This window comes from Lichenostomus cassidix, chromosome 2 (assembly GCF_008360975.1).
Source record: "Lichenostomus cassidix isolate B80296 chromosome 2, HeHo_3.0, whole genome shotgun sequence".
Taxonomy (NCBI): Eukaryota; Metazoa; Chordata; class Aves; order Passeriformes; family Meliphagidae; genus Lichenostomus; species Lichenostomus cassidix.
The window spans coordinates 133,672,669-133,961,026 of record NC_139482.1 but is presented as its reverse complement, the minus strand read 5'-3'; the positions used below and the strand labels follow the sequence as shown (position 1 = coordinate 133,961,026).

The 288,358-nt window shown below is 37.1% G+C and overlaps 1 protein-coding gene across 1 annotated transcript; it reads left to right on the top strand.

Annotated features, from left to right (window-relative positions):
• The first annotated feature begins 133,845 nt into the window (after positions 1-133,845).
• ANGPT1 (angiopoietin 1) lies at positions 133,846-288,149 on the top strand. The gene is made up of 9 exons (XM_085053408.1): positions 133,846-134,568; positions 203,859-204,014; positions 204,906-205,027; positions 213,392-213,624; positions 229,870-229,997; positions 235,985-236,086; positions 251,416-251,582; positions 276,741-276,871; positions 285,740-288,149. Exons 1-9 carry the CDS (start codon positions 134,272-134,274, stop codon positions 285,898-285,900), a joined length of 1,497 nt encoding a protein of 498 aa, XP_084909534.1. The 5' UTR covers positions 133,846-134,271; the 3' UTR covers positions 285,901-288,149.
• The last annotated feature ends 209 nt before the right edge of the window (positions 288,150-288,358 follow it).

Genomic DNA, 288,358 nt, shown 5'->3' with positions numbered 1-288,358 from the left:
GCTGACAAAAAATAGTGAAAAGAGAGGAATTTCTCTTCTTGATGTTAAGAAATAATACCACCACACATCTAGTGGTGCAGCCATTCTCCTGCTCTCTGCTAATTCTTTTGGGAAATCTCTGGGGATCCTGAGCCTTTGAGGGAGAGACACATGTTCAGCTCCAGCTGGAGAATTGCTAGAGAATGCCACATCTACATAACACTTTTGTGTCATGAACTTAAAAAGAGAGAGGCATTTGCTCCCAAGGCAAAAGGGTCAATGGCAGAAATACCTCAATGAGAAAAAGTCAAAACCTCTGGCTGTGCTGCTGTCTGCCCAGACAACAAACTAAATAAATGGAAGTGTATCCATCCATGTTGGTGAAGAGGACATAGATTTGGATTGGTCATTAAAATGTTGCAAACAGTACTTTTCATAACTGAATCTCTAACGCTCTCATCCAAGAGATCTGTAGATCTGGAAAGGTCGAGGCTTCCCAAAGCAACCAGGCCCATGGAAGAGACTGCAGTCTGGGCATTGGTGCACTCTGTGAAGGAGAAGTTCAGCCACCCTCAAAGTGCTCTGTTCACTTTTGCACATGGGACACAAAAATGTGCTCCTCTGGATATCAGCTGTCTGCCGCAATACTTAGTAAAGCTATGATCTTTCCTTGAGATTAATGCTACATGCTCAAGCAACTGTCAAATCTGAAGGATTTAACATTTCCAAAATCTTCCGTTTCTGCATGAAATCCTCAATCATGGCTCATGGTGTTTTTTCTCATGCCTTTTCCCTGACTTGCTATCTGCTCAGAAAACTCTCCTACCCCTGCTGTCCTTTAATTCAGGCTCTCTGCACAAAATAAGTGGAAATATTCAGACATTGCACAAAAAAAAAATTGTTTATAGTAGTGGAAGATACCAAGACTGTAACAAAAACAATAGGAAAGATGTATTAGCTCAAGGATGCATTAATAAATGTAATATTAAATAAAGCTGAACCTTCAAGAGGTAAATATTTAAATCAAGCTAGAGATGGCTCCAATTGTATAAAGTTTTGGGGAGGTATGGAGCTCTGTTGAACAGAATCCTCCAGTGTGAATGATAAAATTTGCATTAAACTTTATGCAGATTTCTCTGTATCATACAACTGAATAGAAATAAAAAAAAGATGTTTTGCTTTGTTATGTAAACTGGAAGCAAATGTAGCACTCAAAGGGCTTGACTGACTGTTGTTTGCCCTCCATGCCTGTAACAAATGTTGCCAAGAGAATAGCAGCACTTAATTTCTTTCTAGTCTGTCCAGACTCTTCTGGATAAGACACTTGTGAAAAAAAGCCACCCCAGAGGAAAAGGAGGGCAACAACATTCCAAAACTCTGAGCAGAAACGTTTTCATCATTGTTAACATGAGAACTAAGCCCAGCACGTTCTTCAGCTTACTATCATCATTTCCCTTAGAAACTGCAGAACTACAACCCATGTGAAGAAGAGAGCTCTTACCCAGAGAAGGCCTGGCAAAATCCTCAAAGAAGCCTGGAAACAGGCTTCCTCTGTATCCCTGCAGAAGGCCAAGGACAGTTTAAGGTTTTCATGCTGCTGCAGAGGGGCATGAAGCAGACAGAGCAGCAGCAAAGAGCTGTGCTGGAGCCCCTTCTGTTAAAAATGTCAAATATTGCCTTCAAGAAGTGTGGAAATGGCTCCTTTTTTATAACAGTCTTTTCCACACCATTCCCTCTAATTGCCTTCAGAGAGAAAGGGAAAGGAGCTGTTTCAAGAACATCACCTCCTAGGACTTCCTGAATACCCCTTTGTCTGACCGTGTCTCTGTTCTCCTGATTTTAATTTTTATCATTTGTTTAATTGCCACTCTTTTGTTTCAAGAGTAATATGCCATTTTTTTATTAATGCAGCAGAATTCTATTTCTGAAGGAGTTGAATGAAAAGATTTTACTACTATTTTTCAATTTGAGCAAGCAGATTCCTATACAGTATGTCCCTTACTCACAGCCATTTTTGCTCAGGTGGAAATAAAAATCGTCTCAGTTTTTGGTTGGTTTTTTTTTTTGATTGACTGGTATTTCTTCTTCCTTAGTCCCAAGTTTTACGAAAAACTACTGTTGAATTCATCTATCATAAAAGGCTTCTAATTAGAAATGTATTAAATTTTAATATTGTTATAATCTACACAATGATTAACTCTCTTCTGCGCACTGTGATTCTTGCACTTGTGGGTACTTGCTGAGGGACAAAGCTTACCAACTTTTCATATCCTGGAATATCATTAAAGTTGCCTAAAGCTTCTGGTCTGTGGTGTATGAAGACTTTGGGCTCTAACGCCAGCTCTGAGCTGCTCTTGAAATGCCCAACTATCAGATTTAGTCCTGTTCAGGTAATTTTCAGTTACCAGACCTGTTTTTCCAAATACATCATCATACACTTCTCTGGATCAGCTGCCCTCTAGCTCCACTACACTGATTTGCTGTTATTTTCCACAGGAGGACATCAGGACAGTCAGCATTCTGGAGGAAGATTACAGCTGGTCTTTCAGGCTTAGTCAAAAGGAGTCTTCATCTTCATCCCATCTGTTATCTCTAAACAGCCTGTCAGTATTCAGCAGGGTATAAGAGAACATTGCTATCTAACAGCTACTATATTCAGGTATGACTTCTTGCTAACAGCTTAAGAGTTTTGTGTTAGAAGTTTAACAGATTAATTTTCACATTTAACCACATCACACAAATCTTCAAAAGATCTTCTCAATGATTGAAAATAAACACTTTTTGAAAATAAGGCAGTTGATCAAAATTGACCACTGCTTCCTTTGAGAGTAATCAAATGAAAATTAGTGGGTAAAAGGCATCCTCTGGAGGCAGCAAGATTGTTTGATATTTTAATGGAAATCTATTTATTAATAAAGTACTTCATTCTGCCTAAATTTAGATCACAAAAAGCCCTTCACGTGCAAGTAATAATGATGAAAGAACACTTTTTTCCTTGTTCACCACAATATAAAAATATGGTAAAGACAGTAGTTACATATGCCAAAGGTGGTTTGGACTTCACAATTTTTGTGAACTCAGATTCAGTTTATGCACAAAATAGAGCACAATTTCTACTTACCTTATATTAAACATTACCTGGCAAATCAAATATAATTTGATTGAATAAAAATGGTCTGCAGCTTAAATAGACATGCGAGATTTTTGCGTCATATATTTTAGTAAAAAAAACCACCAGTGCTTAATTTCCAGAACCACTCTAATACAGAAGGAAGAGTCAGATCTGCAAAAATCAGAAAAATTCTCAGAGAAATCTTAAAAGATTTGGGGGTTTTGCGTGAATAGAATATATACATACATACAAACATACATACATGTACAAAAATAAAATGTAAATAAAAATCCAGGAAACCTTGTTTAAGGAATTTTTTCCAAGGAATTAAAATGCATAATAATGTGCTAATTTCCGCCCCACCCCCAATCCCCATGGATTAGAGTGAGAGCATTTTTAATAAAAAGAAGACTGACCCTTCAGGTTTATCTCTGAATAAGATCATAACAGTAATACGTGTGTGTGCATGTGTGTTTATTTTAATGTTCTTATGCAGAATTGGGAATTCTGAGTTACTATGGGAAGCCATTCTCTTGGCACTTCCATCTCAGCCTGAGCCAAGCATAAGAGTAATTGTACAGATATTGCGCAGCTCTTTTGTTTTCCTTTAGTTTTCCAGGGTACTTCTAAGAAGCACGCAGGTTGGAAAACAGGATTAGTTTCTGATGGGAAATGGTCCTGCAGGGTGGGAATAACCGAGACGCAAATCCCGGGAGCGCTCGGCGGCGGAGCGTGAGCGCCGCCCGGAGGCTGCGGAGAGCCCGGCGCCTGCTGCTGCTGCTCCTGCTGCTGCTCCTGTTCCTGCTGCCCCTGTCCCTGCTGCTGCTTCTGCTGCTGCCCCTGCTGCGTCTGCTGCTGCTCCTGGTGCCACTGCTCCTGGTGCTGCTCCTGCTCCTGGTGCTGCTGCTCCTACTGCTATTGCTCCTGCTGCTGCTGCTCCTGTTCCTTCTGCTGTTGCTGCTGCTCCTTGTGCTTCTGCTCCTGCTGCTCCTCCTGCTGCTGCTCCCTGTCCTACCACCCCACGACAGGAGCATTCCCGTTGTGTGCATCTCCCGAGAGTAGCACAGATTTATGGAGGGTCCTTTCCATCATTTAAGATCTTTGTGTTTGCTTCATGTGGGTGATGCAAGAAGGTTGCGGCTTTTAAACTTTGCACATCTGTCCATCTTAACAGGCACAGAAGAAAACAGTGCTGCAATGCTGTGCAGGGTGGGGAAAATGGGCCTTTACAGCAGTTTAAGGCAACATAGACAGGTACATAATTTTTTATGAAACGTGAAATACTTCACATCGGAAAAAAAAAAAATTTCTTCCAGAAACTCTGGCTCCCTGATTTCCAAACTCTTGCTTTCCAAACTTAGCAGCACAACAGAAACATCAAAGTGACAAAACATCTGCTGCAGGTTCCTCACAATCCACATTCACACATCTATCTCTGCACCTCACCTAAGTTAATAAAAACTTAATATGTTAGATGTTGAGCCTTGTTTCTAAATTACATTTCCTTTCTTAGCTGAATATTGCAAAAATGTGTGTGCAAATACTTCTACACATCTGATGGACTTCCATATGCCATTTGATTAAATGTTGTCTTACCCGATCCTCCTCCATGGTAAGTCTTCCTTGGTCCAGGCTTTCCCATATGCCTCAGACGCCTGGATTCCTGAAGGTTGGTCTTACCAGTGAAGTGCAAGGCAAATAAGGCATTAGGCACCTTGAATGTGACTCTCTTCACAGTTTTTAAGGCACCATGCCCTTTGTCACCAGGACCTCTATTCCATTCAGAAGTGGGTCTACACTTCTCCTAATCTTATCTTCATTTTTCTATTGATAAGAAGCCAATGTCCATGCTCTTTGCATAGCTTGCCAGATTTAACTCTAGAAGCGTTTGTCTTGCCCATCTTTGCATACTCAGGCTGTTTTTATATTCCTCCTGTTTCACCTGTTCTTGCTTCCACCTCTTCTATGATTTCCTCTTATGCTTGAGTTTTGTCAGGATGTTCTTGTTCATCCATGCAGGACTCCTCCAAACTGCCTTTGCTTGATTTTCTGCACATAGGGATGATCCATCCTTGAGCTTGGAGGAGGTGATCCTCAAAAATCAACCACTTCTCCTGGGCTGCTCTTCTCTCCAGGACAGTATCGCATGGTGTTGCAGTTTAGAGGATATTGCAGCAGACTTTACCCTAGAGCTTCTCTACCCAGCCTGGTTCAGCGCCTCAGTGCTCTAAACTCTCTGTCCCAGGGCTGGACACTGCGCTCTCACCGGCTGGGGAGCCATAAGGCTAGCTCTGGTTCGTCTGCTTCCACAACCGGCAGTGATAAAGGAGGCGAGGAGGGTCTATGCGTTGTGTCCATGGAAGATGTTTATTCGCATGGTGCAGCAGAGGCCAACGACCTCCCCGAGGCAGAGATGCCTCGAGGGCGAAGGCCTCACATGCACAGCCACATGTGGAGCATAAACACACGTGGAGCATAGACAGCAAGATGGCAGAGGGTCAGGGGTTTTATAGGGAAACAGAGAGGGGCAGGGACAGCACACAGGCCCAGTGACCTCTGGGTACAGGGGAGGTACAGGGGCGGAGTTAGGAGTACAGGAACCAATAGGGGAAACCCGAGGGAGTGGCCAGGGCCACGTGGGGTTAGGGTACAGGAACCAATAGGGAAAACTGGGGGCGTGGCTAGGACTATGTGGAGTAGGGAAGGCAGGACAATAGGTGACAAGTACAGTCGTTAAGAAAGGGGTGTGGGGAACTTGCAGCCATTATCACAATATTTCCCCATTTTTTACTAAATTAAAGAGAGAAAGGCTTTTCCTAAAAACTTTCATAGCAAATTTTTAAACAACAGGAAAATGGTAAAACAACATAATGTAAAGCAATGACAAAATTAGTTTTGCTGTGAGTATGGGGAAAACGATGATGCAGCTGGCTGATTTTGATGTTGGAATTCAGTACAGGCTGAATTTTCGGACTGTAGTCATGTTTGTAGTCTGTTTTTCTTTTGCTGGGGCTGCTAAGATGAAGGCAGGGTTTGCAGCAGCAACGGGGTTGTCACCGAAGTCTTTCTCAGCTTAGGAGAGGGAGAAAACTTTGGACGCAGCGCAGCTCCACTGGGTGACACACAGCTCTTCCCTGCTGTGGCTCTGCTGGGTCTGGAACAGTTCCACTAGGCCCCAGCACGGCCAGACGGCAGCACAGCTTCAGGGACTGCTCCGGCGCAGCTCCACCGGGCTCTGGGGGCAGTGTCTGCCGCACGGAGCTAGAGGTGCAGCCCCACCGGCTCCTCCGAGCCTGCTGCGGGCAACTGGAGGTGCGGCTCCACTCCCGGCCAGGCTATAGCTGCTTCTGGCTGAGAGGGAACACTTGAGAGGATGGGAGGAGGGGCCCGCACCGAAGAGAAACACTCAGATGGGGAAGGATCTGTAACCGAAGGGAGCACCCACCGACGCGGGGGGAGGGGCTACAACGGAACACGAGGGATGCAGGGGGTGGAGCTTCGGCAAGCCCGGGAAAATTTCAAGGGGAAGAAGACAACATGGCGTGCCTGACCATGCGGCCGGCGCCATATTGGAAAACACGTGGAGTCAGCTCAGCTGAGGTTTGGGGCACAGGAAAGGAGGTTAGCAGGGATCTCGAGTTGGAGTGATCAGTTCTAACCCGGGAAAGGGACGGGAGAGGCTGCAAAACGTATGATCAGCTGTCTCCTGAGGGACAGAGGGGGAGCACGAGCTGGTGGAGGAGGGGGTGCCACCAACACATGGCCGGCACCATGTTGGGGGATACATGCAGGGGAAGGTGCTTATTAGGGAGAGAACAAGGGTTTTTCACTGCCAGATAACTAAATAAAACAAAACACAGATTAGTTTACTTTATCTCTCGCGCGCAAAAACTTCCCACAGAACAGCTGATTCCCCATTCCTTATAAAATATGTCTAATTTTATAAGAAAAACTTCTCCCAAAATGGGGGCACAAAACTTAGGTCTCCCCTTGTTAGAAGTGGGTTTTTTCTTGTCGAGATTTCACATGGAGCGTGACTCCCTTCACCTCGACAAGACACCACCTCTAACCCTCCACCCACCCCGAGGCAAAAAGAACAAACTAAAAAGAAAAAAGGGACCCCCGTACCAAGCCGACCAGGCCTTCACCGGCTCCCCTCCCAAGGGGCTTTCCAGAGGGCTTACCAAGCACGGAGAATCAAAAAAAAAGCACTCGGGATGGTCCACCGCCGTTCGGCCAACCTCCTTGAAAAGCGCAACTTTTTTCCAGAGGCTACCAGCCGCCCCTTCAGTCTTCTCGCTGAATGCGAGCTTCTCATCAGGGAAATGGCTTCCCAAATGCGACTACTCCCCTGCCGCAGTTGCGGCTGCAGGGGGATGCTTTCCAGGGTGGCTTCTGCCGCACGTTTGGGCGCCATTTGTTGCGGTTTAGAGGATATTGCAGCAGACTTTACCCTAGAGCTTCTCTACCCAGCCCGGTTCAGCGCCTCAGTGCTCCAAACCCTCTGTCCCAGGGCTGGACACTGCGCTCTCACCGGCTGGGGAGCCATAAGGCTAGCTCTGGTTCGTCTGCTTCCACAACCGGCGGTGATAAAGGAGGCGAGGAGGGTCTATGCGTTGTGTCCATGGAAGATGTTTATTCGCATGGTGCAGCAGAGGCCAACGACCTCCCCGAGGCAGAGATGCCTCGAGGGCGAAGGCCTCACATGCACAGCCACATGTGGAGCATAAACACACGTGGAGCATAGACAGCAAGATGGCGGAGGGTAAGGGGTTTTATAGGGAAACAGAGAGGGGCAGGGACAGCACACAGGCCCAGTGACCTCTGGGTACAGGGGAGGTACAGGGGCGGAGTTAGGAGTACAGGAACCAATAGGGAAAACTGGGGGCGTGGCTAGGACTATGTGGAGTAGGGAAGGCAGGACAATAGGTGACAAGTACAGTCGTTAAGAAAGGGGTGTGGGGAACTTGCAGCCATTATCACAATAGCATGGTATTTCTCTAAGCAGATCCCTGAAGAGGCCAAAGTCTGCTCTCCTGAAGCTGAGGGTTGTGATCATACTGTATTATTATGTGCAATCCTGATCTCTGCCTCGATCTTTCTCCTATGGAAACAAAAATACTTGGAACAGAGGGTAGATGTATCTCATGATGTTTACTGCATACATATATGGTATCAATATAATAATATTGGTAATAATATTTCCTCTTTTCTTTTTGGTCAGATTTGTCTATTTTAAGACCTTTGCTTCACCTACAATCCAGCTACCTTAGTACTAGCTAATGAGACTTCCATACTTCTTTAATTAAGAAAAAAAATAGCATCCATGGTAAATGATGGATGAAGGAAAAGCCTTTTATATAATTTTACATCCCATTTACTTAAATCTCAATTCAATTTAACAAGTCAAAACCTAAACACAGATGTAAATCAAAAAAGATTGCCTTTCTCCCTAAAGTGCTGAGTATATTTTTGGCAGCCTGACGCTGAGACCTGTCTACAGAAAGCTGAAGCTGATGCTTTTTCCTCACTTTCTGCCCTCTTGACTTTTGCCACAACCTGACTTTTGTTCATGCTGGTAACACAGGGTGGGTGCAGAGGGCACACATATCATATATGTCAGAAAAACTTGTCTTCTGAGCTTAGACCAGAGCAGGGACATTGGCTGCTCTAAGTAGTTAACAATAATTATGCCTTAAGGATACACCAGTGGGTAACAGGAAATATGAAGTTTTATTTTACACTGATCCAGTTTGTTTCTTGCCTGCTTGGACAAGCACCTAATAATGTACTTGAGGAAACATGAAAGAGCCAGAGGAGAGTTTATAAAATCTCTGTCTTTGCTCTCTCTTTTTCAATGTCAAGAAGATATGAAAGTCAGTTGGGGGGGGAGTCTAGCTTCAGACAATGAAAAAAGCTTTGTTTAAGGATGCTTCTTTTATATTTTCTCATTTAAAAATGTTACGCAAAACTGAGGAGAGAACGTCATTCCTCCCATCCCATGCCAGAAGTAATCAAAAGCCAGAACCCAGGGAGATCAAGAGTCTCAGAGCAGCTGTCCAAGGAAATTGTTAAGAGAGTCACAGACAATCAAGAGGTTTTCCAGAGGTATAGAAATTTGTTACAGAGGTGTGAAAGAGCAAAAGAGATGGGAAGCAGGAGGCCAGAAGAAACAGAATACCTGGTTCTAAGCAAGAGAAAAGCCTTGGCAGGCATCAAGAGAAGAAGGACAAACTTCAATGTTATGACACAAGTCAGGATAAATCAAATATTCAAAAATGCCTACTTCAGAGACAAGTTTAAACACAACATAGTGAGAGGATACTGTTGAAATTTGGAAATCTTTACAGCTATAAAGTTCATGGATTGTAATGTTTCCACAGAGAAACAATTGGCTGATGGATAGCACCAAGATGTAAAATCAAAGGATGTTGGTTATCGATGTTGGTTATCCCTCTTTTCAGCACAAGAGGAAACGTTCTGAAAGATGGAAGGTCTGTTTCCTGCATATTTTGCTCCACATCTCATATCAAGCAAAAATCTGTGGATATACTGGCTAACATCATCTCAAGGAACTGGACTAAGTCAGAAAAGAGCCCTTAACTCATCTCCCCATTAGAAAGTACAGCTAGGACCATTTCTTCTGCCTTTTTATTTTTTCCTGTATATTGATAAGAGAAATGCTTCCTAGCTCAGCTGGAAGTGTGGCTGGACAGATGAGGGATAGGTTGGACTCTGAATTAATTGCTTTCCATTTGCTACTGACAGGTGAGAATCTCACTGAGCCTGCAGGAAGATGTGCATGGCAGAATTAGACAGGGTCTTTGCTCCTGTGACTCTGCTGGGAATACAGGGGACAAACTTCATGGGATAGCAGCGGGAAGTACTGTCTGACTGTAAATGGTGGAGATGGAGAGAAAGTAGGTGTCTTGCAGACTCTTTGTACTAAAGGCTACAATTTTGTCCCAGTTCATCAGAGAAAGGAAATGACAATCCAACGTTCCTGTTCCTCACCGGAATTATAATATGATCGCACAGTTTGGGAAGTGATCCAACTCTCTCTTGCAAACTGATCATAACTTCGTTGGCAGGTTTGTAGACCATTGGGGATTGTGTTTCACCCCGTCATGCACGTATGGTTCTCAAACTTCCAGAAAGCACCTCCAGGGAGCACTTCAGCCCAAGGTCTCAGAGGAGCCACTGCTCACTGCTCAGGTATCTGGGCAGGGAAGCCTTTCCCTGCTGCATTCCTGTGCCACAGCTCTCCCACAGCACTGCTGCTTGGACAAACACCTGCTAGGGACAAAAGAATACACTGCTGGAAGGCACCAGGAGAAAGACAAGTTGTGTGGTGAGAGTAGGATTATTTAAGGTCATCATGAGAGGAACATGGGAAAGCTATGGAGCACTTCACAAAGCCAGGGAAAGAAGGCACTGCTGCAGGCATGGCCTCATTGACAGCTTGAAGATAACTGCTTTGAAAAGATTACCTCATTGCTAGAATGCAGCCAGTGCTGGTGTGTGCTTTGCTACTATTACCAGATTTTACTGGCAAACATTTTCTCGATGAGGCAGCCACATGCAGAGGTGACAGCATCCCAGCTGAATCAATCTGCACTTGTTTTGTTTAGTTTTGTCATCATTGACTTCAATCAGCTTTGCATTCTGTTGTTTTCATGTTAAAAGTGCATCCAGTCTCACAAAACATTATCAAGCTGGGCTTTTCTTAGGAGAAAAATCAAGAAAGAAAATCTCAGAATAATTTGTAAGAATACTAGAACTGTATTTTAAACACAAGGTAAGGAAAACTGTGTAATGCCTCATAATAATAATGAAATATATTTACAATGTTTTAGTTTGAGTTTTATTACTGGCAATCATATCAGATTTAGAGACAAAGAGATAATTAAAGACATATGTAGTTTTGGGGTGGATAATTACCATCTGCCAGAATTAGCTGTGTGAGAAATGAAACAATATATACTGCATCTTAGCAGTGGTTGCATTAAATTATTTTGGTTTGTGCATTTGCAACAAATCTTCCTCAAACTGAAGGAATAACTTGCTGCTTCTTTATTTCTTTAAAAAATAATCTGGTTTCTTTTGTAACATAAAAGTGATATGTATCCTTTTAATTTAAACTAAATGGGCAGCTGACTCTAATTTTTGTGTTTATAGAAGAAAATGAACAGAATACAAAACATGTTCTTCAATAGTCCTACATGGTATTAAGTGCTACTCTACTTACATCATGGGATGAGCTCAGCTGTTTAGAGCATGGTGCTAATAACACCAAGGCTGTGGGTTTGTCCCTGCATGGGACATTTGCTTAATAGATGGATATGATGATCCTTGTGGGTCCCTTCCAGCTCAGAGTGTTCTGTGAATTTACATCAGAATACTTGTTAGAAAAACCATTTCTTACATAAACAGTATTGTACTTACAATATAACTGCAGAATTGGTGATGTTAGAGTGGACACCAAACGAACAAAAGCATAAAGTGACACTTCTAGTGTTCCAGCCTCAGTGCAAATGCTGTTGATTTAAGATGGCTCTTGCACAAGTGATTTCCAACAGTGTGCTCTCACTGCTCCGTGTAAAGATATTTGTGAGTCCTTGTTAGTGTGATGACTTTCAGAACTCAAATCTCTTGCTGATCTGCTGAGGTCTGGCTCCTTTGATTTGGGATTGTCTTCAGCTCTGGTATTTTGCTTATCCTTTTTAAAAAGATCTTTACTCATTTGTAAAAGCCAGCAGAACTTTTCAAGGACATCTCATTTTAATGAGATGTTACTCATAGGAAATCTTTTTTTCTTAGGTAATTTGTTTAACAGTGGAAAAAGCTGGAAATATCTCAAGTTAAATGAAAAGCATTTGACTTTCTGCACAGTGGTTAAAGGAACAGTTACACAATTTTTCCTCATATTTCTTCTTGTTAGTTTTAGGAGAAAATATAAAAATATGTTATTATTTTGCTACAAAGGGTTTTTCTGCTGAGTTCTGAGAATGACTTAATACCCAAATGGGAAAAGTCAAATGTTTCAAACTCTGCAAACATAGGCAGTTATAGCATTCAAAACATGAATATGATGTGGAAATGCAATGATCTTCTCCATTACATGAGTAAAAATTTATTTTTTGAAAGCAAAACCATTGCTCTTCTTGAGCTTAATATGGAACACTAGAAATGAGTCCATAGTTCCAAAACTTGTTATCCTGCAATTCAAAGTCATTGTCAGAATTTCAGACAAGAAAACAGAGGAAATTAAATAAAGTTATCACTTCTCATCTTGACTTGCCACAGAGATAGTTTAGCTATTTTTGATATTTCTATTTTTTCCATTTTTTCCAACAGAAAAAATATCTATCCATCCATCCATCCATCCATCCATCCATCCATCCATCCATTCAGCTATCCTTTCATACATCCCAAAATGAGATCTAACAATTTGGAGGAGGAAGTCTGCTGATGAAAGCTGGCTGAAATTTCTGTTATTTCCCTTTTGTCCTCAAAATGATACTGTGAGAAAAAATGCTGAAGTTTCTGTTATGCTCTTGTCTCTCCTTCCTGTGCAGGTCCCTCTATCTTCTCCTTTCCTGTTGGGTTTTTGGAAATACAGTGGTGATGCTGATGTTCAGGGTTGGGAAATAGAAAAATTCTTCCATACTGGGCCATATTTTGAAGCTACGGTTGTTGGAATTGTTTGGGCAATTTTCTTGCTCCCCAGGCAGCAGCTAATACTTGTTCTTCCAGACTCAGATTAACTATTGAAGTGGTCGGAAAATTTTAACGAGGAAATGAAACTTTCTCCTTTTCTTACATTACAGTTTTAAACTTCCTAGGGAAAATATGAAAACAAATTGTTATGTAAATGAAGAATTAAAGGGTTTAGAATATCCAGTACATTTTAAAACTTCTTTAATCATAGATTGTTGATTACCAGCTGTATGTCTTACAAAATTCTTTAACCAGTATTAATCTTACAAAAAGTACAAAGAGTTGGGAAACAATGGGGAATATAACACTTACATGCAACACTGACAGCTGTGAATAGCAAGAATTGTTAAATCTCAAGTAACCAGATCATTCACTCAACTCCAGCATCCCTGGGCTCTTTTAATTCCTTTCATGAAGCAAACATATGCATTCTTTTTAATGCAATGTTGTACAAACAAGACTATCATTTCTCCACATGGTCTCATAAAAAAATGACTGTTTAAAGAGATCCCAGATGTACAGAATAAACTGGAGCATGCAAATGTTCATTTAAAACACTTACAGAATTTTTAGAAATGTGTATTTTAGAAGGTAACTAGTCCCCAAAAGAAAAAGAATACAATCTACAATACATTTTACATAGACACAGGGGAAGATTTCTATTAGTGGTGCTTTTCACCCATGTATTTTCCTTAAATATCCTTTATGTAATAATAGTAAAAATAAGTGTAGAATTAAAGAAGCAAAACACAGCAACAGTTTTATGATTACTCATAAAAATCACTGAAACCATTTCATTGTTTCAGCATCTCAATTTCCAGGGTATAGGCTTTCAGCAGTTGGATTGGGATCCCCCAGTGTAGGTACTTTATAGTATGTACTTGAAAGAGTAAATTCAACCCTTTTTATGCCTGGATTGGTGCACCCTTAAAGCTGACTCTGCATACTGAACAATACAGCATCTAAACACATTCTGGGTCTTCCTATGTTCCTCTGGCAATGAACTTTCCCTGAGAGGCAGACACATGTGAGTGTAGCCACTCATTTGGGTTTTTAGACGTGTTTTCCAGATTAGTGTATTCTGAATTCATAACAGCGCATGAGTATGAAGTGCAGTTGGAGGCTTTTTCTCTCTCACAACTTTCCAACTCTTGAATAATTAACAGTTTTGTCGGTGTCTGCCTAAATAAATTAGGTTTTTACAGCTGTGTGAAGATTTCTACAAATACAGATTTTCAGGCTTTTCTGTGTTCCTTGTCATTGAATTAGCTACTCACTATAGGTGTTAACTATTTTTTTAACTAATATTGTGACCTCAACTGACTTTCCAGTAGGTTATTAAAAGCATTGTCTTCTTTCTTCTGTTTGCAGAACAGCAGACCAGAGTTTTGATATACTATCACTTTTCAGGACCCAGGACTTTTGCTGACAAAAAGAATGCAAATGCATAATACCCTGGCAATATTTCAGCCTAAATTGCTGCTCCACTCCTACAGGGACCTGTTCAGTAGAAGAGTCAATATGCTCCTCAGACACTTTAGGGAAAGTATTGTAAAGAGGACTCATAAAAGGATAAGAAAACTCTCAAATAATTCTGTCAAGACCTGGCTAAGCTCTGTTATGTTACTGATGAAAAGAAATATTTACTCTTTTACAAATTAAGGGAAATGGAAATGGAAAAGTCACTCAATTTGCCACAGATTTTATTAATATTGTTAATTAGTGTAATTGATATATATATATATATAATTCATTGCATCTGTACAACACAGACCTTGTTAGCTAGACCTCTGTGAATAAAAGTGTTTATGTCAGGTTTGGGGAAAATATATGACAATTTTGAGAAACACTCAGCACAACTGTAAATTGATATAAAAGTTTAATTTGAAGACAATATTTTGGAAAAAAAAATGAGGGTTTTCAACAGTTAAAGGCATTTTTGATTGCTAAAAAAAAAAAAAGAAAAAAGGGAAACCAAAGGGTTTATTTAAAAAATTAACAGTAAATGTCTTTTTTAAAGCACTTTCTCTTCAGTTCCTGTAAGAGACAAATAATTTTTCTTGTTGGCATCAGGAAATCTATGAAGCTAAAAACTCATCTAGTTCTAGTGCTAATGGCAATTCCATATTGATATTCACCAACACGGGAAATCATCAAGAGGAAGGAATTTGTTTCAAGAACTCTAAACACGTCCAGTGTGGATGGTGCAGCAAGATAGCAGTGGCTGGTTCATAAAACTTCTCCTACTGCTTCTGGACTCAGACATGTCAGGAGGACTGTCTCCCCACATTTAATAAACCACTGAAAAGTTGGTTAATTGTCCAGAAAATACCCCTGGCCAACACAGGACCAGGTGGTGATTAATACTTGATGTATTGTACACATATCACATCCAGTTAGATATGCCCAGCTTATTCACATTACAGTGTTTAATATCAGTTTTGTGTAAATTAATTGTAAGGTCCTTACTTCTAATGAACTAATATAATTCCAGTCATCAGACTTTGGAAAAGAAAGCAAGTGTGAAATTGCACACCGGTTTTGATTTTGGTTTTTTTTTTTCTGATCATGCCAACGTATTCTTTGTGATTTACAAGTCTAAAGAGAGTTTCCTTTGTTTATGGATTTTTTTTCAGTTTGTTCTGACATCAGAGAGGAGTTAAGCTGTCACATTACAAGAGCAGAAAAAAGCCCCACATGATTTACAAAACAATCCAAATAAAACAGTATGCCTATAAATCACAGCTCTTAAAAAATGTTATTCTGTACTTCAAAGACTGTTGAAAAAATAAATGAACTTTATAAAATATTTTAAATTTTTGTGACAAATTGTTGGGGAACATCTGTTTTAACATCTTCTAATAGTAATGCTTTGCATTTTTTCCAGTAGCTCCTCCAAAGATTTAAACATGCTTTGCAAGTAACTCTTAAGTAGTTAATGAGTGTATATTGCCTAGATTTTGTTTCTGTCTTGGTAATTTTTTAAAAATTCCATGATATTTTAAAAATTTTCAGCTTCCTTTTGCTTAGCATAGGGTGATTTCAGAGCCCCATCTATCATTTGTTAAAAAAAAGAGAAGGGTTGGAGCTTTTGTTTTTAAGATAGCTGGGCACATGAGATTTAAGTCCACAGTTTTTACTGATTTCATTATTTGTGTCTCAATACCTATGCACTTACTGAATGCTTTTGGGATGGAATTTTTCTAGGCCAATTTAACATGTATGTCTTTCTCTTAGTGTCAAAACTTGTTCCTGATCGGGAAACAAAACACTTCTGAAGCTTGTTTATCATGTATTTTTATTACAGTAATATAAAATTTCAAAATAACTTTACTATCTCTCAACCGAATGGGCAACTCTGTTCAGTAAGCAGCAAAGAGAGATTCCTTCCATGACTCTTTATCTTGCCAATTACCCTTAAGTACCAGATTTTCCTGCTACTAATTACAGGAGTACATGTCCCTGAAGTGGGATGCTGTTATGGCTCTTTCTACTAAATGGGCTTTATTTTATTCTGAAGGGAAAAAATAGAATAAAATTATAAATAAAACTCTAAACTTAGACTTGGATTTACATCTTATCTACAAAAGGCCTTTGATGTATAAGTTCCTGGTGCAGTGTTCAACATAGGCTGAGTTTGTGACTGTCCCTCTCTGGGTTTAAATTTAGTGGTTAGAGATGAAATCTAGACAAATTCTCAGATGGTTCATGAGATAGATAGATAGATTAGATAGATAGATGATAGATGATAGATAGATAGATAGATAGATAGATAGATGATAGACAAAGTGCATTGGAATGAGTAGTTCTGCAATATTGCCTTTTTTATTTTTTCTGTGTATTTATCTGAGGTCTTCTTTCTATTCCTCCACAGTATGTGAATGCAATGGAAAATATGAAATCAAAAGTAGCATTAAAGATCTGGAATTCGATAAGATTTCATAGAATTGGTGATCAGAATATTGGAAGTCTTTCACTGTAGATCCATCCCCAGTCTCATCAGTGAAGGACTAGAATATTCTTCAAGATGACAAGGTACCTTTTTTGGTAGTTCAGTATTCAAATACGCCAGAAGAAAGATACTTGTTAAATATTCCGTTTTAGATTGCTTTTTACCCTGTATATTTGTATCAGATATACAAATATATCAAAATATATATACAAATATATCAAAATCTTTAGTGAATATTTGTAAATAGATGTTTCTGGGAACTGAGTGGGAATCGTAAAAGAAGTCATGCTTTCTGAAAATATTGCATAAAAATAGAACTAGTGTAAATTTGGAAATTTCTTAAGAGTTTGTAGTACTAAAGCCTACTTCAATGAGAAATTAGTATAATTTAGAGTTTAAGAATAATCTGAACCTAAAGTAAAATGACTTATTCTTACAGTAAAAATTATGGCGCTCAAGTTGTCTTCTAACATCACATTTCAGTCCAGTGTAATTTGCCTGTGAGAACCAGGTCTTCATTAAGTCCATGTACTCCCTGGTAGTTTTAGTTTAGAGGGCTCTTTAATAATCATTATTCCTTATAACTTCTAAAGTACATTTAAATCCTAAGAGCATTTCCAGATACAGTTACATTCTTTTTTCTGCAAAATGAAACCAAACTTCTTGTTGACAAGTAGAACTCGTTCCTATTCCCATCAAAACATTATTTTTTCTAGTGTCTGTGTCCAAATGTCCCATAGCAGGCCCTAGTGTGGAGGGCCAGATGGAATGCTGAGGCCATCCAGCAGTTTATAAATGAACATTTAGTGTATAATAGCTTACTTTTATCTTGAATTCCTGGAATTTCCTATGCCTCCAAATCAAACACTTTAGTCCCCCCGTGAACTTAACCAATACAGTTTGTAAATACAGAAAGAATGTCACCATCTGTGTACAGTGAGGAAGATGATGTTGAGTGTTAAGTCATGTTGAAAATAAACTTGTGCAATGGGAACTTCTTGTATCTATTTGTAACATTCCCCTCTTTCAGAGGGAAGGAGCTGATAAAATACGCAGCAATAATGTGCTTGGGGATTCTCAGCTGTTTTTCAATATAGAAAACTTTATTATCAGCTCTGAAACAGAAAAGGCCTTTAATTATCCTCCTGAAAGAAACAGCTTTTGTATGCCTCTGGCCTGTTGTACATCATTTCATTACAGCAGTGATTGTTCTGTCTGTAACAACTTTGAATGATTCTCTCCTCCTGTAAGAACAGCATCCACACTCCTCAGATGAAATGCACAGTTCATCTTTCGGCACTCATCTTATTTTTGTGTAGATGCCTTGAACTTGTCATCATGAGTGAAATAAATACACATTCTTTGGCACTTAACTAAAGTTTTGTTGAGGAATTTCTACTCTTGTGCCTTTGACAACCTCCCTAGTTAGCTGCATGGTTTCAGTATTATCACTCTTTTCTGTATTTCTTAATTCTATTTCTTGGCTTCCATTTATATATTTAGTTAGTTTCTACCTTTCACTTTTTAAAAAATTAATTAAAAGTTTTTGGCAATGCCAGTATGAATCTTTCTGTTGTCTGCAGTGGGCAGACTGCATTGGGACCTTTCTAACATTCATTTGGTGTAACTAATCTGCCATGGCATTTTGCATTGGTGTAATATTCTCAGAGTGTTTGACTAGTTTCTAAGTCATGGATAAAATATACCTAGAGCTCAAAAGGCACTCAATCAGGTTTTCCTCCTTTTTTGTGGGTAAATAGTCCATATGACGACAAACTATACTCATGAAAACAACTAAGAGTCAATTCAAAGAGGACATTAGGGAATGTGTCATGGCACAATTTATATACAAATAGCTAAATATTCTTTTTCCTATACTCTATGCTGTTTTCAAACTGTTCTCAGATGTTGTCTGAGAGAGTGCTCTTTGGCATGAAAAAAACTGCCAGGGGCATTTCTAGTAAATAAATAATGTGAAGAGTTTTATGTTCTGTCTGTAATACCAGCTCTCAGAGAGAGAAGGTAAATTCTCTCATAGAATATCCTGAGTTGGAAGGAACACAAAAGTGTCATGGAGTCCAAATCCAGGCTCTGTGCAGGACAATCCCAACAATGGTAAATGCAATTTAGAACCAACCTACATCCTCATGTAAGGCACTAGAGAATTTAGAAGTTCTGAAGGATAGTCAACAAATCTCGAGTTTTGAGTAACCATTGATTTTTAGAACTTGCACAGACTTCTATAAGGAGTAGACAGGTGTTTTGCCCATTTAGTTACCATAAAGCAAAGGTGTCTCCTGAGACTGTACATCAGAACAAGCAAATCCTTTATTAATTGCAGAACAGTAGAGGTTGTATTTGCTGGCTTGCATTTAATATTAAAGCAGTTGGAGCTCTCTCTGGAATGTATCAATATACTTTTGCAATCTGGTAGGATTCAAATCTACAGAACTGTATTGGTTTGAAAACAAACCAGTGGGAGATCACAAGTCAAGATTGAAATTAAAAATAAGTGAAATAATACAAGGAAAAGCACTGACAAAGTCAGATACAACCTAACACCCTGTAAGGGTGGTAGTAGCAGTCCAACTGAAGTAGTCCAGTTGAAGCAGTGATCCTGTGAAGGTCTGGTCTCCAGCTGAAGATCCAGTGGTAGCTCTGGTCCTCTGGGAACCCAGTAGACAGGGCTAGCTCAGGCAGTTCCAAGGCCAGGTTATATCCAGGTGGGAACACCTGGCTCCTCCCTCCTGGGCAGAGCATCCCACAATGGGATAAGTCCATGAGTCACACAGTGGGTCCCTGATGGCCCATTGCCTGTCATCCAGGGTGGGTCATTAGCAGCTGATAACAGCTAATGGCCCACAGCTGGTGGTAATAGAATACTTAAATACATCTATATTGCAACCTAGGACAAGAACCTATGCCCAGGTTCTCAGACAATGACAACAACAGTGGATGAAGAACATCACTGACTGAATCGCACAATTTATGGTGTTAGGGACCTCTGGAAGTCACCCAGTCTGATCTCTTGCTAAAAGCAGTTCTACCTAGACCAGATTTCTGAGGGCTATATTCAGAACATCTCCAAGATGGAGATTCTGCAACCTCTCTGGATGACCTTTTCCAATATTTAATAGAAAAAAAAATCTAATATCTGAGCAGAACTTTCTATGCTCCTAACTTGCGTCTCTTGACTCACTTTCACTGTACATTTGCTAGAGTCTGTCTTCATACTGTTCCTATCCTCTACTCAGGAACTTGTAGACAGCAATAAGGTCTTCCCTTAATCTTCTTCAAAGGCTGAGCAAGTTCAATTTCTCAGCCTATGCTCATGGGCACTGTTCTCTGGCCTACTGGCTCAGTGCCCTTGCTGGACTTGTTCCTGAGTCTAAGGAACTGTTCTGAGGAGCTTCCCACCACACTTAATACTCCAGATGTGGTCTCACAACTCTTGGACAGTTGGTGAGGACGTGAACTTCAGAGTGTGTTTAGATGTGAAGGTGCCATTTCTGAAGTCCCAATATTTTGAAACTTCATAAATGAATGGATTTTGTCTCCCATGAAGAATAATTTTCCACAAACACATCTGAGAGCTACCATTATGATGATGTCTGTTTTATTTCCTGAGAGTCAGAAGAGTAACATTGTTAAATGGCTTTAATCTTATTTTAATCTGAATTTAATGTTTTTTAATATCTTTAAGGCACACTTAGAAGCTGGTTGCCTCTGTACTCAACTTGGAAGACAGAAAAGTGGCTGTCTTCTTATTTGTAAAATGACTGAAAATATAAAACATCTGTTGAAAAAATGACTAACACTTCAAGGATTCTGATGTGGCAGAAATAAATGCACTTTAAAGTATTCATGAGTCTCTGAACTGCTGTACAGTATAAGAACATGACCATATTCACTCTGAACTGTTATAAAGAAGTACATAGTGTGGTTGTGAAGGTCAAGCCCTACATAATATTTTAGTCTCACTACTCATTTCTACTCTGTTGCTTTTGGGGAAATTATCTAAAGTAATTGCTTTCTAATTTTTTTATAGACTTAAGGGGTATCTGCAATGTTGCTTGAGAGGTTTGAATCAGCAGTCTATGAATAATACTAAAAATGTCAATTGCTCACAATTTTTTCCTTCAGATTTTCAAATAGCCTGAAAAAATCCTGGAGATACTGCCACTTCCAATGAACAAGAACTTCTCTATATTCCCAGATATGTCTGTATTTCATGTTTTTGTAAGTGACATGGGCAATTCAGACAAAATTTAACCACTTTGGAATTTTATTGTGTTAGATTACTAGGGTGTAAATGAAAAAAAATCACTTTTGCACTGTGACTCACTTAAACAATTGTTGTGTATATCTATAGCTATTTACTCCTCTGAGTTTACCATTATACAGAACTGAGCTGTGTGTTGACAAGTCCTGGATCTCAGTGTTACATAGGTCAGACCATTTGCCTTTGCTTTTTAAATAAATCAAACAATAAAATAAGAAGGGCTTCCATGTGCCCTTCCTGTTCAGTCTGTCAACAAATAAGGATGGGTGAACTTCTCATTTCAGATAGGCAGCCCTTTGAAGATGTTTGGAAAAGAAATGGGGAGGCTAAGATCAAAGGACCCCAGAACCTGTTCTTGTAGAGTCAGTGAGTTTTGTTCTTGCACATCTGGGTCAGTTCAGAATGTTATTTTAGAGGCAAACTGCATACTATATTCTCTTGAATTTATGATGTGAATTCAGTGTTGTATCGAAGTTAATTGATAGTGACCTTAAACATACACAGCCTTAGACAAAAACTGTGCTAAGCTCAAGTTAAGGTCACAAGATGTAGCTATAATTTGAAGCAATAAAGATATCCAAAGGGCATACAGAACAAATAGAAGAAAAAAGCTGTGTAAGAAACTTAAATGAGTCTGGTGAAGAAAATGCACAAGAGAGATATTCAAACCTCCTCCTGCCCCCCTGTTTTTTGTTGTGATGCCATGTGGCAATAATTCGATTTTTTCATAGCCCAAATATAAATAAACTCTTCCAAAGAAACATGTTTCCTTTCGCTGTTTCATCCAACAGACCTGAATCACCCAAAACCATCCAAAGTTTTTTCCCACTAGTTCTCCATTGCCAATGCACACTAAACCTTCTCTTGTTACTTTCTCCTTAAATAAAAAACAAACTTTGACAGGTTTACATCTACACTGAGGTAAGAAACAAGCAATATAATCAGCAAATCAGCATGCCCAAATAAAGCACTTGAAAAAAACCAGCATTGCAGTCTCCTGGGAGTATTATTGAATACAAAACCTCCTTCATTTGAGACCTTCTTCTGTCCAGAAGGAAGACACTGTAGAATGTTCTGAATGCCAGCAGTCACTCTGCTGGGCCAGCAAGTGAGTTTATCCCACGTCTGACAGCTACTACCAACCAATGGACCTCCCTGCCCTTCTGTTCCATTAAATAGAACACATCCAGCCTCTCTTCTTCATTCTGGACCAAATGAATTTGATTTCCCCTTGGCTGCAATGTTAAAGGTCAGTTGATTCTTTAGGCAACTATAAAATCTCTGGATAAATCACTGAACTTTGCTGAGGCTCAAGAAGCACGTGGCTCAAGAAGTCAGTGTTTGTTGCCACATTCTCAGGTCAAATGCTTCAAGCCAGAAATTTCATCTGAGTGTTCAGACTTCTAAGAATTATATTTGTGGCATTGATTTTGATGAGAAATTGTGATACAACTGCAGGATTTGTTCCTACAGCTGATGGTTCTCCAGGAAAGTAAAAGTTTTGCAATCACAGAAAAAATATTAAATTTCTTAACTGTCTACACTTGCTCATTTGTGAACACTTCAGAGGGTGTCTACTCCTTTTAAAATGAATGGATTTTATATAAAGATACAAATCGTCTGTGCAAGTTTAATTTTTTCCATTCCAGTCCTAGATCTACCTCCCTCCACCAAACTCCTTTTTACAACTCTGTAAACATGCCTTGTCTTTTTAACCTCAAACAGCAGAGGGCAACCTGAGAATGACTATCCCAACTATTCCTACAGCTTGAGATACTGGAAATACAGTGTTTTAAAGGTTGCTACCAATTCATGGTATGTTAAATACATGTCAGATAACTACAGTATTCACTGTTGATTGTGAATGTGCCGAACTTATTCTACTTTTCAGAGCAAACTGAAATTTCATTCTACATCAACTAACTATGTGGTTTCAATAAAGAGATCATGACTATGCTCAGCACAGTCTGCCATTTGCAGAGTAAGTATTTCAAATAGGTGGAAGTGGTGTGTAAAAGGGATGAGGAAGTGTTGCCACGGAATGCACAAAACCTTACTGAAATATCCTAAAGTTAAAAAATAATAAACTAGTGTAATCTATAAAGCTTTTACAGCTTTTAGTAGACATTTACTGACCATGACTTTTAATACTCTGTTTACCTCTACAGACCGGAGTAAAAATTCTGTATTTCTTTCTATTGTAAAGTTCTTGAAACAACATACTCAGTTTAAGGAATTCATATAACTTTTGTCTAAACTAAATTGAAAGTGTTACTACGCTAGATTAAACTTAATGGAAGAGGTAAGAAATAATTTAGAGACAGTGAGACACCAGAAGACATGAAACAAGAGCCCAAAAGAAAAGAACCTCTATAATATCAAATATCATGAGTGCTTGACAGCCATGCTTGCGTTGTTGCTCATAGCCTGATCCAAATACTGCAGCAAATTTATTTAAAAGCCGTCCTTTTGATCTTGGAAATCATCTTCTTACCACTATATTATAGCTTATTTATAGTCAGCTGTGTTTCATTGTATTTCTGTAAGCAAAAGTTGGAATTTTCAAACATGTTACAACAATATGTGCAAAGAACATTTGCTGCTGTTGTTTTCCTTGGGACCCTGCATGCCTTCCTCCCAAGCCTCTCACAGGACTCATCCCTTAATCCTACTTCTGTTTTCCCCTCCTGTGGATCTTTGCAAACACTCCAGCTATGAGATGATGCCAATGAATCACAGGTTCAGTCCTCCACTCTAAGTTAAACTCAAATTCTTCTCCAGCATTTTCAGGGCTACTCAATACCGCAGCAAGTTCAGAATGTCCCAAACAATTCTTAACCATTCCCCTTCATTTTTCTTTGTTATATTTGCATGATATCATCCCTGTCCTTCCTGGCCTTGAAGACTGTAAGATGGGAACTGTGTTGAACTCAACCTTCTTTCTAGAGCCTCAGGTTCCATTTTTGTGAAGAATCTTTTATTTTCATCCATGTGAAAACAAATCTTGAGTTTTGACTCTCACAGACTTGAAACATTCATTCTATATCCATTTAAGATGGTGTTCATACACAGAACTTGTTCTTTAATATATTTCACACCTTCATATTGTAAAGCTTCCTTTTCTACAGGCAACAAAAGACAAACTGCCTGTATTCTTTTGCAGGGAAAATTTTGCAACCCTTACCATCTCTTCAGTAATGCTGAGCTTCTGATCTCATGTCTTTTCTGCCAGAGTCTCCCCTCATCAACTCATTGCTGCATTTTTTAAGCCAAGTATTTTTTTATGTCATTTGCTCTGAATATCAGAATCTAACTTTCCACTTAGAATCATTTGTGGTGTCTAATGCTCATAAAAGTCTCGGAGGAGGTATTAAACCTTAAACTTCACATTTTAACCTTGGTTTTTCCCACTTTTTTCAAAGCATGAAAAATTTGCATCAGAATTGGCTTCTTCATAAAAATCAAGCCATTATACCCAGGTACTCTGTTCTGAATAAGGAGTTGGTAGGACATGGGCAGGAGCTGGATGAAGCTCTTCCATTCCTTTGCCTTTCTTTAGAGGCTGAGCCTTTGCAGTTTTGAGGGATTTGTATCTCCAAAGCACTGGCATTCACCTTGGCTTACAGACCAAGCCTCTTTTATTCATGTAGAAATTGAAATTCTAGGATTCACTCTGCATTAGAATTGTCCTCCATTTCAGTTCTTTGCTGACTTGCATTGCCTCTTTGCTGAGATTTCTGAGAACATCACAACTGTTTATGTGTGACTGTCTCTGTTTCTCTGGAAAAACATTTAAGAACATACCAGTTCTAAATTAGCACACGGTCATGCAACAAAGAAGACAGTAAAGGGAAGGAAAAAGTGATGTACTCACTGGAGGGGTTTACTGACCTGGCTAGTCTCACAGAAATCAGTATGATCACCCTTATTTTTTCCTCCTTTTATCTATATTCATGTCTCTTTATTGCTGTCTTGTAGATTGCTAGGGCTTCATGATAGGGACATCATGAAGAGATTATGTGAGCACATTTGACTGACTGAAAGCAAATGATGATAATTTATATTCATTATTTCACAGGACAAAAAGTCAGTCTCTTTGTCATATGAAATCTGAATGTACTCCAGAGGTCTAGTTCTTGGTTTGTTTTCTTTTTTTATCCAGTGGTATGAGATACTGGACAGACATCACTTTTCATAAAAGTCTACTAAATGTTTGCATTTCTTAGATGTCCTTCTTAATATAATATTGGCAAAACCTATCAACATTTTATGAAAATATTGGCAAGGCTTCCATTGGCACAAGTGTTAAAACAATATTACTTAGAAAGAAAGCAAAACTTAGTGTGGGATTAACGTGATAGATTAAAATAACTTTTGCTTTCATTTGTTGAAGGTGCAGTCATTATGACCACCAAGAATTTTTCCACCCACTTTAAAACTGTATTTAAAATGAGCTATTCTAGAGCTTTTGGCATAGAGCTACAAAGCATCATGGATTTTGAATTGCAGTAAACTTGCAAAGCTGGTCAGACTACAACTAATCTATTGTTGTGCCACTTTGTTTATTTTAGCTGAGGCTCTGGCACTTTTGTCTATATTGTGTATTACTTGTCACCAATTTTCTGATGGGAAATTACTAACTGGTATGTTCAGCTGACTTTAGCACAACTTATTTAACTTCAGCCTGCCTTGCCTGTTGTCGACTGCAGATGTGGGTCTTGTTCCTACACAAGTAAACCCTTTTTGTGCTTAGATTCTGAGCCATATGTTTTAGTGTGACTGCCTTGATTTGCCATCCACTGTGATGTGAAAAGGCACCATGCTATGTAACAACTTTTTTGCATGATCAGTTTCTGCTCCATACTTCTAACCCAAATCCCAGTGTTAACTGGAATGTGACTGAAAGGGCTGTCCTTTTCCCTGGGAAACACAGTTTCTCCATGTATCTTGCCTTGAATGTCCATGAGGGCTGCTCTGGCTGTAGTCCTGAGAACCATGACTGACAGTGGCAGTGTTTATCTATTCTGCAACCCAAGCTGGAGCCTAGGGCTTCTCGAACTGCAGTTCTCCTTGCACTGAAGTTATGCCCCTTCCTGTAAAACTTCCATCTTCAGGCTTAGTATTTGTAACCCTGTGGTTATGAAAAATCTATTTTGGAATTAGGTCTCATTATTCTGTAAGATGTGTTTTGAAAGAAACAAAGTATTTTCAGTACCTTTTCAGTACAGGCATTTAAGAGTGGAAATTTGCAAAAAGCAATGACTGCAGCTTAATATCAGAGAGACAAAGGATACTGTTAGAGAGAGACTTAGATGATGAATTGTATTCTTATTCAGAATGGCCATATTTTGGCCAGTTGAATAAAAGTTTATTTATTTTTATAAGACAGGAAAAACACAAAAAATTTTAATGAAAATCTGTGTGTAGTCTTAATTCACTGGCACCTTATAAATATTGAGTTTTCTAGGAATATTGCAATATAAAAATTTAATAAAATACAATCATAGAAACAGACTAATGCCAAAAACAAGGGTTGAATAGCTTCTTTCTGAAATTCTAGTAGTTGAGGATAAATTAAAGATATTGTGTCCTTCTATATTCATACATTCATATACTAAAATGTTCAAATAGTTTTTTGTTAGTATTTAAATATGTTCAGGGCCCAGATGCAGTGAGGGTGGGCATAATGTGATCATAACTTATTGCTTGCTACTTGAAAATGCATGTTGCTCACAGTTTGGGAGGCTGGACTACTATGGACTCAATTCAGTTTTTGTGCTTTTTTATCGTATGTCTTTTATTAGCTACAGCTGTTTATCACAGTATATTGTGCATCCACTTGTTCAAAAAAAGCTGAGCTAACAGCATTGATTTATGGCCTTGGGTCAAACCTGGCTGCAGAGAGAAGGGTGAATGGTCAGTGTAGACAAATCCATACCAACCACTCAGATGATCACAAGGCAACAAGGTTGGAAGTGAACCATAAAGTAACCACTTGTACCATCAGCTTACAATGTCAAAAGTTGGCATGTGGTAGCACACACTATGGTGATCGAAAGGAAGTTTTTAAGTACATCTATTTGTGATTAATATGTCTTCTGTTTTGTAGCTTTTCCAGAGTTAAAGATTTCAGATGAGAGAGGCAATAATATATCACTGAATCTAAGCCTCAGGTACTGGAACAGTTTCTACCAAGCTTGTTGGACCCAGGTGTGTTCTGTGCACCTTGTCTGCCCCATACACTCTTGTTTCTGCAGTAAAAAACTCAGGTTGATTATTGATCAATCTGGACAGAGTAAGATGCAACTTACTCTGTCCAGATACTTAGTACAGGTGTTTAGGAAACCACAACACTTGTGTGCCAGTTATCTAGTCTAGATATACCTTTTATAACTTTAGTCACACCCCACATACAGATAACAGCCTACCTTTACTGCCTACTGGACATCAGTGGTGCTCACCTCACCACAGTATTCACCAAAAATTTCAGACAGTCTTTCACCAAGGATTCATATTCATGGTATAGGAATATAGCAGAAATTAGTCAAATGTGGCCTATCTATTCTGCATGCATGACTGACTGTTTATGATAACTCCTGGGTCTTTGGTTATATTTCATGGGGTGTGTTAGGAACTGAAAAATTTATTAGATCAGTGCATTGCTTAACTTTTTTTTTTCCCCAGGTCTTAGGGCTTATAGGGGCCTCATTACTTCAGAGGGGTTTGCTGTGAACAAATTCCCAGTAGGATAGTTCTCTAGTTAAGTCTACACATCTCTACTGAACATTTTTCACAAGGTGCTCCAAATAAAATGAAGAAAAGTCTTAATGCCTTTGGACTAGATAAGAATGTATGTTCTTCACTCTTCTTTTACTGCCTCATAACAAAGTAACAGCACATTGCTGTGTTTTGTCAAAATTATGCACAAAGTTGGGCAAGTGCGTGATTTGTACCTGTGCATCATCTGGCTCCATGTTTGTTGTAGTCATTCCTCCAACTTAAGAAACCAACCTATCAAAATCGTTTCTTCTCTGGAGAACAAAATACTGCAGGTCTAACTTGCTTTCCTTGGTGGCACTGGTGAAGTCTTCACATTGGCATCAATGCACCCACTTGCAGGAAAATGAGGATGTTGGATAAGAGAAAACATTAACTACATCAAGAGAAGGAATTGTTGCTTCCCCACTTGCCTGACACCTCATGATTTCAAAGGGTGTTGAAACAGAAGTGCAGTGGCTTATAATCCTCATTTTAGTAAAATAGGTTTAACTAGAAGTCAGCTCTGATAGGAAACTTGGTAAAACCAGGAGACAATTAAGTCAGAGTGTGATTAAATTCTATTAGAAAGACCATTATATTGATTTTACTGTCTGTGAATAAAGTCTTTCTATTCAATCATTTTCATAGTATATGTAACTTGAAATCTTGAAAGAAAAAAAGAAATTCTTTTAATTAGCAGTGCTCTTACTGGGTAAGTCCAGATGATGGTGATAATGATCACTGCTATTACCACTAGTAGTACTACTACTACTACTATTACTAGTTATTTTTAGCTAGCTGAATTTCTTGCATTGCACTTTGAGATAAAAGCTGTAAACTTCCCACTGTACACAATAAGGACATAATTTCAGGTCGAAGTGGCACAGTGGGCTCTGTGCTGGTCTTTGATGTCTGGAGAGTGGAACTCACATTCTGCCTTTGATCTCAAGTGAAAATAAGTTTGGTGAGTCTCATTTCAGCCTCTTCTCTACAGTGTAAGTGCTCCCACAGTTCAGTACAATTGGCATTCTCTGTGTAAGAGAGGCCCTGGGCATGGGGTGTTGTGGGGCCAGTGCTGACATTTGCTGGCAAATGAATGGGGTGCTTGCATAACAGCTTGTGTGATGCCTGGATTATATTTAGCACTGCAGTGCAAAATACATTTACGTTGTTAATATAAAATAATATAGTTCCAAAGCACCTTGCAGATAGACATCTTAGTTTATCCATATAAAATAGTTTATTATATTATCTTATTTAAAATACTTCTTTCTCTTCACTTGACATGCAGGTTTTTAAAATCTCTCCATCATATTCTCCATCTAACAGTTACACTTTGGTAAACCCCTCAAAGCTTGCCAAGACCACCCACACTCCATAGTTCTACCTAAAGACAAATACAGTGAAACATGATTATTTCTGAGTATTCAGTCATTATTTTAGCTTTGCTTTTACCTCATTTTTTTCAATCAATTCTTCAAAAGTCCTACTCAGTCACAGCCCAATCTCTGAACCTAGTTATTCTTCAGCAGGTCACTGAAGATCTGGTACATATCCAAGCTATATCACCCCAGATTAAGGAATGGAGAATCTTGTTTTATTGCACATCTGTATAAAAGCACCTGGTATAATTTGACCCTCTTTTTAGGAGCTATTGTTGTACATTAAAAAAAAAAACAAAACAAATTAAATGCATAGTGCAATATAACAGTTAAAATGTAGCAATGCCTTGAGCCTCTCATTGTAGAGCTTACTTGGCAAACTTAAATACAGGGAGGAGGTTTGTGTGTGCATATTTCACATTTCATTTTACTATTTATTGTGATTCACAAAAAATTTAAGAAAATGAAAGTAAAGAAGCAATGATGAAGACCTTAGTTATAGTTTAACAGGCCAAAATCCAACTTAACTCCAATTTGTATGACTTCCCTCTCATGAAATGAAGTCTATTGCGTTTGTAATCCTTTGTATTATTAAAAAAAAAAGTCAAGTACTTCATCATGTGATATGAAATTAAGTCATTAACCACAACTTCAAACTGTCTCCTCCAATACACTGCTGAGATTCCTGTGATGCTATTTTATCTATTTTAAATAAACTCAGAAAGTGGATAAAACTGAGGAACTTCCAGAAAAAACCCTTGAAGTTAATCTTCCCCATTTTCTTAGTTTTAATAATTGCCTATTAATAGATGCCTAAATGGATTAGGAATAGGGGGTAAAGGATAAGGTGAATATGTTCAGGCAACCAGTGGCTGGAGATTTCTTGAGCTAGAGGTCATGTTGGCTATGTTGGCCATGTTGGCCATGTTGATGGCTACTTAAAACCCTTCTTGAGCTCTGCCTGAATTCCTGGCTCACAGCATCATTCTGTTGACTCAGCCACTTTGGGGGAGAAAAAACTGAGTGCTTTTTATAACTTTGATTATAACTGTTTCTGTTATGGACACAGCAGGATCCCAAGAACAGGGAATCTGTTTTGCTAACCTGACAAGCTCAGGAAGGAGATCCCAGCAAGATTTCTCAGGACTGTTATATGATACCTCAGCGTCTGATACCTTTTTCTCCCACTCTTACTGGGGATTTCTTGCCTTACTTTTTTAGACATATAGATCTTCACAAAAGAACATCCAGTGATACTTCCAAACTCACTCATCCCTCATGTTGCTTGTGCTTCGTGCCATGAGGTTTTCTTCCAGTGGTGCACCTAATTTTTTCATCTCTCTGGTTTCAGGTGGTACCACAGCTGCTCTTACCATGGACAGATGAAATGTAAATGAAAGTAAAAAATTTTATTGATGATAATCATTTTTAACCCAAACCTGTAATGTTTGGAACAGTTTATTTGTCCCTTGTGGTTAAAAAATTATTTATTTTCATATAGGAAAGCAGCAACCTGCCAGAAGGCTGGAAAATAAACAGCCATGCTCAGTTCCTTAATCCTTAACACAGAAGCAAGAGGTCAAATGAAGATAAAAATGTCAGGGATTAACTCTGTCAATAACTGTTTCTGTAAAATTCTTTCCAGGCAGGAACTTTTCCATTCACTGTAAACATCTGCGGAGGAAACCACATTCATTTCCTAAGGAAAAAGGTGTGCAAGCATTAACCTTTTTACACTTACTAAAGTATACATAACTTTCAACCAAAAGGCTATCTACATTCATGAAAGGTTTTTTTAAAATTAATCATAAAACCTAGGATCATGCTAATTTCATAACGCATGTTTAGAGTAATGTAAATGTTTAAGTAATTTAATTGAATCTATTAAACCTTTCCAAATCATGTAGCTACCTATTAGAAGTTAATTATAAACTACTCCATACTTTTATAATGTCATTAAAACTAATTTCAAGGAGTTATTCTTGTAGAACAGGGAAGGTAACCATCCAGGTTTAAAGGTTAATCAGCTGTTTGGCATATTTTAGAAATATGGGCAATCTTTCTCTGAATATCTAGGACAGGAAATGTATCAACAAATACTCAACAAACAACACTTGGACTCCAAATGTTTCTGCTTCAAATGGCTTCAAACCTTTCTCACCATTTCTGTGTAGACATTCATGAAGTTTGTATGCACAGTGGTTGACATGGAGTCTCTGGATCTTGGTAATTATTTCTTCCTGGGGAACTAAAGCTACACTTATCCATGTAGAGGAGTGTGAGAAAGTTTAATAGATACTTTGACTCTCTCATGGGCTACTGGCTTCCTGAATCCCAGTGTGAGCACCAGGAAGAATGGCTGAGCCTTCTCTTCCCCTGAATGTTTGGGAAATGCAGCAGATCTGTTGGACCTGAACCCTCATATCACTTCAGTTCTGCAGGACATCAGGTGGTTGGACTGTCACAAAAGGATGACTAGCCCATGGAAAGATGTAAGGTTTTGCAGCAGTGCAGAATCCAAAGGCAGCCCTCCCCTGCTGCGGGAGGGAGGGCTGCCCCAGAACTAGAACATGCAAGATGGTCTCCCCTTGGCAGGGGAGGGATTAGGGGAAAGGACACACGTTACAACAAGGTGTTACTGGTGGGTATGGGTAAACGCAGGAAAGTTTTATTTGTTGTGCCAAATCATTCACAAACAGGCTGTTTCAGGACGCGTGAAGTTGTGCCACCATCACACCATTATCTTGGAGCTATCAAACTCCCATCAGGAGATGGACATATTTGTTTGTTGAGCTATCAGATCTATTCATCTTCTAAACCAGAGTTGTCTCATCTGATGGACCATTTGTATCAATCTTGGATCAGGGAGAGAGCTGGGGGCTATGGTTAGTCCTCAATTCCCTGCTGTTTCCTCAGAGCAGGTAGCAGGGTGACAAAGGGATATGTGTGTGAGGTTTGGGAAAAGTCAAAGCATTTATCAGTTGCATCTCTGTAAAGACTGAACAAGTTTGGCTTTGTGTTTTTTGGGTTTTTTTTTTTCCAATTTGTGAATTTTGCCCACTTTGAAATTTACCTGAATGGCTCTTCTCTCAAGGTTTTTAGCTGTGAAGTTGACATCCCATCATGCTGATAAGTGTTGATACTTACAGACTGTCTGAATTCAGCAAGGAGGATTATGGTGCCAGGGAAGAAAAGACTAGGAAACAAAGGAGAACCTGTCAGCCTGCTGGAAGGAGACTCTGCTAATCCTCTTTGGGAATATCCATGCTGCTTTTCAAATAACTTGTTCGTGGTAAGAGTGATTTTGTTAAAGATAATATATAAGGCATTTTCTCATAAGCAGTGGGTCCAGTGGGACATGGAGACATAGGAACTAGCCAAATAAACATTAAGGAAGGAGCACTAGCTAGACAAAGCTGAGAGATAATGTAGAGGACGGATGACCTGGTAGTTTTAATGTTGATACAAACTTGCAAAAGTCACTTCCCTGCTCTGTCAAAAATTTCCTGTGTGACCACATGCAAACTGCCGAAGCCAGGTATTACAAGGAGATTATGGTTTAAAGCTTAACCTTAGGCAAACACAGTCTGTCTGCAAATTTCACAAGAAATTAGGTACCTAATTAAGAGCAGTTGTCTAAATACCTTTGTGAATGTTGCCTCCAGCATATTTGTGCTCTACTGCTGAATGCACTTCTATTCTTGTCAGAGGCATTGGAGGAATGAAGACCTTAAAGAGTAGGTTGAGGGGAAACATGTTTTGGGCACACCTATCTCAAGATGAAATGATGTACTAGATGTGCTTATTTTTCTCTATGGTCTATAATGACAGGTTGTAGGTGTCCCACTACCATGTCTAATGAGCACATGCCAATGTTATAGCACATGAATCCTGCTTTTTGGGGTTAAAAAGCTCCTAGAGGTTAGTATTATGACTTTCAGAAAATGAGTACTGAATAAAACCTAGTGGTATATATCCTCTAAAATAATCTCTGTGGAGTCCAAAAACATAGCTCATGGATGTCACACAGAACCTTGTAGAACAGTATTTCAATCTCCCTTTTTTCTGCTTGAGCATTAACCCCAAGTGAATGTGATTCTTTAAGGAGAATCCTACCTGTCTTTTTCTGTCATCATAAATTGTATCTTTTTCATTGCCTGTCCTTGCAAGCAGTGGGTGGCAAAATGTGCAGGCTGCAGTTTAACCCAGGTGATGATGTGACTGAGCTAGTCCTTTGCTCCATTTTTTTGTTAGCTTCTTGTACGGAATTGGTCTTGTTTTCTATATGCTATACACTATCTGGACATAAAATGCACACAGTTCCCTTCATGATGAGCCTGACAAGTTAATTAAGATGGGAGTGTGTGTCTGTGCCAAGGCTGTTATTAGAACATTTGTGTTGCCAGAGTACAGTCTCATTCAAATTTAATACCCAGCAGACCTGTCTCTGACAGACCCAATTTTGCTGGTGTTTTAGATTGATTTGCACAATTGTACAAATAAGAACAGTTGTCCTTATCATCAAGCCAGGTCACAGTTCCTTGACACAAACATACATGAAGCTTTAAGAAAAAACCCACTCATTATCTATGAAAGGGATATGAAGAGCCAGATCAATGGAATAAGCATTCTTTAAAATATAAAATATTTTAAAATATTTATTCTAGGTTTACATGTTTTAAGTTGCCTAGTGGACATGCACTTGTCCATTAGCCATGGTTGGTTGCCCTCTGACAGGAGCATGTATAGGTTGTGTGTGTGCATCCATATGAAAGATGTAGATTAAATTTTCACACCCACTGTTTCCCACTTGAATGGCCACATCATACAACTTTCATAAGGTGTCTGTCCTAGGTTACAATATAGATGTATTCAGTATTCTATTATCACCAGCTGTGGGGCATTAGCTGTTATCTCCTGCTGTGACTCACCCCTGATAACAGACAATGGGCCATCAGGAAGCCACGGCATGACCCATGGACTTATCCTATTGTGAGATGCTCCGCCCAGCAGGGAGGAGCCAAGCATTCCCACCTGGATATAACCTGGCCTTGGAACTGCCCAAGAAGCTCTGTCTACTGAATTCCCAGAGGACAAGAGCTACCATTGGACCTTCAAGTGGAGACCAGACCTTCCACAGGATCACTGCCTCAACCTAATTGCTTCACTTGGACTGCTATCACTACCCTAACAGAGTGTCAGTCTGTATCTGACTCTATCAGTGTTTTTTCTTGTATTATTGCACTTATTTTTAATTTTCCTATTAAATTATAATCCTGACTTGTGATCTCCTGCTGGTTTGTTTTCAAACTAATACACAAAGGAACAGTGAACCCCTGCTTAGCTGACAGCCAGTCTGGTAAATTCACCCCTGGCTTTGGCAATGAAAGTAAGCTCTGCCTAGTCCACACTGTCAGGTTCTACATTTCAGGCTGTCAATACTTCCTTAGAGCTGCATCAAATTCAGAAGATCTGCTAACAGGTTTGGCGCTGTAATTACCTACGCCTCCAGGGTTTATAGACTTAATGTCTGCTAAAAATAAGCATATGGAAAGGCCTAACTCAGAAAGGAAAGAGATTTGATAAACAACTAGATGCTGATTAAGTCTAAGTCACAGTGGCACTTCTAAATGAACAGTTCATTCTGAAATTTGGACTCAAAATCCTAGAGCCTCAAGGTATTTTTACTAGCCCAAGAATGTTTTATCTTTCTATATTTTGTTCTAAACATTACAGTATAAAATATTTAGATTTGGAGACCAAAGCCATCACTGAGGTAAATTTGTGGTGACTGTTAGTGTATCAGGTTTGTCTCATTCATATAATTTAAAATGTGGTTTGGGACAGTCAGCTGACCATTCTCTGCATGTTCTAAGAAATGAGCAGATACCAAAATATCTTGAACTTTTTGCATTCTCACATGTAAAACTGAGCATAGAGTCAGTCACCTGCTGAAAGGTCTTGGAGTAGTAAAATTGAAGATGAAAAAGATATGGAAAGGCAAGGATAAAGACTGAAATAGCTTAAGTAAAAGGTACAAAGAAATGTATATCAGAAAAGCAATGTAAAAAACAAAGTTATCATCCAGGTTTTTCAACATTTTATAACTACAGTGTAGCATAAATTTCAGTTAACCATTAAGCAGCATTAAGGTACTCCACTAATGAACTTGGTCACTGCATCAGGGGGAAAGTAAAACACCTGAGTACTGAGGATTCCTACTGATTTTTAGCCAAGTTTCTGTTTTCTTTTTGTGAAGTCCTGCTGCTAGACACAAAAAGAAAGAAGTGTACCTTATACAAAGAATCCGGACATATTGACAAAAAAATCAGGTCTATGAGACATAAGCAGTTATGAGAGAATTCATTATACTTTCTTTTTCCATGTAAACCTTTGTGGTCAGAGAGGATCTTTGTAGAAACCAGAGGAATTTTACAAAAAACAGACACTTCTATTTCCCTGGTGTCCCACTCTTCAACATGCCAAGAGGTTTTAAAAACATGTATATATTCTTTGCTTAAAATAACACTGTTTATTTTACCCTGACAAAAATGTGCCAACTGTTTTATCTTCTAAAAAGGTTAGTGAAATCTTTAAGTTAGAATCAATAGAGATGTGTAGAAACTTGCTTGGATTAAATTCTGTGCAGTTTTCCTTTTCCTTTCTTATCCCCTCCTCACTTTCTCTCTCCTCCTCTTTCAGAAAGGAAGTTCTGCACATAAGCTTTACTAAGAAACAGCTCTATACGAGCAGAAGTGAGAGGCAGTTACTGTGATGTGTTCTTCTACTGATTGTGCTGGAGATATATTTTCTGTCAGTGTATTTTGGCTAATGATTGCCCATAGCTGGAAACATTCAGACCCTGAACATTTGACACGTTGCAGTAACATACTGTACATATATGTACAACATACATGCACACACACACTCACACATATGCATATACATAGGTATATTCTCATTTTTATGCCCATTGAAATGAGGACCAGGGCTCATAAATTCTCTAAGATCTTTGTGCAGATCATAAATCAACTTATTATGAGCTTTTCTGCTTCAGCGTTATGAAATGGAGCCAAAAGTTTTTAACATAATATGATGTGACTTAAGCCAAACATGAAAAAGCGTAAAAAGAATGTTCAGCTGGGAGAAAATTCATGAGGACCAAACAAGAAGTGCTTTCATAAATCTGCTTGCATGTGTTAGGATGAAGACAAAAAATTAAAAGTCTGTTCAAGTGCAAGAAGGCAATATTTTGCACATGTAAACATGGCATAGTTTCATGCTTAAATGATGATATTAAGTGGAAGAAGTAAACAGTACAAACAATAAACATATCCCAGAGATGGTGAATGCAATCACAGTGGGCTAGAAACACCCATGGAATAATGCATGGTCTGCTGGATTCTATCATGAAGTGTGCAGTGCTTGCTTCCATCAGCTGGAGGAAGCTGGAAAAGGAAGGATTCGTGAAGGCTCTGCAAGGAGCAGAGGGAGATGAAGAGCAGCAGCAGTGAGGTGCCAAATGTGAGCATAACAAGCCACCCTTTCCTGCATTACCAAAAGCATTTACCTCAAAGCAGGGACCATGATAGATAAGTACTTTAAACCTTCAATGGAAAAAAAGAAAAGGAAGTTTAAAGAACTGATTTCCTCAAGTCAGACAATAAATCAAGTGGAAGAATCTGGAGCTCCTTACTGCTCTACTTACATTTGCAATCCTCAAAGATAATACAGAAAACATCTGGATGCTTACATTCAAAGTGACTCCAAAACTCAGGTTATTCAATGTCAAATTACTTTCATACTGTGTCTGAATTTGGACATGCAAAGATAACTCACAGCTGAGCTCATAGATTATTCTTTCCTTCTTTGCATTTGTTCAACTTTAAACAGATAATATTTTCATCAACTTTCAGGGAAAAGGGTCTAATAATTGGAAATCAGATTAAAGTATATTTTCAGCAAAGCAGTTGATATAAAATAGAAAATACTGTGTGAAATGCAGAAAATTTCTTGACAAATAATCTGAGAAATGCAGGAGCAAATAGTTCCAGAACATTTTGAAGAAATGCTTTCTCATGTTGTGAAATGCAAAAAGTTGCTGAAATCTATTCATTAATACGTTTATTTTATTGAAGAGTTTATGACTTGGAGTAAAATGTTAACAGTAGTAAAATATAGCAAGTCTGTATATAAATCAGAGTGAGTGGAATATTATGGTACTTAAGGAGGCAAGGCTGTCTTTAGGTCAGTGCCTTCTCTCGCCTTTTGAATATCAAGATCTATTCTGAAACTCTCCATAAGGTGCAGAGGGATCTTTCTGCATCTTTTTTACATCTTGTAGTAAGTGCAGCCAACTCGTGTGCCTGCTGTCACAGCAGAGAGGAAAAAAGAAAAGTAGCAGGCATGGAGTTCATACCTGGGTGCTGAAATATGCTAGAGCTACAGCTGCGTCAGGCCATCCTGGCTACCAGGCTGCTACTTCAAGACATAATGGAAAATTTTGGAAAAGCTGATAGGGGAAGACATTTTACTGACAAAATAATGATAATGAAGAATAGTGATTGGACAAGGGGCACTGACTGTAAACTGAAAGGGTGTAGATTTAGTTTGGATTTTAGGAGAAATTCTTCACTGTGAGGGTGGTGAGGGATTGGCACAGGCAGCCCAGAGAAGCTGGGATGCCTCACCCCTGGAAGTGTTCAAGGACAGATTGGACAGAGCTTTGAGCAACCTGGTCTAGTGGAAGATGTTATTGCCCACGGCAAGGGATTTGGATTTAAATGATCTTTAAGGTCCCTTCCAGCCCAAACTACTCTATGATTCTTTAAGAACAGAGAAAGCACGATGAAAGCTTTTAAGAGTACATGAAAAGATCAGGTTAGGAAATAGGTTGTTATAACAATTAGAAGTTTGAGAATGTTTGACTGATTTGATTTGTGTAGATTATATTTTGTCTATTAGACTTTTAATGTTTACTTGAGGCTAAAAAACAGTTAAATGGAGTGTCATTGTTTAGTGATTGAGAGTCTACTGATTGCAATAAATTACACTCACTGGTTTTAGGATAAACATACATAACATGCCTCAATTAAGGGTAGAAGACTAAGACACAACATTCTAAAATGACTAAACTCACACTTAAGGAGTAGGCACAGAATTATTTCTAAAGATCTGGTTTACAAAGCAGAGAGTCTCTTTGTGTGTGGTTTATATCAAAGTCCTCCCAGCTTATTTTCTGAAGGTAGGTCTTCTGCAGAGAAAATGAAATGATTGTTCTGTAAAAAGACAAAAGATCATTCATGAGCTTTTATGTTCCAAAGTATCTGTAATGGATGCTGACAGCTCTTTTTGTGGTTCTGTGCAATAGGAACAGGATTCACTTTAAAAATAAGAAGACCTTGTGGTGGATTTGGTCAACATTTCTTCCTCTTCTGGTCTTTCCAGTGTTCTAGGTTTATTTGTGGTAACATAGATTCTTAAAAAATCATATTTGCCCCAGCAAGCTAGAGGAGAGTACAAATAACCTGCACAATGTCCTTCCTGGCTTTAGAACAGAATTTTTAGAAATGGGTAAAAATACACTCCCTGTCTCCTCTGCTTCCGTGTTCAACACTCCTATCTACATTCTCACACATGTTATCAATCACTCCACATCCATCTTAATAGAGTCAAACTTCACTCTCTTGCCTTTCAGCACCATGCATACTCTACATATTCCTGTAGGTCATCAACTTTCCCAACTATCTTGCGACTTAAAACTTCAGCTGAAATCCACTTAATTGAACAATGGCCCTAACAACCAAAACCAGCCACAATATGTTAATATGGTTCTCCTTTCAGTAGAAAACAATAAATGATGTCAGCATTGAATGTATTTTTTAAAATGACCAGCAGAGATGATACTTCCCCAGGTCCAGAGGAGATTTTTAACAGTAGTTTTCTTACCCACTTCTTCAACATGTCTGAACAGATGTAAATATAACATCGTGCCTGAAATATTTCAGAAACCTAAGGCCTCTTGTGTAAACTGCTATTCTTTTCATGTCACTGTTCACATCACATTACAAGCAACAGTGGTAGATGCCATGCTTGAAAGGAAAATCTTTTTAGAAAGAAATTTGAGAGAGATCAAACAATTGAAAATATCTTTTTTCTGTTTTGTTTGTTTTTAATTGTGAGTTACCATCAGAATATCCCCATGATTCTACAAATGCTCTGTCGTTTATGCTACAAAAGGAAGTGTGTCTTCTTGAGTATCCTTTTTGGTATTTTTCCTTGGATGAACTATTCCAGACAGACTTGGTTTTGGATGACTGAATCCCCCTTTAAACAAATAATATCAGATGTGTGATGTGCAGGCACCAGCTTGATCCCAAGATCTTACTTGCTGTAATCCCAAGATTCTACTTGCCTCAAAAATGAAAACCTAAGTTTCAGAACAAACTCTTTGCTTTATAAATGCAGCAGCTGTCTGTTCACACCTTCCATGGGGTGTTTGGGCCACCCAGATGAAACAGTCACAAATCAAAATGGAACTCCCATCATGCTGTTAAACACTCCCCAAAGATAAGGGCAACAGGCCTGTAACATCGATTATCTCACCCACAAGAGACAGCAATGGGGTTTCAGGGTATCTTGCTCTTCTGACAGTTTGTGTTAAAATAAAACAGATTGCTGGACAAAGAAGTTCAAATGTTAAAAAAAAAAAAATAGTCAAAACTGTGTGGCTGTGGTCCATAAAACCAGAGTTGTACATGTGACCGTAGCAAACTCAAACTGAACAGTTTCTATGAGTGGTTAATGACATGGCAAATGCATTTAGCTTTGGTGATGGGGTTCTGCTTCAATATGGGAAAACCAATGAATTGTTTTGGGGGAGATTTGGGCTACACACGAATTTGTTTTATGTTCCCATAAGTGGTTTTGGGAAAAGGAAAACACCTCTACTTTTTGCTGTGGGTTAGAAGTACCTATTCCAGTCCTTTTCTTTGAAATATTGTGAGTTAAATCAATCAATTTAACTTACTTAAGAGCCAAGCAGGAATGCTAAAAAAAAAAAAAAAGAGCTTAGATGAGTGGGTGAATGAGCACAACTTCCCATCCTTTCATTAGGTCAAGGATGTGATTCTACCTACTTGTCTTGCTATGCACCACAACCAGTATTCAGAACTCCATGTGAGTCTCAGCTGGGGATTTAAATTACAGTCATCTTGTGTTTCCCAGAGCAATAGGCTGGACAATGGCAAAGGTATCATAAGGCTGCTGTGAACAACATACACTATTCTTCACGCTTATTTAAAAATATTTCATGACAGAAAGTACACCTAAAGGAGGGAATACTCTATGAGTCTGCCTTTTCTGGCTTTTTCCATCACTTGTACTGCAATATCCACTTATGTGCTGAGAACTGATATATTCACTGTGTTGGTAGTAATAGACCACATTGGTATTGTAGGAAACAATGAGCAAATTTCAGATCATTTGGAATTAATATTCCTAAACTCACTGCTTTGTGTCTGCATTTATACACACAGTAGTGTCAATGACATATTTTTATTCCCTTTGCATATCACTACTTTTTTACTATGTTTTACAGCCTTAATTATGTTACAAACATAATATTCAGTAGTTATCCAGTAGTAACAGAAGTAACCAACAGTAATCTGTAGTGAAAATGAGTAATACACAGCTAATATTTGGTATGAGAAAAGTAATAAATTCACTAGTATTGCAAGAAAAATAATTAAGAGGGTAATTGCTTCCTTTCTGCTTTTTTCAGATGATCATAAACCCTGATGAAGAAAGGTTAGAAAATCAGTATTGCATGTTCTATTTAGCTTTTCTTTAACAAAGCCCAAAGTCCAAACAAAAAAGCAGAAGTAACTTCTAGCTTTTATCACTATTATTTCTGACATGCCTAAGGTTCAGAAAACAGAAAGAAAATAAAAAGGAACCAGATATTTTCATAAGAGGAAGGATTTCCAACTTGGAATTTTTTGAATTCTCAACATTTCCAGTGATTCTTGAAAATAGTAATTAACACCAAAACACTCCTTTTAACTGCAGTTTGAAGAATTTATTGTACATGACCTAATGCCTAAATTGCAAGGTTCTGTGATACCTGGAATAGTTTATTTTTTCTGTCTTCAGTTCATCAGGGTAAAAGATCTTTTGCATGATAATTTCTTATAATAAGTTAACTTAATCTATTAATAAAAGAATAACAATTATGTCAAAAGAAATCAGTCTGTTCTTACAAAAACTGATAATTCTTCTTGAAAGTTTTTAATTTCAAATTTTTAGTATCTGATTCTGAGTGTGGCTGTAAGTGACAACTTTGGCTGTTCTCTGCCTTCATTCAGTCTTTTCTAACTGGTGTGTTTTCTCTTCCTGCTCTTGTGCAGCAGTAGTAACATTTCTTTTAAAAGAACACAACTTGTCACTGCAGATCTGGCTCGAGGCCTGTTGCACAGACCCTCTCTGCATTTGTTCTCACTTGTCAGGGTGATTTTTACCATCCACATTCAAAGTCTCTGCAATCTACATGGGCTCCCATGTCACAGGTCTGTGTTCCCAGGAAAGGTTATAAGAATCATACATAAAGAACAAGCTTCCCTAGGTTTTATTAAATAATATGGTAGCAGCACAGTCCTGCTTCTTTTTTTTTCCCCTGGGGAGGATTTCATAAACTTCCTATCAGTGTTTCTAAGTCTGTATAACACTAGACAGCCGTGTGGCTCTCCACTTTCGATGTGATTTTGAAGGCAGGCTCTGGAAAGTTGATAACATGCTTCACGACCTTCGTGTCTGGAAGCAGTTTCCCTTGATTGAAGTCATATAAGTTCAGCTAAGCTGGAGTGTGTTGTAAATATTTATCTGGCAGTCTGACATATAAAGTTGTTCTGAAATTACAAAGTACATTCCTGTCTTTCATGTATTATTGCCACTTTTTTCAATACACTTGTGAGTGATATTATTTAGAGAACCTTCTATAAGTGACTTATCATTGCTTGTTAAAGTTCTCACACTCTGTTGTACAGTCATTTTTTAAGGATGGTAGCTCTTGAGTTGTATTACTTCCCTATCTTTTAAAACATAAATGTGTGATTATTCCAGAAGTGCAACAAGAATTTATGCTATGAGGTAAGCAGGGTTTGCACATTTAATTTTGAAATCTGGTTTTGTGGCACTTATTTCCATGTAGGGATACAGATGTTTCCTATCGCTGGCAAATGTATGGCGATGACAACTTTCTAATCATTAGGTCATTTGTCATTACCTATCAAATAATTATATGTAAAGTAGTGCTTCTGGGTAGAAATTCTTTCCCAGAAAAAGAATTAGTTCAGCTCCAATGACTTCTCTATTTTCTTGGGGTTTTTTACTTATGTTCTAAAATTAATTTTGTGCTCTACAAGGTGCTGTGTCTGAAAAGTACAATTTTTTCTTACAGAGATATAAGACAGGTTCAATAATGTTCAGATGAATAATAGGATGAACACTGCACTGCTGCTGAGCTCTCATTTGGAGCCCTTTCAACTCCAAACATAGTTTTGTTGCTAAGCATATTTTGCAATGTTTCTTAGTGGGTTTAAATCTGCGCTGTTTCTCTGAGTTTGCAAATAGCTTTTATGGAAAGGGGAAGGAAGGCAATGGAGGTGAAAAATCAGCTCATTTCAACAAACATTTCTAATTTGCACCTATTTCAGTTGAAACAAACAGTGACAGGTTGAAATAGTTGCAGAACAGCTTCCCTAACACCTTGTTTTCCCAGGCCAGAAGCCATTACAGTCCCTCAAATTCCTCATTCCCAAAGCCTTGGCACTGAGAGCTATCAGGGTGCAGTCACTGACTGTGATGTGCAGTTCCCCTGAGTGCTAGAATGTTAGATAGTTTACCTTTGTAGTAATTAATGTCAGGAGCAAACACTGAGCTTGCACATGTGAGAAAAGCTTTGGCTTATAATAGTGGGTTAAGGTTTGTTCTAGTTTTGGTGTTGTGCGTTATTCTTGATTTTTAAATTTTTTTAAAAAAATAATTAATTAAATAACAAAAAAGCAAGTAATTTTTCTTAGAAGCCTACCTCAGGCTGAATTAAAAACATTGCTTCTTCTTCAATCCTGAGTGGCAGCAAATTAAAAAATAATCTGGAAATATTAGGAGAGAGTATTAACAAGTAAATACCCCTCACTTCAAAGCATTAAATTTAGCCATTAAGGCTGATGCACACTCAAGAAATCTGATGCACAAGAAAAAGTTTTGTTATTAATTTGTAAGAAAGTCCCAACCCAACAATAATTCTGTGTAACTAGAGTGTAAATTCTCACATTATATGTCAAAAACTAGTTAAAATGTGGTCAAATAGACCTGAAAATTTAAGACCTATGTTCTTCATGAAAACCAACTACTTGTAGTATGGTAACTCTGTGTGCAGAAAAATGAAGACCTTCCTTTCGTCCTTTGGCTAAGAGAGAGCTGAATAGCTGCAGAAATAAACTAGTTTGATAATAATTATTTGGACCAGGCAAAAAAATATTTCTTTCTGCAGCTTGTGATAGCTGGCCAGATGGTGACTGATCCCAAAACCTAGAGAAATAATGAAAACAGTAGTGGAGGTAAAAAGAAGTTAAATTATTTTGTTGTTCTATTTAACAGCAAAATAGAGCACTTCTGAGATAGTATAATGGGATTTAATACTTGAGACTGATGTGTAATAGTATAATTCGATGTTTTACACTCTGTATCGCAGAGTGCTACTTTCTGTTTTTGTTACATTCAAAAATCCTTGTAGAAACCACCAGCTGATACATATATAAATAGATATATTTTGACCATTTACAAGAGATTGCTGTTGAGGGGATACAAAGTTCAATAAAGAATCTGCTGTCTCCCTGGCTGACTGCTGTCTTTGTAAATGTACCCAAAAAATCATGTTTTGAATAAAAAAATTTCTACAGTTAATTAAAAAGATCCTTAAATTAAAATTGCTGCTTTTTCAACATTTGCACCATTTTTTTTCCTTGCAATTTAGGTCTGAGTTCAGTAAAACACTTGAGTCATTATGGGAATATGACTTCAGGGATATCACTGGTAAAATCTTTAAACTCTTAAGCAAAAAACTGTATGTGGAATTATCTGCTGCTATGGCTTTATGAAAACTTGTCCGCTATCAGGCTGGTAACTTGTTGATGTGTGATTCTGCAAAGGGAATCCCTATTGTGACATGTTTCTTCATGCAGGGTTTTTTTTTTTTAATTTTGTGGAGCAAAGCATACTTGATAACTTATTTGCATTGGAAGAAACCATGTGTGTGTGTGTGTGTAACAGAGTGCTATTTGAGCCAAACCACCAGTATGACCCAGCTAAACATTTGGTCTCATATGAGTAAGAGTTGAAAATTTATCCTCCAACATATATCTTACAGGAATTCAACAAGATATTGATTCAGTATGTTATGGTAGTTTCACTTTCCATGAAGGTATCGCTCAATGACCTGAATATAATCGCATTAGCAAGACCACAAACTGCTTAAAGCAGAATGAATCATATTGACTTTATACCCAACAGAGTTGTGACACAGTTAAAGGTATGTGTAATGAAGACTTCTCAGGAAGTAGTTAAATGTTAAAATTGAAAATTTAAAACTAGGAGCTTGGTGTTCTGTTCTTGGCACTGTCAGAGTGTTGATATGGAGTGCTTGGCCAGATACTAAACCTCCCTATGTTTTTCCTGCACCTTTCATTAGTAAGTTAGATTCAGGTTGCATTTTTTCTCTTACTGTGTTTATGAAGTATTTTGCAACTCTTAAGAGGGAAAATGAGCTTTACAAGTGTAAAGTTAAAAGGTCGTTATTGTATTAAGTAGTTATACCAATTTAGTTCAATCAATAAAAGCCTTAGAGGGTAGCAATGTATTTGTTTTAGCTGAGCTAGTAGATACAGTGTGACAGGCAGAGCTTGCTTGTTACTCTAGTATATCTAGTTCACTGAAATGATCAGATCCTGCTTTTTGTCAAAAGAAGACTATGGAAAAGATAGAACTAGTTTAATCCAAATGGCTGATTTCTGTGTTCTAAAACCTAAACTTTTCACACAGTGGTGGCAAAGACTAATGGAATTGTTGGTTGTGTTGGTGTCTGTTTTGCCATACTACAGTATTTTGGCTTAAACATTTTGCAGAAGTGTAACACAGAAGGTACAGCTAATAAATCTACACTTTGTTTGCACCAGGATGTATTGACACTACTGTGAAATTATTTTACTTATTTCAAATAGTAATTGAAGTAAAAATATTTTTTTTAGGCAGAGTAAGGTTTGTGTATGGTTCATTACACGGTGAGTGTTTAACAGTAAAACATCTTTGTTTCTGTCACTCAGGTTTCTGCACTTTGTCTGGTGTTAAGATTTCAAGCCTTTGGGATTCTCTTTGATGTAAGTGCAATACTTCTTGAATTGTTCTCCTTCAAAAATCAGATAATTCACTGCTGTATTCAGGTATTCTACTGTTTAAAGGAAAATTTTATCATTTTTGTATTATCATTTTTGCTCCTGTTAATCTTTCAGTTGAATAATTACACTGCAAAAGCTGAGGTTATGGAAATCACTTAAAGGCATTGGGTTGAGTGCTGAAGAAAAAATAAAGCCAATGTTTTACCTACATTTTACATGTGATAAATACTTGAATACCTGTCTCTCTGTTCTAGGAGTTATTGCAATGTTACAGACATCTAGAAATACATATTTTGTTTTTGTGGGCTTCTCTTATTTTCCTGTTTTCCATTCCTGCTTCGACTTCTTTTGTTATTTCATTAGCATGCTGTGGTTTAACATTCTTGTCACATCAGGGATGGTGATGTACTCCATTCCTACTGCATGCAGCACAAAACTGACTTATTCCTAAAGGGGAAAAGAAGGAAAAAAGAAGGAAAGAGACTAATTTATTAATTTAAAATGTAAAAACATCTTTATATTAGTAACAGGAAAGGTCAAAACTTACCTCAGAGATTAGGTCTCTGTCTTTAAATGTGTGATCTCGTGATTCCTTATTGCAGTTGACTCTTGTCAACTACAGGCTCCACTGGCCCAGAGCAAACTTTTTTCATCTTGCACACAAATTTAGCAAGCAATATATTAAATAAATACAGCTATATGTTTATATTACTCAAATACAAACCTCTTGATATAAAATATCCTTCACAGAGATTTGTAAAACTAAATTTACACCTTCCAGATTTTATGTAAATTCTGTAATATCTTGTTTGTGTCTCTGGTCCTCAGCAGTAGAGAGGTACTAAGTCAAGAAGAGGGACTGTATGGTGCTCTTCAGTTCTCTTAAATCTTTCAAAACATATTCTACCTTAAAATCAAGTCTTGTAACAGTCTGAAATGTCAGAGATCTGAGATTTGTAGCAATGTAGGTGAGAGACTCAATTTATGTAGAAGAAAACATAATCTATCTTCTCTCTGTACTTTTGAGAACATGTCCCAGCTGGATCTTGGCAGCATTCAAGATATCCATCACTGCTAACTACGCTTGTCTGGAAGCAGCACACAGATCTGCCTGTTTTAGAAGCCCTGATTTAAACATTTCCAGCTCATCACCACACATGAGTCTCCATACATGCAGTCACACTTGTTCTCCCAAAGATGCACTTTGTAATCTCGTTAGTGCTGGAGATGATGGAGGGGGACATGGCTGTGTGCCTCTCTGAGAGCATCTCCGGAGGGCTGGCCTGAGCAGGTTTCGTCAGACACAAGGAATGTTGCTGTGAACTTCACAATTATTCATCCAAAAAATTACAGACTCTGTCTGTGACCTAAAATACAGCAATTTAGCTCTGATGACTAATGTTCTGGTAGCAAACTGCACATAATCTATCTTGATTTACTATGGTTATGGTATGTCCCCTCCAATGGCTTTTCCTCATTCTCAAGGAGTTTAGAGGTATGCTTTTCCCAAAACCCCAGAAGTGCAGCTATGAGCTGGAGAGACATATGCATATGATTAATCAGTGGATGATGGAAAAATCAGTACCCTGCATTCATTATTTTACGGTGCTTAAAATTTTCTAGTTATTAAAGATGCAAAGAATGCAAAGAACTCTTTGAGGTGTGTAGAAAATTCAACATCTGGATAGCAATGGGCATAGCTGAGTGAGGATGAGGTTTTCTAGGGGAAATTTTTGTTTAAGTCTTCCTTGCACAGAAAATGAAAGCTGGGGCTATCATTTACAACAAGAGAGGGTTGTGGGATCAGACTTGGTTACAATGGCTGGTTCTATTGGCTCCGCCAAAAATAACTCACAGGAATAAAAGAATTAAAATGTTAACTTACCCAGAGCAAGAAAAATAATCTGCTCTTTCTACAAACAGCCTTTCACTGTCTCTCTGCAGCTGCCTCAGCAGTACTCAGTAGGATAAGAAGTAAGTTTTAGTTGCTATTAAAGACCATACAAAAATACATGTGAATGTATCCTCTGAAATATGAGGCTGATTGATTTTATTTTGCTTTACAAACATGGATGGATTACACATTATTGCACAGCTTCTGAAGGATTCAATGATGCTTTTTACACATATTTAGAGTTATCTAAAGCACATGAGATTTATAAAGAATTTTTTCTTTTGAAATGTTTAAAGCTGGAGATGAAGATTTAAGTGCTAAATGTTGAGGTGCTTCTTATCTAATAAAAAGTAATGATCTATGTGTTTTAGTGTTACTGTGTTTGTGATATTCAAGCAAGAACAAAAATATGAGTTCCTTCTTTTCTGTGAGATGCATATTACTTATTGTTCAGCTTGTGTTTGTACATAGACACTTAGAGGTATAATGAATGGGACCTGGAGACTGAAATGAAGTGGGGAAGATATATAGCACAAGTTAAACCTGCAATTAGCATTGTTTATTTTTTCCATTCACTGCTTCTCACCTATGATAGAGATAGGTAATGGTTGGGTGAAATGTATGGACATGATTAACCTGTTTTCAGATACACAGCAATAAGAATACTGGAATTTAGCAAATGTTATTTCAAATGGTTGTTGCATTTTATTTCCTAAAGTTAACTGTCTTACTGAAATAAATATATGATAGACTGTGACACTCCATCTGTGAATCTGTCTGTATGTGGAGAGTTTCCCAGGACCTCCTTAAAAGAAGGGTTTTTTGTGTCAAGGGTTTCTTTCTCATTACATAGCTCTAAATGTTGGAAATATATTCACCAAATGGCTGTATGTCATGGCATCCCATCATTATTATCTAAGAGATGGTTTAGTGAAAATCTGGCTCATTTCTTTCCATCACATCAAGTTATAAGCAACAGCTAATGAAAATTAAGTCTTGAGAGGTCTCAGGAGTGTATGATTTTCTAATTAGATTGATGTTTAGATAAAATTAATACTGAGCTAGCCAAATATTTTGAGGGGGATGGGCAGGGGCTACATATCTCCTGCACCAAAGTTAGGAGCTTGCTTGTCTCTCTTGCTCTCTTACTGCAGCAGTGGAACCTCTTTAACCCACACTGGTGACAGAAAGCTTTGCATGACCATATTTTTGTGATTTAGAATGTAGGGCAGACTGAAAACCTTCCAAGAAGGCTGCTTTACAGGAGCAATGTTGAACTGAAATGGAGGGACAAGGCCTGCAGGGCAGAAGTGCAGGAGGAGAAAAGAGGAGCACTGACAGCAAGGGTCAACAACAAGTGATGCTCTTTACCTAGGAAGAAAAATAAGGTGCAGGCATAAAAGATGAGACAGTGCAGGATTGCCATCTCCACAGCCCAGTTCTGTCATGGCAGTGGACTCTCTGTGTTGCTGTAAATAATAACCTAAACCTGGCATGAAAAGGAGGCACAGGAACATTTTTCCACTGCTCTTAAAAACTATTTTTAGATATCTTTAGTGTTTTAAACGCTGCATTCGGACCCACATCATACCTGAGTTATTCCTGTTCTTTAAAAAATCCTGCAGACTGGATAATCTTGAAAGGTTTTAACCTGCTGGATGTGGCTGGCTTCCAGGAAATTATGGCAAGGCCTGCTTTAGAGCATGAAAAATATCTTCTGAGGAGGAAATAAATGCTTCAGGGGAAAGAAAATGTCACTAGCCTGTAAAGGAGTCATCATTCTTTCCCAGACTTTGTAAGGGACTCTGGAAAACAGCATATCTAGACTTGTGGACTCAGAGCTGGCAAATTTTGTGGCAGGGTTTATGGGACCAGAGAGGTGTGGAAGCTTCATTCAAACCAGGACACCAGATTTAAATGATTCTTCTCAGGACTTTGATGTGGTAAATAAATGACAAATGTGCATCTTTATGAGCACAAGAAAGAAAAGAGGAACTTAACAGCACCCCAAATTTATTGGCATAAAGGAAAAAAGGGTGTTGGGAGCTGGTGCAGCTCAACAGCCTCACTTTCAAAGCCCTGGTCATTAATTACTCTAGTGGCCACAGGCTTAAAACTAGCAGAGTTCAGTGTTTCTGCTACAGCCGAGCATGCAATCGTCTCTGAGAATATGTTTCTCAAAAATTCTCACACCCTAAGGTAAATTATGCATCTCAGCATTTCAGTTATAATTAAAAAAAAAAAAAAAAAAGAGCACGCTACTCAGAAGTTGTACTGTACTGTAAAGTTTTACTGTAAAGTTAAACTCAGAAGTTTAACTTATGAGGTCTGCAGGTGGAAAAGGTACACAGTATTTTTCCAAATATGTGTAAAAATCAAATCTTGGTTAAGAGCTTGAAATGCAAGAATACTTTAATTTTTTAAAAGTCACTTTCATAATTATTTCTGTTGAAGTTTTTCACACTACTATTATATATTATATAAAATATTGGAATAGTTATCTACATGTTAACAAACTTCAATTTCCCATAAATGTAATTTCACAATAATGCAAGGATTTTCTTTTAAAAATGTACAGTTTAAAATGAAATATATGTATTTCTTAATTCTTAAAATAAAACCAACACTCACTAATTGAAATTTTCTTGCTATTTCATTTCCATTTTTTAATAAGCAAGTTGAGTAACCCAAGAAATCAGTCTGATCATAAAATCATGGACCAAATCTCCCTTATGTACTTCAAACGCATAACTGCATCTCCAGCTATCTGGGTTTTAAAGAAACAAAATTAAATTTTTACATATGCTGAAGAATAGCACTTGTACTTTTCCAATCAGGGTAGGTAGGAAACATTTCTGAGGACAGATGGGATGTCAGACCTTTGCACTTTGCACTTTCTGGCTACAATTGTACCTGTGCATCTGTACAGAAAATTCATGACAGATGCTTTATGCTCATATGGAAAAAAAAATCTTCACAATTAAATACAGGAGAAGTTTTTAATTAACATGCATAATGCTCCTGCAAAGGCATCCTGCAAAGTTTATAAAATATTATTGCTATTTTACAATAAGGTTCTCGATGATTCTCTATTATATTCAGTGTTTCAGAGTGGGTTTATTGAACTCTTACTCAATCTGCTTCTTCTGTTCTTCTTTCTAAAGGTACTTTGCAAATAACAGTAAATCCCAAAGGAATGACACATATGGAACTGGCATCTTGGTAGCAGACATATGTTTGAAGTACACTGCAGACTGAAATAGAAGGCATCTTAATTGATATCTGCTAAGACCATCTCCTTGGTTATGAGACTGCCAAAGAAAATACATTTTCACAGTGCGGCTAAAAAAGCCTTTTGGTGCTTGCAAACAGAAATGTGCAGAGCCAGGAGAATCTATTGCTAGGGGGTTTGACATTTGCTTCTATTTGAATCTGAAAGGAAATCTAAAAATTAAAAAGGCCTGTGGCAAAAAGATTTGATTATGAATTACATTTCAGTCTAACTACAATATTTAGTTTAAAAAATGGGAAATTGTATTTGGAATCCCTGTAAAAATGCAATTTTTAAAAAAGTGGGTTTGTTCTTATTTTATTATTCTTATATACTGTTTTTTGGTTTACCCTAGGTTTTATTTTAAATTTATTTACTTAATTACACTAATTTTTCAACCTTTTTGAATCTTTTTGTAAGAGAAATTGCTTCTGACATAAAGCTTATTTTTCTCTTCAGAGTGCCTTTGTTTCAGAGGTTTCATAGCAAATTTTAAATCTTTGAACTAGAAAATTCAATGAGTCCTCATCACACTTTAGGTAGACATCTGTTTTTAATGTGGCAGCACGGTTGCATTTTGCTGCCGTAATAAAACAGTTGCTACTGTGGCTTGTAGTGAATGACCACCTTACTTTCTTGTTCCAAGTACTACTTCTCTTATTTGATGTTACAATGGACCAATTTTACAGATTCATTCAAGGTGTCAAAATTTATTACAATAGATTAGATGCTTCAAAATAGAAATTAAAATGGAGCATTTGAAGTGTTGTTCAGAGCTTTAATTTAGACTTTTCAATATATGTTTTAATATGTTTAAAAAAAAAATTATATATGAGGGCTGTGATTTAGAAACTATTGAAACCCAGAGGAACTCATTCCTGGAGAAGTGTGAAGTGTGTTAAGGGCTGTGAACTGTGAATGCCCAGCCGTGCTGGGGAGCTGGGATTTCTGTGGCACCCAGTTTCCACAGAGGTGGCTTATGATTCCTGGATGTCAGGCAGCCCAGCTGATTCAGGAGCTGAGGCAATTGCAGAGAGGTCTATAAGCTTTCACAAAACAGGATTTCTCTCCTTTCCAAGGGGAAGATAATGAAATGGATACATTCCTACAGCATATGTTATTCTTCTAACAATTCAGTATTTTTTTCATGGGAAAATGTTGTGTTCCTAACCAGCTCTCCTGGGGAGGTAGCTGTCTAATCTCTCTGTAGCACACAACAAACTTGTTTCTCTATTCACTGCAGTGTTTGGGTCACTGGTAACATCCATATGCTCATGCTATGATTTAATGTATCCCTCTGTTTACAGCTCATCACTGTGGACCATCACTAAGGCTGAAGTCCACACCACTGGCTATCCCACATCACACTAAGACTGATGCTAAAATTTTAAGAAAAAAGCATTCCTGTTTAAATCAAATTTCCAAATTATTTTCTCCAGAGTGAAGCCATGCTGTCATTCCTCTGTAGAAAATTAGAAGGCTTGCTCTGGGGTTTAATCTAAATTTTTGCCTTGCAGAAATCATAATAGCCCTGTGGTGCTCACTAAGAAAAGATTTCTGATATGCAATGTAGAATATCTACTTTTCAACTGAAATTTAATAACAAGCTTCCATACCTTGCTCTCAAAGTCTGGTGAGTTCAGCTGTTTCCTTCCAGATGCAGATCAATTAGTGCTCTGGCTTTCAGTGTTCAGTTCTTTAGGTCAGGAGTACACTATTATAAATCTGGAGATCACTTTCAGTTCTTGGTGTCACCTCACAAATCAATTGTCACATAAATATTAACAAAAACTTCATTTTTCAATTCCATTACTGTTAGGACTTACTATTTACCATTCCTAAATGTAGTTATTGTGGCTTCTAGCTCTTAGAAAAATTGGTACTTTATTAAAAGTGAGTATTAATATGGGGCCAAAAGGCTAATCTTGTGTATGCAAAAGGCACTGCTGGTTTTATCACTACATTTGCAAATAAAAAACTTCCAATTATCAGCATGGCAAACAAAATTAATAAATAAATTGACCAAAAGCCTCACATTGTTGATTTCTTGATACCACAATTCTTCAAAGCAAATAAGTTCTTTAAGATGTGATTAGGATTATAGTGCCCCAAAACATGACATTTTTAGGAGAAAATAAAAGGCAGCCTCTAAAAATCTGGAGGAGGAGGATAGAGTAATTTAATTGGAGAGAATGACTGCCTATAAAAAGAAGTTTTACTCCTAAATTACCTTTAATGAGAGGTTGAAAGAGCAACAAAATCACAAAAGAATATCTAGTCTTCACTGTTTTGACACTTCAGGGAAATGTATAACATATTTCTTCCCAGCAGTCAGGCAGTTCTCCAGGCAGTTGTACATTATGCAACAGAATCCAGATATGACAAGACGATAGCAATATAATTTCATTAAAAAATAGTGAATGAGTCAGGTTCGGTCCCTATAAATAAAGATGCTCTTTAAAATGTCCTACATACATGTAAGACTAGACAAAATCTCTGTACATATTATTTATAATGTGTTACACTAGTACTGTGAAGCTGACCTCAACTTGTCTGGGGACTACCTTGTACTGGGCAGTGGATCATAACATTGTGACATCCTAAATAGTGTTTTAAACCTTGTGTGTTTGAAGATGTGCCTCTTTTCTGTCAGAAAGAGCTAACAGGCACTGCTGGTTTATTTCAGATGCAAAACTTACTGCTATCATTGACAATTTTCATGCCGATGTTAAACTACTACCCTGTGCTCAACAGTGTGTTAAAAAAACCAAAGCAAACCTAAACTTATTGATGAAAGTTGAGGGTTTTTTTCCCTACGAATGAACTCAACAATTATTATGCAATCTTTTTTAATGTATCTTGTTTGCAAAGCTGACATTGAGGTACCTGTCTTGGACTACAAATGAGGGATCTGACCTAAAGTCAAAGACTCACAGAATGTTTGAGATTGAGGAAGGGAACTCTGGAGGTCATCTGGTCCAGCACACTTGCTCAGGAAGGGACATCTAGACACAGTTGCCCAGGATTAAACCCAGACAGCTTTTAAATATCCCCAAGGAAGGAGGCCCCTCAGGCCTCTGGGTGACCTGTGCCAGTGCTTAGTCACTGTCACAGTAAAAAAATTGTTTCCTATGTTCAGAAGGAACCTTTTGTGCTTCAGTTTGTGCCCATTGCCTCTGGTTCTGTCATGGGCACCAACAGAAAGACTCTAGCTCTATCCTCTGTGTCATCCCTTCAGACACATGGATCAGATTCCCCTTGAGTCTTCTCCAGGTTGAACAATCCTGGCTCTCTCAGTGTTTTCTCACTGAAGAGGTTTCTGTACCTTAATCACCTTTGGGGCCCTCTTTGAATTTCATGAGATTTGTGTCAGCCCATGTCTCCAGCCAGCTGAGGTCACTCTGGATGGCAGCAGGACCTTCTGGCATATCAGCCACTCTTCCTAGTTTTGTGTCATCAGCAAACTTGCTGAGGATACACTCTGCCCCAGAATGCTGATCACTAATGAAGGTGTTAAACAGGACTGGAACCAGTACTCACCCCTGGGGTACACCTATTACAAATATAAGCTAGACTTTGTGCCACTGATCATCATGTCTGAGCCTGGCTGGTTTTCAGTCCACCTCACTCTCTCCCAGTCCTGTCCATTCTTCTTTATTAGCCTGTAGCTCCTGGATCCTCCATCTTGCCCTTTTTGATGATATGAATGATGTTTGTTTTCTGCCAGTCCTCAGGAGCTTCTAATCATGATTGTTTGAAGATTATTGAGAGGGACCTTGCAATGACATATTCCAGGTCTGTCATTACTTGTGAGTATTCCATCAGAGTCCAGTTTGCTTCAGTATTCCCTGTCCTGATCCTCTGCTACCATGGGTACTCCTTCCTTACTCCAGGCTTTCCCCCATGTTGCCTGAACTTGGGATTCCTAAAGACTGGACTTACTAGTAAAGACTGAAGTGAAAAAAACATTCAGTACCTTGGCTTTTTCTTCAGCAATACCCACAATTTTTTCTAGTCTTCCTTTTGTCACCTACATACTTTTAGAAGCCCTTTTGGCTGCCTTTGACAATCCTTGCCAAATCCAATTCCATTTGGGCTTTGGCTCATCTCATTCCTGCGTGCCCAGACAGAGTGTCTGCATTCCTCCCAAGCCCTAAATTCCTCACAAAACCTATATTTATGTTGCTAAATAGAAAACAGTGAGACAGACAAATAAACTGTCAGCTATCTGTATTCCTTGTTGTCATGCTTCTACATACTGTCTAGTCACTAATGGTGAGTAATTTTCTCTGAGACATAGTCTTGGCATGGTTTGGTGGATAAAGAATGAGCCCAGGACCATCCCCCATTGGCAGCATTTTCAAGACTGCAGCAGGTATTGAACTTTTACCCGTATTTCCTTCTTTATTCCAAAAGCTCTTCCAACTCTAATGCACTCATATACCTTCCCAGCTTACCCCATGGCATGTAAATACACTTGCAATATTGTGCTATAAAAAACCCCCACTGTAGTAGGCTTCAACACTAAATTTTACATAAAAAACCCCCAACACATATAACATCATTTGCTACTCAGAAACAGCACAGGGTTAAGAGCAGACATAGGGCCAAGTGCTAGGAGATGTGAATGTGGGAGGTCTGTGCTACTTGGCCTCAAATCTGAAAAAAAAATCATAGACTGGAGGTATTTAACTATGTAAGTGTAGCCTAACAGATCTCAGGTCCCTTCATGACATATTTTGGTCAGTAGATGTGACTGAACTGAAATTCATTAGATAACAACACATAGATTGCCTGATAGATCCATTTGGTCTTCACACCTTCTTGCCTCAAGGGTCTGCACAATCCTATGCTTTTCTACTGTCAGAACATATTACAAGATTGTCTCCTGTATTTAGTTGATCAGAAAACAATTTTTGCTTATGTTGGGCAGTGTACAGTATTTCTCTGATGAAGACCATATGGAAAGGTAGGTTATTTTTCATTAAATTTACTCAGATGTAATCTGGAATTGAGGCAGATATATTTACTGTTTATGTTACATAAAAATATCTCTGTTCTGTTTTAACCAACCATTCAAGAGATGCCTAATGGAGTTGACATCTTCTAAAGACTGGAATGGAATTATTTTATAAATTTGGAGATATTTTGGCATATTTTCCCCAAAAAGAGAGGCTGCCAATCTGAGAGTTGTATCAGGTAGAGATTTCATTATATTGATTTGATTTGCTACAATGAATACCTTCTTTGAAGGTTGGAATTGTAAAAATATTGTTATGAATGTCTCTTTTCTTCTTTCTGTGTTTCATGTAAAAGATATTTCTTCTTCCCTAACCAAAAGGTCCCATCCTTGGGCTGACAGCACTAGATAAGAGAGTAGGTCTCAATTCTACCTATCTCATCCTCCTGTTTTAACAGTGAGTAGGTTCAAATCTCCATGTTCCACACTTGCAACATCTAAGCCATTTCTTCTGGTAAGGGCACGTGTCAAAAGCTCTTTGAAGAAGACTGAGCACCAGCTGGAAATTTATATTAATACACATAACTGAGAAGTGCCTTAGGACTGACATTGCTGACTGCCTGCACTAGCAAGCAATAGAGGGAAGGAAATTATGAAGTTATATCAGCTGATGGACTCTGCCTTCCTTGCTTTTGGACTGTCAGAATGCCAAACATAATTTCCCACTGGTTAGGCTGAATCCAGGAAGTAGTGAAATAATACTGACCAGAAAAGGGAAAATCTTTGAATATCTGGTCAAAAAAATTGCTTCAACCTTTTACCGAAGAATTACAGCTGCCATACAAAAGATGGTGCAAAGCCTCAGAGCTCTGATTGACTCCTCGCTGACACTGGATGAGCGAGCAGGTAACATTGGTTTCCAAAAATGTCTTTTTTCCTCTCCAGCTAGCTGGGAAAATTAATTCCCTTCTCTGTAATGAGAGTTTTGCTGCAGTAGTCTGCAGTTTTTTCAGATTCCCTTAAAGACTACTTTAACTGTGTGGTTAGAAACCCAATGTGACTGTCATAAGCAGGCTCCAGCTGACATGAAATTGCCTTTCTACCTTCCTTCTGCTTCTGGTCACTGAAGAAAAAAGAACTTTGTACAGAATTCCGTCATGGTAAGTGACTTCCTCTTTGAATTTAAGGTTGTCTTTCTGATCTTGAAAATCTTGAAGACAATTACCAAACAGAACAGGATTCAACTTGGAAAATTCTACCACCACTCAGAAAACAAGAAGTTAAAGCTGAGGACAAGAGTTATTTACCAAAGAAAATGCCAAAGTGAGGTTCTGAAGACTTGAAGTGGGTGTCAAGCCTGTCTGTTCTGCTTAACAGCTTTCCTTTTCTAGACACATTTTCTAATATTTGTAACCTCACAAAATCTGTTTCCAGGCTTTTTACCACGGCTTTCTCTTTTCTACTTATTCCCAAATCAAATCCTATTTCAAGAAGCTTTTTCTTTCTGAAGAAAGAAGTATTGAAGTCTTTTAGAAGTTCACTAATTTCTTCTTTACTGTCATTGGTTTTATGGGGAAGGTGGAGAGACACTGAGATGAATTAAAGCAGAAAATATTTGGCAAAAAGAAATATAACTGTAGATGAGAAAGATTTTGTATGTCAGGCATAGGACTGTAAAAAATTCAGAGATTGATATAGTAGTGGAGTAAATACAGTCAGAGCTATTGCAGTTGGAGTTCAATGCTGATAAATATATAACAATACTATAGGGAAAAACTGAAGTACTTTAGAAGAGTCTAAATGAACAGCACCAGGAATGTTTAAAGAATCTGATGTCACTGCAGATACATTAGTGAGGACCTTTGTTCAAGAGAGTTAGACAGGAATCAGACGAAGGATAACCTAAGTCTCTAGGGATTGTAAGAACTAGGAAATTTTATATGAAATGTTATTACCATTACACAATTCATTGCTCTGTTATTGACATTACATAATTAATTTATATGTTTGTCTGAGATACTTTATGTAAAATTGGCCACTCCATCTTAAAAACGAAAAAGAATAATGCAGAACTAAAAGAGAATCAGAATTGCATGATGAAATTATCAAACATACTGCTATAAAAGCTGTTTATATCAAGAGAAATTCAAAGATTATTTTGCTCATCATAGAAGACAGCCTGTTAAGGCATTAGAAAAAAGGATATAAAGAATGAAACAGAAGCTATGTGTTTACACCTTCAGTTCTCTTAGCTCTTACAAATGTGAAACATGTAAAGAAACCGAAGTCTAAGGAATCTAAAATTCATGAAAGGTAATACTTTTCTACATAGCACATTGCAAACGTTTTTTGACTTAGGATGCCCTTAGCATCCTCACGGAAAGGAAAGGAAAGGAAAGGAAAGGAAAGGAAAGGAAAGGAAAGGAAAGGAAAGGATGAGAAAAGAAAATAGGATATTTGAATTGGAAGGATTAATTGGATTTGAAGCAACAGCTTCAGAATAAGTAATAAACATTGCACCTCAGTGATTATGGTGATTTCTACTACAAGACTCACTTCTGTTTACTCATTAATGTGAAGTATCTGACATAGTCATTACTGGAAACATATCTGTTATAATTTTGAAATGTCTGTCCGGTATATCATTGATATCAGCAAATAATTATTGGTACAGATGGCAAAAATAAATTAGAACTTGTTTTGACACTCATGACGGATAAAATCTTCCTGAATACAAAATCCATCTGTTAGATGCATCTTAATTATTGGCATGCAATTGATAGCTAAAAGAAAGAGGAAAAAAATTGACACAATACTTTAATTTGATTACTTGGCACAATAGTCTGAATTTTACCACTTTTGTGTTTTACACATCAATTTTATCTTGCCCTAAATGAGATGGCAGATACAGTGTGATGACTTCATACAACACCTAGAACAGTAATTGGTCTTGATTGTCAAAATATAAACAAGCATAGTGAATTACTTTAGTTCTACTAGGAGAACTGAGCATGTCTGAACAACAATATTGACTTTGTCTCATGTTATTGCATGCTGAAAGCAAACCTGAACTTTGTCTATTACCAATACTATGATCAGATAAGGAATTTCCCCAGCTCCCTTAGCCGTATTTGCAGATCCCATTGAGACAGCAAGAAGAAAAATACCTCTAAACTATTTCTCACTGTTTAATAAAACTGTGATCCAAATCTCCTCGTGTAGGTTTCCAGGGGATACAAGGCTGCCAAATCTTTTTACTTAAGTAAATGATCTTGAAATGGCGGGTCTGTAAATAATCAAATAGAGACTATATTCTTGTCAGTCACTCAGTGAAACAAATGGGGCATTTTAATTACTTCACATAACATTTTTGTAACAGCAAATCCCCTCATCCCTGCCTACTTTGAGTTCTTTTCAGACCAGTTCAAATGAAAAATGAGATTTCCTACAGCACTTTATTTTAAAGAAAAAAGGGACTTCAATCCGATAAACCATTTATGCCTCATTCCAGATGTGTAGCATTTAAGGCAGAATGGGATTGTGTAATGCAATTAAGGGAATTTGATCAAGAGACAAGGCAAACAAAACATTCAGTGGTAATAACACGATAATGTCCTCCCTCCAAGCCCTGTGATATTTCTTTCCCTTAAAGAAGCCAGCTAAATAAGGTGGATATCCCAGTATAGCTATCCCAGGAATGCAGTGTTGAGAAGCTCCAAACCTTTCTTGGTCAAGAAAAGTAAAGCCTTCTAGAACTTTTTTGGTGTAGGGGGTGTTTGTTCCAGAATTAGAAAGAAAAGAAAGAAAACAGAAAAAAAGCCACCTATATGAAATATTATTTTGAAGAAACCTAAGAGGCATCACTTAGTGTTTACATGTAAGAAGTTGTTTCAATATTCATCCTGTTACCACAGGAAAGGAGCCTGTATCCTAGAATACACCAGATGATGGCAGCATATAGAACAGAGTTTCCTGAGATTCTGATATAATTGGGTTGTAAGTGAACTGACAAATAAAATTTAATATTCACACAAAACCATATTTCTACCTAATGTTTATAAAAATGACCAGTATGCCATCAGGGCCAAATTCCATTTGGATTGCTCAGGCCATTAACTTTTTTGAAGTCCCTTGAATTAACAGGGTAGGTAAGGTAGCTGGGATTTGTTGTCTTTATTACCTCAATGATGTTGTCAATTATTACTTTGAAGAAGAGAGAGAACATAGCTGTTTTAAACTCCCATGGGCAGAAATAAAAGGCATTATTTATCGTAGGAGACACTAATGGCTTTTCATGGGCCAATTAATCTTTTTTATGGAAGGATAACACTAAAGTCAAACTACTGACAAGACCTAAATAATGTAATTCCTGAAAGCCATTCAAAATAGTTCTTAAGAGTTGAAGAGACAGTCTGAAGTCAACAAAGTAAAATACAGAAAAACACGTGTTAAGGGTTTGTAAAGAAAAGCGCAATGCGTAACAAGTTATGTCATATGGCAGAAACTGGCCTACTGAAATGGATGACAAACTAAACAGAACATAAGTTTCGGGGGCTAAAGAGGACTGAATCAGTCCCATTCCAGGATGAAGGCTGTGTCTTTATCCAGGAAGTAACTAGCAACTTGCTTTTTTGCAGGAAATATAAGGGTTCATCTGGATGGCTGTGCCCAGCTGCTTGCCAAACTGCTGGGAAGGTATAGATCAACATGAAGGAATTGAGAGGAAAAAAACAAGCATGCAAAGAGGTTTTGAAACAATTAACTGATAGAAAATGTTGAAAGAGTTGAGTTTGTTTAATCCAGGAAACAAAACATTCAGTGAGGGGACATAAGCAACTTCCCATAGACAAAAGGTTGCAAAAAGAACAGTGATCAATATGTTCTCCTTGATCAAAAGAACTGGACAAATAGGAAGAGATATCTGAGTCTAATAAAGGAATTTTCAAATGAAATGCTGTGGAGTCTTTTATTGGATGTTTGCAAGGTGAGCTCATACAAATACCTACTGAGAATTCTATAGGTATTTGTGAGCTTTTCCAAGTAACAGGGTGAACAAATACTTCTTGATGTCTTCTCTTTTAATTTTATATTTTACAATGGAACTATGTAACAAAATGTCCTATTGATACCATGTCATATGCAAGAACATGTTAAAAAGCATGAAATTAAAATTTTAAAAGCTCAAGTGCCTGTACATTTCTGCAGATACCACTCTCTTAAATGCAGAAAAATGTCTGGGGTCTTGTTAATTTCTATATTATTTAAAAGTTCAAGTGGAAAAATTTAAAACTGTTTGCCTACTGATTTGTGTTACTTTAATGAAAATGAATTTTCCTTCAAATGGTATTTCAAATAGGTATGTGCTTTTTGAGTTAGTATTTTTCATCATTTCTTTAATTGTATTTTTGAATATTTGGTTTTCAAGTTTACTTAGAGGAATGATAATTATATTACATGATGAAGTTATCAAAGACTCTTTAAAAGCTTAATTCTCATAGCCCTATATTAAGGGCGAGCCTAAAACACTTTCAATTTTCTTGATAAATATGCAACTTTGTTTAACACAGAAGTCATTTAGAAGTTGTAAAAAAAGCTGTTTGAATGAGTGTATGGTCACAGAACTGTCTGGGTTAGAAGGGACCTAGAAAGATCATCTGGTGACCTTCTGACCTCATGTTTGTTGAATTCACTTACTGTGAATATTTTATAAATATTTTTCATCATCCATAATTTTTCTTATTAAAACATCCTAGTATTTAGTATGTCCAGTTGTGTGAAGCTGAAAACAAATTTTGGCCTTTTAGAATCTTCTCTGTGATGTATTGAATCCTTTTAGCGTTTATATTTCTGAATAGAAGCTTAAAGTAGATGTAATGTTCTGCTGAAAATGAGTGTTTACCACCTACGTAGGAAGTCTTGAAATACTGAGAACTGAAAGCTGGTCTGTTAGCTTTAGCAGAAAGCTCAGTCTTTTTATATAAAATTTCTTATATTAATATCAGTATTATCTCAGAAATATTTACAATATTGCATTTAAATTAATAATTTTAAAAAGAGATTTTTAATTTCATGGTGAAGAATTTTTTTTGACAGTTCTTTTTTCTTGTGAATGCATATTTGTTTAGTGGGAATAATTTTGATATATGATAAAATTCTGTACATTTAGGGATTTGTTCAGGTACTAATGAGAGATACTATGAAAGATAATTTTGATTTTGACCCACAGTTAAGTTTTCTATATTGTGATAAAACTGATTCTTCATACTTTGAAATAATCAGTCTGTTCGCTATTGTGTAGCTGATAGCTGACCTTAGTAAATTTTGCATTTGCTAAATGCTAATTCATCTCTGCTGTAGGAGAAATTAATTGCTGTCAGAGGAATAATACTACATTGTCAGAGGAATCTGAGCTTTTCAGCTGAAGGTTCCTCCTATGACTGAGGTGGGAATGTGGAGGAAAACAAGGTCTCATAAATCACTGCAGTCAGGTGGGGAGCATGGAAGAGTGCAGACATGAGTATGGAAAGGGTGGTGTCTCTTCACAGCAGAATCTCTCACTGACTCCACATCCAGCACTGCAATGAGTTTTTAGTGGCTTTAATTTTTCAGAACTAAGACCCTCTTTTAAACAGGGATTGAAAATTCACATGCAACTCAGGAAGATGTTTGCAGTCTTCTTGTATAATTCAACTGTTAAACGTGAGGGACTGTATGAAAGCTGCAGAATATTTGGGCAAGGGAGCAAGGCTGTGTAATGAGCTCCCAAAGGAAAACCCCACTCATTCAGGCAGCAAGGGCTCACTTAGAGAATATTTGCATTAGGAAAATGTTTTCATACCTATCAGTGTCCAGGAAGAGGGGGAAAATACTAAAAATATGAAGCTAAATCTCAGCTCCTAGAACTGATGCTGTTCCACCACATACAACATCACATTTAATATTAATGAAGTTCTGCCTCCATAGTATGAAAAATCTATCAGTTTCTACATTTCCCTGTAGTTCTGCACCATGGAAAGCAGAGTAACAATGAAGTTCTGTGTAAAGGACCAGAAAGAAGGATCTGTCTTCATTTGTGTCAACGACAATTAACATAGTTTTTATTGTTTTGTCTTTATTCATTAATTTATTTTTACTTTGTCTTCACCTAGTATTTTCAAGTTAACACAGCTTCTCTGAGTCAATTTCAGTATTAAAATCAAAGTTTTTACAGGGAAACTATCTGATAAACTATGTGCATTTTAGCCGAAATGGAACAGTATTCATGTCAGCACAGGCAACTTGTAATTAGCTATCAGTGATCCCTGGATATATCAACACTGGGAAAAGCAACAATATATTTTAAAGTTAATACTTCTGGTCCATTTCCAGTATGAATTTAAAATTACATCATAGATTTGAGATAGAGGGGATTTTAAATTGTTAGGGAAAATAATTTAGATAAAGTGCCAAATTTTTGCATGTTTGTTGGAAGCTTGTTTGGCTGCTTCATTTTGAGAAATCACAGTGGTGATCTTGCAACTGCAGGTATTCTCCTGGGACTCTTGATTAAAACAGTCTGTCTTTGTTTTCCTGGCTCTTCACCTTCTAATCCCAAATAGAAATGAAGGACGAGATAGATTGAAAAGCAACATAAGTCTTTTTCGCTTCAGCTGTGTGAGGACACTAGAGTCAGGTCTGTCCTTGCTTTGTCTTCAGTTGTCTGCGCATCTGTTTTGACCTCTCTGGGACAAAAAGGATTTCTTTTGTGGTAAGCTTATGGCCACTGAAGTGGGTAAAAGAAAACTCTTTAAAAGGCAATGGACTGTTGCTCTTTCAGACAGGTCCCAATCAGGATCCCTTTCTCTCTTCCTCTTGACAGTGCTTGCATTGTCTGTCATATCAATAAAGGCTGGCTGAATCCATCTGAGCTGTTGCCAAGGAAAGCTGTTGCAAAATAATGTGAAGTCTCCATGAGGACAAGGCTAAACAGGCTCCTTCCCAAAGTGGACTTAGCTGAACTGCACAAAGGAGCTCTTGTGAGGAACAAGGTTTTGCGTATTATTTAATGCCCAGCTATTTCCCTGCAGTGTGCCTGCATGGCTTGCCCTTGCTGCTTTTGCTACCGAAGGGCTGAATCCTCTCTGTCTATATCTGGCTGTCCCTCATAGCTGCCCTGCACAATCTTTGGGGATTTATGAAAAGATGTGTTTTGATTCCAGCCAAATACACAAATATTAATGACTTCTGCTCACCATTATTAAGTTGCCCTGGAAGTTTTAAGGTGGATTGCTAAAATAACTCCTTTAGATATCATTCAAATGTACTTGTACATTGAGCAATAGTTAATTAGGCATATTCTTCCAATGACTCTAATTTTTCCACTAGTTCCAAATTATGGTGTAAAGCTGGATTTTCATACACTTGTTCATTTTAGATTTTCTGAAAGGAAAGACTCTAATTTTTATGTGACAACTGACAAACGTTTTTGCATTTCTGGATTCTTCAAGTGGGAGAGCAAAATAATTTTTAGCAGCTATATCTCTGAGGGCCTGCTGGCTGTAGAGCACCTTGGAAGAAAGGGACCTGAGGGAGCTAGTGGAGAACAGATTGAACATTACAGGAAAGGTTACAGGTATCCTGAGCTGCATCAGGAGACATATTTCTAATAGGTTGAGGGAGGTGAACCTTTCCTTCAGCACTGCTGAGGCCACATCTGGAGTCTGGTGTCTAATTCTGCAATCCCCAGTCCAAGAGAGACATGGAGCCACTGGAGAGAGCCCAGTGAAATGCCTCAAAGATGATGAGGGCCTGGAACTTCTACGAAGAAAGGAGGAGAGAGCTGGGACTGTTATGTCGGGAGAAGTGAAAGTTCAGGGGAGATCCCATAAATGTGGCAAGCCTGAAGGGAGAGTGTAAAGAGGATGGAACCTTTTAGAGGTGGAGCCACTAAAAACTGGCTCTTTTCAGAAGTGCCAGTGACAGGACCAGAGGCATTGGGCACAAACTGAGGCACAGGAAGTTCAGTCTGAAAATCAGAAAATACTTTCCACTGTGAAGGTGACTGAGAACCGAAAAAGATTGTCCAGAGACCAGTGGGGGTTCTCCCTCCTTGGAAATATTCAAAAGCTGTCTGGATATGATCCCAGGCAACTCTATCTAGGTGTACAGGCTTTGCATCTAGGGGAGTTGGATTAGATGACCTCCAGAGTTTCCTTCCAACCCCAACCATTCTGTTAATCTTTTATACATCTTAGAGGGGTCACTTAGAATGGAGTTATGTAGGTTTACATCAGCCATGATGCAAAGCTTAAACTTCATTTAGAGAAGGAGAAATTATTGTTTTGAGTATCTTGACTATTGCCGGGGCAGTTTATATTGTCGGTGCAGTATATATATATATATATAAAACTAGATACCTTGTGAAATTTTATTTGAACCAATAATATATTAAGAACCTGAATAATAGATACCTGAAAAGAGAACAAAATGAAATTTATGGAAGTTTTAAGTCAGCTGCTTAACTTTTAATGATTGACATGATTTGGGCTCAGCTTAGATTTAGAAGGTTCAGTTTTACTCTGAAACTCACTCTGTGGCCTGCCCATGCTTCACAGCATATGAAAACAATAACTTACCATATGGTAGAACTTTATTTTATAACTATTGTTGACCTTTCTTTCAACTCCCAGTGTTTGCTGCAGGACAATCCCATCACTCTTCACCAAGAGAGCAAGTACTGCAAGTTGGACCTGCTTATTGCACCACGGATGTTTCACCTTAGTGTGTCTAAACTATTTACAGTGTGTTTATATGGAGATTATGGAAGCTCTGTGATACAGACCATTCACACATTATGAGCAGATTCCAATGCGTTTCAACTCCAGCAGTTCCTTGCTAGAAACACTCACTGAAATCAATGGGGTTCCTCTTGGTGTGATTAAGAATGACTTGACATGAGGAAAGGCATTTAGAGATGACCTTGTGTTTTTTACATTGGAGCTAATTATTATCTCTACAGAATCTTTTTTCTTTTTTTTTTTTTTTTTTGCTATTGATAAGGATCTCAGTACAACCACAACTGTAGTACACTGCACAAGTACTATAAGTACTACAAGTACAGCAAAAGTAATTTTCTTTCTGACACTGCCCTTCTACTATGGCCAGCACAGAGTGGCTTCTATTTATTTCAGTAGAAAATATTCCACCACTTTAACAGAAACAGAAAATACTTTGTGGGATCAAAATCTTGGCACATTCACAAACATATATTTTGTGCTTTGATGAAAGTTTTAACAATTAAAAAAATCAATCAATCAATCAATCATGTAACTTCAATTCCCCTCTAAATCAGGATCTTAGAAAATTGTTTTCCTTCCTTTTAAATTAAAATCTTAACAAAGCAGTTAACACTTTAACTAAATCAGAATTATTTAATGTTGTGTCTTTCCTTCTGAATATTTATTTCATGAATCTTTTTGCTGGAAAGGGATTAGTATTGGTACCTATCACTACAGAATGTCTATGATGTGCTCTCAGTCTTCAGGGGGATTTGAGGAGGCATATAACCTGGATGGCTTCCCATTTTAAAGCATGCTCATTTATCATTCTGCTGTCTAGCAGAGACAGAGATTTTGCACATTATCCAATTTAAACATCCATTTAGAAGCAATCTAATTTTTATTCCTTGCTAACGTCAGCACAGAGACTGAGATTAACTCCAGTAAAATGGCTGAAACTAAGAGGGGGTATTCAACAGGAGAGAGACAAAAATGTAACTAGATACCATTGCAGAAATGATTATAGCAAATTTTGAATAGAAATTTACTGCTTTTTGTTGCCATGACACAAAGGTTTATCGTAATGTGTTACGGATGTCAATACTGCCTTTTACTGAGGTTTTGGGAAGTAAAAAAATTGAAATGCTAGGCACTATTTTGTCATTTTAATTTGCCAATAGGTATAAAATTTTGGCAAACAAATGTACTATAAAGTGAAAACCAGTCATATTAAGACAAAATACCACATTACAATTCTGACCAATGGTGTTTTGCCAAAAAATTAGAAAAAGTTATGCCCTTCAATGTCAAACAAACATTTTGCCACTTGCTGTAACTAAATTTTGATGTCAAAGTAATATGTTGTTTGCATAGAGGAAAAGTGCTATATTGTCACAGTCATACTGAAATTACTGTAGGACAGGAGTTAGAATGAGTATTAATTATCTTGTGTCTTTTGAACATATAACACTCTCTTGAAAGGATGTATTTTATTTTGAAATAACTTTATGGTAACTACTCTAGAGACATTAAGTATAAAAGTGGCTTTTGTATCAGTTTAGGACTTCTTGTTTTTCTTAGATTTTTTTGGGGGAGTGGCGGGGTTTGGACTTTAGTGGTTAATTTCTTGCCATTTAACATGGTGAATAAATGATCAGGAAAGTCATTTGAAAAAAGACCAAAGACACTTTTAGGAGTCATTTAGGAATCTTGGTGTCCTGACCTTGACAGATCTAGACAACACAATTTTAAATTTATTTCAATGAGCTGAATTCTCCATGTAGCCAAAAGCCAGACTTCATAGAACTTCTTGTAATTATTCTTTTAATGCAAAGGTATTTTTAAGAGTTTTTTCCAACTAATCCTGTTTTTTATCAAATTTTACCTTTCAAAATGACACTCTCTCAATTCCTGGAATTACTGGAAAAGCACTTCAGACTTATTTTATTTCCTCAGTTTAGTTTGTCTTCACTTTCTGAAGTTCTCCCTAGAGAAACCTGAAACTTCCAGAAGGTTTCTGTTTCATTGAGACAAGCCTGCAATAACTTACATCTATGTTCAAACACACACACTGTGAGGCACTGCATTTATTAATCACATTGCTTTTGAAGGTATTAATCCTAACACACAAAGCTCAGAACAAGTGTAAGCCTCTGCAGGACTGTGGCCACAGTGATCTTCCTTAGGGATTTTCTATTCATCACAGGCCAGTATTTTCCTTTTGACAAGTACACCACTCTTGCTAACGCTGCTGCAGCTGAATAAATTGAGCCTGCTAAGAGACGTATCTGAAAGAAGCTTGTATTTGTTTATGAGAAATTTATAGTAGTGTTGATTACTGAGGAAATGTGAACTGTTATATGCTATCCCATCTTCCACAAGTATTTCTGGTTAAAGGTGAAGAAATAGAAGAGAGAAATAGACGTGTCTATTTATAGTGTGATAAATAGGAATTAAAAATATTCATGGAGGAGCTCTGAATTCCTCTTGCTTTTTTCTGAAATTCCCAAAAAATTTCAGAAGTGATCATCTCAGCTCTTGGTTTGAAAGATAGATATAATGTTTAAATATTAAAAAAAAAAGACTGTTGTGAAGGTCTGTTTTACTTGGTGATTAGTGTTGAGCAATTATAGAAATTTGGTACTGAAGACGAAGCAAGTTAGGCCCTTTATGAGTATTTATAGCCTTAATTTCAGGCAGTGAGATGCAAAAATATCTTAAATGAGTGCCTCATATACCTAGTCTGTACATGTATACACAGATGACTTTACATGAAAAGTGACCAAAAATTTGTTTCAAACATGAAAATTACTGCTAAGTATGACATAATTGGTAAATCCAGTTATTAGTCTCTAAGGCAGTCAAACAATAAAACACATAAAAATACATATAAGTATATACTGGTTTCGTGTTTTTTTTTTTTTTTTAATTTATGTTTTTAAATAACACATTATGTTAACAATAATAGAAGAACTTGGCAGATTTTGGTATTTTACAGAACCTGTACTTTATAATGCTCAGGAGCTCTAACACACTGAAAGTCTTCTGGGGATTTTTTTAGCGTTTTTTTGTTGGTTTTTTTTAATATGCAGTCATAAATGGGGGAAAAATTGATGCATACATATACAGAGCAAGACTAAGCACCTTCACCTTAAGGGGATACTAGAGTTTCCACAGTTGTATGAATTATATATGTTAATGACATTTTTTAGACAGGGTTATACATTAAGTAATAGTGAACTTTATCTTTTCAGAGTTAAGTGGAATTTAATCACACAACCTTTGGATTTTGGGGGAGTTGAACAATTAAATTCTATGAAGCTCTGAAAATTTAGGGTTAAAAGGGCCTGGCAAACATAAAAATAAGGAAATTCATAATGATAGGTGACCCCAAAAGGCTTGGAATTTGGGTAAGCCATGGACAAGTGTCTAAAAGTTCAGATGTTTATCTGATTCTCTGGAGTCTACGCAGTTGGGCTGCAAAGGCTTGCAGAAGGATGATTACTTTTAAGATTTCTAGCACTTCTGCTTCTGGCCATAGCTGAATATAAACCCTAAATAGGCTTTGTTTCTTGGTATATTCTTCTTTCTTGCTTCTGGAAAAGTGATTTTAAGGGAAAGTATTTCACAGTAGTAGTCATCTTTTCTGATTTAATCAGTCATTTCTCAGGTAAAGCTGCAGAAAATAGACTTTAAGATCTGAAGTCATTATTAAACCCAAGGAAAAGGAGAAACAGGATAATATTAATATGTTGTGCTGTGTCTTCCCAAAGAACAGACTTCAGGGTCTCATGCCGAACAGGGACTTTGGTTGAGTTCTTGAAGGACTAACTTGAGATTAATCTTATTAAATATTTCATTTATTGACCTAAACAGAATAGGTAGAAGTTTTGAAGTGAAAATTGCTCATGTCACATAACTGGCATTACTGGTATGATGATGAATGAAAGGAGAAAAATTCTCTGTGATATAAAATGGTAGATTGAGAGGGAAGATATATCCACAAATCTAATGTATTATTTTACTAAAGGGCAATGCTGGAACAAGTGAAAATTAGCATGTGGATAAATATAGGAAGGAAATGAGAAAAATGTTCTTAAGCATCAGAACAACAAGATTGTTTAACAACTTTTCTGCCGGAAGAGTGGAGGCAAGAAATACAACTGCTTTCAAGATGGAGCCAGACTAAATATTATAGGGAATTATCAACTGCGAGTGCTTGTGGTTGCAAATGGGAATCAATCACCCAGAAAAGGGAGTTTCTCTCAATTAAAAAAAAAAATCCCAGTGAATTAACATAACTTACACATATGTTTCAATATTTGAAATCTGTTGCTAGAGCTCAGATATAGTAGAACATTGAAAGAAGACAATTAGAGAAATAAACACACTGACTCCATCTCCCTGATGTTTGTCTTAACAAAGAAAGAAAATGTTACTGACATTAGCTGTTATATGTCACTGTACTGAAAATTCATTAATAATTAAATAATATAGAAATATAATCTGCCTCAGCATACATGTCCTCTGCTTTTCTCATTTGTCAACTACTAAAATTTGTCAGATGTCTTGTGAGACTTGATTTGCCTCCTCAGATCTCCAGCTGTAGGAAATGCAGAACACAACTGACATAATACAGGAGAGCATTTAAATTCAATTTTCAAAATATGAATTAATCCCAGAAATCACACTGAGTCTGGCACAAAACTTGTGCATTAGGCCTATATGTTAACTGGGCCTATACGTTTCTATGGTATAGGGAAATTCAGGTTATGATCTTTTTTTGCTTGATGACTTTTTTTCCAGATAGATTTGTTTTACAGCACTTATTTCCCAACATAGGGTCTGAGGACTGGCATGAGATCCAGTTCAAAGCATTGTCAAACAGTTTCAGTTTGGATAATCATCCAGGTGTGAATATTTGTGTCTGTTATTTGATGCTAAATTTTCCTTTGCTATCTGAATAAGCTGCACGTAAAGGCAAAATAATCAAACACGATGTTATTTATAGTATTGTTGTCTGCTTGAAGAAAAACATAAGGAGCCAACAGTTTCAAAAAGTACTCAAATTCTTCCTGTATTAAGTAGTATTGTCACTTAGAGAGAAGATACACTAGAGGAAACAGATTTAAAATTTTCAATTTTTAGTTCTTTGAATCAGCAATATCCACACAGAAAACCCTGATATGTGACAAAAGGTGGAAGATCCTCTTTTTTTCTGCATATCTCATTTTTCTTTTGGGATAAAAAATGCACTGTCAGCTTCACAACACTCTCTGAATTTTATATACTAGGGCTCTTTCAAAGGCAAAAATGATACATATTGTCTGTGAATGTTATAACTCTGTGATATCAAATATTGCTTTAATTCTTAAGGCAGATCCAGCTAATTATACCTATCTTTATTTGTTTATGCTGTACTTTTTACAAATCCATCACGCCTTGAGTTCCTAGATGGGAAGCAGAATGTCTTTCTGGCAGGAGTAAAACATACTCATATAGATGTTGAGTTCTTGAAAATAACACTTATTTGAAAGCCTAAGGTAAGAAAAATTATCTAGTAGAATATTGTTTATTTATGTTTGTCCTCTGGTGCTTCATGTGATTAACTTAAGTGAACCCGACTAGTAAGCAAAATGGAAAAAAAAGACGGAAAATGTGCTTTTGCCGTAGAAATTTTACATTAAAAAAGACAAATTGGAATATTTTCCAGACTATGTACAGAATATATTTTTTTTAACATAGTTCAAGCACCTTATCATTTCTGTTAAAGTATAAATGAGTATTATGTGACAGCTACATTGCTGACACACATAAAATTACTTAGATTTTGAATACACCCCTCCCCACAAGAAATGAATGTAGTCCAAGATGCATTTGAAATAATCAAAACTTTGAAAAGTTTTATTTTGATGAGAATTATAGGGTGATATTTATTTAACATTTTTAATTGATTCATAAACATAGTCATTCCTATACATATGAACACTGAAAACAGCAGTAACACTCCTTAGAGACAAAATAATACATAACTTCTAGTGCACAATTTTTGATAGAAAGCAAATGTTACTTTATCACAAAGGAATGATAAATATAAATTTTTAAAAAGTAATGCAACTTAATTTAGAATCACTAAGACCAAGAACTGGTCATCTTAACTAACAGTTATAGGCTAAATATCATGACAGATATTCTGTGTAGAGAAATATTTGGGTTTGATTATTTTTTAGATTATCACTTATTATTGTTGCTACTGTAAATGTTGTTAGTCTCTTTATCAGTTTTTAACTCCTAATGGAAGAAATACCATTATTTTACATCTGAGTTAGGAAGGGATGCATCACCTTGTAGATTCGCATATTTGCTTAAAATTAGAATTGTTTTTATTTTTCAGCAACAAATAGCACAACTTTTTAAAAATGCACAAGGGTCTCCTTTTACTCCTTTTCTCTCTGTATACAGCCTTATCTATATGACTTACAGTTGGTGGGAAGCTTGAATATTGTGAGGTCACCTGAAAAACCTAATACTTGCTAAGAAAACTCAAAAGAAAAATCATCTTGCTTTCATCAGAGTTTTAAGGGTCACCTTAAGGGTCAGATGAGCCTTACAAATATAAACTCTATACCTCTGGGACACCTTTTGCATTCCACTTGTGAATAACCTGCACCAGAGACTGTGGAATGTAGTCTTTGGTAGCTGACAGAACCCAAGTGAATAGAGTTCATTTTGGAGGCTGTCAGGAAAATGCTTTCTCCATATGGGCTTTACCTTCTGGAAGATGAGAACATAGAATCTCTTGGCAATCTTTGGTTGCATTAGTGCCAGACATAAAATAGTTACGTTAAGCTGATGTTTATATGTTTTTGTGCAGGAAGATTCCTTCTTTTGTATCACTCTCTCTCAGACAACAACCAGGAAAGGTTTAAACACATAATTAAATTCATGCATTTTTGGATACTCACAATGAATTAAATGCTTAGCTTGCTGGGTACCACATTGCATCTTAATCCGGAGTCTTTACCACTTTGTGGCCTTAAGTATTTTATACAGCTTTAGGAGTGGTATGAAAATATTTCAATTTTACAAGAAAAACAAGCAACAAACCCAAAACTGCACTTGGAAATACCATGGAAAGATTTTTTTCTTTTTTGTGCTAGTGATTATCTTATGTATCAGAAAGTTTTACAAAATTAATCTCAAGATGACAAAATATAATGTATTATTCTGGCTTTTCCCTTACATACTGAAGGAGAATGGTTTAAAGACAAGCATTTTCTGCCCCCACAGATGTTTATATTTTTAATTTTTTCTGCATTCAACACCTGAATTAAAACAAAATTCTTTCAATGGTTAGTAGAAATAGACAATTCTCAAGCTGCCAGCTTTATTTTGCAGGCCCAAGGGGGAATCTCATTGTTTAGATACGCCATTTAAGTTTTGTCCAAAGCCAGCCTTGGGTCACTTAAGAGTTCAGAAAAAAAAATCCTGTTACATGAGCAATTATTGCTGTACTCCTGCAATCTTATCTTCCTCATAGAGACTTAGCTAAAGAGCTCAAATATTTAGAATAAAAAATTCTAATGATAAAATTTTTACCATGGCTGTACAGTCTGTACCCTAGGGTTAAAATACCCATTTAAAAAACCCTGTGAGCCTACACTAGAAAAAGGGGCTAAAACTTGCTGCTATATGATAGATAAACAAAATCACTCATTACAAAAGCCTAGCTGTTAATTTGCTTTTAGAAGTATCTGTACAACGCCTGATATATCCTCTTATTTATGCAGATACTCCTTTTTTAATGTTGCATACCTTAGGACAATGTTGCTGACCCTTTAAGGCAGAAAATAGGCATCAGTGAAATATACTATCTTTTGGGAAAGAGGAGGGGTGATTAGGAAATACCTCTGGAATGGCTTGTATTTTGATCAGGTGCATTTGCAGACACATCTCTTATCCCTCCCCAAAATTACAGAAGGATTTACAAGTCTTACTGTGAAAGTGGTGTCAAAGACATCTCTGAGTCAAGAAAGACATTCTTCATAGCTTCAATCCATATGTTGAGAGCTTTCTTGGCAGGCAGCTCTCATCACAACAAGGTGTTCAAAGAGAGGGATTTGCTCTGAGCTGGCAAGTTGTAATGATGCTGCACAGGCATGGCATGAATTGTATTTAAGTGGCTTGGGATTTAAAGGAAACTGCATGGCCTTTCCACGTGACTGGCAAATTTAGGGAATTTGCTGCTGTTGAAATACAGCAATATAAATGTCCACAGAGGAGACTTTTGTGCCCTGCAGTGAATATAACAAGTTTTTGAATGAACTCAGCCTCACTAAAGAGTTTATTTTAACCTACCTGTTAGCTTTGTTTTTTTATCATTATGTCAAGGTATTTGTAGGTAGAAAATGTGTATAACACATTTTTTGCTGCTCTTACTGCTACTGGTATGTAAAGGAGAAGTGTGAGAACTAGAATTGGATTAGTCAGAGCACATCTTCAACTTTGTGCTCTCTTATGCTGTCGGGTATAGGAGGGGAAGTGTCTGTGAGATTTATAGTGGGAATTGTCCCAGTGATTCACATCATCATAGAATTATCCAAATGCAAGAACCCTGCTGTCATCTGATCCTGATGCTTTTAAGAAATGGAAAAAAACCCCAGTTTTATCTGGGTAAAACTTCCTCCTTGTAGCTTCAGCAGTAGAATTAAGCCTAAACCTTCACAGTCCTCCATTCTACAAGAACTATTGAGATGAAAAGGCAAAGGATAGTAAAAAATCATGCTAGGCAGGAGTCAGTATGAATAATGTATATCCTCAAGGAGTCATAATTATCCAGGTTTAATATTACCCTTGGGTTATTGCAGCCCAGGACAAAATGAAGAGCACATGGCACTGCCATTCCCAGCACAGTGGTTGAAGGTATTTGCACTGATGGCAAGGAAACAGGGTTGGCCTGCCAGCAGGAAACAGATCCAAATTTTGATGAGGGCTACAAAAAAAAGTGTCATTAATTGGAGGTGAACAGTGGTAACAGATGCCTTGAATTATTGCCACTACTCCCCAGACCTTTCAAGACATATTTGCATAATTCAGGACCACTTTATTTCACCACCCACAGCTACTGCATATGTTCAAAAGTTTTGGCTTAAGCTTTTTAAATTAGTCCCTGAGACATCAATTTTTTATGAACTGTATACATGGTGAATTTTACTGACATATTTCATCCCACTGAATTTGGGGCTGTTTTTCACTAGTCTAATATTTTGCAGGAATAATTTTGTCTTAATCTTGGTGATTTAGAGGTATGAGGAAATAAAAATGGAAATTTTTAGAGGGAGAGTGTCAGCTGGAAACAGTTTAATTTGCAGACCCACTTTGTCCCTTGATTTCTTAGGTTAGGCATATACACAGAAGTTCTGCAGAGATGGGGTAAGATTCATGGAAATTTTTTAAATCTGAAAGATTGTATCATTTGGAAGATTTTTAGAATTCTTCTGAATTCTGAGGGAATTATTTTCTGCTAGTTTTAGAAATTATTTTGATAATTTAACACCTAAATCTGTATAAAACAGCTTATTGATTAACTATAGATTATAGAAGTAGATTTTTGATAGAAATATTGAAAAGGTTTCATGTAAATATTTTTAATTATCAGTACACACCACTTTTTAATAGAGCTTCTCAGTTACATTTACATGTTACCATTGAATTTACTTAGGTTGTATTTAGACTAATATTTTATAAAGGGAACAGACCAGAATTTATTTGTTACAGATTAAAATCATGGAGGTAGTCCAATTATTCAAAGGTACATTTTCATATAATTTACATAGTAAGATTTCTTATCTTGGACCTTTCAAAACAGCCCTTTCCCTTCTTTTGGCATGTCATGACAAAGTGTTCATCAAAGCAAAAATGTTTTACAGTAAAATACCATGTCTGGTTCCAATGAGTTAAAAAACCAAACCTCTGTACAAAGGTGATGCTGTGTCTCTTTACTTTAGCTTAATTGTTGACAGAAAAGTCTTGGAAAGGATGAGTTTGTCAGAAAATATTTAGGAAAAGATTTTTTTCATTAAAAAAAGCTCAGCTATTGAATCCAAAACAGAGTGAATATTGTATCAGTTTAAAAGAGTTTCAACACAGGTAGATGTTTAAGTCCAACTTTTTTTCTGGAAAGATAAAAGTTTAAAAATGCTAATTTCTATACTAAGGCACTGTTTGCAAATGTGTTTGACAGGCTTTGTTTTCATACAAGTGCAAAGCAAAACCATATTTCACAGCCCTGAAGTTTATCATGAAAGTGTTAATATTTTGTCCCTTTGTGAAAGAAAATTTACTTTATGAGTATCTGCAAAGAGGATAGTCTCCAAATTATTTATCTATTTCTTGAAAATATTGGAATTCCTTACCTTTTTTGTAGATATTTTATTACCAATGTAGAAACAATTAAAGACTTGTATTCTCTCTGTGGAGAATAATTAATCAGATGGGTGAAAAGAGACATGAAGAGCAAGAGTGCTGTTCAGAACCCACAGCTGCTCTGTTGCTGAAGAGTACTGACACGTTTCTCTCTACTTTTCCCCTAAAAAGTGCACAGCCAATATATATACAGATATAGTTCTACAATACACACTGTAATTATAGGCTGTTAAGATACACACTGTAATTATAATGTTATGACAAATCTCTCTTTTGCATAACATGCAAGGAGGATTTTCTATAGCTTTTTGAATTTCTACTCTGATTAGCCAATTAGGATTAATTTTTTTCTTTTTAAACTGCAGCATATACATTTTTTTAAGACTACATGTATTGAGCACTGACAAGAACATTCCAGTTAACAGTTTTTCACATCCTTGAGAAAATCTTAAAACTTATGCTGCTTTGCTATTCTGTTACTTTTCCAGTAAAATTCCTTGATGTGTTCCATTGTAGGTCATTGCTCTTTTCCATAGCTCCCTGCCTTGATTCAGCATTCTTTTTAATAGTTTTAATCTTGGTTTAGGGATTTAACATTTATTTTCTTTCCTAGTAGTCTGTTTACTTAAGTAAGGGGAGAAGTAGAATCCTGTTTTCAGCTTTAAAAAGGAAAAGAAACCTACAGGTCCAGTGGAGGTCTAAAGTCACACAAATTAGGTTACAAAGAACTTTCCCCAGCTGGGTAATCTGTTTTCTGCATTCTTAGTTTTCACCACACCTGTAAGCTGGCTTTTTGGTACTACTACCAGATACAGTATCTGTCTATCAATCACTGTTTGCTTTTGTTAATTAAGAGCAGATGGCAAGTGCTTAAAGGAAAAAAAAAAAAAAAGAAAAAGGGAGTATGTGGCTGTTGATGAAGTGGAAAGAAAAAAATTCCATCTTGAACAAGTTACATCAAGTACACATGAATTTATGGACTAGAACTTTTTGGAAAAGGCTGTTTTATTTACTAAGAGTTAATGAAATTGCTGTGTCCACAGAACACTCAGCCTTGTACAAAAAAGGGAAAAAACAAATGTTACTTGTGGTTGAAAATAAAAAGACTTCATTAAGTCAACTGGAAAAAAATTTTGCTTTGGTTTAACCCTGAATTGTTCTCTGTAATGTGAATCAGTCCAGGTTAACACTTGACTGAGTCTACCTGTTCCAGGTCAGGCTCCCTGGTCAAATAAGACTTATCACATTCCCTGCATGCTCTGCTGACTGCAGAATGCAAATCTGGGAGTTGTGCTGCATTTGGCTGATAATGTCTGATCTTTCAGATATTAGGGAATTTTCTGCAACCATTTTCAGATGACCTTGGACACAATCAGTATAAAATACTCAGATTACAGTTTTCTTCACTGTTGTTTCAAACTCTGGATCAGAAGACACAATTCCCTTAACTGCAGTGGCATTGCTTCTACAAACAGGATTCAGGTTCCTGATTGCAGTGTGAAATGACATGTTTTATTTTCATATAGAAAGAATAGTCTTCCAGCAGCCAGACTAAAAGTTAAATTATAGTCATCCCTGCTCAAAGAAGGACTCTGCATTGACATCCAAAGCTATGCAAAGTGACTTTGCTCAAACTAGATTCTTAACCATGCAGATCAAACATTATCTCAACCTTCAGATCGCATTTGCCTCTTTTCTGCTTGGCTCTGAGCTTGAAATGCCTTTAGAAGCAACTGGAAATTCTGGTTTTCAGCTGCTATCAGAGTTAAGTCATTCATATTTTAAAACCATATTTAAAAAGTCTACTCCCAAGTTTCTTTGAGCTTTGAAATTAAAAGTATTTTGGGCTGTTTGTATGAAGGTTGATAATTACCTAAAACCTTTAGCTTCTCCTCTTACTTGAATGCAAGCTCTAACACATGGTAATTGCTATTATGCAAATTTAACTGCATGATCAGCTGATTTTTAAATTTTTTTTTTCTAGGGGGGATTTTCAGATTTTTTTTGTACTATATTCATTTGTTATCCTGGTTTAAAAATAAAAGTTTATAACAATAATCTATTCCACAGGAAGCCAGAAAACTTTTCTAGGAATGTCATTGTCATATTATACCTTTTTAAAGTGTAAGTATGTTAATATAAGCTGGAAAAGATTGTGAAGATTAAGTAACACAGGATAGAATTTCAGCAACGAGAGAGAAGGTAGGAAGAACAGTCTCTTTGCCTCATCTGATTTCATATTATTCCTGAGTGAAATTTGAAAATGTGCTGATAAAATTTGAATGGCCTTAAAGGGATGAGAAAATGTCTTAAATGAACATGTCATGCAGTAGATGAGCTTAACATTGGGGTCACACTTTACATATGACTGGTGAGCCTGGGATATTGTAACTTTTATCTTCTGCCTCACGCAGAAAATGTAAATGAAGATATACTGAAAAAAAATACAGAAAATGCTCTCCTTTGAGAGTAGTATCTCCTACTGGAAGCATCAGTCACCTAGAAAAGTTCAGGTATTTCATTTGTGTAAATTGATGTCCCTAAAGTAGTTCTTGCAAAGCAGAAAACAAAACAAGGGGAAAAAAAAAATCCATCAGTTTATCTTTCTCTAGGCAGTTACTTCGAGCACAGAGGAAATGCAAATGACCCTACCTGCTGCCTGACTTGCTAATTCGAATTCAGAAGAGCCAAATATCCATTTTGTTTCTCTTGTGCACATTCACACAGGCATAGCACAAATACACACACATGCACTGTATTTGTCTGTTGTACTTTTTAGTGAAATAAATCATCCAGATTGAAATTTTTCTCTTCTTCTCTCTGTGTGGGAAAACTGAAAAAACCCTTGCAAAATACTTTTGAAATGCTGGCAGCCGTGGATATAAGCCAGAATAGTCAGCTGGGCTTTATTTTTCATTGAAGGGCAAAAAAAATGTGTACAAACTTCTGCACTCCCTCTTCTTGTGCAGGCAATGAGTCCCACGGAGGGCTGGGCAGTATCTGAATTGTCTTGCTGACCCTTACCCTCAGTAATGCTGTGATTATAGCACTTGATATTGATTACTTTCCAAAGAAGGAGTGGGAGTACAGCTGGATTTTGGAGCCAACTCTTTTCCCTTCAAGGTCTTGATGTACAGATACCAGTGAATTTTCTGGGAAGAAACACATTGGCTCTGGCAGCAAGTGCTCAAGATGAGGTTGGATTTTTCCCCCGTGCAGTTTGGCCCTGCACCAAACGATCACAGTTCAGAGCCTGTGTCTGAAGCCACCACATATTCACAGGCAAATGACAAGAACACTGGGATCAGCAGCTTTTCGGCTTTCTCCCTGTTGTTATTGCAATTTTCTTGGGTTCTTCCCAATGGAAAGCAAAAAGCACTTCTGAAACTTCAGTGTTCTCTGTGACATGAAAAGTATTTCCTCCCTTACTGCAGGCTGAAGACCTTCACATTGCTTCCTAAAGCACACCTTAAGGAACTGCTTGCTTTGAGGCTTGGGTTTGAAGGCATGCATGTATTGCTGCAGGCAACTGGTGCCTCAGCTCCCTATTCAGTTAGTTGGTCATTGTGGAGTGCATGAAAATGTAACAAAATGTTAAACAGTAGTTTGAAAAACATTTAGGTTTAAACAATAAGTAGAAGGTACTTGAAGACAAACTTGTTTTATTTCCCATGTGATATATATTTCCTGTGTAAATTTATGATATAAGACCAATGCTCTGTCAGATGTGCAAAACTCAAAACATGTCTCTGAGTAAAAAGGGCTCTTTAAGCTGTCCTTCATCTACAAGGGGAAAAAACATCTTCTCTTCCAAGATGAATCTCATGCTCCAGTGCATGCCCTACAGGAATATATACTCAACATTTCATATCCAAGTCTTCCAAAACCACAACTGTGCAGGGATGAAAAAGCTATCTTAAAAAAACCCCTTATTGGGTTTTTGTTAATGTGAAAGGCAATTAATTAAAAAGCTACAGTTTCTCACAACCCGTGTGTTAAGGTGCTTGTGAATTACACTTTTCTCCTTGTAAAAATCCTGTAAACTTAAGTCTCTCAGGACCATCAGGGAACAAAAGTTTCTGCATATAATGTGATTTCACACACATTAATCCATCTACAAGATATTTTTTCTTAGGAATTGCTCTTCTGTGTATACTTGGTCACTTTCAAGAGATGGCAAGGAAGACTCCAATCTTCTATAGAGTTACAAAAGGTAAGGAATTGGTTTGTTGATCTTAGGCTGTCGTATGGCATCCTTTCAGGCCTACTGGAAATAAAATGTGATGTTTAAAAAAAATGGTATGGTCTCTAATCTTCAAAATAAAGGTCAAACACTTTAAGGCTGGGCTGTACAGACATGACCTGTGCTTGAAAACTCTGAGACTTATAAAGAAGAAGAGGAGAATATATTTTTACCACTTTTGTGGACACATGAAATAGTGTAGTTATGTGAAAGCCATGGACACTGGGAAAGAGTGCATGAAAATCTTATTATTATTATAGATTTATGTTAAACTGGGCCCTAATTCTATTATTTCATAGGTGACACTCAGTTGTTTTCTCTTCTACTTGCAGGAAAAATTGATGTTGTTTTTATTTCTGATTTATCTAGAATTTCACTGTTCAAATATATTGTTTTCAGCAAACCAAGCATATAAAAATGAGTATTTATTTCTGGAAGGTTAAGATGTTGTTTTCTACTTGATGTTCTTTTCACACTGTTAGATGATCACTTTTTTAGTCCTTTCATTACTATACTCAATCCAACCATCCTATTTTGAAGGAAAACTCTGTTTCTTCAGTCATTTGGTGAAAAGGTGTATCTGTGTAACTGCATCACTGAGGCCCATGACTCGAAGTAAAACATAGATCTGTAACATTGACTGGAGATGAACTAAGGTGCCAATTCCTAATTTCTGGCTAAGGTTGAAATTCATTTTTAGGAATGAACTGTTCACAACACAGTTGGAGAATAGTCAGACCCACTCTGGATTACTGAGAAGTGGCTCAGAGACCATGGATCTGTTGGACACTTTGGCTCTTGAATGGGGAAGTGAAGCCCTCAGCCTCCCAGGGTTCAGTGCTGGGTGGGCCTGACTCAAATCCTCTTCAGGATTTCACTGCTCAGTGGGAGCTGCTGTGGGAGGCAGTGGCTGTGATCCTTGTCAGCAGCACAGAGGTATCTGCCAAATTCGCAGCACTGTTCACTTCACAGGGCTGCAGGCAATCACAGGCTTTTTATCGGGCTAACACACACACCCTGCTGGTGGTGACACTTAATGTCTTCAGCACTTTAGAAGTTTTGTGTAGTTTGCAATGCACATGGCTTTTTATGAGAGGAGCTCTTTGATTATTTTCCATTGCCCATGAACTGAGGCATACCCACACTTCTGTTTATAGTGATGCCTCTAGTAAGAGCTGTTCACTCCCAGCATGATTTACCTACGCAGGAGTACATTTTGCTGACTGTAGGCTGTGCAGGATTTAATAGCAAAGGTGAGTCCACAATATTTCACGGCTCACATTATTTTAGCACTTGTCAAATACTTCCAGATTTACTCTGAAGTAAACAGTATTCGTGTTGTAAGGTATTTCACATACATACAGCATTTCAGAGTGATTTTTTCATACTGGGGAGAATGGGGGCTTGAAATTGGAGATTTCGATATGTAACATCTTTATTAGGATTAGGTATGAAAAGCCAGTTTCTGGCACTAGATGCACACATTTTATCAGAATATTGGGAAGCCATCCTCAAGGGGCTAATACTGTTGCTCAGGAGAATAGTGGTAAAATAATTACCCTTCATTTGATGTGGACTTCAAGTAGGAAATGAGATTTTGTTTCAGGAAAAGATAGTTGAAATAACAGGAGCCACTTGGAGGATGCAAACCATATTCAGGGTGGATTAAGGTGCCAGTGAGTGGTGAAAAGGACCTTCAGATGGTGCAACAGAAAAGCAGAGGATGCACATTTGGGACACAGAATTCCTTCAGAAGCCAGGCTGTGCCTCTTCAAGCACAGCAGGAATGACAATAAAATAAGCAGCAGATGAAGTGTGGCTGCAAGGTACTTATTTCCCTCCCTTCTTCACAAAATGTGGTCATTGACAAAAAAATCAAAGAATGCAACATTAGGCTTTTGTAGGAAAAAATACCTATTATTTTTTCCCTTTTATGTTCTTTGATGCATTTTCTTTGTCATTTGTGAGACAAACAAAGCTAAATCTGTTTAAATTCTTTCTCTCCTAATCCATCAGTCATATTAATTGCTTTTTGATCTCATCCTAATCCTGACTCTGGCTCCATTTCGTGTGTATGCATGTGCATGCTTGAGCACAGGTGGGAACCAAGAAAAACAGTTCTGACTTCCCCTTTACCTGGGGTTAGGACAAGGGCTGAGAGCATGAGCCTGAAGACAAGACTGCTCTAGCCCAGTGCAGGGTTTTGTAGACTTTACAAGACTTGTCTACAGAAGAAAAACCTGAAGCATCACATTACTGCAGCTCTCAGCACACAATTCCTCTGCATTATTTTCATTCATCTGGTCCAGACACCTTTGCCTGAAATTCAGCTCTTTCTACTATATATATGCCAGGCACTTTATTTCTAACACTTGAAATATATGTTGTTCAGGATATTAAAAATAAATATTATTTTAGAAATTGTAGAGATTTCCAATATCTCATTGCAAACCTCAGAAATTTTTGGCTCTGCATTGTGTGGATGATTGATTGTATTTGCCTACAATAAGTCAGAAATCAACAAATTTTAAGTAAGTAGTATCTGAAATGTATTTATTTAAAAATATAATTTTAATCCAAAAAAATAACTTAAATATTTTAAAAAATATTCAGTGATTTTATACAAGGTGCTGAAAACTCATCTTGGAAGTTTTTGTAAGCATGACCTTTTTATGAAAGGATAGTGGCTGATTATTTCTAAAGGCAAAAGTAATGTCACCAGTGATACTAACTGACATAAAATGATAAGGTCAGTGGGGTGCCAACATAACAATAACAGTATTTTCTGGTCTAGAATTACTGATGTCCTTTCCTTAAGGATAGAGATGCGGGGAGAATAGAGGGAAGAAACAGCTGTAGATGGGAGACCACAGTGAGGATTTTAGGGCTGGACTGAAGCCCAAGCAGCCTTTAACAGACACAAAAATGCATAAATGTGTTTTTTCAGCTAAATATGCATCTGGAGGCCTGACTTAAAGCATGAAGTCTTAGTTTTAGTGTTCTATCCACTCATGTTTTAAGCCTTCAATTTGGTCAAATGTCTTTGACTCCTTTGCAGAATAACATGCCTTCCTGTGAGGAGGCTTTGGGGTGCTCAACCTAAATCATCCATTCTTCGTCTCATCTTCTGACTCCCTAATCAGGTCCTTTTTTCACTGTCCACCTGTCAATTGTACATGGACTGTTGCTCAGCCTCATCCCTATTTGTTCCCTTTTCAAGATAAATACATTTAGATCTATTGTTTTAAATTACATGTCAGTCATGGTTTTTTTCTTCTCAGCAACTTTTAGTTGCCACAAAGTTCCAGATGATTTGCTGCATCCCAGCTGTCTACAGAAGGCCCAGCCCATCTTTAGTACCTCTTCACAGGTACCATACAAAAACTGTTTTTTCTTTTAGTCACACATTCATCTTCAAAGTCATTCATTCTGCAAAGTATTTTGTAGGACTGTGTCTTTGTTGCTTTCAAAACACTTATATGCTGCAATAATCTTCCCAGATTTCTTCTTCTATATAGCATGAAATTAATAATTTTCCCCTGGCATTTACAGTTCTTCAAGGAAAAAATTCCTACCCCTATTCCTTCACTTTCCAGCTAGTACTGTTGTCTTTTCCAATTCAGTGCCCTCTCAGAATTTCATCCATGCTCCCTATACTACAGTTTCCAGATGCAGACATCCCATGAGGCCAATTGCCAATCATCTTACTTGCTGTCTCTTCCAATGTGATATTACTTCTGTATTATAGTCCTTTATTTGCTCCTTTATCCAGTTCTAAGTCTACATTTATATCCTTAATAATTCATATTGGCTTGGATAAATACGTCAAGCTAGATTTTTTTGACATAAAATATCAAATGTTTTATTAAAATTTAATTCTAAACCACTACATTCATATAATTCTGTGCAGTTTTAATATCTGAAAATCAATTTATGGGGCAAAGAGTCCCTTTTCTTCATAGCTAATTATTTTTTATCCATTTTCCTTTATATTATTTTTAGTTTGAAACCATACATTATATTATTCCATTTAAATTTCCTAGTTGATAAGGACTGCTATTCTTTCCTGTTGTAAATCAGTACACTTACCTTTCTCAGTATTTTTGGAACCTTCTTAGTTTGCACTATCACTTGAAAATGGAGTTCATAGTTCACTTTGTTTGCCTTTTAAAATAACATAGAAAATAAATCAGCAATAAGTGCATGTTACAAAATTATATGACAGTTGTGCGTATATTCATACTCAGCAATACTTTACTAAAAGGGGATGCACTGCATATGTGAGGGAGAAGGGAAGGATATAGTGGCTATGCCTGGTGATGCAGTGGAGAGAAGATCCATGAGCTTGTAGTTATCCCATTTGCTCCATCCAGACCCTGCTGAGATGCACATTGTCTTCAGCACACTATAGCCGAAGTTAATGATATCTGAATTAAGGTCTAGTGACAGCTGAGGCATCTATATAACTTGTGTTCTTAGAACAGACTTTGGGGTCTGTGTTTCAGGGTCTTTGCAGCAGTACTGATTCACTGGTGTCAGCATGTCCAAAATATGCTGCTTTCATTACCGTTCTTTGCAAAGATTTATAAAGATTTAGAAAAGCCTGAAGACAAGAAAGTGAGGAAAGAGAAGAGCATGTGAGAAGTATAGTATTACTCAGGAGCGTATTTGTTCATTAAATTTAGTAGTAACTGAATCAATTTCTGGTTTCTGCTAGGAAAAAAACTTAAAATAGTTCTTTAAGCTTTTAACAGATTGAGAAGCACTTGGCAGAGCTGCGCATTTTGGAAACAAAAGACCTCATTACCTTCACTTGTGAAAGTGTTTAATACTTTAATACAAAAAAAAAAAAATAAAAGAAAAACAAAAACCCTGGAGAACAGGAAGAAAAGGAAAATGGAAAAGAGGAAAGGAAATGGAGAAGAAAAACTTCTCTAATTTTTTTTTTAATTAGGCCTGGGCTTGGAACTGGCTGTGCCAGACACCCAGTTGCTGCCACTTAGAGCTGCCACAGTAAAGTGTTTTACACTGACTTCAGGGACAATGAATGAACTTCCGAAACAAAACACTGCCAATGCAGCCATTTAAATTCAGTTCAGCATTTCAGAGACAGTCTGTGTGAAGAACACATGCTTTCATGAGAGAAGATAATGATGGGAAACCATTGCCATTTAAGGGCCTGCAACTCTCTGTGTACCTTTAAATACGTGGAGTCCTGCCTACCATATCTTTGTTGGAATTAGCTAAAAGTTGCAATGATGACTGTTTCACACCTTCAGTCTTCTTCAAAATTGGCTAATAAAATTAAAATAATGGAATTTTACACTGGATAAAGAAAGTGTGACAGGAATAACACCATAGTAATAAAAATAATAGATATATGCTGCGTGCAAATCTGTCTGGAGGGCAAACACAGTTTTTCATTAAATTTCAAGATTTGAAAGTTTGATTCTATTTTGGAAAAAAATCCCAAACCTTTGGAAAATTTTGCAAAATAAAATTATGGAGAAATATTAAGTTTTGAGTAAAAACCAGAAATGGTTTTGTATGAGAGAGCTCTTTTGCCTTTACTATGTATGCGTTTCTTTCTCTTGTGAGCTGGGATAGTTATTTTACTGTCTGAATTGGACTAAGAAATTGAAGCTCTTTCTTTGACATCCAAACATCTGAACTAATGCAATGTGAGGTTTAACCTTAGCATTTCTCATGTTTGCTGCCTGGAATAGTCAGAAAGCCTTGAATGTTCAAAAGTGTTGTTGAAACAGATATATTCCTGGTAGACATTCGCTTCAACAAAAATTTCACTTAAAAAAAATGTATTCAGCTTTAATCATTGTCTCTTTTTCCTCTTCTGTTACTATGGCTATCTGCCATTTTCTAGGAGATGTAAGGAATTATATGTTTAAATGTCATGGTGGGAGGTAATTATCTGACTCAGAGTTTGAAAATATCAGATGTTCTTTCTCTATCAATGAAGTTTTAAGAGTGGTCTCTGACTGACTGTTTCCTACAATTTGCCTACGTCTTAATCTTGTGTATATACATGCCATAATCATATTATTATTGAATTAATATGCACAAAAGAATAATTGATAGAGACTAATTTTGCAGGCAAAACTGTGCCCAGAGAAAGAAAGGGTTGATTTCAAGCTGTGCCAACTCCTGATGATTGCTGTTCTTTGTTCTTATGTATACTTATTGCTATAACTACTTATGTGCAAAAGATCAGAACAGAACTGAACAGAGAACAGAACAGCAGAGCACAAACTAGACTAGAACAGAGTAGAATAGTTCAGTTGTAAGGGAACTACAATAATAATGTAGTCCAACTGCCTGACTAATGCAGGGTTGACTAAAAGTTAAAGGATATTGGTAAGGATGCTGCTCAAATGTCTCTTAAGCACTGACAGGCTTGGGGCATTGACCACCTTTTTGAGAAGCCTGTTCTACTGTTTCACCACCCTCTTGATAAAGAAATGCTTCCTAATGTCCAGCCTGAACCTCCTCTGATGCAGTTTTGAACGATTCCCATGCATTCTATCACTGAATCCCAGGGAGAAGAGATCAGCACCTCTGTCTCCACCTCCCTAAGTGGGGTATGTTGCAAAGGAAGGTTATCTTTATCACAGATATTACAGAAAGCTGTATTTTCTGAAACAAGAGGGCTACTGACATCACACGAGGAAAAAAAGAGTAAATTATAAAAGATGAGCATGCTTCTCCCAAGAAAAATGCATATATTTGGTGCTTTTTACCTTGACCCAGGCACCTTCTGAATCAAGGAAAGTCATGAGGAAAAAAGGTCACTTCTGAGCTGTGGGAATGTGCTCAAAGTCTCTAAAAGGACTGGACTCTATTAGGACTGGCCAAGGAAGAGTAAAGAATAACATTTGAAAACCAGTGATAAAGACTTTAGTTTGGCCCATTAAGTAGGAGGAACACAGGATGATACTCTTATCCCAAGGGTGACAAGTCTAGACTGACTTTGGTGTTTGGTCTGTCTAGTGGCTTTCTTTAAAACAAGAAAGAGCTGTATTCACCACTTCTTTGCCAGAGAGAGGTTTATCTCAGTCCAGGAATTTCATGAAATGAAATTTGGAAGAAAACCTGTGTTTTGTGTGAGTTACTTGAAAACAAAAATGTCTTAGGTCTTTGTAAGGCTGCTTTATAGGGAGGTTCACATGGCTTTCCTTACGTACATTTAGAGTCACATAATATGGCATGACATAATCCTTCAAACTGTACCTGTGCTTCTGAAAGCTCCCCAATATGCTGTGCATGATGTACAGTGTGACCTCTGAAATCACAACTTTGCATAGAAATAGCTTAGAGAGAACTATGAGAAACATAATGAATCCTCATGTAAGAGAGGTTGTGACCAGTATTTTTTGAAGTACTAGTGGGAGTTATTTTTCAGATGGGAGTAGCTGTATGGGTTTGTCCCCACAGAGCGACAACAAAACCCTTCTCTTCCCTTTATTGATATTAGTGTTATCACAAGAGTTGTCAACATTAAGGTTGAAATTTTGTTTCCATTATAAATCTTGTTTGTAGAGGTTTTCACATCTGGCTTACTTCAAATTACATCAAGCTTCAAGAAATTTGGTGTCTAAACTGTCAGCATGAATATGATTTTTTTAAAAGCAAAAATGTTTAAATCCATTACAATATTAGAGCTATGGAGTGGGAAAGTATAGCATGTGTTCCCATGGGATCAATGAGAGTTTTGCCTTTGACTTCAATGGAAACAGGAAGTGGGCTATAATGCATAATCAGTCTCAGAATTCCCCAGCCCCATCCCATGCTCCAAACTTTAGCTAATGTTTAAAAGAGCATTCTGAGGTGTGTAGGTGATGTGTATTTTGTCTTTCCCAACCTTTTAATAAGATTTTTGTGGTGTTTTAACCTGAATTCACATCTGGTTACAGAGTCAGTACACCTCTACTGAAATAACACCTTATCATCAGAACAATGGCAAACAAGCCACTCAGAAATCTCCAGTGCCCTCAGTATGAGAGACTGGTATTTTGTTTCGAGTCCCCTGAAATGTGAAGTCACAGAGTGAGAGTAAATAGAGATGAAAAGTTGAGTATCAGGTTGCATGTTACTCTCCCCTGCCAATCTAAAATTTTTCCCTACAGTTTGCAATCTAGTTTTAAATGACCTGAGTATTAAGGGGCATCTCCATCTTTCCTCAGGAGTATTTACCAGTTTAACAGCCCTTGCTTTAGGAAACATATCCAGATAGCTACTAGATACTCCCTGAACTCAGTCTAAGGGTAACCTCTTTGACCACACAAAATAATCATGTCATCTTTGACTCCCCCTCTTTTAGTTCTTGCAGACAATGAGGTCTATTACTTCTACCTCCTTCTGTCATTATTTTACCTAACTATTCCCACAGAGATCTTTTCACATTGCCTCATACTATTGTCTTTGTTTAATTTTTAACATGGATGTATTTTATTTTCGGCAACCACATATAGTACAGGTATTTAAAAACATGTGTTGCAGATTGTGGTACAGCAGAAATAACCACAGCCTCTTTCTGAAATTGATAACAATTCATAGCCCACAAGAAGTTGCCTTCTGTTTTCTATTTGTTCTTGCACAAACACTGGCTGTAAAATTTACTATCCAAAAATATGCCTGGCAGCTGAAATAACATTCAGCTTTCCCCGTATTTGGGAGTGCTGTGTTATATCATTTCAGGCTACATCATGCAGCATCTGATACATGTTACCTGAAATGCAGCTCAAACAACACAAGAAATCAGGACTTTGTGCTGACTTTCATCATTAGTATAAGATAGCTCAACAGATAATAAGATAAAATAATTTACCAGAAACATGTGGCTTTGAGTAAGCTTGTTGTTCACAACAGCCTACTGTTGCTCTTAATAATAAATCATAAATCATGCCCCTGATGTATGTCCCAGCTCATCCACTACCAGACTGTGAAACATTCCACTGTTTCTGATAGTCAGTGAAGACTGGTAGCAAACATAATGAGGTAAAGTGAACAATCCAAACTGATGTAATGAAAGGGGAACTTGGATATTTCCTGTATTATAGAATAGACTATTTCACTTGGAAGTGACCTACAGGGATCATCTAGTCCAAGTCCCTGAACAATTCAGAGCTGACCAATGTCAAAGTAAGGGCATTGTCCAAATACTTCTTAAATAGTGAGAGGCTTGGGGCGCCAACCACCTCTCTGTGAAGACTGCTCCAGCGTTTGAGCACTCTCTTGGTAAAGAAATGCTTCCTAATGTCCAGTCTGAACTTTCCCTGGTGCAGTTCTGAACCATTTCCATGCTTCCTATCACAGGGTACGAGGGAGAAGAGATCAGCAAGAGATTAGAGTGAGCTGGGCAAAGCTATGGCCACACCGTGATCAATGAAAATTCTCCCTTTATGTCAATGAAATCAAGATTCCAATATTTCAGTACAAAATCTCTATTTAGCCATTACTGTGAAAGATAAAAATAGATCCAAAATGCCTAAGCTTATTTACACTAAAGAAATGGCAGAATAGAAACTGATTATAAAGCAGCAGTTCCCAACAATTCCCTCAAGAGCAGTACAGAAAACATACAATAATACAGATTTGTTTACAGTTATTCCCATTCCTATCGCACTGATTGGCAAGTCAGATATTACCCTGAAAACATCTTTATTTCCACAGCTCTGGTCCAAACTTGTTTGTTCTTCTAGCCCTCAGCATTCCAGGCCTGTCACCAGTAAAGAGAGTAAAGTAATATTAAATTAAAATGGGAACTATGCATTTATCAGCTTTGCTTCTGTCATGAAGAGGTTAGATCTGGCACCTCTAGAAGCCTCCTCTTTTTATGTTGTGGAAACTGAAGTGGCCCATATAACACACAGCCAAATTCTCAGTCTTTTAGTTACATTTAAACTAAGTTTTAACAGGACTGTCAAGCACCACATGCAGTACGTCAGTTAACACTGTGGAGTAAAATTGACAAAGTGCACTTTATGTACCTTCAGAGCCAGTATATCTTTACCAACACTTTTGAGCTATTTTGGGTTTGTAAGCTGCAAGTATCTCCTGCTCTCAGATTTGATAACGGTAGAACCAAGACTAGAGATGAGTAACACCTGGCAATTAATAATCTGGCTAGTCTACAGTCTTTAATAAGCAGAATGATAAAAGTTTAAATTGTCCTGCCTCTGGCAATCCCTTCTCCAAATACTAGGAAGTACTTGGTTCACAGTTGCAGGCGGGCTTGCCACTTTCCTCATTTCTATATAAAGATCTCTTAGAAACGTGAAAAATCAGAGAAGGGTTAATCCTAAGATAAAATACATAAAAGTAACAGAATTCTTTGTGTCAGTTGCCAAAAATGAAAATCCTTCCATAATTTTGTGGAAGTAAATGACTTTCAGAATGTTTTAATTATTCCTTTCAACATCACTTTCTTCTCATCATGCCCCAGAACAGCGAAGTCTCTGCACATGCTGTGGTTATTTTTTAAGAAGCAGTCACTGAAATGAATTGAAATGAGAAAAGGGGCATTCTAAGAATTTTCTAGCTTGTCTTGCAGTGTTTCCATTTAATAACATCTGCTACTCATGAAGGAAAGCCCTAACAGCCTGTAATACCAATACATGTTAGAAAGCAAGAGTCTTTCACCTCTTTCACCTTTCACCTCTTGCAGGTAGGCAAGTCCTCTCATCTTAAAGTAACAAAAGCAGAATATTAATCTCCCCCTGCCCATTTGGTAATGCAGTCTGCCCCGTGTTCCTGTCACCAGGGACTGTCAGGTGGCCCACCCTGACTGTGGTGACTCTGACCTGCAAGTCAGCACCATGACCACGCTCAGCCAAACCTAATCCGTGCTAGCCTGGCTCTGCTGGCAGCCTGCAGACAAGCAGCTGCTGCCAGGACTGGCCTTATTGCACTGGGGCTGGGCTGGGGCTTCTCAACTGCTTTCCACAGTACGTCCAAGAAATGTGCTCCTTTTTGACAGCAGAACATGGGAAAGTCCTGCCCATCACCTTTTGTCTGTGAGTGAGTGACTTGCCTGTGGCATGCAGAGATGTTATGCAGAAGATGATTTTGTTTCACTCACCAGTATAGTGATTCCAGCAGATCTTTATATAAGTAGATATAAATATATAAATATATATGTGTGTATGTATTGTATACATATCTACATATCTACATATCTACATATCTACATATCTACATATCTACATATATATATACATATATATATATATATATATATGAAGAAAATGAAAGCTGTGAATTTTTGAGCTTGTTATAACCTTACAGAGACCCTAATAATTTATTAAATAATAGATTCAGATGTAGACAGCCAAGACTCCGCATCACCTCAAAAACACTCTTAGACTTTGGGGCATCATCAGAAAAAAAGTGCATGAGAGGTTACAAAACACAACAAAGAGGTCCTGCGGCTTCATAACATGAAAATCAAGTTATGACAAAAAGGATTAATTAATACATATAAAGTAATAACAATGACTTGACTTTCCATAGTAGCATCTTGGAAAATTTTTCTGTATTTTTTTTAACAAACACATGAAGTTTCTCGTTCATTTCACTCAATTTTGATACATACATTCAGGAGGAGCATTATTAGTTTTGTGACAAACACGGGAGTACTAGAAAAACCAGTTCCAGTGTCATGTGTAGGCAGGTTACACAGCAGCAGCTCAGGGAGGGTTGGTTTCCAGCTGCCCCTCCATGAATTGCAGCCCTGAACTGTTGTGTGGGCTTACCCCACCTTGGGTGCACAACAGTCAGAGTGCAGCAAGAGGGTTGGAGACTGCAGGGGCAGAGTCTGGCAGGCTGGGACTGTCCCACCCCCAGGCAGGAGTAGGGTAGCCTGGTGACACAGGGACAGCCTCAGCCCTGGCAATCAGGCACCTCTCTGGGGAAAGGAGCAGGTAAAAGCTGGGACAGAATATCAGCCCATATTTACAGGTCAGTATGAAAACCTTGTATTTGCCTGTCTTGAATTTCATGTATTTTCTGTTGGCCTAGTCCCAAGATCTCAATACAGTCTGAATTGAAGCTATATCGAATAGCATATCATCTTGTCTTACACTGATGAGGGTGTAGTTTGACTCCTCATCCCAAAGATGAAGATACTGAACAACATCAGCACAGGCATCAGCTTCTGGGATACAGCATTCCTGACTAGACCCAATGAGAATGTCAGGATTGCTGTCTTCTGAGCCCAACAATTTCAGTCAGTTTTCAGCACCTCCAACAGTGCATCCAACCAGTCCTTAACTAGTCAACTTCCAGATGAGAATGCTATGGAAGATTGTGTCAAAAGCCATGTTGAATTTGTGATACATCCATGTGCATGCCATCAGTTGGTGCTTTCCACGTGTTTTCGTATGTGGTCACTTCATCATGTAAGGTCATCAAGCTTATCAAACGTGATTTATCCCTGATGGATTGACACTGACAGGTCCTAATCACTTTGTTGTCCATGTTGACACTGAATTACTAGGGGCTTGTTCTATATTCTCTCCAGGAACAGAGGCAAAGCTGACAGATACATTCATCCCAAATTCACTCTCTGGTCTATCTTGAGACAGAAGCAACTGTAGCCTTTTCCCAGTTATTAATATTTTTACCATGCATCATGAATTTAATCACAGACATTTAGTCTGTGATTCAGAACAGACTAAAAATCACATCAGCCAACTGATTCAGCATCTGGGTGAATCCTACTCATTTTGGGCTGACTGTATCCAAACCATATGACATTACTATTAAAACCTATGAGTCTCAGGGATTGGCATCAGGCAGGCTAGAGCACTGAAGGTTTTCATTTTGAATGGAGGTACCTGTCCTTATCATTTGGAGACACATTTAAGCTTCACCAAGTTTTATTTAATGGTCACTGAGGCCACCAGGCATTTTTTTAAATTTTGTACTAAAATTCCATTCTGACAGTAGTTTTGTTTCAGTATTTTCAATAAGAATTTCCTTGTTATTTACCATTTGTCTATATATTTTCCTTCCTCTGAAATTTCAGATGTTGAGGTAAAGAAGTCTCTAGAACTGTTGAGATTTTTTGTACTATAAGAGATGCCTTTCTTAAAACTCCAGTAGCCTTGGAAGTAACAAAAATCTACAAGATTGGTTTTCAGAAGGGCATGAACTTCCCAGTGCTAGGATCTACAAATAATTTATTCTAAGACATTAAAATTCCTAAGCATGATGATCAATTTCATTTTTTATTAGAAATCTGATTGGCCGAAGTCCATTCCAAAATCTGTGACTTCCCATTAGAAAAATACTTGTTTTATCAATTGCATACAAAGGGTTTAATTAAAAAAAAAGCTGGTTGATTTTATTGAAATTCTGGGTTTGGTAAATTTCTAATCTTTCAAAAGTGTTCTTGAATATTATTCTCCTGTTTTTTGTAAAGAGAGAACTGCAGCTTCTTTGTTTTAATAGTTACATGAGGCTCAAAAGAATGTTTAAAAAGAGTTTATTCAGCAAGAAAAATCAAAAGGATAAAAGGGTATTCTTGTTTCTCATGCTACAAATAAATTTAAATCAGCCCTTGCAGAACCTTTTAGTCAAATACTTGTGAAACGTCCTCTTGATAGAAAGAAAAGATTTTATATGTCTTATGCAACTTTTTTTCTTTGAGACTCTGAAATCCATGTCTACCTACATTCCTGTAACACAATTTTCCTAATTAACCAGCAACTGTAAGCAAATCATATGCTGAGGTTCTCAATTCTGCAGGAATCCATACAATATGGATTGTTGTGTGATGTGTGAATTGTTGCCAAGGAACACTGTAATACTGAAAAGATTGGATGCAGGGATGGGTCCTGCAGAGGTTTTGGATACACAGTGGATAGATTCAGTATCATTGGCCACAAGCTGCTGGGAGCTAATCAGTATGAGCTGTAAGCTTGGAACTTCCTATCCTAGCAGCCAAGACTATAACAAATAGAACTCTAAAAGTTTTAAAGTTCCTCTTCAAAGAGGTATTCTTTCTGTGTTAGCTGCATGAGAAACTTCTCCATTAGTAAAACAAAGGTGGTCAATGTCTGGACTCAAGCAGAGGTCTGGGGTTGCTTATGCAGTTTAGTTTTTGGCAATTAGCAGCTGCCTGGACTGGCCCCAGCCCTGGTAACACCCTCTCAAAAAAAACTTGACTTTCACCTCTAAGACTGGTCAGACACTCTTCTGGGGGAAATTTGGATGCTGTTGCAGGAGCTGGGCTCGGCCTTCAGCCCACTCGGCTCCGGCTCCGTCCCTCCAGACTAGCACCAGTCGGCCCCTGGGGCACCGCCTGATTCCCCGTATGGGGAGAGGAGGAGTAGGCCGCCCTGTGGCAGAGGGTCAGGCCCGGTGGCGGGGAGTCGAGTCAGCTTCCAGTCCCCGAGAGGCAGAGAACCACAGAGAGAGAGAGAGTTCCAAGGTGCTTTATTAACAGGAGAGCAGGGAAGAAGGCACCCTGGAGGCTCTCAGGCTGTCCGTGGACATGAGGTCTGGCTGTCAGAACACACGAGGCACGAACAGCCCAGAGCAACGGCAGTTGGGGGGTTTTACAGGGGGTGTACGGGGTTTCCAGGGGCAGGTCAGCAGGGGCGGAGCCAATCAGCTCGGGTACAGCCTTAACGGACAAGCAGGGTAGCAAATGATACAAAACCAGGGGAGGGATACAATCCAACCAATGAGGGAGCGAGGGAAACAGAACATTCTAGATAGGGGTGGCAGCTGGGGTGGTAACAGGGGCGGGGTAACTAAACTTCTAACCAATAAACAAAGAGGGAACTTTCAGGGGGTGGGGTGCGGGAGGTTACACTTTGTCCTCAGAGTCTTCAGACGAAGCTGCATCCCCTTTGGGGAGCTGCGCCACGTTGACAACTGGAGCCCTGGGCTCCAGGCCGGCCGGTTCAGACCGGTGAACCTCCACAGCATGCAACCACCCTGGGTTTAGGGGCAAAAGAGTTTTGGTGTAAGTACATAAACTGCCATGTTCAATGGTCTTGGAGTCTTAGCAGAGTCTCTTCACTAGCACATGATCTTTAATAAACATTTTATTCAAAGGAAGTTTATTGGAGAAATCTCCACCACAAAGATTTTCTTAGAGCTATCATTCATGTCCACATTGAAGGTCACTGGCACAATACTGCATCCTCATAACATGCCAGCCACTGACACCGAGACCACAGCTGGGCACTCCACTTTATCACAAACCAGAGAAATATGACCAGCAAGGTCTTTTTTGCATTCCTCCTAGAGGCAACTTGTCTGCAGCCCAACTTAACTAGCCATGCTCCTGTGTTGTGCAAACTGATAGAGCTCATCAATGACTAGCAAAAGTTTGGTATTTGTAATATTCAAGAACAACAGATTGTCTGAACTATTTTTAATTACTGCCAACTTGATGGAAGTCTGCAAATAGTCCAACATGTCTTATCACATCTCACAGCCATTGCAGGATCAAATTGCTGGCCATATGAGGGCAGTTAACTTCCAGATGTTAAAGGTACAACTCAAACTTTCAGGATTATATCTGGATTTTTTCCAAATTAAAAGTGACCTTTTTTTGAGTGTGCAGATGGGAGAAAATCATCAGTTGGAGTGAATGTGCAAAGCTGCCTTTGATTTGGTGAGCTTGTGCCAAATTACACTAGCAAAGATTATGGCTGCAGGAGAGACAGAAAAATTTCAAAGCAATCTCCACGCTTATAATTTGTTTGTTTTAAAAAGTAAAGCATTATTTCATATTTGGTAGGGATCATTTATAGTTTAGGACATTATTACATTTTAACAGTAATGTTTTTCACTGTGACAAGCAGAGATAATTAGAACTATCTTAAATACCCAACTTGACATGCCTTCTTGTTTTCCTTTTATGGGAAAAAGGAGCCTTTTAGAGGAGAAATAGATAAACAGCTCTACTTCTTTGTAGGGACATAGAATGAAATAACCCTGCAAGTAAACTAGTTAGATAATCTTTTACAGCTTAATGAGAATATGGAATCAAAATTATTCTTACAAGCCAAGTAATGTAAAACATATGACTTCTCTAATTAAAAACATAGAGCAATAGAGCTATGACTCAAAAAATTAAAGATGGAAAACTCAGTAAGGGTTTTTGTGAGACTTTAAATGAAAACACTGTTTTAACTCACATGAAAATAGTGCTATATATCCTAAAATGTAATATATAAGTAATGTTTTTGATTTATTATTGAAAAATACCATATTATAAAATATAAAAGTGTCATTTTTACTTGATTTTATAAATAGAGTTTGCAGTTTCTTAAGAACTACATTTTAATCCCATTTCCATCTTTATTTTTTTGTATGTCAAATTATATCTTGTGCTTTCAAAACCAAGCATGCCACCAGTGTGGTCTGTAAGCCTGTAGATAAAACTTTTTATTTGAAAAATAGCAGCAAAGATAATCTCTTATCTGCTGGTGGCAGAATTGCATTTTCACTTCACTAGACCTCAAAACTGCCTAAGAATCCAAGAATGGCCATACTAGTTCTCATTAAAGCTCCATGTAGGCCAGCATTCTGCCCATAAGTGGACACCAGGGAGAAAGAAGATACATACAAACCTCTTGTATAACATTTCTCGCTAAAATTTTTTCACTCTCTTCCTACTTCCACTTCAGGGAATATTTTTGGTTTGTCTATTTTGTTTATCTCTACATGGACAGTTTTTCTTCCTTGTGGAACAGTCAGAGCTCCACAGAGGTAAATATATTTTTAAAAAACATGTGTCTATTTGATCTTCTCATTATGAAGCATTTGCATGAGTTTGCAAGACAGTATCTGCCTGTCATGCTTTTTAAATTCCTGTCATGTTGCATTAGATGCAGAAAACCTGTCAATATCCCTGACTAGTGAGGTCTATAAACAAGTCACAACTGAAACTCAGATTGTTCTTTGAGCATGGAAGTGAATGATGTAACTTGCAGCACAGATAAAAATGATGTTCTTTCCAAATTTTATTTACTTATATGCTACTGCATATGTCATTGCACAATAATATAATTGCAGTCTCAACTATATCATATCTTGTCTTGGTATGTGAGCATTACAGTTGTGCTGAAAAAGGCCTTTCACAGCCATGATAAGAAACATCATCTCTGAGGGAGAAAAAAATTGCCGAATCCATTACTGTATTTTTTGTGATTGCTCTTTTCAGGGCATTTTACAGAACAAAACTGAATAAAAACTTCAACAATCTCAGGGAGAGGGAGAAAAATATGCTTGTATTAGAGGAATTGATACTTCAGAACTAGAAGAAAGTTAGATGAATTAATTTTTATCATCTTCAACTCTCTGTTTACCTGCACCTCTTGTTCCTTTATACTTCATTTCCATGAGCTGAAGTCTTAATACACTCCAAGGCAGCATGCAGGGGTAAAGGTGGGTTATGGATTGCGTGAGTCTATAGAACTAACAGCATACCTTGGGGGATTTATGTATAAGATTCATAACATCTGCTAAGGGCACTCAGCCTGCAAAGAACAGCAAATCTTAAGGCTAGGCAACAGGAAATACTAAACAGCTCCCAAACTCTGTTAAAACCCAGAGTTTCACTTGTGATGCAGAACCCAGAATCCTGGGCATAAGTCCCTGACAGAACAAGAACAGAGGAGCTTTTGGGGGAAACTTGGAGACGGTGGTGACCTGAAGCCAGTGTGGAGTTTGTCCTCACTCTCCTGACTCTCTGACCTGGGCTGTGCAGATCCAAGTTGGCTGCCTGGGACTTGGCTTGTCAGGCTCCACACTGGCAGAGTCACAATTGCAGAGCTACACCCAGGTGGAGGAGTGGCCACTTGTGTAAACCCTTCAGGCTGGATTTGCCCTGTGGGCTGTAACAAATACCCTATAGGCATCAACACAAATTCCTAAATTAAATTAAAAGTGACAAGGAGTAAAAAAATCTATAGAATCCATAGACAGAAATGGCCAGATATTTCAAATTGATTGGACAGAAATTCAAAAGACAGATGCTTTTTTATTTATGTTGCTAAAGCTGGCTTAAACATTTACAAACTATTTTGCTCAGACACTGTGCTGTCGTTTTCACAAGAGCTTTTTAAGATGATAAATTAAAATTCAGTTCTACAATGAGGCCATTTGCTGAATCCTGGGATATATCAGACTTAAAAAGCCAATTTCAAAATTGTTTCTCATCCAACTGCATCTGAAGCAGCGTCATGAAGCAGACTTCATCTGTGTGATGACTGGAAGGAAACATGAGAGTGAAATACATCATAGATTTGTTCATTTTCCTCTGCACTAGTTCATTAACCTAAAGTGGAGCTGGATATAATTAGGTAGGACTAAGAGAAAAGTTGGTCAAAAAAGGAAGGGATCTGTGGCTAGCACAGGTCTTTCCCATGAGAATTTTTTCCTGTGTTTTATAAACAAAGATAAAGTTTGGATGTTATTAAAACAGTGTCTCGAGATTTGGACAGTTCAGGCCTGGCCAGTCAGGCCTAGGGGGAGGTTTCTGACTGACCAATCTGAGTGACCTCTGAAAAATCTATATAAGTCGGAATTAAATAATAAAAGCTCTCTATTTCATGCCACACTGAGAATCTGGGTCTTTTTCTCTGCTAGCGGCTCAACAGCGACAGGGATCTTTGATGAGAAAATCCTGACAGCAGAATTTTTCTCTGAATGCTGGGAAAACTGTGCCTTGTAGGATTTTTATAACCTTGATTAACAAATATTCTGGCCTAGTCCCTCTGAATTTTCCTAGACAATACCTATATCTCTATGTTTTTGCTGTCAAAAGTCTTCAGGATGCTAAAAGGAAGAGGAGGCAGGCATTTGCCTTCTTTCATTCCAGTTCAGACAAATATTATTAAGAGAGTAAAACTGTGCCTAACACTGAGTTGCAAAACGGCACACTTTTTTGAAGATAGCAATAATGAAGAATAAGAGAGGCATTCATAACATTGACCAGATTTTTGCTCCTTTTTCTTTTTCCTCTTGTCCCACCTTCCATGCAGAGTGGTCCCCTGTTTTCCACTGAAATGTTGCCCCATCACATACTGAAACTAGACACTGCTCTATAAGGTGGAGTAAGTTTGATATGATCTGGTTTTCTCAGTCATATATAGCAAAGACTTTTAAACAAGTATTTTAATTTTAGTTGATATTAAAAACTTCATCTGTACTCTTGGCACATTTCTATGCAAAAGTTACACTCAGTTCCTTTGACTTCTGTAGAGATATTCCAGATTTACACTCAGCAGATGTGAGATGAGAATCTGGCCTAGTATGTCAACACATCAGGGAAAAGAAACATCTGGACGCAAAGCTGATCTATAAGATCTTTTTCACAATGCCCAAGAAAGCAAGGAAATACTAGTAGCAGACACCCCCAGCCTGCCAAGATTCTGTGAAAAATGATGGAGTATTTGTTTCTTGGTGAAAAAGATTATGCAATGGCTGCAGTGCAAAGTACATATTTTGTTATCTAAATATGCATTTTCACATTTGAGAAAAAAAAGGAAGCATGTGAAAACTGGCATGCTTTATCTTGCAGAGGAACAGATTGCTGTTTTGGCTGACTGCAAACTTAGCATTACAAATCACATTAAAGGCAAATTCATTATCACTTGATTTGTGTATATAAAAATGAAGTCACCCATGGTTTGCTGTAGGTATTATTTACAACTTTAAAACTAGAAGCAACTATGGATATGGCTGCATACCTTCATTTTCTATGTTGAAATTTAGAAATTACAACCTTTTTTCCTCCTTTAAGACAAAACAGGAGACCTCCTGCAGCTCCCTTTTTGACAAGAGGCAGAACAAATAGCAATTTGTCTGGGTAAAGCATTTAGTCATTTGTAAAACAGGAGTTGATTGAAAATTTTCACTCAATAATTGCTAAAAGAACACTGAGTCCTTGAAGATGTTCCTTGCATGTCAAGAGAACTCAATTAGCTGCAATTCAAAGAATTCAGACTAAAAAAGGAGGTATCTTTGTAGACAAAATTCTGGCAGTAGATTTTTTCCTGAGTCCTGGTAAAATACTTCATATCTTGTATGAAATTGCTAACCTTGAAATTGCTAACCTTGACTAGCAGTTGTGTCAAATACCTGCATCATATCCTCTTTGGAATCTATGTCATCAAATCAGGGATGATCAAATATATTCTATCAAATTTGGGTTTAGGAGAGAATTTAATTTTATAGGAAACATTTACATTCTGCAAGTGTCTGTTTTCCATGGAAAACCTGGCCTTTTGCAAAGCTCCCAAACCAAAAGCTGTGTTGGTAACCCCCAATTCTTCTTTTTTCTCAGTTAATAGCTTTGAGTTTTAAGTTTTGAAAAAAAGCTGACATTTTCCAGAGATGTATTTTGCTTTGTTTTATGAGACGAAGACTATATTACAATAATTCCATTTCATGTTTTTATCATGTCTCATCCTATCTACCCCTTCTCTAAATAACCCCAAACATTTCATTCTCCTTTCACGGAAGTTTTTCATGGCCCTAGTCATTTCAGAATTGTGCACTACTGCAGTATCTTGATGGTGAGGGCATGAGCAGTACAGAAAATCTTATTCGCAAAGTAAACCAGGCAAATTCTGAAAGTTAGAATAACTTTTCTTTAGCATTCCCCAATGTTGCCATTCAAGATTTTATAATCTCAGCTGTCTTCATAACTTCTCTTCCACAGACAGGCAGCTCCTGACAGAGGTAGCTCCTGAATACCTCTGTTCATCTCCTGAATTCACATTAATTCAGTAACATGTACTGCAAGTACTTTTTCTTCAGTTTGCATTGTTGCGTCTGTCAGCACTGAATTGTTGTACAAGTCAACGTGCTCATGCACAAAGCGAGATTAAGACCCAAGGAGAGTCAAGATTTGTGCTTGGTCTCAATTAATTAACTCCCACCCCTACATTTTAAGATGTGGCTATATGTATTCAGTGTAAAACTGCCTCAGTTCAGATGTCTTCTCTAAGCTTGGATTTCGTGCCTGTCTTTCCAGACTGTAGTCCCTTTATCTGAGGACTATGCCTGTGTAACACTTTCAGCATAAAAGAAGCAGTCATACCAAAAGCCTATTTTAAGAAATATGGAAAGAAATACAGGAAGCAGCAACAGGAATTTTCTATGCATGTTGTAGAGAAAAAAATTATTACTTTAATAGTAGGCAATCACTTTTGACAGAAGATTGAATAGGGAACTTTTTTCAGGAGTCCTAAATAATGAATAGCCATTACTGGATATGTAGTACTTCATGCATGAATAATTTAAATGCTATTAATTTATTAATTATTTCTATAACTAAAACTTATTTAAAACTAGGAATTGTATAGAAAGAAATAACAGATGTAGTTTCTGGATTAAAGAATAAATGATAGAAAGAAGTTTTTGTGGTTTTTGTAGCAGGAAGAGAGTGTAAAGCTCTTGATAACTCCTCTAATGTACCCAAGAATTCCTGCAGTAGTGTTCTGTTTTAATAAAAAACTTAATATCACAGAGAATATTTTTAGCATTTTAATTGATAAAATGATGAAAAGAAATCTTGTCTTAGTTCTAGATACCAAAATGTAAGAAATTTTGGGATATCTTTGGTGTTTTATGTATCTTGTTTCATCTACAAAGGTGTCTGTTTAAGAAAATTTGAATTGACAGCTATAAGAAAGATATTTATAAGTTCTCCAAATATGTGTTATTAAACCCACCAAACTACAGATCTCCTCTGTTTCACATCTTATGGCATTCAGTTTTCTTGTCAGCAACCATTATTCTTTTTTTTTAATACTGGAATGCAAAGTTTTACCTTTCAGTTGCAGATGTCTGTATAAACAAATTATGATGAATTGTTATAACACGAATTTGAAACATAAATCTTTGTTTGTTTCTCTTCTTTCTGTTCCCTGGATAATATTTTATCCAACACCCTTCTGATATTCATGGCACAGAAACTATACCAAAGTCTGCTTTTTCCTTTTTGACTTCAGAAAGAGAGGACTCCTTTGGTTCAATTGTTATTAAAGAGGTTTGACCATGGCCATGATTGTGTGTCAACTGGTGGCTGGTATACTCTAAAAAAAAAAAAAAGTGATAAAGCAGAAGGAGATATCAAAGAGCTTGGATTCCAGAATGATCTGGATTAGGCAATTTTGAGTTAGCAATATTAAGATTACCAGATTAATTCTAGAGTAATACATGTATACTTTCATATTTAAAGACACAAAATGTAACTTGACTATCAGAGACATTGCCAACATATATTTCGGTTCAATGGAAATTCCAGGATTTTGGGCTAAATTCACAGAACACTGCAAACTTGTGATCAGGATACATCTGTACTGCACATTGCAGCTTTGCTGCCACAAGCAATCCAACTGCTGAGGAGTTGGGCAAATGAGCCTGTGTGGAACATCCCTCTAATGCAGCTATCATGTGTCTGATAATGTGTACCACACCGCAGTGTGAGGTGCAATGTTTATGTTCCCTGGCACTGCAGTGTACAGGTTTTAGGCTCCTGCCATCTCTTGGGACATCACAAGGCATGAATTAGATATAGACTGTCAATGGAGCATATGGAAAGAGAGGAGTGCCAGCACTCAGCACAGATAATAAATGACCTAGGCCAGCCAACAGGAAACATTACACATAATCTCCTGCTAGGATTTAGACAGTTTAGCTTTGCAACAGTGAGAGATTTCACTTTATATATGATTCATGGACATTCCTCCTATTGAGATGCTCTGCTTAAGGAATGAGTGGAGGATCAAGGTAAAAGGAGGAGTGCATTTATAGCTGACTGTTTCCATACAGCTTGTATTATAACATTCACTTACCATCAGGAGACAGGTTCATATTCTCCCTAAATCGATGTAGATACATCACCTGCTTCATGGGAGCGAGTCTTTATCCTATAGCTAGAAAGTACATGGCATGGGGAGGGATTGTTCATGCCTTGCCAGGACTTATAAACATCAGACACTGGCCCATCTGATTCAATATCTGATAGAAGTTTACAGCAGATATCCAGATATGAATTATAATATTTTTTTACCAAAAACCTTCCACTTTTCAACTTTTTACTGCACAGGACATTTGTGAGCAGAGAAGATACCTATTGGAGGTATTTCTCATCCAGGGAATGATTCAGCCCTCATTGGGATGGGTCAGAAAAAAATGCACACATCTTTAGGGCTTTCTTAACTCACATTTCATCTTTCTCAGCAAAGTTAGATTGCAGAGTGTATGAAAGACCAAGCTTCTTGTAAGACTGCTAGTGTGGAAGGAATAAGTCCTTGTTCCCTGAGAGTAAATTAATATTTTTGCTTATCTGTTGAGTAATGGTTTGTTTTATTGCAGTTTGACAGATTTGTGGTTTGGCTGCAATTTTCAGTTTGCAGTCTGTTTTGGGTTGTCTGTATGAGTAGGAAAAACATCTTGCAGCCTGAGGGGCGAAAAAGCCTTTCTGCTTTTAATCACTGCCAATGGTGTTAACATTTTGTTAGCTGCCAAAGCTCTGTGACAGGGTAAGGTTGACTAAGGTAGATGTTCCAGAAGCCAGAACTAGCAGAAATGAAGGGTGACTTGCACTGGAAGAGTACTGCCCAATCTGTCTTAAAGATGAGAAGAAAAGCAGAGGAGGCAAGACTGATAAACCAGCACAGAAAAAAAAAAAAAGTGTAAATAGAGTTTATATTCTTGCAGATATATTTTGAAAATCAAAGCTCTGTAACTGTTTTTTCCCTTCTTTAAAAATAGCTGTGGTATGTGTGGGGTCACATAATAGAATCTCACCCCAAGAAGCTGTTGTGTGTTTTCGGAGAGCGTGCGGTTTGGATGTAGCACAGTATGTTTTAAAACTCAGATGTGATCTAGTTGAAGGCACAGCAATGCACATATCATTTAGGGAGCCCACATGGCAGTGATTGCGTACTGATAAGAGACCAGGGTTAGATGTCTGAGGATCACAACATGTGGTGCATCCCCTTGCCCATGTTATGAGCTGTGGGATGTGAATCTCAGTACAATGTAGTAATTTCTGTGTCAGTTCCTTGGGGTAACTCAGCTTTTCTTTGCAAACAGCCACCATTTTTGGGGATCTCATTTGAGGGTCTTGCTGAACCAGGCTGTATTTACACTTCTCCCTGCATGACAAAGGTAACATTTTAGTCACTTTCCTGGGTAACTGGTGAAGCAGTTGAAAGTTTGGGTGCTGAACACATGCCTCAGTCCTGGTCTTGTAGACTTAGATCCTTTCAGTGCACTTTCCATTGAATATGTGATGATCATCCATACTGTGTACACACCAATTCATTCTGAGATTCTGAGTGGACTTTTGAGATGAACCAGCTAGGCCCTCCGTGGTTTGGCTCTGAGGAAAAATCCCTTCAGAAATCCATCCCAGTAGGCAGTATATAAGATATAATATCAGGTTTTCTTCTTTACACACCCCTTCAGCCCTATGGCTGACAGATTTTTTTCTTCACGTATCTACAAGCTCTCATGTAGCAGCTCAGTTTCATGACACAGCAACAGCCCCACAGCTGTCTCTCAATAACAAGACACATTAATATAATTTTTTTTTTTTTTTTGCTTTTCCCTATGGTCCCTTTTTTCCTGCAGATTCTACAAGTACAGTTCTTGCTACCATCTTTTTAATCCCAGATGAATGGGCCTTTCCATCTCAACCCTAAGAAGGCTCTGGGATGTTAACTATAGAAATAACAATACAGCTTAGAGTTTGTCAAGGGAAACAGCAGAAAAATTTTAAACCAAAGGATTTTGGAAAACAGATGCTAGAAACAACATGTAACAGAAACCATGCAAAATTTAGAGTATATTTCGCTCCCAGGATCACAGAACCAGACTTGATCCCAGTAGGCATTTCTTGCAACCTGTTTTTTTTCTATTGGGTTTTGGTCTCTGGAATCTAATGGAAGTTAAGTGGACTGTTTGCTTAGGAAAGTATATTCAGCATGGACTGGGGAAACTGTACTCATGGAGTTGGTGGCTCAGTATTTAGTGTGTGAGGAGTTTCAGTAAGAGCCAAGTACCAGTCAAGGTCTTCCCACACGTTGTGCTAGGTCTCTCATAGCCTACCTCTGCTGTCTTCTGTCTTTTGTCCTGTTCAGAGCCAGTATGCAAATGTAGTTGAGTACAGCTGCAGCTGTTATTTGGCTCTGGCCCAGGACAATAGCAGAACAGTACACCTCCTCTGAGCCAAACCATGTTTGCCTGAGTACTCTCTTCACTGCTCCCATACTTTTAATTTCATAGATTACCCATCCACTTGGCCAAAGATCAGGCTCATGTGCCCAGGCAGCTGACTTTGGCTACAGATGCCCAAACTGCTCAAACAGAAAATAGAAATGGTCATTGTAGGTACTCCAGCTAAATGAGCAACCTTTGCCCTAGGCTGTCATGGATCCTAGCTGACATATTCTCTGTCTGCATCAGCTCTGGTAATGATAGGTTCTGTCAATGTGATCCTGCGTCTGGCTGGTGTCCCAGTGAGAACAGAGGGAAGAGCTAGAAACTGCTGCTTGCTCTCTCCTCACTCGTCCATGACTGGGTCCAGTACATGGAGGACAAAGGCTTCAGCAGACCCATGACGAATCATGGGGACTATCAGATGCAGATGCTACCTCTGGCAGACAATCCTCCCTTCCTCATGATGGTAATCACCCAAGTGACTGCAGGGGTATGCAAATATTTTTTCAACAGTGTGCAACCATCCTATATAGCACAAAATGCTCCAAAATACTGAAAGTATTGTAAAGAAAAGAATGTGCTCCATGGAGAAGCCTATTATCCCAGGAAACATCTGGGTATACTCACTGCCTAGCTCAGGCTGAAGTATAGCTCTATAACTGGCGAAATATTAGCTGCAACAAGAATTGTAAATGATGATAATGATGGGCAGAAGGGACATCAGTCTAATCGCCTTTCTCTTCCCCAGGTACTCTTGATGAGCAGGAAGAATCATCATTCTTGCTCTTCATGTATGTGTGTATGTACCTTTTAGATGTAATATGTTTTCCTTTGCAACTCCGTAAAATAAGCCAGTGAGGGCTTTTTGTGAAAAGGAACAGGTATAGGGCTGTGATTCACATTTTCCCAGGGTGAAACAAATATAGAAAGTAGTCAAAGCCTCCAAATGTGATAACGCTATGTCCTGGAGTAGGAAAGCTTTTTCTGAGAGTGGAAGGATTTAGGTACCATGAGGACAGTTCCCAGTCACTGACAGAAGAGCAGGGACAGAACTGCCAGCAACACTAGACCGTTCTATTGGCAAAATGCCTAGGAGCTGGCTGTATGCTTAGAAAATGATAGGAAAAAAGAGGTCTCAAAGGCCTTGAAAAACGATCCAGAGTTTGTCCTCAGATGCTCCCTTGTTTCCTCGAAGAGGGCAACACACAGGAGGCTTGAAATCTCAGACCTCTGCATCAGACTACATTGCAGTTGCCAAGCTTTTCATACTTGCAGAATATCTTCCTACATCCGTGCAGCCATTATTATCCTTAGTCCATGTTAGACCTTGTTCAGAGCCTTTGGCTTCATCAAACACAGCTCATTGCTTTAGTCCTATACCAATGAAAAAAAACAAAGCCAGGGCCTCTCTCGTGGCCCACAACTCAGGAGGTTTGGATGGCTAAATTTTCTCTCCTCTACAGGAGAAAAAGGCTCAGCTGTGGTTCTGGGCCAGTCCCTGATCAATGGTATTTTCCAAACCAGTGGAAGAAGTTTAGCTGTCTCAGGCCAAATCCATGTAAAGGAGAGTGTGAGGTGTTGAACAGCAGGGCAGGACTCTGGAATGCTATGGTCCTTCAGGAGGCAGAGGAAGCAATGCAAAGTAAAAAAAGCATAGAACAGCACACAGGCCCTTTGCATGTGCTGGCAAGAGCCCACCTGAGAAGAGCCTCCCTTTAAAGCCCTAGCAGCTGTTTTAGATCTACCCACCTTCCTTCTGGATTGGATCAACATGGTGGTGGGATTTGGGTTAGTGTAAATGAGGTGCACATGGCCTTGATTTGGCTTGAATGCTGTCCCTGCTCTGTGATGATAACCGTGGTGTTGTAGCTAACATACTACCATGGCAGTGGCAAAGTCTGAGGCAGTGGCCAACGCAGGTCTGCAGTGCCTGGCAGATCCACAGCTAGGGCCATGCCTGTAGATGGAAACCATGGTCAAAGGCAAATAAAGGGCCCTGTGCCTGCATATAAAAGATGCAGGGCTGCTTCCAAGGACAATGTGGCAAGTAGGCAGAAACAAACCAAGAAAGGGCTGCAAGAAGGCTCACGGGCTATCTGTCAGAGGTTCACTAGCTGTGGGAGATCTGGCATGGTCAGACAGTCCTGACTTAGCATAAAGTTTGCTGGCACAAAGTCATCTCATCAACATTTTTGAAGTACTATAAACTTGCTTCTCTGGCTCAAGTGTAAGTTTATCAGCACCATGCATCATGTAGTGGGAGTGTTCTTATTCCAGCGGAGTCTGGATTTAATCTACAGCCAAACCATAGACACAGCCAGTGAGAGCTGTAACCAAACAAGAAAATGGATACATGTACTAATGGTAAAAATCGAGGAAAAAAGTCATTACAACATGAGGGAGCAAACTGGCAAATATAAGTGCTGAGCAGAGAAGTGAAAAGTGTCCAAAATACCAAGTGATTATAGAGGCATGATACTATACACAGCATATACAATTCCTATGGATATCAAGTGCAGAGCATGCTGTGACAAATGTTTTGCAAATGGCCCAGTGGAAGTTGAAATATACAGCCTTCACAGTAGGAAAGACAAGTGAAAAACACAGTGAATGAGCCTGTGATATGCTCCCTGTGATTGTTAATGTTCATGTATCACACCAACAATTTCCTGCAGGCCAGAGAAATTTCAGCATTTCTAATTTTACTGGAATTCTCTCCTGCCTTCTCCCACTGTTGCTTCTACCACTGGGCCATGCAGCTAAATAGAGAACCCACTCTGGTGCCATCTGAATCTACTCAAAGATATTCTGGAGTCTAAAGTGCATGAAAAATTGCCCCATTTCCCAGTTTATAGATACAGTTTTTCCTGTAAGTATGAAACATTTTATTATTCAAATGTCTTAGACCATGCTGAAATCAAAACAGGTAGAAAGTAGAAACTGCCAATATTAATAACATCCCAGACAATGCAGTTGCTAGTGTTTATAAAGGTTTATGTTAAAAAAACAAAAAAGGAAAAAAAAGAGAAAAAAGAAATATTTCATCTACTCTTACGACATTTATGTCCGAAAAGTCTCTGCCTTATGCAGGTGACTCCTGTTTCTGAAAAGGTTCCAGTTCCAGTCCCTGGATACCTGTTGCACCTCACTTGGAGGGGCAATTTCAGGAGATTCCCTACAGAAACATCTATCACCTCGTAAGTTCAAGCCCATGATGCATGATTTATCTTCAGATAAATTACTGACTACACCATGATTTTTGCTGAGTGGAGAATGCTAGAACTAGCAGAAAAACTCCCTTTAAATTTTTAGAGGGACTCAGACAAGTATTTCATCGTAATATTTGTTATGTTCTTTTCTTAATTGTGGGATAGTTTAATTATGGCTGTCTGTTAAATAGAGCATTGTTTCATATTGTTGGACTGTTAGACTGCTGGTAAGCTGGAAAATAAAGTGGTCTACAATTTTATTCTGGTACAACTTCTTGTTTGGTGATTCCCTGACAGGTTTCAATGTGAAATGGGTCTTACACTGTGTCTTCTATATCAATTTCTGTGTTTTAGAAAGAATGTGTACCATCAGCATTTAATTAATGTAAACACGTGTTGGTAGTTATTGGCTTGAATGGGACATTGGTACTTAGGTAAGATGGAAGAAAAAAAGTAGTTGCAAAGCAAATCATATTACACTTTTTCAGTAAAGAAATTTATAATCTCCACAATCCTTTTGCACTGACTGACTTTTCTTCATATCTTAGACAATTCCCCCACAAGAAGCCCAGCTGTCATAAGAAATTCAGATCAACTGAGAAAAATAAGCTTAGTAAATTTCTTTGGAAAACATTCTGGACTCAGAAGATTTGTCTCAAGCTATAGTCTCAAACTTGGTCATGTTGCAGACGACACAGTTGCATGGAGGAGGTTTTCATCTTCCAAGTATTCAAAGTGCCGACAGCACAAAGTCACTAACCACAGAGAAGCATATTGTAGGAAGAGTAATGTGAGCTCAAGGACAAGAGTGCTGTAATTGTATAAAGAGCTATAACACAATGTTCAAAAATCAATGGCAGTTTAGCAAAGGTTGCAGACAAAGATTCAATGAAGTGACTAATTTTAATTTTATCCTGAAAAAATGAGTTAAGACTCTTCTTAAAAACTAAGAGATGGTTGTACAGAAGACTATGCAGTAAAGTCAGCTGTCTAGTTAGATGATAACTAATTTAAGTTTTTAGATTGTTTTTTTTTCTTTTTTTTCTAGTGTATAATGTTATTTGAAATAGTATCATTTTGGATATTCTAATGGAGATAGATTTTAGTTTTATATCTGTCATGATTTAAAGAGTTAAGTAATGTAATGTTTGGAGAAAGATGTAATACCTACTGCAAACAAGCATTTCTAATGGTTTATTTTCATGATATTCCACGTGAACATACCCGTGCTAAGCCACATTGTTATATAATGTGATTTATGCAAAATGTTTTAAATAATTATTTGAAGACAAAAGTGTTTCAGATTAGGAAAGAGAGTCAAGAGTTATTAAGTTCATTAGAGAAATTTGATTCAGATTTCATTGTATTAAAGTAAAATAGTAAAGGAGGGAAACTAGGCACTGGAAAAAAAATATTTACTTTTTCCTGTCATGGAAACAGCTATGAAAATCACCTGCTGTTGCAGTACTCAATGAGCTAATAGATTAAACTTTTCCCAATTATTTTCAATTGTGATGTCAATTCTCAAGAGTACACTGATGTTCTCCTGATGAAATTGCCTCACAAACAATACCAAATTTAATTGAGTTATTAGTATGTTTATTGACACAAGCATCAAATGACTTTGTTTACAAGAATTATTGGCTGGTCCAAACATTCCCAACACGTCTGTTTCCCTGAGTGAAAATCAAACACAATTTATCTCGTGTCTAACATCTAGAGTGTCAGATAAAAGTGACAGGAGCCATGATGATTACAATAATATGCAGATGGCAACTGTATGATGGCAGTGGTTTAGTGTGTTCTCAGCTCCTTGTTATGAAGGCTACGAAGGACATGGAGCAGCCAACCCAGATCCTCCAGCAGGACTGCAGCCAGCAGTGCAAGCTTGCTGTGCTGTGCTGCACTGACTTGAAGATGACCAGTGTTAAAACCTGGGAGACTAACAGTGCCTGCTCCTTGCTGCCAAATAATTTAGAATCTCAAGTGGATATACTGGGAGGATGGCAGGGATAAGCTGAGCACCATTCATGACTGTTGAAGAAAGAGATGTCCTCTATGTGCCTGTCACAACTGCTTCCAGACTGATAAACACATTAAAGAAACTTATCATTGTTAATTAATGTTGTAGCTTAAACTACCTGTAGATGTACAGTGAAGTTAAAACTGTGTGGAGTAGGCTTGAGCTGTGTGATGCCTCCAGGAAAAGCCAATGATATCTTTATTAACATTGAGGTGTGAGAAAGACTGGAAAAAAACTTCAAGCAATGCCCAGGGCTGAATGAGAGGCACCATCCTTTCCTGTGAGTTTCTAAATGCCCTCATCTCGGAATGCCCTATCCTTGTTGCTCAAGTTACATGGGGAAGGTCTTTATTCCTTAGGACAAAAACTCAGAGGTAGACTCTGTATTATCTCTGTACCAAGCTGTTACAGAACTATGTAGGTGAGCTGCAAATTCACCTATGATACTATTTAAAACCAGTATCATTTACTGATTTGTGAGAAACGCCTATCTTCTAATGACCCTGTGACTATTATTTGATCCTCAACTTGCTTGGTGTTTATTAATGCGAAAACAACGCCCATGAATACACCCTCGAGAAAAAAAGGAAAAGTTTTTACCTAAAACAGGCTGTATTATCACAGAATAATGAAGGGTATTGTTATTGTTATTGTTATTGTTATTGTTATTGTTATTGTTATTGTTATTGTTATTGTTATTACTATTACTATTACTATTACTATTATTATCATCCTGACTAGCCAATACATTAATTTTAGGAATACCCTGACCTCAGATGGGTTATATCACTAAACTGAGGTCATACAGGGAAGAAGAGGCCCTTTGTCTTCAGAATTAAGGTAGTATATAAAAGCTAACATTATGGCAGATACATGCGCACATAGTTTTATACTTATGCATTCACAATTCCAATTTGTACACAAACACATGGTTTATTGTATTTAATTTCCCTCTGTACTTGAGCTTACCTGAAATCATAAATATGTCATCAACCACAATACAAACTCCATGTATCCCTTAGGCAGAGAAGGGGTATTATTTTATATATATATATATGTAATTTATATTATTTGTATCATATAGATGTTATTTAAACATTTGAAAATATTTTACTGAAATACTGCTTGCTAGTGTATTTTCCTGATTTTTGCAAAATAATGGAAAAATTTGTTCATTCTAAAGACTTCATAGAAGCTACTTTTCCACAAAGAAATTAATTCTTTGTTCCTTTGACTTTCCTAAAAGAATTGAAGGCACTAGGCCATATATAATACCAAAATTTCTAAACAGTTTAAATGTCTAAACTTTAAATTACCATAAAGCCATTTGATCCATCTACATTTCAAACACTTATAATTATAGAGATTTATATTTACATCTGGCATTATGACAGAGTTATAACTAGCCTCTTTTGGATCCTATTGCCTAGACCCCATCACATCTGACTCTGCAATGGTAATGTAGAGGACTGGAGAATGCTATTAGTGACCCCAACTCCAGAGATAGACAGCTATAAATGGTACTTAGTATCAGAGTTTAGAAAATACTTGTGTTATGTACTTAATAGATTTCCCAGGATTGTGTGGAAAGGAAAGCCATACATCTGTTGAAGAAACAGGTTTTCCATTAGGAAAGGTCCACTCTGTGTATGTAGTTCCTATACTGCATGTCAGAACAGAGTTTGAAAGGGGCTGAAATATTTTTGCATTATCACAATGCATAATATATGAAGCAATAATTTTAGTTTTAAATATCCCCACATAGTTGTCTGATTCTACTAGAGTTCTAAACTTAAAAAAGTACACTTTTAATATAATATGTAATAGCTGCAGTCAAGAATATTAGGAATCAGGCCTTCTCAAATCTTGAGGTAGAGCTGTGTGTTTCCTGAATGATGTTTGGGCAGGGGAAAGAGGCTGGGGTCAGCCTGTGGTCTCGGTCAGCCTTGTCAGGTTCTGAGAGCACACCTTGCAGCAATTGCAAGTGATCTCTCATTCTTTTCTCCCTACTAAGGGCAAATAGAATAGGAAAAATGGTTACAGTGACTTTGAGCTCTTATTTAGAGTTGCCTGTAGGGAACAGCTGTGCAGGACTCACAACTGTACAGAGTAATCCTCACAGAAGTCAGAGTTTATGGAAGACAGAGAATTATCCATGTGCACCTGTAAGCAGTTGGCTTGCACTGAATTCAGGTGGAACAATTGGAGCTTTTTTTCTTTTTTTAATAGTTGAAATTGGTTCAGATCTTCAGAAAAGCAATCCTGGAACGTTGGCACTTTTTGTGATAGAACACAGGAATACTGGTGGAAAAAAAGCCAGCCAGGATTTCTGGAAAAATCTGAAGTCAGACTGCAGTGATTTTTCTGTTTTCTTGTAGTGATTTTGAAAACTGGCAGGAAGATCCAAGGGGCTGACTGTACCAGAAAGGAGCTGAATTGAAGAAGAGCCTAGGAGGGCTGAAGAAGGAAATGTCAAAGACTGGCTGGTATGAGACAAGGTGTTATATTTTATACTTGAAGTCTCTTTGTAATAATGGTCAATTAAAATCCTGACACTGATTGAAGCAAGTATTTATTAGCTTCCATGTTTTTAAGTATTTACTGAGCAATAACTGATGCTCAGTAAATTATCTAAGAAAAATGAGGTCTTCAGCTTCTACTAAAGATTCATCCAAATGACAGGTCCAAAAATTGTACAAATGCAATGACTAGTGAAAAGAGTGCTTTATGCTGTGGACAAAAGCAATATTGCAGGCAAAAGGGCTTTCTCTATTAAATGCTTTTTTCTCATGCCCTTGATTGTTTTCAGCTGCTGTAGGCAGAGAAAGGTAGCTGCAAAATTGCATTACAAATATTCTGAAGATGTTGCACTCCACATCAATTTTATTATAAAAAACCAGAATTTTTAAAGGTTAAGATGAATGGGCTGTCAGTCTGAAAGCACAGGGAAAGCTAAATTTAAAAGTTGGACATAGTTGTGCAAGACAGTATTATGCCAAAAGTTGTAATATTAGCACTGAAAGGAGAGCCACAGGCAGCAGAGGGTAAGGTGGTAAACTTCAGCCTTACAATAGGGAACTTATCCCCGCTAAGGGAGTTTGTGAACTAAATTCATGGGGAAAAAAACCAACTGGAAAGGATTCAATTTGTAATTGGACCAGAGGAAAAAGTATCCATTATAGGATTAGAGAGAGGTCGTGCTATGGAGTCGCTGTGTTGGTTCTCTCACTCCTCTGCTCAGGGTCCATTGTAGGATAACCTCAGAGGCTGGGGAAAGCTGCAGGACAGGGATGGGCAACTGTGCTGTTCTCTCATATAGGATAGTTGTTCTTTACCTGTGGTTGAGGCTAAATGAAGAGGTAGATAGGACTTGTGTGTGTGTGGGGAGGGGGGGAGAATAGCAACTTCCCTAACGTCTGCTGCTCTGCACATGTGAGAATTGATCCAGGGAAGGTTTATCTCAGTGTCAGTGACCTGCTGAGAGTGATTGGGAATAAGAACATAAAAACGTACATATAAAGAGGGGTAATGTGCACTTTGATAATTAGCACACAGTAGGATTTTTCTATTTGTGTCACTTGTTCAGCAGAAGTAAATATGTAAATAGCAGATACTATTTATGATTGTCTTTGCTGGTTTACCAGCATTTGAAGGGCAGGTAAATCCTTCATTAGTAAGTGATGATTTATCACTCATCCTGGTAAATCCATACTTGATTTTAGATTGCTTGTGACATCCAGAATGTGAGAAGTCTTGTCTTTATTTGTGCTGATACAGTACTTTTGGCCCTTAAGACATCCTTCCTGTCTGGAACTTCTGCACAAACAAATTTCTCTATTCAGCACAGCCCCCCAGATCCTTCTTTCTGGAATCCTGGGGCTGCACCTGATTTGGGAAGGAGAGACACTGAAACTCTGCATTCCAATGCACAAGTTAAAAAATAAATTTGTGTTTCTTCTACTTCAAAATTGTCATGCCTTTGTTTCAAGGCAAAAAGCCTTTATGCACTTAATAGTGTGGAGAGAGAACGTGCTTATAGCTATTGTGTCCTGCTCAAGTTCCTGCCAAGGCTTATGTCTCCCATTAACTGCACAGTAATAGCAAAGTTTGTTTCTGAAAGTATATATGTTACCTATTCTAAATATTTCTTTTCTGTTTATTAGAGAGTTTGTTGTTTTCTTCCAATAAGTAACATCGAAGAAACATGAAGAAAGTGCCTCCTGATTATTTACTTTCCTGTGGCCCTGCCAGAAAAGGCACAGGGTCCTTATTGCTGCTATAAACATAGAATGGCCAGAAGATCATAATAATGTGTCAAAAGTAAATGTTTTCAGTGAGACACTAGGCTGAAGTCTGGTATATTTCTAAACTATGTGTCAGGCCTTGAAAGTTTTCGATTGATTTTTTTCCAGGTTCAGTAAAGCAAAAATCTCCCTGGCAAAGGGTTATCACAAATATACCAAAGCTGTGTAACTCAGAGGAGCAATACTCACCCTGAGCACTTACATGTAGACCACAGAGAGCTTTTAATCACTGGATGCTTAATCAATTTGCAGCAGATATCTTAGCTAACAATTATAGCCTCCCTTAAATTCCAAAGTATTTGTGTGCAGACTGTAACTCCCTCAAGTCAGTCACTCAAATCTTTTACAGAAGTATCCCTTTAAGGAAGACTTTCAATCACTCCTTAAAAATAATCCACACACAAATTTATGCATTTATTTTAATACATATAACTAATCTAGTAAGCATTTAGCACTTATTGTATTATTTAAAATGTAATGCACATAGATGATAATATAAAATTATTGGAAAATCTATTTATTATGCACTGTGCTGTTCATTAAAATAATGTAATTGCGTAGAAAAATTTCAATATTTAATATAATTATTTGAGATAATGCTATAGGTCTTTGATATTATATAGATATAATATATGTAAAGATGATATTATATATATATGATCTATCTTAAGATGCCATTGTAACTGCTCCTGTTAGCAATGGAAAACCAGATATGTCTTCATTGACTAGGTATACAATATATCTGTAACAATTTAAACGAATCAAAATACTAAAATAAATTGCTCTTTCTGTGAAGAAAATGTTTCTGCCCTCAGTGTATTAAACATTAGTTCTGGAATTCCAACACCAGGAATGTCCTTTTACGAAAAGCCTCAATAAAGACAGAAAACAAGAGAAAGCTGAACTGTTGGCTTCTAATGGAACTGCAAAAAGGAAAAATGGTGTTTGCTGATTGTTGCAAAATTGCATGTTCAAAACTGGGTGCTGGCTCATTCAGGATGTACAATTACAGGTGTTACGAGAAAAACTGAAGGGTCAGGGGGCACAAGGGTTATGTAACTTCATTTGAGATTTGATCTTCACTGAAGGCTGCTTTGGAAATGCATGTGAAAGCCTCCCCTGCCTCCTGAGAGAGGTGTTCAATAAGGAGTTTCAGAAATCACAAGCAACAAGCTATGCATTCTCAGAGATGGAAAGCCAAAACATTTATATCTATACTTCCATTATACATAGGTATATAACTATAAATGTAAAATAGCATTATATATAATATCTTATTTTATTTAGATACATATGTTTGTATATGCATGTGGATATTTTTGTATGTATATATGTTTGCATAAATGATAGACGCAGACGTATATGCAACCAAATTGTGTATTACTTCTCAGACCAAATGGGTTTGAAAGTCTGTAATTAGAGCAGACAGTTTTGATGTTTGTTTGTTTGGTTGTTGTTTTTTTAAAATGCATATGGTATGTGCCTCCCTTCTTTCAAATAAAGAAATCTCTACAATGATCCAGGTGATCACTTCTACCTTCCTAATAGAGAAACAAGAAACAAAGTAACTATAACCACATGAAAATAATCAAAGCTTTTTCCCGAGGAATTCAATTATTCATTATACAAAATATCTCTGATTTTAACATAAGAGTGAAAATGAAAGAGAAATTATCACTGATTTTTTTTTTTGTTCAAGTAGTTTCTCAGGGGTACTCTCTAAATTAATAGAGATATTTCATAAAAGTCTATTTGCCTATGGTCTTCTGCCAGCATTTAATGCAAATACTGTAAGTGTTAGAAAACATGAAAATTGGAAGCTTACAATTTAAAAACCCTATGTTATAGAGAAGTTAGGTACTGAAAATTCTGTTTTCCTATAAATATTTTTCAGATGGCACTATTAAAGAATCAACTTTTTAAGTATGCTACTACTTTAAACATGTTGTATATGTGTTAAACAACATTTAATATAGTCTGGCCATCATAAAAATAAAATTAGTAAGATTTAATGTGTAATAAAAGTAGAATGTATATATATATTTGTGATTTTCAAGGCTTACAGTTAATGAGAAGAAGATATATTTTTAAAACCACTCCATAATTTCTTTTGGTGTGACAGCTGTGTCCTACACATACAACAACCATGAGGGAATCCATTCTTGCATTGTCTTATATAATAGATCTATTTGAAATAACATAAACGTGATAATATTGAGGATTTAAGAAACCTCATAAAATTAGGTGGGAATGACTAAAAATTTTCAAAATAATTTCTTGTCTCCTTTGCACTTTTTCTTTCTGTATTTCATACTTGTGCTTAGTGTTTTTGTAATAGCTTCCATTATTCCTTGAACTTCTAAAAAGTAGATTTGTTCATGTTCATCACATATGGGGGGCTGTGCTATTTTAGGCTGTAAGAAGTAAACACATATTTAAGTTATAGTTATGTTTTATAGCTTTTTAACATAAGTTTATAGCTTATGTTAAAAAGCTATAAAAATAGCTTTTTAAACTCTCTATATGCTGACTGTATCACTGAAATTGAGTAAATGCACTAGTGTGGCTTCACCTTGTGTCCTGTGTGCTGTTGTGGGCAGCACAATGTAAGAAAGATAAACTATTAGAAAGCATCCAGAGGAGGGAAACAGAGATGGTGAAGGACCTTCAGGAGAAGCCATGTGTGGAGTGACTGAGGTCCCTTGGTCTGTTCAGCCTGGAGGAGACTGAGGGAAAACCTCACTGCAGCTACAACTTCCTTGTGAGAGGAAGAGGAGGGGCAGACACTGATCCCTTCACTCTTGTGACCAGTGACAGGACCTGAGGAAATGGCAGGAAGCTCAGCATATTCTATGATTCTATGATAAATGCACAGAACTGTCAGAAGAGCTGTAGTCTACACTCTAGAAGTAGTCCTTTGTGCTTCTTTATGAGTCCTTCATACAAGCAAATTCTTGTTTATTTTCTCTTCTTAATTCCTACGAAAGATTTGAAATCACTTATGCAAGTGAACCTTGCAAAGGTCATAGGTAGTGGTTCCCTACACTATTAAGAAGCAGCTATTTTGGTACTTGGTATGCTTTGCATATCAAATCATACTGGCATAGACTGATTCATAATCATACCCTTCAGTCACACACTTCCTCTCTCACTCCTATTTGTGAAGTTTTTGGTGGTGCAAATTTACATTGGCACCAGCACCATTGCTTACTTGGGCATTTCAGTTAGTATTAAAGCTACCAGGTCACAAATATCTAAATATAATTTACCCTGCTTTTGCTTTCGGTGACTATTTTTGTTTCATTTTGCACCTGATAGGAAATATGAACCATTGCAGTTAAAGGATTTTTGGACCTGCATGCAAGTTACAAGAATAAAGAAGCCACAGCACAATCCTGTACCAATGTGCATGAATGCTGCCACTATAAAACAGTAAGGATTCTCTGCTGTTGCTCAACTACTTTCAGCCAGTCTGAAGCAATCTGTCCTTTTGGGCCAGTTCATGTTCCCAGCCATCCTGCACCTCCTGAGCCTTCACTTGTGACCTGTGTAGGCGTGTGGTGCTGTAGAGCTGGAGCTTGAGACTTTCCTTTGTTTAGGAAGGAGAGGACTGCATGTGTTTGTGACACACCACATGCAGCAATATGGGCTCTGAGGTTTGAGCACACTGAAATGCTAATGTCTCTACATGGAGTTTAGGATTACATATAGGTCAGCGCTATGTGTAAAGGGGAGAATGACATTTCTCCAAGGACAGATAATATTATTTGTAACAGATTTCTTGCACTTTTCAGTGATGGTATCAATTGTTTACAGCTGACTGAAACAAGTAGAATTAGTCTGATAAGGGATTGAGGCTTGGGTCTAAGCCTGGGTCCTTTTACCAAGGCTGCAGTAGAGTGTGTTGTAAGATTGTACAGTCAGGGAGTTACTGAAAAAGTAGCATAAATATTTTGAGGCAAAAACCTAGTTCCATGGAAAAAATTTCATTAACTTTAATGACTTCAAGATTTCCCCCCTACTGTGAAGCCGATTTATCATTTGTACAGGGCACTTTTAACACAAAAGCCTTTGCTAATGCCAGAAATATGACATTGCCTGGATTGAGTGAGAGGCTTAGTTTTATTTTCATTTATGAAGAATATGTCTGTTAAGATAGCCTCTAATGATGAAATCACATTCTGGTATAATGATTAATTTTTACTTTTCAAAAAGTTTCTGCTTTGAACATTGTGGAAGGAACGATAGTTGAAATACTTTTGACCATGAAGTACGTAGTAGTGTGAAAATAATTGAAGTGGGAAACTTTTACAGAATTTCACAAAATCATAGAATGTGTTGAGAAGAAGGGACCTTAAAGATCTTTTAGTTCCAGCCCCTCTTCCATGGGCAAGGACACCTTCCACTAGACCAGGTTGCTCAAAGCCCCATCCATCCTGATCTTGAACAATTGCAGGGTTGGGGCATCCAAGCTTCTCTGGGCATCTTGTTCCAGTGTAATCAGTTCAGTCAGCAGTATCTTTTAGATGACAATTACATGTAGAAAATTGCAGTAAGCTGCAAGCCAACATGTAGGTTTCAGTAGCAACCTGAATATATATCTCTGTTGCTTTTTTAACTTTGTTTAGAAGATGAGAGAAAATTAGGGGAAAAAAAAATTAATTTCCTATGCACTCTGCAGGTCATTAAAAGGATGTATTTTCACTAGTGATCTGCTAGTGATACTTGCAGCTATTCAGAAATTGGTCTGGTAGACCCCAGGATTCACTGACTGCACTTACCAAAGGCAGGGGTAAGCACAGACCCTCTGCCCCCTTGCCCCGTGCCCAGGCGGGCCGGTGCCCCGCGCTCTCGCTCTTCTGCCGCCGCAGCTGCATTTACAGCCAGCGGATGTGCTTATCCGGACTACAGGAACTGTGCGTTCTACGGGGCGTCTCACAACATTGTCACCAAACCCTCTGTTTTCAAACGCCGCGGTGCTGTCGCGGCAGCGATGTGGATTTTGCCCTCATTTGCCGCTGCCGTGCCGAGCCCGCGCTGCCGCTGGCACCGACACACCTTTCCCTTTGGCATTGCGGGCGCGGCCGGCAGGGGGAGCCCGCGCTCCGCCCGGCCGGGCCGGGGCGCGCTGGGGCCGAGCGGGGCTGAGGGGAGCCGAGCGGGACCGAGCCGGGCTGAGCGGGGCCGAGCGGGACCGAGGGGGGCTGAGGGGAGCCGAGCGGGACCGAGGGGGGCTGAGGGGAGCCGAGCGGGGCCGAGGGGGGCCGAGCGGAGCCGAGCCGGGCCGAGCGGAGCCGAGCCGGGCCGAGCGGGGCCCAGCGGAGCTGAGCGGAGCCGAGCGGGACCGTGGGGGGCTGAGGGGAGCCGAGCGGGGCCGAGCCGGGCGGGGAAAGGCCTCTGCAGGAGCGCCTCGGCAGCGAGCGAGAGGCACAGCAGCGGCACATGAGGCTTAGGAACTGCTCGCATGGTGGGAGAGAATCGCTTGGTCCCTGTCCTTCTAACTGTAAATAAACCAACATCCCCCCCCCGCCCCCCCATCTTTCTTGGATCAGGGTATACCAGGAATTGCAAACAACTGTTTCAGGTCTCACGGGAGTGGCTGAGGGAGCTGGCGGGGTTTATTCTGGAGAAAAGCAGATTCAAGGGGGATCTTATCGCTCTCTAGGTCTACCTGAAGGAGGTTGTAGCGAGGTGAGGCTCAGTCTCTTATCCCAGGTAAAAAGAAAAAGGATGAGGCGAAATGGCTTCATGTTGCTCCAGTGGAAGTTTGGATTGGATGTTAGGAAAACTTTCTTCACTGAAAGTAGCCAAGCATTGGAACAGGCTGCCCAGGGAAGTGGCTGAGATGTATGTATGTATACATCTGGATGTATGTATACAAAAAACGTGAGGACATGGCACTCGGGCACAGTTTAGTGGTGGATTTGGCAGTGCTGGGATAACAGCTGGACGTTATGTTCCTAGAGGTTTTTTCCCAACCTAAACGGTTCTATGATTCAAATATATAGCAAAAGCATACTAGTGACAGTGCTGTAGAAATCAAACTAACTTCTGACAATCTGGACTTTGCTGCAGTGATTGGGACTTCCTTTGATTTGAAACATATTCCAAATACCTGTATAGATAAGTGCATGGGAACTGAAACAGTTTTTTGAAGTAGACTGTCCTACAAGCATGGATATTCTAAAGGGGATTTAATTCTGAGTTACTTTTTTCAAGCGTAAAATTATAAATATGCCTCCACTGTATCACTTAAATCTTACATGAACATGAAAGACATTGTGTGAGTATGTTGTTCAATTTTGTATCTGTTTAAATGAAACTTACCTACCTTTATATTTTTTTACAAGCTACTTAATGATCTTTTTTTACTAGTAGTAGAATCTCTGTAAGAGGTCCCATCATGGATGATGTCCTTTTCTTTGGTTACTGCCACAGCAAAATCATTCCTATTAAATCAGAGTGGTGCCTAAATATAGAGCAGCAGCATATAGCTGAAAAGATAAACAATGGACTGCAGATTTCTGTTATTTGATTTCTCTTTTTGTATGGATTCTAATAATGATTTTCCCATCATAATCAATTTAGCTCAAAACTTCTATGTGTGTTTTTTAGAAAGGCTCTTGTACTAAAAAGCATATGCTTTTCTTTCTAGGCCAAACTACCCATAAGCATCATATTCTCACTGCAGTTTTCTTTTATCCTTTTGAAAAAGGAGGGTGGTAGTGATTTAACATTAATGAGAACTCCTTGTGTATGAGATTCTTCTGCATATAGAGGTGCTGATATACACAGGCAATATACTTCCAAAAACCCTCTTCTCCTCTTATAAATCCCCCACCAGTGAAAGTCTTCCACCAATGGGAGATTAGACATCAGTTTCACCCCGACTCCCCAGTAGCTTCCTGACCTCCAATTTCATCTAACACTTCTAATTTTTGCTAATCTGAGGAAGTGAATACACTAGTTGATTGTAATAGAACATTTTGCAAACCTATAGCCTAATTTTCCTTTCTCTTATTTGTTTCTTTCTCCTTTCTTAAGGGGTGTTCCACATCATCAGAGTGTTTAGATTGGGGAATCATAACACTTGTCTCCTGCATTTGTAACATATAAGTAGCGTTTGCACAGGGCTTTGACAAATAAGTAGGTTTTAAAGCATAACAAACAAACAAAAAACCCTCAACCCAACCAAAATAGAATAAAAAAACCAAAGAAAAAGGCTGTGCATTAATTTATGTTGCTAAAATACTTTGGAAAGAAATGTGCCTTCCATCTGGAATTAGAAACTTGCGAAGGTGCTTTCCATCTGAAGTCTTTGAACTAAACAAAAGCAAAGAACTTCTTTCTCTGCAGCCTTTTTCGTTTGAGCTTCCTTACACTTGAAGATGTTTATCAGCCATGATCTTTAGTAGGTCAATTGCATATCTTGGGCAGTGTTTATCCAACATATTAGTCAAATGGATGAAGATCTTGAACTTGTAATGAAATTTTGTCACTGTGCGGAGGAATAGACTATTGTTTGCTGAAGCCTGTGTTGCCAAGGCATTCTAAACCATTTAGTACAGAAAGCTTCAAACTTGCTGCTCAAGCACTGTGCATCACTATGTTTGACTGAAAAGTGACTCAGAGCAGATCGCTTGCTGTCTGGATGCCATATGGTTGTCATTCTGTAAATTATGTGGATTACAGTCTGAATTGAATCTGTTACATTGTGTCAGTAAAGAAGACTGCACTGTGCAGCTGGAATCTCCCCATCAGTACTGATCTGTCTACTGAGTTAAAATATTCTGTATTTTGTCTAATCGCTGATGCAACAGTGAAGCCACTTCTCATCTTTGCATGGTATTTTTGGCTAAATGTTTTAATCATGTACTAATAGAAAAAAATAATAAAAAGTATTAGAGGAAGAATTTATTTTTTTGTTAAGAGTCTGTAAACCAGTATTCCTGTGCTTTTTCAGGTTTCAGATTCCTTCTTTCTTCTGAGGTCCTGCACTTTTAGGAATGATATACTTCATAGGACCTAATTCTGGTGAATTATATGTCAGAAAAAAGATACATTGAGAAAGGCTGAGGAAAAGAAGTTTGAACTTTGAAAGTGTTGCAGAAAACAGAGAGAATGGGATAATTTAAAGTAATAATTCAATGAAAATAGTAACTATGCTGATGTCTTGTTTCCTTCACATTTTATTAATTGAGGGATTACCTTGCTTTAGAATATTTAATATCACTTCTGCTCTGTGTTATCTTTGCTTATGCTTCCATTTAAGTCTTCAGGAGCTTTCTTATGCTTTTGAAAAAAGAAAATCTTGCCTGTTACCAGTAGTTTGAAAACAGCATGGCACAAACCAACTTTCATGACATAAATTGTTGATAGTGCCTACTACAGAAATTTTGGAGAAGTGATACGGGTTTTCTTTCTCTCCTGAGCAGCACAGGGTGGAAAAAGTGGCACCTGCTAACGCTCATACCTCACACATTGAGAGGCCCTAGAAAAACATAAACGGTATGTGTAATTTATTTCAAAAAAGCAAGAAAAACAGTATGATGGCAATATAATAATGACATGACAACTTCCCCAGCATTCCACAGTTCCTACAGACCTTTCTGTCTGCTTCTACTGTACCAGACAAAGCCTGACAGCCTCCCTGCCTCCTACAACAGAGAGTGCCTTCAGATGCACAGCCTTGCTTTACACATCCAACTACCTTAATGCGTATTTTAGGAATGGTGAGTTTTTACTTGCTCACAGCCTGGGGCAGCATTCAGTGATGGTTCCATATTTATCAAAACACGCATTTAAAAATACCAAATGAGCAATAAAGAACTTGCAGAAGCAGATGAATTAAGGGTGGAGTAAGCAGAGCCACATCAGATGTCATTGCACTCTGCACTTCACCTTATAAGTGTTCCCAGCCACTTATATAGTATCATGTGGGGTAGGGAATAAAGGGAACCTGAGTTCATGGCACTTCAGATTTGGATGTGTGTGCAGCTAGGGCACATGAGAAATCTGTGTGCAGGATATTTTTTTACACACTTCAGAATCAAGAGAGCAAGATTATATAATGCAAAAAATTCCACAGAGCTTGGCTTGCTTGGGTCTGGTTTACATCTTCAAAGCTGTACTTAGAATTTGATGGTCCTCATTTAGCCACTTGTTTTAAGATAATGATCTTCTATTAAAAAAATATTATTGGCCAGATGGTACTTTTTATAAAGTACAATAACAGTGTTTTATAAAATACTGACATGACTGAATACATGATATTATATAAACACCTTATTTTTTTACCTTTTATACAAGGGATGTAAAGTACTTTATTATCAGTAATACTTGGATACAGACCTGTCTACTGTCCTGCTTACTGCGTTTCTTCTCTGTCTCCTGTTCTTCTGTTCCAGCAGTTACAGCTCAAATTAACTCAGTGCCACAGACCTGGCTCTTGTTTTGGGACCTGCCTGGTCATGCATGGCTGATAAATGTTCAGTGGGCATCTGCTGAGCACAGTCTCCAAACAGGAGAGGGATGGTGGTCCTTTTAGAAGGAAGAATGTGAATTTCCACAAGTCATATCTCACCCAGTCTTCATCATTACACCAAGATAATTCTTACCTAATCCAAAGGATGGGGTTTATTTATTTCAGAGGAAATATGCAGAAAAAGTTGCAGTCAGAAAACTCCACATTCTGAGTTACAACGTTACATCAAGGATGCTAAGAATAGAATAGTGGTTTTGACTTTTTTTCCTCTGAGAATTATACTACATCTCAATGGCAAACCAGGGGAGAAAACCCTAAACTACCAAGAGCGATCCTTTCCCAGGTCATGAGCTCAACACTCCCTAAGAGCCAAGGTTAATATTTATCTGTGCCCTGTGGCAGTAATTTCGAAGGTGTTGATCTTGGGGATTAATTACTGCTTTAAACAGGCAGTTAACAGTTTAAACAACATTTTTATTGGCATACAGTAGTTAAATGTCTGGTAGTGTGTTGATGGGTTTATGATGATCAAAGTGAATTAAGAGTTCATCCTTGAGTTACAGGCTATTAGAGGCACTGGGTCATTTGAATACCCTGGGTTAATGTATGTGAGATGTACAATAAGTGCTGTACACAGAGAAGAAAACATTCATTTTAAAATATTGTAATTTAAACCACTTTCTGTTCTATTCATATACTATGAGCTGAAATGAAGCTCTCAGGCTACTGGTGCTCCAGTGACCTGGTGGCCAAGCACACATCTTCCTGAGGACGCAGTCCAGGCTTTGGTGATCATTTTTCAGAGCTGGTTTTCCAAGGGGTACAGCAGCAGAAGAAGCACTGCTGAGGTGTCACAAGTCCTACACTGTTCTGTGTTCACAGAAGTGGCTGAAGAACTGGCTGCAAATCTCATTGCACTTATAAACATGTTATTTGGATTCTGTACAGTTGCTACAGCATTTATATGACCTCTGGCATTAGGGGAAACTACAGATACTTGTAATTCCATTTATTATCTCCCTTCTTAAGGCTTAGTGTTTGGGCATTTTGAGCTCTTCAGAGTGGATAGAAACATGGGACTTATATTCTGGCTGCCTACTATAGGTGCCAGTCTCCAACAGTGTGGCTGTGCGTGCTTTCTGCAGGGAACCACAATCCTACAGCTTCTTCTGGAGTGAGTTTTACACACAAATTTGGCCATGTGTGCCAGAGCAGGTTGTACAAAAGGGCTAGAGGGAATCTCTGAAGGGAAGGTAGCACCTGTGACTGCAGTGTGACATGAAGATGTCCTTGCCATGGGGCTTGTTAGAGATGTGAAGTACAATGCCTGAGCCTCAGTACTAGGAATACGCTCGTCCCCAGGATGTGGATTCCTATCTCTGTTTTTCAACTCTGTTCAAAAATACTGTCTCTGGGTTCTATAAATGTCTTGATTCTAGCAGGCCAATTAATCAGAGACAATTTTTGATAAATATTTCTCCCACATAAAATTATGACAGCTTGCTGTCTAAGTACAGGATGAGTGCATCCTATACTTCATCCAAGACGTGTGACACGTGGATGCAGTGAGGCTATTTAGTGCGGTGCAGCTGGTGTGCCTTGCTGGTGCAATTCCATGGAAAGCTGCTCCCAAACCATAGTTAGCCTCTTGCCTCACTGCTATTTATTTGTGTTGTCTGGCTTCTTGTTTCCTAATTAAAAGTGACATGTACAGTTGGGAAGAAGCTGATTGGTCTCTTAAAATAATTTTGACCCGTTGATTGAGGTTTCTAGTTAGTCAATGATGAATTTTGGTATTATGGGGATGCTGCCAGAATGTTGCACAGAAAGCCAAGTCTCTGGCTCGTACAGACATATGGAATCTGAAACCAGAAGCTGTTTGCAAAAATAAATAATAGGTGTGGGAGAAAAGTACACTATAAAATATATTTTATTTTTAAATCACCTTCTTAAATAAGAAATACTTGCAATTCTTAATTCCAGACTGTCTCTCTGTGCCTCTCCCTTTCAATAGCAGCACTCTTATTCACTTACCTCTTATACCTCAGATCCCTGGTGGCTTATTCCTGCCATTTTTCTCTGCTTTGTCTGTCACCCAGTACCTAGCTCTTAGCTGCTGGGATGAGTTAATAAATAGACTGAGTGTAAGGAAGCTGCATGGTCTTAAGGACTGCCAGTATTTAGTTAGATGGAAGTCCAATATGCCAGTCTTGCTATCAAATATTCTGTCCGTATTTGACTTAATTCCTGAAAATACATGTAGTAAAATCAGTATATAACCTATTGGTCCTGTAGGAGAAAGAACTCAACATTCTGATTCTCTTTCAGAGAAAACAGTAAGATTTTAAGTTTGGGTTTTTTTGCAAAATCTGAGCTTGTCAGAGCTGTGATAGGTTTGCATAGTCATGGTGAGCTTTTATCTCCTGTAGTTTCAACTGAAATGCAACTTTATGTTGTCTTTCAACAGGTTCTTGAAGAAAATTGCCAGTGTTTTTGGGTTTGTTCCATTTACTGCTTTTAGTTAAAGTGTTTCCTCTCAGCTGGGAATTCTGTAGCTTCCAAATTAGGTTGCCTATGCTATGAATTCTGCTATTGTCAGTGTCAAAAACATCTATATTATTCATGTTCTACTCTCTGCTTCCTTTTTTACTATTTATTCTCTCCAGAACAAGTACCATCAAGGTGATCCTGAATGCTGGAAGACTGGGCTGCTTGCATTGGGTAATATCATTACTATTGGCTTCTCCTGCTCCTGTTAGAGTCAAAGTCTGGCCAAAAAGTTGAGCTAGGTTGGATGAACGCTGAGAGAACACATGGAGTTGAATGTTGCCATTCATGAAAAATACAATATGGGTGAGAATTCAAAAAGCTGCAAAATTGAAATTGCTCACTCTTGGGACTCAGTTTCTCATTTAAAATGAATACATTTTGGAGACATCATTGCATTTGTCACATTATCCTTTTAAACAGACATCTAAAATTATAAAACTGTTTAAAAGCTGAACTCGAACAAGAATAGCAATCCAAACTCTTAATCCCATGTTTTCCCAGTTTACAGCTACATCAAAAGATAGATATTTCACCCACATAATTAACTATTAGCTTGTTGAGGGAGGGATTTCATCTGTATTTTGACTGAGACCAGAAGATGTATTATGATTGTTCTAGGAAAGTGATAACACCAGATTTTTCGCAAAAACTTATAAAATTTGGTGAAGATTTGGTGCATTCTCTGTAGGTTTTTGGTCTTTGCCCCTTTGTGTATAGATTACATCTTGTACAGGCCATTTTTTCTAGTCCTCTTGATTTGCAGACTTTTTTTTCAAAATGTATGTAGAAGTTAATCAAAGCTCCACAGAATCTCAACAGAAAGAGCTGATGCTCATAACTTCTACCACAGCATTATAACCAATAAAATTAATTTCCTATGGATTATTTTATCTAAGTCCATTCTAGGTAAAATTTTTTGGAAAATCAGTCTTAATTAGAAAAAGGTGTCTACCTTTAATGAAGTAGGGCTATATTCTTTCTACATGTTCTTTGGCCAGATAGTTAAGTTCTTGTGGAACATAAATACTGACAACTGACCTAGAATTATGTCCTTTTCTGTGTGAAGGAGAATGGTTTTGGTTTTATTGTTAAATATGTCATAGAACAGCAAAGAATGACTTTTGCAGTTGGTGGCTCAGGGTGTCATTTAAATTGAGGGGGAGTCTGGCTGATGTGTCTCAACCAGCAGAAGAAATCAGAATATGAACTCATGCTTTGCTATGAATATACAAACCCCAAAAGACCAGAGTCTGACTTTGGCCTCTCTCCATATCAGGCAGTAGAAGGATTTATATCTGGGGCTCACCTCCAAATGCTCTGACCATCCTTGTCAGTGGCATAATTTCCCTCTTTGCTCCAGTTGCTGAGTTGAAAGGTCTGAGCTACAGAGAGTCCCATGAAGAAAAGACTTTCTGATAAGACAGAAAGATTGAGCATCCTGCTCAGGAAGGATGGGTAGAGCTCATATTTCATGTATGGATAATGTAAGGGATTTTGCCACCAGTATTTTTTTCCTGTGTATCTAACAATTATGCATCTAGTGCTCATCAGGAATAAGGTTTTTAAGCACCTGAATCAGAATTTTGGTTTCCATTGGGGAAGAAGGCTGTTATCTTAAGAACTTAAGAGTTAAGGCTCCCAAGGAAAGATGTTAATTTGTTAGTCCATAGAGTCTGAAGAAATTTCAGTTTTTTCTTTGCTAAATGTTCAACTTTTACCAGTACTTGGAATAATCTTTTTCATTTACACTTGACTAGGGGACTGCAATTATTCCTTTCATAGGCAAATCACGCTATTGTGGTTCCTACTTTGTGGCCTCAAGAACAGATGCACATGTGGCACTGCACTTGAGGCTACATGCTAAATTAAGTCAGGAACTGAAGGTAACGCATTAATGGATTGTTGTTTGTTCCCTTCATTTTCCCTGGTGAGTGTTAAGACCTTGATATAATCCATAGAATAAGTAAACCATTCAACCAAGCAACACTGCTGATAAATAATTTTCACAAAACTGTACTTTCAATTAATTTGTAACAGAAGGCACCTTCCCATGGTAGGGGTGAAATGCTTGTAGGCATACAAAATATCTTTCTTTTAAAACCTGGCAGTTGTTTCATTTTGTCTAGGATTTACAGCAGAAGATCACTGTTGGTCTTCTCATCAGGCATTTTAGATTAGGGCATGTATTTTTATCCTTTTTAAATAGAAACATCATACCCACTGTGTTCCATTACTGTCTGTCTCCTGTTTGATAGGGTTGGGGGTTAGTCTTTGAAAATAACTCAAGTATTCTGAAATTTTGAAAATAAGGGACAAAACTTACCCTATGACAAGATGACAAGAGGATGCTTATAGCTTTTCCTTCCCCCACAGGGAATGAGAGCAAAGACAATATGATTAATCTATGTGCTTTGTCTCCACATGCATAAGCTCAAAGATTGCTTATGAATATAAGAACAAATCGATTTTCCCACACCCTGAATATAAGTTTTTAGGAAACATCTGTCTCTCTCAGCTGCTGACACGTTGGAAAGAATCCAATAAATCCTCTGTGTGAGGCAAAATTCAGACAGGTTGTACAGCATAAAGCTCAGATATTTCTGTAAACCACCATCTTCTTCTAAAAGCTGCTTTTTGCTGCTCTGTTAGTGCTCCCAGCTGTTTACTTGTTCTCAGGTGGGAAATCAAATGCTGGGAGAGCTGGGCTGGGCTGTGGCATGACTGAGCACCCATCACCGTGTTCCTTTGAAGGAAGAATCTGGCAAGCAACATTATGTGGGATCATACCTTAAGTATGCACATGTGAATATACAGACTTCAGTCCTGAGGAGAAATTTATCTGAGATAATCACTTGCTTGTTTGCTGCAGAGTAAGAAAAGAAAGCCTACAGGCAGTAGGAGAAAGTGTTATTGCACAGTAACTAAGTGTCCCACTTCATCTGCTCTCAATGCCACCTGGATTTTGTGGGATCAGGAAATATCTTCCACCCTATTCTGGTCTCAGCACAAGGACTAAATGGGACCATCTCCACTGAAGTAATTTGTGAGGCCCTAGCACATAACCAGTCAGAGTTACATGACTTAAGTTTCCATTTTATTCGCTAGACTTTGTGTATGTAGGATGGGGTTCTTTGGAATGTGCTACACTAAGAATAAATAATTTGTGCTCTATGATTGGTTTACTGAGAGAGAAAATCTTGCTTCTTATACCTATACTCAGGAGCCATTCTGCACTGATTTCCCTCATACACTGAGGAAGTTGAGTTGGAATAATTCCAGGTACAGTGTGTGACATGATGCAACCTTATTGCAATCTATCTGCAGCAATGTCACATATTGCAGCAGAAATGTAAAGAAAAATAGGTTTTGCTTTCCTAGAATTTATGATTGAACTCTGAGTGTGTATATGTATCAATAAGAGCCACTAAATTGCATTAATTCTAGATATGTGGGACCCAATATAATGTGAATGTAACCTTTATCTGGATGTTGAATTCCCATTTATTTTGTCTTGTAGGTTTGATTTCATAGTGAGATACAGTATTTTGCATAACTATTAAATAAACAGTGGGTATGAGACTTTGCATGGTCTGGGAAGGAAGCCTCTGGATCTATCCCTTTTACACAGAAGGAAAAGTTTAAGGTATATGAAACTAATCATTGTGATGGAGGAAGTGGTCTTAGGAAAATAAAGAACCTTTTAAACACATCCCTACTCAGTTTCTGGTTGAGAAACTGTGCAATCCTGGGCAAATTGTTTAGATATTATCTGTAGGACATAATGTAAATCCTGCAGAAATAGCCACAGTGACTTTGACTGAATTGTGGGAACTATTTTTTCCTCATCACATTGAAATTTTCAGTTCTTGCAAAACTGGGACATGTCGCATAGATCACATGGTACTGGAATAATAAACTGTACGTTTATCAAATCAGGTATAAGACATCAAACCATTGAAACTCTTTGGCAAGATGTTTTGTTTGGCTGGTTGGTTGGTTTGTTTTTGAAAAGGGAAAGAAAACACCTGAATAGGAATAGGGAACTTTAGAAAATAAAAAAATCTTCTTATTTCTGAATGCTTTTTCCTTAGATAAAATGGAATTTCTTATGAAATTGCAATATGGAATTAAGTGGAATAATGTGTAGATCTGGATTTTTTTTTTTTTTTCAATATTGGTTGTTGTGCTTTTGCCTGTGCATGCAGAGAACCATGAGTGTGTGAGGGAGGAGTGTAAACTGAACCTGGCCTGGTTGGTTCAGTGTGTTTATCAAAATGACTGTTGTATGTTTGGTGAAACTGCAAGCTGACCTTGCTGGTCCCTGTGTTACAGGGCTGGGAATGTCTGTGATTCTAGTTAGGGGCTCTGGTGAATAGCTCTGACTCTGGGGTCAGTAGAGCAGCCCCAAAGCTTGCTGAGTTTCTATGTAGCCAACAGAGCTGCTGCCATTTCAAGGAACCCTTGAAAATATTTAAGTGCATCCCATCACAATTCATCAGTCCCTTTCTGTGCCTCCCTGTGGGCTAGAAATGCTGCAAACTAGGAGTGGCAGAATGGTTCCTGGGCTTCCACCAGACTCCTGCCATCCCTTCTTTGCCTCTGTGTGAGACCCCACACGTTTGGACACATGAGATGTCTCAGAGGCACTACTCCTACAACACAGACGTGGGCAATGCATGGGTGGGGACAGTTGATACTCTTTTGAAGGAAGCCTTCAGTGCAGTGTGCTGGTAGGAGATGCTCTGGCTGCTGCACAGCTGTGCCACATCTCCATGCTGTGACACCTGACAATGGCACATTGCCTGGGATCCATCCTTTTGGGGCCTGGGGCACAGGGACTGAGAGGCAGGTGCCAGGATAGGAAACATGCAAATGTCAAAGATGTCTGGTAACTGCATGGTTCTTGAACGTCTTGAGGGCTGTTACCCCTCAGGAAGAAGGGGGAGAGGAGGGGAAGGAGAAGTTACCTCAAGCCAGGAGAAAGAGGCCATGTAACAGCAACAAAGGGAGCCAGCTTTTCTGTGAAATCCTCATCTGTAAAACATCAATTGTAAATTTGCAATTTCACTTTTCCACATTTGCATGTGAATAAATCTGTTGCTTAAATGCTCTGCAGAAAATGAATGAGGCATTTGTGTAAATGTATGCTCTTATTTGAAAATATGAACTAAAAATCTGGGAAGCCTTTGTACACCCACCTTTGCTATCCCCCTTTCAGCTGCTCTGAGGCTCTTTCATAAAGTACTCTTTTTTGCTTACAAGAAAAGCATGTATTGTTGCCATGTTTGTGCTCTGGTATTTTTGCTTTGCCTCAGAGGGAATAGCTGCTTTTTTGCTAGCCCTTCATCTCTGTGTCTGCTCCTACAGTTTTCTTCCCTTTTCGTCACTGATCTTAGATGAGCAAATATCTTGGAAATACATTTCACAAAAATTGCAAAGACAGTGTAATAAACCACAGCAGAATTAGCTCTGGTGGCGGTGGTGAGTTATGGGAAGTCCTGTATGCAAGGAAGAAAGCAAACTAAGAAGTTGGTTTTCAGAAACAGAAAAAGAAGTGCTAAGCTGGTATGAACATTTCAGAGGTGGAAGAATATTCTGATTTTGCTCAAAGCAACAGTAGCATTGATGCTTTGGTTTTGCTTTGTATTTTTTCCTTTTCTCTCTCTCTCTCTCTCTCTCGGATATATAAAAAATGTGTAGCAAGATAAGAATTGCTCTTTTTTTTCTATTTTGTTGTAGGGGATATTACTTACTGGTTTAAATGCAGTGGTTTCTTTCCAGATGCAAGATGTTTTGCAGTTTGAGTAGGAATAGCTTCCATGGAAACATGTCAGATGCCTGGCTAAATACTGCAGGCAGTTCTTTGGGAATGACATCGTAGTTGTGATACAGGTCACAATTGCAAGAGCACTGAAGGCACTTGCACTCAGTATTTTTGCAAGTCGGTCTCCTTGATGGTTTTTTAAATGATGCACTACTGCTGTTTAGAAGACTACTTACTTCATGGGAAATACTGTGCAAAATGCTCTACATAAGTGTTGGCTGATACTTGTTTAACAACAACAAATATTAGTGCAGGAACTCAGATCCAAATTCCTCTGAATATCATGAATATTCCAACCCTGTTTATAATCTGTGCATTATTTATCTGTCCCTAGGAAATACCAAAGGCATTATTTAAGACCGTTTCTTAAGCAGATAGCGCAATCTTATTCTGAGGAAGTTGCCCCAGAGAAAGCTTCCACATATAACGAGGGGTGTCTGTATAGCCCATACAGACTTGCAAATTGGTGTTATACATGTGATTACTATGCAGTAGTACAGAAGATAATCTGCACTAGTTTAGCCACCATCTCTCACTGGTTTTTAGTTACCTTAGTTTGGACACCAAACAGAAAATTGTTATCCTCCTGAGCTGCCTTTCCTGATTACTATTTGGAAACTCTAATTTTAATATATAATATAAAACACTCTCTGAAAACTGTTGAACGCAATTGTTTAAAAAAATTAGCTAAACCTAGTGAGGGTTAAACTTAACTTTTTCTTTCCTGTAAGTGTCATTTGCCCGACCTAGAATTCTTTAATACATACAGAGCAGAGCAGAACTGAAAATATTTTTAATTTCAGTGCTTTGTATATTTACAGAGGGATTACAACAAACTTCTACACTTTATCTACATTTTAATAGGTCAGTGCGAACATATGAAGTGTATTAAGGTGGACTGAGTTATTAAACTTACGTGAATTCGTCAGAAGCCCCCAGCAGTTGCATGCAGCCGGGGCTGGGCAGACATGCATGATTGAGGTCATGCATCCAGCCAGTTTGTAAGATGATCCCTCCGTACTGAGCCATCAGCCATCCTTAGCATAGGGGCGCACTCATACACGCATTCCTGTCAAGTCATCTTGTGAAAGGCTGCTTGCTTCCAGCTTGGCTTGAAAGTGCAACCTTAATAAAACTCACTGAAGCCTGAGAGAAAATAGCAGTTCTGCAGCAGATAGTGTAGGGGAAAGAGACTGGGATATGCATATGCAGCTGACTAAAGCAGGCTACATGCTGGACTGTAACAGAGAGGAAACAATAAATCTTAACTACTATGCAATAAATATTCCCAATTTTAACTAAGGAAGCTATCCTCACAGTAAAATTAAAAGAAAATAACAGTTTATCCAAGCTTGATTTTTAAAGTGTGCTGCTTCAGTCCTTTCTCCAAAGACTTTAAGGGAAATTAAGAACAAATTTAAAGAAAGAGGAAGAAAAAGTTTTTCTTAAAGCAGGAAAGGAAAGTAATAATAACATGTCAGTTTTCTTTTCCTTTGCTTTCCTGGCAGCGATTCTTGCTCTTGTAGGCTGTACTAACCAGCGTCGGGGTCCAGAAGGCAGTGGGAGAAGATTTAACCGAGTTCAGCATGGGCAGTGCACCTATACTTTCATTCTGCCAGAACAGGATGGGAACTGTCGTGAAAGCACGACAGACCAGTACAACACAAATGCTCTTCAGAGAGATGCTCCTCACGTGGAACAGGATTTCTCTTCCCAGAAGCTGCAACATCTGGAACATGTGATGGAAAATTACACTCAATGGCTGCAAAAAGTAAGTGTTTCTTTCTTTTTTTTTTTTTTTCCCTCATTAAATGGTCTTTTTGGGGGATGTTTATGCTGTTCAAAGTTTTCATTAGTTTCTATGAGAATAGAAGTAATAAGGACTGATACAGCTGTTGGCTGTATAGCAGAGAAATGTTTTAGCCAGAGTGCACCCTTCCTAGTGACATTGCTCTTGGGAGCAGAATTTTCTTCACTTTACTGAAAGATGCAACTTCTTAAGCCTTCTTTTCAAGAAACTGTGGATGTGAGTGAGTTGGAGAACACAAAAATCCTCCAGAGACTCCACTGATAGAATTTACTAAGTATTCTTATAAGCTGTATTTACACTTCATAGATTGAGCTCAGATGTCATGCAGGATACCTGCTACTCTGACAGCAAAAGGGAGCATTTAAAAAAATCAGCATTTAAAGGCACTGGGTTAGGAATATCACTGTTCCTTCATAAACAGATCCTGTAATTCTATTCTACCCAGATAATTGCTGGAAAGAAACAGCAAAATATATGGGCAATCACAGTTCTAAAACTTCACAATAAACTTTTTTAACCATGTTGAATACACTGATCTTGAAACAGCCTGCTTCAATTTGTGTTTGTATATGTGCATTCTTTCCTAGAAAGGTGAAAATGGGTTTCAAGGTGTAAGTGAATAAAAGTAATTACTTTTATGAAGTCAGGGTATGAAAAGACTTAAATAGGTGAATAATTATACTCCTATGAGCAGTCCCATTCACCTTAGCATGATTACTCACTTGTGAAAAATTACATGCCTTGCATGGATAGTGTCCATGCCTTGGTAAAGAAAATGTTTTGGGGTGGCTGACCAGTTAAAATAAATAAACAGTCTGTGTACAGCTATTTGTGAAATTCCCATTCACATGCTGGCATTTTGACCTGGCAAAACTTAGAAAATTGCACAATTGAGTGATGCAACTTGTCATGTATTATGGTACAAGAAAACTGCTGTATGTACCCATTTGAGAGATACATGATTTAACTCCAACACAAGTTCATGCTAAGAATGAACATCAATAAAACTCTAATGAAGACTCTGCTAGGTTGGCTGAAACTTCATATTAGCATAGTTGCTGCTAACCTATCTATTTACAAGTTTTGTTTCATCCAGACAGTATATAAGACAGAAGTATGTTAAAAAGCATGTACAGCCACCCCCACCCCCCTAAATCTACTACTTAAGATAATAGATCTAGATTTTATATAGGATTTCCTTATTTTTTGGTAAATTATTTTTCTCTTGCATATCTGACTATAGCAAGAGAGAGAAGATTCTGTGCAGAAAACATAACCAAACATTTCAGTTTTAGACTACTTCCCTCAGTTTTTAATGTCTTGATCTGCCTTGGGGAATGTAAACCTGGAAATTAGGGGATTTCTAATGTAAAGGAAGAGAAAATATCTTACTGTGCCTTGGGAGACTGAGACAAGCATTAAAACCAGAAAAGTTGTTTTCTGTCTTTATGCACACATGATTTTACTTGAGGAAGTTGCCTGCTGAATCATGTTTCTAAGACTTAACTTATTCTGTGTTTGTCCACTAGAGACTGAACTAAGATCACTGTTTCACTGAACATGAGGAAATATGAGTCTCTGGAGTGTGAATGTCTGAGGGTTAGTCCTCTCACACTTTGGAGGAAAGTGATTAAACAGGTAGGAAGCCCAGTGAAAAGGGTTTATATTTGAGGACTGTTTTCTTCTGTAATGATTGTAAAACTGGCTAAAGGCAGAACTATCCCCCTCCTCCTTTCCCTCCCAGCCCCCAGCCCCCTGCTCCCAGGGGTTTGCATAAAACTGGGATTATGCATGTATCCCCATGTGTCAGTTTTCCTTGGAATGAAAGGACCTGTTTCTCTGTGTGAAGGACCATGTCTCACTCTGAACAAATGAGGCTGATGCAGCTCCTTTATAGCATCTCTGAATGCTGAATTTGCTTTGTTGCTGTTGCCACTACAAAGCATTTCAGCCATAACTCATTTCCTTTCAAAACATGCGTAATGCTCAAGTGTAATGAATATATTACGTAGATATCTCACATCTCAGTTTTATATTCTGCATTTATTTTTCCCCCTAAACTTTCTACACTAAACAGCGTTTTACAATGCACCTGCTGTGAATGAACTAAAGAATAATTAACAGTTGTAGGTCTTTTACTGGGAGAGAATACTTGTAATCAGAAATAATGTCTAAGAATTTTAGAAATAGTCTGACTTACATAAAGGAGCTATGTTTATTACTTCAGGTAAAATATATAACTTTCAGTAAGAATTTACGTGGCCAATATTTGGCAAGGTGAATTATTTTCTCAGCACAAATGCTCCCCTGTGATATTTAAAAAAAATACTTACAAAATTTTGTAAGAATCATGGCTTGCTTAAATCTGTAGGATTTTACTTTAAAATTGTTATTCTTCAATATCTAAACTATCAGATTTCCAGAAGCAAAACAAGTATAGTTTTCTGTAAAAAAAAAAACAAAAAAAATTTATTCTTTAACTCAGAATTGCTTCTTTGATGATCTACAATCTTGATTGTAGTTAAAAATGCCCTTGCTTGGGGAGCCAATTACAGGCAATTAAGGCCCAGCCTTGTCCTTTATAATTTGCATATCTATAATCAGTGTAACTAGGGTTGGTTGACAAACCAGGGACATGGCAAAATGCTCTGCATAGAAACTACGCGGAAGAAGATGACTTGGTAAACATTTTTAGAGATTTTCCTAGAACTGTTTATTTTAATACCGGATAACTTTCCCCATTGTTTAAGCTTGGGTTTCATTTCTGCAATATGTTTATACTGATAGTTCAAAACAAACAGTTCATCACATTTTCTTTCTTGCAGTAACTGACTGGCTCACGTGACACTGTTTGGTATTTAGTTGCAGTGTCTAAGTATTGCCAAAGAGGAGTTACATGAAATGTTATCATCATGTCTTGCTTAGGAAGTTGCTGTTGGCTTGCAGAACTGACAGTATTGATGGACTCAGTACACATTCAGAATAGCTGTATAAATGAGCGTTCCATATACTTTTCCTGCAGTCTAAATGCTAGTAACAATTGTTATAACAGTGATAAGTGAGTTTTACATGATCCACTCTTTCTTTTCTTTTTGCTCATTATCTAAGCAGAATACCATAAAAGTTTAAAAATACTACTTAACAATAGTATACTATTAGAAGCTAATGCATACAAGTGTTACAAGGTAGATACACTTAAACAAAAAAACAAAAAAACAAAAAAAAAAAAAAGAAGATTCAACTCACTTCCTTTCCCTTCAAAGTTCCTGTGTTATTACCAGCTACAACTAAAGAAGCCTGAAATTATGGTCTGGGTTCAGTCATTAAAGAAAGAAATTATGAGCAATTTTTCTGGGATATCTGTAACCATTTGAAAGTCTAAAGTTTATTCTTACGATGGTTTTGAAAAATTTGCATTTTATTTGTAATTCTGTCTCACTGGGAATTTTGCAATGTAATACGTGACCTAAAAGTTCACATGATATTTGGACGTTGAGTGCAACCAGGAGATACATGATGAGCTCCTGCTATTCTGCATGTATGGGCTTTACTAACACAGCTGTGCAAAAAATGGCTTTCCAGTAAATCTTTCCTTTTTCAAGGTAGACCGGGAAAGGAAACAGTGGGAAAATTTCATCCAAACTGGGCACTAGCCTCCTATTTAGCATCCAGCTCAAACCTGTATTTATTTTCTAGACACAGAAGCTGTTTACTATTCTGGGTGCTCCTTTCTGCTTTGGAGTCAATGAATTCTCATATCCAAAGCAGAGCCTCATTCTAGTGATATTTGAAGTGCAGTTCCCACACACATCTTGTGAAACAAAGCATGGAATACAAAGTAGTTGGATGTCTTAGTGTACTACTCAATGAGCAATAATATATGTATAAAAGCCAAATTTAAAGAGTAAAAATAACTTCATGGAAATTGGCTCCAAGGATATTCATGTTTGAGTGTAAATCCAAAATTGCTTATATACCCTCAAAAAGCTATTGGCCAAAAATATGCCTGCTTTTCAAAGATGTATTAGTCAAATTGCTCAAGTCCTTGGCATTTTCTGATGTATCCACGAGAAAGAGGCAAGGCTTCAAATGTGGAAATGCCTGAAAGCTTTACATTATTGGGGAATAATTTATTTGTCAATTAGTTTTTTTTAAGAAGCAGAAGAATCAGGGAATTAGACTGAAGGACAGTTTCACATGTTGCCACATTTGGTAGCAAATTACTTAAAAATATTTCCCATGCTTGGAGGGAAGGCTTTATCATAATGTTCAGTAGGGCCTGAATGTGTTTATTTGCAGTGATGACAGCCATAATTAGGAACTTTCTGGTTACAATAAAATATTACATTTATTAGTCATCAAAATTGTCCAACCAAGATGCCCAGTGGGAGATCTCATTTGGAGCACTGAGAGCTTTTCTAAATGAAACTGATACACAGTAAATGGCATGTAATTTTGAGGGTGCTGAGAACTCATAGTTCCCATTCCATTATGTGGTTTGGAAGCAACCTACTTCACAGTCCCGTGTGCCCTAGAAAAAAAGAAAAAGGCAGCTGATGTGGGAAAAGTAATAAGGTTTGGTATGTTAGGCCTGCATCATTCCACCCAAACTTAGAATTATAGAATCACAGGATCATTAAGGTTGAAAAAGACCTCCAAGATCATAGAATCCAACCTTTGAGCAAACATCACCATGTCAAATCATTGCACTAAGTGCTACATTTCTTGAACACCTTTATGGACAGTGGCTCCACTAACTGCCTGGGCAGTCTGTTCCCATACTTAACCACCCTTTCAGTGAAGACTTTTTCCTGATGTCCAACATGAACCTCCCCTGGCACAGCTTAAGGCCATTTCCTCCTGTCCTGTCACTTGTTACTCAGGAGAAGAGGCCAATCCCCTCTTCATCACAACCTCCTTTCAGGTCGTTGTAGAGAGTGATAAGGTCCCCCTTCAGCCTCCTTTTCTCCAGGCTGAACAACCCCAGCTACTTCAGCTGCTCCTCATACAACTTACACTTTAGACCCTTCACCAGCTTTGTTTCCCTTCGCTGGACCTCCTCCAGCCCCTCACTGTCCTTCTGGTAGTGAGGGGCCTGAAACTGAACACAGCACTCAAGGTGTGGCCTCACCAGTGCCCAGTACAGGAAGACAATCACGTCCTTGGTCCTGCTGGCCACACTAGTTGTGAACACAAGCCAGGATGCCATTGGCCTTCTTGACCACCTGGGCACATGCTGGCTCATGTTCAGCTGCTGTCACCAGGTCGTTTTCCTTTGGGCAACTTTCCAGCCACTCTGTCCCCAGGCTGTAGTGCTGCAGGGGGTTGTTGTGACCCAAGGACAGGGCCCAGCACTTGGTCTTGTTGAACCTCATAGTGTTAGACTAGGCCCACTGATCCAGCCTGTTCAGATCCTTCTGCAGAGCCCTCCTACCCTCCAGCAGATCAATGCTCCCACTCAACTTAGTGCAGTCTGTGAACTTACTGAGGATGCACTTGATCCCCTCATCCAGTTCACTGATAAAGTTATTAAATAGGACTGGCCCCAGTATTGAGCCTTGGGGAGCGCATGAGTGAGTGGCCACCAGCTGGAAGTAGCACCATTCACTATCACACCCTGGGCCCAGTCTTACAGAGCTAGTTTTTGACCCAGCAAAGAGTGCAGCTGTCCAAGTCATTGGATGCCAGCTTCTCCAGGAGAATGCCAGTTACCCAAAATAGTTTTTTCTTTGATGTGGGCAATCTCTTAGTGCTGACATGAGACAGTAGCAAGCCCAGAGGAAGGCTCAGCTGTCTGAACTGTCCTGTGGAAATCCCTGTTTCTCTTCACTGACCTCAGGAAAATCATGAGCAGCTCCCTTCCTGATTTTAATGCCTCAGTTAAGTGTGATGGATTTAAGCTTTACTTCTGTCCCTGTCTGTCATATGGACTTCACTTGTGACTGCTAGGAAATTGTAAACTTTAAGTATTCCTGTTTCCCTTTTCTAATACAGATATAGCACTACTACTCAATTTCACAAGGCTGTTAGGAGGCTTAATATGTTATTTTTTGTGTTGCTTTTGGAGTCTTTCTGGTGGCAGATATTTTGTGTTCTTAACAGTTTATGCATTATAATAATGTTTCCAACATTTACAGAAGACTGTGAGATTAAAATCTTTTGGAAGGAAATTGCTTTTAGTATGAGGAGTAACTAAGGTACTTCATAAAAACCAATAAATACAATGAATATACATCTATAAAACTAAGACTATCTTGCAGGTTGCAGTTGGGTTAACAGGTTATTTGTGTCCTGCTCACAGTGAGAATAGTCCTGCTTCTTGCAGGGTTCTTAAGACCTATCAAGCAGCTGTTGCTCCAACCTGTATTCATCTGAAATGCAAAGGACTGAGTCTTGTATGGATTTTCATGGACACCAGTAAGCAATACCTGGTTTTTCAGAGCTAACCTTACAAAAAATGTTGAATAAACTTATCATCAAAACTGGGCTCAATTGTGTGACCTGTCACAAACAAAATCTGAAAGGTGAAGGTACTTAACAGTCTACTTGTATTCATCTCAGTTTACAGTTCAGCTTAGTTCAGTCTTACCCTCTGTACTTGCAACAATTGCAGACAATGAAGAGCTAGTAAATGAGGACCTTCTACAAACAGTATCATGGTTTAACTGTGCTGTGAACTCATCTTTAACACCAGGAGCTCAAGTGTCTTGAATAAACAGTTCTGGTGTAAAAGTCTCCCCAGTAGCATAAGAATTTCCTCTCTTGTTAAGGGGTTGAAGTTTGATCAGGAAAGGGAAATTGAAATAGTCTCATATTTCATAGAAAAAAATTTTCTTATGAAACAAGCTGTACATTAATACAAGGTTAGTTTTTTCTAACCATATGTGCATATTTTAGATGGTGTCATGAAACACCAGGGTGGTGAATGTTCACTTGGAAAGGTAACTTAGAAATGCCATAAATTGTTTCACATTTGCACTGAATTCTCATTAATATTTCTGCACAAAGATCAAGGTTCACTTTTCATTGTCTTAGTTAGGAATCAGGTTAATCTAAAACAGTGTAAGCCCTACTCAACTGGGATAAGAATTCTAATCGGGAACTTGCACCAGTTTAATTATACCTGTTTAAAACTGATGTGAATCAAGCTAGCACCACTTTCTTGTCTAAACAAGACTTTACAGTTGGTTACACTCGATATTGAACAGGTATATGGTGCAGATGGTCAAAGCAAGACAAGTACGGGGATTCAGCTGGAAAGATGCTCAAGTTACACTGTATAAATGGTTTACTTTTAGATTTAAACCAAACCAACCGACCAAAAAAATTTAAGAAAATGCTGTAATTACTCAGAGGGGATCATATAGAAAATCAGTGTTCCAGGCCCTGGAGGCCCTGGAACTACATGATTTAAAGAAATTTCTTTTACTTTCTTGACTAGCTTCTAGGAGCAGAAATGAAAAAAAAAAAGAAAAGAAAAGACCAAAACCAACCGAACAACCCCCCCCCAAAAAAAAAAAACAAAACCAAAACCAACCAACCAACCAACCGAAAACAGTAAGACAAGGGTAATAGTCTTAAGAGAACTATGCTGGTTTCATTGTGGAGTAGGTGTGTATTTAGCAAAGGTACTTTTAAGGTCTGTTATATGGTAGTACATGGTCAATCATATGATTTGTGTTACTATTCCTCTCTTAAAGGAGTTGAAATAGGCTGAAAATCAATGTTAAATGTTGCAGTTGGAAAACCTGTGTAGAAGATCTATGAGTAAAAAGTGGCTGAGGAAAAACTCTCTAAGAAGGCTGCAGAATTCCTCTCCCTTAGACACCTCACTCCAGTGCATGACTGTGTGCACACATACATGCATTTTGATCTTTGGTGTGTTTGGTGTTAAGTTACATGGAAATCTAAGTGTGGTGTCTTAAATCCATTCTCATGTTTTATACCAATGTACCTGCTGTCAATCTGTTGTTCTCCTCAAATTGAGCTGTTGGCTTAGAAAAAAAGATCTGGTAGCAAGATGAAACCTTGTGTATTGTACATGCATTACTTTTGTGTGAATGATTCCACAATTGTATTGCTGAAAAAATATTTTACAGAAGCTTATTTGCTTTTGTCCTTCCCAGAATGTACATGAAGCAAGAATTTTCATGTATTCTGGAAAAAATCTTGGACTTTTGTTCTCCCCATCCCAGGCACATTTCTGTCCTTCCATGAGTGTATGTTGCAAGACAAACCTGATTGTGCTTTGTGCATGCATGACATCTGCTTCTTTAATCAGACATAACATAAGTGTATACCTATAATTTTTCATCACTTCTTCTGGGAACTTTAATGTGTAAATTCTTGCCTTTTGTCATGTTGTCTCTAGTAGTCTTATTGCAAATAGATATACTAGGCATTCCTTCTGGCACAGGAATGTATGGAAACAACCAAAATTCAATTGTTCCAGTTAGCAGAATTTTATTCTGATTCTGTTCTGCCTGAGAATTTGGGTCCTGATATTCTTGTCTTTTTGTACCAAGGAGGAAAATAGGCTTGAGAGATTACAGCAGAGATAGGATAAACTCTGAGCATCTCTGCCAGGATGAAATTGGGCAAGACTACAGAACTGTGGGAAAAAATCAGGAGTATGAGCAGACAGCCTTAGAAGGTAATTTATCTATTTTTGACGGTATGGCTTCTTTCACACGAGAACATAGATGATCAGATTGGTGCTAATCAATTTTGAATCTAAAAACTATTTCTGCTGCAGGCTATTGTGCCATTTATAGACTGATCCTGCCTTCTTTCATATCTAAATTTCCCTTAAAGGCTTTCTGTATGCAAGAGACTTTTCTTGAAAGACACTATTTACCTTACAAAAATAAAGTCTTAGTGATAACACTGTCAGCAGGTCAGACTTTTAGTTTCCTCATCTGTTATCCACCAACCTATAATGTCAGAGGGAACTTCCAAGGTTTCAAAGAAAAAAGCATTGAGTTTGAGGCATTTCAGTGCTACTGCCCACTATTTTAAATGTTGCAGCAAATTTTGAGTCATTACCAAAGGCTATTCATTCTTCAAAGTGAGGTTCTTATGTCCTGATTGTAGATGAAAAAAATCTGATTCTTTATGTGTAAATTTAGTATTTTGAGATGTGTTTCAATATTTCACCTTTAATACACTCCATAGTCATGGAACATATTTTAAATACCCACAAAAATCAAAGGAAAAGTCCTAGTACAATCCCTAGAGATGTTTTTACATTTATCTTCAGGATTGTGGTGGACTTGCCTGCCCTCTGGATCATATGATTTATGAATATTTTAAAGTTGTCAGCCTATGCTTATAAAAGTGTATTTTTCCTTTGGAATCTCTTCCTTGCAAATATGGTCTTGCACAGTGGAGATATAGGAAAAAACAATTTAGTTGTTGTTAAATGATATATTTCTTTGTTTTATTTTTCTAGGCAATGTATTGAATGAATTTGGATTAAACCACCCAGGGTTTTATTTAATAGCGCTGATTTTCACTTTCATACGTTCAGCTTTGAGTAGCTTTAGCGATATTTATCTTCTAGGAATTTTAGTTCTCCTGCAGGAGTCTTTTGAAGGAAAGAGAACTGTATTCAATAAATCTCTTTCTAAAAATTCTGCCACCAGTTCAGTGTGTAGGTAATAAAACAGTGAGGGTGAATAATAGGATCATTTACGTGTCTTTCTCTTCTTGCTTCTGAGTCATGCATTTGTGTCTCAAAATGGCAAGGATCTAAATAGTTATGTTACTACCACTATCAGTGCACTACTTCATCTAAATTTTTTTTTTTTTAAATTTAAAAACTTGTGTAGCAATTACTCAATACTTCTGAAATCTCAGAGGAATGCTTCATATACAACCTATTTCCCTGAAGTCTCCTCCAACACCAGAGAACTCAAAGATGACTGCTGCAGCCTGTGAAAATTGGGCATTCATATGCAGATAAAAGTACCTGAAATGAGGATTTAGGATCACTGCCTTTATCATTTAAGAATTAAGTGTATTTATTTGTGTCACAGTTAAATATTGACCCTTCCCCGTATTAATTCATCAGGAAATTCCTGTAGCCTTCTAGGCCACATCAGCAAGTCAGCACAGTAATGGGAAGCCCCCAAACCATGATGCCTTTGGTGCTGTGCCTGGAATTTTGAGGATCTGCTTAGAGGGAAAATTGCTCAAAGAGATGATCTAATCTCTTCCTGAATGAACTATTCCCCTTTGTTCCTTGGCTAAAACGTCATACTTCACTCTGTGTGTGACTTACCATAGTAGAGATAAATGGTCAAGGGCCACCTATCTTTCCTGCGTCACTTCTGTCCTGTCAATGGGAAAGGCCATCAATGCTCTGCTAGAAAGTTTTTCTGTGTTGCTATTTTTGTGTGGAGGAGATATGGACTGCAAAATTCTTTATCACTTTAGCCTGTTAACTACAGAGGCGATGATTAAGGTTGTTTCTCTTCACATTTTTCTTGAATGATCCAGTTTGATCTCTTGGCTTTTCTAAGAATTCTGGCTGATGCAATAAATATCCTTTTGTATATTTCTCTGACATTGTTGACCTCCATGACATCCCACAGCTCAACCATTAGAGCCTCTGCCTTCATGTCAGTTGTTAAAAGAACTATTTGTACCTGTTACAATTCCAAAGTTTATGCAGGGAAGCATAAGTAAGACAACTGTATCTGTAGAGGCACACGAGGTAAAAGGGGTTTTCCGTGTACAAGGTTTTCGTTAAAGGCAAAGGATCATTACAGCAGAATTAATTCAATCATCTTTGGCAAAAAAAAAAAAAAGTGGTTTGATCTGTTTGATAACCTAGTTTTTAACTGCAGACTATAGGGAAGGGTAATGGTTGGTACAATCCACAAATTTGTGACTGCCGAGGTACCAACCTGTCACTAAAGTACACACAATCAGATACCTAGTCCCGATGTGATAGAAAAGGCTGAAAAATTATTCTGCTATACAGCACTGTGTTCAGTAAAATGCCCTGAAACAATGTAGATGTAAAGAGTTTACTGGTGTGTAGCCCTACAAAGGTCATTATACTACTTATTTTGGCATGAAGAAAAGCTTATCATAATTAAAATAAGACATTTCTTTTTTTTGGAAGAACGGAAAAACTATTTTTGTGACTTAAAGAATATAGGAGTGAGTAAGAGAAGATGTTCAGCAGCATGTTTTCATGAGGAAACCAGGAATTCTCAAAATTTTGCTGGTTATCAAGGTATCTAAAATGCAGACAACCCCCAGGTGAAATGCTGAATCGAACCAAAAGGCCGTGGGGGGCAGTACAGGTGGTAACTAATGCAACACTTTGTCACCAGGAATGCCCTTGCAGCTATCTATGATAACCTCAAATGTAGTGTTTGTGTTTGCTGCTTATGACCATTAAGTGAAAAAACAATTTACTAGCATCAAGCAAGCACCTTGGAGAGTTTGTGATGATGTCAGGAATACTGGAAAGGCATTTGTCCAAATTTGCCAACTTTAAATTTTGCAAGATCTAAGAACTTGACCCCAAGTATGCCAAGGGTCCTTTTCTGAGTTGATGGTACTCACATTTTCCACGAAGCAAGCTTTAGCTTTGTGAAAGAGATTGTTTTAATTTCATCACTGGAGTGTTAGCACAAGGACGTAGCTCCTATTCATAGACTTCAACGGGAGGTAGAACTGAGAGGGAATTCCTCTGTTACACTGAACATGCACATGTATATTTTATGCTTTTGGATAAGTGGATCAGAAGGAGAAGTCCAGAGATTTTCTATAGAGAATAGCAACAGAAAAGTTCAAAGCATCAAAAAAGGGAGAATTGTAATTCCTTGCACAGATTACCTAGAGGAACGTATGACATTAATTTTTTTTGCCAATGCATGATAACTGTTATGGGACATGCTGTACTTGCCACAGGACAGAGGCAGGAATAAATTCAGTATTTAACTGTTTAGTCAACATATTTATATATTGACTTTCAAAGTGAAATCTATATACCAATATTAAAAATTGTTATAAAATTAAACACAGAATGAAATAAAAGAATTTGTCTGGAATTCAGTTTTTAAAGCTAGGATTACTGATTGTATTACTTTAATGCTGAATCAGTAAGCCAACAAAAGCAATTGTCATGTTCTACTTTAATACCTCCCACAAAAAAAAACCTGCATTACAAACCCTAGAAATGGGGGGAAAAACTGAAAAAGAAAAAAGTTTCCTTGACCCAGGACTTAGTACTCCTACACATCTTGGAAACAGCTATTAATTTGGCCACTGACCCCCTGAGGTATTTCCTAGAAGAAGAATTGAGCAAGACTGAAAATGTTTTTATTGCACTCTTATGGGCATGAAGATAAGACATGAATTCTTGATCCATAAAATATGTACCAAGTGTGACGTCCTTTTTCATGCGAATTTTTAAAGATTACTTCAACAATTTTATTCATTATTTTGCTACCAAGTCATGCAGAGCTCCTGAAATCATGATCAAAACTCTGGCCATTCATCTCTAGAATTAGTCCTGTTTGGTCTTGGTTTTGGTTTTGTTTATTTTTTCTCTGGCCTATAACTCACCATGATGGAACTCTGAAAATGTGTTTTAGGGTAAATTTCCGATTTTCATTAGTCTTAAATTTCAGGATGACACCTCAGTGTTAATTATATCAGTGTGGTTCTGAGTTGTCGTGTTTTGACTTCCATAGTTAAGTCCTTTAGAAAGGCTGAAAGAAAGCTGAAGCAAGACTATTTTAAGAATACTACTCATAAGGCAATACAAGCTTTATATTGTGAGACATCCTGAGTCAGAGTTGCTCAGTGTTTTTTCTGTCAGAATGGATATTAATTTTGGTTTTGCTTCTCTTAGGCTTTGCCTGGAATTGCTATTATATTTTCCAGGTGTAGTTATTATGAGACCTTACCAAAAAAGTCAGCTAGAAAAACCAGTAATTTCCTATGGGAACATAAACCCAAAGGAGGTTTTCAACACAGTCCACAAACTCAAACCATTATCACTGAAGAGTCTTGAGAGGATTAGAAACGAAAAAAAAGGTCTCTTGACTCTCACTTGGAATGTGATGTTAATGAAGTTGTATGGAGCTTGGCCTGATGCTGCTCACAGTGAATCGGCAGGAAAAAACTAAGCACAATTTCCCTTCAGAAAAGGGGTTTTCCCAACCTCAAGCCCCCACATCTTAAACTGACTTCTCCTCCCTGCTTCTCCTGTCACTTTCAGAAGTAGCAGAAGTTCCAGGTCTACCTTTTGGTAACAGCTCTCTGGCTTCACCTACATCAAAATGTTTCTGCCTTATCACAAAGGGTATTTCTCTCCAGAAAAAGACAGACCAACCTCAGCTCTGTCCAGGCAAACCCATTTGGCAGAACAGGAAATTCCCAGATGGTCAGAAGGAATTTTAAAGGGTTGGTGTGGTATGTTGCAAAATGCTAGCCTGGCACCCAGAGACTGAAGTCTGTTATTTATAGAAAAGCAGAGGCAAAAAAAAAAAAAAAAAAGATTATGTGCTTCCTCACAATATGCTCTACAATCATTGCATTGTGTCAACATGAATTTGTGGGGTACCACATCAAGATATGAAATGATAACACAGTCTCCATCCCCAGCCAGTTATTTCCTCCACATGCCTAGAAAGATACCAATTAAATCTGTGTGCAGGGGCAGTGTTACTTAATAAAAGAGAAAGGACCACCTTTAGAAAGCCCTGGAACTACAGTGTAAGTCACAAATCATATAATCACTGGCATCAGTGGAACAATCCCAATATCAATCTGCTGTAGCTTAAAGAAGAAGACTCAAGCCCATCTTGTGAGAAGCAGACAAGCTCAGATTTTTTTTGCTCATTTGAGGATAGGATTCAGTGTACAGCTTTTATTATGCATACAGCCTACTCTAAGCATTCCCCAGGCCTGAAAGGGGGATCATGAGGTACATCTCATGAGAACAATTTGGTAGAGACATTTTCAGTATTTCCTTTATATTTTGTGTCAAAAAGAACATAAAAGCAACTTGGCGTACTTTTTTTCGCTGCTCTTTTTCTCAGTCCTTTAAAACAGCAAAGAAGAACTGAGATGCTTGTCATAACAGAAGCACTTGAACTAATCAGGAAGATTATCTTAATTTAAACCTAGTATTGGATTCTATCTGGCATCTATTTTTCAGTGAATGTTTGAGTAATTTTTTGTGCTTCTGTTGCTCAAGCCAACAGGAAATGGTTTAGGGTGGTTTATTTTTTTTCCCCCTGAAATATTTTAAGACAGAAAAATCCTTTTTGTTCACATTTTCTGCAGACAGTTTGTACATTTCCATGAGCTCTTTTTTGTGACAGAAATGCTGTTTAGGAGATGTAATCCTGTTAGAGACTCTCCAGTCTGAGGGCTTGAGACCTCAGGTAAAAACAGCCACATGGCATAGAGGAACAACAAACCAAAATGCTGTCGTTCTCAGCCAAGAGGTTAGAATTCTTAGTTAAATAATGTATTCTTTCTCTTTTTTATCTATTTATTTATAAATTAATTTTCCTTTAATTTTAAAAATTTGAGGTTTTTCAAGAACTGAAATAAATGTAATTGGAAAATGTTTTTCTACTTATTAAATCAGCAGATAGGGTTTTTTCCTTTTGCATAAACTAAATTAGCTAAAAGTTACTTTCCTTAATTAAACCAAACACCAGGGCATTGGAAGAAAAGTTACAAATAGTTCTCTTTGAAATCAGATGCCTGTAGTTCAGTGGGGACAGTTCGCATGATCTTTTCTACATCAACAACATTCCACATGCATATTCTTTCTATCTTCTTCAAGAGAAAAAAGGAAATGCAGAAGAAATTGTTTCCAGAGAAACAGGAGGACACCAAAAGTGTGCATCCTTTTTCTTACTGGAAAATATATCCATGTACTGTACAAGTATACAAATAGTATACAAGTATACAAGTATACAAATATACTGTACAAGTATACAAATACATTTAGGCTTCTCCTTCATACACCAAGATAATACCAGACCTGATTCTACTCTAACTCAAGTTAGCCCTAAGGCAGTCACTTCACAGAAGTCTGCAATTTGATCAACTAAACACATGATAATCCAGTGTTTTGTGTAGTGATGTACTAGAAATGTATATCTGGCTGTTAGAATCATAGAATGGTTGAGGTTGGAAAGGACCTTAAAGACCATCTAGTTCCAGCTACACAGCCACAGTCAGGAACATTTTCCACTTGACCAGTTTGCACAAAGCACCATCCAACCTGGCCTTCAACACTTCCAGGGATGAGGCAGCCACAACTTCTCTGGGCAGAGATGCTCCAAAAACCTGGAGCTTGCGTGTCTTGTTGGATAGGGTTGTATGTCATCCCTCTGGCATCTTATGACAATGATATCTTTTAATTCCACGTGCCAGTCACCAAGCCCACATACATTTTACTTTTGTGTTTCTACACTGCAACACACTGAGAAAAGAAATCTTACTGTGAAGGTCACCAGATAAAATTTACGAAAGATTATAAGGGCTGCTTGAGTGTCCCTCTCCATAAATGATCTCTCTGATTGAATTTTTAACCTGCTCATATTTTTCAGCTTGTACTATTTTTGATAAAAACTGAGAAAATTAATGTCCATGATTCTTTTGTATAGTGCTTTTTGAAGAATTGTTTATTGAAGTTTTAGTTTCCAATCCAAATTTGACTGTTATTGCCATTCTTTGGGATGCCTTTTGTTCATGGAACAATGTTTACAAAATTATTGACAAACTTGAGGAGAAAATATTGTAATGATTGTATTTCAAATTAGTGAAACCACTTTACTTACACCTTCTGATATAAATAAAGCATCTAGCTATAGAAATCCCAGCTGTAGTGATGTCAAAGGCAGAACTTAAGTAATTTCAGTGAAGTCAAGACTGCATATCTAACTTTGCTAGTTAAATTTCTGTCCCTATGAAAGAAGCAGTGCTCATGCTGTAAATTCCATGCATATATCTCTTATAGCTCTCTTCAATATTGACAGAGGCTCCATGTTTGCTTTACAGTCTTCCATTCTTTGATTAAAGAGTGGCAATAATTGATCATTCTTCTATAAACTTTTGTGTTCAGGATGGCAACACATTTTACAAACATTAGTGAATACAGCTTTATAACACTCAGAAAGCTTGGAGATAGCATTAATTTTCTTCTTATTATACAATGAAAAACCCAAGATAAACAACCTACAAGCTGATGTACCTTTAGGCACTTCAGAAACCAATAATAAACCAAGACCTGAGGAAGCTTCAGTTTTTATATGATAGCTATCAAAATGCTCCACACTTATACAGATGGGTAAATATGCAACTTCTCTCAGGTTACTCCTCTCACTGCTGCCAAAAAAATTTGGGTTTTGTGGGCTAATTTCATAGCTGGTGTAAATCTACACAGCTCAACTGAGGTTAGTGGAATGGTGTTGATTTAAATCAGGCAGGCTTCTGGATGCTCATGCTTGCATTATAACCTCATTCTCAATGCATCTTGATTTCTCCTTGATGAATTTGACTACTCTTTTGGAATGAAAATGAAACTGATCAGAGCTCCTGCACTCATCCTTTTCTCTCTCAATTTCTAAAATGGCTGTTTTTCATATTTCTGAAGAGACCAGCCCTGGTCACACAACCTGATGTACAAAGAAGCAGTGCTGTGGTGCAGCAATAAATCCTCAGCAGCACCTATGCATGGGAATACCAAACCATTTGACATCTACTTCTGTTTGTCAAATGACACATGCAGAAAGATGAGCCAGTGGGTAAGACAAGCATGGCTGAACAGAGGGATTTGACTGGAACTAAGGAGGGAGAGACTAAGGCTGTCATTCTTCTGACCTACTGAAGAATGGACAGGTCACTCAGGAGGGCTACAATGATGTCATGAGGTCATGCAGGGAGAAGATTAGAAGGGCCAGAGCACCACTAGAACTTAATCTGGTTACTGCTGTAAAAGACAACAAAGTATTACTATAATATTACTTTGGTAGTTAGACCAGTTGTTCTTGGGAAGTGCTTGAGTCACCATCCCTGGAGCTATTTTAAAAATGTAGGTGTGGGGATTAGGAACATGGTTTAGTGGTGGACTTGGCAGTGCTGGGTTAATGGTTGGACTTGATGCTCTTAGTTTTTTCCCGCCTACATGATTCTGTGAGCCAATTTCTATGAGCAGAGAGATGAGTTGCAAAATGTTTACAAAATATGAACATTTTCAAAGGGATTAGTCTCTACATAGGGTTTTGGATCAAATTTCTCAACATCCTTCTATTGTTTTATGATACATATTTCCTATCACAAGCAAAGTATCATTCATTGCAGAACAAATAACTATGGCAATAGGGATATTAAACTGATTTTTTTAATGGGTGACTCTGATGTTGCCATTTCTTTGCCTAAGCCGACACTGTGAATTTTCAAACACCAAACAAAGCAGTGTGTTTTTACATATTGCTATTATGTGCATATTTCCAAATTTACTATTCTGTGTATTATTTTAGCTGATTCTTCATATATGTTTTCTAAGACCTTCTACTGAAGGTCTTAGAAAAGCTGTGTTCACATAAATATTTAGAATAGCATACTTTGGTTTGATTTACAGTTCTTTCAAATATCTTCTAGTTTAGAAGTTTTAGCTTGTTAGGTCAAGCCACTGTCATCTCTGTTGCATAGAATGTAAGGCAATAAATTATTAAAATACATAAAATTACAGAAGCACAAGCAGATTTGGTAAAAATGTAAGAAATGTCAGCAGTAAAGACATTAATGAACTGTTGAGTAGAAAACATCAAATTTTTGGTATGAAGAAAGAATGATAAGAAAATTTCAAGGAACAATATTGTTATGACTGAAAATTTGTAGATTACATTTCAACTTAAAAAATTTAACAGGTCTATTATCAATACCTCAAATACTCCTTGCAACAGAAAAAACAGCTTTTATGTGGACTTATGGGATTATCTATATTTTTATAACCTCTTTATGTTATCAGGGCTATGGAACGTTAATATCAATTTGATTTTTATTAATTTCACTCTTTCTAGTTATGCTTACTGGAACATTCACTGCCCTTGCTTCTGTTTCTGTTTTTGTTGAGTGTAGGCTAGTACAACATCGCTGAGTTCAACAAAATGTAACTAGAAGCAGAACACACATTGGTTTTTTTGCATATGTACACATAATTTTAAAAATGTGGTTCCAAGCATATTTTTGAATTAAATTGTCACTAACTTCAATGAATGCTTGTTTTAAATTATTTGTTCTACTTTTATGTTTTGCATTTGTTGCCCAAGAGATTCATAGCCAGCTGCAAGGCCCCTTCTTTGGGCAACACCCTAACGGATGTAAAAGAAGGCAGCTAGAAAACTCCACTCATGAGGGCATCCAAACAGAATTAGGTTCCTTGGTACAAAGGACTAAGATGAGAATTCCCTCTTACCTATGGGAGAGGTAAATTAGAGTTTGAATTAGCAATTACTACTAGCAAAGGAGATTTTAGAGAATTACTACTGATCAGCTTTCATCTGGAGGTAGTCTAACTTCCAGTGATGCCAGCTTTTCTTCCAGATACTCACCATACTTGGGAGAGGCCAAAAAAGTTATACTTACCCTGATTTCAACATACAATCCAAAGAAAATTTGGCAGCCTTTAGTATCCCTCTAGCACAAGAGAATCTTTTAAATGTATATAATATTTTTCATCTTCCAGTTATGACCAGGAAATATCTAAATTGCTTTAATTGAGAACACTGTCTTGAAGAATATGATGCAAAAAGGAATATGTTCCATCTAGGAATTCACAAGTCCTGTAAAAGAAGGATATTGAATGAGACTAAAAACATCTGCAATTTTGATGGACTTAAAATATATTTTGGGAAAATCATTTTACCACATTTTCTTTATTATTTATTGTAACAGAATCTACTTATACTGACTTCAGAAAGAACATCAGCTAGCTGCATTACAAATGTGAAAAGAAATGTGTCTCAGCACAGGCTGGTTTGGTTGAAAGTTAATATGATGGTAAAGTAATTAGAAATAATATGTCAGAGTGTGTTGATCCTGTTCCCTAACTATCCTGTTAGAGAACATTTATCTTTATTTTTTTACCTAGTGATAGTGAAAATTGAGATATAATGATAATTCCAATGAAAGCAGTGACAATTTATATGTATTCATCTTATTAATACTAACTTCTTTTGCTTTGAGGGCAAGTATAGCATTTAATAACAAAACTAGTTTTAAGTAGTTTTCTCTTGTTGTTAAATAATATTCTCAATATATCAGATTTGTTGGAATTAATAGAGTGGTTTAAATCTTGACTTTCCTAATCTACATATCAAAAGGTTATATAGCAGTAAGAAATGAACACAAACTGCTCTGCTGAATATCCTGGAAATAGCTAGATTAATAGGAAACTAGATTTTAAAGATAGGAACAGAGGTCATTTAATATAGAAAAATCTTGTATTTTTTTTCTTTCCCTATTTTTATTTTCATTTTCTTTTCTGAGTAAAATAAACTGTTCAGTTTTAGTTTGTTATCATTTCAGTAGTCTGTACTTTCAGTCATCACAATAGCATTTTCTGCACTGGTTTGTATAATCTGAGGGAAGACATGTACAGAGTCCTATCTCTATTTTTTTTTTTAAAAAACCTCTTCAACTAATATACATGACATTTGGTGGCAGGAACTTCCATTTCGAGGTGCTAAATAGCCATCTGCCTCCACAATCTTCATACAAAAATAGTTATGAAAAATTGCAAAAATTTTATTCAGTTTTAGGGCCATACATGGATTACCTTTAATTTTCAACCTTTACATCACGACCTAATTGTATTGTTTCTCTCTTTCTTTCTTTCTTGATCTCTTTTTTATTTATTATAAATTGATATTCTATGATCTATTTATTTAATTGCCTCTGTTATCTGTGGCATAATTTTATGTCCTTCTTAATGTGTTTTTCCTCTGGTCATTCATTGCAGGTAAATTTCCAGTTGCCACTCAATTATTCAGGTAGTTTCAGGAATTTTCCAAGGTTTTAAAATCAGCTCTTAGTTTTATCGGGACCAGTTATCCATAGTTATCTGTGAAAGGAAATGCAATCCTGGCTCAGAAACAGCCAGTCTGATGAGCTGGCTTTGTGCTGCAGGTTTTGGATTCCCTGAGATCCCAGGGTGTGGAGGAACTGGAGTGCCTAGGAATCAAATCTGACCCCAAAACCTTGGCATTTGGATGATATAGCTCCCATGAGCTTTGAAATTCCTGGCTTTATGGCTGTCCAGGATGAAATTCAGCCAAAAGCTTTGTGACCTTGGAGGATCTGGGAATCTGGGCCTTTGCAGCTGGCAATCCCAGAACTTTCTGTGTCACAGGTCCTTGCAAATCTGTTCAGTGGCTCTTTGCAACTGGGAGCCTGGAAATTGCTTTGTGTTGGGCCACACAGGAGCCTGGTAGGGAAAGTGGGAACTCCTGCCTAAAAAGCAGGTTTCCATTGAAACTTTTGTGTTTCAGCCCCATTAATGAAATATTCTTACAACAATAATTTGGAATTCTTTAAAGGGGAAACAGTTTTGGAGAAGTGTGTTAGCTTGAACAGCCTTTGTTTCTTAATGTTTTTTCTTGGAAACACTGTTTTGTGGAACAAGAGCTTTTGATGTATCTTGCAATGGCTCCAGAACTGATTTCAAGTCTTGTTCCAGATTTGCCATAGACAGAAAGACGTGTCCTAGATTATTGATGACCTCAAGGTTATTTCACTTAAGGGTATATGCATTCACATAAAGGTGTGCACAGTATGTGATTGTGTTGGAATTCCACAATGATCATAATTCTACTTGTCCTAAAATAATCTGGAGTTTGGCAACTAATTTCAGTAAAAACAGATTAGATGTTTATTCAGAAATAAACAGACTCTTTTGGTATGTTGAGTTTGTGTGTTTTCATAATGGTTGTGAGGCTTGTTGTTTTTAAAAATTGGAATGGGCTTTGTATAATTTATGGATGGAAACTGAAATGAAAAAGAATTCCACAGACAGTGACAAGGTTGTTCAAGTTCCAGTAATGTGAGTACTTACTAGTTTTAGTTTTTGGGTTTTTTCCTAAAGGATATACATTTCCCCAAGGAAATGCATGTTTAGTTTCTGGCTACCAATGCAGAATATTACACTTCCTTAGTACTTTGGATTACCAGAACTTTGTATGGGTAAAAATAATTTTTAGTTACAAGATCAGAATTCAAGATTACTTTGGATGAACCTCCAAACATTCAGACGCTTATGGTGTCTTAATTATTCAATGCCTATGGGTTAACAAATGTATCAACTTCTTTACTATGCAAAATCTGGGCTAATAATTCAATAGGAAAAATATATTTTTTTAAGATTTCCAATACTTTTTGCTGAGAAACCACAAACTTTGTGAAACAGTCTTTATCTCAGACTTTGTTTTTGTTTTATCAGGCTCTGAATTTTCTGAAATATCCAGTGAATGATCTAATATGAGGGGGCAAAAAAGACTGGATATTGTCCTGCTTAGTCCAGTCTATTTGAACTCCTGGGCTTCCTGATCAGCCAGGCTGTGGTTGAGTGCCTAAAACTATGTATCTTTATTTTGTATGGCTGTGCTAGCACACTGAAGTTTCGCAGAAAGTTTGGGCACTGCCAGCCATTTTTTAGGAAGAACTCACTCATCATCCCATTCTTCTGTTTGCTCTCCCAATCCTGAATTGATAGAGAAGCTACAGCCTTGGACTCTCAAGCCATCTTCTGTGATGTAGGGAAACTTCTTGGAGAGGAGCTCTGTGTGACCAGAGGGGCTTGCTCTTCAAAAGCATCAACTGCTGCAGTTGGACCAGGCTCTGCTTTGTTTGGTTATATCAATTAACCCTTGTTAACTGAACTAAGGCTTTTGGACAGGTGGAAAACAGCCTTTGAAACAAAGGTTTAGAATTGCAATTTTTATTTTCAGGCATATGTTGTGGTTTAGGAATGGTATTCTCCAAATTAGTACTCCCACTGAAACTGCTTGCTCCCCCTTCCCCTGTGGCAGGATGGAGGGGGGAATTGGAGGCAGGGAAGGCAAAGATCACAGGTTGAGATAAGAACAATTTACTGGTAACACCAATGAGATAAGAAACTGAACATAAGCAGTAACAATACTAATAACAGAAAGTACAAGAAAAGGAATGATTCACACAGAACCCCACCCTCCCCAACATCAGGCAGTACTGGATGGCTCCCTCCAGAATGGAACACTTTTTCTCTGGAAGAGACTCCCTTCCCCCACCCCTGGCAATGACTTGAGGTGGCGTAGAATAACCTCCAGGTCCCAGCCATGTTCCCTCCTGGGTACTGCAAAAATTAAGCCTGTCCTGGCTGAAACCAGGACAGCACATTATTAAAATGTTAAAAATGGTGTGAGCCACAGAAACCAATTCAAAGACACTACCTGATGCTTTAAAACAAAGGTAGGGGGGAAAAAAGAGTGATGGGGTTGAGTTTCTATTGTGAACTTTTTTAGATGTCAAAACAAGCAATACATTCCATGTTTGGAATACCAAGAATAGGGCTATATTTGCTGCTCAATATAAATCTCCAGAATTGAATGTCACAGGATGAAATTAATAAGATGGATATGAAAAGAAAACATCAAAATAATACTTTTTGCAAAATAGAGGGTATTATAAATAGTCAAATGAAGTGTCTCAGACAAAGCAGAAACTATTATATTTTTTACATTTTTTTTCTCGGTCAAGATTCTGTTCAGCAAAATTAAAGTTTAGTGCTAAAAATATTCTTAAGACTCATTGTGGTTATCTCTTAAACAAGAGTGCCTATGGAGGTTAGTTATTAACTTTAAAATGATTTGTTATTATAGGACATCTTAAACTACAGATTAACATATAGGGGTCATTACATGAAACCAACAACTATGCCTACAATGTTTGTAGTGGATGCAAGACTGCATACAGGAGCAAAAGGAAGGACCATTGATGGTATTAAGGTCCTTCTTTTTAAATGACTCTTAATGTTTTGGGTTTCTCTTTAATAGGAAGCTACATTCTTCTAATTAATAAAAATTACTCCTAAACAGAGATAATATCTCATCTCACAATTTACTAATCAAAAACATCTACTACTTTACAATCTTTCTAATGATTTAAAAATACTTATTCAAGAACTTTACTCAGTCTGACATCTGTGCTGATAAGGTAGAAGTTGGAGGACCAAGTGCTCTGTTCCTGAGAAGGTACTGGAGGTCTCATACTATGTTAGGCCTAATTTATATAGATCAGAAAGGTGTCAACAAGGATTTGGCATATAACAGAATACATAAAGCCTAACCACAGCTTTATAAGAATATGTCTGTTGGTAGTTTGTGGAAAGAATATATTTGGTCTCCTAATACCAAGTATATAAAGGCACATCTTTTCAATTCATGATTCAAACTGTGCAAACAGCACAAAGCAGTGAAACGTTGTGTTGTACAATTTCCTGATAAACAGTAAGTACAGTGTCTCAAGTGCTAGAAGACAGGCTCAGACTCTGAGTTTAAACCTTTATTCCCAAGGTTATGCTTTATTCCTGCACTGCTTAGGATTCAGGTGCCTAAGTGTCCTCTTAGGTGTGAATCTAAATTAACAGCAAGCTTTAGATATATGTTTATGTATCTAATTGGGCAGATAGAGAAGAAAAAAACAAATACTGAGTGAAAAACAAAAAAAAGGAGATGATAGGCAGCATCAGTTAAAGACTTGAAAAAATTATTAATGGTACCACTTTTGTAATAAATTTTATAAAGCTCTGTTCATTTTTTCTCCCTTATAAAAATATTATTTTATTCAATGCAGATCTCACTTCTGCCTGCTTTATAGAAATTATAAGCAGCAAAAGTTAAACAAAATAACAATCCAAATATTCCTAAGAGTTCCCTTTGTGCTGAATGTCTGCATTAATTGATGTCAAACTATTAGATTACCGTTAAATGGATTTTAGAAAAGTTTACAAATTCAGAGGACCTGGATAAGAATTCTTTGCATTATTGACAAAGTTTGTGTTCTGCTTTCCGTCAGTTGAAATAAACAGCAAGAAAATGTGTTTCTCTGCAGCCATTTTCTGTATTATGTTAAAGAAGATTAAAGGATGAACATTTATTTCAGGTGAGGCCTTTATAAATTTTGGTCAGTAAGTCAGCAAAATCTGACAGTTAAATCTGATTTTTTATTCTGATTATATTAGTAAAACAGAATTCTCTACAAATTTTAATTTTTATTTCATGCTGATATGAATGGGAATTGAGATTATTTGATATAGATGACACATAAGCAACTCAGTCAGATAAGGACATGAGTAACCATGAACAGATATGATTGCTAAAAAAAATAAATACAGGGAATTGGGGAAAGCTGTTTGTAGGGTAGCATATAAATAAATAGCAATAATTATAAACTTATCTATTTTTCAGAATGACTTAGATAAAATATGTTTCCTATTTTTTCAGTGGGAAATATTGTATCACAAAGAAATAGACCCCAGCTGAATTTTTCTTAGAAGATATGTCCATGCCTTTTCTTAAACAGACTATTTTTAAACATTAAACAGCATGTTCTTCTAAAAAGCATTGTCTTCTAAAATTATTTTTTTACTTTTGAAGGACTCGAGCACAGAAATCACATGTTTGATGATATAGTGGAAGAATATAACACTGTAGGTCACACAGATTGGCTCATGTTAATTTACAGGGCACTGTCATGACCTGTCAGTTATGGACTCACAATATTTTCCATTATAACCCTCCCTTGAAGTTTCTCTTTCCTTTTTTGTAATTCGTAAGCTAATTCACATGTATCACATATTTTTGAACAGTGTACACAGTTTTCTGAACAGTGAAGGGTACTATCCCTTGGCAGGGGGATCTGTGCTCAAGGGCTTCACAAGATCCACATTGTTGTTGTGTCTTCTTGCTCCTTATTTTGCTGCTGCTGTGATGTGACAACAGTGAGAGGCACAAACCACAGACAATGGATTGGTTCAAGAAATAGAATTGCTGAAACAACTGACTTGCTTTGGCAGGCTAATTGAGTTAAAAGTCTTTTTTAAAAAAGTCTTTTTCTAAAAAGACTTAAAGTCAATGAAGCATTATAGTGGGCCTGAAGGGATTGGCTTAGTTTGCTTGTTTCTGCCAAAATAGGAAAATAAATACAAAAAAGATTATAATGCACTAGCAAACTACTATGCTGTCACTTGTAAATTCAGCAACTGGAATTCACCTTACATTTCTAATGTCAAGATTTATAAAAGGTGGTGAGTTTTGGAGATGTTTGTTCAACATTGACTTGAAGAAACAAATGGAAGAGGGTAGATTTGCCCTGAAAACAGAGATTTAAAAGTCAGTAATCTTTGCTTTATGACTAACAGTGGCATAGGCACTCGTGTGACTCATTCCCAGATAAAAAGAAAAACCAAGTGAAATGAAATGAATTAATCCCTATAAAATTATAGGTCTCTAAGCCTGAAAAATATCAAGGAAATATGAAGTGATAATTCCCTTCATGTAATATTGTTATATGCACCAATCGAGTTGGGTCAGAGCACACTTCCTCTTGTGTAGTCAGAAAAAGAAATGTTATTGGTTTAGACCAAAAAGTGGAAATTTATAGTTATAAAATAACAAAACAATGAAAGCTTGTGTGACTAGTACTTATATTTCAGCTTTGAAATATTAAAATTTATACACTGGGATGATTTTTCTTCTAACCTAAGGGGTGCCACAAGCTTTTATATAGGCTTTGGATAAAACAAATAATATAAATTATTCTCACAGCTGCCTAAGATTCATATTCATGTGAATTTAATGAAATGTGGATGTAGTAGTTTATTCTGTACCTCTTATGCTACCTGCTTAGAATAGGGATCGAACATTTTATCAGCTAAAGAGAACAAACTGTTTACATCTTAACATGTAACCAGTCTGAACCACTTATCTCCTATTGTATTAAATATTATATTAAATCCCAAATATTGGCCAGAAACCCACAGTCTATTGGCCTTGAAAATAGCAAGGACACACCCACTTGCAAACTTCCATAGGGTGCCATCTACAGTATGTCATATTCAATTGTGCATTTTATTTTTTGAAAAGTAGGAGTATGAATCAGTACTAAAAAACATTTTAGTTGAAATTGCAAACTTTATTCATTATCTCAAATTATTTCATTATATGAATTTTCCAAAATAAAACAGTGCAAAACTCTAAAAAATTTCTCATGTACTGTTGCAGATCTAAATACAAGCAAGAAATACTATTCATACTATGATTTAAATTAGTGAGCCACAAAAAAGGTCCATTTTTCTAAGGAATAAAAAAATCCAGTACATAAATGAAATACTCTTTTTATATGAGAAAACTGCAATCAAATTCTAATGTTTTTTAACTCTGAACAGAGATAGAGACAAAATTAATTATTATTCTTTACTTTCACAAATCAATATATCAAAAACATTATTTCCACAACCTCTATCATAAGGATGAAGAAATAGTAAGATTTGATAGGAAATACATCCAGATTTGCATCATACTTCTTAGAACAGAAGGCAGTAATTTAAATAATGTTTCCTATACAAATACAAATAGTTTTACAAGAATTTAGGAGTCTTTTACAGCAGAGAACATCCTAATTTTCTAATTGGGAAAGTAACAAAAGGAAATTTTAATTTATATAAGTAGTGTGAAACTATATATAGAGCATATATAAAAACATATAAAAGAAACAATAAGAAAAATAAAAGTACAAGGAAAAATCTCACAGTGAAACACTAAGACCTGCATACATTTTAAGAACATTGTCTTGACTGTATTATGTATTTTGGAATTAAAGGATACCCACTAATATTTCATATTTTTAGGGTCCAAATATTTTTTCATATGGAATCTGATTCGGATGTATGTGTGAATGTAGGTATGCATTCATGCATGTGTATATATATGTTTCTTCTGTGTTTCAATCCATTGTCTGTACAGACAAAAAGTTAAAGCACTTGTTACAATAAATATAAATACATTCATGTGAAGTTGAAAGGAAATATAAAGACATATATATATAGTTAAAATTAATAAATTTCCTTCCAGCTTTACAGCTATGAGATGCACAAGTGACTACACCACTTTGGACTACTTCCCTGAAGGAATTTTTAAGTGTCTAAACTTTTTCTTCTGTGGATATACTCTTGCCATGTTCTTTCAGGCAAAGTTCCCACTGAAATCAGTTTAGTCTGAGCAAATGTTTTAGGTTTAAGCTTTTTATCAAGAAATAGCTGTCGATAAACCCCATTTCAAAGAACGTCTGTGCTCTGATAGAGTGATGTTCTGATAATATTTTTTTAAACTGACACTTAAAAAACATTTATGGGTACATGATTTAGAATTAACATCTGGAAGTTCAGAACAGATGCAGTTTGAGAATAAGGTAGCTGCAGAAATGCTTCCCATCTACTGGTGCTCAGGGTTAAATGGAATTTGCTTCCTGGAGCAGGAATGTGAGGCAGAGCGATGGCTTTCATATGTTTACAAATGGTGCATGAAAAGCATCACCGTTCAGCATTGTTTGGGTAAGTCAGACCCACAGGTTGTATACTCAGCGTGGATTTTTCCTGTCATGAGAGAGGATAAGCTCATCAGGTCCATTAGGTCAGAGGTTGAATAGGAAAGGCAAGAGACCATGCAAGAGTTCCCACCACTACGCCCGACTTGTAAATAAATAGAAGACTTGAGTCTCCACCACTATCAAGTCTTCCTTTTTCACAAACACTTAATTCAGAAGCACAAATAGACTTTTTTTTTTCCCTTAAGAGATAAAAAGACACCTACAGATTTTATTCTGTTTGCCTGTTCCTGTCTGCCTTTCTTTACCATTTGTGTTGATTGATTGCTTCTGTGTTTCATCAATTAAAAATGTTTTAGAGTACAAAGTCTTCAGCATGTTTAATAGAATCTGGTTAAGTAAACATCCTCCACCAAAGCAGCACAAGTAGAGCTTAAAATAAATATTGCTACTGTGCCAAGTTCATAATTGCTTGCACATTTAGCACTTTACCATATCCTAAGTGTAGCCATAAAAAAAAGAAAAAGTTTTGCGTACTTACTGTAGTTGTCATGAAGCCGTAGCCATTTAAATACTGGAGTGTACTTACATTTTTTAATATTTGATTTTCCCATTTATATGATATACAGAATTTGTTTTAAAGAACAAAAAAGCTGAGCCAGAAGATGAGACATGGTCAGGTTCAGTCAACAAAATAGCCATTTAAGTGCTTTCATACCAATTTCTCTCTGTCAACAGGAAGAATTTTCAAGGACACGATGTGAAAGAATCCTATGCATTTGTCACTCCTGATGTTAATTGCTTTATTGGAAAGGCAGACTTTCATTTGTTATTTTTATTGCAAGACAGATAATACCTATTATAATTAGGTGACAGATACCTGTTACAGCCAGGAAAACTGACCTTAACAGCTGGGTTATGCAGAGCAATTTATGCATTAAAAACAATGTAAATTTGGGGGAAAAAACTATTTGTACTAGAAAAATTTATAAATGTTTGAAGTTACATAACTGTAATTTCTTCCAAATTTAGGACATTTTAAGCTGCTCAGGTTATGCATAAAGTCTTTATGGTATATTTGTATCAAGACATACAGGCAATATAATTTCTGTAAAAGAAAAAATAATAAGTTTTGAAACATAATAAGGACAAAGGATATAAATTGGATAAGTTATAATTAGCATAATGTTAGAAAAAAAATAGTAGTGTGTAGAATATCAAGAATTACAAATCCTGTTTCCTTATAACTCTAAGAGGAAATGCTGGTCAAGATTTTGAAAAGCCTTTAATGTTTTGTTTGTATCTGCTACTGATAACAATTCATTCAGGCATGTTGAGAAGATCAGGTTTTCAGAGCAGAGATACTTAAGTTTTCCAGATAATCAGGCCTTAACAGGAAAGATATGCTCAGACAGACTTTACATGAGCCTCTACAGGAATCCAAGGTAAATTTGCTGTTGATCATGAAGTGAATCTTATATATGTAGTCTTAAAATGTGGTCTCTAGATCGTATCTTCAATAACTTAACTTTTCTAAGGTGTGTGTTTGTCAAACTGGATTATATTTTATGCATCCATGGTATCTAGTTGAATTGCATTAGGTCTAAAACTCCAGGTTTGTCTGCCACTAAACCTCTAGGAAATTTGAGTTTGGAAATAGGCGAATAGAAATTATATAACTGTGTTTACATGTTTCTGGAATACCTGGCAGGATGGTGCAAAGTTTATCTTTCATTTGTGACTTTTTTTTCCTTAAAAAAATGAAATGTATTATTTTTTCACATACTGTCTTTTCTATCACTGCTGAAAACTTAATTTTTAGTTTCATTGTCTGGAGTGAGGATGTATTTTTTGAACAATTTCTGAAAAATTTGGTAAAGAAAGTAAGAAGTTCTGAAGAAAACAGTTGAAATGTTTCCCTTCTAAATTTAGCTTGAGCTTAATTTCCAGTGTTTCTGTCTACAGCTTGTTCTATCTTCCATGTTTCTTTCATTTTCCCTCCAGCACTCCTCTGGGCCCATGAGTTTTGAGCATGTTCATTTACTTAATAAGTTCTTTACACTGGAATTCAAAACACAAGATAGCTCTATGTGTATGATTGAGAAACCAACTACTTAAAACACAGATTATTTTTGGAATTTCTACTGATTATATTTGTGCCATGTTTGACCAAATCACTGGCAAGAAGTGTTCTTATTTGAACTTCAAACAAGAAGCTTGCTGTGTTAGGAGATATTCTTCAATATACACGAAATACTACATTTTAGATTTGTTGAAGTATGAATAACCATTCACTAAACTTAAAAATAGGTCAGAAAGCTTTCCTATTCCATGAGTCTGTATGTATTTGGTTGAAATAGTGTCACAATGCTTCCAGGGAATTCTTACAATTTGTATTGCGTAAGTTAAAGGAAGTTTGCACTGTTAAGAAAAAACCAGATCTTTTAATTGACTACTTCAATTAAGGAAACACATTAGATGTTGCAATTTCATAGCTGTGCACTGATACAGTGCATTTGCTTGAGGACATCAGAGCATTACAACTACTCCAAAAATGAGTACTGTGCTGCTCACCCATCAGGAGAAACTGAAGCATTACAGAGAAAGAAAACTAAAACCAGGTTTGCATCACTTAACAGTTCAGTTAAATCAACTTTCTTTGATAGGAGATTGAAAAGTATATTAAATTACATGTCATTTATAGTTCAGGAACATGAGAATGAATATCTGATCAAGAATGGGAGATTTTTGAAGGAAATATCCTTCTGTGAAGGGGATCTATTGAAAGTGTTTTGTTTTATTTTTAAAAAGGACTCTGTAAAAGAGAAATAGACTTATCAAGTTAAGAAAGCAATCTCTTGGTGGATTCTTTCTCTCAGTATTTTTTTGGTTGGTTTCTTCAGCATTCATTTTATTTGTCATCTCCTTTCATTAAAAAATAAGTGCAAGTATGTGTTGTAGAACATTTAATAGGCACCTAAAAATGTTTTAGAAATTGTACCATAGTGTTTTGATCTAAAATGGAGTATGCGATTAAACTGTAGAAGCAGAAAAAATTTAGACTACAACACTGAAGATATCTTGAATTCAAAGTTGGAATAGTATGAGAATTTCAATTACTTTGTGTAGATGCCCAGATTACATAGTCTTTTTTTTTCCTACCATGGGTCTTCTGGAAGACAACTGCTCTAGTCTGTCTATGGCTTTCTTGTATTGGGGAACCTAAACTGGGTATGGTCTTATGAGTTCTAAATAGTTCAGGGCTGTTTTCTGCAAATTGCCAAGCAGGGAGGGAGCCTCTCAACCTGCGGACTGAGATCCTTTATTTTTGTGGCTGGCCTTCACTACTGCAAGGACAGCCTCTCATGTGGCTCCTCCAGGATCCCCAGGGCCTCCTCGGCAGAGGCTCCAAGGCCACTTGTCCCCACCCGGCACAGATGCCCTGGGCTGTCCCCTCAGGGCCAATGAGCTTGTGCCACCAGTGCTGCACTTTGTGAGGTTTCTGCCAGCCCTTTCCCTGACCTGCTGGAGTCACTGAGCAGCAGCCCTGCCCTCTCACACGTCAGCTGCTCCCTGCTGTTCGGGGTCATCCGAGTGTTTGCTAATTGAAATGTTTGAACATTATGTCTTGCACAGTTTGAAAATATTCAGCTTTGGGAAATAGTAGGCTGCACACCAACCATTTACAACATGCCACTGATATGATTTTGCTTCATTCAAACAGTTCCTTGGAGTTTGATAAAGTTCTTGGTCAAAATCTTCCAGCTCTTAGGTAACTTCAAATCCCAAATTCTGAAAATCCAACATCTCTTCTTGAAAGAAAATCCAAACTCACTTCTTCTTTATTTGTGTATCTAAAGATTTGATGTATTAAAATCAGGAGACTGAGTACAAATGAGGACTTTTAAAAATTTATTTAAGTCAAACTGTCAGTAATCAGACAAATCTGGGGAGACAGGAATGCAACTTTCAAAGGGTGTCAGGCCAAAACTTGTGTGTCCTGCCATCTGAGATGTTTCTCAGTGCCAGGATGCTTTTTAGGTACAAAACATGACAGATTATGATGAAGCAGAGTGAGGCAAAGCTGCCTTAAAAACCACTTTCACCACTAAAGTGATTGAGTTAATGGCTGAAGGGTACTTACAGATTTGTTTTAACTTTCCACAGGTATTTGCACACATACAGTTGTAGCTGTGTTGTATTTTTATTATGGATTTATTCTGTGTTGAAGGAAATACTCAGAACTTTCAATGACTTTTACATAAAAAGCTATTATGAAATTAAAACCACATAAAATGAATTCTATTATCATTTAATCTCCTCTATGAGCAGACAAAATGGTTCTTTCTGTGCTTTACAGATGACTTTGTGTTACACTGAATGACCCAACTTTATCACTGAGTTTAAAAGGTTCCATTTTTCTGCCCATCTAAATTCCACAATACCACACATTCTCCTCTGAGAGGGAGCAGAATTGTTCTCCCAGCGCCCTTGCTCAGGAAGAGCAGCATCGTTTTCTCTGTGGTATTGAGGAGTAGTAGGTTAAGTGACTTTCTCAAGGACACAGGAAATCTGTGATAAAGCAGAAAAAGGAATCCCAATATCATGAAACTCTAGACAGCAGTGTTAATCACCAGACCACCAAAGCTCAGGCCTGAGGCACACTCTGCTGAGGGGAAAAAAAAAGGTAAATTAAATGTTTCAAACTGAAACTGGTGGGACTTCCAATCCCTGCCTTTACTTCCCAGCAGAGCTGCATGTTTGGCTGACTGCAAAAACAGAACCTCTGAAAGACACACAGTAGGGGGTGTTGCAGGGGACAGCAAGGAGAGAATATTGTGGACTGCACTGCACAATGTGCCAGCTTTCATATGTGTTGTCAGCACAGTTCCTGTGCCAGTGAGGGAGCAGGTTAAACAAAAAATAAACAGCTAAAACCCCTGTAATTGGGCTTACACTTCGCATTGGCAGGCCACACCAGCAGGAAAAAAAGACAAAAAATGACCCTGAAAGTCTAAATGGCTTTATTTAATAACCCATGTGGCCTGTGTCTGTGGAGCAGGTGGCAGAGGAAAGCCCTAGACTCTCTCCTGGAGTCTCTTGTGTGGTTTCCAGCAGTGACAAGTGTGGCACTTGTCACGGAGTGACACGTCATGGAGTGACTTGTCACGGAGTCACGGAGGCACCGAGTACAGCACTGACTGGGGCTGTGCCTGTGTGCCACACCTCCCACCCTCCCACCACAGCTGGATGGCTGGGTAGGATGGACAACCCCCAGCTCACCTTGGTGAGTACCTTGAATTCAGGACAAGGTGGAGACAAAAATGGAGAGGCTGTTCAGACCTACTAAGCTGACACAGGACAAGTGAGAAACAGCAAGAGGCTCTCCACAGTTTCTTTTGTTGGGCAAGACTAGTCCATTTTTGGCCAGTTATGTAATTAATGTGGATTTTGGGAAAAGTCATAATAGGAATTAGGAAAATTTGCCCTCATTAGTGCTCCAGTTTCTTCTTTCCTGGAAGTCTTGTCCCCTATTTATGCAGCATCATGCTGGAATTCAGTTGTCTAACTGATACTTCAGGGCAAGAACATTTCCAGATGGACCCTGATTAACATTTCACAACCTCATACACACACACACACACACAAAGCCAGCAGCTCTGCCCCCATTCTGTTTTCTTGGAAAATGAACTTCCAAAATGGAGACTCAGATTCAGCAGGGGAATCAGTGGTTAAATTGGACATACCCTTTGGAAAGAGAGGATTATACCCATGGGTGGTCAAGCTGATATATTTTAGGGTGAAGTTCAACAGTCTTATTGGAAATATAGATAAAAGGATACAACAACACTGAAACACCTAAATTTTATTTTTACAGTATTTTTACTCCCATACAAGAAAATGAATTAAAGAATGATCCTATTATCAGCAAAATAAGTAATACTACCCCTTCCTCATCAAAAAACTTGATGAAGTCACAATGAGAGATGGCTAAAAGGTTTGCTGAAATTCATGTCACTCCTGTGACAGTGTCATCTGAAAAATGTTAAACAGCTTTTCTGAAGTGCAATTGGTAAAAGGTAATAGAATAAAATCCCCAAATTACTCATTTCAATTTCAGTCACAAGACACAATATGAAGTGAAAGAATTACCTGTGCTTCAGTGTTTAGTTTTGGTAGGTAAAAGCTGAGAGAAAGAAATTGCATTGGTCTCAACAAATACCTTGAAGAAAGAGTTTGGAGTCTGATTCCAAATCAAGTTTTGTAGTTAGATCTTTACTTCAGTCCTTTTGGTCATAAATGTAGGGATAGAAGACCTCAGACTCCTTGGATTTATTTGAAGTTTTAAGCTTGGCAAGGTTTCTGACAGTCACCAGCACCAGATGTTCCTGAAGACAGTCTTATTTATTTTTAACTCTGTTGATAGGAGCCATCTGCTTCCCAAATATCTCATCTAAAGAATGACTGTAATGTATATTTAATAATTAACTGGTAATGAGCTGAGCTGAGCAACTTTGTAATTGAGTAAGCATTTATAAATCCATTCTTTTCTTTTGCTTACCTAACAGGACTTTAAACTTTTGGGATTTGCAAACCACAAATCCACAGTGTGATATGAGGGCCTTTGAAAATTTTCACCAACCCTTAAACAAGGTTATGAACAAAAAATCAGTTGAATATACCTTAAAAATACTGCCATAAATATATTATCAGACAAAAGTATATTTAGATAAAATGGCAGCTAAATCTTGTGAAAACCAAAAGGGGATCAGAGAGAAAAAGAAACAAGTTATTTTTTGGTAAGTTTGCTTTCTAAGTTTCCCCTGTGCTCATTCATACTTTGTTGAGTTTCTCTCATTTTATTAATGATAAAATAAGCCAGTCTTAATAACAAAGGTTCCTGTTAAAAGAGAGTAATGGAAGTCTGTGAAATTTCTCATACAAATCTTAAGCAGGCCACCTCATCCCAATTTTCCTTCTGTTCGTTACAAAGATCCTTTTGCCTTTGATGATAGTTTTTAGGGATTTTGGCCAGTACATCTCACTGTTAAGAATCACTGATGATCTATGATTTATAGTTCAATGTCAGCACCAACACTGAAAACATGAATGTTTTTTTCTTCAGAATTGCTCTGAAAATCCCTTGAGAAGAACTGTCTGGCCCTTCCATTTCCAGTCTGAGCAGGAAGTTCAGGGGAACAAGAAAGCTAGAATAATACCAGAATATTTGTGCAAAGTTAAAGCAGAATCTGGAGGAAAATCAATTGTATGCTTTCTTCTTTTTCTTTTTTTAATTAGGCATGTAATGCCCATCATCAGATGATTTTATTCTGGTGCTTTGGTCACATCCTAAAGTTGCCACAAAGACCTCCTCTGTAATGAGAACATGACTCTTAATCTTTTCTGTCGTTATGGTCTGCACAGCACAGAAATGTCATGTGGATTTATTGTAGCCTGAGAAGACCACCGAGAAGTTTGGGAGACACAGCCAATGTCTGAACTCTCAGTGTGCTGGATTAGCCACCCAAGGCACAGCACACACATTGCCCCATGTCATCTTCTCCTCCTTCTCTGCCCATCCTGGTCTCATGTCCTCAGTTCCTGCTGCTTTAAGAGTCATGTGGAGAGTAGGGATTTCACTAGCCATGAAATACAGAGGCAGAAAGGCACTTTGTATGTCACAGTTATTTTTAAACACCATACTGCCCCATATTTAGCCATGTATGACCATGAGATATCTAAAGAAAAACACAAGCAGTGAATCTACTGAGGTACACAGCATCTCTCTTTTGCCTCTAGAGTAGTCAATGTCTAACAGCACTGGTTTGTTAGGCTTTTTTATTATTTTTACTCAGAAAGACCTTTCCATTGGCTCTTGGCTGACCTCAGATTTAATTTTCTAACTAAATATTTTGTGTTTTATAACTTCAGTCTTAAGCAAGGACAAAACCACTCAAACTCCAGTTTTGTCTTTGAATTACATAGGTTGGCAGATTTTTAAGGCTGTTCTATCTGCCTCAGGATGAAGGAAAACAGAGAGGGTGAATGAGAATGAATGATGATGAAGCTGAACTTCAGTGGGGGCACAATTTACCAGCTCTATACTGTGGGAAGAAGGAAATGTATGGAGTGAAATCAAGGTAGACTTAACTTGTCCACAGAACAATAAAACAGTGGCAAACAAGGAATTTCTCAGTGTGACATTTCTCTTTGCAAAGCTGGCTCTTAGAGGAGCCCTGCATGTGGCTCATTAAAATTCTGCAGTTACAGTCCACAAATAGAGCAGGACACACAGTGAATAAAGATCTCTACAAACATGGAGTTTCAGGGAAAAGCAGGAGGCTTTTTTATAATCTGATGGTCATTTTTAAAAACCATATCCTCGGTAGTATTCCTGTGGGCTTCAACAGCACAGTGGAGTCCTCAGCACAGTCTAAAGGTGAATCAGCTCTGCAGACTCATCAAAAACCTCACCAGTCCAACTATTCATTCCTTCTTCACGCTGTTGCCTCAGTAGGGCTAAGTATGCATATTTCTCTCTTTTTTTCATTGAAAAGATGGAAGGGCATGTGAGGCCAATTACACATTATATTATTTGCAATTTTTCTGTAAAGAAACGAGGATTTTTTTACTCAGAACTTGACAGTAGAACACTACATTTTCCAAAGCTCACAGATTTTAAGACCTGAGAGGAACAGTTAGCCATACCTCTTTCATAACATAAATAGGTCATATACAAACCCATAGTCTGTACTTGATCTGGACCGTATTTTCTAGAAGGAAATCAAAGGTGAAATCTTGATTCTGCCTTCTCACAGACATAAACAGCTAGCAGGAAGGGAGAACTGAGTTCCATAATTTTTAAGTTTGATTTGGTTTAATTCAGTGCAAAATCTATCCTTAATAATGGTTTATGAACATGAATGTGCACAATAAAATGCTAAATGCTCTACAGCACTGTTCTTTAGAAAAATAATATTTCCTTACTACTAACATAAAACAGTTGCTCCAGAAAGTCCAGTGCTGTCCTCCCTTCTGCTGTCCTGCTGTCCTCCTTTCTCAGGGAGCAACCCCTTCTTTAACTTCATCTGGATTTTATCTGAGTAAAGAGCAGCAGTATCTGCTCCTGTGGACTGTGAGTGAAATAAATTCAACAGGATAACTCGTTAAGAAAACAAGTCAAAAGGGATTTTTCTGTCTGTAGTGTGAGAGATGTTGACAGGAGCTAACCTTACCAGCAAGCTTGTTGCTTCTATGTAAACCTGGTCTCTTTCAGTTTTTTGGGACCTGTTGCCAAAGAATTTTGGCAAAGTCTATACTTGCCACTGCTGATCCCTTTTAATGAGGTTTGTGGGTCACTTGAAAGCTGCAAAGCAAAGTGAGACTTTGCTTTTTGTGTTTTGCCAATTTCATTATGATTTGGCTGGTAGTTAAGGGTCATTTCCAAAAGCCTAATAGACATTTTTATTAGGTTTCTACAGGGGTACGACTTATATTCTTTTCCTGGCAGATTTCCATATTTTTTGTGACTAATGCAACCTCTATTGTTTTTTGACAAGAGTAAAAATAGACAATTTTTTCATTCTCCAAGGAGAGAAGCTGTCAGCTACCAGAAGAATAAAGACTTCCAGTGTTTACCTTTCCACTCAGCCCAATGACTACATTGAGGCAACACGGATTTTTAATTGCTAGAATGAAAGAATATGCAAAATGGCACAAATGGACTGAAAAGTAAACAATTTGCATATTTATTCTTGTCAGTCCACCTTTTCTTCAGTAGCATTTCTCTATGGAAACAAGTAAAGATCACTTTAAGATGGTTATTAGCATGTCAGCCAAACTGTCACCTTTTGGCTACTACTTAAAAGGTTGCTGTGTTGTCTGGATGCGCCTAAAGTGAATGCCAAAGTGATTCAGAGAGCCTAGAGTGCCTGGCTATTTATTGCTTTTAGGATTGACCTCATGTATGTATGTAGACAGAGCTGCCAGTGGAACCAAAAGGGCCTTTTGGACAAGTACAGAATGAGGGATGGGGTTGCTTGGAGCCAGTCATCTGCTCAATGCCTGTCTTAGGAACTGGCTTGAATGGCAGACATGTATTTGAGTGGGAAACCTCAGCTCCCCAGATAGCCCTGCCAGGAGGATACTTTGTCCCTTTCACAGAAAGGGAGAGTGGGGATTTTCAGAATACTGAGATTCTTTTTTACACTTTTAGATTTTTGCCTGGAACTCTCCTTTCTTAAGAGAGGTGCACAGAGCAAGAATTTATTGTATGTCTCTGTGCATCTCACACCCATCCTCAGACTGCCCCTCACTTTGGCAACAGCACATGCAGTGATCCTGCTCTGCAGGGTGCTCTTCATGTGGCTAGCTCTCAGCTGGACTAGCTGGGATATACATTTTGCTTTTCTTGAAATGAATAGTATTTTTGCTATGTGTGTCCTTAGGGGACCAGATGCATTATTCAGGAGATGAAGCAGGGCAGGGAGAGTGTGATATTCTTTATTTACATTCCAGTGAGAGTAGAATTATTGTAAGGATTTGACCCTAGCAGTTGCTGAATATGCATGGAAAGTGGAGGGTCAGAAGGCTTTCCCTTCTCAGGGTTTCCCTACCACAGTAGCACAAATCCAGCATTTATGGTCCCTTCAAGCATCTGTAATATGGCCCAATAATTTTCTTCTCATTTGGATGGGTTGTTGCTTGAGAGGATCACATGACATCTGCCAACTCATGCCATTGCAGATGGACTTTCTCTGCAGGCTCTGGGCCTCCTGTGGGTTGGTGGCCCCTGTTTCTTCTGCCAGCCTCTGCAGTGGTCTGTCCCCACCACTCAAAGGTCAGTTCCACAGAAAGCAGAACTTTTCATTAGTTATTTTCATCTTCAGAGAGGTTTTTCTCAGTGAAGATTTTTACAATTCTCAATGTTCTACTCTCTTCCTCAACTGGAAGGATAGAGGAGATCACTCTTTGTGCTCCTTACACCTTCAACATCTTTCTGAGGTGTGTTTTGTGATGTTGTTCCAACATGGGTGATTGATTGTACCAACTTTGTACCACTGTCCTTTTCTTGGTCTTGATTACTTTACATGGAGTCTTCTCCTTCCAGCCCCAGAACATCACATCTGTTACCTAGGAGCACATCGGGAGCAAGGGGAAGAATCTTCCTTCTGCTCTGAGCAGTGGCAAGAGCTCAATCTCCCTTGTGAATCAGCCAAGCCTGTCAGCTCAGGGCTGGATGCTAAATGAACTTCCATGTCCAAGGCCTTAGGGCAGGAATGTGACTTTTCATGTCAATGCACAACACTGTGCATGAGTCTCTGCTCAGATTCCTGGATAGCTCAGTGCTTGATGAGCTCCTCACCAGATTTCTGTGTACCAATCTGCCATCAGACACGGCTCCATGAGCACAAGCTGGGAAGTATCAGAGCAAACTCTGGAAGGCTCAGCCTGCCATGCGTGAGCACTGCTGCCAGAGCTGCTGCCCTGCACCACTGAGCCTCCCAGTTCACTAGGAGATAGTGCCATGTCTTCCTCAGGCACTGAAAGAGTAAAGTTGGGGCACATGAAAAGTTTCCAAGGGTCTAAACACAGACTTTGCTGGTGATTCTTATACATATTAACATTCCTATAGATATTCTCATATATGCTTTACATGTGCTGAGCTTCAGAAATATTATAATTTAGTGACAAAACCTTGTTATTCCACCTTTCATTTAATTGCCTTCAGAATATGTCTTGATTTGTCATAGCTAATCATGTTTTTTTCTCTGTCAGCAGTTAATATGCGCATTTTAAAATACTCAACTACTTTATAATGAGATAAATATTACTGAACTTATGACTGTAGCTCAATGGATTATGTAAAATAGGTCTATAAAATGATTTATCTGATTTTTCATACATATTTATCCAAAACTGTTGTGTAAATTATTATGAAACTAGTATTGAATTAAAATGAAAGCTATTTAATACATCATTGTCTTGGTGTTGTTACAACATCTGTTACAGAAACACAGTTGAAATTTTCTTAAAAGGATTGACTTTAAGTTTAAGAGCTCTCTGTATTTAAGAGCTCTCTGTGTCTCTGTGTCTCATGGCATTTCAACACTCCAGGAGTTCCAATAAGCTGTGGTAGTGAGAAGCAAAACTCTCCTGAGCACAGTGGCCTCCTGTGGGGATTAGAAATGTCTTGGTTTTTTACCTCTTTTTTAATTTCTAACTACCCAGCTCTCTGCCACACATTTATAGTACAAAGCTATGACACACCCTTGGGTACTCACTTTGTATGTGTCCATGCTTGTTTCTTGTATTTTAAAGTGAAAACTATTTTGACAACATTTCATGTTAGCTGTCATTATAGTTTGAATCTTATGGCAGAATGAGAGATCAGTCTTGCCATCAGAGAGTCTGGAGTCCGGTGGTTTGATCCTCTGATAATTTGCTTTGTAAACAGAGCAATGCATTCAGATTTTTTTTTAATGGATCTGAAAAGTAGTGAAAGAATACATTTCATGAACTCAGTGCAACAGTCAGATTTCCCTGCCAGCTGTTGTGTTAATATTCCATACTTTCTGTTGAGGAATCATATTTGTATTGGCTCATTATTAGTGAACTCTCATCACTACAGACCATTAACCTACTGCTGTCATCTTTGCAGGATGGACCTGTCTTAGCTGCCTGTGATGAGTCAGATAGGGTCCCATATGAACTTCAGAACTCATGATTCAGGTTTCTCCTCAGCAAAATGAGAATAATTTAATTTTTTTTTCCTTCTACATGGTGTTGCATGGGTAAATACATTACAAAATGACAGATAAGAAAATAATGCAGCCATAATTAGAAAGGGATAAGCTGATGGCATAGGAATAGATCTAGTAGATCCATTTGGCTCTAAAGAAACATAAGGGAGTTTGAATACATTTTAATTTAATTAATACAGTAGAGTTTGACTGAAACTTTTGACAAATAAAATATCAAATAAAAGGTTTTGAAAGCATTTCAATTTTCAACTTTCCAAAAAAGAACCACACATATTTGAGGGTGGTTGGTTTCGCAAAGACATTCATTCACTCACCATAATACCAGCACAGAATCCTACTGTCTTTCAAAAATGTATAGATAATACCACTTGTCCGTGGAAGGTTTATATTAAAAAATCAGCTTTTTCTGCATCAATGAAAGATTTTCTGCTACTTTCACAATTTAAAGTGTATATCTGGGAGGTATGTTCAGCATTCAGAATATTGAGTGGTTAAACCCTCTAACTCTCTCCCACTGAAACAGAATTATTTCAGTATGTTAACTGTAAAAACAAACCAAACCAATTTTAAATTAAATAAACTCCAAAATTAAAAATCAGTTTTCTGCACCATTTTCTGTGGAAGTGACCTTTTAAATGTAATACTGTCATATTGCTCTGGTAGGGAGTTTCTGCTAATGAGAATGAAAACCACATCCAGACCAAAGTCTTTTGCAGTATATGACTCAGAGAAAGAAAGAGTTCTCAGGATCATCACTGTAGATCTGATGACTTACTAATGTCAGGGGTGTAAGGGATTATGTTTTTAAGTATTTACATTTTTAACAGTGTTTACATGTCAGCCCTGACTCTGACCTGTCCTGTGCTCAGTACACTACAGCAGTGTGTCTTTTTAATTTTATGAATAGGAGAAATTTGACTGTGTTTCAGGCTCTAGCAGAGTTAAAACACTGGACAGTCAGCTCACAAGGTCTGTAATTTAGATATTAAATTCCTCCCCTCTGAGTAAGCAAATAAAAATAATTTTCTGGAACAAAAAGCAGGGATATGTCTACTTTGAGAACTTCTGCTTCTTTCATGGCTGTAACACCTGAGTGTCCCCGGACTATCAGCACAATTTGTGATTTATTTTACTTGCTAATTTGTGTTCTTAACAGGCTAAATCTAAATGTTTCAAAAATACAGGAAGAAAGGCATTGACAGACCTGAAATAAAAAATGGGTTAAGGTTGATCTTACTTGCCAGCCTTCACTAGTTTGAAAAATGTAATTGCTTTAACTTGAAACATACCCCATTGATTTAGAACATTTTTATGAATGACCCACAAATGTAGTTTGAGTTTTTGATGAGAACTGATGACTCATTTGTCTTTTTTGTTTTCTAGATCTATTGAGTTTTTGAGAACTTGTACTGTAACAATGATTATTTTTACAGGCTTGTTCTACTAGATGCTTACTTCATTGTCCTTGATTGTTAGAAATGTTTCAATAAGAGAGCTAAATAAAAAAACCTCTTGGGAACACTTAGAGCTCAGGATTTATTTTATTCACAAGTCGATGTGAGATAATCCCTTTTTTTTTTGCAAAGGAAACTAAAGCATGGGGATGGCAAATGAAGATAGTGGCACAGTAAGATCTAGACCACAGGAGTTTCTAATTTGTAGTGTGTCTATTCATCTTGGCACTATAAAATGAACTTTTCCATTATGCCTGTTTATCTCAGAAAATCACATGCTATTTTTCAGTTTCCTTTCAAGGATCAGTGTGTCATGCAGCGATTGCTATTGACATGGGCAGCCCCGTGTCAAAGTTAACACCACAGGATCACATTTTTTAACAGCTTCAATTAGAAGCTAGTTAAAATCAACATCTATTTACAATGAGAAAGGGGCTAGCAAACCAAGCCAAAAATAAGCTGCAGCTACCTCAGCTCTGTTATTATTTGATGGGACACAGAGAATAACAAAAGGAACCATATTATTTTTACTGTTCAGCTCCAGGCACTTGAGCTGCTTGGGTATATGAGGCGTGTAGAAAATTTACACAAGCAGAGAAGAAACAAGGGATCTGTGAAGAGAAATGCAGCTCAGCAATGCTGTGAGCCAGCCTTTGCAGACACCAGTGTGTGCTGCCTCGGGCAGGTGGTCTGAATAATACCCAGATTTGTGCTCTTTGAGGATGGCCTGTCACATATGTCATGCGCCACTTTTGGCCTTAAGGTTCATGCATCTATACCAATATCCTACTGCATGCTAATAACTTGAAACTGAAGCTGAGATGCCATCTATTATTCTTCAAATATGTTAGAGGAAGTACTGCAGAGATAGGGAAGTTAAAAGGTGTCCCACTTCCTCCTTTTATACTTTTGTTCATACCACCTAAAGAGATTTCAGTTCTCCAGTTACCTTAAAATAATACTTATTTTAAGTCAGCTTGAGGTGAGACTTAAATAAAGTCATTGTGTTCAAAATAGATAACACATTTACCAGGAGTGTGTTGAATACATGAGTGAATTGAAAAGAAAGGATACTAAACTGTGTTTTGTAAGGCTGTACTAGTTGGTGTTTCTTCCCTGTGACCAGCTAACTTGCTTCCAGGAAGGTGGTAACCATAAAGCAAGTTTTTGAGCAGGAGACATAACCTGGGGCAATATCAGTTGGAGGCCTCTGTGGGAAAACCCTGATAACTTCTCACTAGAGGGGCCTTTTAGGATTATATCCTTTGAATATTAACTGTGCACTGGTGGTAGAAGTAAACTTTGTAGCATTTTCATCTTGAAATCTTCTTTGAAGTCCAAGTTTTGAAACCTCATCTTCAAACTAATCTCTTGCCTTTCTAGCTAAAAGAATTACCTTCACTATTCCTCCCAGCTGAAATAAGGATACTTTCACTTTGTTGAGGGTGTCTTTTTGTTTGATTAGTTGCTATAAATTGGTCTAGGATAAGTAATAAATATCTCTTTACATATGTAAGGACTAAATTTTTTCTTCACACCAGCAGTTTTCTGGCATATTTTTATGTGATATTCTTGTCTTTCATTGGACTCTGTATTTGCTCACCCACACTAGCGAATTACATTTTTTAATTAGCTCAGATAAAATTTCATGCAATATAATTAATTCAATTTTATTCAATTAATTCAATTCAATTAATTCAATTTCATTCAATTTCATCCAATATAATTAATTCAGCAAGCGTTGTCACCAAAGAAATTTATGTATATATAGATACATAGCATAATAATAGCCCATTTAAAGACTATATAGAATAATAGAATAAGGAGTAAAAAAATTCAGTGAACTAGCTCTTATAATTCCTTACTTTTTTGGGGTATAATATATTGAAATTTGGTGTACTTCAATTTCTTCCATATATTTGTCTGTATTCTTCTGCTGTCAAGAACTCACTCTGATTTGACAAGCAATTTATGTGAAATGTTGCTGTCATTATTATATTCTAGTTCATAAAATATTAATAAGCAAAGACAGATATGATCCCAACTCTGTGTAAACACCTTCGTTTGTTGCTTTATTCTCCATTTTACCACTGCTACCTATTTTGTTCTGGGAATGCCTGGTAATACTTGTTTTTAAGGAAAGGTAAGACACTGGAATCCAAAGGTGGTCTGACCTACTTGAAGTACAGCAAAAAATAAAAGAATGACAAAGTGCAACTGGCTAATGCACATTCTTAAACACCAGAGATCTTCAGCTATTAGATCTATTGTAAATCTAAAATAGATTTACAGCTATTTTATACTTTCCAGGTGCTCAGTTTCCTAAAATTACTCTAAACAGTAGCTATTCATTGGAAACTTCCTTACTCAATCAATTAATTGCAGTGCTCATATCTATTACTTACCGGAAGATTTGCATGCAGCCAAAAGCTGCAAAGCTTGTATTTTTCACCTAGTACCATGTAGTCCTCCTTCCCAAGCCTGAGAAAAACCTCAAGAATCTCAACCCCAGACTCACTAGGTAATTTGGCAAACATCATTTACTTTTGACAAAAAACAAAGCTTATAGATTATAGCTTATGTTTGAAAAGTGTTGCCACTGCCTTCAGTCTGTAGCTGTGAAGTCGTTGCCTGTGAAGCCATACTTTCTGTATAAAAACACTTAGAACACTTTCCAGTTAAGCAAATTCTGTGGTTAGCAGTTTTATAGTGTGACATTTTGGTAATTTGTGCCCTGAAAAAGTAAGTACAATACATTTGCTTTGTATTTGATAAATAGAAGAAATGTTGGAAGAAGCTGAAAAGTGTTGGGATTTTGCTTTATCTCTAGAAAGGAAAGGTGTGAGGGTGTCAGGCTGTAACTGTCCCTCAAGCAAGTCACACTGTCCAAAGTGGAAATTCACAACCAGCAGCCTTACTTGCATGTTTCCTATCTAAACGTGGATATTTCCAGCTCATTACATGACCACTTCAAAAAGGACAAACCACAGCACATGAAAACATGCAGCTTGCCACACCACAGGCTATGCTCTGCACTGCCCTCAGGATCCATACAATTTCCTGTCCATGTATTTCCATAGCAGGCTGGGGCTGTTCAGTGCAGTGTACATGAGATAATGCCTTATTTTCAGTCACTTGCAGATACATGCAGATAAACATCTGGCATTGGTTTGTGGCACGCAGATATCCAGGACTCAAAAGAGCATTGACAAAATGCAAAACCCTGACTATACTATACAAGCAAGGACTTCTCTGCTTTCTCCTACTGCAAAATTTCAGCTCAGACTGTGCTGTGACTGCCTCTTGCTCTCCTGTCTGCAAAGACATGATTATAATCAGCATCTTCCTTGTGCAGATCTGCAAATATCTGCAAGCGTTACTGGTTACTGGGTAAATACAGCCGTTTTCATTTGTCCCTGGCTCCCTTAGGGACAAACAAACAAAGGAAGCACTTTTTCTCATGATGCATAATGAAATTATGGAACTCTGCCACAAGATGCTGTGGAGGCCAAAAATAGATTTTTTTTTAAATTATATTAGATAAATGCATGAGGATTCTGTCCAGCAGTGACCATAAAGTACAATTTTCTACATAAAAATTTATCTCACAGAGTTCTTAAGCTGAGGGTATCTTGGAGAATATACTGCCCTGGGCTCCTACCATTGACCATTGCCAGACACAAGATAAACCTTTTGTGTAAATCTGTACAGCCATTTTATGTCTTTCTGCTTTTGTCATTTTTAATTTCTTAAATACTTTAATTAGTGCCAGTGTTAAAGTATGTATGGGGTCTAAGTATGTTTATTTACTTTCTCCTTTAACCCACAAACTTCTTTCCCAAGGAAATGAAGCAATAGAAAATTTTACTAAAATGTCAGCTTGTTTCATAAAATTATTCTCAGATTACCACAACTGATTTTTTAGTCAAACAGAAGACAGTAGCCATCTTGCTGAACTAGAGTAGTTTCTCATCCTGTGTAACATGAGTACAGCTTGCAACACATTTTAAGCAAAAGAAGTACTTCATTGCTCTTTAGAAAAAATCATTGCTTTTTAAAAATTGCTAAATATTGAACTGGTTTATACTTACACCAGTGCATTCCATCAGGAATCTACAGGAGCTGACCTGGGACCTGTTTCCACAGATAGACTGCCCAGAGAAGGTTGTCCATCGTGCAATTGGTGAAAGACTTATGAACTATTGTTTGAGGTGTAGATCCTTATCCAGCACTAATCAACTTCACTATCTCCAGCTGAGTCAGTTGACAATAAGATCTGAAATTCAAATGAAAATACTAACATTGAAGTTATATATTTTTAAAGTTTCTTCTTCATCAGTTGCTTGCTGTCAAAGGTCACAATTTTCCCTTTTAAATAGACTACTGCTCTTGATCTTGGAAATTCTTAGTAACTTAACTGCTTTCGAAGTAAGCTGGAATGAAGTCATACAAATCCAAGTTATTGTAATGGAAGAAGAATCAGGCCTGTAGTTTCATTCTTATATTGTATTTGAATATTTTATTTCTTCACACACTTTCTCTCTATATTTAAGCACTGTGTAGTAGCCTTTTTCCATACAAATATAGGGTTGCCTCTAACATCAGTAGAAATTGTGCATGTGACCTATGGATGTTAACTATGTAATTTCAACTGGCAGTAATGGTATTTGCCCAGTGGAGCTCTATTCACAGATGGGAAAATAGTTCTTTTGTTAAGTACTTAATTCAGCTAGAAAACACCTAATCCAAATCACCCCCAGGAGGCACATACAGTAAAGACTATCTACTCTGTGACTATGCCTTTCAATAAAAGCTTCTCAACTTAAAGTCATTCTTTCATTAAATACAATCTGTCTCAATTTCACAGCATTAAAGTAAACTGGCTTTGAAGGAAATAAGTTAGGGTTTTGCTAAAATAGGGCTAGGAGATTTTTACGTAAAAAGATAATGATGTGCTGAAAGATTGTGCTGAATGTTTTTGCTTAAACATGTAGACATAAAATACATAGTCAGATGGCCACGGAGAAAATGAAAGCTTTAAACAAAGTGTGAGAAGGAAAGAAAATTCTGTGATGTAAATAAGGGAATGCAAAATATGCAGGATTAGTTTCTTCAGAGAGGTTGCAAAATAGAACTGGAATCAATGAGGTTGGAGATGTTTCAGGCAAATCTCCATAAGCCTGTAAACTGTCATCATCACTTGTTAACAAAATGTCTTGGCAGCCAATAGCAGAGGAGAAGCAACACTCAAATTTATCAATGCCTACCACCTCTTTCAAATAAATAGTTGTTGAAGATATTTTGAATGTCTTGTGTTGAACCATACTACCGCAAGCCAAAGTCTGCCAATGTCACATTCAGTAAAGTGCTTGAGTTCTCTAGATCCTCCTGCAGGTAAAACCAGGAAGGTGCATTTGCAGTCACAGCCCAAGGACAGGGTTGTAAATGCTCCTAAATCTCCTAAAAAGCTAAATACCAGCTAAGTACCAGCTAAAAGGCTAAGTACCATTACTGGCAGCATCCCAAATCCTTTAAACTTCTGGAAAACCTGAAATGTTGGTGAGTGAAGTCAAGAGATTTACTGTATTTGGGATCATGTCTTCATAAAAGAAATACTAGGACTGAATAAGCTAATAAGATGAACACTATAAATTCCACAATTAGAAATAGATAACAAAGCCAGTAGATAAAACTTTCTTGTTAAATATAAATATAGTAAAGTCTAGGGGAATGAATGACACATTACCAATTTCTGAGTTATTCTTTCAGCAATTCAGTTGTCAGTTTGAGGGATCTGATTTGATCATGCCAGCCCTGAATTTTCAATATTTTTTTCTCCAGCCCAATAAATATTGTGTCAGTGGCTTTTAGTTTTTCAAATGGTGCTTGCACTAAAGAAAGAGACCAATCAATATGGTTACATGCTGCTCTGATAGCTGGAAGAAGTTGATAGTGCTGGAAGTTCCTTCATCTGGAATGAAAGACAGAAGAAGAAATGTCTAGTCCTGCCTTATATAATGAAGGCAAGGAGAAAACCAGAAAAGAATGCGAAGAGGAAGGGAAGGGGAAAGGTGAAAATTAAAGGGAGTGGAAAGAGAAATGAAAATTTGCACAGTTGCTTTAATGACAGATGATTATCTGACATTTAAAAATTACTGCATTTATGAAAACGACATATTTTTTAGAAGGAGGTGATTATATATTTATGGGCCCTTTTGAAACCTGGAGATCCCCAACTTATGAATACTTTCCCTGAACCTTGACAGCAAATTCACAGAGCTTTGTAGTGCTATATAACACTTGAGGATGTGGTCCTCTATCACCAAATCATAACAGCCATGCCTTAGAGCCTAAATGAGCATATTTGGCAGTAATCAAGCTGTCACTATTGAAGGTGAAGTCTTTAATTGCATTCTTGAAATGAGATAGTTTGATATTCCTATTTCCCTTCTTCCTTATCTGAATCACAGGAAACAAAAATCCTCTTACACAATGAACAGGAAACATTAGAAAGAATAAAATGGATTCTCTGAAAAAAAAAAAAAAAGTTTTGCATGTGAAATGTAGACTCTGGTCAATTTTGCTTCCACAATCATAACCCATGTAGGTAATCACAAACTGATAATACTTTCAAGTGCACATAATATCAGAGACCACTTATTTGGAAAAAAAGAAAGTCAGAAGCTCCATTTCATGTGAGTGATGACTGATAAAAAGCAGTTCATTTGAAACCTGTTTTTATTGGCTGTGTCATGCTATCCCTTTCAATGCCTCTTTGGTATGAAAAAACATTTTCTTAAAAATAGCTGCTGGCTCTCCTGTAAGTATTAAACATGTCCACAGCACAATATGGAATGGTTTTAATGAACATTTTTGGGTTGTTGTGTGTAGACATCCACATAACATGTAAATAGTTTCAAAGAAATCTTATGGGGTCCAAGTCCTGTTAAATCCTTAATTTTTGTAAGGTTTTCTATTTCTGTCTCTCTTAAAAAAAAAAAAAAAAAGCACAGGCTGGATGTCCACGTGTGTGTGTAGTTGTCTATTCTGATTTCTTTGGAAGAGTCTTGTCAGAGTTGAATGCAGTGAAATGGTTGTGTATGTGGGGTGTGAAAACTCCCAGAATCAAAACATTTCAAGCCAAAAGTTTGTTTATGCAAAAAATTTGTAGGGCAATTGTCTGAATATTTTTCTACTTTTCAAATAAGAAATCAGTGAGAATTAGGTACAGAAATGCAGTATGGGCCTAAACCACAGATTGAAAAAATCTGATGCCTACAGTGAAATTTTGATGATATGGAGGCACTTAAATTTAAGTATTTTACTAATCTGCAGTGGATTTGGCTGGGATCACACAATCTGAGAACCCTGAGGCCAGTATGTTTTCACATATATATTCATACCCTGTCTTCAGAAACTGTGCACACCTATTGCATATCTGAAATCTTAAACTCACCATGAAGTACAATGCAATCCTTTCTATAATTTAACAGCTTAATTATTAAGATAAGTTAAATTGTATATTTGTTTAATAATCCCTGCAAAATTCATTTACAATCCTCAGGAAAGGGACAAGTTCTTAGGGCACCTGAAATCTGTATTGAGGGGCTGTCATAGACAGTCATGCTTGAGTACTTCCCCTTTAGCATTATGAACTTTGTGCTCCTCATGGCATAATGGTTCTGCTTCATCACCCTTGTGGAGAATAGAGGAATAGAGAACACATTTGACCCATCCTAGCCAATATTTCTATGGAATAAACTCTTACTTTGAAGAGGATTTATAGGCCTGTAATCCCACAGACTGAGGAGGGAATAGAAGCCTTGTTTTCTAGTCTCTCATGTGATGGTGTTTCAAAGTAATCTAAACCCAGGTAAATCAGTTTGCTGTAACTGAGTAACTGACAGCTAATTCATGAGGAAATATCTAACAGAGTGAGACACTCCTGAACTTCTTACTGTGTTTGTGCCCATGAATCACGTTCCTTAGAGTTTAATCACTCACTTTCGTCGTATGAGGAATTCAGGTATTTATCTTTGTTTCAAAACTCTCTTTATAGATCTAAATTTTGGCACTTTTGAGATTCTTGTCCTAAAAGATTATTCTTAGAAATGTTCCTATGCTTTATTCATATGAGATACAAAGACACAATCTTGAGGCATACCAAATAACTTTTATACCATAGTAGAGGAATGTCTTGTAGTAATAAGACAATGAACCTTTTCTAGCTGGACAAACACAATCTATAGAAAGGCAAGGTGAATATTCTGTAGTCAATGCTATGCATACAGTTTAGTTTGGCACTGTTAGTTCTGAGTGCAATTGGCAACATTTGGCTGAAAAGTACTCTTATTTTTTTGGTTTTAGTTTGGCTACTTTAACAGTAGTTAGGATTTCAACAATCATCTCTAAAACCATTAATCATATAACAGCTCCTGCCATGGCCTGTTCAGAAGTATTAGTGAAATGACAGTATTAATGCCATTAATGCAGAATTGTTCTAGTGCCCAGGGTAAAGGAAATAGCAAACCACAGTAGTAAAGCTGTACCTTCAACTTGTAAACCTAAAGAGATATCCTTGTAAAAGAGGTGAACTGAGTGGGCTAATTCTGGCAAATATATTCAAGTGACTTACAATGTTTCCTTGTTAAGAAAAGCAAACAAAAAGGAAAAAAATCTACCTTTTATAAATGCAGTAAAACAGAGTTTAGAACTGCTCCTCCATATCTCCCATAGCACCAAGGTATACAATGAACCATCTATGAGACATCTTAAAATCAGAAATTCCTTAAAGCTAGCAATATTTTTCTGTTTTCCTAGAGTATAAAAGTGAAGAGATGAATTTTGCCAAATAACACAGAATGTCATTATTTTTAGCTCTGATTCAGCAGAAGATTTACAGATAGATTAGTGGTCACCAGAGAAGTATTTGCATCTGTTGTTTATGCTATGATATCTGAGATCAAAGTAAGGCTTTAAACTTTAACTTTCCGTTTTGCAAGTGGATAATGAAACTAGAAAAAAAGCTGAAGATGTGAGGAGGGAAAAACTATGGTGTATTAAACACACTGAGGACAATTTTGAAATGAAGGGGATGTGTGGGATGAAGCTCAAAGCTTGGATCCACCAGCCTTCTGAACATTCTGCTCCTCACTCCCCTGAGTACACATCGTGTGTGAGCCTGTGAATCATCCCAGCGGTTGTGGAAACACTCCATGTTTAAACTGAGGTCTGGATTGGTCTCAGGCTTTGCTGAATGTCCAGCCTTTGCAGTACCATGTCTTAATTCTGTGTAGCCATGGTGATCAAACATTTCTGTGGCTGAAACTAACAAAGCTAGTTCTGAGTTGCAGAGGCAGAAACTAGTCCAGTGAAAATCCAGCAGTGGAAACGAAGCCAAAATAAGGATGCTTTCTAAGCAGATGCTAAGATGTTTTAAGTAAATATAAGCCTTTGAGTAGCTGATTTTAAGTAAGTTGAAGGTCTCTTTGAAGAGGTAATTGATGTGCATTCCTACAGTCAAAAAAAAGAACTACAAACTACCTTGTAAAAGAGCAGATCCACCAACAGGCTGAAAACCACCACAAAACCCCTGCTTGAGGCATTGGCTTTAATGAGATCACAATTAAGCCCTTTATGCAGATAGCTAAGAATGAAAAGCAGAAAGACTCCTATGGTTTAACTGCATGACCCAGAAAATCACTAATGGTCAGGGCATCCATCATAATTGGCTCACTTGTAAAATACAGTGCAGATGAGTGCAGTCCAAGACATTTCCACTTACTAGATTTCAGAGAGCTTTGATGAAATAAATTACCGGCTTCTCTTCAGTTCATATGTTCTGATCCTGTACTGAGATCTCTGTGAGGGCAGACTATATAGTAACAAATTCCTGCAATTTCAACCATTATACAAATGTACCAGTACTGTCAAATACACACTTGATAATATTGGTCTATACATATATACAAAAGCTGGGACTGAGAAGTCCTTCCTCTTTTTCAAAGAACAGGTCATAAATTATATCAATTTGTCTCTGTCTGCAAGTTGCCTGGCTATGGTAAGTGTTGGGTTAATGTGTAGACTGACATTGTCATCTTGACATTATTTATGGCCCTTCTTGGGCACAGTTAAGTGAGTAGAAATTGAACAGAGACAAAATGTCATTAACTATGAAAACCAAATAAACTTACCAGAAATTCTTTCTTTCTCATAGCACTCATTTACATATTACTGTTGGTATTACTTGGAAAGAGTGTAAATAAGGTTAAAAAGGTCTAAAGAGAAGGTTGACTTTAAGTTGGCATTGTCTTATAAAAATATATCGAGTCACTGTGTGGATTTAGATTATTACGGAATGTTCTGTTCTCTTAACTGAACATGACATTAGATTTGTCTGGATGAAAATACTTGGATTATTTATTTATGTTGGAAAAACTCTATGAATTTAAATTTAATTTAATGGGCTAACTAACTTGTCCTTTAATGGTATGAAAGTTTCATTAAATCTGAGAAGCAAATGCAGTTTTAAACAAAATTAAGAGGACAGTTGAAATACCTAATTTAATCTCATTTTGGAAGTTACATAAATAAAGTATAGCTGTCATGTTTTGTTATCAGTTCTGATGTTCTGTTACAGGTGTTTTCTTTTTAAGTGAGATGAACTATTTCTAGCAGAAAGGCTGGCCTGCACTTTGAATTTCAATGTATTTTTCTCATACAATTTTCTGGGCAGAAACCATAGTGTTTTATTTTTAAATAACCCATAACTTCAAAATCATTTAAAGACATCCAAGAGAAAATAAAGCATCTTTTTGTGTTTATGTCTTATTTTACATAAAACTATTCTGGAATGATATTTATAGCAATTAAAATTCACTCAGTTTATTATTAAGCCATTATAATTAAACAATAAATCCTTCCAGTACCTGAAGGTTGTCTACAAGGAAGCTGGAGAGGGACTCTTCATCAGGAACTGTAGTGATAGGACAAGGAGGAATGACTTCAGATTGGAAAAGGGTAGGATTGTTTATTGTGAGGGTTGTGAAGCACTGGAGCAGGTTGCCCAGAGAAGCTGTGAATGCTCCCTCCCTGGAAGTGTTCAAGGCCAGGCTGGATGGGGCTCTGAGCAACCTGGTTTAGTGGGAGCTGTCCCTGCCCATGGCAGGGGGGTCTGAACGAGATGATCTTTAAGGTTCCTTCCAACCCAAGACATTCTATGTTTCTATGATTTGTTATTAAGCAATCATTTTGCCGAGTTACCAAAGGGCAACTATTCACAGTGTCCCAGGAATTATAAATTGAATAAAGCTATTTTGTCATCTATTTCCTCCCTTGAAAGCTCAGGATTATTTCCTAAAGTATATCCCTCCAACTACTAAGTCCACCATAGCTAATTACATACTGTATATTCCATTTTTAGCATTCAGCTCACTCTTCTCAATAAAAGCTTTACAGTTCATGCACAAGTAGAATAGGCTTTAAGCATAAAAGAAATAAAATTCAATACCAATCTGATTAACTTTTCAGGACTTGGAAAGCCAGTTTATATTAAAAATCCTTCTTACCACACTGGCTTTGTGAACCATGTGCTAAAAGATGGGGATTATGGAGATCCATTGCAGCAAAGGATTCAAACATTCTTCAGCTGGTTCAGCTGATCTGCAGTCAGTCTGTGCCAAGACCCTCTGCTGTTCTTAAACATGCCAATGAAACTCATCCACCCCTGAGCTGTTCATATTTGTGACTGGTCATTTCAGTCTTTTACGTGTCACTACTAATTTGTCCGAAGCATCTTGACAGTGAAAGGGCAAATGGGGCTGGCATCATGTTTTAATCATGCCTTGAAGAGTTCCATTCAGACTTCTGACAATATTTGTTTATTAACCAATACAAAACAGCAGTGAAGTAAGAAACAACTGGTAGAAAATCTTTTTTTCTATCAACAAATATGTAACATATAACTGCAACTTTCTGATTTTGATACTTCACACAGAGCTGCCTTCAGAAATGTGGTGTTAACATATTATTTACAAAAAGAAATTAGAGCTGTCCTATGAAGGAAAATTACTGGGACAGCACATGTTTTAGTTTATTCTTTCACAGGTTTATCAGTGACTTCTTTTCAGACAAGCTAGCAGCCTTGTGGGAAGTTCACAGAAGCCAGGAAGCTGTAAGTTCAAACATCACTTGTTTTTTAGCCACTCCTTGTATGAGCTTTATAGTTATGGCTATTAAACAAGGACTCACACTCTTAATTTTAGCAGCAGATGACTTATCAGTGTGAGCCTCCTTTTTACCTGATAAATTCATGGACTCATCTGTTGAACACAATCTTTTCTGGCAGGATGGAAACAGAAGCTACTTCTTAGATATTACAGAGTAAACTGTCACACACGAGTACACTGTCACCACCTGGAAGGTGGGGAATGGATTAAACCCTTGTTTTGAGCTGTCTCAGGAATAATAAGCTCCAACCACCAGTAATCCTGAGTCCATATCAGTTCTGCATAACATAAATAAAAGCAGGATTATGAATACATATAACTAGGTGAATCCCTGATCTGCACTGAGTATCTGGGAGTTGATATAAGATCAAAAAACTAGGCTACTCTTCTCTTACATTTTTGTAATGCCCAAAATTAAATCTTGGGAATTTTGGTAGTATATAGAGAGATAACTTCATGCTTTCACTCACCAAGGCAGACAGTTCACTTGTGAAAAGCTGTGCAACCATCTTGGATAAAGGGGCACCTCACAGTAACAGAGACTAAACACAGATGTTAACAAGAGTGTGAAGGAGAGGAAATAGAATCACATTTTCAAAACACTCAGCTGCATGTTTGGATAAGGTACCTTCATCTAGAGCAGAGTTTTGTAGTACATTTGAGATTTTTTTATCAATTTATTTTTGGCAAGTAGAAGAAGCTCCTACCTGGAAAAGTCACTCAGATCCGTCAAGCTATTGCAGTGTTCCAGCTGAGCCTTTACTCACACATGCCACAGATTTGGGGATGATGATGAAGAAGAAGATGCTTTCATGCCATGACCTTCTGTCATGAGGCTGAGGTGCACTGCAGGTCTGCTTGGAATATCCCCTTCTTTGGAGTGCCTGAAAGCAAAGATCTTGCTTCTGCCCAGCTGTGAAAGATCTGCTTTTGAACTGCAAGGAGACAAAAAGATAAGCTTCAAACAAACCCTCAACACCTGACCTTTCAGGAAGTTCAGTTCTCAACTGGAACTCTGCAGCTCATTTTACATAATCCTTTCTGTATTCTTCCTTTTAAGGTAAACATCTCTGTAGTGGCCTTGCAGTCCACTTGCAAAGAAAGAAATGAAGTCCTGTTTTCCTACTTTTTGTCTGTACACTGACAAAAAGAGCAGTGCCACTACTTCCACTGTTATCACACAGAAATCCATTGAACATTCTACTCATTGTGAGGAAATTTACACCTCACCTTCCCTTTTTCTGCTGGGAATTTGTGGTAGCATGGTAATTTATTTCAAGTGGAACAAAAGCATTTCTGTTTTAGTTTTCTTTTCATGTCTAGAAGCTAGAAGTTTAGTCCAAATGTAATGATGGTTAATAATCCCTATGTCCACACTTGCAGTAATGTCAGCAGCATACTTTTCACAAGAAAATAATCTTGAATAACATGTTAATAGGTTTACAGTAAAAGGAAAAGCCTCAGTGTTTAGTTTTAGAGCAGATTATAATTGTAGACAGCCAATAAAAACTAAAATAAAAGCATTCCTATCAGCTTTGGGAAGACATTTTTACCTGTTCTGGAGCTGAAAGTCAAAAAGGAAAGCCTCAGGAATGAAATCTTGGCCAAATTGTGGGTACCTGCAAATCCTACTTTGACTTTAATATGTCAGAATTCCAGACTTAATCTAAGCTTCCTGTGTCACCACCCCCCCCCACCCCCCCCCCCCCCCAATCCGTGTCTCAAGCCTCTCAAGCCCATATTATTTGACCTAATGGAAATGAAGACACAGCATTACCTGAATGCAATGAATTGCATCCAGATGAGACAGCAATTCATCATGGAATCTCATGGAATCAGGGGTTTTCTGACCTCTTTCCCCCCAGGCCGCTTGTATGGCTCAGTCAGCTTTGGCACTCTTGTCCCCCTACCCTCCATAAGATGAAGCCTTCAGGCATGCCATAGAGTGAACCTGTTTGTACCAATGATGCCTAAAACTAAAATGCTGGTAAAAACTGAGACACAGACATCGCAGTATAGGAAAAGGGTATTACCTTGGTTTAATAGGATTCCAGGTGCACCATGATGAAAAGAGCCCCCGGGTACAACGAGTGTACAATTTTATGGACCTCACCAATTAGCACAACTATCTAAAATTCCCCAATAAGAAACCTAACAAATGAAGTAATTGCCCCCTTATTCAAATTACCTCCCCCCAAAAAGGTTACAACTTAGTTTACAAAAACATGTCCCAGGGATGGGGCTCTTTCAACGTTGGTGCCTCATGTTCTTGAGATTATGGAGATTGTTTTGTCTTCTCCAAAGAATTCTGAACAAGGCTAGAGTACATTGGGTTATAAACATGTGGGGCTAAAATAAAGGGAGTAAAAAGTACAGGAATGGGAAAGGGTAAATAGTATATAAAAAGGGTATAAAAGTATAATGAAAAAGGACAAAAAACCCATCAGGCATCACCAGTATCAGTACCAGGAATGGAAAACCTGTGTCCTGAAAAAGAGAATACCTATCTCAGAACATTTATTTCTCAATATTTTTATGGGTTATATTTAGATTTTCTGTGCTCGGGGCACAGGGGTTTGCAGGTGAGAGTAGGGTTCAAATGTGCCCTGCAGTAAACAGTAGTTTCCATGGGTCCTCTGGGAGCAGCACATATGACTTTGATAGAGTCACAGTCACAGCATTTCTTTAGTACCTGATAGGATTTCTCATCTGTTTCCAGTACTGAAGAAATCCCCATACTATAATGTTTTGACTACAGGGCATGAACATTATTGCCAGCTATTGGGCAGAATGTGTAACTATTAACGTGATTGCAATCTACAACTCAGTGAAACAGCTGCCAGCCTTTCCTTGGGATTCATGAACTCTTTGTTCTCTACTACTATAGTACAAAGCGTGATAGATATGAGCATTATTGATGTCAATTCTTCTTTCCATCAAATAGCTGTAGTCATGAGAAATGCTATCCTAATTCCTACATATTCTACACATGTGGTTAAACTAATTACCTGAAAGTCTGCATTTATATGCAGCAACTACAAAGTCAGTTGAACAGATATTTTTCCTTACCCATGAGGGAGAAGAACAGTACCACATGGCTATCATTATGAAATGAGATTGAAGTAAAATCATGAATATGAATACTTGAAAGTTTAAGAATATATATATTTCATTTTGAGCCCCAGTCATCTCTGATTCTGAAGAGTTACAGCATGTTTGAAAGGCCTAGGATATTTTCCTTTATTTAATAGTCCTGTTATTCTGATATATTGGTTTATCCAATGTATTTTTTATTGCATTGTAAATGCTTCTGAGTTATTACAAAAACCACCCTTCTGAATGTGGTTTTGCTTGGCAGGAAAACATTAGTCTTATTGTTAGTCTTATGCATTACCTACTTGGGATTTATTGTAAAATTAAAAGTATTGTAGAAGAAAGAAAAAGACAGGAAAACCAGTGATGAATGCTAAGAATTCATATAAGATCTGAGTGAAGTATAGACTTGTAATAACTGGTGTGTCTCATCTTTAACTCATGGCTCTGTGTTTTCACTACATTAATCATGCCAGAAGGGTTGTCACTTCACATTTGTGAGCTGTGAAGGTCCGTCAGGGCAAGGGCCTGTACATGTTCCTGGATTACAAATCGGAAATGACTGTGATCCTTATCACTTTGGGCACAGAGACACGGTGTAGAAATTTGCAAACAAAAGTAGCAACTTAATCAGTGACAGAGTGAGCCTGACAGCTACCCTGACACTTTGCTGGGAATGTGGGCGCAGCCATGGGTGCCAGGAGTCCTGGGATCACCAGAAACATATTCATATTTAGATTGTCTGAAGGACACATCAAAGACATCTGAACGATTTCTTGCTATTAAAAAAATAATTAAAACTATTCTGCTTCACTATTAGTATAATTATTTGAACTTGTATTGAGCAAGCATGAGTCTTAAACAATTCATGTCTCATTGTGGCCATTAAGTATAACATTTGTAAAAATATGTCTGGTGGCTTCTGTTTTCCCTTGTAAAACAATGTGTATTTTCAAATTGCTGCATCCAAACTACCCATCTCTTTGTCTGACAATCCATTTCTAATGTATGTCCCTGTTCCTCTGTCATTTGTTATGTCTGTACTGCAGGAGTGCTCATGGACAGATTTAGTAGTTGATCTATGAATTTATTTGTCCTATCTTTGTTAAGAACAGCAATAGAAACTGTACATCAGCCATAAAAAGAGAAACTACTGACAATGAGTTAGCAGACACGTAATTGAAGGCTGAAAGCTTCCCCACTTTAGCTCATGATTTCATGACTTACAAAAGAATGCATCACAATAACATTGACTTCCAGGAAGAGCTGTGATTATGATAAACTGAAGTAGGAGGGAATATTCTTGCCAGGTGCTAGGAAAAAAAAAAAATGCAGCTCCTAAAGTAAGGCTTTAGGACAGACACTCTTCCATCATTCCTTTTCATTTGTTTACTCTTTACTGTGACTTATGAGCAGGAATATCTCCAAAATATTTTTATTTGCAGATTTTCCCCAAATTTAAACTTCTGAAATGGCTTTTATTCTACACAGTTACAGTAAAAGAAGAGATTTTCAATCCAATTTTCTTGTTAGTACCACTGAGTTTGTGCTCAGTGCTAAGAACAGAACAGCCCAATTCTGCCCCTCATTATTGTAATTCCAGTAGGGTTATTCCTTTAGCAGTTAATGGAAATGATAGTGCTTATTCCCACTCTATGAGCTCTCTAGAGAAACCCACAGTTCTACATTTCTCCTTTTGAGATTGGGGCATTCAAGAAGTAAACTCAGGGTGAGGATTTGATCCCCATAATCATACCCTGAATCTCTCTCCAGTGACTGGGGATGAAGGAGATTTTATTAGCACATGTTTATTTAAAGGAATCATGATTTCTCCCTTTCAAAATCTCAAGAGGAATATATTGTAAAAAGGGACCAGAATTGTCCTTGCATGCTTTGGCTTCTCTCATATTTCCTATTAAAAAAGGTCTTATCTTTCTACACAATTATTAAAGCCATGAAAGGATATATATCTCAAACTATGTAATTTCAGATAAACCAAGGCACTTTTATCTTATTTAGTTTCATAGTCTTTTCTATAGGCTAATTTAAATACCTGATATTTCATTATACAGTTTTGTGACTTTCAGTTATTTCCACTGCTACTTGTAAAACAGTTTTTATTATCTATTTGGTAGAATTAACTCATCTTTATTTTATGCATACATCATGTATGTGCATATGTAAATATATGCACATGTGTTCTGAATATGTGACAGTTTCACTCTGAGATTTTTATGCATTTTTCTCATTTTAATAATTATTGGAAGGAAGTATTTGGCAAGATTTTATTTATGTATTTTAATACACTGTTTGACATGCATGGAGATAATCAGATCCATCAGCATGAGAAGAAACCAAATTTTTGAGCGCTGCACATATTTTGGCAGGATCATCTCCCTGGTATGCAGTTACACATTCATTATAATGCTGAGAATTATAGGTATGTCTGGAGGCACTTAGAGATTAATGGGTATATATAGAATTTCAAGAATGGGAAGAAAAGGTGCTAGAGTTTGTACTAGAAGTTGACTTTTTTATAGTGCTGTGGGAAATTGAAGCTCTTAGTTTACTACAACAGATACTTCTGGAAATTTCATTAATTTGTGCCTTAAAATTATAAAGTGATTCCAGCAGAGATGTATCAATATAATTTTTTAATGTCAGTGTTAAAACTAAGATAAACATTGCCATATATCCTGAACATTTATCATTAAAGTGCTTATGCCCCGATTATTGTAATAAATTTGAGTGCCATAAATATAGCTAAAATTTTTAGGACACCAATGAACTTTGCTGCCTACATACATTAAAACCCATAATTTAAGTGTTATTATGTATACGATCATGTAAATCTATGCACATAAATAGTGTGTGTGAGAATATGTAAACTCTTGTCTAGATATTAATTCCCTATTGACTGAAGTAGTTCAGCAGATTTCATGTTCTCTGAGTTCTGCAGTGGAATGGATTTTACAGCACATATAGGTTTTGCTCTTTGCTTTATTAAGTACCAGTGGAAAAAAATATGTTTCCTCAATATAAATAAGGATCATGATGGTGAAGACAAATACTGAACACAAGACATAAAGCATAACAAAATAATATTTACCATTATTAGGCAGGGGAAAGTAGGAGAAAAGGACAGGGCTCTTGATTAAAATATTATTAGTATTTTGTGTAGTCTAGACAGGGTTTTTGTAAACATTTTTCACTAGGTAGGATGTGTTGAGGTGAGGGATCTCATTTGCGTACAAATGAGAAATTTGCTTTTCCTTGTCAAATATTTCACAGAGTCAGAAACTGGTAGGAGGATTCTCTGCTCTCAAAGAGACCATGAACCATGCTGTCCATGCAGATGTGTTCTGTTTCTATTTTTCCATGTGTTTTGAAGTAAAGTTAGCTGCATACACACTAATCGTGGACACACAGTGTTGCACTTTATCTGTTTTTTTTAAAAAAAGGAAAACCCTATCATAATTCAGTATATACCAGATACCAGTGGGACATCGTAGGACAGGGACTGAACAACAAGATTTACATTTCTGGTAACAAACTTGAGGAAGCTTTCATTACTCCCTATTACCTAGGAAAAGATCTGAGATCGGTTTCAGTTCTCCTCAGCTCTCCTTAGAACTTTCAGTTCTCTCTCTCTCACTCATAGGTGATTTATGGTAGAAGAACACGCAGAGGATGGGAATACATAGTTTGCAGGTCATGAGTTCTGATTAGAGTTATACGATTGGTGGGATGCCTAAAGAGGATGTTTTGTGGATCTCTCTGGGATGAAGGTAAAAATAAGTAGTTGCCTGGAACAGTGGGGAAGTTGGTTTATGGATCAGGAGCATTTTACCCTTGAATTCCTGTAGGCCCAAGTTTACTGAAATTGAAGTATTTTCAGTGGTTTCAGTGCATCTAAACATACGATTTATGTCATCTAAACTTTCAATTTAAGCTTTCAAGAAAGAGTAAAAATTACAACTTACTGGCAGTCACCACTATGATATAATGTACTGGATCTTCAGTTGACTTTGAGACTTCATATGAGGTTAACAAAAAGCAGAAGGGTAATCTGCAACCTGTACAGGAAAGAGAGACAAGCGGTAATAAAAAAGAATTTGTGATTTTTTCATCAGGAAGATCCTTAGAGAACTGAAGAGCTGAAGGCAGAGTACATGGCAATGAATAAAGAGATTTGCCTTCTGTGATATATATATATATATGATATAAAAAGAAGAAACTCATTGAAAGACTAATACATAAAGCCAATAAGTGTTAATTTCACAACCTTTCTCTGAAAGTTGTGCCCATATGTCATAGTGATGAGTGTCAGAAACCAAGCAGAATTAAAAAGAGATGAAGCAGTACGATGTTAAATCATTGTGCTATCTCCTATAACACATATAGATTCCAAATTATATTCCAGCTTCCCAGGTTCACTGAAAGTTTAGATATAAACTGGCAGAGCAATAAAGCAACCAGAACTATTTATGCAGTTTAAGATTACATTTTTTGAGAACCATACGTAACGCAGTAAGGAGATATTTCAGTGGAACTAATTTTGATTATAAGTCATATGCACATAAGCTAGGAATGAGCCAAAAGGTGTTTAAATATTCTTCTCTACAGATGTTGTTCCAAAATTAGTGTTTCTGAAAAGTAGTCCTCACCAAAAGCATCTTTGCTAAAGAAAATTAATTAGTTCCACACTTTAATAAAAAAATATTTTTTAAAAAAATCCCACAGATGTTGATTTGTTTAGGGTGATATGGCAGGTGTTGCATTTTCTATAATTACGTCTTCCTCTGCAGTGTATATTAAGGATGGTTCATATTTTCAGTCAACTGTAAAACCAAAGGAATTTAGTTTATAGAATTAAGTAGTTTAGAAAATGGTCAAGCACAAAAAATATGATTCACACAGTCATAAAATTTTTAAATGCCAACATTGAACAGGATAATTCTTTGAAGCAGAAATATCACTAATCAGGTGAAAGCAAGAGCATATTGTTATGATTTACTTGTTATAAGAAGCTTCCTTGCAGGACCCATTTAATCATGTTTGATGTGATTCTCAGTTATGCTGCTTATCAACTTTATTAAGCCTTAAGTTTAAAAACTGAGTTGTGTGAACTAATATGCATGCAAAAGTAATTGAAATTTATTCTGAAATGTTTTGTGTGCTTTTGTAGAAGAGATAATTAATTGCATTTGAAGTGACAAATTTCATTCATACAGATTTTTGGGGTTGAGGTCTAGAAGTGGCTAATCTTTTAGAATGACTGAAAACTTCAAAAACAAACTGTAAATAGTCGTTGCTACATACTTAATGAGGAATGGAAATGCATATTTGAATATCATGCTGTTGGTTATTGGGTAAACCTAACTGGGGACGTCTTTGAATATCTTCAAACAAAGAACTATGTGTTGCCCATATTTCTATTCATAATAAATACAGTAATTAATAAAAAGGTACTTCTGCTTCCAGTTTCCTAAGGTTTTAGTGGGACGTCTCACACCATATTTTTCTGCTATCATTATCTGTTATTGCCTATTACATTTTATGTACTTTACTGAATAACATAAAATGCTTCAGAGATGCCAAGACACCACTGACACAAGTTCAGATATCCACAAATTGATTGATTCTTCAGAGACTGCAGCTTCTAAAGTAGCCTAATAAAAGTAACTTGAGTTTAAGAAATTTCTGCCAATTTATAATTGCAGAGCCGGTTCATGCGATAATTTCTCAGATGGTTCTGCAGAATTCCTCCCTATGGAGGAATACTCATACATTTAGAAACTTCCTCAATGAAATTCCTCATTTTGTTGATCTCTCTAGTTCTTTTGATTTATATTATTATGTGTGGCTTGGTTTCTCTTGGGTTTTTTTTGTTTGTTTTTTTGTTTCATTGTTTGTTTGTTTGTTGTTTTTTCAATTTTTGTTTTAATTCAGGAGACTCCTCTATTTTCTTGACTTCCTTCAAAATGTTTCATTAGGGTATGAGTCTTCCAAACCTCTTCTCGGTTCAGTGGAGATTTTACTGTAGAGTTTGATTCCAAATATTGAGCCTGTGAGCTTAGGTCTGAGGCAAAGTGATAAAAAACTTAGGAATAATGAAATCAATATAACTAGAAAGGACTATAAAATGACATATAATTGGCCTCGTCTTTACCTGAAGTATTCTCTACAGCAATGGACTTTTCAGTTTGCTCACAGAAGAATCCTTATCAGTGTTTTATTACCTGTACTATTAGAAAACTTTTCACCTAATGTGTAAAAATTAAACTTCTGTTTAATTCATTCTGAAGCTTCATAGATGTGGAAAACAGGTCATTCACTTTCCCTTTGCATTTTTGTGTCCTTCTAGTAAGCTATTTTCTTGTTAGCCTTCTTATCAAGCTAAACATTTTTCTAAGCCTTTCAATTTTCTAGATTTATGACAACTCTTGGTCTTCTGTACACTTTCACAAATAACGTACATCTTTCTTGACTTTCTGCAACATTCAGAACTGCTGCAGACACTACACTGATGCTGAATGCAGCAGAAGGGTTACTTCATGTGTTTTTGGAATAATCTCACACATGTATTATCCCTGATTTCTTCTGATAAAATATGTCTGGTCTGTATCTAAAGAGGAAAACCTACTTGATTTGGGGGCCTTTTTTAGGTTTTTTGTTTGTTTTTTGATGAAAAGTTTTTCTACTTTCATAGCACACTTTTATTTCACTGAAGGTTGCTATGAACCCAAGTTCAACCTCCATAAGGAGGAGTGTCATTAGTGTGTTGGAAGTCAACTAGACAAGAAATCTCAGCATCAGTCAGCTGGGGCTGCACCAAACAGTGTTTGGTCATTGTGTGAGGAGAATGCAGCTGTGTTTTCACTAGTCACAGTGGAATTGCATCTGTTGAATTATGCGTTATAGCCAGACAGTAAACATATGATATGCCAAAGATTCAGACATTCAAGGAATCAAGGATTTAAGGAAAAGGACCACTGATGTGTTTGAAACATTTGGTTTGGAAAAAACAATCCAATGTTCCAGTTCAGAAATTAACATACATTTCCTGCAAGTCATTGTTTGTTTCTCTGTCAGGAACAGAATTTGAAAAACCACACTATTGTGATTGAGAGCTAAGATATAAAAAATATCTGAGTAAGAAGTCAAAATGATGAGTTGCAATATTACAGAAACTTATGAAAATGCAAAAACAAGTACAGAACAATTGTGCAAGTATCATGTAAATATTTATTTTTATTAATGTACAACTGAAAAACTAATGGGCTCATTTTCTTGCTGCTTTAAGGCTAGAAATCTGGGTATTTTGAGTTTAAAAAAAAGGGTTTTTACAGCCAGCTTTCCTCAAAAGTGTTTGTTTGACTACATATAGAGTTGCTGGATTAGTTTTTTGGTTCCTCTTAGAATTGAAACCCACAAATATATTTCATAACCAATATATTTCATAACCAGTATATTTCATAACCAATAATTTATTTGTGAAAGCCTCATATACCACATATCCCAACATTCCTTTCTATGAGTTCAGTTTGTGTAGGAGTCACTTAAAGCTTTCCCTTCAGCTTGCAAGGCTGATTTCATAAATTTACTGAAGTTAACAGTACGCATCCTGTATCATCTCAATGTAGGTAATCAGGTAAGGTTGTTTCAAATGTGGTACAGATTAGAGTTTTAACATTTGTGCATTATTCATTGCCTTTACATGCCATTCGTGTTCATTGTCCTTGATTCCCAGTATTCATATACAGATGGAAATTGTGGAGGGATTGTTCTTCTCTACTCACTGGATTTTTAATACATGAAGGCTGAATCATTGTAAATTTACCATTATATCAATCTTTCCTCATTGACAAATAGTTTGTCGAATATATTTTTAAATAAATGCAATATTGGCTTTTTTAATACACAAATAAAATCACTTTTTTCAGTGATGAAGTCTTTCCTAACCCCTTTCTGCTTCCTCAAAAGTCAAAGGAATTCTAAGATATTTTGTATATTTCTACTTCTTCCAGCTTATTCCCACTAAGGCTGTTTGTGTATTTATAAAACACAAATCACATCAAATGCCATTTTTATATCTCACTCCCTGAGGCAGTTTGTCACTGTGGGGAGGTATGACCTTCCCTCAAACAGAAAAACAAAGAAAGAGCAGAACTTTCATTGGTTGTGTAGTGGTATAGCATTACCAGTACATATCCCTGTTTGCAAAGCAAGACAAAAAACCACTCTTACAAAATAATAGTGATCATTGTCTTTCCATAGTTCCAAATTATGTGCAGCCTGTGGTAGGAGGAGCACAGTCTATTGCTACTTTTCTTGTCACAAGGCACTGTGTGAAAATGTCATCTGGATATGATAAAAATTCTTAACATATAGTTACCTGGGACAACATTATTTGATCAAAGTAAAAGAAAAAACTCTCATTTTATTTATAAGCCACAAACACTTATCATTTACAGATAAGTTTAAGTTACAGTTTCCATTTTAATAGTTCTATTAGTGTTTGGGTGGTTTCTGTGAAGATTATTCAATAAACATTGCCCAGAAAAGGTTAGATACTTTAAATATATAATCCTCTGGAATGTTTATTAACCAATAACACTGAACCTTCTGACAGTTTTATTTCTGAGAATGTTACAATGTTCTTATGCATCCCACTGGTAATTCAGCATAACCCAAAACTCCTCTGCAATATAATGAGTCTTACTGAAAGCAGATGCAGCCAAATTAATAACAAGGACATCAATTTACAGTGGAAACCCATATAGTGGGAGGGGTGGGGTGAGGGGAAAAGAATGCAGAAAATAATTTTGTTTCACTTTTGCAAAAAGAGAAGGTAGCTTCTTTTAAGTAGATACCGTAATTTAAAGGACTTTAATTCAGAGTCTCTGGAGAAATTGAATTTAACTTAATTATAGGATGAAGGAGTTCTGAAAAGTAACTTAAACCCCTAAATGTTCTTGAATTTATTTCTGTGAATAGGTTTCTATGTGTTGAATCTTCTGTGAGGCCACCGTGCAAGGATCCTTTTATCACCTAGAAAATAACTAACTTACGTTAGTTAACGCCCTTAACTAACCACAAAGAAAGCTCAGTTGATATGTGGAATGCAAGGCCTCCAAAGAAGGGAAGGTTTCAGATGAAACTCCATGTTTAGTCCTAATGAACCTGGTAAATTGTTGGCTTCCTGCAATAAAAATAATAGGTGAAATCTTGGCCTATTGAAGTCAATGGGAATTTTGGCATTGATTTTAGAAGGGCCAGTATCGCAACCAATAAATCTACTGAGCAAACTAAACGAAGTAGGTGATGGAAGGAAGGGGAATTATTGTAACAGAACCCCTATATTATTTCAGTCCTTGTTCAATCCTCCTTTGCCTGAGTGAACAGCTCTTGATACTCCAGAGATGTGCTCGCAGAATCTATTGTGGTGGCATTGTGAACAGCAAATATTTACAAAAGCATTTAATGAGTAATTCTGAAACAGGAAAATCAGCTTTGTTGTTATAATGAGTCAGTCTCAGATTCAATATGAGGCTGTTTTAGGGGTGAGTAACCAAGGGCAATTGCCAAAGACTGGATACCATGGGGACAGTGTTAGACTGGAATAATTAAAAGTATGAGTTATTCAATATGCCTCAATCTATGGCTATGTTCTTGCTAGTGAAAACTGCTGTAGCTCTACACAGATGCAATCACAATCCTTTCTGTAATGTGAGTAAAGTAACAGGCAAAGAAAATTACTTAAAATATACATTTATTTTTATATCTATATCCCTATTCATGGCCTTTTTATTTATATATGAAAATATTTAATTTCTAATTTCTGATGTGTAATAAATGTAGTTACCATATTTTTGCAGGGGTTTTCAGAGGCATCCATTACACATATGCACCTCGTGCCCCAAGTACAGTTTGGCAGTTTCAGAAAGCTGCAGGCTAACAAAGCAAGCACTGTGCAGCCACAGCATAGACATGCTATGTTCCTATCTGCACACAAAAGACATTGGATGTGAGGAAATGTGTGTTGATGACACGTCATGAACAGTGCCATGAGTGGAGAGCCCTGTGTTTCATTAGGAAATGGGAGAAATTGAATTTCTCATTCAGATGTTCCAGAATCAGTCTCCATATTCTGGACCCAAATATGGAAAAGGACAACCATCCAGTTTATGGGGCTCATTCACAAGGACTATTTGCAATCAAGAGATCATTTGGGGCAAAAAAAATACTATTTAGAAAACAACGAGAAGAAATATATTTCAAGAAAGAGTTATACAGGCAAAATATTTCTGAATATAAAAGAATGCAATGGAAATGCAATGGATTAATAAAATCTCCCTTGAACCAGCTTAATATCTGTAAAATGTCTCACAGTAATAAACTAAGTCAAAGCATTAAATTTATACTGGTAGTGGAAAATGGTGACGTCCACTGTAGACATTACTTTGCAGTACACAGTTTTCTTTGTCTGTTAAATCTCATTTAAATACACTTCAAAGTAATCAAAAATAAATTTTACCAACTGCTTGAAATAGTGTGTAGGTTTTCAGCCCAGAGTGGCTACCTGGAAATTCAAGCAAGTGTTTTTGTCTTCTGAAACTCTAGGACATCCACTTCAGTTTTGACCATCATAGCTATTGTTTCCTCAAACTGGGATAAACAAACAAACAAACAAAACATCAAGAACTGTCTTATGCAGACAATATTTTACATTGTGGCAGTGTCCTATTTCTGTAAAAATGTTCATAAAACTAGTAGATTCATATAAATGACCAAACTTTTAATAAATATTTTGTGAGCTCAACTGAAGTGACTCATTGGAATATCTAACAGTAGTGACCCCTATGCACAGGTGTACCTATAGAAAACATGAAAGCAGTCCTTATTAATCACACTCTATATCTGACTGCTGCTCCTTTTTGCAGTCTTTGAATCAACTCCATCTGCTTCTTACTATTTAGTTGTGCAACTTACCTTTCACAGTGAAATATGCTTACTGCTACAGAAGCAGGTCCAATGTTTTTAAAAGTGTTAGGTAAAACAGTTGTTGCTTAGGTCTGAAACAAGCCAACCATAAAAAACCATAATCGGTCACAAAACAAAACTGAGGACCAAATCTTCACTGGGTGTAAACCAGCTGGGCTCTTAACTGGTTATTTCAGTGGAAGGTATTGAAAACAATGATCTGGGCCACTTTATGTTAAGACTTTAAGGAGCACATCAAGACAGGACAATGCTTGTATAAGTAAGAAACAATCTCACCATACTGTAGACTAGCCCTGGGTTTATGGCCTGCTGTGGCAGGGCAAGGACACTGTCAGCTGGAAGGGAATGATCCTGCCTATGTAGACTAAAACAAACTGGGATATTCAGTTTATTTAGAGGGTCTTAGTTCAGATTCTGTTCAACAGATTGCCAAGTCAAACCAAATATCAAGACCACAAAAGCAAAGGTGCAAACCAGCTTTCTATGCTTTTTGGCCAACAACTCCCTTTTTTTATTGCTGTGACAGTGTTACCATTCCTTTACAAATTTTTGATCCAATTAAACTATGCTGTATTTATTGCTGAATTTGTGAAAATCTTTCTGGGGATTCAACCAAATCAAAAATCATATTCCTGAATGACTGACTGACAGACATAAGCCAGGAGATGTAAGTTATGGTAGAATCTCTTTCATGAAAGACTCACATGCGATTTATGATGTACAAGTAGGGTTTGATGTTTTCCTCTAGTGTGCTTTGCTCTTTTAGGGGTTCATTTTGAAGCTGCTATGATACCTCTATGACAAATGTTCACTGCAACCTCAATACAGATAAAGGCAGGGCCTACTCCAACTCATGCTGGCAGACTATGATACTTGGAAAAACATTGGGACTCTGTGACTGAAAGAGAACTACAGTCAGATCCCTACCCCAATAGTCATATGGCCAACTGAGACTTGGGGTATCCCTGAAAATATTAACATTTCTGCTTTTGACAAGAATGCCAGCTATGAACCCTTTACCACACCAGGATGCCGAAAGGCGTAAAAATATGACAGTTGCAACCTTTTCTCTTTTACAGCTTGAGAACTACATTGTGGAAAACATGAAATCAGAGATGGTGCAGCTGCAGCAGAATGCTGTGCAGAACCACACTGCTACCATGCTCGAGATAGGAACCAGCCTCCTCAGCCAGACAGCAGAGCAGACAAGAAAACTCACGGATGTTGAAACACAGGTATGTTCCCAGAGTGGTTTTCAAAAAGCTGTTAATTGCAGAGAACTTTTCCCAAACTCTTTCCTTTCTAATGCATTGTGACACAAAATATTTCAACACAGGGCTCCAGGAAATGCAGTCTGTTTCTTGGTACCAACAGGGCTGATGATTGACTCTTGTTATATGTCTTTCTTTAGATTTCATTTGGTTAGTGTATTTAGCTCTGTGTTTGTAAGAAAGGTAGGACTGTCCAGGAAACTAGGTCAGCACTTGACTTTCAATAAACAGCTACCTACTGTCAATGATACAAGTGTCAGGCTAAATAATGAGTGACAGGTTAAACATAGCTTTTGATCGTCATAGTTGTTCCTGGATATCGACCATTTCCCAATTTTTCAACCTCTGTAGGACAACAAAAAGTACAATTCAGATGGCTCTGTGAATGTCAATGTTTTCGAACAAAAAATAAGGCACTGAACTGCCAACACCACAAAAGAGAGGACACAGGGGAAAGCTAAAGTAGGAGCTGTATTTAGAAAATAGCAGATGCAACACTTTGACTTCATTCCAAGTACCCTTGCACTTTTCTGGTTTAAGCATGCTTTGGAGGAATGCATGTTTGAGGCATGTCTCTCATTCTTTCCATTGAAATGAAGTTTATTTGGCAGTCACCTTGCCTTTTTCTGCTGGTCTAGTATTATTCTTCAGTAAACAGAGTGCCAGAATATCAGCTGGTAAGTATCAGTGTAGCTTGATTGAGTTCATTTGCACCAGCTGAGCAGCTGAGGTTAAAAAAGGATTTAGAAACAATTTTTGACAAATCATCAAATCAGAATGAAGTAGTTGTATTTTGCTGCCATAACAAAAAAAACAGGACAATATAAACATTAATGTTTTTAATTTATCCTTAAGGTGCTAAATCAAACATCCAGACTTGAAATTCAGCTACTGGAAAATTCACTGTCAACATACAAGCTAGAAAAACAGCTGCTACAACAGACACACGAAATCCTGAAAATTCATGAGAAAAACAGGTAAGAGTGAGTAGCTGGTCTCTCTGATAATTACAAAGTGGTCATTTAATACATTGTTCTAAGCAACTGATGAAATGAAAGGGGCAAATATGGTAAGTGGATGACTTAGGTAATGTTTATTAACTGACTAAAATACCTGGGATGTGAACTTACACTATTTTATGTCCGGTATGATGAATGTAAACTGATTTTTACCACTTTTAATGTTCACATCTTGCTCTGTTGTATGACAACTTAATGATGTGACCACAGTTCCTGCAGCCAAAAAGCATAGGGATAACTTTCAAGGGTGCTTTCAAGTGGAAAAATATTTAATAATAAATTATGAGATTTTCAACGACCTTAAAGTGCATCAGAAACAGAAAATCTTCAGTCGTTCATCCTTCTAATTTTAATGGATAAAGAGATATGGCATATAGAAGGATCTCCCCCTCCTTTTGGACTCAATTATCTATAGCATACTGGGAGCCACGCTCCAATTTAAGAAGTCAATGGTAAATATTTGGGCTTTATGTTGAAGCTGATGAAAAGCTATTTGCAAGCACAACATTTTCAGCAGTAAAGTGAGAGTCAGGAAGCAGTTCCAGTGCTCCATTTCTCTGACACAGAGACTCAGCACCTGAAGTCACTGGATGTAGCAATTCAGTATGTCAGAGAGCATGTGTGGTGAGCTGACCTTGTCTGGCATGCCAGACGCCCACCCAGACAGTCTCTCACTCCCCCTCGTCATCACGACAGGGAGAAAGTATGATGAAAAAGCTCGTGGTTGAGATAAAGACAGGGAGATCACTCATCAGTTACTGTCATGGGCAAAACAGCCTTATTTACTACCAATTAATAACAGTGCAGGATGGTGAGAAACAGAAACAAACCCAAAAAGACCTTTCACCTCTACCTCCATTTCTTCCCAGGGTCAACTTCACTCCTGATTCTTCTATATCCCCCCAAGCAGTACAAGGGGATGAGGAGTTGGGGTTGTAGACAGTGCAAAACACTTTGCCTCTCCTTCTTCCTGATGCTCTTTCCCCTCTCCAGCATGGTTCTTTCCCACGTGCCGGAGTCCTGCAGGGTGAGATTGCTCCACATGGAGTCTCCACAGATGTCAGCCTCCTTCTGGACATCATCTGCTCCAATATAGGGTCCTCCATAGAGAATACCTGCTCCACCATGGTCTCTCTCATAGGCTGCAGGATTGTATCTGCTCCAGTGCCTCCTTGTTTCCTCTGCTCTCACCTTGGTGTCTGCAGCACTGTTTCTCTGGATTTTCCCTCCCTCCCCACACTGTACCTTGACTGGAACCCCTCACACTGTGCAGCTGACTGGAGCCAGCTGTGCCCAGCACAGGGCAGCTCTGGCCTTTCCTCACAGCAGCTGCTCCTGGGCACTGGCACCCAGTACATTGGGAAAAGCTGCTCCCCTTCCTGACTGCCCTTTGAAACATCCAATATGCTGCTGGATAATGCACAGGTGTGAGCAGGGAGGGCGGGGAGAGCTCTGACTCCAAAGCCTCACTCTCAGCTCCCTTCTAGAAAGAACAACTGTGAGGTCAGTCTGACTTGAGCTAAGGTTTCTGTTCCCTCTGTCTACATTTGATATTGAAATAAGGTAAGCAGCTTTAAAGATGAGGCAGACACTGAAGCATGTGATACAAGCTGTGGAGGACTGTTTGAATTGAGATCAGTCAGTTTTCCAAAGAGAGCACTGTGACCGTATGCTGCTGGACAAGAATCAGCAGCTGAGGCAGAGAAACCTTGCCCAGAGTTATACATAAGGAAAAATAATACTACAGTGGGCAAGGAGCTTCAGGGTAAAGAAAGCAAAAACAGGTAATGATGAAAAATAGAAAATACTGTTATGAAGAAATGTGTCTGCTTGCAAAGCTGGTCAAATAATATATCATTATTGCTACTGATTATGAAAACCAATTTAATGTGTTTAATCTAAAAACTATTTATAACCAGCAATTACAGCAAATGTTATTCTGAAGAAATTGAAGCTCTGAAGACTCTTGAACTCCACAGATGCCCCTTAACCAAGTAGAAATGTGAATAAATTAACGTGGGATTAATTTTGCCTTTGGCCATCTCAAAAATAAGAAATTCACCTGAACTGCTTGTGTGGGCTCTCCCTGTAATCCACAGAGAGAGTGGGTATGGGCAGGGGCAGTTCATTCTATGCGTTTTATAAATCTATTTCAAAATGGGATTAATTCAAGCATTAGTTAAGTATATAAGTGCTTGTACTTTTATCTGTTGCAATATGGTCAGCAACAAAATTTTGTTGGCTGCTTAAGAGACAGAATCTTGTATACTTAATCATTTGGATTTATTTATTTACCTTAGGAATGAATCAGAGTAAAAAGCCTTCATGTCAGTAAACAAATAAGTCCTACTAGAACTGACCTTTGGCTTGGCTGACATTATGATAAAATGGTTTTTGGAAAGTCAGAAGAAAAGGAGGGTTATTTTTAAAAGAACACTTTTTCTTGTTTGTCTCGTATAAGTATTTGTGGATGGATGGAAAAACACACAGAATTTAATCTTGTAGTGAAGCAAAGACCTGGCATGCATGGTGTGGGTTCTTTTAAGGTCTGCTCAGGAGTGATAAAATTAGGGAGAAGGCAGTGTTGTGATTGCACTAAAATATGGATCATCTGCTCTTATCATCTACTCCTCACAAAGAACTGTGTAGTCTTGGCCTTGCAAGTTCTGATCTTGAAATCAATTATGTGTGTGTCATGTTCACTGGGGAACAAATCCTGGGGATCTCAGCAGATACTGGGCTTCTGGACATGCCAATGAATTTAACCTGCTTAAATTCAAAGAATATTTGCAGTTTACTCATCAGGCTGTGTTTAGTTGGTATTTTCAGTAAAGTTCTCTTCATCCCTCTCCATATCATTTTCACATCAATAAAACAGAGAAACTCCTTTTATCCACGTTGCCTACGTGGGCTGTAAGCTTTTTTGGAAAGGGCCTTTCTTTTGAAGGTTTAAAGCACAGTGGGAACTAGTGTAGGAACTATTGTCTTTGCAAAAACAATCAAAACAGATGGTCTACTGTGGGCTGATAAATTCGTTCGCTGTGCTAAAATTTCCTCTATATAAAGAAAAATAAAGATCTTAATCACTTCCACAGAACCGAATTTTGTATGAAAGCAATGCAAAATCTTCTAGAAATAATAAACTGATCATTGATGTACTACAGTAACTTGCATGTTATCTTTAAATAAAACTAGCACCACATATAAAAAGAGACCATGTTCTTTAGACTAGAAACATGTTGATTCTTGGCCTTTCTCTTTACTCCCTGCCTCTGCTTGGAAGAGGGGCCAATTTTTTTCTTTTTATTCCACTGAAATGGAAGATTCTCAATGGCGTGAGTCACATTTGCCTTAGACTCATGTTTCTATTGAGTGTTCTCATGCCATAAATAATTTAGGTTTGTGGGTTCCCACCCAGTATAATGTAAATGGTGGTTTCTTCCATTGCCATTTTTTTCTCCCACAAGAGCTTTCTAAATGAATTTTGATTTATTCTTGAAAGATTTCCCTTTTTATGTGCCTTATGAGCTCCCCCTTCTTTTTTTCCCCAGAGTGCACCAGCTGCATTTAATTTATAGTGTGCCATTTGTTTCAATATGCAAGTGTAAAAAATCTTTTTATTTGCTAAAATAAAATGCTAAAATAAAATAAAATGAGGAAAAATATAATGGAATTCTGGATCTTTCAGCAACAAATAGTGGAAGTGAAATTTAAACCTAAAGTATCTCTTGAGTTTGCAGAAAATAATATAAGATTAACATGTTCAGTACAAGAATTGTTGTATGCTATAAAAAGCAAGGACTCAAGAATGGTTCTGGAATGTCTATCAGACTGTGTGAAAGATGAGGAAGTACAATATATCTGACAAATTTTATTTGCAGGTTGTGCATACACTAAAAAGATAAATCCCGATTTTACACTTCAGTTGTGTGATTTCAATGGAATTATCTTGTCACTTGTATAAAAAGCAGGTTTACTGATGCCAAGTGACTTGTTATTTTATTGGCCATGAGAAATACAGGGACACATTTTTTCATATTTCCTTTAAGTGATCAGACTCTCAAGGTAAATTTGAACAGTCAGCACCTAACATAGGAAAAAATTCACTCACCTAAAAATAAGTACAAAGAAGCTGTCTCACTAAGAAAATAATGTTCTTGCACTCAAAACTACACATCTAAATTCTCTACCCATTTTTCTTCCCATACATACATAATAAAAGAAATCTACATATATATGGCCAAATAATTTTTTCTAGCGTGACATTACTTGTCTTTAGTTATTGAATGGCTCAACAAAGTATATGTTTTATCTGAATATTTAATAAATCAAGATTTTTTTAAGAGATTATTTTAATGCAAAAGATGTCCATCTCCAAGATCTGGTCTATATCCTGTTCTCACATGTCTAAACTGAGGCCTCTGAAAACAAAGATTCAAAAAATCTCTTAAACTTCTGTGGTCTGGAACAGATTAGTGAATAAACTATCTACCTTATAAGGCAGATTTTCTAAACCACACTTTCCTTCCCCTTGGACATTTACCAGAGTGTTTCCCATGCGTTCTACTTCATCACCTTTCAAAATGACAACAGCTTTCAGTGGAAGTCACTCTTGGACTTCTGTGTGGGGATTCTACCCTCTCCAACATTAGTACAGGTTTTTTCTGAATCAGCTGACATAGCACAGTCACAGTGAGGTGTTGCACCGAGGCATTCCATAGGGTTGTATCCTAACAAAGTCAAGACATCATTTGTCTCACTGAAAATAGATTCCCAACCTCACCAAAACCACTACATTAGAGAGTGAGACGTGGTTAACCATTACGAAAATCAAATTTGTCTGTGTTTGTGACATGCATGTGTGTGTGTCTGTGTTCGGGCTTAGTTTCATTTTCTTATAGATAATGACTCTAAAGTGTCATTGTCCAATGGGTAATATTGGGATTTATTCACTTAACAACATTTGTTTCTTCCCAACTTTACTCTGTTCCCCAAATGCCTGATTTATTTTCCCAAACTGAAGGCTCCGATTATGAAAAACCACATATATATGTGTTTGTGTGTGTCTTTATAAATAAATACATGTTTATATGATGCTTCTGGTGAATGGTGATTTATTTTTATTGTGTTGTAACTTCCATGTTTCATCTGTCTAGATTAGTAATATTTTCAAAAGTTTAGAAATTTCAAACATATAGCAAATGTATAGGAATTTAAAATGTATAGGGAATAAATACAGAAAACTTACTGCAAAAAAGGGGCATAACATTTTACTGGAAATTGTTATAAAAGAATGTTCCAATCAGCCTTTAGGGATTGTTGGATTTATGAGACAGCCTTCTTTCTGTTTTTGCTAATGTTTTATGTTAGCAATAGCCATTAATGAAAAATATTAAAATATTTAAATTTAACTCTGTCTTCACAATGCTACTTTAAAAATTTGAGAAAATATCTTACCAAGCACACAGCAAAATTATTTCTTAATTGTGTTTTTCTATTAGAGGTTGTCTGATTTTACAAAACAGAGGCAACAGAGTGGTCTTGCAACAGTTAAAAAAACCCTAAATATCTTTCTAATTGCTTTCAATATGTTTCAAGATTTTTGAGGTTCCTAGCACTTTTTTTAATTTAAATAATCTATAACAAATATTAATGTAGCAAAACAAATGAATAATTCTGGCCACATTGCAGTCAAAAACCATAAGAGCAATTTTTCTCACGCTATTGAAGGATTCCTTCCTTTTGGAACAGATCAGTTCAGAAATCCCCAATCTATGTGAAGACTTTACTTTTGTTCATTTGGAGATTTGACCAAAGTGTTCCCATTGATTCATAGTAAAACAAAAATGGATGTTTTGGACTTCTCCCAGGAATACAGGGAGTGGTCCTATCCTCAGGACTTACTTTTATCTGATACAGATTTATGGATATAGAAAGCTAATTGCATATAGATGTATGTATTCATGAAAATAGCTTAGTTTTGCAGTTTATAATAATAGGATTTTTAATCTACATAGAAAACTGTAAAGGAATCAAGTGCTATGACACTTCCATCTTTCTACCACATGTTGACACACCACTCAGGAATATTAGGATATATTATTATTAAAGCCATAAAACATCTGCTTCCTGTCTGTCTCTGTAGATGCCAAACTGTGGAGCTCAAAACACTGTCAGCTTCTCTTTTCTTTCTTGACATGGCCAGTGCTGCTACAAATTAGATTGTCATCACCATGGGTTCATTTACTGTGGCCTTAGGAAGACCACAGTGGGAAACAAATAATGCAATGCATAAATTGTGTCTGTCCAAGACTATTTCTTTTACATTAAATCATTCAGATATGGAAATCATTTAGTTGGACATGCAAAGAGGATCTTGTGGAAAATGTGGACATGCAAATAGGATATTGTGGAATTAAGGAAATTGTACTGTGCTATAAGGACAAAGATAAAAGAACTTTTTTCTTTACTTACTATATAATTATAAAGCTCTATTCTATCTTCCCAAATGGCATCTTCTGTTACATTGATAATATACAATATTTTGGGGGACTGTCAGATGGGGATGTGGCCCCACCTAGGACTCATTCTACTACAGACTGTGCTCAGGCCCACCTTTTTCCTGTCCCAAGAGCAATGATATAACTAGTCTATGAGAAAAGTTAAAATCTAGAGTCACAATGAGGATTTCAATAATTTCTGTGACAAAAAGAATAGAACTGATATATTTCAAAATGCATTTTTAACAACATCTTATGACTAGAACAAAATCTATCGGAACATTTTTCAACCACTTCTGCCTAACTAAACTACATCTGATTTTCTGTAGAAGAAAACTCAAAGGCTACCACATAGATATTCTCAAAAACATCCATGTGAATCTAGACCATGATGTTTAATGTTAGAGTTCAAGTGACAAAAAAAAATCAGCCAGAAGTCCAATTAGGTGTTAAAATAATTTATAGTCTTTGGCTTCAAAATCAATTTTTTTTTTTCAGTTCACATTAAGGCTCTGTGATATCAAGTAAAAAGAGCTCCATATGGATTTTATTACATTCTTCAGCTCGGTTAAATGATCTCAAATTATGTAGGCATTTGGCCACTGATCTATTATCCAGAAGTGAAAACAAAGGTAGAGGGAGAGTGCAAACAAATAAAACCTAACACTGCTAGAACAGGAAGCAGTTTTTTGGAAAGATTGTAACCACCAGTTGGTTTGTGGGCATGAGAAACACAACTTTTGGTGTATACAATAAAAACCCCAAAGAGAAAGTAGCAGAGAGATTGAATTAATTTCTTTATCTAATACTAATACATTCTTTCTGTTAAATTCCCACCACAACATCAAAGCCCTGTCCTGGAAAAGCTTCTTGTTCACAGTTGACAGATATTAGCTGTCCTTTAAGTCTACAACACTGCTATTCTTCTACATGTAATCTGATATGCCTTTGATCTTGCCAAATTGAACACTTCCAGCACAGGACAGAGAGGGTACTGGAAAAAGAATATTAATCCAGAGAAAGTATTTCTATACATGTCTACAATTCTTTGTAAAAATTGATGTAAGCAGGTCACATAGTATGATGCCCAACAGTTTTCTGCCTGAGGAACCTTTTGTGGAACAAGCAAACAGGGCTGGGGAGTGCAGTGGAATGTGTGTGTAGACTCAAGGAAACAAGGGAATCCTACATTAAAATGTAAGCTTCTGATTTACCTTTTGGGAAAACTACTATTCTTAATGTGAAAGCAGGTACTGCTGATCTGGTGTGAAATTCTTATCCCAGCTTCACAGACCACATCAAAAAGTACTTTTGTGGCGGGTTCCATATGCCTTGATGGTCCTCCATAATTTATAATGCTTATCTTCCATTCAGTGACAAGGCTTTCACAAGCCCTTCCTCAGTTTGCCACTGATTTTTGTCTCATCATGTTGACTAATCCCTATTACCAGTGATGTCCTCTTCAATGCCCTGCTCTTCTCCCTCCTCTGCCTACCTTAGGCTTTTCTGCCTGAGCTTTCACATTCAAGTGTTTTACTAGCCCCGTGCTCATGCACTTAGATCAGAGTAATCCCCATATATGCAGTTCCATGCCCTCTAAGCACTACAACATGCAAACATCACAAAATGCAATTTTAGAGATCAGTTATATTTGACTACTTGGCAGAGAAACTCAGTGGGCTGAATTACTAGATGTGATGGTTTTTTTTAGAATCATTGATTTAGATAGTGAATTATACACTGAAAAAAACTGTTCTGGTTTCTGTATTATTAAGTGTGTTGGCATGAAATGATATCTACTAATTGTTTTATTTCATTTTAGTTTACTTGAGCACAGAATTCTAGAAATGGAAGAAAGGCACAAAGAGGAGTTGGCCACTTTGAAGGAGGAAAAAGAGAACCTGCAAAGCTTAGTCACACGACAAAGCTACATAATCCAGGAACTGGAGAAGCAGCTAAATAAGGCAACAAGCAATAACAGTGTCCTGCAAAAACAGCAGCTGGATTTGATGGATACAGTTCACACCCTGATCAGCCTCTGCTCCAAGGAAGGAGGTAAAAAAGTGGCGTTATTAAACATTAAAAGTACTAGGAAATTTCTTCCCAACTAACTCCTGAATTTTTGGAAAAGAGGAACTTAATGAACTTTTCTTCTTATTCCAAGAAAGAAAAAGACATTATATTGAGGACAAAAGAGCTGATGAGAACCCAGAAATCAAATAAAGTTCAGACAGATCTGAGGCTGACCCTTGTACTAACAGCTGTATTTGATTTTTTGAATTTATTATCACTTAGTTGTTATATCTTGACCATAGCAGATATGGGCCATAATTACATTGACTTTGCACTAACAATGCTGATTTGTTCCTCTGAGTATCTGTCTCCTCCTGCTGGGAGCAATCCAACCAAACATGGATCTTAACTTTACAGACAGATATCCATACCTCATTTACTCTTTACTTCCTTTTCAATCAATGCAGAGAACAGGGTACTAAACAAAGGAAAGTGATTCAGAGTTTTTTACATATGTATGGGTTATGATATTGATGATTTTGGATATAGGCTCTTATGGTGCTGTATTTAGATGACCAAAAGATAAATCTCTTCTCTTTAATAAGATTCTATTTATAATAAGGGATCATTTTTCTTTCCTCTGTCTTACTGTGTTTTGTTTGTTTATGGGTGCTCCAAACAAAAAAGACAGAAATAACTTCCTTTGAAAGAAGGGCTTGACAAAGAATCTATAGGACTATTTTCCTCAAGTATGTCTTTCTTAGTAAACAGTTTTTTTACAGAAACAGAGACAGATATTCAGATAGAATTTCAATTTTAAAGTGCCAAAGACAACTGCAGAATGTCTTGGGAAAGAAATTCCTGTCACCAGAACTGGTCAAGGAAGATAAGTAAATGGAGACCACTGTGAAAAATGGAAATGGGACTCTGGGAAGAATATATTAGTAACGATGAAAAACAAGGCAAAGTCATAAAGAAATTACAGTATAAAAATCCTTCTGAGAAAGGGTACACGATAGCCCCAGAGAGAAGCTGTAGATGTGTGAGTTGTGACAGTCATTTAGGAATTGCTGAAGGACGGATGAATTAGTTCTCTGAGAGGTATCAGCAGTCTGAAGAGCACAGTATATTTGACTATTGTAATTCTAGAGCTCTAAGTGTCATAAATCATCTAAAAACCAAAAAGCAAAAAACAAAACCAAAACCAGCAAATAACAACCTCATTTCCCCAGCAGAAAACTTGTCACCTGCATCATTATTCAGTGCTCTCTCTAAGAGGCAGAAGACATACTAGATCAATCAAACTATTCAGCTCAAGACAATGTGGGTTTTCTCTCTGCTATATATTCCCATGCAACTTGTGTGGCTTAAATCTAAACTGCCCCAGTCATGAGGATTACATCTCTTACTTTGGAAGTGTTGCATGCTTGGGCCAGTGTTGATAGACTACTTCTTAAAAAAAACCCCTTTTTCCCCCTCTCATATTCATTCTAAATGTTCCCTTCTGCTCATTCTGTTATGTAGTTCCCTAGCATTTTGAATTAAATAACATGTTTCATAGTAGGCTGTTCACATAACAGTAGAGAAACATTGTGATGCAATGCAAATCCTTTATTATGTTTTATGGCCTTTTGGCAAAGAAACCTGGCAAGGCTGTGTCCAGAGTGTTCTAATAAAGCTCAGGAGTATTTTAAAATCAATATCAAAATGAAAGATATATTATTCTCATACAGAGATATATAGCAAGTTCTTTTTAAGCTTAAAAAGATTTTCTAACAGTTTTGAATTTGATTCAAAGAAAAAAAACCCAACAAGCAAACCAATGTTTTCCCTAAACTTGATTTCCTCAGCTGCTTCTTATAAAAACTTTGAATGAGGAATAGAGAAGTGAGTGTTTCAAACTGGGCTCCTGGGTACAAATTCAGGTGCCTGAAAACCTGAGTTTTCCACAGTCTTTTTAACTTCTGAGGAGTTGTGGAAGTAAATGGTGCTTAGCACACTTAAATGCCTAAATATATCTTTAATAGCCTAACTAAGGCCTTGATTTTGGACTCTATTACCTTTTGTGTATTATCATGTTCTGAATTTTCCTTGCATACATTTGTTCTTTGAGGAGAATAATTTAAAGAGAAATGTTAATTTCCAGAAATATTTCTTTCTTATTGTCTGATTAAGTCTAGATGACCAATATTTTTGGTAGGTACATCCACAGCTGAAAAAGTAGCCAGATACCTAAGTTAAAATAATAATATTTTCCTGGAGCACAAGACCATTCTAATGAAGACTAAGTACTAAAGGATTTGGTTGTAGCAAAAATTAATGCCAACTTCAGTCTGTGCAAATACATGTTGAAGGTGGAAATATATCCATGTTGCGAAGCACCATTGGAGATACTCTAAATTCACACCAAAATATGAAGTTTAGATAGTCTTACACAAGTCTTGATGTGTGCACTAATGTTCAAAACAAAAAATTCTCTTTGAGAACTGGTGTTTCTTGGGAAATGGAGAATAACAAAAAGTGATACATAAATCAGTGGCACCTCTTCTGTCTTATACCTCAGTAAATCTCAGTGGTCTAATTTCATAAGGGATATAGCAGAAATGGAAGTTTTCCAGAAAAGAATAGCACAGTGGAAAAACTAGAGTCATGGAACAATTTCCATATGAGGTGAGAGAGCTGCAACATTCAGAACTATTAGGTGAGAAAGAAGGATGTGGGATACTGTTATGGAAATCCACAAAATAATTAATGATAGGGAGAAAAGGAACAGCCAGTAACACTGAGAAGTATTTCCCATTGATAAAAAAGAGGACTTGATTAATTTAAGTAAAGGTTACTGGGTATCATTGAGATTGATAAATATTTTTAATAATTAGAAAGATGTAGAGATAGAAAAGGATGGGTCCTCTTAAGAAGTTTAGGTCTTTAGCAAGGGACAATCATATTTGAGAGGAAGCACAACCTAAGCAAGGCTTTAAGTCTGCAAAGCCAGATTGTCAAAGATCAGTGACTTCATAAGCATGACTAACAGAGTTCAGAGGAATTGCAAAGTATGTCTAAATCCTGTGGTATTAAGAGAATGGCTTTAAGTACCTTTGTTGGATTTTCCTAAATTTAAAATATAAGTCACTATATTTTATATTACATGTATGCCTTGATATTTTAAAAATTATCTATCTATCATCTATCTATCTATCTATCTATCTAATCTATCTATCTATCTATCTATCTATCATATATCTGTCTAAGATAAGTCAAAGACAGGAAAATTATTTTCTTCTTGTAATTCATAGTATTGAGAATATTCCAATTTGTGAAAATGAAAAATATAATACCACTAAAAACATGAATGTGAAACCAATCTGGTGATAATAATTGTTTTGATTACAGAACATGAGATACATTTCCTCCAGTAATGACATAATCATATCAGAAGATTTATTTTTAGATTGATCTAAATAAATTGGGACACTATCTGAAGTTTACCTGCTACGAGCCTGTGAATAATATCGCCAGATAATGTAGAGATACAGGGTTGAGCAGAAACTTCTTTTGTTTAGTTTAACGCTCTGAGTTAACATAGTCTCTAGAGCTGGATGAAAACCCTAAAAAATCTGCTTTGCTGCTTCCACTGTGGCTAGGAAAATATAAGGAATATTTCCGAAGAATACAAAGGTAAATGAGAAAGAGAAAAAATAAACCAAACCAACCAACCAAACCAAACAAACAAAAAAAGCCCCAAAAGCCTTACCAAAAGGTAAAAGCAACCCAAATGAATTTTTTTTAAAAATATAGGTGGACCTAAATAGAATATCCAGATCCTGTTTTCAGTGTCAGTTTTGGGATGGGGACCACCTGTAAAACTTGGAACTGTTTGTGAGTTGATTTTCCAAAATACCACCCACCTCTCTCCCAGTGTGAGTGATTCTAAGTTTCAGTTGCATGTAATCCTTCAAATAGACACTCTAATAGGTCACAAAGCCTACAGAGAGTCAAATAAATTCAGGATACCACAGGGGTTCACATGTCTCTATTCTGGCCTCTGTCTGTGGCTAAAACACACTTGTCACATTGTCTGTGTATATTTTAGGCAGGGGCACAAACCTTGGCAGCAGCCACCAGCAAACTTCTACAGAAGAATTTCTAAATTAGCAGCACCTTCAGACAGTGCCTTCCAAAGGAAATAGTTGTTCATTATGGTGAATAGTTAAACTATTTAAAGATGAAGTAATCTCCAATTAAACTGTAGATAAATGCATGGAACTTTTACTTTTCCCCCAAAAAAGCCGAAGAAATAGAAGCATAGAAGTGAAGGCTGAATTAATCATCACAGAGATATTGCATGATTATCTCCAAGACTGTAGAAGTGCTTTACCTGTAGCAGATAACAGCTGGATAGAGATCAAATTATTCTTTGCAAAGGTCATAAAAGATTTTGTGCTTATTGTTTTCTTTAAACTGACAGTTTCTCATACTACTTTGAATATTTTTTATCTGAGGATTTACAAAAAAATTGTAATTGCTGCTACTGTCAAACAACATATCTGTAACACAGTAAATAGTCTCATGAAGGACTTTCTAAGCTGTCACATCAGAAAAATTGTTTCTGGAAAATATATGTTATGTTAAAGTGGAGAGTCACATGAGTATTACTAAAAAAACTCCTCAACCCCAAAACAAACCATATACTACAAATTATGTTAAGGAATAGATAATTTAATCAAAGATGTGTATGCAAGTTCAAATCAAGTAGTTCAGAAGGTATATTAGTCCAGTGGGAAATTATGTTTTAAGCCAAATGTCACAAAAGGTGCCCAGTCAAAAATACATTGTATTTTATTCCAGTATAAGAAAATTTATTGTATTTCTATTGTATTGACATTAATTTTCATAACCCACAGGATAAGTGAATGTAAAATTGAATGGGAAAGCATATTTAACCATAAATTTCTTTTTGGTTTCCTGTTTGTTTTTTCTTTGATTGCCTCTCAGACTGCATATTTTACCTTGCTAAAATGGTTGGCCTAAACTACATACTTCAGAAAACTAGTGGAACAGAGGAGTTAATTTTGTCATGAATGTCTGGTTTTGTGACCTCCTAGTAGAAGATAAATGAAGTATTACCTTCCTCTTGAATGCTGACAAGAAGTTAAGCTTAATTCTCAAAATAATACATGCATGTGCCAGGAATTTACCTCCCCAGAAGTGCCTATTGATTTCATAAAGTCAATAACATGGTTAGTGGGTCTATCATTTGAGAAAAGATACCAGTCTCCTAATTTATGAGTAGGGAAAGTAAGTAAGTCCAAAAGTTTGTTTGAACAGAATTCATGTTTTTAAAAGGGATAGTAAGTAATTAATTTTTTTAAAAAATTTAACAGTAAGTAATCTATTCCACTTCTTAGACCAAAGCTGTTGTGATGTAAAAATTTATTCTGAAGTGAAAAAGTGAGAATAGAAAGAGAACTTCAAAGAATTGACCTGAAGGTTACAGGCTCAGGGGAAACTCCATTGTTGGAAGCAGAACTACCCCAGAAGTGATACTGGCCTTCTTCATTAGACAGACTTCAAAGACACCTTTTATAATACAGGCTACTATTAAAAAAAAAAAAAAACAAAAACCCCAAAATAATTTAAAAAACCCAAACAAAAAACCCCCAAAGCAACCAACCAACAAAACGAAAATCCTAATGGAAATACAGGACAGAAAAAGAAGTACTTTTAAAAATTACTGTTTGGATGATGTCCAATAAGGTAAATTTTCTATATTGTATTGATTCAGCCATATACTGGAATACAATAATGAAGATATTTAAATCCAATAGATTTTAGCAGTGTACAAGAACAAGGTTTTATGATACACGTCCTGATCTCTTTTCTTCTGTTCATGGAAAGAATAATATTGGTACTCATCTGAGACATATTTTGATGTGGCAGCATGTTTTTGTCTGATGCCATTTCCCTGTAAATATCTTGTCATTCCTTAAGCCCACGCCTCCTTTTTGTACCTCATCCTTGATGCTATTAAGGTTTTTTCCAACACAATAAGACATAACTGATAGGGCAGAAACCTAAAGTGTGTCACATCAGTCACTTAATTGTTTTTCTTTAGGAACACAGATTTAAACAAAAGAGGATTTTGCTAGGTTCACAGAAGTTTCTGACCAGCTTTGGCTGAAAGTCTTAGGTTTGAGGTGGATCAGGATTTGCTTGAAACATGGTTTTAAAAATGAATTCATTAATGAAGTGACAGAAACTTTTTTGAATTTTAATTACCAATATATTATAACATACTGTAATAACAAAACATGATGTTTTCCATATATTAATTATTTTTAAAAATTTTTCCTAGTTAAGAATAAATTAAAAATCTCAGACTTGACAAAGTTAAAGTGCCAACACCAAAGCTTTAAACCAAATTCAGTTTAATGCACTGAAGTAATCTGGGGTTCCACACTTACTAACTTCCCCAAAGATGTCAAAGCAGATAACTTCAGCTAAGGTGGACATTTTGTGTTCAAGATTACAGAAAACATCCATTTTCTCACTTTCTCTCTATTTTCTATATATTTTGAGAATTTATGAGCATGAGGTTCACATTTTTATTAAGCTATCTTAAAGCATAACAGAAATACCTTTAGTTTAAAAAGAGGTGAGAAGATCATTATCAGAAAATATTCACCTGCAATTCACAATTATAAAGATACATTTGACTATGTGATCTACTACTTATTTATATTTTGAAAACTGGAGAAACACGAAATCTTTACTTTACACTCAGTGTCAGGGAAGAGGGGTCCTCTGACTCTTACTGTAGTTGGATCCTATTGAGCAGGTGGACTCACAGAACTGGAAAGTGCTGCAGGGCTGAGTCAGAGGCTGCTCTGACTTTGTGCAGTTGTGTAGATATTCACTATACACTTCAGCACCAGATTTTTTGTTTCCTGTTTTTTCTGTTCAGGTGCTATACAGTTTCTGGTTTTTGTTGAAGACTGTCTTTATTGATATGCACTTTTCAGAGATACTCAGACAGCTCTACAAGAATTTTTTGAGGTCAGTCTTACATGACTCACCTAACATTTTCAGAATAGTTATAGAGTTCTGCTCTGGACTTCCTTTAGATCAACAAAGTCACTCCTGTCCAAGTGATTTGTTTCATGATGAATTGGCTTACAACTGCAAGTCCCCTACTTCTCCATATTATCTGTTAAAGGGTGATGATATTAGAGCTGATATTTACATGACCACTATGCTATTTTTTCCAAAACTAAAAAAACAAATCAATTCCAAATCATCATGTTTTAAAAATAAAAGTATTTTCACACCCTGCTTAGGCAAGGATACCTTAATTTCAAAGTTATGCTTTATGATAAAGTGCAACAAAATATATTAGGCAGTAGCAAGTTAGGCTGTAGTTCAATAGAGATTCAGTTCCAAAATACATAAATTTAAATGCACAGCATTTGAAATTTATGCCAGTGGAAAAATATTTAAATTCTTCAAAACAGAATTGTTGATTCTGATATTTTATCCCTATAAACTTGATCACAGCAGAAGGTCAACATTTGTTCATACTGAAAAATTAATATTGGAATATTATATATAAATTATTGACTGTTGATATTAAAATCAATTACCCACCCTCATTCCTACAGTATAGGTCAGTGCCAAACCCCTCTTCACTCAGTTTTGTGAAACTGGTATCATTCACTCACACCAAAGATATTACAGAGAATATCAGTGTGTATATAAACTAACTAACAGCACTGTCAGTGTCACCAAAATGGCTTGTTAGTAAAAAATTTCTTTGTATGCATACCATTGTTCAGATGGAAACATTAAATGCACATTAGGGTGTCTGTGTGGAAAAATATAAATCAATTAAAGAAATATGGACACTAGAAATATTAAACAAAGCCAGCAACTTAATCTCCTTGTGCAGTTAGTGAAAGACTTCTTTGGTTCTCCTCTCAGTGAATAGCTAGTTACTCACAAAATTGCTGTGTCAAGCAGAAACTCTTAAGGAACTATATTGCAGCTGGATAATTAAGTGTCTTTATCTCTTTGTAAATGGGCCATAAGGCATTCTATTGCAGTTCACTAATGAGGACCACTTTATGGTATTCTTAAGTGATTCCTTTCAAATGCACAATGATTTGAAGTATTATTGTTCTTGCCAGTCACTAAGGCTGGATTTATTGGGAAACAAACTTGATAACTGTAGATAATTTATTAGGTATTAAATAATTATGCCCTGGAGAGAGTGAAAGCTCTCTACATTAATGTCGTTTTCCAGGACCGAGTTAATTCCTGCAGCACTACAGGAGGGAAATCCTGCTTAAATGATTTAATAAGTAGTTGGATAGCTTGAGTGCTCTTGCTATGCAATTGTTTGCCTTTCTTATTGCAGCCTCTTAGAGGCTGCATGGGAGGGCAAAGCAATGTTCTATTGGCTGCTAAAACACTTCTAGAAAGGTTAACTTGAGACATCAAATTGACTACACCTTTTCTCTTTCCTCCCCATGTTAAAAGTATTGATCTGAAATTTTTCTATGTAATGAACCTTAATCCTCCTAACAAATCTGCTACTGGACTAATGCACAGGCTGGAAGAATCATCATAGTCCTGCTAATTGCATTTTAGCATGGCCTGGTAGTTACTCTGGATTGTACTTGGGCGAGGTTTGCACACCTCTTTGGGCCTCCCACACACAGTGAGTGTGATGCACAAAGCCCTTTATGGCTAGAGGTTGAGAGCAAAGGGACTATTTTTCCTTTTGTTATTGCTCCTTGGAAACAAAATCCTTCCACTTCTCCATCCAGGCCAGGGACTGTGGGGTCATGGGGTGAATCAAGATCATTGAGCTGCTCCAGCAGAATAATAAACTTGTATAACAAACAAAGAAACAAAACAACAACAAAACAACCAAGAAACCAAAAAACACCCCTAACCTTGCCTCCCCTTTTACCCCTACAACAAACACAAACACTCTGTGCAAGATCTCCTATCAGCTGATTCATTCTGTGGCTATGGAATTAGTCTAGAGCCAACAGAGCAGCCCTGCTCCTCGACATTCTGTCATTGCATCGTGTTTGGGGTTAGGACAAAGTGCTCCCTGAGACATTCAAAATGTGCATGTCTTATACTGTCATAGATTCTGAACATTTTAATGAAGGCCAGCATTTTCTATTGTCATCATTCAGCAAATGAATGTGCCTAAGGAAGGAATTCTAGTTTTATTTTCTCTCACCTTCTAAAACTCCCATGTGAATTCAAGGCAAGCTCCTGGGGAAATCTTGACTGAAAGATACAGGAGGTGCTTCTTGCCAATTAATGGTCCAAGTGAAAATAGAATTTTAAAAATTGTTACAAAGGAATAGACAGTAAATCAGAAAAAAATTGTACTACATAATCCATGATGTGCTTAAATACTGTACAAAGTATTTGAACCCACATGGCACAAAAAAAAAAAATCTGCAAAGATGATTTATGTGAAATACCATTAATAAGCATATTACAGATACTTCAGGCAATGTAAAAGATAATAGAAGGAGATTGCAGTAGAAATTGTAGGTGTAGGTGTCTTGTAAAGCATGGATGCAGACTTACTGACACTTTCAGTTAAGAATGAAGTGTCACCAGTTGGAACACTCTTGTTAAAAACTAGCAATGGGAAATTGTCCTTCACATGATCCATGTATGGAGTTCCTTGATATGGGACACTGAATGATTAAAATTAATGTGTCTTCAAAAATGTAACTGGTGGAGGAAGTGCTTTTGCTGTAAATTCCTGGATATGCTTTCCTGCATTTACATTGTTCTCCACTCATCTACTTTGGACATCTCTTCCTATTGAAGACTTTCTTTGGGCCATGTGTTAGCAAAGCTCTTGCAAAATTTTAGGGGCCCCCTGAGGAGAAAAGGCCCAAAGGAAAAGAAAATAAGAAGAAAATAAGTAATTATGAGGGTATAAGTATTAAAAAACAGATGATGGCTGAAAGATCAAGTCCAATGAGGAAGTCTTATGACTTCTAGGGCCCTGATGCTGGAGATGGGACACTGGAGAGGCTGGAGCTGCCAGCCAATGTAACTTGGTGTACCTGCTCTCATAACTTCATTTGGGAATAATGGGGCCTGGAAAATACAGTTTTATAAACTAGAATTGGCAAATTTATAATCTATAAACTTGATTATGGAGCAATAGTTCCCAGAAAATAAATATTTTATTCCAGTATGTCAAAATGAACTTTCCAATTTGCCAATGCCTGTTCTTTTTGTCAGATTCAGAGCAATGTCACAAAGAAATATTAGCTTTAAAAGCATTTTGGTAAATGCATATTTTGTTGAAAGGAAAATGCATGTCCAAACTCCAGTCCTATACTTCCTTCCACCTCCCTAGAAAACACACATGAGCATACAAGCAAGCACAACAACTTACCTGAGAAGACTGCTGGACTCCAAGACATACAGAAGTAGCTTTCATACTAATATCCCCCCATTTGGTTTCGGGTTTTTTTTAAGATAATGTTCAGACTTTATGGAGATGAAAATAAAACATAGAATTAATAAAGTAGGAAATAAAGTTGACATGGGAGAAAGTTTTGAATCAGGTGGTGACAGTTTGTCTTCATAACAACTTAGAATTGGGCAGTAAATGCATATGGGTTCATATTTAAAAATTTTACTTGACTAGCTAGATGCAAAAAACTTTCCTGATATTTTATCTATAAGAAGTACCTGAAATGTGTTTTTTTATTTTATGCATCTCAGTGGATTGTAATTTTCTAATTACTTTTTGCATTGGTTATATTGAGTGATGGTGGTGGTTTTAATAATCCAGAAATATGTTTTGTAGAAGAAAAAGTGTGTAAGAGAAGATGAAAAATAGTGTGTAATATGCATTTGAACGAAAATGTGCTTTGAAGTCCATTTAAAGAGGGAACCAAATGTGCTCTTGCATACTATCATTTCAGTTTGCAAGCATCCCTATAGTTATCTGGACAGAACTGCTGACTGAAATCAGCCTTCAGGTTTGTGCCTTTCCCTTTGGTTTGTGTGACTTTTGCAGCACAATGATGTTGTCACAAGGTTGTCTCATTGGAGGCAATAGCTGGGTGTCACAGTCACCTCTTAGGGTGCAGTTTGATGCTTGTTCTCAAGTGGAGGTTGGTATATGCAAGATGAGGACACTGAAACAGCAGACTGTAGCTCCAGCTGTGAGTCAAGTGACATCCTTTTGATAATATTGACCAACTGTTCCAGACTGGATTCTTCACAAGCCAGGTGCCATTTGCCATTGTAACTGGAACTTTGTTGGTGCACAGCAGCTGCACTCAAATGGCTGGGAAAGAGGTCAGAGACACAGGGTCACCTACAGAAGTGTAGGATTCCCCACCATGTGTCTGGCACCATGACAAGATCAAGGAGAATTTATTTGCTGTCTGGATCTGGACAGAAACTGCCATTTGGCAGTCCTTGGATAACTCTGTCCTGGAATGTAGCAGCTTTAGGTAAAAACCATCATTTTACAGCATTCTCTCTTTTGACTTTTTAGAAGCTGCTTGACAGGAGACATGAATTTTTAGCTAAGATACTTTTGATAGAACAGCTAAAGTTTACGTCAATCATATTTGCCAGTAAGATGTAGAGAAAGACTTTTCCTTTCTGACTTCAACAGCAGGAATAATTTTTCAAAGTGCCTCTTTAAAATTTCTGTAAGAAAATTAGATTTATGTAAATAAAACAGTGAAAAATTGAAAATATAATAATTCACTAAGACATAAGAAATCTGTGCATATCTATCCAAATAAGTCATTATAATGCAGAAAAACCAACAGTTGTTTTTCATTTGCTGTCAGTGACACTAAAGGACATAAGAGTATAGTGATTAACTCAGTCTCAACTGATTTCAAAAACATAGCAGTTCAGATCTCAAACAATTCAGGAAACATGATTGTGATTTTATTGATTCAGTCAACATTATGAACTGCATTTTAACATTCTTTATTGCTTACAGACAAGTTGTGCTATTCATTCACCAGATATCTGATGGAGACCTGAAAAGCAATGAGACAACAACTTAATTTTCTCAAAACCAACCAGAAATCTCAATTAGAAAAAAATCAAGTAGACTCTTTTAATTTTTTTTCCTAGTTGAGATGAGATTATATAATTTTCAGACAGCTAGAAAAAAAGACAGACATTGTATGTTTTCAATCTCATATTCCTGGAGGAGAACATTAAATTACTAAATATTTCAGAAGCTATTTATTCTTAGCAGTCAGTTGGTATTTCTGTAAACGTGGGCAGAAAAGCAAACATCCCCCATTTGTGATAACTGTTAGGAAATAAACTAATTTACTATTGATTTAATTTTACAACTGGTAGCAGAAAAATAGTCTCACTCTACAGAGAGGCACACATAACTACCAATCAGTTAAATTTCCCTGACTATTGATTTAGGAAAAAGCCCTATATATCTGATCTCTCTCACTTGCAAGCACAGGTAAACCTTTCTGAGAAAACAGAAGAGGCTACAGCCTCAGGTGCTGACCTTGGCTCTCTACTGAAGGTTAATGTCCTGTGAGCAGCCCTGGTGCTGTAGAGCCCATGGGTTAGCAGAGACCTCATTGATTTGGGTTCCTGTTCATCCACAGGGCCTGGCCAGTTATGGATGGTACTGCCTGTGCTGCCTGGACTCCACTCATCATCCAGAGCACTGAGGAAAAGAAATAGCTGCAGGACTGATAACTGAAAAATAATTCACATCAAGTAGGGAAAAACAGGTAGTGTAGCCCAATGAGAAAGTTACTGGGATAAAAATTAACCAGAAGACTTCTGGAAGTTCAGTGAAAAAAATTATTTTTATTGTTAGTTCTCCTTCTGTTCAGGAAAACAGGACTTTCCACATAGGCATCATTGCTTCAAAGGAACATGACTCCCTCACCATTTTATTCATCCAGAGAAGGCAATAAAAAAACCCTCCAGGGTTTCAAATCTTGGCTAAGCATTTAGGTTTAAAAAATGATAATATTACTTTGCTTGAAATGGATGTATATTTTTCTTCAGGTACATAAAACTCTGTCATAAGCATTGTATTTGAAAAGAGCTAAACTAACATTAGAGGTTGGTGTAAAGTCAATACCTTGAAGTTGACAAAGGAATTTAAAGATTACATATTTGGTTTTAGAACTAATTTATTTGAACTTTCTTACTTTTAAAAAAATTTACTTACAAATCTACGACATGTGAGCCAATACATCATTCAGGGACTGGACTTAATGCATAAAGGATTCAAGGTCTATGTAATGTTGTAGAAAAAGCAGTCTAGAGCTGCAGTACGTAGAAGTGGTTTGGAAATTGTATGGAATATTAAGTTAGAAAAACAACAGCAAACCTTAGAGAAAACATATTTTATCCTAAAAGCACATTACCAGTAACATTCCTGAGTATTAATTTTCTGTCAAGTTTGGGCTGTTCTTGTAAATTACAGTGTGATGTATTAACAAAAACTAAACTTGGTGCTTGTCATGCTTAATATACTTTGCTGTAATCCATAATAGTGCAGGTCCTTGTGAAGGAGCTGGGCTTTTCTTCCAGTGAGAACACCAGCTCCTACGAGAGGAAAAGAGGCACCTAAGGAAAGGCATCTGCTCCTGGCTACAGTAGAATATAGCCCCTGCTGCAAAAAACCCAAATGGGTATTGGATTGCTTAGCTTTTAGGAAATTACATGTTTTTTCTCTGTGATTTCAGCTACTTTAGTGGTCTGATTTTAGGTGGAAGGAGGGAATAAACTATATCTATGGCATTTATCTTTTTCACCTTTATCTCTCACGCAAAAATCATTTTTATTGTGGGGTTTTTTTTTTAGTTTTTAAGCCTGAGGAAATAATTTATTTCTAAGAATGCTTCCTAGAGATCCAGCTCTTGAGAAAATTACTTTCAAAGCTATTTGCTCTGATATTAAAATCTTACCTTATTTAAAGTGTTAATAATATGAACTTTAGAATATACTCATGATCTCCTTTGTCTCAGTTTAAGTTTCACTTACAAAGGAGCCAAATTCAAATTTCCTTTATTGACTCTTAGTTATTTCCAAGTGGTTTTCAGTGTGTGTGTAAGTTAAATAAGATGTAAGATAATCTCACTACACGCAGCTAATAAAATATAAGTACTTTAAGACTTAAGGAAATGAGCACTATCTCTGCACAACTGAATATAATTTTTAGACAGGAGAGACTGATGTCTCCAGTTGAAACAACAGCACTAGAGAAATTCAGGCACGAAAGAATGGATCTATTCTAAAGCCCTCTGAAATCAATGAGAGGCTTTGCTTTAACTCCTCCAGGCTTTGGCTCCAGCCCCAAAAAATTATTCAGGTTGGACTTTGGCCACAGATACCAACACCATCTGTTTACAGAAAGTACCGTGAAGTCTTTGATTAACACAAATCACAAAGGCCTCAGTTCTATGTCTTATCTAAAGAACAGCATCTTTGGGAGAGTGCACATTTGATGTGCACCTTGCTGAGGACCTTACTCCCTGCCATCTCACAGGGAAGTGTGCAATCTACAGCATTGCCAGACCTACCATTTCCAAATATGGCCAAGTTTCAAAGCCATTGACTTCCTAATTGATGTTCATATGCAAAGATATTAATTGGCTTTTATTTTTATTGATGGTGTTGAATAAAAAGAATAAATATGAAGCAAATACATGGAAGGAGAGAAGCAAAGGATTTTTGTTCCTTAAAATTTTAAAATAATAATATAAAACACATAAAAGAGAAAGATTAATATGATTCTTTTGTAAAATGTCTACCTAGAGAGCAGTGTAGTCTTACAGTCAGGATTGGATATCTCACTATTTTTCTATTTTCGCCTTTTCACGGAATTACCGAGGTAAAATGTTTAACCTTTCTTTCCCTCAGTTTCCCCATCTGTGGAATGGTATTAATACCAACTGTTCTGTCAGGAATTTGGCATCCTAAAATACTGCTCTGAGGTGTTCAAAGGGAAGAGGGTCTTCTCACTACAAGCCCTTGGCATTATTCTCCCTGTGACCAGGATAGTCCCACATGCTGTGCAAGGCCACTGCCTTGTTGCACATCAGTGTCATTAAACACCAGTTTTGCATCACAGGCCATTTCACTGAGAGTGAATAAAACATAGTCTCTTTTGTACCTATAACCCACACTTTCAAGCCAAAAGTGAAGAAGAAGTATCTGTCACCAGAGGATGAGTGTGTCTGGAAGACTTAAATATTGTATCCTTACTGTAGGGATTAATGAAGTGCTGGCCTGAACCCTGCACATCACTTAAGGATACGTTTCACTTTAAGAATCTGAACAGAAGGATGGATTTCCATGGGAATACTGATGTGCTCAAAATATGTGTTGTTGGAATGAAATCATATCCTTCATTATTGTGTGGGGTCATGCTACTTTTGTTTGTGAAAGTGAAGAACACTCTCAGATGTTAATCCTTCTGCAGAGAATTTCCTGGTTGTTCAAGACTGCAATCCTCAACATTTTGTACTCCTGATTCCTCAGCCCAGACTCATCTATATGTGGTCTTTCTGCAATGTACAGGATTAGGATCTGCACTGGTGTTCTAACATTAACTCTTTCCCTGTGCTGAGCCAAAAGGAATTCTTTAAATCTTGCCTCTAGACATCTGACTTCAGTAGCACTGATTTTTCTTTTATTGTATTCAGCCACCTTTATGAATATAGATGCAAAAAGAATTAAGTTATTTTATTTCAAAAAGTAAATTTAAGCAAGCAGCTGCCTTGCTCCAAGCTCCTATGCTGCTTAAAAGGCATTACTTCATTAATGGCATAATCTCTTTCCTTCCAGGGTCTGCATTGCTGTCTGTGGTGAGCATCTGTGTCAGAGCATAACGATGAACACAGTTTCCACCTTCATGTGCCATCTTTAGGGCATTCTTTGGCAACCTCCCAGTACAGCTTTAGTCAGAGGCAACACCTGCAGTGGCACAAAGCTTTGCACTCAGAAGGCATATGCTGTGTTACCTCTCAGTAGACAGGATGCTCTGTTTAGAGATTTGCATCATGACTTCTTCTGGTGCCTACTCTGTCATCTGTCCAAAAGTTTCATACTAGTTCTTAGAACTTGCCAAATGCATGAACTGTGCAAGAAACACAGTGCAATTTAGACTGTGCATTTTTAAATGGAATGCAATGTGCGAAAGTGTATTTCCTAGATACAGGAATGCTTATGACTGCTGTTGTAACTTATGTTACCATGATTTTTGTTTTGCAGTTTTACTAAAGAATGCAAAAAAGGAAGAAGAAAAGCCCTTCAGAGACTGTGCAGATGTATACCAATCTGGTTTCAACAAAAGTGGGGTCTACACTATTTATATTAACAATGTGTCAGATCCTAAAAAGGTAAAGACTGGGTTTATTTTCTTGTTAATATGATATTGCTCTGAACTTAAAGGAGCATTTTGAGTCTTTATTGAGGTTATCATTCCACAAACTATTGTACTGGTATAAATAACTTGTGTTATATTCAGTCTTTAAAAACTTGAATAGACAGAGAAAATTATTAACTGTATTGTTCCAGACATTCTTCTTTCCCGCTGACAGAGAATCCTTCCTAAGTTCCAACGTACACTCAACAGTTGACTCACTTCTTCCCACTTGGCAAGCTCAGTTGAATCAGGCTATGGCTGCAATTAAATCTGAGATAAAATTTAGAAATGGAATTGTAAAATGTGATAATAAGGAAGCTGATCAAGGGGATTATCTGGTAGCACAGGGAAAGGAATAGCTGAATGAGTAGTTTTTAAAGATAAAGATTTACAAAAATCCTGCTACTTTTGTAGGGGACAGGGAAAAGTGGTTTTGGCTGTAAGGAATGCAACACACTGAGTATTAGCACTGCTTGAAATGATGAAGCATCTATACCCATCCTTCTCAAAAAAGAGACTTGGGAGGGGTGTTTTTATATGAAACTTAAGCATTAGTCTGTAAAGGAGACTACATTTTTGCACAACTTTTGTTGCTAAGGTATCTGAGTGAGTTGGGGCCACAAACATGAGAGGATAACCTAAGCCTGACTTATCCATGGAGGAATGTTGGCTGTCCCTCTCACAGGGCATTATTGGGAGAAGCCACCAAGACTAAGGGCTGATTACCTGGGAGAGGAAAATAGGGTGGTGGCAATAAAGTGGGCCAAACAGGTGGGAGGGAACCACTTCTGCCTAGTGAATTTATTCTTACTGCAGTAAAATGAACAGAAACAAACAAAAAACGACTGTAAAAATATTACCAATATTATTGTTTATATTATTATAAGATATGTAAAACTTATTCCTAAATTGAGTTTGGTGTTATTAGAGACCTTTGGAAGCCTGTAAATGTCAAGATGTTACAGCTTAACAAGGAATTAAGAGTTCATTAAACCAGAGTAGAATTGGGGTGGTAGAGCTTTATGGGCCAAGATCAATATAATTCTGGTGAATATGAATGGAAAAAATAATTGACATGACATAAAATACAGAAATCCCTTTAAGCATTACTGAGCAGGATAAGAATCAAAGCAGTTCTGTAGAAGCTCCACTCAAAAAAGAGATGTAACATCTATGTCCAAATTACATGTCCCAACTGGTGGAGTTTTCTTAGCCTTACTGAAGTTCATAAACCATGCCCAGAAGCTGGACTGCAAATAAAACCTATGAAAGCACTGTGACACTGATGTTTTTGGTATATTTACTCCAAACACCTCACTGGCAGTATAAGGACGTTGACACAGTGGAAGCCACCGTGTGTTTCCACTATATCCATGTTTACAGATGCTGCTATCAATCAACACAGATATCACAGTTCAGCTGGTATTATTGCATTATGTTTTCCTGGAGGGTTCCTGTTTTAGCAAGAGTGTGTGTTTCTGTATGTTGAGGGCATTTCTGGAACCACCTTTTTCTGTCTTGCCCTAGCAATAACACAGCAAGAGCTGATCCCAGGCATGTTCATGCTAGTCAAGTGAGGAGTATGATTGCTTTAACAGGTGTTTTTTCAGATATTAAGGTCATTTAAACAGGCTGCAAGGTAGTGCTGTGCAGATAGCTGAACAAACTCCAGCTGAGATACCTTCAAAATTACATCAATGCAGCACTGTGCCAGCACTAATTATCCCGGAGGTAGCACCATGCAGACACAGTTAGATTGCTCTAATATCCTGATAGGTACTCCATGGAGATATCCTTGCTTATTTAAAGCCAGCTTAGTTATCTGGATTACCACAATGCAATGCACAACTGTGACATGTCTTAAGAGGCCTAATATATTGTTACCTTCTGTAATACAGCCACTGGCAACTATCTCATTCATAGCAATTTTATACATCAGGTCATGAAAATATATCCTCATTTCATTTTATATTTTCTAAAGGATACTTTCTAGAATCCTGATATTCAATGTAAAATATCTTTGTCATATATACAAATATTACTCTCAGTTCTAGTGTTAAGTTGTTTTCACATTCATATATTCATTAAAAAATTATCCTTCATGCTTACAGGTCCATGCCATTTATAGGCCTCATTTTTATGTTCTCTCGCATGCTTTAGACTACAATTTTTGTTTCATGTTCCTAGCTTCAAGAGTTCATTAATTTAGTTCATTAGTCTTCAAGTCCTGCATCAAAAATTAGTGATTAATATCTGTTTAAAAGGATCTTAATATTCCATATTTTTGATATAGAAAGAGAAAAAGATAGAATTAAACTATTAAGCTAATTAATCTGTTTACTCTGATGTGTGTATGTGCAGTGCCTGATAATGTGGACAAATGATTGTTCCAAGTGAAAGAAAAGCCAAAAATCCTCTCAGCCCCCACAAAGATGGGGTCAGCTACAGGGGAAGAAGGCTTCTGATGAGCAAGGGAGCAGTCAGAGAGAGGCTGTCCCCATTTTGGAGTTGAAGGAACCAAGTCACCTTTGGGAGTCAAAGCAGACCAGGTGTGATTGGTCTGACTGCAAACACAACCTCTGCATTTCCCCTTGGATCAATGTATTGACTCATGTTGCAGTTTAAAGGATATTATAGCAGACCTTACTCAAGAGCGTCGCTACCCAGCCCAGTTCAGTGCCTCAGAGCTCCAAACCCCCTGTCCCAGGGCTGGACACTGCGCTCTCACCGGCCAGGGAGCCATAAGGCTAGCTCTGGTTTCGTCTATTCTTCGCAACCGGTGGTGATAAAGGAGGCGAGGAGGGTCTATGCACGATGTCCATGGAAGATTTTATTCACATGATGCACCAGAGTCCAAAGACCTCCCAGAGGCAGAGATGCCTCATGGGCAAAGACCTCACATGCACAGCCACATGTGCACAGATATCCCTGGTGCACAGACACACTGGGTGCATAGACATCTTCATGGCAGAGGCTGAGCAGTTTTCTGGGGAAACAGAGGGGTGGGGACAGTACATAGCCAATGGCTCCTGGGCACAGGGGAGGTACATGGGCAGGGTTGGGGTACAGGAGACAATAGGGAAAACCCGAGGGAGTGGCCAGGACCACATGGGGTGGGGAAAGCAGGACAATAGGAGAAGGTTAAACACATTAAGGAAGGCGTGGGTGAGGAAATTGCAGGTTTTATACAACAGACTCACTCACTGTCTCTTCTAATGCCCTCACAAGCATGACTTTTACCAACTTCTGTGTGACCTACACTGAAAATGGAATGTTATCAGCTGCTGCTGGGGTCTGTGTATCTGTGTCTTTATGGTTCTGCAAAAGTAATTGCTGTGACTGTGGTCTCCACTCCTTCCCCTCTACTTTCTTCTCGTGGACTTCCCACTCAATGGGTGCCGATGCTCTCTCTGAGCATATCTGACAGAATTTTGACCCATTAAATGTATGCTATCCCCTGTACTGTGCAAAATGGTAGCCACAATAGCTGTCATCAGACTCATTTTCTGCGTAGCAGAGACACATTCCTGAACCTCAAAGGTCTGGTCTTGAGCTTGTTTCTCCATGGCAACAATGTAGACCTGTGATGTCTTAGTGTGCAAGCACTTAAAATCCAATTTGTAGTAATTTCCCATCTTCTACTTATTTTAAAATTAAGCTTATCTCTGAATGCAAACGATAAAATTTTTAATAATTTAATCCATAAAGTTAGAATAAGTAGAAGTAATCCCATATTTGCCTTTTAGGAGCTTGAGAATTTTTACCCATGTGTTTAAGGAAGAGCAAGAATGAAATATTTTGGATTCTCTTTTATTCTAAATCAGGTTATTTTATTAATTAAAAATAATCAGAATCTAGAGATGCACACAAATTTAGTCACTTTTTATCATACTTTTCTAATAGAGGGTTAAGTATTAGAACATGTCAAACTGTGTTTAACAGCTGAGTGCCTTGATCTTTTCTGGGACAGACAAGGCTAGGGCTAAGCACAGTAACATCTATAGTCACCTTGGAACTCCTGTTAATATGTGCAGGTGTTTGTGTCTACCATGGTGGAACATGCCAGACCACACAATAAAGGCTAGTGAAAAATGTGCTGCTGGCAAATCTTTATTTCAATGTGCAGTTTTCTCTTTCAGTTTGATATATGATTCAGAAAATTTCAGGATTTTTATAGGTATTTCATTATATTGTAGTATGAAAACCCCAAAATTTGCGTGCAGGTTTGAAATGAGTAGTCTTAATACAGTTTAGGATTTAATGCTTTAAAAGTTGGCAGTGGATTCATGGGGGCTTGAAATGACTTATAAGGAAAGTAAATCCATCTATTAGAAATTCTCACTGTAAATCAGACTAAAGAAATTAAATCCTGTAGATAAATGTTTTGACTCACAGTGGCTTCCCTGAAGAAGGAATAGAGCCAAAATGTTAGTCTAGAAAATTGTGGGTTTTCTTGTGGTTACCCTGAATCAAGTTCACCTTTGCCCTGGTATTCTATTTCCTTCCTGTACTTTCACAGGGACTTCACTTGGCATGCCTGGTGCAAATTAAAACAAAAACACTTGCATATTGTTGCTATGACAGTTCTTATGAGTAGGAGAAATTTAGAATGGCTTTTCCTGAGGGTAGAATATGGTTCTCTAGTCAACTGCAGGACAAATTTTTGTTAAACTGTGTTGGATAGTAACCTCCAAGTTGCCAAAACAACATAAAGCTTTAAATTACTAACCAGTGCTAAATGGATTGACTCTTGTTGACGTGAGTGCCAAAAGCTAAACCCCTTCAACCCTCTTAAATACTGACATCTTACTTAAAAAGCAGAATACAGCTATTTAAAAGCACAGACAAATGAAATTTAGGATAGTTGCAGTGTCAATATGGCATGGATGAGTACAGGGGAATGAAATGAGGAAAATTTGGTTGAATGAGTAGCATTGAGAAACTTAGTCAGATCTTAAAATCAAGTGTCCTACAAAAACAGGAACAAAAATTATTACCACTTGTCACATACCAAAATAAGCAAATGCACAGGCAATATTTTCATTTTTTCATCATTTAGTTTCTATATTTTTGAAAGGGTAACGTAAAAAAAAGTGAAGTGAATGAAAATTAATATCCATTTTTATTACTATGTGGATTATTTAAGAGTGGTAACAGATTTCAGTTTACACAGTATTCTAACATCAATGGTCGGCAAAATGGTCAATTGTTTCATTATTCTTTATACACGTTACCTTTAGTATCTAAGTTGTAATTTTATTAGTGCAATGCTGGCAGGGTATGATCTTACAAATTCAGTACAGATCTTAGCTTCTGAATTTGTCTCACAGACCTCTGTTCTTTAGCCTGTTTCTATTTATGTTCTCTGTCAGTATAGGCAGTTTACTCTGAGGTTACCTGTTCCCATTTTGGGACACTGCTGGGAACACTGTAGATAATGTTACAATTAAAAGCAAAGCAGAATAACCTCATCTGTGCTACATTTCAGACTCCTACCATGAGTGTTTTCTGTAAGAATCTCAAGATTCTTTCTGAGACCGAATGACACTGCTAAAAGCCATAGAAGGCATTATTATTACTGAAAGAATTACTCTTGCTTGTTAAGAGGAAGAGAGTGGTTTCAGGGGCACTGCAGGGAAAATAGAAAAATGAACATGGAGGGAATGTGAAGGAGAAAGCTGAAGAGGCAGAGGGGGATGATGGAGAGATGTTCTTGGGTGATGTACTGAAACAAGACATTAGTGAGAGAGTTACACTATAAACATAATGAGAGAACTTGTTAAAATCAAATGACTGAGAATGTCCTTGAGGGAATAGGGCATGAGTCCACAGGAAAACACCCTTCCTTAATACTGTTATTCATGAATATTTTTCCCCCCTCTAAGATGACAGGACTCCAATACAAACTTGTGTTATTATTTGTTTGGGTTTTTCAATTTTTCTTTGTTATTTACTGCATAGGTCTTTTGCAATATGGACATTGCAGGAGGAGGATGGACAGTTATACAGCACCGAGAAGATGGAAGTCAGGATTTTCAGAAAAGCTGGAAAGAATACAAAATGGTAAGGTGAAAAATGTGCAATAGTTGTACAATTCATACAAGTGTCAGATTTCAAATACTACTTCCTATTGTCCTAAATAGTTCTTCCTATAGTGATGTGGTATGGTCCTGCAGTCTTTCATTAACTACCTTTTGTCACGTTTGTTACTCCTGAAAATAACAATATCCTTTTTACTCAGTTAGTTGAGTATTATTTCCCATAATTTAGAATTTCTTTCAGATAAGTTACTGATATAACCTGTGAGGGCTTTAGCAGCAGTGCAGGTTGGTGGCCTGAATTCACCAACCTTCACCAACCTTCTTCAGGTTGGAGAAGGACAGAATGCTGCTGTCTTGTCTCTCTGCAGTTTTGACTTGATGTGATGTTAATTCGTAATAGGCATGTGATGATGTTCCTAAGGCATGAATGTTTTCAGCTGAGGGGAACTCATTCAGAAGTTGGAGCACCTCAGATAGGAATAAAAATTTTTACTGGGGTTTATCCCAAGTCATACAGCACCTCTGCCAATCAAGTTAATGTACTGGAAATGTTGATACTTCAAATAGGATTACAAGAAAATAAATAACTTACCAAATTAAAGATGACATGACTTCAAGCAGGCTATTTTCCCTTTGCCAACTCAAAAAAAATTGTTACTCCAATCTAAATAACTTCTTGGTTTTTTTCATTCCCTGCCTGATCAAACTTTCGGATGGACCTCCTTTCTCTGAGTCCCTGAGGACTGGCTTAGATTTCAACAACATTCCTAGTGAGGTTTTCAGCACTGTGTTATCTGCCTGGCAGAGAAAAGGTTTTTTCTACAGTTTTTGAAAAGAGAATTTTAAAAGTTTAAAAATAAAAGCAAGTTCAGTTCAGTAAAAATTTCTATGGGAAAAATTCTGTTGCAAAACTTACAATTTCAGAAATAAACATATTATCATATTATTGAACCAAAATCTAATTTTGGGTTCTATTGATGCTTTATTTTCAATATTTTTATATTGCTTGAAAATATAAATTATAAATTATAAAAAATAGTATTTTGGGTCAGACTCCTGCTCCTATGGATAACTAGAAGATGTAATCTGTTTAGTAATATATATTAACAAACATGATATTAAAATGACAAAAATACTTTTAATACAATTACAGAAATGGAATTTTCTTTTAGAATTCATATTGTTTTAATTTAGCGGAAAACTTGAAAACTGTTTTACTGGATTTTGGTTCAGAACCAAATGAAATATAAAGCATCAAATTATTTTGGGGGAACAAAAATTTGAAGATTCTACCAGCTTTATTTACCAGAGGAAATTAGAATTTGTGTGTGCAACCTACATATTGACTTTTAAAATTTATACATATCACATTAATGATTTTCTCAGTTTTTATCTCCTGTGCTTAGGCAATTTAAGAGATACAGGCCTTTATAAAGTTTTCCCATGTGGCCATTTTTTATATATCCCTTCACTTAGTAATTTTCCTCTGCTTTTCCTTTACAATACTGTGAACCTGTTCAGGATTCGATTATGTTGGTTTTGTCTAGTTTGGGCAGTCTGAATTAATTTTGCTTCTCTTTACCATATACTATTTTAAGAGATCATTTACTTCTACCGAATAAAAAGGATCCCTTTTGGATTTTTATTGAGAGTTTATCCTATATGTCACGAAACAAGATGGGATTCAGCCTTGCTGTGCTTCTCTGAACTGTTTCACCAATCTTAGCCCTGTTTTGTGGTTATCACATAACACCAAGTGCTGAATGTAGAATGGTAGAGGCTGGTGGGCTCTCTGTCTATCACTGGGATATCTGAGGGCGTCTGAGCTTCAAGGCAATAACACCACCAATGTAATTCTTTGGTTGTTCAGGAGGGTGTGTGATGTCTGCTGGACCTCCCCCCCTCTCCCTCCTGACACATTTACCTGGCATTTCTTCCACTGGAAAGTGGGTACTGTGGTCTGGGAACACCATGGCACTTAGGCTTACTTGGAGCAGTTGGACTCAATGTGTGTTTTCTCAGCCTGTAGTTCAAATAGAGCTTTCCAGTTTTGTTAAAGTATTCTTCTTGTGCTAGTATCTCATTGGGGTCCTAAAGCTAACAGAAATAATATCATAATATAATAACAGCAACAGTAAGTCTCTGGGAGTTCTTCTATTTCCAGTGCATTTAGCTCTTATTGGAAAGTAATCTGGTAAGCTGTTGAAGTTTTTAAGCTATGAGCAAATACTGATTGCCAGCTTCTGAGCTGGACAGGAATTCAGGCCACCAACCTGCACTGCTGCTAAAGCCCTCACAGGTTATAGGCTGTCCAGGGGTAGGAGGCCACTGCACCTATTCTCTGACCCTAAGCTGAGATCCTTGCAGCAGCTTATGTGGGAAAGGGTGGACGTGGAGCAGTCTCTGGAAGGGTGACAGTGCTGCTGGGTGACAGGAGTCACCTGACAACAATGAGGCAGTCTTTGTCTTTTAGATGCAATTTCATGCTGGTGCCTTCAGCTTACATGGAAGTACTTCAATTTCTGTTCTAGACACCAACACAGGAAAAACATTAAATGAGAGATAGGGTAGCCATAAACCTTTTGAGTAGGAAATGTACAACTCCATTCATACATAAATTGACACAAAGTCAGTGATACTACAGCAATAATGGTACTAACTTTTCCTCCTGTTTGTTTTTTTTTTTTCCCTCCATTTCCACTGGCATTCAGTCTCCACTCTGGATAATAAAATATCACTCTCTTTGGTATCTAAAACTACAGCTAAGGAATGCAAAACCTTTTCTGCAGATTTACTGGTATGCAAGATTGGCTATGCTATCTTCTTGCTAAGGGCATATGTTCTTACCTGTACCCTTCAGTTTAGTTGTTAGCCATATGGTATACAGTGCAATTTGTAGCTTTGCTTCTAAGAATTCATTTCTGACTAAGAAATCTCTTGGGCCATTTGAGTTTTTTACATTCAATAGTAATTGGAATAAATTCTGAGAAAATCCCATAAGTTCATCCTTCCATCCTTCCCTTATCATTATCTACTATATCCTTTCTTTTGCATTTTGCAATGGATTTTCTGTTATGGTGTTTGTTGCTTATCAGAAAAAATTGAAGTGGAACAATAAATAATTTCTTTAACAGCAGGTGAGATCACCCTGAAGCAAGTTTCAAGCATTTTTCCTATTTCCTTGCCTGAGTAAATGTAAATGTAAAACACTATTAAGAGTTCTGCTCTCTAGAGGGGAATATCACTTAGAAAACTATTGCTTGCCATCTGCAAACCTAAGACCCTTTAGAAGGGGGGTTTTCCAAAAGCTTACTGTCTAAGACACAGTTTCTGGCATTTATTAGGCAGTTATTAGCAATAATCAAATCTGAGTAAATGGTTAGCTCATGTGCTAACTTGGCTGTCGAGTCTTCTTGATCATTTTCCAGTTTTCAGTTCTTGGATGAATGCACCTTTCCCAGTGACTGTCTCCATTTTTGCCAAATTAGGTGATGGAGTATTGGATTCCCTATTCTCTAGCCTTTTAGCCTGTCTAGTTGAATAATTCCCATGAAATTCTCAGAGTTTATTCCACACTTGATAGCCCAACATTCACTGTGAGTTTTCTAGGGGGCCTTCTTCAGGGTCAAGTCTGTTGGGAGTTTCCTCAGCCATTTAAAATTATTTTCTTGCTTTTTCTCTTTGGAGAAAAACTCTCAATAGGTATTTGAAATTGCATGCCTTGGCCTGCTCACAACAATGTTTTTCCTAGCAAGATTTTTTTTTCCCTGCATGTCAGTATTTAATTGTACTCTATGACTTAATTGATACTTTCCACACTCCAATGAAAAAAAGTTATCACTTCTTTTAATCATTCATAATGTCATGAGCTAGATTAGGATCACTTGTACATAGTACACTCAAGGATGAATTTCTAAGCTTTATGGCAACCACTTCCTACCTTCCTGACCAGAAGTTGTTTTTTCTTTTGGTTTCTTTGAGGCAAGAATAATGTTCAGCGTTAAATTCCACATTCCTTTAATTTCATGTTCCTGATTAGCATCTAAGAGCCCAACAACAGTTCAGGGCTTAAAACGAGTTTTCTGTCAATTATTTCAGAATTATCAGTAACATTTGTGTGTGCCTGAAGAGCACATCTACAAAATCACTTCAATTTCTGTTGTGGTTTCTTCTTTTTCTTTTCTCCTTAAAACTGTTGGGTGTAACTGATGGCTATCTCCATAGTGCCAATATGGTATGTCACTGAAGCAGGATAATTTATGTTCTTCTGTGGCTTAATTTCTTCACACACTGAGAGCCAGACCACAGAGTTAGTCACCAGAACTTTCTCAGGAAGTATTTCTGGATGCAATTCTAGTGGGCATTTTTACATTATGTTATCTGGAATAACCTGACTTTCCTCTGAGCCTCAGTAAATTTTAGCTGTTTTAACAAGTCTGGTGATCTGTTTCTTCTGCTTCCTTAAAAGAGAGCCAAACACATTTTTGGACTGCAAGTCTCTAGGCATGTTGGTTTTTACACTTTTTTATATGCTTCCTACAGTTCATCTCTATTAGTAAGCTCTTGTTTGGACACAGGTCCCAATCATTTCCTAGAAGACCTTCTAGTTTGTAAGTCAGGTTGCTGGTCACATCGTGTTTTCATCTTGCTAGTTTTTGCAAATTCTACGTGCCTGAATTGTACATAATAAGAGTTACCATTCCAACAAAGACTTTATTTCTCAGTGCCTTTGTTCAGTTCATTCTGAAAACTTCTAGATGTTACTTACATTTAATTTTTATTCGCAAACTATTCAGCTCCTGTTTTAGAATGTGGCCTCCTAATTCCTTTTATGGTCCTCTTCTGCTGTAAGCCTTGTTTTAATTTCTCTTGTGACAGTTTTGGTTTCAGTTTTAAATTCTGTTATTCTCCCTGCCCACCTTTCTTGTCTTTAAACTCTGACATTTCTTTTGTTCCATATTGCTTCAGTAACAATGTTAACTTGCCCATTTTTTTCATTCAAAATAGGTCTTCACCACCATTAACATTGTAATTGTCTTGAGCAAAGAGGCAAGCTGTTGTACTGTTTCCTCTTGGAGCATTAACTCATGATGGATATTTCTCTGTTGTAGTTTTATCCATTTAAAAATAGTGTTCAGGTTCTATTTTATCCCCAAATACTTGAAGAATCAAATTACAGACAGAGCTTCAACCCCTTTCAATTATTAGAATATTGTGTTCATCACTTTCAAGTGAGATGATGACTGTGTAAAAATGTATAAAGCCCATTTTAGAATTGTTTGTGTAAGCTTATTGATTCTGGTTCCACTATCTTAGTGCAAAATAACTTCAGATGTGGGTGGGTTTTTGAAACAAAAATTACATAAACCATATGGCTTGGCTGAGAAAAAAAAATTGCTCATAATTTGAAAGCTCATACTGTGGGAACAATATCTTTCATAATTCTCAGTTTTGTTAAAGCTAGATATTTTGATTGAATTTTCATTCCCTTTCTGGATTATAACTATTTAAGGTATGTTATGCATTGTTACAGTCATGAATCTTCACACTTCTTGATAGGCCTGCCCCTGTGGTCTTTAAAAGAGAGCTCAAAGAATATCAAACAGATCTGAAGGTGATAACACTGATCTGCCTGTGACTGTTCCACATTAAATGAGTTTGTCAAAACCTCATTTTTTCAATCTTCATTCATGCCAAACTTTTTCCTAAAGTGTAAAGAAAACAAATTGCTGGGAGCTAAAAAATATATTCCACTGCAAGTATACAATAGAGCTCCTTGGGGTCACAGGATGTCAAGGACTAAAATGGCCATTGAAATCAGCTTCACCTAACCTCTGTTAGGGAGATTTAAGAAGATGTTGCTGTTCACAGGTGATGAGCTGAAACTCATCAGCTTTCCAGTTTATGATTCGTAATTTTGATAGGAATTTAAAATTAGGAATCTTTTATAGTTATGTGAAAAATGTACACACACATACTAGACAGAGATTCCTCACTACCAACAGGCCTGTGATTTTATGACACTAGATTTCCTCCAGTGATTTTGGAACAAACTATGTTCAAGTCATCTATATTTAGGTCACCAACAATAACACACAGAAATAAAAGCTAAGCAAAAAAAAAAGATTACACTTAAATGTACATATGATTAGATAGGTAAACCTTAAAATAGGGTTATTAATTGATCTCATGTGGGCATAAATTTTCACTTGCACTGTTATTGCTCCCAAATTGTTTGGTTATGAAGGATCCTCCCAAGTGCAGCATATGCAGCTGCTTCTGAGAGATATCTAATTATATTTCATGATAAGAACCCATGTCTTTCTTCCAATGAGAGCTTTAGTGTTTCACTCTTTTTCAGAGAAGGGTTGGAGACCCTCCTCTTATTTGACTCATTCTTTCTTTCTCAGCTACTAGGTCATATGTGTACCAGCACACTGAACAAGGTCACAGCCTGTGTGTGTGAACAGTCTTGTGACAAAGCATTGTCATCACTAAATTTTAGAGGAATTTTGGTCTGACTCAAATGACATGCACAAATAATGCCCAAGCAGTGACAGGTAATGAGCCATTCTCAGATGACAGCTGGCATAGGGCTTCTTTGGTGTTAGATCAGAGACAGTTCCAATGTTAGCGCAGCAAATTTTCTGGTTTGCTTTCTCATGCTTAGCAGAGCAGTCAGGGCTGTTCAGAGCATTCTTCACAGCTTCTTCTTCCCCCTGCAGCTTAGTGAAATGCTTATGAAAGAAAGAATTATCGGTTCAAAGAACTTGGCAGGTATTTTGAAGATAACCTTGGAATAGGAAAGGAATACAAAAAGTTTTCTGGAAGGAGGAGAGCCTTTATAAAGATAATCTGTACTACATCCATCCATTTAGCTATTAGCTGGTGATGAATCCCAGAATTTTCTCAGCAGACATGACTTTGTGGTTTTCCCCTGCCAGTTGCATGAAGCAGTTTATAAAGTGCCTTGAAATATCAGCAGGGTCTATTCTGCAAGATGAAGGATTTGAGAACAGGATGGACCTGTGACAAAAGCAGAAACTAGGGAGTGCGTGACCTTGGAAAAGACAGAAGTAATGTTGCTTCTGTAGTGCAAACAAACCAGACAGGTTAGGAGTAGTGGTGGCCTTGAATTAATATGTTGAATGAAAAACTTGTAAGGGGAGTTATGATTACACAGGCATTAAAAAGGCACATTCAAGACATAAATAATTTTGTAACATATAGTAACACATTCATTACTTATGACAGTATGCTTCAAAGTCACAAGTTTCTTACATCTGAAATAAAATAATTTGCTTCAAGATACTGGGATAGATGACATGTAAGTAATTTGTTTCTTTCACACATTCACCAAGTAATTTGGATAAAAGGAAATGATTTTTGGTGACTGGAATGTGTATTAAGATATTATGTGAGTAACGCCTTTCACAGAGACCCACCCTTCTGTGATAAAGAATGGCATGTCATGCTGGTTTAATAAAAAGTCACTTGTGACTGAAACATTTACTGAGATAATTGTTGCTTTCATTGGTGCTATAAAAAGAGACAGCATTTTCTCTACTTCTCCTGAGATCTAAATCCAGTATGTCCAGTAGAGATAGACATGATATTAAAGTGGTGAGAGACCATGTTTCATTTTGTGAAAACATGCTCATGAAACCCTTCTGGTCCTGACCAAAGCTTAATCTAGTGTAAATTTCAACAGAATTATGTAAGGGAGCAAGAATGAAACAATATTTGCCTCAGAGTGAGTTGGATCATTATACTGGGCATCAGAGATGTTACTACAAAAGGAAGCATCCTCTTTATTTTGGAGAATATTTTTGGATGTAAAATTAAACACAATTTTGTGTTGGAGCACAGTTGTGTTTTAAATTTGTTATGCTCAGCACAGTCTTTCCTAAGCAAACATTACTGGACAACATCAGTTTCAAGAGCTGTGTTGACACACAGATATATACTTGTACCTGCTTTGCCACCAGTGCTTCAATTTAACAGCATTAATTTATACTGATAAGACTCATGTGGCATTCCAAAGGCTGTTAATAAATTTTATGTAATGATATCAAGATTTAGCTTAATTATACTAACATTCTCTAGTAGGGCACCATGAGAAAGATTAAAGTCATTAAAGAATTGTTCTAATCACAAGATGAAAATGCTGTATTAGAGGAGCCAGGTGAGATTCTGTGATGTTGCTTTTAAAATCTGTGACTTGAAAATATAGTAGAATTGCAGCAGAGGTCTTTCCAAATTACAGTTGTGTGCTCTCATCATGGAACAGCATTCTTTCCAGGCAGGAGGGTCTCCTGTGTGATCTGCTCCATTTGGAATTTACTGGAGCAGCTCTTTGCTTCGGGGCTCTTGTCAAGTGAGAACTGTAACTTTTTGACTCTGATGTCAGTCATCTTCTGTTCTTGTTCAACTGTTTAGAGTACCAGCTGAGCCCAAGTAGGCAATTCAAAAGCAATTCATAAATTTGATGCTTGCTCTATTTAGGCAGATTATGGGGCTGAAACTCAAGTCCCTTCTCAGACTCACAAACTTTTTGTCTTTGCTGTAGCATCTACACTCCTAGTCATAATCATCTTTTCTACTTGGGATTAATTGGTTTATTTGGAGAAGAGAATTAAGTCCTATGTCACAAACGCTTTTCTTTTTGCCTGAAATGAACAAAAATACCTTTTTTTAGATTTTTTTTCTTATATTTTGCATATTTAGTCCTAAAAGTTATAATTTCTTTCTTTGCAAATAATGAACCAGAAAATTATCTGAAGCCCAAAATTCATTTTTCTTAGTGCACAAAAAATTAGTTTTCTTCTTTTTGATACATACCCATGTCCCTGGGATATTCTTACTAGGAGCCACAATAACTGTCTGTACATTCCTAGGATCCACTTGTCCTAGAGGGAAAAAGGTGGTTTGGGATACTGTAATTTGTCTCAATAAGAAATATTCTCCAGTTTTCAGTTACATAGTAAGGAAGTTAGATTGAAATCCAGGCCTGAGGAAGAGGTACTGGTTATTTATATGTAGGAAATGTATTTAGGCAATGGAGCTGTTTTGGGCCCCTTGCCCAGCCAGAGGTAACCTTTGTGTAAGGTTTGCACTTCATTCTGTCACTGTGATTCTTATTTATTGGGAATTTTGCTGCTAAAGATACTGTGTGTGTTTGAGAAGAAAAAATAAAAAATTAACCTAATTTCAGTGTGCCTACTAATACATTTAGTCTAGAGTTAAGTGCAACAGACTGAATTGCTGCAGATTATGAACAAGATTTTGAGACAGATTATACAGACATTTAGCTCTTTATTTAAACTGACAATTGTGGCTAGCACAGGTTTTTCCCATGAGAAATTTTCTTGTGTTTTATAAATAAAGATAAAGTTTGGATGTTATTGGAACAGTGTCCCAGAACTTGGACAGTGCAGGCCTGGCCAATCAGGCCTGGGGGAAGGCTTCTGACTGACCAATCTGGGTGACTTTTGAAAACTCTATATATGTGATGAAATCAAAACAATAAAGGTCATTCCTTCTTGCCACTGAGAACTGGTGCTTTCATTACTCTGCTAGCTGCTCAACAGCGACAGACAATAGTTTAGTTTTCATTTTAGTCTTTTGAGAAGGTATCTCTGGCTTCAATCAAAACATATTTTTAAAATCTGCCAACAAATATTTGTTAGTATTTCCCAGAAATAAATCTAATTATTTAGCATTGTTTTCCCATATTCTTTTAAGTTAACACTAAATAACACATATGTTGTCTGAAGAAATTGAAGTAATTTCTATAAACCACAATTTTTTTTCAAACAACAGAATGAATAATACAATGTGATGGGAATGAAAGTATACAAGTACAAAAAAAAGTATACAACCTCTTTTTAGAAATTATCTTTTTAAACAATGTCTATTCCACATTCTCAGCTAAGGCAAGAGGATCTGAATATTCTTTATGGCTTCTGGGAAGTCATTTCTGCTGTAAAACAGTGAATTATTATCTGCTTTATTCACTGAATTGTCTGACAGAAGATGAACCCATAGGATATATTGGCTGTGTCTGGTTTCAATTTGTTTTGTCTATAAAAAGTCAAAGCTTCCTGTGAGCATTATCAGACAAAATAAATAAAGTAAGAGAGATAATTGTTTAATGAACTTGGAGCAACATGATTCAGCCAGAATACCCTCACAGACTTTGCCAAAGCTAATAAAATTCTTTTGCACCCTAGTTATTATTTTTGAATAAGTATCAACTTTATAATTTCTTAAGGGCATTTTTTAAACCAGTATTGAATTCTGTTTATTTCTATTCATGACTGCTTTAGTAGTTTGGACTCTTAATCAGCATGCAATTGAAAATGAGCTGATGTAGAACTCAGGTGTCATCTAAAGTGAATATTATACAATCATGTGCAATTTTCAGCAGCAAAACTCTAATTGTTTTCTGTTTGTGAAGAATAAAATTAAACATATAATTATCTGTGCTGGGTCAGTGCAAATATTTGTGTACCGATTTTGTGAGTAGTAGTGGAGAGATAACAAAGTATATTAAGAAAATGCAAGCATATTTCCCTGCTATATTCTCCTAGCCTCCATAGAGTGCTAGTGAGGAAAATGAAGGAGAACTCTGAGAACTTTTGGAAATTTCTGACCCTTTCCTATTACATTAAGCATTATTTTGGAAACTTAAAGCCTCTGATTTGCCAGTCATCCCAAAATATTATGGAAATTTCTAGGGAAAAGCAAAACTGAGTATTTTTTGAATAAAATGTAAAGCTTAATCTCTCCCTATTTGGAAACATATAATGAACAAAATATAGAAAGATAATGACAAAATAGTGTCTCTTAGTAAATTAAAATGCAATTTGGGAACAGTGCTTAAAACCCACTGGGTTTCAGAGGGTCTTTAAATGTGGTTAACTTCAAACACATTCATGAAATAGAGATGTTTCTTTTCCTAGCAGATTGATAGCTGAGGATGACTTGGACCTCATAGAATTCCTTGAGTTTAGGCAGAGAACTTTAATAAAAATAATTCTGGAAGCATTTGCTATAATTATTTGGATGCAAAATCCAGTTTTTGTTGACAGTGTATTTAAGTACTGGGAAACAAACATATTTAATGACAGCTATGGGTCTGCAATAGGTGACTCCTAATGTTAACTTTTAAGGTTTAACACTGCCCTAAGGCATCCCCAAAACCAAACTTCTTTTCCTAAATTCTGAGGTGTCAGTCCATAGATGACAAGCCTGGTCTTAGGCAAGGCTTCAGGCATCTTATCACTTGGGGCCCCACAGATTTGAGCAGCAATATAAACCTAAATGGTCTGCTAACTAAAATGCTTACATTTCATTACTGAATTTTAATTACTGAACAGTTCCTGAATTCTCTCATGAACATCAAAATTACTGAGGTCCACTGTTCTGTGGACTTTTATCCTGTGTCCCACATAGAAGTCCCTTTCGCATTGCTAATAATCTCCTGAATCTCCATTATTTTCTAAGATTCTCTGTGGTAAAAGCTTGAGTTCCCTTTACATGTCCCTCAATCTCTCCCAGATGTCCAAGAACCTCTGAGGCAATACATGCTCAGCATCTGCACTTGGCTGCTGCTCTGTGTCTGCTTGTAGGCAATTGGAATAGGCAACTGCTAAGCTTCTGCTTCAGCATTTCTCCCAGCAGCAGCTCATCACAGGCATCAGTGCTCTGAAACCTTGCTGAACTTCAAGTTTGTGTGATTTTTAACTGAACCTCAAAAGCATTCTAAAAGTATTGCACAAATATGGACAGGTGGGCAGAACAGTTACACAAGTTTGTTTTCTTAAGTGTTCTAGCTGAGAAAAGAAAAAAATGTATTTGAAGATAAAATTTTGAAATGTACTTTGAAAGCTAAGGATTCTGAAGGTAAATAAAATGAACCAAGCACAACCATTTTCTTTGCCAGCCTGAGGGTTGGGAATGGAAACACAAAATTAAATCACATTTTTCGGGGTTTTTTTGGCTAATATCATGTAATTTTCTTCTGCACGCAAAACCTTACATATCCCATCAAAGCAGCAGTGTTCTTGTAGTAGAGACAGTCTAAGTAAGATATAAACAAGGAGAGCTGTGTAGTTATTAAGTCAGCCAAAGTATCTGGGAAAAACAGCATACACGCAAGGCTTTCTTCAGCTCTGAAATATAGGCAGTAAACTGCAGACTAAATACAGGTTGGAAACAGTTGAGTTTGGCATAATAAAATTATACTTGAAGAAATTGTTGCCAGCTCTATGTTTTGCAGAATGTGCTGCTCCTCTCTGGTTTAGATCTATGAAAGCTTTCAGTGACTGTTTGTTTGTTTATATCTCTCCAGCCATATTAGGTGTTTAATAAAGTACACTGCTTCTCCTTTGGAACATTCCTTGCTTCAGAGAGATGGTTTATATCCCACTTACTTTCTTGGTTTTCTTTTCATAAAAGCAAATAATTTGTTAAAAAAAAAGTTGCTTCTGTCAAGGAGAAAAGTCTTATTCTAGGCATTTCTAATCTGAATTACAGTATTGTAGCCCCTGATAGTAGGATTCCATTTTTCATAACTAATGTGGTGTATTTCCTCATATTTTTTAATATTACTTTTTTATATTTATTTTGTTCCCCATTGCTACAGCTTCATTTCCTCTGGTCAAGAGAGCAAGCCACTTAGTGATAGATTTTCATCATAGTGTAATAAAATATGTGAAAAGGGAGAGGGAGGTGAAAATGTGAAGAATAAAAATTGTTATTCAGAATAATTATAGATGGTGTCTGGAATTTCTATAGAACACATAAGGAATCATATAATATTAAAAAAACTACATGTATTGCATCCTGGATAGGCTGTAATCCAAATGAGATAAGACACATATAATTCAATAGACCAACAGTTCGAAGGGGAGTCCCCTCAGCTTTCCTGCACTGGGAAAAAGGGAAAAAGAATTTCCTGATAATCTTCTTTTAAAGAAAGACAGATAGCAATGATAATAATAGTAATAGTAATGATAAATCTTCTGTGAATGACAAACCGTGTAAACTCCAAACAAAACCAATTTGAATGATATCTGAACAACTATGCTGCTCTTCTACTTTCTGGATTTTAGGGAGACAAACTTCCTGTTAAGTAGTCAATGCAGAGTGTATTTTGCCTAACTCTGTGACTAGTGACAGTGACCAGTAGTGAAAGATGTCAGAGAAAACCACTGACTGCTCTGGTATGACACTGCCAGAGCCACTAGAGCAGGAGGCACCAGGTAGGACAGTCAGAGAGTAGAAAGACAAGGCAAGGAGATGGACAAGATCAAAGGAACAGGGAGAAAACTGTAACTACAGAAGGGTGTGCCAGCTGCAGACAGGGTTTGTACAGGTGAGGATCAAGCTTTTGTATTTTAGGAGCAATGTATGAACCAAATATGGATGTGAATGCCATCAAAGCAGTAGGTGAGAGATAACAGAAAGCATCTTAAGGGGAAAGCTTGAGGAGCAGGAGCTCACACTGGAAGAGAGATGTGTCCAAAGCAGGATATCACCAGTATTACCTACAACCTGTATTTACAGAGACTTTTATAGGAAATATTCTACTGGATAAAAAGGATATAATGAAATAACAGGCAGGAAAGGAAAAACTAGCTAATAGTATCCTCTCATGTTTCAGTCTGAGACTTCTTTGAGACTTGCTACAGATGACTGAATTTCTGTTCTTGCAGATGAAGCACTTTGTCCGTGGGTATCTTGATGGTCTCTGAGCCAAAATGCAGACACACTTATCAAAATAGAAGTTAGTGTACTCAGTTCAGCATAGCCAAATGTGGCATGTCTTCTCAGCCTCTACTATCAGCGTGTCACCAAACACATGCTCAGCTAGGGTAGTGAAAACAAAATTAGTCCTGAGTAAAGTAGTTTCTACTATAATTCTCTGTAGGAAAACAAATAAATTCCCTCCATTTTTATTTTTTGGACAGGACAAACTTTAAACCTTCTAAATTTTTTAATTAATTTATTTTTTTGAAATTTGCAGCTTATATACCTATGCATTGCCTGAGTATTACCTGTGCTACCACATGGCCTCTGGGGAGGCAGGACTTCATCCTCAAGAGATCCAACTAATCAGGGCAGGAGCCACAGCAATACAATAAAGGAAAAAAGGGAGAGGGCTCTACTTTCAATGCTTTCATCTCATGATAGGAGTGACTGAAACATTATATAGGGAAGATCGATGTCTTGCCAATGTGTCTCACAGACACATTTTTCATTACCTAACCTTTAGTCACAAGGAAGTATCTTGATTTTAACCCCTTTTAAAAATATGTACTTTCTGGAAATAATCCAATCTTTCATTTAATTTCACTAGGAAATTTTCACAGGACCTTCTAAAGTACCCCTAGTACACCACTGTAAGCAAATCAGGAGATTTCTAGTTCCCATTTTTCCTATCCTAAGAAATATGAATAAGCACAGTCATGTTGGAATAGTTCTTCACAACTAAATATTACTGTTTAAAATCATTTTTACTGCTAAGAGAGAAAAAAATGGAAAATATAAAATGGAGCACAGAGTTCTCAGGTATGAACTAATAGTTTAAAAAAGAACAATTATTCTAATGTATAGTAAATAAATTAATGGCATTAAATAAAATCTTAAATTGAATGTAGTAAAATATTAACTACAACTGAAACAACTTTAAAACCTGGAAGATGAACAAAAATATATGTCTAGGAATTGGTTTTGAAAACTAATTATACTTTTTCTTTCATTATTTTTTTTCCATGTTTGAAAATTATACAGTTTGCTTAACTGGAAATAAGACCATCTGAATATATGAAATGTGAGGACAGCTAGGTACCTTAAATATACTACTGATGGGTTTTTTTTTACTTTAAAAAATAAATTTAGAGTACTCTTTACTGTACTTCAGGTTAACTAGGCTAATTTAAACTATTTTAAATATTTTATAATGTGCAGAAGAATTCTGTTTTGACTTGATCATCTAAATGATAACTAGGTTTAGCACACTATGAAATGCATGATAGAATATGACTATGTCCAGTATTCCCACTGAATGATGTGCAAATACATCATCATGCTATTAATGCCATGTACCTGGAAATTGATTTCCAACTGATAACCTCAACTACCCTTTCAAACACCATTTGAACTGCATGACATTCTAAATCATACATATTAGTAAAACCATTTTAGAGACAGTCAAACTGAAGCAAAGAAAGCTATGACCAATAATTAGAATGTACAGTTAGAATAAGTGATGGTTTTATTATTGTTTAAAGGCTCTACCAATTACAATAATTACATCTAGTTATTTTGCCAACTTTTTTCTAGGGTTTTGGTAGCCCATCAGGTGAACATTGGCTGGGAAATGAATTTATCTTTGCAATTACAAGTCAGAGGCAATATTCTCTAAGAATTGAATTAATGGACTGGGAAGGAAACCGGGCATATTCACAATATGACAGATTTCACATAGGAAATGAAAAGCAGAATTACAGGTAAGAATCTATTGAAATTCTTTTGACTCTGCTGAGTGATAAATATTGTTCATGTTCATTTGCTAAATATGAGAAAGGACAATAATATGATGCTGAGTTTCATCAAAAGTGAATAAAGAGGGTAAAAACAAAACAGAAATCAGATTTCTCAGTGATGGAAGGACAGAGTAAACATAACATCTCTGAGAAAAAGGGACCTATTAATCATGTTGGCTGGCAGAACCACTAAAAGTTGCATAACTTTTTGTATCAGAACTCAAAATTGAACAGAACAGAAAAAAGATTTGGATTCTTCATTACAGCCTGAAGGATGTCTACCTCAGAAGCATAAGACTGAAACAATGGACATGGGAATAAATTACCAAAAATGCTGTTAAACCAACTGGTATTTCCAAACTAAAAATTTATGTAAATAAGGAGGGAAAACAGAACGCTGGATCTTATTGTGAGGAAATTAAACACAAAAACTTTTCTCAATAATATTTTTCTCCCCTACTTTGTTTTAAGATAAAAATGTAGAAAACCTTAATCTACTTATATTAAAAAAAGGAAGAAACAGCAAGAAATGTGGATGTGACCTAAGCAGTCAATTATTTATTTTTAATCATTGCTTCATTTGAACAGACATTACAATGCTAGGAAAAGAACATGAAACCCATAAAAATATCAAATTGTTTATTACAGCACAACTAATTAACATAAAAACCAGAGAAACAGATACACTGTAAACCCAAACTTTCAAGTCATAGCATGTGAAACTAGGCTGGTATTCAGATCTTTAAATTCATGTAACATGATTCTCAAAAATGCTGATTGTCTCCCTCCCCCCAGATCCCAAGAGGAATGGAGGTGAGAGCAATTTGCTCTTTCTGCTGACAGGACTCTGCCCAGGTGGGACACAAAGTAGTGCCCCTGTCCTCTGGGGTGTGTTGGGGGGCAGCACCGAATGGTGTAGAAGGGCAAAAATACATTTAGAAGCAATCAGTACGATTTGGTCCTGCACAAAGCAAGGACTGTCCCACTGCACACACAGGACAGCTCTGTCCCCTACTGCTGCCAGCAGTGCTGTGCCTGGCACTGCCCATGGAAAGACATTTCCCCAAATCAGGAAAGGTGGAGCACCTATTCTGAGGTAGTTTCAGGCAAAGAGTAAATATAAGTAGAGGAAATTTCTCAAAGCAGATGCCAGAAATATTTACACAAAACATAAAAAGAACAGTTTAAAAGTGAATGATATTGGGTCCTAAACATTCATAGATTATGTTCAAAAGGAAAAGATGGGACAACTCCTTGTGAAATGAGGAAAAACATTGAAGGACAAATACACATAGCTCAAAAGTTTATGATGAATCAGAGGAAAGAGCAGGAGTATTACTCATGGGATGAATGAAAATGACTGAATTTGCTAAAGAAACAGAGTCTTTTTTGCTTAAATTTTATTCTGACCTGAGTAGGGACAAAGTACATTGCTAAGGAATTGGAAGGCTGTTGAAATTTTAACATGTTAAAGCTTATGTTTAGAGAGGATTTCTTTTTCAGGACTCCTCTGGGTTCATTCATGGCCAAATAGCAAGAGAATGTCTTGTTTTGTTTCAAAATGCTGGGAAGGGAAGGGAAGGGAAGGGAAGGGAAGGGAAGGGAAGGGAAGTGGAACTCATTTTAATTATAAGAAAGGGAGACCTTTTGCAATATAAACTATATTTTCTGAACATGGAAAAAATTGTAAAAAGTGATCCATGTAAATTCTTCTTGCTGATCAATAGAAAAAAAAGAGATATAATACAAATCTGTGGAAATTAAATCAGAGAAGGCATACAGGTCTCAAAGATTAAGACATTGAATAATTAGCATAAATTCTGCTACCCATGTCCAAGTCACTTTTCCACAAAAATCAAAGGGAATTTCACTGTACGCTCTTGACTGCACTTTTGGTTGTTGTCCTATTCCACAGTAAAAATGAAGGTCAAAATGGGATCTGCTCACACTGTGTGGCCTCCTTATGGTGCAACTGAAGCTCCTCTGTTGAGGAAATGGGGAATCAGTTTCATTCATATTTTTCTGAAATAAGCAAAGAGGAAAACATAAAGAAGTAAAAAAGTCCATCTCTGTTGGCCCTTTGGATTTTTAATTCCTCAATTATTTTTACTCAAATATATTTGAAAATTTGAAGAACACAGCTGAGTAACATGGTGACAGTTTTGGAAATAACGACATGTAAGCCACATACAAATCTAAATTTTTTTTTATGCTTGGCAAAGGCACTAGTGCCTAGTCCAGAAAAAGATATGCCCAACAGATATTTTGCAAACCAAAATTATGTTAGGCTTTTTTTAGAAATTTTTACAGGAATGCATCCTATGACATAAAATCTCTTTATTTTGCTTGCCAGCATCACTATCTGAGATAGAAGCACCTCCAAAAGGCTGGCTGAATAAATACCTAATTATTGAGTGCTAAACAGCTGGCCACCCTTCAGAGAATGCTGTTTTCCCTTTATCTAAGGAGCTGCCATTAAGGATTTAAATGAATCCTCTGAAGTTGAAAACCGCAATTCCCAAACTCCTGCTCCCAATGCCTTTCCTTCACAACTTTCGGGCATTTGCCATGTTTGCTTTCAATACCTCCAACACAGAACAGCATACCTTTTCAAAGCACTAGTTACTGTTATTTAAAATAATTTTGCCAAACAAAATAGATGCTCTCTTATTTTTGGAAGCTCTTTTCTTATAATGACCCCATTAAATGTTATTTCTGTTAGCAAAAAATAAGTATTTTTAGACTGGCTAGACTCACATTAGTTTCAATAAAGAGGAGTTTACTAAGTTATAGTAACCTGTTTAGAGACAAATTTCTATGCTGGTCTGGGAAGTGGATCAAGAAAATTGGAAATAGAGAAAAGGCACTGAAATTAAAAGAAAAGCTAAAGAAGTGGAACGTCTTTAATTTTGTTAATGGTAGTACTTTGTACATTTGGAACACATGAAAAAAAATAAGGTTCCAAGTCTTATGCTTGAAAACAGTTACAAAAGAAAATAAAAAAGAAAGAAAAAAAAGAAAATAAAAAAGAAAATAAAAAAGAAAGAAAGGAAAGGAAAGGAAAGGAAAGGAAAGGAAAGGAAAGGAAAGGAAAGGGAAAAAGAGAAAATAGAGAAGTAGTGATAAAATCTGCTCGATAAAATATCAAAAATCATTTTCATGTTGTTCTTCCAAAATCCAGCCCCAACATTACACAAAGTTCAATTCAGCCTGGATAACTCCCAGTTGGTGATTTCAGAAGGGTTCTGTTTTTTCTCTGGGCTGTTTGTATTTTCTTTACTACTTTTTATTAGTCTACAGAATCTATTATTAAAAAAGAGTAATGCTGAACACATGTAAGTTCAAATATACTAGTTTCTCTTTCAAAATGAGACAGCTCCAAAAGGTTTTCTGGGAAATCTGACTAAAATCTATTTATCCCAGATGATGACTGGGAAGAAGGTTGAGATGAGAAGATGGATACTGGATCATTAAAAGTATAATGATAAATGATAACTGAAACAGGAAAATCAGTGTTGCACCACGTGAAATCTTTAATAAGAGTATCTAAGTGATTTATTTCTTTTGAAACATCTTTGGGTTTCTTATCTACATGAGATGATTACACAGAGAGTTTCTGTAAATATGATGAAAATATCTCTGTCGGTCTCTTTGCAACTTACACTCTGGCAAGTAAAATCTCCATGGAGTTAGAAGGGCCAGATCTTGAGATCTCCCATTTAGTACAGTGTTTCTTAATTTAATTAAAATTATTTATAGAACTACAAAAACATGAGTTGAAAGAGAATCCTAAAAGACACACAACCTCTCTTCTTTTCCTGTGTAGACTCTGCCTAGCCCACTTGACACTGTTTGATGTTCTTAGGAGCTGTACAGCTACAGTACACTGTTGCTCTGACCCATGTCCTCAGATCTTCCAGAATTAAACAGGAAAAGTAACCATGTGCTGGGATTTCAAGCACTACAATCCATACTCCTACACATTAGTTTATGAAAACAGATACATTGGTGCTGAATTTTGAACAGTAGTAATTTCAGCCTGCAGATACATCTGTTTTTTCTGCTCATGATACAGGAGAAGCACTTCCAAGCAAAGCATCGGGTGAGAAATAGGGATTTTACACTTTTTAACTGGATGAGCTTTTTGTACTTCAGAACCATTAGAGACATTTAATAGACACTCACCTCCCTATGACAATATATTTCAGTGTTTCGTTACTCTTTTAGTTACATAAGTTTGCTATTGCTGCAATAATTCATTAACTATGGTCCTATCCATGGAGAAATATGATTAAATGATGAGACAGTGCTGCTCAAGTGAGCAAGACTTTGGGATTGATGTAGGCATGGGCAGAAGCTGATGATGGCCAGAGAATATCCTAACTTCTGTGAGTCAGTCATGGACTTAAGGTAGTGGCTGGCCTTTGGTAGTTAGCATTAAGAAGAGACTTGATATTGGAATGAGCATGAGAAGGTGATCATAAAATCTTATGAGAAAGTGAAAGAGAGCATAGAACCATTAGCGGTGGAACACACAAGAGACCCATTGACAGGAGAATAATAGTCATGTAGGAAAGAGTCAGATGTGTGGGTCCTCAGAGGCAACAAGTTGGTGAAATTTGTGGCAAACAGGAGAGGTGGTCATTCAAATTATTCAAGTCACTTCGAACTGCTGTCATGATCTTCCAATTCCTGCAAATCTATGTAACAGTTTCCAAGCTCTCCAAAACACTGTCTCTCCAGGCTTTCCTTAGGGAAACCATATCAATTGTTGAACCAAGAATTGTTAAACTCTAAGGGACCTGGTAGCAGAGAGTTTTCAATTCATTGAGTATTGGACTTTTAGCTCTTGTTTGATTAAAAGTTTCTATTTTTAATTTCAGCAATAGTATTATTTATCTCTGTTTTCTTAGTCAAATCAGGTAGATAGTCTGCTGCCAGAAGCCTTGACATAAATTTTAGATTTTTTTTTTAATGTGGAGGCTATTGATTTATTTGATCACCATTGTTAAACTAATGATGGAATTTCTTGGAAAAATACTCACATCTTTCTATAGGGGGAAATCTATTCACCTGTTCAGTTTTTTAAATTGTACTTCTGAAAATTCTCTAATAGTAAAATAACTATTATTTGAGTGTACAACTCTTATGGGCACAGATGGTTTTATGTATCTTTAATTAAAAATCATATTCCACATAGTATTGCTGTTTCAGAAGTAGGACACAAATAGGCCATCTTCATTTCCTTGGTGTACAAAATTTCATTTTTAAATATTGGTGTGGTTCTTTGTTATTACCCAGGCTTTTCAGTGATGCACTTGCTGTAAGTAACATATTTTTTTCTTGTGTCACTTGAGTTTTTTAGGTAAAACAAGGAATCAGTCTGCCTTGTAAGTTTTGTGATCCATCTGATTAGCTTCTTCTGTGTGATTTGTATTACAGTAAACCTTCAAGTGGTCTATTTGGTCTTTTCTCAAATGGGGGAGGAAAAGTACAGTGGAAGACATATAGGAAATCTGTAGCAAAGTGAAAAAATAAACACAGATCCTCTTGGGACCCAGTTCTGTGCCCAGACCCCAGTATTTATCTTGATGAATATGAAAAATACAGAATAATTTAAAAAGTAGTCATGGTGGAAAAATGCAAAGAGCCTATAATAATTCACTTTTCTTTGGAAGCTTGAAAGTCAATTTACAATTCTGCTTCAGAGGAAATATCCATGCAAGATCCTATTAACAGACAGAATGATATCTGTGGTATGCATATTTTCTATGATTTGAAAATATTTTCAACAAACATTGGTATAAAATGGAAAACGTGGAAAACAAAGTTTAACATCTCTATGTATATATAAATATCTGGCTTAAATAACTTCATTTTATTTAACTACACTGTCAGTCCAATAATTTTCCATGATGTCTAAATACTGGAAGTGCAAGGATTCAATCCAATGTCCATTAACCAGAGGTTTTTCTGGAACCATTCCAGTGTTGCTATATCATATCAGTGACTAGAACTCACTGGCAGTTCATGCAGTATCTCCAAATGTAAGCAGAAATTATATATAACAATTTCTCTGACTGAAAGTTGATGTAAATATACTTATGGAATTTATTAATAAAAAAATTGACTTAGCCACATAAATCCCTACATATACTGTCCATCCACAGCTAATCGTTTCCCACCTCTAACTGCATTAAAATCATTTATAGTTCAATATACAATAGTTGTGACTATTGTGAAGCAGGAACAGAGGTTTCCCTCTTCTTTGTTATGGAACCTAATGAGAATGCAGTGAGTTGTTCTGGCTGCACTGCAGTACAGCTGAAGTCTTAAGAAGATGAGCCAGGGGCTGCTGAAGTAACAGAAACCAAGAGAGAAACACCAGTGAAATACCCCAAAGGAATCAAAGGTTATTCTAAGAAGGTGACACAGCTGCCAGCCCAGTGAGCACAACATGGGCGACAAACAGGAGCTGGAAGTCACTGTGGCTCTAGAAAATTGAGACCTACTTGCTATCACTGAAGCTTGGTGGGATGAATCCCCTGACTCCAGTGTGGCTATCAGTGACCTCAGGCTGTTCAGAAGGGACAGGCAAGGAGGGGGGGCAGCATTGCCCTCTGCATCAATAAATGGATATACTGCAAATAGTTGTTTCTGAAGAACAGCCACAAACAGGTTGAAAGCTTATGGGGATGAACTGGAGACTGAGGCAACTAAGGGAGCCTGGCTGTTGGTGTGATCAAAGGGAGCCTATTGACAAAACCTTCTTGCTTCAGCTGTGGGAAGCATTGCACTTCAGGCTCTTGTCCTGCTGCTGAAAAATGTCATAGTGAGCTGCAGACAAGGCCAGGAGACTCCTGGAGTGCATGGAGGATGACTTCTTAAGCCAGGTAATAGGTAGCCAGTTTATACCGCTCTACAATTAATAGCAGGATAAAATAGAGATCTAACACACTCAAAGGACAAATGCTATCTAGAGGGACCTGGACAAATTTGAAAAGTGGTCCCATGGGAATTTCATGAGGTTTAAAAACACCAAGAGCAAGGTGCTGCCCCTGGATCAGGGCAACACCCAGAATCACAACAGCCTGGGAGATGAACAGATCAAGAGCAGCCCTGGAGAGAAGAACTTGTGGATGCTGGTGGATGATAGGATGGACATGATCCAAAAATATGCACTTGCTGCCCAGAAAGCCAAACATGTCCTGTTCAGTGGGATGGAAGCTTTGACTAGATGACCTTCAAGGTTCCTTCCAACCCAAACTGTTCTATGATTATAGGATTCTATTATATTATTATACTAAATGCTGTAAAGGATTCATGTATGCAAAGGCAGCTCAGAAATTATAAAATTTGTCAGACATTATCTGTTTTTAAATATTTTATTTTAGTCACAATTAATGCTAAAACTCCTTAATGAGCCATATCTAGGACATGAGGGGAAATCAACAGCAGTGTTTCATAAATACTAGGAAATAATTTTCTTAAGATTTTAGAAAAGTGCTGCTATACAAGCTTTACTGTTAGTATTACAGCAGCCTTCTTTTCATGGAGGAAAGCAAAGTTTCCAGTGTATGACACATTCAGAATTTGATGTAACAATGGCCTAACCATTTTGGTGTATCCACTTATTCACCAGTAATAGGTAGATATCTGTCATCTATTTTCATTATTAGATATCTTCCAAGTTATCTGCCAATGTCTTCAAAGCAACTGATGACTTCTTCAGTCTTGATTTTCTCTATCCTTTTCCCTTAACTGTTTAATTTTCAATTACCTTCTCTAAATTGATATATTTCCTTCATTAAAACTGGATAATTCTCCATATATTCAGTTTTACATGCCTGCAGAACATACCTTCCAGAGGTTTTTTATAGGATATTAGTGAGGAACTTTCAATAATTCAGTTTAATTGTGTTCTTATGTTTCTAGAAGCTTTTCTTTCCTTTGGCATTTTAGGGCTTTTCAACCACTTAACTGGAAAGAAGCTTGTTGTCCAATATGTTCCACCACAGCTATCTCTATGGAACATAGTGGGCATGTCATTATCTCCTCCTCCAGACTCCTAAACTTGTTTTTTATTAAATGGAAAATATATGAGCAAGAACAAAAGTGTCTTATTTTCCCATAAAGCTTATATATAATAAAATAAGCATCAATTCAAACTTGAGGCAATGAAAAAAAGAATATTTGTAACAATTTTCTGCTCTTAGATACCATCCAGGATTTAGTGAATTTTCGTTATTATTCACAAGGCAGACATGTTTTCCTACAGGTAGGTGAGATAAAGATTTTTTAGTGTGAACATTAAAGCTGTTGAGCCCTAGGAACAGACTGCAGGACCCTATCTGAGACACTCGATTCTCTGTGCATGCCTGGGGAGAGATAAGCTCCTTAGACAGGAGCCAAATCAGGCAACATGCAGAGCAGAGAGCTGCCTAGAGTTAACCATTAGGAAATTCTGAAAATAGCAAGGCATCCATTTATATCCCCTGACAGTTCACAGCCCACAGCCTGAAGGTAGGAGACAATGTCTTGTCTTACTCAAGAAAGAAATGAAAGGCCTTGGGTTAATGCATTCATTTGCCAGAGGGTATCCAGACCATAGTTATTGCTTCCCAAGAGAAAGCAGCAATCTGTGCTGCCAGGGAACAGGCTCGTCCATGAATCTCTGACACTGTGCAGGGAAGAATTCACTGTTCAGTGAATGAATAGGCACCAGGTCACTTGTCAATGAAGTGGGGAGAGGGATTTTTAAGATTATGCTCCATGCTCCATGTCTTACTTTGAATTAAATATGTTTTTATTAAATTACCCAATTATATTATGGAGCAGTGGGTACTATTCTGCTACACACTTAAATTTGTACTCCTTTTGAGGCTCAGTGAGTCTTGAACAATTTATTGGCCGCAGAACACATGTTGCTGGTTATGGCATCCTGAGGGAAGTTTTGTGGTTTTAAACCTTTCTCTTGCTGAGTCCATAAAAACCTTAACTCCTGTGTGGTGGGTAGTCACTCAGAGCAGTACACTGTTATATGAAGAGTAAAGAGCAACAGCCACTAGTAGCTCAGCCACTTATTACCTGGTGAAGAATCTTTTTAAAAAGTAAATTTGTGTGAGAACAATGTAATTGTAGACAGTAAGAGTGTTATGAAATCCTTGCTGAGGGCTACTGCACAGGCACACGAGTCTGAGGTCTGAGAGAACTCTTTAATGAATGTAAGTATTAGCAGAAAAGATATCAATGGAAACTCAGTAGAGATCTTACCTGTTCCATATTGTAGCTCAGTGGAGATTTCACAAGATCTGTTCCAGCTAACAGGGCTAGACAGAGCATGTTGTGGCACCTAAGAGAAATCTGCACAGACTTTAATGAGGTATTTACCTTTTTTTTTGCTTCTTCAATTTAAAAGTATTTCTTTCCTCTTGTTTTTATTATCTTTACTATCAACATTGTCAGTATTGCACAATGTTGTGCTCTTTTAGGCCTTTGTTGCTTTATGCCACCTCTACATTTACGTTGTTAAAGAATGTCAAAAATGTATTTTAATGAAATTTATAAAATTCTCTACGTAATGGACTTCACTGTCCTCAAGGTGAGAGCTCCCACTCCTACCAGTAATAACACCAAGAAGAGCTACATTTCTTTTATTTACTTCTGTGAAAGCATCAACAAAGAGCTTAAAACTACTGTTGTTTTTATTAGTGTAGATTTTAATATAGAAGCCTGTAGCATTATTTCTTCATCTCCACTGAGCTTTGACATGAAACAGCTCCTGAAAGAAAGGATCTTGTTCAGCTGAGACACTTCTGGATATTCACCACCCATGAGGAATTTTTTTTATGCCAAAACTGCTCTGTGTAGAATTTTTAGAAATCTCCAAGTTCATGTGGTTTTAAATTCAGACTATCCATCACTGGGAAATAAGTGATGTGATAGTTGACTCAATTTCTATAAAAAATAAATAATATAATAACTAACGTTTATTGTTACAATAATTTTCTTAATTAATATTTGTGTGCCCTTTTAACTTTTTCACTGTTTGAATCTGCTTAATTCTTGTATAACGTCAATGTTAAAACTCTCTGCAATTTTTAATAATTATCAGAATGTAGATTAGCATAGTGAAAATTTGTGTACAAAGTGTAATGGATATATGTAAGGACTCGTCCAAAGTTACAGATAGATACAGCATCACAGTGTGAACATCTAGAGTTTCATTAATATTCACTAATCACTGATTTGCAGAAATGTTAGTATTGCAGCATAATGCTGCAATATCTATCTTAACTATGCAAACAGAAAGACTAATGGAAAAACAAAATGCAGGACAAGGAAAAAATCTCATGGTAAAATTCATGATTATAAAACATATCTGTATTGGAATAGCTTCTTTAATGAACATTCCCTGATTGTATCATTCTCTTCACTATTATCTGTGCAAGTTGGAAAGTGCAGTACATATTCAGGATCAAATTCAGGTCCAGCTCAAAATATTTAACCTGGACGTTATTCTACTCATAACATTGATCAAAACTGAAAAAAAATCTGACACTTCCAAATGCCAGTCCAGAGAAGTAGAAAATCTGGGTACAAGGAATGGGATGTGTCCTTGATTTCAGTGAGAAAAATTATATTCTTCCTGTGGGTGACCAAGATCTCCATCATAGGGAAGCTGACCACTAAGTGCTTACAAGATTATAATGAATTAATTTAGTATTAGTGACAATATCTACAAAATTAAAAAAAACAAACAATCAAACAAAAAAAAACCCAAACAACTGCTTGGTAAGTTTTCTGAAATGTCTACAATTTTCACCATGAGCCAAACATTCAAACTTAGATTCTCCACAATGCAAAAGCAAAGAAGAATGGGACCTGGAGGCCCCCCTGTACAGGGTGTGCTGTCTGTGCCCCCAGAGCTGTTGACTCTCTGCCCACTCTGAGCTGAACAGAAGCTTGGTAGAGCTGTCAGTGAGGCACTGAGCCCCAGCTGAAATACCCTGGCCATGAGTAGGTTCAGTGTCGCGCTTATTGCGACAGTTCATCTTCCAGCCAGGATGGAGTGTGGGCAGAATGAGCTCATGTCTGCTCAGAGAACTGCCAGAGCAAGCTTTCATCTGCCTGCAAATCACAAGCAGAAATTCTTAGAGTGACCCCTATTTAATCTAAAATGGACATGGTTAAAGTCTCTGAAATCTGCTACCAACTTCCCAGCCAACCAATGCCAGGGCTTTTTTTCCCCTCCTTTTATCATTAACAGCTATACTGGCAAGGTTTCTAGAACCCGATCCTTAGAACACTTTATGCACTGATTTGCTATATTTACAGCAAATACCAGCAAAGTTGTGTGGTATTTTCTGTGAGTTTGCTTCTTGCATGAGTCAAAAAGTAAAGTGTACCTGTGGGGCCTGGAGAGAATCTGGCAAAGGGATAATCCCAGATTTTTCCATAGTCATTTATTGCATCAGTCCTTAAGTTTCTTTTTGTCTTGGGTTTGTGTTTTGAGGTTTGTTTCTCTATCAAATGGAAACTTGATTTTTCTCTGTCTCTGTCCCTGTCTCTGTCTCTGTCTCTGTCTCTGTCTCTGTCTCTGTCTCTGTCTCTGTCTCTAAAGTAAAGGCAATAAAAAGTGATATTATTCAATATTTGGTCAACAGCAGCAATGCAGTGGATGACTTAGACCACAAAGTAGAGGTACACACCATGTCTAAAGAGCTGCTAATTTAGATAAACCTTCAAACAGATAACTTTGAACATCAGAGCACAGAATTACTGTGATATCCAATACAGTGCACATTTTATTGTTTGGTTGATCTGCAAAACTCTGCCAGAAAAAAGTACTCAATAACAATGAAAGCCTAACTAGAAAAAGAAAGAAAAGTGCCTGGTACCACACAGAGTCTCATCTCCTGTCTTCTGTTTCATCAGATCCTAGATGCTGAAGTGTTTTCAATTTTAAATTGGTGCTGGAACGGCTCAACACACTTGACCCAAGTGCATGTGCACTGTCGTGTTTTGTTTTCTTTTATTTAACATTATAATTCAGTTGCACTGAAGTAAAACCTCTTTGCACCACTCTCAGTGCCTTTTGAACCAAAGGAGTCATTACTGTGAATCACAGCTCTTATTAGGTCATGACCTGGATTTTTAGGGGGAAAAAAGCATGTAAAACATGCTGATCCCTGTTAGCCTGGTCAGTGTGGCACCAGGAAAGAACTTGGATCATAAATGGGTGACAGTCAGTTAACCTTTCACTCATAGATGACTGTTTATTGGCCACAAATGACGCCAAGGGAGTTGAAATATGTTTTAATAGTCTGTTTATATTTTTCTAACAAGGTCTTATTGCCACATTACTCATTTTGGCATTTTTTAAACTTAATTTTGCATTAAGAAACCCAAGGAAACAGTGAAGCCAATATTTATTTTTCAAATAGCTATAAACATTTCACAGAAACTCTCTGTGCGTCAGTCACTTATAAAATTTGTTACCTTTTCCTGGATACTTGCCTTTATAATGAAAGCCTAACCTTAATGTGATAATGGAGGTAAAAGCCAGAGGATAAGTGTAGCATGTCGTACAACACAGCCACTAATGAGTACAGGGATCAAGACAGACCTGCTGCACACTATTCAGACTGAAGGTGGGACATGCTTGTGTATATGAGCACTTTTGTTCTACATTCCGTTTTCAATATCATAAATCTTTAATCAGAAAACTACTATTGCTGGTGAGAATGATACTATATGGATAAGAGAAGCCTTGGCTTTCTGTTCCCCACCTTTTTTTCTTCTCCTTCCACTCCTCTATTATTTAAATTTGGTTTTGACATGGACTTAGACCTTCATTCAGCAATGTGCCCAGGTACTTTTTTTCTTTTAAGCACATAGTAAGTATTTTGTTGAGGCAGGACCACCAGAAGTCTCACAGAAGGTCAAGTCACTCTTGTTTCATTATGATTGCACACTCTAAGGTAACATCAAACCGTAAAAAAAAATTAAAATATTGGGGTCAGAAAGAGAGCATAACAATTATGTTGTCATTAATACTACCTTATATTGTTTCCATATTTGGAAATTATTGCTTTTCCTATCACATCCCAAAAGTGATTCTTCAACATCTCTTGCTATTCTCGGATGTCATGAGTTGAGTACACAGACACCAGATAAAGCCCTTTAATCTTTTTAGTAGAAATTCATAAACTGTGACCTGTCTTATCCATCAGGACTAAACAATTTCCATCACAGTTAGGAGAATAAAAATTCTGATTAACATTTTGCTTTGAAAATAATATCCCCCAAAATATCCTTTCATTTTCCTCTGGGATTCATGCAGTGGGAAGCACACATTTCTTGATGTGAATCCCAACATAAATCTTGAAAATCTCATGCAGAACCCAAAATATTTATTTTAATGTGTTATTCATTAAGTTATTTCTTTAAATTGTAGTCTGTTGGCAGCTGCAAACTCATTCCATTCCATCTGTATTATAATAATGCCATAGTAAGATTTGATAGGGTCATTAGGTCATTAACACTGGGAAACTTTCTAAAACAGAATCTGCAAATGCCTAAAGGGGCACAATTGTAAAAGAAGATTGCACTGTTAGCACACAATAAAGTATAAATAATGAAAACAGATTGATGAAAAATTAATTGCAGACTATTTCCACCTTTATCAATAATGTTTCATTTCCTTACATCCAAGCTCTTCACAAGGGGAAAAAAACCCCAAATCTCCCAGAGATTGCTAAAGCATGTCCTGACAATGGCAGTGGAACTGGGGAAGCATCAGGAGCACAGCTCTTGTGGGGAATAGCTGAGGGAGCTGGGGGTGTTTAGCCTGGAGAAAAAGAGGCTTGGGGTGGAATTTATTGCTCCCTAAAACTACCTGAGAAGAGACTGTAGCCAGGTGGAGTCAGTCTCTCCTCCCAGGTAACAAGTGACAAGAGGAAAAAGCTTCAAGCTGCATGAAGAGACTTCTAGGCTGGATATTAGGAAAGTTTCTTTCTCAGAAAGAGTTGTCCAGCACTAGAACAGGCTGCCCAGGGAAGTGGTTGAGTCACCATCCCTGGAGGTATTCTAACCTGTGTAGATGTGGTGCTTAGCAGCATGGTTTAGTGGGAACTTGGGAGTGCTGGGTTAGTGATTGAACTCAATGATCTTAAAGGTCTTTTCAACATAATTTTTTCTGTAAATCTATGATATTTGAAGGCTACCTTCCACAGTTTCAACTGACTATTGTGCCCGTGGAAACACGAGGAAAAATGTTATTCAGTCTAGATATTTTGTCCAATTCAGCATTTAAATAATTTCTTAATGGTGAATACATGTTGCACCTTATTCAACATCCAATTTGATTTTAGAAAATCAGTTCAGTAGTCATATTTCAGTCAGTTAGCTAGTGTGCCTCTCATTGGTGTTTTAGCCAACAGCCTTGGATTCTACACACAACTTCAAGCCATATAAGCCAGTGTGAAGGGGGCATGATTCTTGAACAGAACAACAGCATCCTACTTTCACTAAACAGAAGGGTAAATATTTCCCTAAAGGGAATCATGACAGCTGACTCATTTCAGCATATACTTCAACCTCTGACATTTTTGGAACAGTTTTTTTTGAAGGAAACTTCCTCGATTTGGTTTATGAAAAATCTTTGGGATCTAAAGACATCATCTCCGTGCCAGTCCTTAGGTTTGCTCTTATTTTTCTGCTCCTCACTCATCTTATCACTTGCTCTCATAGAAAACTCAGTATTTTGTGTCATTATATATGACTCTGGATGTGTTCCTGCTGCAGGACAGGCATTCTTGAGGCTTAGTTTTCTCACCGCCTGGTTTTTGACCTGAGATATTATCATAAGCATGGAACTTTAGGGAAATAGCCTAATATTAAGGAGGGGTCAATATCAATTAAACGACAACTTCAATTTCTTCCCTGAAATGTACTCTGAATCCTTGGGATAGTGGCTTGTTGCAGGTAGACTGCAGTTCTCTGCAGAAATGTGTAAACATTCAATTGAATCGTCTCAATTAAGAAAACAGTGAGGATCCAATATCCAAGTAAAATAAAAAACTGTGTCAACCCAGAAAGTTTCTAATAGTGTTTGTTTATTTAGAAAATAAAATAACTCTATAACCTATGGAACCTCAAGAACTAGGCGTGCAAATATGTATGTATTCTTTTGTATCTCTGTAATTAGAAATGATACATTTAAATGTCATCTTCACAGAGTTCTTCTCATTGAAAACAACAATATGCCACATAGCAAAGTTTTAATTAGCATAATTCAACAGTAAAGATGGACTTAGGGTACTTAACCTTCTTAGACCACAACTATAGCTAATTTCAGGCATGATTCCAGCACACTCTTTACAAAGAGAAAAGGAAGCCAAAAACCCAACAAGGAACCCAAATCCAAACCCTAGCACACCCCTCCCCACCCACATTGACTCTAGACTCTTTAGACACATTAATTTCTGAACACCAGCTTATCTCAGGAAGATTTATATAAATTTTTAACAAAAGTCTATCTATGATATTTGTAACTTTTATGGTTACTTATGATTAAATACTTTAAATTAAGTGAACAGTGTGATAAATATTTTACCATGGCCTGTAAATGATATTTCAATGACACTGTGTGTTAACAAGAACCAGGATCGCTACAGTAGCCATCAGGGCAAAAGTAAGCATGAACAGGATGCTGATACATGAAGTTTTCTATTTCCATTTTATCTAAAACAGTTAATTAGGATAATGTATAACCTACATGGATGACAGTCTGTAATTAATGTCACCCTCAGTACAACTAAAGCATAGATTTATGAAATCCACCATTACAATATATCTGCATGAATTTCAACAAACTGTATTTATGAGACTTTTGGAACTTCCAAGCATATTTTGGAAGAAGTATTGAGTTTAAATTTTACTGTAGTTGTGTGGGTTTCTTTTACTCGATTTTTAAACATGATTAATCAATTTGAAGATAAATCAAATTTCCAACAAATGTTCACTGAACTTTTCCACTAACTTCAATATCTGTACAACAACAACAAGAGCCTTAAATAAAGATATACAAACACCATAAGTTTCAGCAATTCAGTAAAGATAAGTATCAGAAGGTCTGATTACTTATATAAGCCTCAAAAATGTTTAAAATATTAATTTCTCTGTAGAGTCCCTGTATTTCTGTGCTGAAAGAGTCCCTTAAGAATAAATTTTGGCATTTCTGCTGTTGGCTTCAGCCAAACCTGGGAAGTATGTTTGAGTAGGGAGCAAAATATTTTTTCATTTTAGGTTACATTTTGAATTAAGCAAATTTCTCTAACCTTGATTTTGCCCATATGCTGGGAAAAAAGTTCAGATAAGTTCTAATTTTGTATTTTATTTTTTAAGAAGTTCATCAGTCTTCAGTGATATGAAAATAATTTGCATTATCATTTACCATATGTTCAGTGTTTATATATCTGTGTGAAACATTGATCATCTCTAGTTATTTCAAGGTTGAAATTAATTCAGCACCTATATTTTATAAATTAACCTGTTCTGTTTTATAGAGCCATGAATCAGGACAAAAGTGGTAGTTTCTGCAGCAACAGGAAATCTTAGTGTTTATATAGCTGGTGAGAGAGTGAATTTTTTTTCTGTAGCAAGATTTTAATTTTCTTTTAATGAAAAATGTAATAAATCTGATAACTGAAAAGTTTCACTTCAGATTTTCATGAGAAAAAAACATTGGCGGTGCTTTTGTTTTAATAAGTATTGTGTTGAAAAATAGTTTTAACAGAAAATGGTGGTAGCAGATTAATGTATCTCTTCTGTGCTATGTTTGGTGAGAGATTAGAGTAGAGGGAATTATTTCTGTTCAACACATCGTTGTGATAGTAGCCTTAAATATGTTTCTGTTAGCAGTAAAACCCAATGTTACCGTATGTTTCCTCTCCATCACCACAATGTTACTGACATCAGCTGCAAACCTAGCAGCTCACACTGCCACAGTGACTTTTTGTGGCTTCTGTAGCATGTATTTCAACTAGTAGAAGCATATGTTTGCCTGTTCGCTGTCCAGAATAAACATATTTTTAAACACTTTTTGTAAACCGTGACAAATCACCATTTGTCTGCTCACAGCAGTATGACAGGCAGTGTGGTCTATGTTAGGAAAAATTTCTCTAACAGTAGATCCTGATGTCTTTTAATTATCCCTACCCAGTATACCTGTTCTCAATGAGTACAGTGCTTTAGTCAATTTAATACAATTTATTATGGAAAAAGCAAAGTTGTTGCATTATACCTATAAACTCACAATCAGTACAAGATCCAGGCTTACTAGACTATTTTATAGTTTGCTGTAATGTGTAGATGTGTTTCGTATTTGTGGCTGGGTTGTTTTCTTGTTCACTGTCCAGAATAAACATATTTTTCTCCTTTGACCTGTCAGGTGTGCAGTTCAAATATAAGCTAAAATTACTGTAGGCTCTTAGAGAACAAACAAGTTTTTCTTTTAACAGTGTGCCATTCCAGGGAAGGATCACTCTCCTATATAGCATTTGTTGTCCCTTAGACAGGTTATACTGAAACAATTCCAAAGGAAAACTGATCATATCCATTTATTGCTGTATTTTCTATTGGCATTTTATCTTTAAAATTAGAAGATATGTGTTCTTACTCTGGATACATTGAATTAGTATTTTATCGGCTGGCACATTTCACTTGTCTCAACAGGAGAATGGGCAAGGAGCTGCAGTGATGTCAGACTTAATAATTATAGCAGTGAGTCATTTCTACAGAGCAACTGAGGAGAAATACAGAGCTTATTTTGTCTTACACTTTTCTAAAGGAAACGCAGAAGGAAATTATTTTCATGTGCAGGCAGCAAGAATATTAAGAGCCAAATTAAAAATCTGTTCAAGTTGTCAGAGTTACTTACTGCATTATTCAGGTTTTCAACATTTTGCAGAGCCATCATGCCTACTGTTTGCAGTTACAAACTCTATTAGGAATATAATAAAGTTAAATAAAAAGTCCATGAATTTACCGTGTACACTGATTCTCAAGTTTGTACTAAAAATAAGACTGGGGAAAAATTAGTGTTGTAGGTTTTGTGGTTGCTATTTCTGGTTTTCTCCAATCAGACACCAACAGTGACATGCACTTTCTGCTTCTCTTTGGTACTTTTACATCAGTCATTCATTCAAGGACAGGAAGCCATAAAGGTGGTGAATTGTTCTTGCAACTCGATTAAATAACTTAGCAAGTGTTCAAAATGTTGTGAGTAGTGGGGACTAAGTTTTTGTCATCTTCCACCCTATATTTTTTCTTCAATTTCTCCAAAGTATTTTCCTTTCTTTTAGAGTAGCTTTTACTTTACTTGTAATGATTGTTTACCTCATCTGGTGTTACATTCTTGCTAGCTAATTAATCTTGATTCATGAAAAAAAAAAGTGGGTTGATTTAATTTAGTTTGTTTTCATAAGGAGAGTATTCACTACCATAATGAAATCTAAATATTGCCCCCTCCCACTTTCAAAGAAAAAAAACTTTATGTTTAAGAAGAAGTTATATTTCCTAACAAAGAAAGAGGATGCAGATGGGTGCCCAGGCAATCTACCTGTAATCTGGACAAAGGCACTAATTAAGATGCCTTCTGCTCTACAATCCAGCAGATTTCAAACTCACAGGGATCTCCCTGGTCACCACAGATGCCTCATGCTCCATCTCCAACAAGGAGATGATCTTTCCACTGATTTTAAAAATTAGCACACACAGGGGTTGCTTCCCTTTATCCTTTAGTGGGAGTACTAAATGATGAAAAGGTTAGGCTATATGGGTAACACACCAGCATTAGGAATCCCAGTTACCACATTATATTTAGTTCCACCTTTAGCAGGCTTTTGGCAGACATTTTATCTTCAGCCTCAGTGAAAGCAGTATTTCTCTAGAGTGACTATTTAGATTTTTTTCTCCTGTTCACAGCACATTATCTATCATTGAATATTTGTAAGATGTCTTTATAACAGAGGTGCTTTTGCTATTCATGGACAACTGTTACCATTAGGAGACTTGATGAGATTTTGCAATATGTTCAGGAAAAGGCACATTGGCATGCCTTCTAAGAAACTAACGATATTTAATGTAGACATGATGTCTTATTAATTGAAAAAAAAAATTTTTAGATTCCTGAATAATTAATCAAAGCATTTTTGAGGGAAAAAACCCTAACCTGAACTTAAAATGAAGCTGCTCTCTGTTTTTGAGGGTGGTTTAAATTGTTTTGTTTTCTTTTATTTCTTATTTAGTATTACTGCACTTAATGTCTAGAATTAAGAGTATTCTAAATATAATCTCATACTGGGTCCTCCTAAATGGTTGCAGTCCAGCTTTGGTTCACAAAGAGACTTAATCACCTAAATTTCATTGTGAATGGAATTATTTGACAAACACAGTGTTTCATAAAACTATACCAACTTCAGCATATTTAAAAGTGGGTTTTGTTTCAGAAACTGAAGCTATCTAAAATTTAGATGCAACTGTGAATCAGATGGAAGATGCAAGTTAAATGCTTCCTCAACCTCAAACATTTACAAACTAGAGAGCAAAGTAATGTCAATCACATGGGTTTTAAAAACAATGTCTGTCCCTTGCTGAACATGCAGGACATACCTAAGTGGTGATCTGTAGGTTAGAAGGACTAAGATGTAGGTCCATTCCATTCCTATGAAATGTAGGAAAAAATGGAAACCCAGTGAGAAGAGAGCTCAGAAAAGGAGTCTCTGGGCACAGGATTCTGATGCCCATGCAACCATTTGTTTTCTATAACTATTTCCATCAAAATTAACAACCCTTCCTTTGAGAAGGGATCAGAATCTGGGATTCCCTTCTGCCATGAGGAATGAGCAGGCTGGACAAATGACATTTTAGCCTGCAGAGACAAAATGGAGGTGGGAATTTGGAGGCACCCCTTTAAAGTATTTCCCAAAGGCAAGCTTTGATGTGTTCCTCTCCATTCATCACACTGAATCTTTTAAATCCTACTTCAGAACTCCTGGTTCTCTCTTTTTAGTGCTTAAGAATATTAGGCCATTACTCATGTTTATGGATTCCGGTCATGGAGATCTGTGCTCAAATTTTTAGTACTATGGCAATGGTGAAATTTGCTCTTAACGCATAGGATATTCAGGAGATGCACACTGAGGTAGTTGAGATGGTTCTCTACATCTCCTAATGACAGTTGTTCATGTCTGCAGTAAGCTGTTCTCTTATTTGTTCATTTACAGACAAAGTAAGTATTACTCACCAACAAAGCTAGATATGACTTCTTAGCTGTTTTATTGAAAGACTGCTTTACATAAGGGACTGAGTGATCTATAATGACTCTAACAGAAAAAAATACTGAAAAAAACTAGCTAATATTAAATTTTGGGAGTTCTGCTGAACTCTCACTTGTTCTAATAAAAGTAAATAAAGAAATAGAAAGTTTAAGGATAGGTGCTTAATATGTAAGGATTGCATCAGAAACTATTTCTTACACTTTTAGTGATATTTAGCATGCAACTTTTTCCCATGGATTTATGATTGCCTTGGTTTTTTAGGATTTTTAATATCTAATTTTGTGTGTTGCAGAACTATGCAATTTTAATGTTTTTGTTATTTATTTAGAATTATCCTAGGTTTTTTGGTTAAACTCTTTAAACATGGTATGAAGACAGTTAAGCTGTATATATCTGAAAGAATTTCAGGTGATCTAATCATTGCAAGAATTTCTGATGTAAATTTGAAATTACTTTTCAAAGTCTTTTCAAAGACTTCCTGCAGTTGTTTATGTAATATTTTTAGATCTACCATTTGCACACAATATACCTTACTTTTGTTTCAAGGGACTGCAGATAGTCATGTCACACAGTAAGAACGATGAAAAACAAAACATGCCTAAGAATTCTCCCTCACCACCTGTGAGGTGAGATTCCAAGTTGCCACTGCTAAAATATCACAAGAAAAAGATGCAGTGTTTCTAACATCCATGTTAGATAGGAGGTAAGAGTTGCAACCTGTTTTTTAAAATGGGTTGTTCTTCTTAAATACATCAGCTATGGAAATTGCTAGTTTCGAAATGAGTGCTTCTCTGTTCCTCATAGTGAATTCAGAATTTCATAAAAAATTCATCAGAAGTCCTCAAAATTTAATATATAAATACAGTATTTCTCTTACTCTTATTTACTCATTATTTACTTCCTATTGCTTATTTGTTGCTTTTTCAATTCCATTGTATACTGTTCTGTCTGCAGAACAGTAGATTTCTGCTTATATGGGCACAAATTTACTTTTCCTGCCTATCGTGTAAATCTGAGCAGCTTTTCCCTTTCTTTCCTGGATCTTCAGAATTTCCAGGCTGTAAGCAAGTGGAAAGACTGGACATGTAGTCCTGATTATGTTCTTTGACTTTTAATCACTAATGAGTTTCTTTTTATTCTTAGTTTCCTTTCCTTTGTCTTCAAGAACAACCAAGAGGAACTCTACCCTGAATTCCCATCTTTGCTGAGGGAGGGAAACTGTTTCCTAGTAGTTTTTCAAAGTTTATTTTAAAGGTTCAGTCCTACCAATCTGAATCAGAGAGTACTTAACAAATAAGTGCAAGCAGTAAAATGTCTCCTGCTCCTGGGAGCTAGGTGAGCTCCTCAGCTGGCCTGCTGCTGTGCAGACTTGCTGTCTCAAGCCAGACTAGTCTGGACCTGTATGGCTTGAACTGAAGCTCAGAACAAGAACTCATTGCTTCAGGACCAATTCTGGGTTTTGATTGAGATCTGATTCTGGTGTCAAGTAGTGCCACCTTCCCAGTATCATTTTCTCCTAACTCTTGGGCAATGCCAATTCAGGGAGAAAAACCCAAATACCTAGAATTATTGTTTCACCCTGTGGTTCATCTGCTCATTGTTGTAGTACAATAAGTGCACTAGAGCTCAGAGCCAAATTAAGCTTCATCCTTTTAAACGCACTGGAGACGTACTAGACAAATTTGTGTTGAGGGAAAGTCAAACATAACTGGCAAGATCTAAATCTGTGATGAGTGGAATGTTTGTAAAATATCAGGGAAAGTAAAGAGCTTGTAAATAATCCTAATGCCCTCACCCTTTGGGGAAAACATTGAATACCAAGTATTATTCATTTCTTTATGTTTTATGTTTTCTTAGAATGTACTTTTTAAAATATTGACTAAGTGAATTTTCTGGTGTTGATTGCTAATATAAAGGTCTGGCTAACCTTGTCTTTTTTACTAAAGCAGAAAGCATTTGCTTTTTATACTGACTTTATAAGACTTCTGTGAGCTTTGGTGCGGCTGATAATGAGCATGTACAACCATTTAAACTCAGATCATAGATATCAAGTGACAAAATAATTTTTCTATCAACACAACTACAGGGAAGTTTATTTTGTTCTGAAAAATATTAGGCACAGCTTGCAAAGCAAGGCAAAAGTCCAATGAATGAAGATGGAATCAATTCCAGCCTTTAATTTGTATGAAACAAAGAAATGGACATGTGCAAAGACAGATCTTAGATTAATCTTGTCTAAAACAAACATCCTTTGATAGACTAACATGGTCATTACAGGCTAATTTGCACTGTGATTGGGCAATAGCATAATGCAATGACCTTCCTGGATTCCTCTTTCTAGGTTGTTTCTTGTTAAATTACAAAGGGTTTACACTGTCCTTTATTGAGTCTTACGCTTTGCCTTATCTATTTTTGTGCTATTGAAAGATATTTGACTATGCATGATATTTGTACTTAATCCAAATTTTTCTGTGCTTATGGGTGTGTAGCTTGCTCTAAGGATTGAGTCCAAATCATCAGCCAAATTAGGTACCATTCAAAATTAAAATCAAATTAAGATAGGCACTGTAGCTATTTTAAAAGGATAACCCTGACAATTCATTTTTGAAATTATTTTTTAATTTTAAAATTTTCATGCTTAGCATCTACTGTCTCCATTTTTAAAGGTGGACAAAGGACACATAGGAAGAAATTAACTTCTTCCTATTAACACATAGGAAGAAATTAAAAATTAAGTGAAGTTTAAGTCAGTCCACAAGCGTGAAACTTGGACCCTGTAGCACATATGCTATGATTCTATGCCTTCACATTTTGAGAGGGCTCAGTAACCTCAACAGATATCCTGAAAAGGCTTTGTGTAATGAGTTTCTGTGACAAGTTTAATCCAATTGGCTTTGTTTGGATCTAATATCCACCCACAGAGGCATGCAAGACAGAAAAACCCCTAAACTAAACCAACGAAAAACAGCAGCTATGTACTTGATTAAGGAAAGCTGCCAAATGCAGCCTTTTCTCTCATAAGCAGAATTCAACTCCAAAGTTCTGTGGGAGAACTGGGTTTTATTTAAATCTCAGTCTGGGGGACAGACTCTCCTCATCTCAGAAAAATGCCAATGGCTTGACTTCTACTACTGTAGGCTAGAATGGGTTAGGGATGTTCTCTACTTCTGCTGTCAATACTGTGAACACTGCAGCAAAGTATCTGTCTTCCATCTAAACAAACAGATGAATGATGCTATGGCAAAGACATTTACTCTTCCATTCACACAAAGTAACTGGATAAAAATACAACAGAGGATTCCCATCTTTGTGCACTCTGTCTGTAGGAGAAGCTGGGAAAGCATTTTCTAGGATAGCACTCCCACTTGTAAATCACAGAGAGTTGCAGACACCTTTCCTGCTCATGTCCTGCTTCTGCTCTCGTGACTCCTTATGCTTTTTATTTTTGATATTTAAAAGATACATTTGCCCCTCTTCAATGATGCTATAAGAAATAGAACTGATGTTCCTCACTTTTTCTTCAGTGGAGATGTCTATCCCACTCTTTACCAAATCATATTCTTGGTTAGCCCTGCGGATCATTTATTCCTGTCTTTAGAGATTCAGTGAGACAAGGGAGGGATGTGTCTTCCTCTCTTATTTGCTCCAGTGGCTAGGACTTGCTCCTGAGATGTAAGGATTGTGGCTTCATATTTCTCCAGTGGACACTGAGATCCTGTCTCTTCCTTCTTGGATATGAAGCTATTATGACAAAGGATACCTTTCTCTTCCAGCAATGTTTTATAAAAAAACAGGAAGATACTGGTCATGTCTCATGTACATAGCTATGTATGGGAAGTATTTTTTTCTGTGAGCATCCATCTCCCAGTGATATCTGTTTCACAGTGCTCCTTAAGCAGAGGCAAGAGAAACCACTGTCTTCAACCTTCCTCTCCTCTCCTCTCCTCTCCTCTCCTCTCCTCTCCTCTCCTCTCCTCTCCTCTCCTCTCCTCTCCTCTCCTCTCCTCTCCTCTCCTCTCCTCTCCCTCTCCTCTCCTCTCCTCTCCTCTCCTCTCCTCTCCTCTCCTCTCCTCTCCTCTCCTCTCCTCTCCTCTCCTCTCCTCTCCTCTCCAGCACTCCTGCAGCTGGCATGTTTGGCTGCTGGCAGCTGAGCTCTGGCTCGTAGCTCTTGTTTGTGATTTCAACAAGTTGAAAGACTCCTTAAGAAAATGGATATTTAGCTTTGCAAATTGTAAAGACTTTTGTGGCTTGAACTCCAAGTTATTCTCCATTTGTCACCCAGACACAGCTTTGGCAGAACTGTGTTGCTGGCTTGTTCTGTAAATGGTGGAATTAAAAATTCTAAGACTGCTAAAATCCTCTTTCAAGCCCAGTGATTAATAACATGACTTCTGTTAACTGGGATTGCTGTTTCTGTGCCACAGTAAAGAAACCAGCTACTCAAGTACTCAATTATTCTGTCAGTGTACTCCAGATATCTGGGCATCTCTTCTCACTCCTCTGTCTCTCACTCCTTCTACTTGTATTTCCAGTTCAGATTCCTTGAGCTCAGTTCTGCTCTGGAGCAAGGACAATGTGCTACTACAGATACACTGAAAAACCCTAAATGTCCACATTTGACACCTGAAAAAACAAAGAGATTGAGCCAAAACACAAGAGATTCACAATTTTTCTGAGTGCACTTCATACAAAGCCAACCTGATGTGGAAAAAGATCTGAATCTCTTACCTTTCTTTTCACTTTTGGTGTCACTGATTGTTTTCTCTTGTTGTTTCAGGCTTTATTTAAAAGGTCACAGTGGAACTGCTGGAAAACAGAGTAGCCTGATCTTGCATGGAGCAGAATTCAGTACAAAAGATGCTGACAATGACAACTGCATGTGTAAATGTGCTCTTATGTTGACTGGAGGTGAGTACAACTCTGAAAATATATGGTACATTAATACGAATCTACTGTGTTTTCCTAAAGCGACCATGGATGAAGTTGTATCGTGGATGTGCAAGTCCTGAGTGAAAATTTCTTTTATTAATTATTACTGCTACTCTTTTCTGTACACATATTGTGGTAATACCAATACCTCTAGATTCCTATCAGCAGAGAAAGAATTATTCAGAGATGCAGTCAGTGTACTTCTGCACTGAAGGTGTTGCAACAAAAAGGAAAGCATAAGTTAGTGTAATTGTTTAGGCAAGAAAGGAAAAATAAGAGAGAAGAAGTTAAAGGATTAAAAGGGCAGAAATAAGTTTGTGAGAAGCTGGAAAATCAACCAGAAAAAGAAGAGAGAAATGGTCATGTATTAAATATTAGATGGTAAAGTTTGAAAACAATCAGAGTCTAGACTTGTAGTAATACATTATAACACTTATGGATGTGATTCTGTTTTAAAATAATTAAAATGGTTTAATATTCTGTGTTACATGAGCATAATGCCTAAAGAAACTAAATGACTAATTCACTCACCTGTTAAAGACTAGACCTGCAACCACCTGTTTAAATCTGGAAGGTTTAAGCTGATATCCTTTGTGAGCTGAGTCAAACTGCAGAAGGAAAGAAAGAAGAGCCAAGGTGGGGAAAGGCACAGACAAGTTACACTGGGACAGTTTAAAGTCCCAAGTCAATCTATCTGCCAGCAAATATATGACTGGTATTTGTTCCCTCCAGTGCAGAGAATGAATATCTGAGATTATTTCTCCATTCAGACTCCTAACGCTCTGCACAAGAATGAGAACTTTCTCTGTCAAAAGATACTTATTCCTAGTCCCTATATGAGCAAGCTCATTTTGATGTCTAGAATGCCACATTACAGCAGAAAGCCTAAACTGGGATTCTTTGTTTCATTGACTGTATGACCAAGAAAGGCCCTTTCTTATCTTCACGTCTGATCTTATTTGGAGATACTCTCTCCCGGTGATTTCTAACTTTCCTGGGAAAAGTCTTATAGCATGTAAATTTTCCAGTGTTTTGGATCAGATTGTTAAACCTGTGTTATTTGTGGTTACTAGCACTGTGATTGAATCCAGCTCAGGCCACATTCAGGCACATATGAGCCTCTAAAGCAATCATCTGCTAGCAGAAAACGGGTTCCCACCGCTGGGAATTATATCAGATGCACGACCTAAATTCATTCTCTTTTGCCAGTTGGAAATGACCCAGTTGGGAAAGAATTTATTAAGCCAATTTTTCAAGCTCCCCTAACTTCCTATAGTGATATCATATTAGAAGTTATTATGGGAAATTTCTTCCAGAGGACAGGTGATCAGACCCTACCTTTTCATTTCTACAAAAAATAGAAGCTAACCAGATAGATCTGGAGACAGATAGTGGATAAGAAATCAATAGTTTATTTTAACTAAAACTGTTGACTTGTCCCCTTAGAGAACATGCTAAATTAAAGCGTGTTACTTCCAGGGCAGGCCAGAGTCTGGTGAGAATCTGCTGAGTGTGAGTTGTGTCTGTGCTGAAGTGCAGACTCATTCATATATCTGAGCCGCCTGGAAACACCTCTGCTCCCAGACAGCTGGTTCTGGGAGCTGAGGGGTTTGTTTATTTTCCTGCTCCATGGCAGGTCAATGCAAAGGTCAGTCTGCTGTTGAACAACCATTCCACAAGGTTCACATGTACTGCTGCAGCAGTCCTGTAAATCAACAGGAAAACCACATATTGGAATATACCTGTACCACATGAAATTAGTAGGGAGGATGGGGGAGAATTACCAAAGGCTGAGGAAGCCACAAGTATAGCAAATCACCACAGAGTAAAAGGAGATGCAATTAGCATTTGGAGGTAGATGAGTCTACTATTTTAGACTGGACTCTGAGTACTTGTTCTTTGCAGACAGGCTGTACAGCTCTGAGTAATTTGCAGTTCCTCAAGAAAGACTTTAATCATGCCAGAATTCTCCTCAAACACTGCTATGCTTTGGTCCTTGAAACAACTTTCTCATTCCTTGAGAAAGATCAGAAATTGAATTAAATACCAAAATATCTTTTTAGTGAGTATATTTCAGTTTTGTACCAGACAAAGACTAATTTAGAAAAGTAGCAATGATAATAGGTTTTGGAAAACCTCTTCTTTTTTTTCCCCAAAAAGATATCAGACTCTGTTAGTTTTGGCAACATCACAGAGAGCTCTTTAATGATGAATGGTATGAAATCTGCAGGCAAGTTTCTAGCTATCTTGACAGTTTGGGTGAGTCTGTTATCTCTATGAGGTGAACTGAATATATTTATGTCAGGAATAAAGGCTGAGATAAGCCAAAGCTCAAGACTGTGATATGGTTATAATCAAGGCTGAAAATAAAAATGTAAGGAAAACACACATTTCTCTCTGTGATCTTGTTAGTTGTCAGTTTTATTTGGTCTATATCAAAACTATTATTCTCTCTCCTCCTTTATCTCATCCTCTTCTCTGGAATGAGAAATAATACAGAAGCACCAACAGTGTTTTGTGTGTGTGTGTGTGTCTTTCTTGTCCTCTTGAGAGCCATTTTACACTACTTGACTCTATCTTAATGTGGATTTTAGAGAATATCTTCCAAAGTACATTCATTATCTGGATTCTTAGCCCCACTAAATTTCCATCTAATTTAAATTTTTAGGGCTTTTTTGTCCCTTGAAAAATTTAAATTAAGCATGCTTTTTTTTTAAACTTTAAAGGGAGACAAATGATATTCATTCAAATAATTTCTTCATTGTTTCAATATCTTGGGCCAGTAAACTGAATAAAAGGGTTATATATATGTGTCCTGTATTATTTCAAGTCTTAATCTGAAGAGTACCCCAATGAGTTACATACACAACTTTTTTGCAAGAAACAGCACTAAAAATGCAACTCAAACCTCACCAGAATGAGGTTTGAAGTAGAGTAAGAAGTTCAAAGTCCTTGGGTTTCCATTACAACCCTTAGAATTTAACGTCTCAGGATCAGATTCCTGGATCAAATTCCCATCCATTCTGCTGGATACCACCTGTCAGATGAGCCCCAAATTATCTGTGCAATTGTTTTCAGTCACTGGAAAGTGACTTACGGTGTCTTGGCTCATCATGAAAGGGTTTTAAGGTGATTTTCTTTGTCTGACATTTGGCTGCAGTCTGAGATGTTCACAAAGGCATTTACCTTGCTTTAGGTGAGAAGTGAGAGTATTGGTAGACTTCTGCTCTCTAACATAATTTACCAAAGAGATAGAGAGACTTTCTGGATTTCTTGCCAGGTTTGAAGCAGCATAAATGACTGAAATAAATTGTTTGTTTGTTTTATTTTGCTGGAAGCAGAGGTCCATCCAGCTGGAGTCTCCTGTCTCTGACAGCAGTCAATACAGGCATAAGAAAAATACAAATAAATTATACCTCCCTTGAGTATTCTCTCAGTATCTTTTGAATCTCAGAGCTTTCCTGAGTCAGAGGAGTATGTATTTATTCAACACATATTTATTAAGCCTCAATTGATTTCTCATCTATTGAGTCAAAAACTGCTCAATGACTCCCAAACAGTGTTGCCTTCATGGCCTGTTGTTTCATTGCTTTTTTCTCCAAGTGGTGAATTTTATGGATATGGAAGGATTTGTGTCATGACTTAGAGGGAAGGTCTTCGCTGAATATAGAAATCTGCCCATACACTCCAATCAGAAAAGCCACAGTTTTCCTTATATTCTCCTTGAAACACAATATTTGAAAGTAGCAACAGCAGCACACTTAAAAGTATCTAACCTGAATCGCTGGATAGACACCTACTTACATAGGAAGGAAAGCACCAGTATTTAAGTTTTACACATATTCCTGCTTTCATAACAAAGTTGCCCAGAAAACACCATCCATGAAGTATCATTTATATTGCCAAATATTTTTATGAAAAAATATAGTCACTAAGCAAATAAGAAGTGGTTGGAATATTATTTGTTTTTTTGCAGGAAATACTAGAAATATTTAATTAGACATATGACTATGCAGCGCTTTTTTAAAATAATTACTATATTGGTATGTTTATGAGGGTTAAATATGAGCAACTGTAATACAGTGTTAGGAGAACTTCAAGAAGTGACTAACTTTTGATGTCTTAGAAGATCAGAACATTGTCACCAGTCTGTGAGTTTCATGTTATTTTTACCTTATAAAAACATCCCTATGAAAGGGACTGCAGTATCCAGTTGATATGAAAAGCTAATGCCTTTTCATCTTATATCCTGACAGCTAAATTCTAATTTAATCTTCAGATTGTCAAGTGGCCAATCCAATACTCTAAGGAATAAAAGAACATAGAAATTACTTCCAGAGGTCATTTAGTCCAAGACAGATACTTTTCTATTTGTTTCTGTCTTTCTATTGATCTTCAAGATTTCTATTGACTTTCATTGTCATATTCAAATCTGTTACTGAGTTTGTCTACACTTAACATAAGAAAGCTTTACATGTTGGCTAATTCTATGATAATTTAAATGTGCTTCACCTTATCCTATCCTCCATCATTGGAAAGAATAGACCATTATTTTCCATTCCTTTGGAAAGTTTTTGTATTAATTTGAAATTTTTGGCACTCTGTCTTTCAAATTCTGACTGAACAACCCTAAGTCTTTCCTGTTACATTCACTCTTTTGGACTCTGTCCCAAGGCTCCACTGATATCTTGAGGTGTCATCCAAAATTTCATCCAGAGGAATTAACAGTGCAAAATCAAGCATGTCCTAAGTATTACCATCTATCTTCTTTAAAGTTCAGAATGTCAGAAACATTGAAATCTTTCCTAATATAAATTGCTATTTCTTTTGAACATTGAAGACTATTTCAATATTTTTGCATTAGGAAATGTTCTTATCGGCTTTTTTGCCAAATGTACTAAATTTTATGGACAAACCCAGAGGGCTAGAAATAAATATTGGCTTTTCATAGGATCCATTTATTCCATAAATCCATACAAATGTATCATTCAGACATACTTTGGATCTTATTGAACGCCCTGCATTGATCCTGCCACATTTGGAGACATTCAGTGTCCTCAGGAGGGAGAATGGAGATGTGTGAGGGAAGGGTCTGCCATCTAATGTGCAGTGTTTAGACACCTATTCTTTCAGAATTTAAAAGACAACTAAGAACCTTCCATCAAACCTAAGTGACCATCACAGTTCCCAACACACACCAGAATCACAGTGCACTCATGAACTGATGAGCATTAGGTTACTGAAAAAGAATTTTACATCCATACATGCTTGATTACAATTTATAACAAGGCAAAAAAGCAAAGGTGTTAGCTTTGGCGTACAAAAGACTTTTTTTAAATGTTGCTTTTGACAGAGAAAATTCTATCATGTAAAAATTATACTTGTCACTTCAGTAAACAATTATAAAAGATGCTTGTGGGTTTTTCTTTTAATATTGTTGCTTATTTGAGTAATACTCCTTTATTAGGTATTGTTTTGCAAGGATTTGTGAAAATTATTTCAATATTGATTCATATTCAGGCAAAGATATAGTACAAACAGGTCTCTGGAGCTCAGCACTCTGGTATAGGTGGCTTAAGCATGCAGAACATATTATTAATGAAAAGAGCTGACATGAAATTTAACAACTTCCTGTTGGTAATAGCAATATTAATTAAAGACCAAAGCACAAACAACTACAAAATGTGAACCTATATTAACTGTTTCAGAAGAGCAGCCATCTACAGTGAGGATACACTTTTATTCATGCAGCTGAACTTTCAAACAAATTATCTATGACTTATTTAAATTATATTTTGTCTGGACAGTACATTTTATGACCTAGGGATTTTAATTGCAAACAGAGATGTTAGTGCTTCTTGTACTATACAAATTATTAGAGGTAGGCTAACGTAAAAAAATTTAATTGCCCTTCAGTTCAAATAAGCAATTAAGAACTTTGTGATCACAACAGCTTGAAGAAACTACCTCTCTTTCTGAATAAAAATTCTCTTTACCTCCTCGTGAAACCCTTCTCTTTACCACTTCACTTTAAAATCCCACTTCTATTATTATTTCTGATAATTCCCATTCTTCATGATTCTCGTGCCTGATTCAAATATCCCATGGAAACTGTTGCCAAAAGTTATCTCCAAATTTAAAATCTTACTGCTGCTCAAAGATGACTTTATACTTATTTGGTAAAGCAATTACCTTGCAGAGAAAACAATTCTTCATGAGAAGAAAATCCTGCGAACTGCAGGTAATAAACCAACATTTGGCTACTGTGTGTCTTTCTTTGGGTCAGACTGTCTCACAGCTCTGGACCTGCTTTATTTGGTGTTTTCTGCAGTGGCAGATCTGCAGTCATATCTTTCAGAAAACTCTGGTTTATTTTTGCCCACTTGCTCATAGCTACCAAGGAAGTCTCTGCTTGCTTTTCTCTTTCCCTCAATATACAAGGCATCTGAAAAAAACATTTCATTTGCATTCACTCAATGACGTGAGTTTTGGTGTTGAGACATGCAGTAAGTAGGAAGTCTTGTTATAATCTGAGGCCCTACAGGGAGTGAAGACCTTTCAGAGGACTGCAGGGGAGCATGAAGAGAAATAACTACATGGAGTAAAAAAAGCCACCATGAAACAAAACAAAAAAACCAGCCCACCTCTCTTAAAAAAAAAAAAGTGAGAAAGTAAACCCAAAGTTTTAATGCAATATTAGGAAACATCTTTAAAACATTCATTTATTCTCACTAACAAGAACAGTACAACAGGAAAAAACCTCATTAAAACACATTTTGAAATAAGTATTTATTTAGAAGAAGTCTATGATGGGAGGTTAGACCTAGTCCTCACAAATGTTTCATAAAATTATGTGTTTCTTTGGCTCATTCTTTTTTTTTTTTGCAGATTTTTATGGCACTGCTGAAAACCTTCACCCCAAAAAAGATAATTTATGCATCTATTCCTGTTCCTTTAAGGTGAAATGGTAACTAGGTCAGCTTGCCATGTCTTCATCCCAACACCATAAACAGAACCCAGCTGCATATGGGTTCAAGCTTTGAAAAATAAGGATTAAGATTTCCCTGCTTAACTTCATCTTAAGTTTCTACAAGATAATTACTCTGGTTACAGTAAAACATCAGTTGTACAGTTTTCCCTTTCTTTGGTTATTGCCCCCTTAGGTATAACATTGAAATCAAAGGGAGGCCAGCTGTACCAAAATAGAAGATTGTCAGAATTTATCTGGCAAAAAGTCATCCCTCAAGATTTCATTATGAAGTGTTACTTCTTAAAAAAAACCCCACTAAGTACTTTCCAAAATCTTAGGAATTACAAGACTAGAAGCATGCACTGTGTGGATCTCAATACAAAGAACAGAGTGAGCACTGGGTCTGAGGGCTAAACACAATATCATATAGGTGGTGGTAGTAAACCATAGCTTAAAAGACTTTCATATAATGCATTCATTACAGGTTCATAAAAGGTTAACCACTGAATATGATGGAATTGGAGGGTTCCCTGGGACAGTAAACATTGTCTAAAAGGAGTTTCTCACAGTTAAATTCCATTTTCAGAAGTCAGAGTGGAAAATATCCTTAAAATTTAAAATTCTGCATTATATTCCACCGTGACACCTGCAGAATTCAGTAGCACTCACTGAATGATCAGTTTAGCACTATCAGTACTAATAGAAAATGCTTTTCAAGGAGTCCTGGGAAGATTATAATGCTGTGGTGTGCAGGCTGGAATAACTTTTTTTTTTAAATAAAGTAACATTTAACTACCAAAAGCAAAAGTCACCACCTGATCTTTATGACCTCATTTGCCTCAAGGCACAAGTGTTCAGCATAACCATATTTCATGGAAAGAGGCATAAAACCTGTGCTAAAGATTCACAAAACCATAGGTGTCAGTATGAGAAAAAGCCCCAACAGAAATCTTTCTGTCAAACAGAACTCCTAGCCACAGATGTTAAAACATCTTTGACATTGGGGATATTGGCTTTTTGCAGTCTGGGGACTCATTCTGCCTTTCTCTGTCTGAGCTAAGCATCTCTGTGTTTCAATACGTAGATACTCTGCAAGGTGTTGGAGAGAAAATTCTATTCCCATCAAGGTATCCAGCAAAACTCCCACTACTTTCAGTAGATTCAGCATGTCGCCTAGTTTATCGTTGTCAGTTTGTGTTCTGTGGTCTTGGTTGCCAAGTTTCATGTTATTTGGAATTTTTCTTAAAACTCTAATTCCCATGGCGATCTAAAATTCACCTTAACAAGACAAGATCTTGGAGAGTTAAAGAGAGTTCACTGATTAATTTAATCTTATAGCAACAATTTGAAATAGGCAATGCAGTACCACTATTCTCATAATCCAGTTGCTAAAAACATCTAATCTGGCAGCAAAAACAACTGAGAAATTCAACAATCATAGTTAAAGTAACAGAAAAGGGCTGGTAAATAAAATCAAGTCATGCTTATACTCGAAGTAACTTAACAAGTGAAATTTTGAAAAATACTTTTGAAATATAGTCTTTTCCTGAGGTTTGAATGAAAAGTGCAGTGCTGTCTGAATATGAAAACCAGTTTATTTGTCTTTCATGTTCTTGCTTTTACTTCCCATACTGCATATAAAACTAGAATGGGTTGGTATGCAATTACTTTTGCAATTCTGTAAATACATGTGTGTGCTCTCCAGCACTGCTGCCTATACAATAGCACAAAAGACCAAAAAAAAAGGTAAATATTAAAATACCACATCAGGACTATTTATGAGCTATTGACCAGAACTTTCTAATCAGCTAAACCTATAAAACAATATAAAATACTTAGTGAACTTGCAGTTTAAGTTTTTTTCATAATGGTTTCAGGGTGGTGGTTCGATGCCTGTGGTCCCTCCAACCTCAACGGGATGTTCTACACAGCTGGACAAAACCACGGGAAGCTCAATGGCATCAAGTGGCATTACTTCAAAGGGCCCAGCTACTCCTTGCGCTCCACCACCATGATGATTCGCCCTCTGGACTTCTAAAGGATTCAGCAGAGGATCCCAGGACAAGCCAGGCCAGCACTGCCCCCAGCAGCAGCACTATCACAGTCTGAAGGTAAAGGGCGAAGGGAGTCTTGGAAGGAACACGTAGGGAGGATGCAAAGTCGCTTCGCTATCGCTCCTGCAAACACTTCCCAACAGTCACCCCCTGCTTTGATGACTGGGGGGAGCTTGGTTTTGAAGAACGTGGTTGAAGTGATTTTCCAAAGAACTGGATTTGGCTATTCTGCCCAAACTTGGTGCTTGTCAGTGGATGGGTTTTTTGTATTTTTTTTTTTATTCAGCAGCAGGATCAGAATTTGAAGAATTGAAACCTATCAACCATGGTCTATTGGGTAGACTGTTATTCAGCAGTAAAGTGCCAACATTATACCCATGAAAAAGGATTACAGAGACACCTTTATTAAAACTTACCTTAAAGCATCCGAGGTGACCACTCCAAATACTGTTTTTCTTAAATGAACTCAATTTAAATAGTGGATGGATTTATGTTAATCCCAGAGTCAAATTATTTGTTCGAATATTATTTTTCATTAAATACCTTCAGGACAGGTTTCTAATAAATAAACTGACTCAAACATATGAATAATGATAAGGATAATAAGCATAAATTCCTCAGTTGCTCGGTAGAGGTAAATCAGATAATTGGCATAATCCCTGAGCTAGGATTTATAGTGTGATAACAAAAGTAGCTGTGTTTTTAGGTTTTTCCTTTCTTTCATTAAAGGCAGTCTGAATGTCATGTAGAATAATTAATGGAAGGTTTAAAGAATGTGAAATATTATCCTAGAGAAAATACAGGATTTTGCATGGAATTTTACCATCAAAAAACCACAGGAAGGCAAACTGTTAGGATATTAAAAAAACTACATAAGTGCATAGCTTAAAGCAATGGATTAATTTTACAGTATCCTTGCATGTGCGCAATTTATCCTTAATTATATTTCTTTTTTATTACATTTTTGTGAATATCAGAGGCATGCCAGTTCTACACAGTGCTTAGGCTACAACTATAAAAAATACTCATCAGAACTGTATAAAAACAAATTGTGAACTTGTAAATATCATGTTTATATTTCCTGCAACAGTCATTTATTTTGTATAGGCAACCCTGACCCGATGCAAAGGGTGAAAAGCTTCAAAAGGATATAAATACTAAAAAGAACTTAAGATGACTGCTTACAGGCTGCTAACAAGTAATTTTGTTCTATTAAAATGCTGCAGAAGTGTGGGACTATTGGAAAAGAAAAAAGTCTTCTAATAGCAAGCAATAAAGTAATGGGTGGCCTATGAGGATATAGAGAAACCTCTTTCCATTTACAGCCCTTTGTGATTAAGTCATATGAATAAAGTCCATTTGGGAAAGTAGTTTGCAGTCATTCTACTTCTGCTAGAAATGAAATGAAAAAGTTTACCCTGCTCCTACTGAAATCAAAAGTAATATTCTCATAAATTAAATTGGGACCAATATGGCACAAAAAATCTGCATGTGGTGAGATGTTTGCTCATCTTTTCGCTGCTTTGTTTCATTTATTAAACTGTTCCTGAGAAAAGGCACAATAATGACATGATTTTTTTAAAGGGTAATGATAATAGAGTAACTGCTTTTTTTCCCCCCTTACTTGTTCACTTTTTTTTTTTTTTTTTTTTTCATTTAGTGGTTTATTTCTATGGAACAGAGAAAAAAAAAAAAGCTTGGTTGTTTTTAAACATCTCTTCCTAAAGATCACAAGGTTATAGTACCATTGAGGGCTATTGCAGGCCCTAAGGGTTCTCTGATTTTGTTACAATTTGATGTTTGTTTCATTTTAAGTGGGAAGATTTTTTCTTTTTTTTTTTTTGTGTAGTTGTATATATTTATATATATATTTTAAATAATCTTGACTAAGGGTTAATTTGAAGTTTTCTGCTGACTAAGTTACCAAACTACTCTTTACTCAGCACTTTCTTCACAGAGCTGTTTTGTCTCAGTTTCCAGCAGGTTTTTTTTAATGGTCTTCATTAATGCACAAAATATGCAGTCATTCTTCCACCACATTCTCAAAAGATAGAGTTTTGCAAGTCTCCAAGTTAAGAATGCCATTTTTGCAGATCCTATTGTAAAAGGCAAAACACATTTAAAATTAAAAGCATGGTATTTACTGTTTATTTATCTTGGTTTGAAAAAAATGTGGATTTGGTTTCCTATCCTTTATAATAAAACATTTTAAAAAATTGTGTAGTGTGTGATTTGCTTTGCTATAACTTTCTGTGACAGACTGATAACATTTTAAAAGCCTCTATCTCTCTTTATAAGAAATATTAATAGGTTTAGGCAAAGTGTAGGAAAGGAGAAACTCCAACTCAAGTTTATCCAATAATTATTATTTCTAACATTTCATATGCCTACTTCAGTTTTTTAATTGAATTTCCTTGATTAAAATCATGGGACTATTTTTAT

Coding starts and splice junctions, on each gene's coding strand:
- ANGPT1 (XM_085053408.1), top strand. CDS start 134,272: ATGTCAGTTTTCTTTTCCTTTGCTTTCCTGGCAGCGATTCTTGCTCTT. Junction 205,028..213,391: donor AAAATTCATGAGAAAAACAG/GTAAGAGTGAGT, acceptor ATTTCATTTTAG/TTTACTTGAGCACAGAATTC. Junction 213,625..229,869: donor CCTCTGCTCCAAGGAAGGAG/GTAAAAAAGTGG, acceptor TTTGTTTTGCAG/TTTTACTAAAGAATGCAAAA.